This window comes from Trachinotus anak, unplaced genomic scaffold (assembly GCF_046630095.1).
Source record: "Trachinotus anak isolate AG129_WGS33_773 ecotype Australia unplaced genomic scaffold, CSIRO_AGI_Tana_v1 ptg000015l, whole genome shotgun sequence".
NCBI classification, from domain to species: Eukaryota; Metazoa; Chordata; class Actinopteri; order Carangiformes; family Carangidae; genus Trachinotus; species Trachinotus anak.
Genome location: NW_027273866.1, coordinates 16,314,327 through 16,597,970, shown reverse-complemented (window position 1 = coordinate 16,597,970; position 283,644 = coordinate 16,314,327). Strand labels below are relative to the sequence as shown.

The 283,644-nt window shown below is 43.0% G+C and overlaps 6 protein-coding genes, 2 long non-coding RNA genes and 2 other non-coding genes across 12 annotated transcripts; 4 read left to right on the top strand and 6 right to left on the bottom strand.

Moving 5' to 3' along the window:
- Positions 1-70,332: 70,332 nt before the first annotated feature.
- Positions 70,333-74,431, bottom strand: LOC139632949 (uncharacterized). Its single transcript, XR_011693650.1, has 4 exons — positions 72,855-74,431; positions 72,588-72,758; positions 72,155-72,275; positions 70,333-72,040 (listed from the first exon to the last, which is right to left on the bottom strand). It is a non-coding gene; the product is annotated as an uncharacterized lncRNA (long non-coding RNA).
- A 73,748-nt stretch (positions 74,432-148,179) lies between these two features.
- Positions 148,180-151,736, bottom strand: foxg1a (forkhead box G1a). Its single transcript, XM_071498833.1, has one exon. The coding sequence runs from the start codon at positions 151,213-151,215 to the stop codon at positions 149,890-149,892; it is 1,326 nt and encodes a 441-aa protein (XP_071354934.1). The 5' UTR covers positions 151,216-151,736; the 3' UTR covers positions 148,180-149,889.
- Positions 151,737-158,873: 7,137 nt separating this feature from the next.
- sptbn5 (spectrin, beta, non-erythrocytic 5) lies at positions 158,874-205,186 on the bottom strand. 2 transcript variants are annotated; one of them, XR_011693657.1, is made up of 80 exons: positions 205,015-205,186; positions 200,690-200,857; positions 200,226-200,342; positions 199,415-199,572; positions 199,106-199,334; positions 195,808-195,894; positions 195,539-195,646; positions 195,235-195,319; positions 194,145-194,278; positions 193,842-194,062; positions 193,419-193,557; positions 193,167-193,301; positions 192,976-193,064; positions 192,723-192,876; positions 191,966-192,169; positions 191,628-191,834; positions 191,327-191,495; positions 190,921-191,057; positions 189,920-190,132; positions 189,505-189,657; positions 189,279-189,409; positions 188,942-189,193; positions 188,712-188,787; positions 188,343-188,554; positions 187,780-188,029; positions 187,445-187,584; positions 187,060-187,159; positions 186,720-186,890; positions 186,353-186,517; positions 185,572-185,661; positions 185,237-185,373; positions 184,552-184,738; positions 184,231-184,340; positions 183,905-183,995; positions 183,604-183,720; positions 183,009-183,166; positions 182,654-182,786; positions 182,106-182,251; positions 181,807-181,921; positions 181,611-181,721; positions 181,146-181,325; positions 180,865-181,068; positions 180,608-180,757; positions 180,424-180,528; positions 179,804-179,992; positions 179,554-179,709; positions 179,163-179,354; positions 178,981-179,076; positions 178,489-178,610; positions 178,302-178,416; positions 178,112-178,225; positions 177,605-177,726; positions 177,205-177,367; positions 176,937-177,125; positions 176,647-176,724; positions 176,399-176,571; positions 175,961-176,051; positions 175,360-175,506; positions 174,990-175,127; positions 174,647-174,814; positions 174,218-174,306; positions 173,693-173,879; positions 173,415-173,483; positions 173,140-173,283; positions 172,161-172,357; positions 171,817-172,021; positions 171,435-171,614; positions 171,200-171,355; positions 170,899-171,116; positions 169,922-170,111; positions 169,643-169,819; positions 169,326-169,433; positions 168,309-169,241; positions 167,922-167,990; positions 167,065-167,148; positions 166,686-166,777; positions 166,446-166,562; positions 164,250-164,446; positions 163,937-164,163; positions 158,874-160,119 (listed from the first exon to the last, which is right to left on the bottom strand). XR_011693657.1 is itself a non-coding variant. In XM_071498269.1 (79 exons), exons 1-79 carry the CDS (start codon positions 205,165-205,167, stop codon positions 164,006-164,008), a joined length of 12,414 nt encoding a protein of 4,137 aa, XP_071354370.1. In that variant the 5' UTR covers positions 205,168-205,186; the 3' UTR covers positions 162,241-164,005. The 2 variants fall into 2 exon arrangements, 1 of the variants encoding a protein (XP_071354370.1); XM_071498269.1 differs by lacking the exon at positions 158,874-160,119 and having other exon boundaries at positions 162,241-164,163.
- LOC139632965 (uncharacterized) lies at positions 199,552-205,152 on the top strand. Its single transcript, XR_011693658.1, has 3 exons — positions 199,552-199,719; positions 200,732-200,871; positions 205,028-205,152. It is a non-coding gene; the product is annotated as an uncharacterized lncRNA (long non-coding RNA).
- Positions 205,187-208,984: 3,798 nt separating the features above from the next.
- ehd4 (EH-domain containing 4) lies at positions 208,985-242,172 on the bottom strand. Its single transcript, XM_071499085.1, has 8 exons — positions 241,696-242,172; positions 233,844-234,020; positions 230,242-230,339; positions 219,226-219,392; positions 218,996-219,129; positions 218,256-218,367; positions 215,001-215,165; positions 208,985-213,388 (listed from the first exon to the last, which is right to left on the bottom strand). The coding sequence occupies exons 1-8, from the start codon at positions 241,923-241,925 to the stop codon at positions 212,831-212,833; spliced, it is 1,641 nt and encodes a 546-aa protein (XP_071355186.1). The 5' UTR covers positions 241,926-242,172; the 3' UTR covers positions 208,985-212,830.
- A 768-nt stretch (positions 242,173-242,940) lies between these two features.
- LOC139633415 (nuclear factor 7, brain-like) lies at positions 242,941-245,767 on the bottom strand. Its single transcript, XM_071499086.1, has 2 exons — positions 245,611-245,767; positions 242,941-245,501 (listed from the first exon to the last, which is right to left on the bottom strand). The coding sequence occupies exon 2, from the start codon at positions 245,482-245,484 to the stop codon at positions 244,087-244,089; it is 1,398 nt and encodes a 465-aa protein (XP_071355187.1). The 5' UTR covers positions 245,485-245,501; positions 245,611-245,767; the 3' UTR covers positions 242,941-244,086.
- Positions 245,768-249,465: 3,698 nt separating this feature from the next.
- Positions 249,466-251,659, bottom strand: dtd2 (D-aminoacyl-tRNA deacylase 2). Its single transcript, XM_071499089.1, has 3 exons — positions 251,398-251,659; positions 250,081-250,150; positions 249,466-249,969 (listed from the first exon to the last, which is right to left on the bottom strand). Exons 1-3 carry the CDS (start codon positions 251,515-251,517, stop codon positions 249,644-249,646), a joined length of 516 nt encoding a protein of 171 aa, XP_071355190.1. The 5' UTR covers positions 251,518-251,659; the 3' UTR covers positions 249,466-249,643.
- A 529-nt stretch (positions 251,660-252,188) lies between these two features.
- On the top strand, positions 252,189-257,200 carry nubpl (nucleotide binding protein-like). Of its 2 annotated transcripts, none has more exons than XR_011693734.1 (11): positions 252,189-252,384; positions 253,346-253,490; positions 253,660-253,694; positions 254,063-254,153; positions 254,288-254,327; positions 254,452-254,542; positions 254,736-254,829; positions 255,974-256,059; positions 256,226-256,446; positions 256,534-256,616; positions 256,877-257,200. XR_011693734.1 is itself a non-coding variant. In XM_071499088.1 (11 exons), the coding sequence occupies exons 1-11, from the start codon at positions 252,256-252,258 to the stop codon at positions 256,937-256,939; spliced, it is 978 nt and encodes a 325-aa protein (XP_071355189.1). In that variant the 5' UTR covers positions 252,191-252,255; the 3' UTR covers positions 256,940-257,200. The 2 variants fall into 2 exon arrangements, 1 of the variants encoding a protein (XP_071355189.1); XM_071499088.1 differs by having other exon boundaries at positions 252,191-252,384; positions 256,226-256,346.
- A 10,952-nt stretch (positions 257,201-268,152) lies between these two features.
- trnat-ugu (transfer RNA threonine (anticodon UGU)) lies at positions 268,153-268,226 on the top strand. The gene has a single exon. It is a non-coding gene; the product is annotated as a tRNA-Thr (tRNA).
- A 575-nt stretch (positions 268,227-268,801) lies between these two features.
- Positions 268,802-268,875, top strand: trnat-ugu (transfer RNA threonine (anticodon UGU)). The gene has a single exon. It is a non-coding gene; the product is annotated as a tRNA-Thr (tRNA).
- Positions 268,876-283,644: the final 14,769 nt, after the last annotated feature.

The window sequence follows — 283,644 nt, the reverse complement described above, 5'->3', positions numbered from 1 at the left end:
CTGAACTCTGGAGTCCAGAATCCACGAAGACCACGACCCTGAGCTAGTGTATGGCAGATAAATAGTTTTCTTTTTCAATGTAACTGGAAAAACAATTCAATAATCTATAAACCTCATATCTTGGATGTGTTGTTATCCAGGCTGCAACAGCACTGAATGCAACATGCTGCAAATATTGCGAGCGTGGAGGTGTAACTGTACCTGTAGACTGGAGGAGTGCTTTTCTGGAGATACACAGCCTCCACCCTGACAGGGGTACTGTGGGTAACTTTAGTCAGAGGGACAGTCGACACTGTCCCCCTGTAACACGACGAGGACGGCACAGGTAAAGGTTAAAGGTTAAAGAAAGGCTGGAGTTGTTGTTAATACACGAGGCAAAGTTTAACTGCAGGTTTGTGACAGGACAGCAGCTTAGGTCCACACCTGACTTCCACACCGTTAACCTTCCACCTCGCTCCAGAAAGGAGAGTGCTTCCTGCACCGGGGCTGGACGTGGGTTTAACAATCATCCAATATGGACGTGATTCTGAGGAATACGTGGCTGAAAGCAGCAGCCAGTCAAATATTTCTGAACATGTTCATTTATTTTCCTGTAGAAATAACAAAAACAAACACACACACACACACACATACATATATCTGTGCATGTATAGTCATTCAGGATTTACAGCAGAGGGCCTTTCAGTACACAACTAGCAGCAGTTTTTAGCGTTTTCATTGTTTCTGTTTTCTGATGGAGAAAAATCATGACATGCAGCATGAATAGTTCTCTCTGTGGCTCTTTATCTCTGTTTCCAGCACCTCTCAGCCTCTTCATTTCTCTGTTTTTTATTCCCTGTCACCGTCTCAAACAATCCTCTCTTCCACTGTCTCTTTGTCTTCGTCTCTCGCTCTTTTCTTCTCTCCCTCCTCTTCATCCTCTCTCTCTTTCTCGTATCTCAAGCCCCTTGTCTCTGACTATTCTCTCTCTCTCTCTCTCTCTCTCCCTCTGGCAGACAGAGGGAATGATGGGTTTGTTGCCGTAGTAACTCCTTCATTCAGCTCTGTTGGCACCAGCAGCATCACCCAATGACGACACACAAATACAACAGTTTTCCCACGTCGACATGATTTAGTTGTGTCTGTTAGGAAACAAAATGAGACTAGACAACACGAACACCCATCCCTCCCTCCCTCCATCCATCCCTCCATCCATCCTTCCCTCATCCCTCCATCTGTCCGCCATGCTCGCTCGCATGTTGATTACACACAGCGGCAGAAAAGACAACAGACGAGTAAAAACAAATGAACTGAGCCTCCCAATTATCGCCCTGCCGTCGAGTCGTTTTTCATCTCGGAGCGGCTGCTTCTCTGCTCAGATGTTTGTTGTTTGCGGTTTCATCGAGCTGAGATGAAACATTATTGATCGCTGCAGGGAGACAAAGAAAATGACCTGATACACATACAGAGGATAGAAAATAAATGAGGCAAGATAGGGCTTGCTGAACGGGGAAATCTGCCCAAAACACTGAGACACTGTTAGAAAAAAAAACAGCAAGTGATGTATTTTCAGAATCTGCCTCAGTTTCATATCTGCTTCTGTTTCCTGTTGACAGCTGCCCAATGTCGGAACACTGTCCTCACCACAAAAACACCAGCATCAGACTTCAGATGCTTTTAACGACCTGTGTTTACCTTTCATCATATTAGTTACCATTATTAGTTTTACCAGCAGGCTCAGGTTCAGTCGTCTCCGATGTTCTCATCTCCTCATTGCTGCTGACGTCACTATTATTTCTGAGCCAGAAAGTTGATTGACCTCCAGCACCTGTGAGTTTATTGATATGATGTTGATGTTGAGAAATATTATCAAAAATACACAATAAATGAACATTATTACGCTGCACCCTTGGCCCGTCCTGAGGGCCACTGAGTTAGAGAAAGATTTTGGAAGCAAACAGCTGACAACCCTGATAAAGTCCTATGCTTCATTGACTTTTTGTTAAAGTTGTTTTGTGGATTTTTGCTTCAGATGATGTCACTGTTTCTGTTGACCCACTCGTTCACATTGATCACCTCCGTACAAGGAACTGTGCCACTGTAACACGTTACAGCGCTTCTACCTTCTACCTTCTACCTTTGCTCCTGACAGACAAGAGTCATCATTCCCATGGCTGATAGAGGAAAATGCAAGTTTGCATTTTATTATTGATTTGAAGTGCAGGTTCACCAGTTGGGAAGTATCACCCAAATGTAGCTCCAGAAACAACAGCAGAACCTGGGACAACGGCTGCGCCTGAAGGTTCCTCTACTTATGTTTAAATAATGGGAGGTTGTTCCACAGCATCAGACACTTATAAAACCACAGCTCACATTACACCCTCACTTCTCATGCTTTAATCATCAACATGTTTTCATTTTAAGCTTCAAAATCCATATTTTAAGACAGAATACATCATAAACAACAGGAAACGTGGAGGTGCGAGCATCAGAGGGTGAAGAGTCCTTTACCTTCTTCACCTGGACTCGTTGGACTGGATCATCTTGTTCCACATCCTGCTCTATGGTTTGTGTGTGTTTGCAGACCCAGGTTACAAACCTAGGTTAGGTTCACTGGTCAGTTAACTTCTAGCAAAGCCTGAAGTCTCAGTACCGTTGCTATGGTTACCTGCAAGTTAAAATACCTTGAGCTCTGACTGTTGAACTGTTACCTACCTGAACCATGGTTGAGGTGTCCAGGGATCCAAGGACCAGTCTTCTTTTAAGAGGTTCTTAAAGATTCAAAGGGTAGTTTCAAGCAAGTTCAAGACCTTTTAATAGCAGAATGATTTTGAGTCTGTATATTCTGTGGGGGAGTCAGAAGTCTGTAGGAGTCCTTGAGGTTGTAGAGGTTCTTGAAGAAGTTCCAGGGATCCTTGAGGAGAATCCATGTGTCTTGGACAAATTTGAGACATCACCAAGGAGGTCTTAAGTCTCTTTGAGCAGTTACAAGTGGCCCTTGACAACGCCACAGGGCTTCTTGAGTGGATTAAGCTGTAACCTACGATGCAGGGGTTTAACTGTTGACTGGATCACGAACCAGGAGAACAGGTTTAGTCCAACAGCAGCAAAGCAAAGTCCTGTGGGAGAGAAGTGTCTCACAAACGGGATCATCAGGAAAACTTTACGCTGAGAGTCCACCCTCCAAATGGGGGTAAAGGAAGATCAACCAGTCCTCCAACTTTAACCATGTAGGTCAGTTGTCTCCACCCTCAGATACGACCCACAGGAGCGAATCAGCGGCAGGTGATCAGGACCTCCGTCATCATAGTAACAATGATAAACTCACCATCCTTTGTTTTCTGGACACATCCATCCAACAATAACAGAGCCTATTAATACAGGACCTCCAGCACAGTCTCAGGAAGGCAGAGTGAAACTGACCAATGCTGTAATGCAACCTCCATTTGATTTGTCCTTGAATATTTGTGAATAAAAATGGTGTAAAAATTGCCGCAGTTGGGGCTAAACGTGGCTTTAACTCCCCCTCTGTGCAATCGAACTGATGTGAAAACATTTAAAAGTTGTCTTTTTCCCTCAATCAGGCTTTTCCTCTGAAGGCAAACTTTCCCCGGCAGATTTTTTCCACTTTCTGAGGAGGTCTGCTGAGTCAGGCCGACGTGTGGCCTCTCTGCCTCTGCCTCTCTCTCTCGGTCGGACTCTTTCATGTTCTGTCAGCCAGATTGATTTTGTGTCACCGCTGCTGTTTTGCTCCCGCGGGAGGATTTGAAAGGACTCTCTTGGTTTTGAATAAACACCGGCCGACCGTTTACGCTGTTTACTCGCCACAACAACTCTACTGCAGACCTATGGATCTGTGTGTGTGTGTGTGTGTGTGTGTGTGTGTGTGTGTAACAGAGACTGAGAGAGAAGACTGTGAACCAGAGTGAACTGGTTACTAGGACAATGATAGTGAAGCTTCACAATAGATTCAGTTACAAGTAAAGTTTACTGTAAAAAAAAACAACAAAAAACCTTGAACCTTGAAATTTACTCAACAAATTAAATAACAAATGAGGTCATAGGTCGTCTGTCAGCAGGTTACTGTGACCCACAGTTCTGTTGCTAGGCGACATCTAGTGGTCGTAGTAATGATGACAGGAGCAAAGGGAAAAGTGCGGTGACGTAGTTTATAGAGCGACAAAGTCCACGTCAGGAGGAGGTTGGGGTGGATGGATGAATATGACCCAGGAGAGCGGTGTTCGATTCCCATGTGACAGGAGCAGTTTATGTTGTTTCTATTATCCATGACTGTTCACTGTTATTGTTGTTACCATGACAACAAAGATCGTCTAATGTTGAGGAAGAACTTATTTTAACCCAAATCACCATCTTTTCAGAACCTGACCAAACCATGACTATTAATGTAGTAACCATGGCAACAAAGGTAGGTACAGCACTTTTGCTACGTGTTTGTTATTGTAACCGTGACAACCAAGGCCTGCCGCCGTGGAGACGCTATTTCAGGAGACACTGTTAGAATCGTATCAGAGGTTTGATGGTTGTTCAGGTTGGAGGAGTGTTGCTGATGAAGATCATGTGATATGACTGAAATCAACAACTTCCCAGTTGTTGGTGTATCACTCCGCCAACTTGAATAGTTCCTAACATGTGATGACAAAGTCCCCATGAAAATCATTTATCTTTCACTTTAGGAGGCACACTGGCTTTAATGTGATCTAATGATGCAGCTGTGCCATAAAATCTACTTTTATGGTGCCTATAATGTTTTTACACTGTCACAGAGGTGTTGATTAAATCACATTGAAGCACTGAGGTTGTAGTTTGTGATGGTGTTGTATTGGACGCTTTATTTTCAGACGTGTTTTTAATTCCTTCTGGGAAAAATCAGAAACATCTGTCAGTATAATGCAACACCACCTTTAACTGAGACCTCGGTAACAGTTTGGTTTGAAGTGTCTGATAAACTGAATGGTAGATTTATCTTTCATCAGTTACAGATAAACGCTGTTGACTAACTGTGAGTAGTTATCTCTCTGCAGCAAGTTTCATTTCTCTGGATCCTCATAGAAACAAACTGAGACTAACGTCTGCAGCAGGAATACAGAGTAACACACTGGAAAAACAGTGGCCTGGTCCTTTAACACAAAGAGCTGAGAGGATGGAGGAGAAATCAAACAGGAAGCGTCTTTGTCAGAGTGACGATGATGCTTCTCCTCTTGGCCTTTCTCTCCTTTCTCACTCTGTTTAAAACAAAGCGTTGGCTGCTGTCAATCACGAGGTAATAGCCAGCGAGGAGAGGCGGCGAGGTCGTTATGACTTCACGAAGCGTCTGCTCACGAGCTGATTGGATGAATTAGTGACCGTAATCGTTAGCGGCCGAGCTTTAGACAGACTCTTAATGTCTCTGTATTAGCACTAATGGAATGCAATTTCAGCTCTCCCTCTGCTCTCCATCACCCCACCCGGCCCTGATCCCGGGGGCACCGCTGGACCGTTGTCTAGGTAACTGTAATCACCGCGCTGACGCCCGGTACCCTTCCTCCTCCTCCTCTTTCTCCTCCTCCTCCTCCTCCTCCTCCTCCCATGAACCCCTCAGTGAGACAGAGAGAAAATTAGAGATGGCTCTTAATAAGAGTCCTGGTGCTAAAAGAAAATGACCAATATTCTTCCTCAGGCAGGGAAATGATTTGAGCTGCAGCCAGTTTTGTGGAGGAGCAGCGGGGGAGATTAGCTCGATTAAGGCTAAATCAGACCTGCTTCCAATTTGATGAGAGAAGGGAGGATAATAGGTCTCAGATTGGTTTCTCATGCAGCTCCGGCCTTTACTGAGGGAATTAAACCACTCTTTGTCTCTCTATCTCTCAGGGTGACTCCACTCCCCCAACCAATCACATCTGCTAGCTGCTAAATTGGAAAGCTAACATAACCTTTTCTGCTGAGAATTACTTTCTTATCCTACTAGTTTTCATTAGCTAAACATTTTTGGGGGATTATGTTTTCAACTTGTGCCACACTAAATAGTTTCCGGTTCAGGCTGCAGGTTTGTGTATATAATACAGTTCTCCTCAGCTGTTTACCCATCAGAGCTCAAGGTATATACATATTAACCTGCAACAGCACTGATGCTGCAGGTTCTGTTAGCCAGCTACCGACTGGTGAAACTAACCTAACCATCAGTTAAGGTGCAGTTATCTGGGCTGGTTAGGTACAAGGTATAATTTAACATCATTTACAACTGTCACTGTGCAGGACTGAAGCAGTGATGGAATAAAACTGTGTTGTTCAGCAGACACAAAACAACAAATAGAACAAAACATACATAAAACACATTGATCCTCATTCACCAACCAAAGAGGAAGTTTCTTCTTAAAACCAACATGACGAAGATTCTGACATTCACCAATGTTTTCTTATTTGGGATTTGTTCTTAGGTCGGAACAGAACCTACACACACACACTGACATGTTTGAACAAAATAAGTGGTTATTGGATTTCCTTCTGTTCTACAGTTATATAATATATTCTTTAATATTCGGACAATTCTTTTCATGCACCTCCCACCCCCCACCCCCCTGTCCTCTGCATCTCTTGTCTGAATTTTGCAATGTTTTTTTTTTTGTGGTGTCAGATTTCAAATCAAACCACGTAATTACATCCCATGCATCTTTTTTGATATTATATCCAGAATTAACGTTACTAAACATTACTGCTCACTTCGTGCAGCAGCACCTCCACTTTTGATTCTGGTGCTCCGTCTTTACATTTTCATTTTGGCATTTTCTCAATCCCTTACAGTATCTTTTTGTGACTTCTGTCTGTTTCTGCACACGACCCTTCACTCTCATGCTCTTTATGTCAGATCCACATTCATGAATCTGACGTAGAGTTTTCATGAGAACTTTCTCAGGAACAAATTAGGAAAGAATTTAAGTAAATACATAAGAAGATATTGGTGAATGAGGCCCAATGACAGTAAAGAGGTGGGGCGTGGGTGGAGCCATGACTGTGATGAATTGACTCACTGTTGGAGTGAGACTCTAGCGCTCATTAGAGGAACTGCAGGTTTTGTGTTGTTTTCTGAGTTTGCTTCATTCTTCAGCTCTGGAGGTTACTGCTTGAGTCAAGTGCAAGTAATTGACTGTCAGCTAATGAATGAACAGTCACACAAGTCAACTAGACAGTGAAACGATATAAAGGTAGATGTCCATGTGTTTGTGATTATAAAGCAGGTCTAGGTTCTATATTAATACTGTGAAAGTATCAAAGCCTCAGTCCACAGAGAAATGCACACAGCCTGTATTCAGACACTGAGCCTTAAAACCAGCCGTCAGGACTTCTGGAACTTTGTGATGTCACAACAAAGCAGTCACTGCCCTTAGCCACGCCCCAAGCCCCGCCCACCTGGACCCACTATCCAACAATGCAGGATTTGATTTCTCTGAGTGTTTACCTGAAATCTGCTATATTTTTATTGGATCATTCAGAAAAGCCAGCCAATCAGAAGAGAGGCTCAGAGCTTCTCTTGTAAACAGCATCAACATGTTTTATTTCATGAAAATCTTCAGGATTATATATTAAATGTAAAGACTGACTTGTGGCCTCCGGTGACAAAGTCAAATGAGCTCCGCTCTGTGCCTTTCTCTGTGTCATTTGAACACCTCACTATTTGTTGCACCGACTGTAAAACATTCAGCAAATCACTGTTGGAAATGAGCTGCATAGGCAGGTAAATCAAAGCAGAGAGGGGTAATTAAATAAGATGTTCAGGAGATTTTTCTCTCTCCTTCTATTCTCTGGTACTCGCTGTGTTTCAGAGGCTGCTGAGGTGAAAAAATTATTTAGAAAAGAGTGAAGCGATTGGATGTGACCTTTACGGAGAGACAATGAGAACATGGAGATAGATGAGGAGGTGATCTGAGAGGAGAGGTGCAAACAGCAAGAGAGGAGGAGAATTAGCAGGACTGACTGTACCCAGATCAGACGCCGTCCACGGCCTCGGCTCATTTTACTGCGCTTTGACATTTGAATGATGTCACACGTCGAGGCAGACGGCCCCCCACCCTGAGCCTGGTTCTGTTGGAGGTTTCTTCCTGTTAAAAGGGAGTTTTTCCTCCCCCCTGTCGCCAAGCGCTTGCTCTTTGTGGGAACTGTTGGGTTTATTCTGTAACAAAGTAAGGTCTTGACCTGACCCTGTAAAGTGCCTTGAGATAATGTAGATTATGATTTGGCGCTATACAAATAAAATTGAATTGAATTGAATTGAACATGTCTTAATGTTACTGTGTGTGTGTGTTGAAAATGACTTTGTTACACACTATTCGATCTCAGTTGTATATGGCCCCCATTCAATGAGTCAGACAGGAAGTTCAGGTGATTTTATGATCATCAGCATGTTAGACATCTTCAGCCATTTGGTCCAAATACAGACAAGCATTTATAGCAAGCATAGCTTTATCTGTATGGGTGGAAGCATAATGTGTTTTGCTATTGTTACTGCTACATAACAAACTATAGCAAAACAATAGCAATACACAACAAATTTATTAAAAAATTATAAATTTACAGAAGCAAAAAAATCCATCGTGATATGAATCTTACAGACAAATACCTAACTTACTAACATTAAAATACCAATTTAGAACATTATCAGGCTCGTCCTTTATTTTTCTCATTGTCATTGACAAGGAGTTGCAAAAGAGACAAGGACATTTTTTAGGTAACTACATTTCAAGTTTCTCAAACTAGTTGGTCATTTTCAGATCACAAAATTCAACTAGGAAAAACAAAAAAAAAAACGTTGCTCAAATTGGTTTGGTGAAAATCACCAAAATAGTTTATTTTAATTATTTATTTATATTTTTTATTTGTATATTTTTTTCCACTATTGTTCCATTCGATTTCATATTAACTTTACATTAATTAATTTAACATGTTTTTATGGTATTTTGAATTCAACAGCACTTTGAGCTAAATTTCGTCTATGAAAGTTGTTGCACAAATAACATTTATTATTATTTTTGGTACTGTTGTTATTCTTGTCTGCGCTGTTGGGCGTAAGCAAGTGATGAGCCCTGATCAGGTTATGTTCTGTTGGACCTATTGGCAATTGAAATTGAATTTTCTATCTATTTTGAGATCTGAAAAAAAATAATAAAAAATTTGAAATTGCAAAACCTGAAATTACCTTGTAGAAAAGGGGATTCACAGCATTTCAATCCAGACAGAATTAAAATATGGAACTGTACGGATCGCATATCTAAATTTCAACAATGAGAATTCAGTAGAGAATAAATTGACAATTAGTTTTTGAGTTGCTCAGGGATCAACACAAATATTTTACAGCACCGTCTGTGCATCTGGGTGTTACATCCATGACACTATTTTTGTCACATGGTTCGATGTGTGCTGCTTTGGTCCCACGTTCCACAGAGACGGCGCAGGACAGCAGCCGTGCGTGGGAGGGCAACGTGTCAGCAGCACCTTCACACAAGGTGAATCTGTGAAGGCTGCTAACATGTCGCTTTCACCAGACACGCGTTTGATGCTGAGCTGTCAGGGACGGTGTCACACCACAAAGGTGAGCTCGCTGCCGCCATCGAGTAGCCCTACACCGATCTAACCATCACGCCGAGCTAACAGAGATGTTAGCCCTGAGAGCACAGAGCTGAGCTAAGAGCTGTCAGACTGACTGTAAAGTAAGTTCCCCTTTGGATTAATTGTTGTTGCACAAGATAAAAATGTTAATACCTGAGTTAAAACTTGTGGTCTCAGGCAAGTGGCAGCCCACTGTGACGTCACCCATTGGTTTGTGAACTGCCGTTTTGAAGCCTTGAGTTTGCAATTTGGCCGCCGCCATCTTGATTTTTTGAAACCAGAAGAAACCATATTTGGAGAAGAGGGTGGAGCTAAGGAGGAGCGAGGGGTGGAGCTGACCTAAGAGCTGAGGTCACTGTGCCCGCCCACCTAAACTGTTGACCTGACGACGGCATCAATCTTTCGGCTCCGCAGCACTGCTGAATCTGAAGTCATTTTCCATAAGTCGAGGTAAACTTTATTACGAAGTGTTAAAGTACTTTTAATAGTTAATAGTTAAAAGGGACTGCTCTTGATTGACAAGCCAAAATGTGTCAATCATACGTTAGCCACGCCCCAACGCATACCCTACTTTATTGTCTATTTTAAATTAAATGGGACTATAATTTAAAAAATGAACATTGTGTTGTATTGAAGAAGACTTGAAACTAGCGATTGAGACCATAAACTCATTATGAAAACGTTTACTGGAGTCATAAACCAAGTGAGAAGTAGGGTCATTTTCTCATAGACTTCCATACAATCAGACTTCTTTTTGCAGCCAGTGGTGTCGTCCCCTGATGGTCAGTAGATAGAATGCAGGTTTAAGACACTTCCGTATTGGCTTCATTTTCCAGAGCCGGCGTCGATGTCCATTTTTATAGACAGTCTATGGTCTCAGGTGATTTATGACTCCGCCTCAAAGGAGAGAACTGGAGCTCCTCTCTGGGATCCTGTTAGTCAGAGCTGTCAACGCTAACAACCACACGTACATTGCTAGCTACCAACAGCAACAACATAGTTTCTGATAGTGTCTTAAAGAAGCTATTTGTATGTTTTGCTATCATTACACAGCCAGTATTAGCATGATCGGGGCAGGGCTAGCTGGTTAGCATGCTAACTTCAAAAGGAGTGATAGCTGTTGTGGTTTTGAGTTATGTTTTGGTTGTTGTATTTTTTATTCTCTGTCCGTTCCCCCTCCCTTTTCTGTTTTCCCTGCAGAGCTTGTGTGTGGCAGGGGCGTGGTGCAGCACTGGCAGCCTGACCCACCTGCAGCCCATCACTCATTAAGCCAGTTTAAAACCCCCGGTTCATCACTCACTCAGTGCCAGATTATTCCATGCTCTCTCCCTGCATGCTGTTCCCCAGCTACCCAGTCTCCAGGTTCTCCGTCGCTCCGTGCCTCTGCCATTCTCCTGCCAGCCAGCCTCCTGCTTCCTTTGCCTGCTTGTTGGACTGTTTTTGGCTAGTATTATTAAAGAAGTCTTCAGTTCCCGCTCTCTTGTCTCTGTGCGTCTCTGCTCCGGGGTCCTAACCTTATAGGGAACCTAACAGATAGCTTTGTTTCCACGACTTGGAACAGCTCCTAAGTCGTTTTTTCTAGACTGCTAGGTAAATAGTTGTTAATGCTAACGTTAGCTATGTAGCAATAGCAAAACTTTTTGCATCTGCCAGCATCTGGCGACCCTGAGCTAACGGAAGTGCTAGCCCTGAGCTAACCATTAGTCCCAACCTTTCACAGCTGTAAACGCGGAGCTAACTGAGGTATTAGCTTGAAGTTAGTATGAAAGTGTTTGTTTCGTTGATCAGAGCAGACTGTTGTTGTTATTTAAGACCTGGAACAGTCTGAAAAATGATATTGTGTTTGGTAATATCTGATAAATTCCACATTACAATAAATGAAAAATTAGTAGAATTATTGTGTACAAACAAATTCATGCAGCATATTGTTTCAATGTTGTTGATTATGTTTATTTAGATTCATCTTAAACTGTATATTCTTTGTTTTACAGCTCTTGTAAATTTGGAAATCTCACTGTTGAACTGTTTCAGCAGAAAAACGAGCGGGTTTAAAATGGCAGCTCTCTCCTCGTCGAATAAACGTCAGACGTGTGTGTGGTTGAGCTTAGCTGAGGTTTGCTGTTGATGTTTTTCAGGTTTTGTTCTATTTTCGGGGACGAGCTGATGAGACGATGATCCGTGTGGGGAAACTGGATATCACAGCTCATGTCAGAGAATTTCTCAACTTTAATTGAAAATTATGTTAAAAAGTAATTTCTAAAGCAAATTTAGACTTTGAAAAGAGTTGAAGATAAACAACATGGTCATTAAAACTCCACCACTCTTCTATTCTCACTCAATTAGAATGTGGTATGTAGAAATTAGACTGTAATTACACTAACAGACTGCTGCCTTCAGTATTTTTAAAGCACAGAAACAACATCATACATTTATTTATTACATTTTTCTCTCTAAGGAGAGCATGTCTGTACGGATTATCAACCATGAGTCACCCATAAAGTTTATCACAGTTTGCTTGCCACCTGCAGATGGATCAATAAAAAGACAGAGAGGTGACAGAAGAAAACGAATGCTAATGAGACATTAAAGCTTTAAATCTTCACCTGTGTAATTTCAGGCTCCAGTTCAGGGAACAATAAGATTAAACTTTAGTGACCACAAGGGAATATCAAAGAAAGAAATTTCCATAGATACCTGTACAGCAGAAACAAGTCAAATACAATAATATGTGTACATATATTATTATACATGTGCTGTGTGGTGGAAGCAGTTTAACTGTGAGTCCGGGAGGTTCTGGGTCCTCGTGGAGTCTGGACCCGCTCCTGAGCCGCCTCAGCTCGGTACAGATGGGATGAGAGGGGTTAGCTCTCAGCTTCCCTCTCATCCTCCCTTCTGTCACTGCCTCCACAATGTCCACCCCCCCCCCCCCCCCCACCTCCCCCTCTCCACCACAGAACTGGCCTTCCTCACCAGGTTGCCCAGTTTGTTGGCACCACAAGTGTGACCAGTCCAGCACAGCACAGCAAAGACGACCTCAGGGATGTCTGACCAGTCCAGATCATAGCTGGGTAGTGACAGGGATTGTGTGGGGTGGGGGGGCGCCGGAGCGCTTCTTTCCTTAAAATGTGAGATTGTTCAACATTTTGTTGAATTCCTCAGGGAATAATTTTCATCAGTACGACACTTATGAACAGTTTCTATCCTGAAGCCATTAACCATAAAGAACTCTGAAGTGAAAGTAAACCCTCGAACACATCACAATATTAATGTGCAATAATCTATAATTATGTGCAATAATAACTGAGCACTTTTTCACTGCATACGTCAGCAATGTGTGCATGAGTGTACATTTCAAACTGAATGAATGGAATGAAAACATTTACTGATATTTATTTATTTATTTATTTTATTATCCTTTTTTTCCCGGTACTCGAGTGCACCTGAACTTCACTGTATGTGAAGTTAATAAAAACAAAAGTCACAAAAGGAGGACGCATCAATTAAAACAACACACAGCAAAGTGCAAACACGCTGAATGAATAAACGCTGACCTACGTGAAGCATGTGACCTCCCTGCTCTTCACTGTATGTGAAGTTCAGGTGTCAATAAAGAATCTAATGTAAATATAATGTTTGGACCTGGATGTAAAACATCAGGTGTGTTTGTGGGGCTGAGATCTTTGAGTTTGTACAGTTTGGTGCAGATGCAGATTATAATCCCGACCTCACTGGTTCGGATTGTTTGGTCTTGGTGGAGGTGTCAGCTCAACTCAAGTTCTTCACCTAGGGTCACCAGCAGGTCAGAGTTTCCCCCAGTCACAGACTGTACCTCTGCTTCTACAGGAGGACCAGTAGCAGGCTGAGACTCTGAGTTAAAGAGAGGAGGAGGAAGGAAATGAAAACCCAGAGCTACAGCGACTGGACGTGACCTCCTCCTCTCCTCCTCCTGGTTCCTTCTCCTCACTGTTTACATCAAACATACTTTTTCTGCCTCAGCTCCTCCATCTTGTTTTCATGCTGCCTGTTTCCTGTCTCTCTCTCTCACACACACACACACACACACACACACACAGAGTCCAGATTAAACCGTCTCGTGACACTTAGACGGGTCTGCGGTTGAGGCGGGGCGGGGCTAAGCGCTGTCACATGTCAGACTCTGGGGCAGAAGCTGATTGGTTAATTTGTTAAGCGAGGGCAGCTTTACTGTTGTGTTTCCCCACATCAAACACCTTTTCAACCCGTTGCTTTGACAACCGTCAGGCGGCAGCTGATTGGAGCTGACTGCGGCAGGTTCAGTCGGGGCCTCCACCCGTCCTCACGCCGGAGCGCTTCGGTCTGGTGAATAAAAAATGCACCGGGGGTTTGATCTCACTTCATGTCAGATGCCAAACACACAGTCCGGAGGCTCTGACTCACAGAGTCTAAAGGTATTAGCTGCGGAAAACTCCTTTGATATTACTATTAAATCAAGTGTGTGTGAGTGTGTGATGTGGACGCGTCGCTCATGCTTCTGAAAGTCCGGCCTCCTCTTACTGGCTGCTGCTGAGCCCGTCAGTCTTCCTCAGTGAGTTTCCATCCACCTGTTTTTATGAGTATTTTTGCACATAAAAACAGTATAAACACCAGAAGTTAATAAAAACAAAAGTCACAAAAGGAGGACGCATCAATTAAAACAACACACAGCAAAGTGCAAACACGCTAAATGAATAAACGCTGACCTACATGAAGCACGTGACCTCCCTGCTCTTCTTCTGCAGTAGTTTAACTGCAGCGACTGGAGAAGCTGCGTATTTAGCTGTGTATTCATGTTGGATGGAAGATGCACATTCATTTGCATTTATGTGGTTAAAAGATGCTCTGACTGCATCGTGCAGGTAGAAGGAAACAGAAACCCCTCTCCACATGTAGTCCAGACCCAAACCTGTTAAGCCTGTTCTCTCTGCACTGCAGCCCGCTCTGCGCAGTCCGGGCCCCTCCCTATAAAGCCTTCGTCTGCAGGTGACGGCACCGGGAGCTCATGGAAAAAACATCCAGGTAACTGCAGCTGTCAGCTCTGTGAGTGCATCAGCCAATGAGGGTGAACGTGTGTGACACGTGTCTTCTCCCCTTGTGAAGAACGTGATTTAAATCCTACATGTTGTTTGGCTAAGAATGCTAAGCTAACATGCTTAGCCTCAGAGGTTCCAGGCTACAGTAACCCAGCTTAGCTGCACACCTAGAACAACACTCTTACTTTGAAAAGTTTACTTGGAAGTTTTTCTTGGCTCAAAACATATTTGCTGTTAATTAGCACCATTGACACTGGCTCAATAATAAACTCCACAGGATGATGAATGTTGTTGTATTTTATAACTTTATATTTGATGATTGGATCACTTTATATCTTCTCTCTTTTGTTTTTCCTCCTGTAAATCACTCAGTAATATTAGGTTCTGTGGCTGCATTTAACCTTTTTTTTTTCTTTTTTTTTAATGAATCTCTAATTGTGTCTGTGAACACATTCAGACCCGAGTCTCCCTCTGAAACCTCAGCACTGTTCACTAAAACCTTTAAAACCTTTATTTCTCAGAAGCAGAAACATGAAATAAAACCATTTGATTTTTGTTGTAAATCATCGGTTTTGCCTCTGAAACAGGATAAAAAGTCTCAGTTCAGTTCAACTGTTTTTAACATTTGATTTTTTTTAAATGTTGATGAACATTAGAGTAAAGGTAGTGATTTACAATAGAAGCCAAAGGTTAAAGGTCTCAAATGGTTTTCATTTCATGTCTCTACCTGCTCCTCCTCCTCCTCCTGCTCCTCACCCTGAGCCTTGACAGGCTGGTTAGCAGCTTGACAGGTAGAAGTCTGCGTCTGAATCGTCTTTGTTGCTGTAATCTACTTCAGTGTCGCTCAGGTCGTCAGTCGCTGACCCAACTGTGACTTAGAAAACTTTCTTCCTCCTAAACCTGCTGAAAAAACAGATGAAATACATTTCCCATCCTTCACTAGGAGAAACATGCATACGTCACATCCGGTCTTGATGCCCACTGTGATTTCTCAGTGTGACGTCTTCATGTCTTTGTTTGAAACAGTCCAAACCTTAAACACCTGCAGTTCAGCCATACATGTTAAAGGGAAACTTGACTATCAAAGTATTTGCTGATTGATTTTTTTTGCTTGTTGCACCTGTAAAACTGATTTTCTTGTTTTATTTTATTTTGAAGATACGACCTTGTGTCAGTGTCAGTTCTTATGTAATGAAACTAAATGTAATATTCAGGGTCAGTGGGTGAATTCAGGCCACAGTTCCGGGTCTGTTGTTTATGGAAGAATAAAAGAGCATTTTCATTGTAATGTGTTATTTGCTGAGAGAAGAGCAGCCACAGCTGAAACCAAGCCCTTGCCCCGGAAGGTAAAATCATTCCTGTCAATAAAAAAAAAAATAAAAAAAAATCAGTAAATTGTGTGAAGACCTGCACTGAAGTTTCTTGTTTTTCAGGATTACAAATCAACGTCTTCATCTGGACTTCGGCCTCTTGGAGGAAGCGAGACGCCTACGATGGTTTGAACTACAGGAGGAAAAGAAGAACAGTCCGTTAGAGAAAGGTATTTAAAATCTCTTGTGTTTGTCGTGTAACACTGATGCAGGTTTTCTGCCAAGATGCAGGTGATTCTGCACCAAAAAAAGGTATTTTTAGATCATCAGCCTCCAGGAGCCAGGATGAATTTATTCTCCCTCTCTGAGGCGAAGCTGCCGCGCTTTGATTTTTCCTGATCAGATGTCTTTTCCATCATCTCCATCAGCGACCTGCAGCCCGCTCTCACTGTCCCTGATTTGCACTTTGATTCAAGCACCACTGGGTAAAGCAAATTTCATCAAAGTTGTTTCCTGAATAAAAAATGAAGGCGTTTATTTCGCTCTGCAGAGCGCGGTGGCGCCGACAGCTGCCGGAGCCTCAGACTGAACCATGGGTCCGTATGAGAAATGTGACAAACACCAACAAAACCAGCTCTGATTTCACCCAACAACCAGCAGATTTAAGGAATCTGAATTTAGTGAAGAGGAAGAGGAGGAGGAGGAGGAGGAGGAGACGCAGCTGTCAACAGAGAGCTACAGTTTGTTGAACGACAGTTACACGTTTGTGATGTTTTTATTCCTGCTGCGAGAATTCCTAACATTTCAAATAAATGTGTTTATGCAGCGCGTTAGCTAGGTTTGTCCGGAGGGGGGTCAATTAGGAAATTTGTGCTTTTCGGGTGTTATAACTATAAACAATAGGTTCATAGTGGTCCAGCTGTACAACCTCTGAGCTGACTGTTGTTTTGCAATGCATCTTGGTCATTTTGAGCCACTGTGGTCAGTTTGTTTCTGTACATTGTGGTCACTAGTGTTGCCTGTCTTCGTAGCCACATCATCAGTCGGACTAACAGCAGCTACCTGCCACAGACCAGGGCTGAGTCTGAACCGACCAACAAACCTCTGGTCGACAAGTAAACAAACCTGCAGAGACGATCTGCAGGCAGTGTAGCGACAGGAAGAGCAGAGAGCGGGGGGGTGATGCCTCAGCCTTAATGCTCCAGGTCCAGCAGGTGAGCTGCCGACGCATCCTGGATAACTATAATCAGCTTCAGATACTACAACCTTCCTACTGTGGCTGACAGCAATAATGCATCTGTAATAGAGAGTATAATACACCTCTCCATATCGTTTACGGTCTGCACTTCTCGCACATTATAAAAATAATAATGATAACATGTGTTTCCAATGTTATATCTGCAGTTTCTAACCAAACCAGGCAGAAAAAAACCTGTTTTATACTTTAAAGCTGCAAACAGGCCTCATGAGCTCAGTGTCTTTAGATGAACAGAAAAATATAAGTTATTTATAATTTCAAAATAAAGCACGATCCCAAATCGGAGCCAGTGGGAGGAAGAGGAGGAGCATCTGCAGAGTTTCCTCCTGTTTCCTGGTGTTTGGATCCAAACAGGAGCCGACTGCGACTGTGTTCAGGTCGGAGGTCGGATCTCTGACAACCCTCCTGTTTCCTGTCTGCTAACCAGCCATCAGCTGATTGGAGACTGCTGATGTGCAAAAATGTTCCAGGGGGCCGTTGTCTCCTCAGGAGGGCGGGGGGGGGGGGTTGGCGCTGGTGATACTGGTGATGGTGGTGGTGTGAGGGGGGGAGGGGGGGAGGGGGGGGTCCACACATGCATCCATCCCTGCGTCCGTCCAAATCAGCATTAATCAAGACAGCTCAGCTCATTCCTCCTCGTATCAAATCAGACAAATGATTACTGGCATTCAGCCGATGAGGGCCGTCGACGGCGAGGGGCCGAGCTGCGCCGCAATCAGCCCGCCGCCCGCTTCCTGGAGCTCCCGCCGCAGAATCACAGTGTTTTTCTTTCCTTAACTAATCATTCAATAAAAAACGAGGATGATTGACGTCGAGAAAATAAAGGAATCATGTGTTTCCGTGGGAATAATCTGCACATCACAACCCTGAAGCCGAGAGTATTTGGACCAGCACAGATCAGCTCGGCCTGAAAATACTCATCACTCTGCGTTTTCATCCCTTCGTCTCTCAATCAGGCTCCGCTCCAGCAGAGATAATTTCATTTCCTCTGTGGTGTAAATAGAGCGGACTGCCCCGAGCACCACCGAAGAAGAGAGAGGGTTTAATCAGGATTCAGAGTCTTTACGTCGGGAGGTAAAAACAGCAGGACCCAAGGGACACGGGCGTGTTCTTAGATACAACACTGAGGTGTATGGTTTCTTAATCATCACACACACGTTGTCGAAATGTTTGTAATAATTTTTGTGTAACTCAAGCTGTGGGTGTGACAACATGTTGTTTTCATAAGAGAGACAGAGTTTTTTTCAACCAGCTGATGACAAGACATAATACACACACACACACACACACACACACACACACACACACACACACTCCTGCATGTGTAAACTGTACTTATGAAGTAAGACCCTGACCCTGAACTCTAAAACAGCTGTGAGAACCAAACTGTCCTCACTTTCCTAAAGTTGTCCATTGTCCAAAATGTCCACACTTCAAGAGAAAATGTCTCCAGTGTCCGTCCTCTCACATCCTCAGTTTCCTGATGTCCCTGTTTAAAGAAAATGTCACTTTCCAGAAGAAAACATCTCCATCATCTTCATCAACATGACCAAACCAATGCTCTTATTTTCATCCCCCAGAAACGTCTTTACGTGTCTTTACTTCCTGTCAGTCGCTCCTTCAGGTGTGACACACCTGTCACTTCATTGACACAACACAACAACAACGAGACATTTTTAACACAACTTGTCAAACAGATGTTTGGTCGGAGGGTTAACGTGTTGAGGTCGACATGAGGTCGGTTTGTGAGTTTAATGAGACGCCAGGGAGACACAGCATCCCACGTTCCAACACCTTGACTCACCACCTGAAGTCATTACAGGTCATTAAAGGAACAGTTGATGTCTGAACATAAAACCAGGCTCTGTGTGTGTGTGTGTGTGTGTGTGTGTGTGTGTGTGTGTGTGTGTGTGTGTGAGAGAAGTGTTGTTTGTTTCTAAAGTAGTATTGTGAAGGAGAAACCTGACACCAGGTAGCTCACCTGAGGAAATATAACACGAGGGGGGGGTCAACTGGGGGGAACCGTGCAGATGAAAGAGGGGGGCGGAGTCTTGTTTCCTCTTGTTTCGTGTCTTGTTTACAGTAACAGAGTCGGTGGTACGCAGGAACAAATCGACTGAAGCTCTGTGGAGCTTTTTAGCCTCTTTTACCTCCAAGTTTTGGTTTTGACAGAACAAAGAAGACAAAATGTAGATCAATCATTTTCCCCTGAAGGTCAAAGGTCGGTGCCTCTCATCTGCTCTCGACACTGTCTGTTTGTGACCTCCTGTACATCTCCATCTGAAAGTAAAACACTTCATAGTGTAACATGAATAGTGGCAGCCTGGTGAAATACAGGTAAACAAACAGGAGGAGGGACTATTTTCAGCTGCGGATGAATCCACATCTGTCTGCGGGAGTTGAAGTAAACTGCACTGTAAGTGCTGGTGGTAATGAAGGAAAGGTTAGTGCAGTTATTCAGCAAACGTTGACCCCTCCTGATATTATTTCCCACACTCCACCTGTTCCTCCAGGTCTCTGGGTGGCTACCCCACCACTGTCCCCAGGGACCAGCCGTGGTCCGGGGCCCACGCTACCGCAGCAGCCCCTGCCTCTCTAATCCCTGCAGGGCCCGGAGCTCTGAGAAACACGGGGAGAGGTTTCTCCCAGACCAACCAGGCTGTCATTAAATCACTGACCTGATCATTAGAGGCCGGCAGCAGTTCGCTGCAGAGCTGCAGGGACAGGACTCTGTCTGCTGGGCCTCGTCTGGGGAACACAGGTGTCGACTGAAGTAAACGTTTAGGGCTGTAAACCAGCATCCAAATGAAGCTTAGCAGCAAACAAATACAGAAAATAAACCAAAAACTGTGCTAGAGATCAGATTTGTTACAAAAAGACAAAACAGGAGGAGCAGGAGGAGGAGGAGGAGGAGGAGGAGGAGGTCCACAGGGAGTCCCGACCTGCTCAGTCTGACAGTGGGAATGTTTGGTATTAGCCGGCCGAGGCGGAGCGAGCACAGGTGACAACAGATTGTGTTTCGGGATAATTGAAGGCTCAGTGGATTAACTGAGTGACGGTGGATCAACAAACAGCGCAGAGAGCGTTTCTCACAGACTCTGGATCAGTTCGGCCGTGGGTTCAGAGGAGGCGGGGAACGGCTCAGGTTTGCTGTCACACACGAGAGTCCGGCTGATCCGCTGGTCATTTGTACGACGTCATCGTCAAAGGTGTTTGTACAGCAGGTTGTCCCCCTCCCTCACAGGACGGGGGTGACTGTTTACGGAGTCCCTGAAGTGACATCAGTCAAAAGTATAAAAAAACAAAAAGATGCCTCATGTTGGAGCTGGTTTATACAGAAGCTTTCAAGTCAAGAAAATACTGTTCTTTCAACGTGTTTATTAAATTGATGATCATAACTAAAAAAAAAAAAGATTTAAAAAAAGATCCTGTGGGACCGTGGGGGCCGGAGGGTCAGCTGATGTGATTAGGACCTTCATAGGCCTGGAGGTGAAGAATCTTTCTACACACTGGAAACAGCAGTTTGACAAAATGATCTCAACTCAGAGGCCATTTACCAGCTTCACCTGGAGCTTAGTGGAGAACGTTATAATTTTAAACCGATATGTCCGACTAAATAAAGGCTTTTAACAGAAACGTTTCTCCTGTTCCGATCACCTGAGGAACAATTCTTCATTTCGTTTTTGATTATTTTCTTCTGCTTATTTCAGTAATTAATGAAATAATGTTGGACAAATAAAAGATGTTGGCAAAGATTTCATTTGGCACAAAAATCAGCTTTTGTCACCTTTGATCTCCTCTAGGCTGAATTGATTGGTTGATCAGCCAGTTGGAAATTAATACATTAATTATTAATTTTGGTTATTTTTTAAGCAGAAATTAAAAAATGGATCCAGCTTTTCTGGTCTTCGGAAGCTTCTGTGATTGGTTTCTTCCTGGACGCATCACACCGGACTCTGAGAACTGCTCCTGATCCCGGATCAGCTCAGATGAGCCTCAGGTTTAATCACAGCAGCGTCGGGTGTCTCCAGGTCAGGCCTAACGTTTTCCTGCGTCAGTGAAACTCGATTAAAGTCAACGACAAACACTCGGTGTTGGTCTCCATCATTCAGGGTCGGGGGACAGAGGGACACTATAAACAATCCCACGACCTGATTCGGACCCCAGAGCCATATTTCTATTTCAGTCTGGCCCTCGGGGGACAGCGGCGGCACCGTCAGGGGCCAGTGATACCTGTTGGCCCCTCCCCTCTCTTCCTGATTGACAGATGGCTGCTCCATTAGATGAGAATGATAAGTGGCTCTCTGTCACCAGAAAGGACTTCCTCTTGACCTCTGACCCCTGACCCTGACTCTTGACCCCTCTCAGGGGTTGACCAGCCTGCTCCCCCTCCCTCCCTCCCTCCCTCCTTCCTCTCTCTCTCTCTCCCTCTCTCCAGGCCTGTGTGTTAGTGTCTCGCCCCTCCTCAGGTGCAGGTCAGGACTAAGTGATGTGGAGAGCAGCTTTTGTTCGTCTGGAGGAGGAATCTGTCGAGGAGAAGAGAGAGAGACAAGACAGACGACAGAGAGAGAATGAGGAGGTGGAGAGTCTGTTGTTCTGCTGTCCTCACAGAGAAAAGAGAGAGAGAGGATGAGACAGATACAGATGTAGAGAGAGGGAAGGTGAAGTTAACAGGAAAAAGAAACTCAGGCTTCAAAATGAACTTTTAAACCTTCAAACTGAGCTGGTTTGGTTTTAATCAACTTCTTTCATCAGCCAGTTCGACACGTTTACAACCAGATCCACAGATTAAACTGCAGTGATGGGGATTAACACAGGTCCTGCTCCGAGGCCCCTTCACTCAGCACATCCCTCAGGTAGAAACACTCCAGTCAAAAGTCCTGCATTAATAAAAAGTACACAGAGACAAAATGTACTAAAAGCATCAGAAATAAAAGCTTCTCATGCTGCATCATTATCATCACCAGGTTTTTGCATAATTATTATTCATTTATTAATGTTTAAAATGGTTTCTATTGTAACTGATGAGGTGGAGTCAGTTTGAACTACTGTCAATCTATGTACATGAATCTGAATTAATAACTGAACTGTGAATTTAATGTGGAGACAATACAAAGGACAAAACTGAGAAACTTCAATTGTATAATGTAATTAAACTGTAATTAAACAACCCAACAGTACAAAGAACATTAAAATGTCTGATATATTATTCCATCATTAATAATGATTCAATAACAGAATCTATATATAAAAATGTAATAGTGCTTCATAATTCTGTACATTTACGTTTGATACTTTTAGTATTTTTAAACTTGCAGCAGGTAAGACACAGATCAAACACTGTAAAACATTAAAATGATTTAAACATGTCATAAAAAATATGTTAAACACTGAAACAAGTGACAACGTGCATCACTGACACCTGAGTATGCGGACACTTTACTGTACTTTCAGTCTCTTATTCCTGGTTTCAGTTAATTCCCCGGACGTGTTCACCGATGTTTTAAATAACTGCTCTTCACTGTTTGGCCAAATGTTTGTGGACACCCCTGCTGGATCAACTCAAAAGCAAAACTTAAGGTAACATTTCATGTAATTTACAGTTTTATGAGAATTTATTTGTTAAAAAATAAATTTGTTGCAAGTGAGTTTAATCAATGTTGATTGTCAGACTTTTGCTCTTTTATTTCTGCTGTTGAACAGAAAAGAGAGGAATTCGTCTTATGTATTGATGCTATGAACAATAATAGAATGAGATGACTTAGTGGTGTCAATACTATAATTAAGATCAGTTAAATCAAAAAGTTTTTCTTAATGATGAAGTGAAGTTTGACTTTGACTTTGAGGAAAGATTATTTTTGTCCAGGTGTCACTTGATTATTATTCTAGTTTTGTTCTGATCTTGTGGAGCCGCAGTCTGGTTAAAAACCCAAAATCTCAGACCTTCTGGCGACTGGACGAGCTTCATTTCACAGCTTGATGGAGAGGGTCTCTTTCACCTGCATCGTTATTATTACTGTAATTATTTTTATTATTGTAATTGTTGTTATTGTGTGATTCTAAAAAAGCCTGAGTGCTCTCACATCAGAGCGACTCCTCGGTCCTGGAATCCAAATCTGAAGCTCCAGCGGTGGCTGTAAACGGGCTCAGGTCCTCCAGCTGGCCCAGTCCGCTGCTCTGGACTTAACTAATAATTATTATAATTCAGGTTGGCGCATTGTTCTCTCTCTCTTCATACTTTAAAGTGTTTACAGTAATAGTAGCTCTGCCAGGAGTGGACCAACTCTCTCTCTCTGTATTAATAAGCAGTGCAGTACTCAGCACAGCGCGTGGTAAAGCTTTGCCATGATTACAGTACGCCATCAAGAAAATTAGTTGTTTCCCACACACAGCAAAGCACAGCGAGGGGTTTGCAACATAACAAGTTGCTTTTGTTTACAGCGGCTCGCTAGCTGTTTTCATTATGCTGAGACAAGCCCATAGACTCCGAGCCAGCTGCCACAAATCACACGTTCAATTATTCTGCTTTGCTTATGAGCATCCAAATATTTAGTCCACTTACCGTGAACAAAAACAGTAGTAAAGTGATTACAGCCGCTGAGGAGTCGAGTTCTCCTCCGAGAGGGAAACGGGAGGAAGGAAGGAGGAGAGGAGAGAGGGATCGAGGAGGAGGAGGGAACATGAGGCTGCTGCTTTTATTTTTATGGTTTAGGTACAGTACCTGTGAATACTACATTAGTACTCAGTCAGTACTACAGTATTACATCAGTACTCAGTCAGTACTACAGCATTACATGAGTACTCAGTCAGTACTACAGTATTACATCAGTACTCAGTCAGCACTACAGTATTACATCAGTACTCGGTCAGTATTACAGTATTAATTCAATTCAATTCAATTCAATTTTATTTGTATAGCGCCAAATCATAATATACATTATCTCAAGGCACTTTACAGGGTCAGGTCGAGACCTTACTTTGTTACAGAGAAAAACCCAACAGTTCCCACAAAGAGCAAGCGCTTGGTGACAGGGGGGAGGAAAAACTCCCTTTAACAGGAAGAAACCTCCAACAGAACCGGGCTCAGGGTGGGGGGCCGTCTGCCTCGACCGGTTGGGTTTAGGGGAAGATAAAAAGAGGGGGTGGGGGGAGGAGAGGGGAGAGAAGAGAGAGAGAGAGACCAGGAACAGCTGTGTCGGTAATGGTGTTATCAATAATAATGACAGGTAACAGTGGTTAATAGTAAAGATGAGTAGTGGTGGATCTGGATCCTGCTGCTCCCGAGGCAGAGAGACCTGCAGAATGAGGACAGAGACTCAGTCAGTACTACAGTAAATCATCAGTACTCAGTAAATACTCAAAGGGCCTCTGGCAGAGGAAACAACAGACTTCATGGGTGAGGGGGCAGTGACAGGGAAGTGGGGGTCATCCTAGCAGAGGTCACAGGTTGTGACCTCTTTGTGGTCTCAGGCCTTTGATGAGACGAGCAGAGATGGGCGGGTCCTGGAGGGGAGAGGTCAGACTCCCAGCATGCATCTGGTGGAGGATTACACGCTTTGATAGAAACACTTCCAGTTCATCGTGAACTTTAACTCAGCGCTGACGCTTCCTCTGCAGCTGCTGTGTGGGCCGAGCAAGGCACTGATGAGACGGGGCCGCAGGTTCGATTCCCTGTGAGGGTTCACCGACAGAGCAAAGCATCAACAGGGAACCGTTCCCTGTGGTTCCCACGGAGGAGCAGAGCAGCACTGTTTGAAACAAATTGCCTGAAAGAATTAGCTGATTTATTTTTAGACTGTTGACAAATGACAGAAACTCATGAAACTGTAACATGACCTGTGAGGTGTCGTTCACCTGTCACGTCTAGAACCTCGACCTGAACCTCACAGAACCCAGAACCTTCTTATCGAGCACTAGAACCTTCTAAATGATAACGCCCTTCACTGTGATTTGGCTAAATAAAACTGAAGTGGAACTGGGTCTGAGGACTCAGTGAAATAAGAAACAGAGCAGCGGGGGGGGGGGGACTCTTGAGACTCTGGAACATGGATGTATATTATAAGAACTGGACTCCTACAGTGCAAATTACCTGCGGAGCGTATGAACCAAAAAGCCCCCCCCCCCCCCATAGTTGTAGCACTGCTACTCAACAGGAAGCTGGAAATGGCACTTCAGAATAAAGGTTCATAACGTTCATCACTCACTCTGAATGGACCTGCTGTCCAAATGTGGACTGTCGTCAGGAACCACGTCTCACTAGAACCTCATACAGATCCCTGGACCCTCCTGAAGAACCCCTCCAGCCTGCAGACAGTTCTTCAATAGGTGATAATGAGAAGCTTTATTGATCCTCCCTGTTGCACCTCCACAGGGAGGTCAGAGGTCAGAGGTGAGCTACAGAGCAGCACCCTGGAGCTTGGTGAGGATTTGGTGTCTTGCTCAAGGGCAGAGGAGAGGGGGGAGCTCAGACTCTTCCAGAAGGAGAAGGCAGCGCAAAACTGTAGTTGAAAAACTAAACTTTATTTCATCTGAAAAAGACGAAATGAGTGACTGGACAGACCTGGAATCTGTGACAGGAGTCATCTCTTAAATGAAGAAAGTTGGGCCAGAAATGAGGAGCTGTGGCCTTGATAAATGCAGGCTCAGTTAACCTACCTGTGTGGAGCGCCACAGGGATGACCTGTTTTTATCGACCAACCCCGAGGTTAGCGTCACCCTGGTTCCCTCCATTAACAGCCAATAGGATTTCTCCGCTGTGATTTGGATGATTAGAGAAAACCAACAACAGTTTCTGATCCTGACAGGTTTGGTTCAGCAGGATCATCTTCACTAATGACTCCACTTTATGATGTTTGAAGCCTAAATACAACCAGCAGCAGTAAAAAGCTCATGTTAGGCTATAAACCAACGACACCACGGTCACATGACTTCACCGTCACCACCACTAACCTCCAGCCTGTAGTCTGATTCAGCTCTGAGCTCTTCTACAGAAGCCTTTCCTCTGACAGAGTTAGTGACAGTCTGTAGAAACACAGCGAGGCTGTAAAGGTGGACTGGTGAGGAGGTCGGTTTTCATGTTGGACTGATGACGTTTAACGTCCCCGACAACCTCTGTCGTCTCATTTAGACTCTTGTTAGCAACCGGCCTCTTTAACAGACGGAGAAGCTTCAAGACTCAGGACTGAGGGATTTACTGACGGATCTGATGTCAGAGAATCAAACCTGAACATGTCTGAGCTGCTGTTAAACACAGACCTGACTTCAGTCATCAAGCAGAAACACAGAGACTCAGGAACAGGAGGTGATGAAACACTAACTAATGTCCAGGTGTTAGGACTCACTCCTGCAGAACTCTACCACATAGAAAGTGTTTCTGTTTCCTTTATTTAAATGGCTCCAGTCTCAAACTGCAATTTTCAGAAAACTAAAACATATCATTTGTGCTGTGAGTGTGTGTTGAAGTTTCTTTTCCTGGGACAGATGATTCTGGAGGTGTGTGTCTGACAGCAGATGCAAAAACTCAAGTGAGAGAAAGCAAAACATTTTTTTGCTTGTTTCACAGACAAGTGTTTGACATTTTCTTTTCTTATTTCTTTTTTGGGGCATTTTCACCAAAAAAGCAACAACGAAATCAAAAAAATTAAAAAAGAGACAGAAACAGTTTGTAACCTCAGACTCCGACTTACACCTCCACCCACACAAACGACACAAACACACAGCAACAGACACAACACAACTCTTTAGCAGACGATGTGCGGAGCCAGCAGCCGGGCCGGGCCTGCCCGTGACTCATACAGCAGCCGCAGACGCTGCATTCATAGGACTGACAGCATCATTTAGGGGTGAAAACAGAGAGGAGGGGATGTGACGGAGGACGACTGGAGAATATTAAAGTAGATATAATAGAAGTGTGTTTGGAACGTGGAACAAAATCCTCTGGGAGAGGAGCAGACAAATCTGAAGGAGGTCGAAGGCCAGGCACTGAATTTGAGAGAATTTAATTTGTGGTGTAAGACATGTTATAACGATCGTCTCCGTCTCTGTCCCGCTGCTCCGGAGGTGAACTCACTTCAACGTCTCCTCTCCAACTATTTTCAGACTCAGATATCTAAAACTCTGCAGGGTTTGACAGAAACAAACAGACCGAGCTCCACCAGCCGTCTGAAGGAATCACTGACTGAAGTGACTGCAGCTCATTTCATCATGAGTCAGTGGATTATTCTCATTAACCTCGGTGTTGTCCCTCAGCGTCTCCACATCCTGCAGCTCGCACAAGACAACTGATAAAACACCAGCTGTCACTTCAGATGCCGACACATCACTATATATATTTATATTTACCTGCACATCAAGAGTCCGACTTTCTGCATTTCAGAGTGTTGATATAATAAAACTGCGTCTCACTGTAGGTTCATCAGAGTCTGAGGAGAAACACGACTCGTTAACATCTTTATTTTTGTGTCAAGCCTTCACCGAAAACCACAAAAAAAAAAGTTATGTGCTTCTGTCCGTGATGGCAGTTCTGCAGTCGCCCCCCCCCCCCCCCCAGTCCACCCATCCACCCATCCATCCAACCTTCCACATGACCCTCACCCCTCCTCCTTCTCCCCCCACCCTTCCCCATTAGCTGCAGCTATTACAGCCCCTGAGAGAGAGTCATTACCGCTCCCATCCATGATGATGAAGCTCTCAGCTCGAAACACCGGCAGCTTGCACAGGCTGCGCTTGATTGGCAGGATACAGGGGGTGAGGACGGGTGAGGAGGGGTGAGGGGGGTGGGGGGTGGGGGTGATGGAGGAGGAGTGGAGGTTTGGTATAGGGGGTTTGTGTGATGGGAACTCCACTCGAGATGTGAATTGGCTTTGCCACTCCAATCAGGCCGCTGGATGACAAATGAAGTGTGTCTCTTTCACTCACTCTCTCCCTCTCTCTCTCTCTCACCCTTCCTCTTCTTCTTCTCTTTCTCCCCCCTCCTCCCCCCTCCTCCTCCTCCTCTCCCTTCACACTTCTCTCTGTCCGGGGTGGAGAAAGAAAAGAGGGAGTTCATGTGGGAGCGCTTGACAGCAACACAATCACATTTCCATTCAGCTCCCCCGCCTGCCTATTTTACCTTCTCGGCAGCCGGGCATGCCATGCACGCTAACACACAGGCCGGCCAGCCAATTAGAACGCGGCGCAAAGAATCTGTGAAAGACACAAAAGGTCTTTAGAGGTTTGGACAGGTGTCTCATTTGGCCGCAGGACATAGTTTAGAGGGTTTTTTATGTCTTTGGTCGAATTTGTGGGCAGAAAGCGAGGAAGGTTATTTGTCGCGCTGTCATTTTTTTTTTTTTTTAACGCCCGTCTCGTTGTCTGTCTGTCGATCCCCGCAGCCCCCTCCATGGGAATGATGGGTAAATTTGAACTGAGGAAGAAGGGGGGGGGGGGGGTTGGGATGGTGAGGGTTGGGGGGTGACTTTGCTCCCAGCAGAAGGAGTTCAGACTGAAAAATGAAATCAAAGCTGATTATTTTCCATGATTTGTGTTGGGTCACCTCGCTTGTGTCTCACTCTCTTTGACGGTGAAAACACACCGAACGCAACTTCTTCTTCTTCTTCTTCTTCTTTTTTTCCCCTGCGTACAGTAATTACAGTGGGATTGAAAAAACAAGAGCAGAGATAATTGGTTTGTTGGTTTGTGGCTGAGTTTGTTTTGCAGGGTTATTATCCAGCAGCTCCATTATGGCTGACAGCACAGAAATCCCTCATTAGCATACACAAATATATACAGAGGGATGTGGGAAGAGGGAAAAAAACGCACCAGTGTTTAATACCAAACGCTCCCTCGCACACTCGCAGCACACACATGCGACGCACAAAAAAAAACATGCAAATACAAATCCACAATGGAGCGGCGCTGACACTGCCTCCAGCTGTGAGGAGACGCAGGGAGGTGTCAGAAGGAGTAAAGGGGGGGGTGGCATGAACTATTTGTTCGGCGAGACAACAGAGGAACGAGGGAAGAAGAAGAAGGAGTAAAACAGAGAGACAGATGTAGCTGTAATTAGCGCAAGGCCCCGGCGGCGCTCCCTGGTCGTGGTTGCCGGCGGTGGAGCTGACAGAGGCGGAGGGCTGACGGTGGCTTCCTTTCACCCTCTGCCATCATCATCATCCTAGCCTTCATCGCCGTCATCGTCAGGGCCTACACAAACCAACAATCGCTGTCAGTCTGTGTCAGAGCGGCGTGTCGCCGCGGCACAATGGCTGCTGTCAGTTCGCTGCGGTTCATCTGGATCAGTTTGTGTGCAGAGAGACCGCGTTGTTTGTTTGTTTGTTGTCATGGTTTCTGTCCCGGTTTAACTCGGCTCAGTTTGGTGGTTCTGGTTCTGGAGGACCGGGGTCAGTTGGCAGCTGGTCCCGTGATCTGCAGACAGATGATACATCGGCTCCCATGATCCTTTGCCACAGAGTCTGGATCATACAGGTCTGTGGAGGCCTCATCGTATGATTCACTGGTTAAACCCTTCAGGGAGACGCTGCGAGTGAAGACAGTGTTTCCTCTGTTTCATCACCTCACTGGTTGGTTCTGGTCTGATCCGATCTGGTCTAGATTCATATCCACAATACTATGTTTCAGTTTTAAACTTGTCTCTTCTTCTACTGTTTTAGTTTTAAACTCGTCTCTTCTTCTACTGTTTTAGTTTTAAACTCGTCTCTTCTTCTCTGTTTCCGTCCACTCTCCTCCAAACGGAGACTTTCAGAAACTGGACCCATTTTAGTCTAGAGCTCCAGGTTGTGTTGGAGTCTGGACGGACACAAACAGAGACCTCTGTTACTGAACTTGTTGTCTTTGCAGCTGCTGTTGTTCAGCTCAGTTCTGGATTTGGGGGGGGGGGGGGGGGTCCAGTTCAGTGTATCTGGATTTAAGCTTGAAGAAGGGTTTAGACTCTAAATGTAGAGACGCTTTCAAAATAAAATCTGTGAGAGCTCGCTTCGATGGCCAGAGGGGGTGAGGATGGAGGAGGTGGTGGTGGTGGGGGGGGGTTAAGAAAAGGTAATGTGAGAAAGCTGGAGGTGACAGCTATTGTGGGAAGGTGTGAACGACGGAGACAGAGAGAAGAGGGGAGGAGGGAGGACTGAAAAGTGCTCCTTGTCCTGCGAGGAAGAGGGACCTTTTGAGGAGGACCTTCACCTCCTTCTCTCTGCCTCCCCCGCCCTCCCCTCCTCCTCCTCCCCCCAATTAGACAAACATTAACATCAATTAAGAGCCCTCACGGGAACACAGGCTCTATATAATTACCTTAATGGGCGGACGCTTTCTCTCCGTCCCTCTCTCTTTCTGTCTCTTTCTTTGGGCCCTCAATCTCTTAAACAAACTTAGAGGGCCTCAGTGGGAGGGGCCGGGGGGGTAAGAAAACGTTGATCGGCAGCGGGGGGGGTCGTTTCCCGTTGGCTTTTGTGGTGCTGGTCTTTCTAAAAAGGCCTCGGCTGAATTGGACCTATTGGCCGACAAACAGAGGAGCTGTTCCCACAGAGAGCTGAGACCGGGACAATACAGACCCCCGACCAAGAGGGGGGGGGGGGGGGGGGGGGGGAGCAAGGGAGAGATGGGGAGAGAGGAAAGAGGGGAGAATGGTGAGAGGGAGGACATCAGGAAGGTGGGGGGGGGGAGAAGAAGAAGAAGAAGGGATGACAGGAGAAAGAGGGAGGACGGGGAGGAGAGGAGCAAAACAAAAAGATGGATGACACGATGAAGGAAAGGAGAGGAGTAAAGGTCACATGGAAGGAGAGGAAAGGAGAGAAAGAAAACTGAAAACAGGAGAAAAAGGAGGAGAAGATAGAAGAGGAAGAAAAGATCAGATGAGGGAGGACAAATAAAAGAAGAGGAGGATAAAGAAAAGAGAAAGAGAGGGAGACAGAAGAAGAGATGGTCCTCCTCCTCCTCCTCCCTGCTAAACACTGCCTCCTCATCTTCATCTCGTCTTCCTGCTCCTCCTCTTCTTCCTCTCTCCTAACCTCCTCTGATCGTTGCTGCATTCACCTTCTCTCGTTTTCTCTTCTCCCTGCTTCCTCTCTCCCTCATCCTTCACTTCCTCTTCTTCATCTTCTCCCCTTTCATCCCCCTTTCCTCCTCTTTTCCCTCTAAACATCATGCCCCTGTTTTCTCCTCCTCATCTTCATCCCTCGTTTCCTCCTCTTCATCTCACTCTCTCTTCTTGTTTTTCCTCCATATTCATTTTATTTTGAAATAAAAAGATTCTTCTTCTTCTCTGATGAATTCTTCGTGTTAAAGGTCAACAACAAACTTCAGGACTGATGTGAAACCAGATGTGAACTCTGCTCAGATTCTTGATTAATGTGAAAGTTTGAACCAACTCAAATCTGCTGTGTTCACGTTCTGACTGAGTGACCCGTCACTCATCTGCCTCTAGAGGGCAGTAGGTGTTCAGCACCTCTGTGTGTGTGTGTGTTTGTGTGGATTGTAATCTCACACACACACACACACACACACACACACACACAGAGGGGGCACCTGTTGAGTTCAGAGCTGCAGTTTGACAATCGGCGACTCAATAAAGCCCTCAGGCTGATCTGTGTGTGTGTGTGTGTGTGTGTGTGTGTGTGTGTGTGTGGAGGAGTGTGAAAAGGGATTTAGTGTGACCAGTGAGCTACTGGTTCAGTGAATGGTCAGACTGGGACTGTCGTACTGTGGATGTGTTTTATTTCCATCACAGTTTTCAGTGGAAAATATTTGCTTGTTGTGTTGCGATGATGAAGATCTGCTCCTCCTCCTCCTCCTCCTCCTCAGTGTCGACATCCTGAGGGATCAGTTGTGTTTCTGTCCCTTTGTCCTGGTTCAGCTCAGTTTGAACAAACAGCATAAGAAGGAGGTGAACACACTGTGGGTTCAGACACACAAACCTGCGCAAATATAGACTTTAGAAAAACATTCACCTGAAACATACAACACAAATAAATACAAAACTACCATTAACCAGAGACACACAAAAATAAACTACATTTTTGAGCCCAGTGGAGCTTCAGGTTCATCACACAGTATTATACAAGTACAGATTACAGCTTCGTTAGTTAAAGCTCCACCCAGTCTAAAGGTAGATGTTCATGTGTTTGTGATTATAAAGCAGGTCTAGGTTCTATATTAATACTGTGAAAGTATCAAAGCCTCAGTCCACAGAGAAATGCACATAGCCTGTATTCAGAAACTGAGCCTTAAAACCAGCCGTCAGGGCTTCTGGAACTTTGTGATGTCACAACAAAGCAATCAGATCCTCTCTTCTGATTGGCTGACTGACCTGTTGTTACTAGAGCTCCAGAGAGAAGCCTGAGAGAGGAGATGTAAAACTACACTGAGATGGTTTTTGGTTCTTAAAACCACAAATATATCTTCTGATGGAGATCAACACTTCAGATAAAACACAGGAGAAGAGTTAAATATTTGACCTTTAAATGATTAAGTGACTGAGGAAACAGCCAAAATTAAATAAAATCATCTTTAAAAGATGCTTCTTGCATCTTTAAAACGTCTCACATTAAGGCCCATTTATCAGCTGTTTTGGAGCTTTCAATCATATCTCATGATCTTCATCAGTAGATGGACTTAATGGAACTGTAGATGTTTAAATGTCCCTGCTCCATTTAGTAGCTGTTCTGGAGCTTTCACTCACACTGCAATATACAATGACTTAATCACAGTGTTGAGAGTTTTTTTTAACAAATTTTCCCAAAGTCAAGAGCAAACTTCAAAGTTTAAAATTTCTGTAAACTGATCATTTTCATTGTTTAATTATCTGCTCTGTGATGAGTTCAAGGACTGTTTGATGTCTGGGATTTCAGAGTTGTGGGGTTAACAACAGATTTCTAATGCAACAAAATGCATTGTTGTTGGATTATCTTTGATTTGAACTTTGATTGAAATGTCTTTCAGCAGGTTTTGTCTCCAATATGACATCTAAGTTTTTTGGGGTTTTTTTTGGGGGGGGGGGGGTTTGGAGAGAGGGTTCTTCCTAACTTTCTACATTTAGACAAAAATAAAACTTGGTGGGCTTGTAATACTGATTCTAATACTGTTAAATATCATTGTTTTTAGACACAAATATAAACTTAAATTAGAATAAAATAAAAAGATTTCATATTTTACCTCCCAGAGGTATATTCTGATAGTGACTTCGTTCTTTTTCAAGTTGAGACCTGGCATATTTCATGTTAATGAAGATCACACAATATAAGTAAAAGCCCAGGCAAAGCTACTAAATGGACCTTTGAGGGATACATGAGAGAATGAAGGGAATGAAATGAATGTGATTAAAAACCATCTTTGTTTAAATAATCTATAAAAAAAGTTTTTCTTTCTTTCAGACCTTTTCTATAATTTGTCTGTATTTAATCAGAATAATCAGAATATTGTTCCCCATCCACTGTGACAACAGCAAACTGGGAAAACAAAACAGAATTCATTTTTAATTTGAATGTAAAACTTATTTTAAAAGTTGATTTTTTTTTTTTTGTGAATCAGTCAAAGTGAACTCCTCAACTTTATCTCTTCTGTCTGGTCTCAGAAATAACAGATGTGTTCACCGTGAACACAGAAAACACAAAAAGTCTTCTTTAAACTTTCTTCACCCCAACTTCACTTCTGTTTCCGGATTCTTTGGCAATGGAACGTGACAAACGGTGAACGTTAGCAGTGAAGTTGTCAGCAGACTTAATTAATCAGACTGATTTGGTGCAGCACCAAGTACAGAGATTTGAAGTGACTGTGGTGCGTTCGAGGAGTTTTCGAGGAGTTTTTGATGGTGAAAGTGCCGATATTTTTTTTTCCTCCAAATTGCAAGTAGAGAGGCGTGCTACATCAGCGCTCGCATTAGCATTTTACACTTCAATCATTTCAGCTGCTGGAGTTATAAGGGGGGGTCAACAGCAGAGCAAAAATTCTCAGTTCAACAGTAGAAGTAGTGGTGAGAAGATCAGAGAGAGGACATCACCGCACTTTTCCCTTTGCTCCTGTCATCATCACTACGACCACTAGATGTCACCTAGCAACAGAACCTAACTGTGGGTCATAGTAACCTGCTGACAGACGACCTATGACCTCGTTTGTTACAGGACAGTCTGTCTTCTGAACTGTCACACAGCTCCTGACCCTGATCACTGGTCCTGGTTTAGTTACACACTGAAACACGAACGTTCATATCGACATCCTCCAGAAAAAAAGCTGTTGTGATAAATGTAATATTTTTTATAAATCTGATGTCTGTTTCAGATGAAATTGTTTAGCAGTGTTTTGTTGCTGTGTTTCCTGCATGGAGTAGTGGATGTTGTTGCTGTATCATTGTACTAATGAGTTGACAGCATGTTAATGTTACTGTCGTCATGGCGTCCTGTTCTCCTCTGTCTGTGGCGTCTCTGAACGTCTCACCAAGGGACAGCACTTTGAAATCAGCTGTCTGAATAAACACCGGCACATTCACAGATCACCGTGAGGATAACTGTGCGCTGTCCTTCTCGGTAAATACATGAAATGACACTGTAACACTCTGCTGGAGTTTCTTTTGAAAGGCAGACCACTCCATTCAAACACATAATTGCTATTGCTGAGTTCTGGCAATTTCAAAACTGCAAAATGACAGTGAGAGGCACCACGAGAGGAGAAGTAAGAGCGCACAGCTGAAAACAAGGTGACATTTGTTAGTGATTGGCTGATTGACGCGGGAGAGTTTATTGTTGGGGGTCCAGTTGGACACACAGCTCCCACTGAAAACCTGGCTCACACGGAGACAGCTGTATCGAAAAACGCTGCTCGTGCCAACTGTGCCAACATCTCATGTTCTGTGTGGAGTTTCACTGAGGATGCGTTTGTGTGAATTCTGTGCCCTCCACCCCCGTCTGCAGGCGCACTCTGAGCCTTTCTGCTCCAAACAGCTTCCAGACTCATTCGCAGGCAGGTCGCTGCTGCTGAGGTGCAACACTGAGCATCACAAAAAATCAACACTTTCCTTTCATTGTGGCTGCTCAATCTTCATGTGGACACATGTGCTGCAGGAAACTGAGCCAGGAACACAAAAACTACACAATAAGACCAAAAGTCAACAGCAGCACCACGAGGCTGTGATGCTCATTACACAGAAAACTGTCCAGAGGAAAGGTCTAAAACTAAACCGTTTATTTTCTCCCCATCTTGACACTGTCATCACCTGAAAGACAACAGTGTTGGTGATGGAAAGTCTGAAACCTGATTTCTCTAAACTTAACCAAGTCGTTTTGGGAAAAGAAGCTCCAGATTTCACCAAAGGTTCAGGTTTCTCCTCTGCAGCCACTTTCCTTTTGTTGAAAACTGTGTGCGTTTGTGGGTCGATGGATACATGATGTGTTGTATTTGAATTTCAGAAAAAGCATTTCAGTGTAATTCTCAATCATAGTAGATGAAACACACAATGTTCTTCATGTGTCAGTTGTATCTCAAGGACTAAGTTCAGTAAGTACAGTACTAAGTTCTAAGACTAAGCAAGACTCTCGGTTTGTTCGAGTTTTACTGTGAAGCAGCTGCAGAAGCTGTTAAATTATGTTTCAAGTGTTTGTTTCAATCAAAAAACAAAAACAAAAAACCTTTCCCTTCACTGGAATCGGCTGCGTCTGAAAGGTTTTGGACTATGACGAAACCAACAATCGCTCTTGCAGTTACAGATGTTTCCATGTGGACGAGAGGCCGATGCACAGAGCAGGAGAGAGGATCTGAAAACCTGCGCTGTTATCCTCAGTTGAATAACTCAGCATCTCGCTCCTCTTTATTATGGCAGATGATTCGCTGCCTTCAGACGTGAACATTCAGACCAAACACTTTGACCTTTTTACGTGTTCGGACGAACCTTTGTTTAAACTAATCTAACCAGGCAGGAAAAGCAAAAAATATTCACCAAACTACAGGTAAAGAAAAACTCCCAGCCTCTTATAAAAATTCCTCCTAATAGCAGTGCTGCTGGTGGTGGAGTGATGGCACATGTGCTGCTGGAGTTTGTTTTCCACGTTCCACATATTTTATACCTTTATATCCTGGATTATTCCCCTTTTCTCAGGAAATGAAGAAAAGAAGGGAAGAAACACCCACAACATTAGTATTGGGAGTAATGTGCCTGATTTATCACAGCATCACCAGTTCATCAGAAACATAATGCAGACTGTCTCAGCTGATATCCAGTAGGTTAACGCCTCAGTAGATCCTCTCTGCATCGCCAGCATCCTGATTCTAAGGGGAAACGCACCACGTTATTCAGCTGGAAGCTTTCCAAGTGCATTTTCATTACGACCAAAGAGAAAGAAGTCTTTCCTGTTCCCTCTCTGACACTTTAAATGCTTAAACTGTTATTATTTATGCTGTTACAGGAGAGACAGGCTGCTGTGCGCTGATGTTAAACTGCAGTCAGAGAGCTGAGGTTAGCCTTGGGTTATGCAGTCGTGCAACCTGCCGCTGGCGGTGATTCAAAAGCACCAAATTACTCTGGTGTTAGACTTTAAATCTCGGCAGCACGCTTTTTATTTTTCCGCCGCTGAAGGTGATGATTTAAGCTGTCATGTTGCAGAGCAGTTTAACAATGGTTTTATAATAATATTTCAGGAAACTCAAAAAACATCCTGGACTTTGCCTGTGAAGTGCTTCAGTGTTTGAGCCTTTTGTGTGTGGCTCAGCGAAGGTAACGATTTAATCTGACATATTTCGGAGCAGGAGAATAATAATATTTCAGCGTGGTCTTAATAGCGGGAGGAGAACAAAAGGCTGCAGGCCATTCATCCAGCTGATGGCTTACTTTGACACTGGCTGCTCTGGGCTCGGTGGGGCACCACAGAAGGAGTCGGGGGGGTTAAGACGAGCTGCTGCTCAAACACACTGACAGGAAAGCATTAGCTGGTCCTGAGGCTGGTGGAGGTCACAGGTTTGATGCCTCCTCTACTGTGGCTTTTTCCTGCCAGCTCTACATCCATACAGACTGTCTCCCTGTAGGCAGGAGTAGAAGGTCATGAGTCATAACCTCTGAGCAGAAGAAGGTCATCCCCAGGCAGGAACCTTCACAGCGACTCTGCACCAAATTGTTGGATGAATCGACTCAGACCGGGTTTGAAAGTGGAGCAAAAACGAATATTGCGAGAAGGTTTTCGTGCTTGGCTGAGATGGAAATATTTAAAATAAAAAACTGGTCTGAAGCTCATCTACTTCCTGGTCTTCCTGGTTGAGAAACCTGGATCAGATCTTGGCCCCACCCACCACCTGCTGGCTCCAGGTGTCCAGGTGACAGAGCAGAGAGGATGAAGATGTTAGAGGAGGAAACATCAGAGAGACTCAGCCTCATGCTGGAGCCTCAGTCAGACCCAGACTCAGATGAGGAGTCTGTTGAGACCAGAATCAGAGACTAGCAGACGGATCAGAACAGTTAGCATAGTTAGCATCTTTCATTTGTTTACGTTGTTTGTTAGCTTGTAACTGGCAGTGGCTGACACAGTGTTAGTGCTAATGCTAACTCTGGCTCTGTGTACTGACAAGGTTTCAGGTGTATTTAGCCCCGCCCCCTGTTCCCACAAGTTGACAGGATTGGTTCCTGAGGTTCTATGACATATGAATCCCTGACTGTCTGAATCTGCTTTTATGAGACTGTCATTGGTCAGGTCATGTGGACGTTAACAAGGTTAAAAAGTTGATTTCCATTGGAGCAGGTCTCCATCCACACGGTCGTCTGAGCTCATCTTCTTCTGTGGTGTTCAATGGCAGCGACGGGAGAATCAGCTCCTCCTGCTGGTCATCTCCATCAACCGGTCAACTCATATTCACACAGCAGCAGTGGAGTGAACTCTAGAAAGTGATCGTGGTGGGAACCTCATTTGAGCTGCATGTGTTGGATTTTTAACACAGAACCTTTGCAGAGAGCAAGATACATCTGAGCGATACTCGGGCCACGTGCTTGTTTCTTCTGGCCCAACATATGCAGGACAACAGGCAGAATCTACCCAGACGTGGAAGTCGATGGGCCAGACTTGGGCCGTGGAGCCAAGGTGTAAACTGGGCCAGAGGTTTCATTTCACTCTCTGGGTTACTGGACGTTGTGTTGCAACAAAAAACAGGTTTTTTACCAGATGACCGCTGCAGGTCTGAACGACGTACTTCATCTTCTCTCAGAGCCGTTCCAGCTGACGCACGTTTTCTCTTTCAACATGAAAGAAAAACACTGTTTGAAAATGTGAGAGGAAGTCGACTTTTTTAGCTTTCAACCCACATCATCATCATCATCATCTTCATCATCACACCATCAAAGAGATCAAACTGAATACCTGAATACAATAATTTTTATGAGTGTTTCAGCCTGATGTGTGTTTACACTGTAAAAAATGCCTGAGGAAGAGGAAGAGGAGGCGGAGGAGGAGGAGGATAGAACGGTGTGAAGGAGCAGAGAAATGAGTAAAACCAGGGAGGGAAGGAGAGCTTCCTGTGTTTCAGGTTCAGTGTTAAAATGGAACATTTGTTCAGTGTGAGGAGGAGGAAGACCAAGGTTCTGTGTTGAAAAGCGTATTCTGTGTTTTGTGTGAGTACAGTTTTCTGAGAGAGAAGCTAATGATTTAAACTTGACATGTCAGCGCAGCTTAATAACAACAGAATAATAATATTTCAGCTCGCTCCTTCATAATAGAGAGAGAGAGAGACAGAGAGAGAGAGAGAGAGAGAGAGCGGGCCATTCATGTGGCATGATGGGGAGTTTGACACCGGCTGCTTTTCTGCTTGGCACAATGTTTTCCACTCAGAGACGACACACACACACACACATACACATACACGAAGCAAGTGCGACAGAGCTACACATGCATGTGTGTATGTACTTTGTAGGAAATGCTAACATGTGCTAACATATGCTAACACACACATGCACACACACACATGCACACGCGCACACACACACACACACACACACACACAGATAGACACGTATGTATGCCCTGCTGTGATGTATATGAGGGTTCAGTCAGGGCCAGGGGTTAATAGCTGAGCTGTCAGTTTGATGTGCATACCTGTGTAGTGTGTGTGTGTCTGTCTGTGTGTGTTTGTGTGTGTGTGTGTTAATAATAGCTTGCTAGCTGTCATTGCAGATGAGCGGTGTGTGTCAAGAGAGTGAGCTTTAAATGCTCCTCGTCAACCCGCTCAGAATGACAGGCCTGCAGTGTGTGTGTGTGTGTGTGTGTGTGTGTGTGTGACTGACAGTGGATGGCAGGGCCTCTGCAGCTGCAGTGTAAAAACAAAGTGAAAAGCGGTCGACGCTGCCGTCGATGTCGTTAGTGAAAAATGAAAACAGAGAAAAATAAACAGAGTTTGTTAAATATTCAAACGTCGCTCGGAGCCGCAGATAAACTTCATAAGTTTCACCGGGGGTCAGGTACATGATGAGATCTGCATCCAGGTGGCTTAAATCATGACACTGTTGCCAGGCGACAACAAAGATGGAGGTGTTTTTGTTCCCTTTCAAAAATGGTGAATGAAATTCTTTTTTTTTTCTTTTTTTTTTGCACGTCAGCGATCGAACAGACAAGAACAAAACAGCTCAATAAAAAAAAATTCTATTCTTAAAAACATCAACATTCATCACAAGTGACCTCTGACCTTTCAAACACTTTTAAGTGCATAAACACACCCCTCTTCCTCCCCAGCTTCGATCTCTTGTCCAAATATGGTTAGTTCTGGTTTTAAAAAACCAAGATGGCGAGGGCCAAAATGCCAAACTCGAGGCTTTAAAACACCAGCACACAAACCGATGGGTGATGTCACACATTTTTGGATTAGCCAGGAGATAGGGGCGGAGTCAGGCACACACCCACAGGTTTCTGATGTTCACTCTGAGCTTCAGAAACCTGTGGGTGATGTCACAGAGGCTCCGCCCATCTTTATTTACAGTGTGTGTAACAGACAGATGTAGCGAGCACGTGCACTGGTGTGCTCGTGCTGCCAGCTCCTCAGTTTGACCACAAACAGAATAAAATCAGCTCCGATTGTTGGGATATTCTGCAGCAGCCAAATTATAGATGACATCACAGCGTTGAGCCGAGGCCTCCCAGTTCTCCTGTTTGGATTTGTTTTCCTCCTGTTCTCTGCTTTTCTCGGAGACAGGAACAGCGTGACGAGTGTTTTAAAAACTCGTAGTGCTTTGACAGGCGGCCACCGCTCACACACAACCCAAATATAAACTGGATTTCTTCTTCTCTTCTCTTCTCTCTCTGCAGTCTGCACACTGAAACTTAATTACATTATCATTATTATTTTTTCTTCGTCATTAGATGTAATTTTTTCATTTTCCATCACTGTATTGTTTCGTGCGGAGGCTGAACACGTTCGACGGGTCACTAATTACAGCGGGGAACTGATTAGAGCCGCGTGGCCACCAGATTAACGGCTAATCGAATGCTAATGTCTGAGAAGGAGACAGCTCCATGTTTGATTAATGAGACAGCTAGCTTGATGTGACAACACGCACAGACACACAAATACAATGTAAAAAAGACATATAATAAGGATGCATAGAAAGTAGACGCAAACTTGTAAAACCACACTGAGCTGACGGGTGGTGGTGACAGAGGTGTGTGTCCCCGTTCAGTCCCGCTGCTGTGACAGACCTCACCTGCACCCTGTAACCCTGCAGACCACACCCACAGCCAGCAGAGCTACCCAACCACTTAGCAGCAGATTAGTGAAATCGTCAGGTAACCGAGGAGGCAAAGTGATATTTGGATTTTCACACAAAGAGCTTCAGTGTGAGCGTTCAGGGCTCAGCTAATCCTGCTGCTGCTGAAACCTGGAAGAACTGAAGCCCTCTCTGTGGAGGGAACGATGATGGGAAGGATTTACTGATGACAGAAAACAACATTGGATTTCACAATAAAAGCCGAGCAGAGAAACACATGAAAACACCTTGTTCCTCGTGTTGTAATAAGCTGTTGAGACATCGTGAGTTTCGCAGTCGAACCTGCAGAGAGAGTTCAGGTGAGGTTGTAGAAACACAGACAGGTCATAAATCTGCTGCAGAGTTTCCTCCCTTTTAAAGGCCCAGCTCACACAAACATCCTCCCTCTCTGCTGGCATCAGGTGTTAGCACATCTGCATCGCTGAACCTGATCAGGACCAGACTGAACGTTTTTACTTCATTTAGTAAAGTTTTTAACCGACTATAATGTAGCTGTAAGTAGACCAGGTGATATCAACATTTCATATCAGGTTTATAATATTATTACATTGTTTTATTTTATGTTTCAGTTTTTTAAAATACAAAATTATATAATTGCATTTTATGTTTCAGGTTTTGTAATGCCATAATTATATTATTGTATTTTAGCTTTTAATCTAAAAAAAATGTAAATGATATATTGATATATATGAATTTTATATTTCATGTTTTTTTAACATGTAATTATGTTATTATATTTAACGTTTCAGTTTTTTGTAACATATAATTACATTATTGTATTTTAGCTTTCAATTTTTTTTGAAATACAAATGATATATTATTGAATTTAATGTTTCATGTTTTTTAACATGTAATTATATTGTATTTTAGGTTTCAGGGTTTTTTCATAACATATATTTATATCATTGCATTTTATGTCACTTGTCAAGGTACGATGTACAGTAAGGGTTGGACACTGAAAAACTGCAAAAAAAAAAGATATTATGAAAAATATTGTATGTGGAAGAAAATATTGTGATGATAGAATTTGATATTATTTGATATGACGGAATATCAGGCTCAAACCTGGCTGAAAGCAGATGTAAGGACATCACATCCTTATTGATGCACAGTGTTAATCAGCAGCTATAACTTCTCCTGACATTGTTATTGAATATTTTACAGAATTATAGCTGTTTTACTCTGTTCTTGTCCATTTATACAGCAGATATAGAACACAGATTAATAAACACTCAGATCTTTAATTAATTAATAAAATCTTCTTGATGCCATCTGATGTATTTTATATGTGTGTAAACTCTGGGATCTCCACTAATGTATGATTGGACAAAAAAAAGTTTTAAGGACGGACCCACAGGGCGGAAGTTGGAGCAGCAGTTGTGTGTGTGTGTGTGTGTGTGTGTGTGTGTCAATCAGATGATGTGTCTGCCTGCGTCACATTTTCATCTGTTTTGACGGACACTAGGTTCAGAGCAGTCGAACCTTTCGTGCACTGATTCATCTCCATCTGTTTGTCCAGTCAGAGGCGTTCTTAAAGAGACAGTCCGCCATGACAACCACAACAACAACAAAGCCCCTCCCTCCTCTTCCTCACAGACTAATCGACCTGAAGCTTCATCAGAGCGGAAAACAAAGTTCGGGACGACAGAGGACATTAAAAATATGTTCGCCTCTTCTTCGTCTCTCCCCTCCTCTTCCTCCTTGTCTATCAGTGAAGGTGTTGTTGGGAGAAGACGTTTAAAAGATGGAGACACTCAATCTGTCACACTCCTAAATATACCTCCAACACTCCCTCGCTTCCTACATCCTTCCCTCTCTGTCTCCTTCACGTCTTTCTCTCTTGTATCCTTCCACCCTGTCCTCCCCCATCTCATGACTTATCTCTTTGCTCCTTTCTTGTCTTTTTATTTCCATTTTTCAACCTTTCTTCCTCTCCCTACTTCTTTCTTTCCTTCCCTCTATCCCTCTTTTATGCCTCCTATACCTCCTGCCTTCTCCGTTTTCCGTCTCTTTCTCTGTATTCTGTTCATTTTCACGGCCGTCACTTCTCTTCGACCTCCTCTCATTTCCGCCGCAGACACACTCACGTCACGTCACGTTGGGTTCATGTGTGTGAAAGGACGCAGTGCTTCAGGCTCAGTGGACGTGTGGCCCTCCGCTCGTCTTCCACGCCGTCTCCGGGATGTTTGAGCTTCACCGACATCAGAGGTTGTGTCTACATCGTCCTCTGAGGAGGGAAAGTGTCTCTGTGCTCGTCTTGGTTTTAAAACGTGGTCAAGACATCGCAGCTTGTCTGTTTGAGTAAAGTTTGGAGTTTTGAAGCCTCTGTTTCACACAGACATGGTCTCCATCACTATTGATCAGCTGCCTGCAGCTCTCCCAGAGGCTCTAACTCCCAGTTTGCAATAAAGAAATCATGTTATTTGACTCCACCTGTTATTTAACACCTCACATCAGAGGCCTCGTCACAGCTGTAGAGACGATTCATTTCACAGGTGGACTCACCTGTCACCCTGTGGATGACGTCAAGGAAATGTTCTTAATTTACATGTTTGTTGAAACATGCTGATCCTGAACGCATCAGTAAAATGTTCACAGGCAACGTGTTTGTTTTCCACCAAAATCTTGCAGCAAATCAGTTAAACCAGTTTCTGGTTCTGGTTCGGACTCTCACAGCTCATGGTTCCAGGAAAGATCCTGATCTGGTTTAATACAGAAAAAGTTCACAGTGACTTCAAAACCACCACCAACATTAACCAGAGAGATTTAGCAGCTGAAACCACCTGGTCTGATCTCATTTATTCACACATTACAGATATATTGTACACCTCAACCTCTGCCATCAATAAATGTAGCGCTATTCAAAATTATATATATATATATATATATATTAATAATTATAATGTTGCTCCAGCCAGTTATTAGTTTTCCTATGAAACGTCTTTGCTGTTGCTTTCCCAGAAAGAATCTTTACTGTACAGAGGTTATGGAGAGCACAATATCCAACTTTATCAGCTGACTTAAATGTACCCCATATATCTGAATGCCGCCCCCCCTTATGTATTTGAGGAACTACATGTGAAATAACTTTTTTTTCTCAGTATCTAGAAAAAGTTGGGTTTGGTGATAAAATCCTGGCTCCTGTGCAGAAGTTTGATTCAGATTTGGTTTGTTTGTCCAGTTTTCTCTCTGTTTTCAGTTTGTTAACGTTCACTTTCTTTAGTGTCTCGTCAGCTGAGGGTCAGTTTCGACTCGCCCTCACCCCCCCTTCCCCCCTCTTCATCTCCACCTGAGCCTGGCTGTCAATCAGAGATAGAGGGGGGTAAGGAGGAGGAGGAGGAGACAGATGGAGGTGAAGGAGGAGGCCTCGGTGCTGCTGGCACACAGTCTGCATGCTTCTATATGTGTCTATATATATACTGTGGTGAATATATGATCAGACCAAACATGGAGGACGACTGCAGATGGAGATGGGGGGGGGGTCACGTCTGCCTGGACGGCTCTCTGTCTGTCTGTCTCTGGCTGGTGCAGCTCTCAGCAGTATGGAGGATATACATTTAGGCTGGTTGAGCTCTTATAGAAGGAGGGAACGTCTGTGGAGCGTTTGCAGCTCCAGCTGGTGATTTTACCCAGCGTCCTCTCATTGTCCTGGAGGGCAGAAGAAGTCACCGGTCCACGGTTCAAGTCCCTCCTCTCAGCACGCGTTCTGATCATTGTCCCGTCTGCTGGCTGTTTTCAGCGCCACTGTGCAGGATGATGTACGTGCACAGTTTGTCTGAGCTCAAAACGTGCACAGCGCCAACATCACACATACACTGAGATCGGACACGTTCACACAAAGTTATTATGTGACATTTAAAAGAGTCTCTGTCTTACACAGAGGGGCTCTCCTCTGATGTGAGGTAAACACTCAGAGAAACCAAATCCTGTGAGGTTGGATGGTGGGCCCAGGTGGGCGGGGCTTGGGGCGTGGCTGAGAGCAGTGACTGCTTTGTTGTGACATCATAAAGTTCCAGAAGTCCTGACGGCTGGTTTTAAGGCTCAGTTTCTGAATACAGGCTGTGTGCATTTCTCTGTGGACTGAGGCTTTGATACTTTCACAGTATTAATATAGAACCTAGACCTGCTTTATAATCACAAACACATGGACATCTACCTTTAGACTGTGGGGACCTTTAAATTTAGCTGATTTATGCTATATTTGTGCTGATTTCTAACATCTCCTGTTTGTCTTGAACAGTAAAATCTTAACGTCTGTTTTAAACTAAATCTTGTAGCTACACGTTGCCGTCTGTCAGACACAGGAGGATTTTTATTGAATTCATAAGATGAATAAATATGAATCATCTGGACAGAGGTCATTGTGATATAAATTGTATAAAAAGAAGATAAAGTTCTGTTGTGTGTTTCACAACAGCAGAACATCCATTTCATCACACACACACACACACACACAGTCTTATCTCTGACTCCTGCCTCCCCTCCCCTCCCTGTTTCTCTTCATCACCTCCTCCGCCTTCCTCTTCTTCATCTGTGTTCCACCTTTTTCACCATGAGCTTCTTCCTTAATCTCCAACACACACACACACTCTCTCTCTCTCTCTCTCTCTCTCTCTCGGAGGGAAACCTCAGCTGGCAGCAGAGGAAATCATATGAAAAAGATAAATTAAAAAGTTTCAGGTTCCTGCTGCTAAACCTAAAAAAACAAATGTCAACCAAACCTGTTCATGTTCGTGCATGTAGAGACAGTACATTCAGTTCATTCATCGAAGAGGTGAGATATACAGAATAAATTAATGAAAGACATTAGACATCAGGCCTGAATAAATTAAAATGAATCTGTGACCTCCTTGTTAAAACGGGGAAAATCTGAAGGTAGTTTGGTGGCGGCGGCAGAAGTGATGGAGACTGTCTGAGCAGTCGCAGTCATGTGATCATTTTCTTGTTGAGTGAAAAATAAAAGTAGCAGAAAATGTTTGATTTCCATCTGCATGATGCTGAGCGTCTCTGTGACGATGTCATTCACTTTAAACACAATTATCATTCAATTCTTTATGACTCATTTCACTGGGATCGCTGAGGCACGCTGGTTAAGGTTTGGAAACAGCAGCGAACCAGTGTGGACTGATTCTGTTCCAGCATCACTCCTCAGAGCTCTGAACACACAACCTGTGATGTGACTCTACTCATGATGTGGATGTGAGGAGATCCAGGTCAGACAACAGGCCGCCAGGGGCAGGCGTGTACACTCGTCTCTTTGTGGTCAGTTTGTTGTAGTTTGTGTTGTTTGTGGTTATTTCTTGTAATTTTGTGTCTTTTTATGGTCATTTTATGTTATATCTTTGTTGTAGATTTGTGTCATTTGACCGTTTAACAAGAAATGAGACAGAGGCAGTGATCAGTTTCAGTACAGCGTCACTTTAACGAGAAGAAAAAGGAACATTTTGTTTACAGTGAAAGATGTAAAAGTTTTATTTTATTGTATTTTATTTTATTTTATTTTATCTTGCCTCTAAAACCTTGTTTTGTTTTTCTTCAAGACTGATTTTGAAAAAACAGGTTGAAATGTTCTCACTGGACAGAAACTGACGGAAAGGATAGGTGTGTGTGTGTGTGTGTGTGTGTGTGTGTGTTACCAGCTGTTCCTGTATGTGTATGTTACCTTCTCAGTGTGTTTATTCTACAGAGCAGATTTCAGCAGTTTTCTCACACACACACACACACACACACACACACACACAGAGGTCATGTGGATGTTCGTCCAAATCTTCCTTCAGCTCAGATCACTGAGAAAATAAACTCTGAGAGCGTTTATTATTCCTGACCTGCCAGCTGGGAGTGAGTGTGTGTGTGTGTGTGTGTGTGTGTGTGTGTGTGTGTCTGTGTGTGTGTGGAAATCTCTCCAGATTTACTGTAAGATGTTGAATCTGACCAACCTCACAAATCAATTTGTCTTCTTCTTCATTCCTTTACTTTTTCTTCCTCTTTTCCAAACTTTTACTTTTCTTTTTTCTATTTCTCTTTTTTCATCATCATCTCACTCTTCTCTGTTCTTCCCTCCTCCTCCTCCTCCTCCTCTTCCCAGCTCTTTTCCTCCTTAATAATAAAACCAACAGTTTATTGACGAAGCACTTCACTGAAACAACATCACAAAGCCAAACACAACATCGGCAAAACAAGTCATTGCACAAAAAAATGGAGATGAAGAGTTGATGAAATGAAAGAAGGGTCAGGAAAAGCTTCTTTTTCGCTGCCTCTGCTGCTCCGTATGAAACTGAGGACAGACATGTGCGGAGACATTTCACCGTTCAGCAGCAGATAAATGAATTCAGGCTGTTGAGCTCACTCCAGGTTCTGCTGGATGCGCTTTGAGACACACTGAGAAACTGCTCCGTAACCCAGACGGCCTCCCTGCAGCCAGGCCGCTCTGGTGTAGCTACGAAGGGCCACACGTCGCAGACCGCGTCCTCTGAGGGGACACGGCCCCTGAAATGTGACACAACTCATCAGTTGTTTACTTCCATGTCGTTTAAATACGCTCTGCTTGTTGCGGGGGGGCACCGCAAACCAGCAAGACGACCATCAGTTAGGCTGTGGGTGCAGTCGGTGCAGCTGCAGACTGCAGGACAGGAGGTGGTGGAGGTGGTGGGAGATTAAGGAGTCCACATCTGGCACCAGACCAGGGGCCAGACACACAAAACTGTGTGAACGTACAGAGACAGAAAAACACAAACTGGAGCTGAGCTTCACCTGGTTCTGTTTCATGGAGCTCAGTCACTGTGGGAGTGGATCCACGCTCACAAGCCTCATTTCCACGGCCACAGTCACAGAGAATGGATGTGGAAGTCTCAAATACACTGATAGTGAACATATCAGTAAAATATTCGTCTGTTTCCTACTAAAGTTTGTGATCATGCAGTGAAACATATCCAGGCAGCACAGTTTGGAAAACTATTGAGCAGTGCATGGATGTAATTTCTGGGAGACAGGTCTGATTAATTCATTACATGTACCTGTTAACTATCATTGCCGCGATATCTCAGTCATCATTATTAAATGTGGAACCATGTTCAATGAATAATTACGTGGTGACATGTTCAAAGAGACTTTGAAGTGTCTCACAGTTGAGGATAAAATGAGGAGGATTAAAATGGAGAAATGATGGCAGCAGTGTAAATACAGAGAATTAAGACACAGAGCTCAGTAATTAAAATGAAGCTTGTAAAAGTGACGTTGATTTTTTATTTTTTTATTTTTTACTTTATTGAAAACTCGATCACTGAGAGTGGAAAACATTTTGTCTCATTGTTTCTCTCTTACTTTATTCATGGGGACCTCTTCATTTAACCCATAGCTGTCTCCAGAAAACTGTGTAAGTGAGTCCTGCTCATGGGATTCGTTCATGTACCACAGGCACCGAACACTCCTGTTGAGCCTGTGGATATTACTCCTGATCCCTGCTGCACTTCAGTGTTAATAAATGTTTTGCATTTTGATTTTAAATATGCAGTATGTCATTTTCTGCTGCTGGGGGGCTCTCAATCAAAACAATAACAAAAGATGGAGTTTGGTGATGTCGTGAAGTAGCGTGGGATCATGGGAGTTGTTGTCTTCACCACCACTGCAGCAGGGATGATGTAGTTTTGTCTGTCAACCCGACTTTCAGGAGGAGGGAGCAAGAACAGGTTTTAGGACTCAGTCCTGAATCTTTATGCATTTTTTATGGATTTTTTCCAGGTTTGAAAATTGCTGGAAACATTTGGGATAATTTAACAAGTCAACAAATGTTTTTAGACATTTTAATGCAGAAAGTTACATATTGTTATTGTCTCCAGGTTATTTCTTATTTCGGTTCTGACGTTATCCAACTTGCACAGCAGTTGGTAGAGCTGTTTTTTACTTCACTGTAAAAATACACTCGTAGCATCAACACATTTATCACAGCTGAGTATGGTGCCTGTATCTTCATATTTTGGGAGGATGATGAAGCATATTGTTTGGCTTCCACTCGATACCCACGTCTCATGTTCGTGTGCTCTGCTCCCTGTGGCCTGAAACACCCAGAGCTGGAAAACTCGGAGTCCTCGATCCGTGCTCGGCCCATACTCAGGTATATACTGAGGCAAAATAACGCTCGAACCTCGCGGCACTGGTCCTGACCTGCAACTGAAGCTGTTGTAAACACACATGATGCAAAGTCTCCACACACAACACAACCATCACAACAAAACTACACAACATCCTGCAGGATCTTCTTCTGCCCTGGACTGTGTAGCAGTGACTGTCATCTGTCACACACACACACACACACACACACACACACACACACACACACACACACTAACTGCATTTATCTACACATGTTAGTGTGAATGCAAACACAAGCCAGAGTACACACACACACACACACACACACACACACACACACACACACACACAAGTCATTAACTACAACTCAGGGTGAAACGACGCCAAAACCAAAGTTCTCACTTCTCATACAGGACAAGCTGGGATCACAGTGTGTGTGTGTTTGTGTGTGTGTGTGACTATGTATGCTCTTATCACCTCTGCCTCTTACACACTGCACCTCAGGGCCGACACACACACATACGAACACACACACACACACACACACACACTGTGAGAGCACAGATGGCCTCACATTCATGTCTCCTGCCAAACAGATGGACCTGGCTGGATTCATTCAACGATGGACACACACACACACACACACACACACAAACAAACACACACATGCACACAAGCATGTACACACTCATTTATTTCAACACAAACACACACACACACACACACAGGAACCTCCTTATTAACTGCAGTGTGTTGAGGATTTCACACACATTCACACTTACATACACACACTGCTTCACACACACAGTGGCTGTTGTCCAACGCTTGGTGCCCTCAGTCTGTCCTCACACACACACACACACACACACTCTGAGACAGTGGCGGCTGTCCAATCACAGTGCCCTCGGTGTGTCTCTGTGAGTCGGAGATGTGAAGTCTAATTAACAGAACAGCATCAATATTGATGAGGGCCATTTTATTCCGTCTATTCCCAGTCCTGCTATTAAATTCACTTAAGTTTCACTTCCTGTTCATAAACACCACGCAGCAAATCAACAGGGTCAGAGGTCAACGCAGCGGCGGTGGCGGCGGCCACTGTACCAGTCTTCTTCTATGATTTCAAACAGCTCTACACTGACTGACTGACTGACTTCAATGTGAAGGGAGAGAGGGCGGGGTTATAAAGAGTGGGCAGTGTTTAGAAAGAAAATTTTAATATTGTATTTCAATATTTCAACTCAGTGTGATGATGATCCTTATAGTGACGGTTTTTGTTAGTGTACACAGATCCATGTTTTTCTACCTAATTAAACTTCTCAATTCTGTTTTGGTAAAGATCCATATTTTGTTCTTCTCCTGTGGTTTATCTGAAGTGTTGATCTCCATCAGAAGAAATATTTGTGGTTTTAAGAACCAAAGACCATCTCAGTGTAGTTGAGCTGTTTTCTGAGTGATTGAATAAAACTACAGCAGATTTCAGGTAAAGACCCAGAGAAACCAAATCCTGCAAGGATTGGATGGTGGGCCCAGGTGGGCGGGGCTTGGGGCGTGTCTGAGAGCAGCGGCTGCTTTGTTGTGACATCACAAAGTTGCAGAAGTCCTGACGGCTGGTTTTAAGGCTCAGTGTCTGAATACAGGCTGTGTGCATTTCTCTGTGGACTGAGGCTTTGATACTTTCACAGTATTAATATAGAACCTAGACCTGCTTTATAATCACAAACACATGGACATCTGCCTTTAGACTGGATGGAGCTTTAATTAATCTTAACACTGTGCAACACGATGTTTGCAGTGAGCTGAGCAGAGACGCTGGTGTGTATTTCTCTTCTCTGAGAAGAGATCACTGACACATCGTGTTCCCATCACCCCAGTGCTGAACCCTGAGGAGTAATGAAGTGGGTGTTGTGCATTTTTTTTCTTACTGTCATCAGATCTCATGTGCAGAACCAAACCAACGAGAGTCAGGTTCCATCAAATGTAGAAGAGAAAATCAGCAACATAATTCTTTTTAATCTGCAGATTCAAAATGCAAATAAATAACAGTAGATGAAACCAGCTAATGTCTGACTCTCTCCTCTGTCTGTGGCTTCAAGCTGCAAGTTTAATCAGTTGAGTGATTTTGAGAATATTTTGATTTGATTCAAGAGATTTAAAATGCAGCCTTAAAGAGAAGATGCTTCAATGGTTATGGTAGAAGCCACACACATCCCCCCTGACTCCACCCGTCTGGGCGTAGAGGTGGACTAAAACAAACTACAGTGCTCTCAGCTCAGGACTCGTGCTGTTTGGGCTGTCGAGGTGTTGAGCTGTTGTTGAGTCTTTGGTTTGATGCCATCCAGAGGGTTTCCCATAATCCATCAGCACTCCACACTCACATACACCTTTAACACACACACACTTACACACACACACACACAGAGCTACAAACACACACTCACCGTCCGTCCGTCAGTGTTGCTCGTCCCAGGGGACAGATCTGAGGTAATGGAGAACGACGAGGAATTAGCAACTTTGCTTTTTTAACAGATTGGCTGCAGCCAAACACACACACACACACACACTGACACACACACACACACACACACACACACACACACACTGACTCTCACATTGACAAAAGTTTTCAGACACAACAACCCGTGGTCAGACAGGAGGAAGTTGTGCATTTGTTGGGGACTATTTTCAGCAGCGGATTAATCCACATTTGTGTGAGACAAAATAAACTGCACAGTGTGTGTGTGTTTGTGGAAACACAGAGGAGGCAGATACATCAGTGTGTGTTATTAGGAGATTTTCAGTGTAGAATATTAGTTACACTTTAATTGTGTTTGTGTGTTTGTCTGTGGTTCAGGTGTGTTACTTGTTTTTTTTAATCCTGCTTTTGGTTGGATGTTGTTCGGCCTGTGGTGTGAACAGAGGGTTGAAATCTCTCTTTTAACTCTGTGTGTGTGTGTGTGTGTGTGTGTGTGTTGGAGGGGGTGTGCAGCTAATTGCAGTGTGTTGATTGACGTGTTGAGACTGGAGGAAAGATGAGAGCAACCTGCAGTATTCACTTTCGGGTTGGATGTAGATGTGTGTGTTAGCTGATATTGGATCTTTATGGATGAGTGTGTGTCGGAGCGCCGCGTCCTCTCGGGTCAGAGTTCGTCATAAATCCTGCTCGGGGAGTTTCCCGCCGGGAAATAGCACTGAAACGTCCAAGTTTACCTCAAATCAAACGTGAGAGTTTAGTCTGCAGCGTCGGCTCTGATTATACACCCAGATAATTATTTAAATTCAGAGTGAGTTCAGATGTGTTTGGATGTGTTTCTCGACTGGAAATAGAAGAAAAGAACAAACAGTTTGGAGTTTGGAGAGTGAAAGTTAGATTTAGTGGGTTCAACCTGAGAGCGTGTTGTCGTATTTTACACTGAAGGGGCCAAAATGTTCTCGACAGATGAGTAAAAATCCTCCAAAGTGAGAACATGTTGCTGCTGTTTCAGGTTCAGATTAGAACAATATTCAGCTGCAGTTAAAAAAAAAACTGGTTCATTGTTACAGGTACAACCAGTAAATTTCAGTTTGTGACTGTAAAATTACAGATTTAAAATTTAGATGAATAAATTCAAACTAAAACAATTAAAGTTAATCTTGAAACATGTTTTGATGGCTCCTGGTAATTAAAGTCTTTGCAGGTATTAAAATAATAAAGTGTGAATCCACAGTTAGTGAGGTCATTTACCTGACAGCTCTTTTTCTCCTGCTCACAGATTCTCCTGTTTCATATCAAATCCTTTGTTCGTGTCTCTGAACAAGATGTCACACTGACCACAGTCAGAATCACATGATGTCATCTGTTTCCTGCTGATTCTCTACTATGTTACTGACAATTAAAAGTCTGGAATATCAGTGTGGGAGGGGCTGACCTTTGACAGCTGTGTGTGAAAATGTTTGTGCACTTCCTGGTCTCAGGTCAAGAGTCTAGGATCTGTCAAACCAGAGTTTGTTATCAGGTGGAAACAAAGACAAAAAAAAGAAGATTTAAGATTTAAAAGAGATTTAAGTTTCTTTGAGATTGTTCTCCTGTAACAGTCGAGCCCACAGGTCGTCTGTCAGCAGGTCACTATGACCCATAGTTAGGTTTTGTTGCTAGGCGACATCTAGTGGTCGTAGTGATGATGACAGGAGCAAAGGGAAAAGTGCGGTGACGTAGTTTATAGAGCGACAGAGTCCACGTCAGGAGGAGGTTGGGGTGGATGGATGAATATGACCCAGGAGAGCGGTGTTCGATTCCCATGTGACAGGAGCAGTTTATGTTGTTTCTATTATCCATGACCGTTCATTGTTATTATTGTTGCCATGACAACAAAGATCGTCTGATGTTGAGGAAGAACTTATTTTAACCCAAATCACCATCTTTTCCTAAACCTGACCAAGACATGACTGTTATCATTGTAACCATGACGACCAAGGTGGGTACGCCACTCTTGGTACAGTCTGTGTGTTTATTCCTGTAACCATGACAACCGGGGTCTGGTTGGCCTGCTGCCACAGGGGCCATTTCAGGAGACGCTGCTCTGTGAGAAAACCTGTGTTCACCTGTGCTGCTCGTGTCAGAGGTCGTTGGTTCAGGTTGGAGGAGCTGTTGTTGTTGTTTCCTGTCTTCGTGGATCTGAGAGGATCATCACAGACAACAAACCACTGAATCTGGACCTGAACGTGTTTTACAGTCCTCCCCAAATGTTTTTTCCCTCCTTCGTGACACAGGCACCAGGTAAGGAAGAAAACCTTTGTTCACCTGTGCTGCTTGCAGCTCAGACAGCGTGTCGAGCTTCGTTTCATTCTGACTGAGGAGGTATTTGAAGGCACCATCCTGACAGGAACCAGTGAGGCTTTCATGGACCGCGTCCAGACCTCATCTATATTTACACCTCCACCCCTCAGAGTAAATTTAACTCCCGACAAACTTCATCATATCTGCTCGGACAGATTAAAAAAGAAAAACAAACACTCTTCAAGTTTTCCTGAGGCTGGCAGCCAAATCTGTTCCTCTTCACCTCCTCTCGCTCTGATCACGAGGTATCTTTAGCGACCGCGGTGTTTTCTTCTTCGGTGGTGTGCAGCAGTAGGTGTGGTCGGGATGGAGCGGTGTTGAGGAGCTGGTGGAGGAAATCAATCAAACGCCCGCCAGGTTTTTTCTTCTGGAAAAATCTGAGGCAGGTTACTGACAGCTGAGGCCTCACGCTGAGACCGAATCCCTCACCGTTACCGTGGCGATGTTTTGACTGCAGCTCGGAGGAGAGGCTTCACAACATGACGGGGAGGAGAGGAGGAGAGGAGGAGGAGGAGGAAGGAAAGGAAAAGAGAGTATGTAGAGGAGAGGGAAAGGAAAGGAAAGGTGAGAAGAGAGAAAGGACAGAACAAGAGGAAGCAAGGAAAGGTGAGAAGACAAGGAAAGAAAGAAGGAAAGGAGATGAGAGAAAAGGACCTTTGGAAGAAAGATGAAAGTCAACACACATCCTTCTTTCCTACCTTCATTGCTTCCTTATATACCCTTCTTCTCTTTCTTTTTCCTTTCGTCTTTCCTTCCTTCTTTCCCCTTTTTGTTTGTTTGTTTTGTTTTCCCTCCTTCCTTCTTTTCTACCTCTTTTCTTTTCCTCCATCCTTGCTTCCCTCATTTCATCTTAATCCTCCCTCTTTTTTCCTTCCTTCCTTCTTTCCTTTGGTTTTTCCATTTCACTTCCTTCCTTCTTACTTTCCTCTCTTCCTTCCTTCCTTTCTTCCTTCCTCCCAGGAACCCCTGTGTGTGTTCCTTTGCTTTTATCACTTTCACCACTTCCCTCCCTCCTTTCTGTCCTTACTTCCTTCTTTCCTTTCTTTATCCTTCAATCTTTTCCTTCTTTTCTTCCCCATTTCCCTCCTATTCCTTTTTGTCCTTCCTTCCATTATTTCCTCCCTCTGTCCTTTTTCCTCCCTTGATTCCATGATTCCTTCTTCCTTACTTCCTCTTCCTTCCTTCTTTCCTTTCTCTCCCTCCCTCAGCAGCAGGGTTGTCTCCCCTCGTCCCTCTGGAGGATTAGTGTTGCTCTGACTGGTTAACATGTCGGAGGAGAAAACAGAGGGTAAGAGGATTAAGGTTTAACTCTCTCTCTCTCTCTCTCTCTCTCTCTCTCTCTCTCTCTGGGACATTCCTCCACACAAATCCTGTTTTCTCTCTTTTCTTCTCTCACGTCTCTGTTTAAAGTTAAAACGTCTGGAGTTCAGGGAGAAAAGTTGCAAGTTCAGCCCCATCAGGAAATATTCAAATTACACAGTCGAACCGCTTCAACCATCAGAGGAGCTTCACACCTCAAGTTTCTCAGTTTTTATTTTTTCTTTCTAAACACAAAAAGCTCCTAAAAGGTAACGAATGAGACGACTTTGATGCTGAGAGACTGTGGTGGAGGATTCTGGACGTCAGGCGTCGTGGAGGGAACAGATGAGAAGTGTTGACAGTGAATTGTCATGTTGCAGCTTTGCAGATATCAAAACAATCTCCTCATTTTACTGACAGATTATCTAGGTTTAACATTTCTCTTTGTTTCACATTTGTTGTACAGAAACTTAATTTCAGTCCTGAACCTGGACCAGAACCCGCTGATGATGGCCTTCAGCAGGATACACAAGTGTTGGATTTCTTTTTATTATAAACTGATTTCTGTCTCCACATGCAGCTGCTAAAATGGTTAAAAAATATATATATTTTTATTTTTTAATGTCTGTGTCATATTCAGATTCAACCTAGACACTGAAACTATAGTGAAACATTTCAGTTTATTTTATTTTATTTTATTTTATTTTATTTTAATTTTAATGTTTCTGGTATGATGTCACTATGACGTCACCAGGTCTTTCCTCTACATCGTGTGATGAAAGAGACGCATCTCACTGAGGGAGTGTGTTCACTCGCACATGAAACCATCAGAGGAGCTTTGTAGCATTTGCAAATAACTGAAACCTGGATCCTTCTCAAAACCTGATGCCTTTGGTTTGGCTCAGTTATCAGGACTTTACTTCACAGCCTGATGATCCAACAATATGATACAACTTTGAAAACTTTGTCAGAAGTCGTCTGTTTGTTGTTCTGTGATGTTACACTAATTAAAATATGATGTCATCAGTGCAGGTCGTCTTCATGTACATATTTACAGAGTTTGAGTCTGTGGTAGAAGCAGATACGTTTAGTTTTTCCCTCAAACACCTCAGATAATCTGAAGATCGGTTACTCCTCCAGTGCCTCCTCATGATGAAGGTGATGATGATGATGGCCTTGGTATTTGGACTCATGTCAGTCGAGTGTTGTTCTCTCCTCGTCAGACGCTGACAGCTCGGCGCGGGGGTCAGTCCTCGCTCCACTGTCCCTCTGAAGAACCAGAGAGCAGCGGCAGGACGGGGCTTTGTCTGCCGCCACAAAAGACGTCAAGACACCCAGCAGGCTGTGGATTTAACCCCCCCACCCGAAAAACACACACACTGGAAGCACACAGACACACAACGCTCTGAGAGGCTACAGGTGGAGCTGCACTAAAGAGAAACAAATAATGAGGCAGCGGGAGGTTTTACAGCCAGGATCAGGGCTCTCAGCTGATCAGTCAGCTGTGGGACAGGAGAGAGGGAAGGCTGCAAGGAAGGAAGGGAGGGAGGAAGCAGCGTCTGTCCTGAGGGAAGTCATGTCATGTCATTACCAAACTCAGAAGCAATTTAAGAATTAATGCTGCGTTCACTGCCTCCCACATGGTCCCACTAACTGATCTAGTTCAGTCTACGACAACATGTTACAGATGAAATGTTCGGAAAAAGTTGATCTGCAAGACATCGACCAGACGTTGACTCTCCTCTGTGTTTTCTTTCCCAGTTGTTCCGACTTCAGTGGGACTGCATGAGAGCCCATGTTAGCATGTTAGCATGCCTGCAGTTATCCTTAGGGATGTCCCTAAGATCCTTTAATAATGTGCTGATCCCAGGTCTGATCTTCTGAGTCTTTTGGAGCAGTGTTCCCTGTTAGCAGCAGAACAAAACCCGACACCAGCATCTGAACCAGGAAGTAGACATGCTGACATTAGCCTGTTCATCTCTAATAGTTTTCATTGCACTGCCATGTAGCATTAAGCATGCTACATGTAGCATGAGACTGTTTGTTAGCATGTTTAAAAGCTAAAGTTATGCTTCCCCTCAGTGCTCGTGCTACCATGCTAACGTTCAGCAGGTGAGAGGATCATCAAACATTCACGTTTTATCACAGTCCATCCAACAGCTGTCCAGATGTTGTGAGCCGAGAAACCGGCAGACAGATGGAGCTCTATAACTCCAACCACAGCACAAAGGTTGGAAGGTACAGGGGAGGAAGAGGAGGAAGAGGAGGAAGAGGAGGGGAGTGAGGAAGAAACAACAGCTCACCTGCAAACACAAACCTCCTCTTTAGTTGAATGGACACAAAGAGACAAACTCATTTCCTCCAAAACAAAGCTGCTGTTTTCACCCTCACCCTCTGTGTGTGTGTGTGTGTGTGTGTGTGTGTGTGTGTTTACTTCCTCCTCACAGCCAATCAGAGGCGGAGCTGGGCTGCCAGCAGTGAGAGAGACAAAGCTGCTAATTAGTGGATTGGGCGATCAGCAGGTCAGTTGCACGGCAGGACACAACAAACACACACACACACACACACACATGTACCTGCTGTGTCTTTGGGCTGCTGTGTTTCCTGTGTGTGTTGAGGTGATCGGGGGTTAGGAGGCTGGCAGGGCAAACAGCAGGTTGACAGGAAAAATGGTGGAATCCTCCTTTAATCAGAGCCAGCAGGTCAGTGGAGGTTAAACAGTTTGTTCCTAAAAGACTTTAAGCTGCTTCGTCCTCTTTTCTTTCTTCCCTCTCCTTAAAGATTTAACCTCTGAATGTGTCAGAGCCTTGAACCAACGGTCTGCAGCCTGATCAGCAGGGGTCTGAGCGTCCGCAGGTCCACACACGACCACGTCTGGGTTTAAATGGAAGAAGAAAAGAAAAAAAGGTGAGTCTTTTTTAGATATGTCTGTTGTTTTAATGGCACTTAAATTACTGTATTTTAGTATTGAGTTTGGTTTGGCTGCATATTGAAATGTTGTCTTTTTAAAGGTCCATATTTTGTTTTTCTTCTGTGTTCGATCTGAAGTGTTGATCTCCATCAGAAGATATATTTGTGGTTTTAAGCCATCTCAGTGTAGTTTTACATCTCCTCTCTCAGGCTTCTCTCTAGTAACAACAGGTCAGTCAGCCAGAAGACAGGATCTGAGTCTCTCCTCTGATTCACTTCTGATTGGTTTTCTGGGTGATTAAATAAAAATACAGCAGATTTCAGGTAAACACTCAGAGAAACCAAATCCTAGAAGGTTGGATGGTGGGTCCAGGTGGGCGGGGCTTGGGGCGTGGCTGAGACTGCTTTGTTGTGACATCACAAAGTTCCAGAAGTCCTGACGGCTGGTTTTAAGGCTCAGTTTCTGAATACAGGCTGTGTGCATTTCTCTGTGGACTGAGGCTTTGATACTTTCACAGTATTAATAGATTAAAGATTCAAATCTTCACAGAAGAAACTGGACCCTCAGAATTTTATTTCATTTCAACAAAAATTGAAATAAAATTTGATTAAAATGACAATTTTTCACTTTACATGTTTAATTGAGTTCGTCTGTACATGAGAGTGATGTTAGAAAAAAGCGATGATGACGATGATGATGATGATGATGAAGAAGACATGATTTTGTGGTGTAAAATGAAAGAGCAAATGAACCTGGTGAATTTTTTTTCTCAAGTGATTTTGACACGGAGCGCGATGCCATTTGACTTCACCCTCCACACACACACACATACACTCAGCCTCCTTCACTGAACGGCAGCAATCGGCAAATCTGTCACTTTTCACCGCAGGTAGCGATATAATACAGCCTGTGATTAATTTTAATGAGACACTTTATGGAAGAGAAACAGATCAAATATTAGAGAGGGAGAAAAAATGATGTAATTAGAGAAGGGGGGGGGGGGGTTGAACAAGAGATGGAGAGAAAGTGAAGGGAGAAAGGAAGATAAGGAGAGAGGGAGGAGTAGTGAGGGAGATGGAGGAGAAGAGTAAGATGGAAAGGCTGAGAAAGAGGGAGAGAAGAAGAAAACAAGGGCCAAGCTCATTTCACTTTAATTCACACAGTAACAATAAAAGTTCTTTATCTGGACTGATTTAAAAAGACAGTTGTTCAGCAGTGAGGCAGGTTCACACGGTCACAGCTGATGGTCCTGATCTCTGCACAGTACGACACTCATGATTCTTTGAAAGGCTAAAGAGCACGTCCTCGTCCACGGACACCTGGCGTCAAAAATCCTACTCCAAACGCTCTAGTGGACTGTCAAGAGTAAAGAAGCTTTTAATGAGTCAGTACATGACGTTAATTCTGCTGAAACTTTTGTTCAAAGATACAAACTCTTCTACTTTTATTATGTAGTTTTGTTGCAACTTTGTGGTCATTTTGCATCTTTTGTGGTCATTTTCAAACAATCAATCAATCAGATTGATTGATGCCCAATGAAAATCCAGAGTGAGCCTGTGCCCTGTATTCTGATTGGCCACTCAGCTGGGACCTTGTTTATTGGCTCCTCCTCTCTGAGAAAGAAAATAACTGTTTCACTCGTACGTTTAACTTGTAATCGTCAAAACTCTGATTAATTAAGATCCTGAGACGAGTCAGAGAAAAACATAAGAACAGAGAGGAGGGACATGAAGGAGAGAGAGAGAGAGAGAGAGACAAAAAGATAGAAAGAGGAGTCAGAGACAACGAAAGAAAAGAAGAGAGAGACGTGATTCCCAGGATGATCTGAAGTGGTTTTCACTGTTACTCTCAGTAGGATTCATGCAGGGTCTCCACACACACACACACACACACACACACACACACACACACACGCACACACTCACACACACACACACAGAGTAAATTAATAGCACTGTGAACAGTAATTTGCAGCGAGACAAAGACGTGTTAAACTCGCTCTAATTGCTGACAGCGTTGCTGCAGCAGGAAGCCATTTTGTTGCTCAGATGATGAATCACCACGACATCAGACGCTGGGAAGATCCTCCGCCCCCTCTTCGTCATCACTTCCTGCTTCAGACAACACCTGTCAGTCAAACTGTGTGGGCGGAGCTTTTTTTTAAAGGTGGCAGGAACCGAACTGATGGATCTCAGTGGCGTTTAAATGACACCTGTGTAGTTGAAATTGTCAGTTTCTGTTGTCAAGGTCACAGTTATTCTGAGTTTAATTTAGTGAAATTTTGTTTAAATTTGAACATTAACTTTAAACATTAGTTGAGTTCAGTTTAGTCTGAGTTTCATTTAGTTTAACTTTAGTTTAATTTTAATTGACTGCAGTTTGAGTTGATATTAGTTTATGTTGAGTTTAGTCCTTTTCAGTTTAGGTGAAGTTTTCTCTGTTAATCTAACTTCCAGCAAAACATTTTTTAAATTTTAGCTCAGACTTTCTGTTTAGTTTAGTTTAGTTTAGTTTAGATTGAGCTGAATTAAGAAACGTTTAGGTTGTGTAGTTTAGGAACAGTTTGAGTTGACTTTTGTTCAGTTTAAGTTTAGATTAGTTTTTGTTCACTTTAGTTTCTTTTGAGTTAATGTTGGAGTTTAGTTTAGTTTATGTTAACTTAGTTCCGTTAAGTTCAATTTGACCTTTGATGAGTTTGAACTTAGGTTTGAGAACAATTGAATTTGAGTTGAAATTTCAGTTTAGTATAAATGAGTCTGAGATTACATGAGTTCAGTTTGAGTTGACAATAGTTTAGTGTAGTTTAGACTGAGATTAATGAGTTGACGTGTAGTCTGCATGAGTTTAGCTTCTAGGTTCAAACTTGATATAAAATGAGTTTTCAATTTAACAACTAAGCTTCATCACATCTAAACAGACGGCTCAGGTCGTCTGGGGGTCAAACCTTTGTTGTCTGCGTCCCTCAGAGGATCCGTCCAGCTCAACTTTTAATGTGAAGTGTGAGGTCAGCTGACCAACAGGAAGTGAAGATGTCACCACAGCATCCGAGGGTTAATCCTCCTTTTGAACCTGCAGAGAGGTCGAGAGAAACCCTGCTGTGTGTGTGTGTGTGTGTGTGTGTGTGTTTGACCCCTCTTCAGCAGCACTTGTGTTCGGGGTCGAGTGGCTGACAGACTCAAGAGTCTCTGAGAGTCTCTGATCTCAGCTTCTTGATGTTTTCACGCCTCGCTGCTTAAACGCCGTTTAGAGATGACTGTCAGGACAGACGACTTCTAAAATTCTCTGCTCCAAACTGTCGACACCAGGTGGAAGAATATTGTGTAAAATATCACTGTATGATGCAGAATTTAGATTTCTGTTTATTTGAACTAAACCAGGAAAAACAAAAAACTACCCAGATTAAAATTACACTAAAGTAAATAAGGAAAGTCCACATACTTTGAGTTATATACTCTGTTGATTTGATTTATTCCTCCTCATTATTTCCAGTGAATAAGTAAATGATTTCCTCTCACTCATCAGAGCTGTCACCTCTCACAGTATCATGTCTCTCCCTCTGCACATATTACACTGTTCAAATAAACATACAAAATGCCACACAGATATCATTGAAACTAATGCAGCTCAGCAGAGCACATCCCTCCACCAGGACGTAAAACGCCTCATGTTGCAGTAACCAGATCAGCACCGAACTTCACTGGGCTCCTCCCTGGACCACGGCTCATCCCTCCTCCAGGTTTGAAGAAAATCCGTTCAGTACTTTTTGTGTAATTCTGGCAAGAAAAAAACCAAATGATTAAATGGTTTTTTTTCTTTTTCTCCTTTTTCATAATTCACGAAATAAAATCTTAATTGGTGTAAAACACGACGAGGTCAACACTTTACAAACTGGGCCCTTCATTAGTGTCTGTCTGCAGGATCAGATTCAGCTGATCTCAGGTCAGCGCAGCACAGAGAGACCACCAGCAGAGGAGGTGTAGGATGTCCTGTGTCAGCTGTCTGTCTCTCTGTCTCTGTCTCTCTGTCTCTCTGTCTCTCTGTCTCTGTCTGTCTGTCTCTCTGTCTCTGTCTCTCTGTCTCTCTGTCTGTCTCTCTGTCTCTGTCTCTCTGTCTCTGTCTGTCTGTCTCTCTGTCTGTCTGTGTTGGACCAGCAGTTTCCATCTTCTATGTACAAACATCATGAGGTAAAAATACGACACAGTACAAGTATTAAACCCTGACTTCAGTAAAAATACATAGTATGAGTCTGGTCTGGTCTGGTCTGGTCTGGTCTGGTCTGATCTGGTCTGGTCTGGTCTGGTGTGGTCTGGTCTGGTGTGGTCTGATCTGGTGTGGTCTGGTCTGGTCTGGTCTGGTCTGGTCTGGTCTGGTCTGGTCTGATCTGGTCTGGTCTGGTCTGATCTGGTCTGTTCTGGTGTGGTGTGGTCTGGTCTGGTGTGGTCTGATCTGGTCTGGTCTGGTCTGGTCTGGTCTGATCTGATCTGGTCTGGTCTGGTCTGATCTGGTCTGGTCTGGTCTGATCTGGTGTGGTCTGGTCTGGTCTGGTCTGGTCTGGTCTGGTCTGATCTGGTGTGGTCTGGTCTGGTCTGATCTGGTCTGGTCTGGTCTGGTCTGATCTGGTCTGGTCTGGTCTGATCTGGTCTGGTCTGGTCTGGTCTGATCTGGTCTGTTCCTGTTACTTCATCTCGCCTTCAGCTCTCTCTGTGTCTCCATCCTGTCTCCTCTGATTGGATCAGCCGGATCGAGTGTCACAGCCAAGGAACCAATTAGCCGCTGACACTGACCCCCCCCCCCCCCGGACCCAAACGGCGTCTTGGCCCCGGCACACGGCACAGCTGTCGGTGTATTAGCCTTCCGCCGCCGCCGCTAACCACGCAGCCTGCTAACCCTGCTAACCCCCCCCTCCCCCCTCACCATCACCACCACCACCATTAAAAATGAATGTGAAGGAGCTTTTAAAGTGGATGGGTGAGGGGGGGGGGGGTGAAGATTGTGCTTATGGAGGGGAAGAGGCTGCTGTTTTCCAGGGAAAATATTGTTATTGATCCCATCCCGTCGTTTTAGACGTAAACCGATCCGGCCTCAGATTTTTCTCAAAGTGTCTCGTTGTAACGTCCATCATCGCAGAATCTGATACCTCGTTAACAATTCTGGACCTAATGCAGCAGGATCGGGGGGGGGCAGGGGTGAGGATAAAGGGGGGAGCGGGGGAGGCTCATGTCCCAGGAGAGCGCCAGGATCATCAGGCTGTTGTCGCGGCGACGAGGACGATGGAGTCGAGTTATGAAAATGAAGTGGGCGTAATTGATTGGGTTGGTAAAGTTTTTATTCCTTCTTATTGATTTGCAGGCAGCGAACAATATTGATATCAGCAGAGGAACAACTCGATATGAAGTGAAACATAAACACGGCAGCGCCGAGGGGAGGGAGGGAGAGGAGGGGACGACAGGGAGACGGAGACAAAGTGGATCAAAACAGGTGGAAGAAAAGATACAGAGCTGAGTGACAAGTGAAGGAAAGAGGGAACGAGAGGCTGGAAACGAGACAAAACGGATCAAATACAAATAAAAACTGTCGCAGAGAGAAACGAGTCAGAGACAGGAAGAAGAAACAGCGGAGAAAGTAACAGTAAATAAAGTGAAAGAGAGAAAGAAGGAGAAAAGTAGAATGAAAAACTAAAGAAAGCTGCAGATCAGGAGAAAAAAGAAAAAAAAATAGAATATAAAAAAGTAGAAAATGAAACACTTTCATTTTCTGAAGAGCTTAAAGTTGATGAAGGACGTGAAGCTTCACCACGAGCCTCCTCCATCTGCTGGCTGTGTCTGATTGGTCACCTGGATGACGACGTCCAATCACAGGACCTTTAAGTTTACGCATCGTATCTATAAGTGTTGTCTGGATTGTGGCTGCACCAGGATCAGATCTCAGCACAGTCACTGAGAGAAACTCACTCTTTATCAGTATCAAACTTCTGTTAGGATGCATCAGGTTAAACCACATTTAACTGTGTTTAAAACTATAGGTGGAGGAGATTCATCTGTCACAGATATCTGGCTGTAAATCAATGAGCAGGACTGATTTATTGCTTTATTGATTTTTTATCATTTTTACATCAATTTGACAAAATACAGAAAATAATACAAAATATCAGGTATTTTATTTGTTGTTTATTTGTCCAGAAAATATAAAAAGTACCCCATATGCAAATGTAATATATGTACATATATTGAATTTTCAAACAGAAATATATGTAAAAAAATATTTATTAATTTACAACAATTTCATATATTGACATATATACAAATATGTTTGTGCTTGTATTGCAGACATATGTGATGTGAATACATATCCATCCCAAAGCCTGTCAACATATGTTGATATTATAAACAGTAGAGTCCAAAAGTCTGAGACCACTTTCCCAGAATTGGACGATACACATGAGAAATTAATGAAAATCATATATGAATGTGTGACATTTTTTTGTATGTTTATGTATGTCGTTTTAATAAACAGCATATTAAATATATATGATAGATATTTGTACACACACAGATTTTACTATGGGTATTTCATATAAGTTATAAACTTTATATTTATACATCCAGAGGATGTATATATGTGATAATAATATACGGCCTGATATATGGCAACATCACTCTTCATATAGGGACATATGTGTCATAAATAATATTTCAGTATGGATAATATCTCATAATATGTTAATGATATATTGATGATATTCTCTTTATCACCCAACACTTAAAAACACTGAGAACATAAAACACAACACAAAACAGTTTAAAGGCTTTTACAAACATGTTGTTCAGGAAATTATACATATTAATAATTTTTTACACCACTACACACAGACTCACACACACGTGTAGACTCATATTGCATTACCACACACACACACACACACACACACAGAGTGCAGGGCAGTGTGGTGTGTTAAAGTGTGTTAACCACATTAAAGGAGCTGTATAATGTGCAGCAGCAGCCTCCAGGAAACCCAAGCTGCTCTAAAAGTCACATTATAAATTTTTGATCAAATTGAGGATATTTTCCAAACGGCTGAAACCTGACGCCATATTTTCAGCCACTGGTTTCCTTTTTCTTTTCTTGAAGGAGCCGCGGCGGCGTTAATGCGGCCTCTCTCCGGTTTCTGTTTGTCGCTTCCCAGTGTTCGTGTCTAAAAACTGGTGATGAGATTTGCATCGAGCGGAGAGGCACTAAAACCATCAAACCCACCGCTGTTTGGTCGGACAGGATGGCAGGATGAGAGAGGGGAATGTAACCAAAGCTTCCAGATCTGTAATCGCCTTACACACACACACACACACTCTCTCTGTGATGGATAAATAGACTGCACACACACTCAGAGAGATGGACACATTAACTCGCACCTCTGTCTCTCAAGTTACATCTCGCTTTACATCCTGGCTTTTCCTCTTCACCCCCTCCTCTTCCTCTTCTCCTTCATCAGGAAGTTTCTTTTGCACCTTTTTCACATCATTAAAATATTTTGTTTTGCCTCCTCATCCAGCTTCATCATCCGTCTGCCTCTCAGTGACTCACAGCGAGGTCAGCGGTAAAACAAGCTTCAGTTACGCGCAGATCAACATTACAACCCTACAAACTGTAAGGAGGTGAGAGGTCAGAGGTCGCGGCACAAGCTGTCTCAGGCTCCGGCTCCTTCGATCCTGACTGAAGACGTCACACAGGGTCGATCAGATCCGTCCTGGCTCATAGACTCTGAGGGATGTGCAGGACCAGGGCTGGTTCTAGAGCAGGCGAGATATGAAATAAATAATAAATCCACAAAAATAAACAGCTGGAGTTGAGGTGACATCAGCTCCTCTCGTCCTCTTTGACTCTTATAAAGCAGGTTGATCGTTAATGAGCTGAGCTGCACCCACAGGACCACACTGACCACATGATCTACAGCTGATCATTAATGTTTCTCAGTTCACTTTATGTATTTAAGTTCATATCCTGCAAATAACAGGAGGACACATGTTCACAGTGGTCGATTGTGGTTTTACACTGGAGTCACTGAGGTGACAGCATGTTCACAGTCACTCTGAATAAAGACATGTGCTTTAAAAATCAGCTTAATAATCTGTAACTGTTCCACATCAAAATGTCTAAAAACAACTCATGTTTCCATCAGTTCTCAAACAGAGAAATCTGTGATTTTAATCACGGTAACATCTTATTGGTCGCCTGTCAGTGATGTCATATCCTCTCTGCTCATGTGTCAGTATTGAGTTTGTCTGACAGAAGCTCAAATTGACTTTAATCCAATTTGAAGTCACATTTTTCAGATTCAGGTTTTACACCTTGGTGGTTTTCAGACTGTGTGTGTGTGTGTGTCTGTAATTAACACAACAACTGATCACTGTGATGTCAGAGAGTCACGGCACCAAAACAGTTTCAGTGTGTTTTTCATTCAAGAAAAAAACAGTGTGGGACAGAGTTATAATCAATATCCACAAAAAGGAACCTGATCATTTGTGCAGCTTCTCAATCAGCCAATCATGTGCAGATACAGGTCAGGATCTTCAGACCACGTCCGAGTCCAGAGTTCCCAGCTCTCTCTCACACACACACACACACAAACTCTCTCAACAGCTGCAGCTTGTCACCACGACAACCTGACATCAGTAACATGATAATAATCAATCAATTAATTAATGGACATATTTATCCAAGAACATACACACTCTCACACACACACACACACACACACACACACACCCCTCTCCTTCTCCCTCAGTGTGTTTACAGTCCTGGTTAGTGATGGCTGCTTCAGGACCTTCCTGTCGTCACCGCCATCAGTCAGCAGATATTACCCTCGTCTGGCCACACACACACACACACACACACACACACACACACACACACACACACACACACACACCCCTCTCGTGTGTATGTGTGTGTGTGTGTGGAGGTCAGAGTGTGTGTTCAGTATTTCCCTCGCAGCCTGATGAGGACTGAGGACGGATCCTCCGCTGCCGGCAGAGCTTCATGTTTTAGAGATGTGGTGTGTTAATAAGAGATGAGTGTTTACTGCAAAGACTAAGTGTCTCTGTCCTCCATCAAAACACACACACACACACACACACACACAAACACCCACACACACACACAGCACGTCTCATATCTCTGCTGGTACATTTGCTGACCATGCTCCGGCATGTTCCTCATTTGTCCACACCGTTTGCAGTTATTTGTGTGATGCATTCAGGGGACATGGGATTACTGACCACTTGTTCTTCGTCAGCTTTTTATAGGAACCAGAGCAGACTCTTGTTGGCCGTCTTCCTCGGATGGATGTCTGTTTAATCTCTGTTCCATCCACAGATGTATTTACTTGGGCCAAGTCACTGGAACATTATTTAGCTCAGTGAATTATGTTTCGTAGACTGACTCGGTCTAAATTAAGATGTGTGTACACTATGCCCAGCTTACAAAAATAGCTAACTCTGATCCCTGAGTGCATGTCTGTGCAGGATGTGTTTAGCCCACTGTAGCTTAGCACAAAGACTGGAGGCGGGGGAAACTGCTAGCCTAGCTTTATCAAAAGTGGAACGCATCAGCAAATTTACTAACTGGTGAAGTTAAGCTAACATTAGCTAGCAGGGCAGTGTTCAGCAGGATAGACTGTTCAAAGATATTTAACTGATTTCCCAACATCCAAACCACGCAGTTAAGTTGCTGTTGAGATCATTTCACTTAGAGGCCTCATTGAAGCACTAACGTAAGTTAGCATGTTAGCTTGCTAACTGAAGGGAATATTAAAGGAATACTTTATTTCCTGAAATAAAAATCAGGAGTCAATTAAAAGTCAGGGGGAAACGAGGGTGGATAAACTCCAGGTTGCTGTCGTATGATGTGCATGAAAGTGAAACGTGTTTTCAACAGCTTTGATTTAATAAATGCAAAAACTGAATTATGCTGTTTTCAGCACTTCGCTGTTGTGGATCTAAAGTATCTGATTCATTCGCTCGGATTTGCTTTGCTTGGTGTTTTTTTTTTGTACCAAATCTTAAATCTAGTTTTGGCAGTAAAATGCCTTGTCATGATTTTTTCCCTCCTTTTATTTGACTTTGAATGCAGCAGCAGATAATGTAACAGTGCAGACTTCTGTCCACTGTAGCCTGTTCAGTTTGTATTTGTAGATACGGTCAGCACACACACACACACACACACACACACACACACACACACACACACACACACACACACACACACATGGGTGAGGCAGTAATGTGGTTGCAGTCTGGTTAGGATCGATTTCCCGCCCACTCGCTTTAATAAATGTCTTCCCGAGTCATTAAAGGAGGAGAACGCATCAGCTGCATCGATCTGAAGCAGTTCATCACACACAATATTCACTATTTAGTCCAAACTGATGGTCGAGAGTCTATTACAGAGAGTGGATCACACACCGGAGAGAGAGTGGGGTGGTCTATCAGTGATCAGGGTTTCACTGGACTCTAGTGTTTGTTTGTTTGTTGTCAGTAACAGCTGATCTACAGCCAAACCCCAGTCGTTAAAAGCTTCATATAAAATCCCACATTGTGTCAGTTGTTTTCTGATTTTAAAGCCACTGACGGTAAATGTTGAACCAGCAGACCTGATTTTACAGAGGTGGTTAATGTGTGAAGACAGAAACAAAGGACCTCAGGGCAGATCGATTCATAAATCAGTTGATGGATGAAGTGAAACTGGAGTCTGTCAACGTCCCACAGACAAATAAAGGTTGGAAAAAAAACATTAAGTTGAGCTGAAATGTGCCATCTGGAAGATCAGGGGTTTCAACTCAGTCTACCAGCAGCTGAAGGAATGTGTGTGTCTGTGTCTGTGTGTCTGTGTGTGTGTGTGCTTTCAGAGGGCGTGTTGACAGCTTCAGTCTTCATCAGGAGGATATGTGTGTGTGTGTGTGTGTGTGTGTGTGTGTGTGTGTGTGTGTGTGTGTGTGTGTGTGTGTGTGTGAAGTGTAAGTGTGAGAGCAAGTCGTTCAGTGATCCTTAAAAATCTCCCTCATGTAAATTGATAGTGCACCTTCTTTATTGTGCAGTTGCAGTGTGTGTGTGTGTGTGTGTGTGTGTGTGCGTGTGTGGCCTGTGTAAGTTAAGAAGCACTCTGTGACCTTTGACCTCTGCCACCAGCTTCAGTCTAACCAGATGCTGTGAAAACCTTTTTTTTTCTTGATGTATGTTTCCAGCGGTGGAAAAGTACTTATCATTTACTCATGTAAAAGTACTAATACTGCAATGTATACTCCACTACAAGTAAAAATCCTGCATTTAAAATCCTACTTTAAAAGAAGAAGTATTATCAGTGAAGCAGCAGTACACAAGTATTTTTTACGTCTTGAATATTATGAGCAACAGAAGAATAAAGCAGCATAAAATGATAATATTTGAGAATATTGTAAGTACATATATATGTATAGCTATATGTATATGTACATATATATCAGTACAATCCATGAGTAAATGTACTGTTACTGCATGTTTCAGCCTGACCTTCAGTCCCCCCTCCCACCCTCAGGTTATTTGTTTTCTTTATGAGGTAAAGTAGGTTTTTGTCCTCACATGAAATGAAGCAGTGGCTGCAAAATTAAAGTGCTCACAGTGTATTCATGGTAAAAGGTCTTAGTCTTGTAGGACTGTGTGTAAAATGATTGATTCCTCCAGTGTTCACCTGATGTAAATGTAAGAACTTCAATATTACAGCAGAGTCAGAGTTTTATGACACAAGGCAGAATGAGAGAAGACCTAAATTTGAGCCTTGTGGTTCTCTGTAGGCGACGGTGCAGAGGATGGAACAGATTGTACCTGAAGATAAGAGATAAAACTTCTGTTAGAAACATCCACAGAGTCAAAGTCAGCAGAGACAGACGAAACTACAGTTTAGAAACAATAAATATGAGGAGAAAAAGATTTTACACTGAATTCTCCAGGACCCCCCAGTTCAGACAACAATACACAACAACACGAACACAGGAGGAAATACAATCATCTAATTTCCCTTAATGTCATCTCCCCCTGCCCTCATGTCACCAGACCAAAGACAGACACACAACAGAACCAAGAAAACACAAACACCACAGTAAAACACTAAAATAATGTGATATAAAAAATAAGAGAGAAATTAGAAAATAAATATAGGTTTCAGGTAACCTAGATTTTATATATATATATATATATATATATATATATATATATATATATATATATATATATATATATATAATTTGTATAACCACAGTCGCAAAGAAACAAAAAAAATCACCACAAAGAAACACAAATCCACCACGAAGAGAAATAAAACGACCACAAACAGATAAAAACAAAACACAGAGAAACAAAAAATGAATAAATAAATAAACACCACAAAAGACATTTTGTGGCCCGGGGCCCATTTTCTTTTAGTCAAGTTAATTTATTTTCCTCGAGCAGAGTTGTTGAGTTCAAACAGGAAGCATCGGCATCAGCCAGAAACTAGACTGATCCTTCACTGTGTTTAGTCCCAACCATCAGTCCAGTTTCAGAACAGCATCACATCAAACACACACCAGTTTAAAAAACAACAACAACAAAACTGCTCAGCACATCATCACTCACACCTCCAGGATCCAGGTCACGGGTCCTGGAGAGTCTGATACCGCGTCAGGAGGGAGCATTCAGAGTCTGACGTCTGTTTCTTCTTGGTTTATTTGTTTGTTTGTTTGTGTGTTTGGTTGCTTTTGCTGCGTGGTGATCATCACACACACAAACACACAAACACACACACTCAGTCATCTGGCGTCTCTGCCCTGCATCGCTGTTGTTCCTGTAATTGTCGCCTAGCAACAGGTCGGTGCCCTCTGTTATTATGTTTACTGGAGATGTTTGTTGTAAACAAGAACGAGGGAGGAAGGGAGGGAGAAGATAGGGAAGGAAGCGATGAAGGAGAAAGGACATGAGGAGAGTGTGCGAGTGTGAAGAGGTGAGTGTGCGGTGAAGTGGCCCGCTGCTAAAATCTATCATTATCCAAAACAAAGCACTCCACTGCCGGCCGGCCACGCCCCCACCTGACTCTCAGGACTCATTCTCCCATAATTCCTCTGACCCCTGGCCGAGGCTAAGTAGCATTTGCCAACCAGTTTGTGATAATTACCACTTTGAAATGCCAGCGCGGCACAGGGCGAGCTGGGCTCCGTGCTAGGGCAGCGTGCTAGCGTATGCTAATGGCTAAACAACATGATAAGTCCTTAAGGGTGAAGCAGAGGGTGCTGTTCATAATTACTGGTTAGCTGTTAACTGTTAGCTTGTGGTGGTAGCTTACTCTATGACTGGAGAGGTGGTTACGCTTAGCCATTAGCTTACTGGGGGCCATGTGGAAGGGCCTTTGGAGTCAGTAATTAGCAACTAGCGGTTAGCATTTTCCATATAAACAGCTGCGGACAGTCGGTTTGTGAAATTTTAGCAGAGCGGAGGCAGCAAATCAGACTGTGCTGCGAACATGGAGACAGTCAAAGAAAAACGACGAGGGAAACTTCAAACTTTATTCATTTTAACATTTTGACATTTTGCACCAGTGACAGAGCGGGAAATGCTCCTCGCTCACCTGGCAACAGATAGAACAGATCACATATGGTATAGGAGTCTGAAGTCATGTGATTCATTCATTCATTCATTCATTCATTCATACAGTCTAGTACTCAGATCTAAAAACTGCAGATACTCAGATTCTCAAAGACCTGGGACCAAGCAGTTTCAAAATAAAAGTCACAATCAAATAAATAAAAGAATAAACAACATCTCACACTCACACAGTGAGAAGAATAAAATAAATAAATCCTGGCTCATAAAACTGCTCATAACCTTAAACAAAAGTTAAACCAGATAAAAAAAAACTTTAATTAATAGTAGTAAAAATAACTCGTTCCCCCTGGATTTAAAATTGTCAGATGTAAAATCCTCTTTTGAGAAGTGAAGAAGCTTAACGTCACCTCCTCTGGGCCCCACATTGACCTGATCAGAAAAATCCACTCAGTGAGTTCATCTACATTCAGAGGACACTGCCCCATGTGTGACTTCCTGCCTGGACTTTATTATTATTTCCTGTTTTACTTTGAAAGTACTTACCTTGTGTGTCTGTGTCCTGCCCTTGTGTCTTTCCCACCTTTGTGATTGGCCCCAATTAGTTTCACCTGTTGCCTTTCACCCTTCACTTTCCACTCTCACTCAGTCACCTGAGTTCCCAACTCTGTTACACAAATATTCAGAAAACTACAATAAATACACACTTTCATAAAGAAAATACACATTAAATCCAAAGTATATATCAAAGAAAATTGGGGGGAAAATGCCCCATAGTATTTTATTTTTTATTTTTACAATAATACATCCCAAAAAGCACAATAACTACATAAAATTAATGATAGATTTAGAACAAAAAGAAAAAGATTTTGAAGAAAAATACAAATACAAAAAAAAACAAAAAACACACAAATAAAAGTCCTATGAGAAAAGGGCCTCAAACAACAGAATAATTGCTTCAGTTTTTTATTTTTCTCACATTGCTCTTGAATGACGTCTCTGTGCAGATTAATTCTGATTCTGTGCTTCAGTCTCAGTCTGAGACGCGGTGACTGAAGCTACTGGACGGCCCCATGTGTCGTTTCCTGTGGACATTCGCCTGGCGTCAGCACACTGAGGGTCGTGCAGCTGGAGCAGCTGTGGATGGAAGCTGTGGTCCGAGAAGCTCAGTGACTGAAACATGGTTTGTGTAGAAAACAGCTGACTGCCTTTACACACACAGGTGAACTGAGAATATTAAACACACCATCAGCTGTGCAGGTGTCTGTGTCTTCACTCAAACTGTGGTTACCGTGGCAACAGCAGGAGGGAGGATGAGCCCTGACTTGCTGTGCGTACACGTGCATCCACAATGCATCCTGGGTAGCCATTAGTCTCAGCTCCATCAGACAGGAGTGTGTGAGTGAGGAAGACTCCGTCTGATGAAGAGGAGAAAATAAAACTGATGCAGCTTCTCTCTGAATAAATTGTATTTTCCTGTGTGTGTTTGCTCCGTGTGTTCGTACGCTGCTGTGTATTCGTTTCACATGAACTATCTTTATGACTTGTGTGGCTATTGATCTCATGTCAGTCATGAATCCTAAATAAAGCCGCTGCTTTAGATTCATGAGTCACTTTCACACCTCAGAGTCGATGCATCAGAAATAGAGCGGACGTGTGGCGAGCAGAGCTCCGAGCGAGCCGCTCGCAGTCGTTACCGTTTCCAGCGCTGCCAGATGTCGAAAAGCAAACCATCGTACGAAGACTCCAGAATTAACGAATTCATGAGGAAACTATTGTAAATTCAAACTCCAGACAGTGGAGCACCAGAAACTGAGTTCTTAACGTAGATGGATTAAAGCGAGGGCTGTTTGAATGGTTGTTGTGGTTGTTTGGCATCTCTTCTTTGTCATTTTGTGTTTCTTTTTGGTCAGTCTGCATCTGTTTTGCTTGTTTTGTGTCTTTTTATGGTCATTTTGCGTCTCTGTAGTCATTGTGCATTTCTTCCTGGTCGTTTTGCATCTCTTTGTACTTGCTGTGTGTCTCTATGTGGTTGTTTTGTGTGTCTTTGTGGTTATTCTTGTTCAGCGCCTCTGATTAACTACTAACACAGACACACAACATCATACTGTGATATTAACTTTAAATAGGCAGCAATGCCGATAAATATTGAATACGGCGATTAAGTGTTGGCTTCAGAAGAGGTGGAGATACGCGGTTTTCAGTGAAGAGTCGACAGGTGTGACAGAAGTCCACAGGTGTCATCACTGAGCTGATTAGAGTGCTCTACGTGTTGTGTATGGATTTCTTTGTGTGGCACTTTTGTTGTACTCATGTTTACAGCTTGTGAGGTATCCTGTGTGTTGTTGTGTTGGACAGCAGCTATCTGAACATCCTGTCACACCGAGGTCACACCCATCCCATTCATGTGGCGCCTTCTCGATCAGTGATGTGATGTGTCGCCTGGGCAGGTCACACATCCTGCAGCATCACAGCACAAATCCTCCGTCCTGTGGTCTTCCTGTGCGCTCAGACCTGCCCAGGTGACGTTCCACTGCCGCCTCCGCCACCACACACAAACACACACACGCTCGTCTTCATGTATGTATTTATGTATGCATGTGTGTGAGTCACTGTGTGTGTGTCGTCTCCATATTTATTTGATGCTGGTCCATATTTACAGGCTTGTATGTGTATGTGTGTGTGTGTGTGTGTGTGTGTGTGTGTGTGTGTGTGAATCTTTTTATGTCTCTCAACATGTGTGTGTGCATGGATGTGTGAGTCAGTGGAGTGGGTGTGTGTATGTTTTTATCTCAGTGTGTGTGTGTGTGTGTGTGTGTGTGTGTGTGTCTGTGTGAAGTGTGAATTGAACAGAGCTGTGACCAGATGGGCTCTGTGGATCAGGTTACCTGTTTATAGAGCAGCATCTGTCCACCCTGTCAATCAAACAGAGAGACAGGGAGGGGGGAGGTGGTGGAGTTGTGTGTGTGTGTGGGGGGGGGGGGGGGGGGGGGGGGGGGGGGCTTGGGGGGTTCATTCATTTTCCATCTTAATGAACTCTGATCGGCATCATTCACCAGGCTTGACACATTTTTCCATGTGGCAGGTGACTTTCACCTGGAGGAAGACGACATCGTTTCACCTTCCCATGTGAGATCATGCAACCCGTCAGGTGCAGCAGGTCATGTGTTCCCCCGGGCCTCCAGTCCAGGTCCGGTTCTAGGCGGCGTGCTACCCTGCAGATCAGGTTTCTCATCAGATGTGGTCCAGCTCAGCAGCACCTCTGCTGTTAATGACAGCTCCCTCCTGACTGCTACAGTTGTTGTGGCTGCTGAAGATGATTTTTAGCAGCAAACACACTCGTACTAATGATCAGCAGCTAATTCTTCAGAGGGACTGTCTAACAAAACACACGCTGAGCGTACCGACAGCGGTGCAGCCGACCTTCGTTGCCATGGTTACAGTTATAAACAGTCATGGCTCTGTTAGGTTTAAGCACAAAACCTACTTGTTAGGCTCAGGAAATTATTGTGGTCTGGGTTAAAATAAGTGATTCCTTAAGATTGGACGCTCTCCGTTGTCATAGTTACAATAATAACACACCGCTCTCATATTCCTGTGTTTTGTTGACCCATCCATCCACCCCAACCTCCTCCTGACGTGGACTTTGTCGCTCTATAAACTACGTCACCGCACTTTTCCCTTTGGTCATCATTACTACGACCACTAGATGTCGCCTAGCAACAGAACCTAACTGTGGGTCATTTGGGCCGGCGGACCAGCAGAACCTGGAGAGAGAACCTGGTTGTGTTGTTCATGTGAAATGTAATTTAAAATCTTCTCTTCTAAGACAGAATCATGAAATAGTATTTATCAAGTTTCAACTGTGTATCATCTCCCTTACACTTCAGTCTGAACAGGTGAGATGTTAGCGAGCTAACGCTGGCTAACGGTTCAGTGTGAATATCTAGTAGCAGCTAATCTCTATGTTTTAATGGAGTCGTCTAAAACTCCACTGATCAAACGCTTGGTTGGATTCATGAATAGCAGCTGAAACCAGCTCCTGATCCAGAGGTTAGCACTAGTGCTAGCTAGGTGACCCCCCCGCCCCAATTAGTCACGTGACCTTACCTGGATGAGACCTGATCTCCTCCAGATGTGGTCTGGACGGTGGGATTCCATCAGTTCCACCATCATCATCGTCATCTGTGTGATTTCACTCCACAACAATTCAAGAAACGTGAGAGAGGGACGTGAGGCTGCTGTCGCTGTAAAATCTGTATTTTGTGAATGGAGCTTTTGAATGAAACAGTGACTGGATGTCTGCAGAGGAGTCACTGTCTCTGAGATCCAACGATACAGGATGTTTGTTCTTATTCCTTTTCTTCTTTTCCTTTCTTCATGTGTTGAAGGTTTAAGAAGAGTCTGTTTCAGCTTCTGTTTTCTCCACCTTCTCATCCACCTCTTCCTCTTTTTAATTTCCCTTCTCTCTATCCATCCTCTCATCTCTTCCCTTTTTTTCTCTTTTCCTCTTCTCTTTCTCTTTTTCTCAAATACTTCTGTCTTCCTCTTTTCCTCTCCTCACTTTCCTTCTTCCTCCTACTCCTCCTCTTCCTGTATCCTCCCTCTCCTCCATCCCCTCCCATGCTCACTATCATTAGTTACTCCTCCTTCTCTTCTCTCTTCCTCCTCTTTCTCTTTTTTCTTTCTCGCATCCTTTCACTCTTCTTCCTCCCTTACTCCCTCTTCTCCTTCTTTGTTCCTCCTCTTCCTCTTTGATTATTCATGCTGCACTCTTCTTCTTCTTCTCTGTTCCTCCTCTTTATCCTTCTCCTCTCTTAGTTTTTCCTTTTTCTTCCTTTTTCCTTCAAGTCATCATCCTCCTTTTTTCCTCTTCCTCTTCCTCCAACCCTTCCTCCTCCCACTTCTCATCCTTATCACTTTCTTCCTCACTTCTTCCCTCCTCCTCTTTTGTTTCAGTTCAGTTCAAGTTCACCTTTTCACTTCCTCCTCCTCTTCTTTTCCTCAGTCATCATCCTCCCACTCTTTATCCTTCCTCTCCAGCTCATTACCTTTTTCTTCTTTCTCCTCCTTTTCCTCTTTGCCCGTCTCCTCTTCCTCCTCCTCCTCTCTGTGTTGTTCATTGTTTGCAGAAACTCGCTCTACACTCAGGAAAGAAACACCGTTTCTCACTAAACATCATTCTCCTCCTACAGAAATCAATGCAAATATTTTCATCTTCTCTCTTTCTCTTTACATCTCTCTCTCGCTCTCTTTCTCTTCCCTTTCTTCTCGTGTATATTTGTCTCCAACTAAAGGTGTATTCCCACTAAGAAATCAATGCAAATGCTGCCATCAATTCCTGCTCTTTTCTCTCGTTTCTCTCTCCCCGTTGAGCAAATGTGTCCTTTTCGCTCTGAAATCAATACAAATATTTTCCTCTTTTTGCCTTCTCTCTCTCTCTCTTCTCTCTTTCCTCTCTACCTCGCACGCCCTCCCTCCCTCGTCTTCTCTTTGTCTCTTCCCTCCAAATGTGTATTTTTCTCTGAGATCAATGCAAATATTTTTCCCATTTTCTGTCTTTTTCTGTCTCCTGCTTTTCTCTCTCTCTCTTTCTTCTGTCTCTCTCTCCCTCTCTCTCTCTCTGCCAGCCTTACTCGCCCAGCAGCCGTCATTATGCGGCTGATTGCTGCGTTTAGCCTGGTAATTGAAATAATGAGAGAAGATTACCTCGCCACTTTTAGTCACCTCGTCTAATCCACCAATCAGCTGTCAGCAGGTCCAGATAGAGGTGTGTGTGTGTGTGTGTATACAGTACATATATGTGTAGATATGGATGTTTGTTGCCTATAGAAACATGTTTGTGTGTGTGTTACATCTGCTGTCGACAGCGGGGAATCAGGAAAATCAATGACACTGTGTTCCCTCAACATGACGGCCACAAACAACAAACCAGCTCTGAGAGTGTGTGTGTCTTTGTGTGTGTGTGTCTTTGTGTGTGTGTGTCTTGCTGTTTTCCATCTGATGTCGACATTTCCATTGTTGTCGTTTGATTTTTTCATGTTTATCTGAGGTGTTTTTCACAGAAACATCCATGTTCCACTCATCAACAAAAATGTCATCTTTTGTTCATTTCCTACTCAAGGTCCACTTACTAGCTTTTTCTGAGGTTTTCACCTCATTTCTTGGTCCTCATCAGACCATAACAAGTCGACTGGCCGAGGAGTCAAAGGTCATGGACTCGGGGTATGACTGCAGAGACAGAGTGGAGCTGAACACATTTATAGTAGTTGGGTTTCTAACCAAACTTAGTGTCAATTTTAAGCAAATTTGCAAAAATGATCCAAAGTAAAATCTAAAAGAAGAGAATACAGCTGGACCAGGTTGTATTTACATTGAGTGTAGTGTCGGCTGGTTTCAGCTCTGCCTGTTTCTCTCCTCCTCTCCGTGCTCACATGTACAGTATTTTAATACAGATGAATTCACAGTAGAGCTGCTCTCACTGGCACGTTTTTCTGTTTCTATTGTCAGACAACGGAACAATTTTCAAATAGTGACTGAAAAGTGACCCATCAAGAGTAAAGCAGTAACATAATGAGGAAACTCCAACGCTCAACCCACCGACCAATGGTGTAACTTCATCACTCTCTCAGTCACTCACAATCACAATACAACAGCTTATATTATAAGTCGTTTGAGGAATATCACAATTTTAGTTATTTCAGAATTCAACCTTTATTCAGTGGAATTCCCACGTTTGAAACACCAAGTTTTAAAATAAAGTGAAATCTTTCTCATGCATCATAGTGGGCTTCATAGTGAGATGGCCCTGCAGTGATCACTAACGGTGCAGGTGAAAGCTCTGAAAAATCCAGTAAGTGAACCTTGAGTTAAGATTAGTTTGTCGACTTCTGTGTTTTCTGTGTTGGATATTTTGTTGTTGTTTATTAGCTGTGTGTGTATTGTTTTGATTGATATTGATGTTGCTGATGATGAGCTGTAGCTGTCTGTTGTCAGGTGGACAGCGTTGATGTTTTTGTTGACACTGATGTTTTGTTGTTGGTTGTGGATGTTTTTAACTGATGAAACAGAAACAGCAGAAGATAAAAACAAAGGCTGAGAAAGAGCTCAACACACTGTAACTTCAACTTCAACAACACAACTGCTGCAAATGAACAAAACACAGACACATTATTTTGAAAGTCTTTGATGAGAGCACGTCTTTTAATAACGTCGACAGTGTCTGTGTCTCCTGTAAGAAAAGTATATAGAGTAGTATACGTGGAGGCGGACAAGGTACTTTCTGCCATAATGTTGTAGTGTTTGGACATGAATCAGCTGTTTTCATGCCCATAAACTCCTAAAGCCAGCTTATAGGAGCACAACCCCCAACAGCTGGACTGATGTGCTGGACCTGTGGATGAACACCACTTTGAAGCAGTTGAAAGTGGAGCCAGCAGCTGACCTCAATGCAAATTAACTGCAGCTTCAGCAGTGGCCAAAGTATTTAAATCAGCACCTCTTCTTCCTCCTCCTCCTCCTCCTCCTCCTCCTCTTTCCAGTCTGATCTTTCTCATCTTAAGAAATAAGATTTTGTTTCCAGTGTTTTCTGTGACTACTTCCTGTTTTGAAGGGTGACCTCCTGTTTCATATCCAACGAACATCCAGTTCTCCTCAGTCTCTCCGTCATCTCGTTGCTCTGTGAGGTCGTGTGGTCCTCATAAGGATACATAAGTGACAACACAAACACACATTCCCGGCTCCTCCCGAGTCTAATTCAGAGTTTGTCTGTCTCGTCCCGCTGAGCGTCTCCTCGTCCTCCTCTGGTTGACCACCTGAGGCCCAGAAGCTTCGTCTTTTGTTCTGCAGCAGCTCGGCTGGTTCCCTCTCCTCTGTCCTCCATCACTCCCCCCCCCCCTCACACACACACCTCTCCCCCGCCGGGATAAGCTTTTAGCCGCATCCTAGCCGCGCAGGCTAACCGCCTCGCAGCAGCTCTCACCAGCTCCTCGCTGTTCCAGCCAAATGCCGCCACACAACACCATATAATTAAGAGCTCTGAATGCAAGCAGGCAAATGCAAAGCAATTTGGGACGAGGCGAGAGGTTGAGAGAGACGGGGGAGGGGGGAGGTAGAGGAGGACGCCGGCCAGCCGACGGCGGTTTCAATCTAATTGGGCCATATCAATTTATTTCACATTTCTGAAATGTCACGCCTTGATGTGAAGCTAACCGAATTTGCATATGCGCCACAGCATGTTTTTACCTCGGCTGCAGAGTGTGGACGAAATAAATACAGACAGAAATAAATAGAGAGGAGAAAATATCAGAGCCTTCCTCCCTCCGGCTGAGAGCTGCCGACCGGCGAGGGTGTGGCAACACTGCCGGCAACAGCAACACACCTGATGTTTCCACATGAGGTTCCTGATGGAGCTTTTAAACACAGGCCATGGTGGAGCTGACATTTCTGCTGCAGAGAGGAGACATGCAACTCGACAACCAGCCAGCAACACGACAAGTAACACACCAACCTGCATCAGCAACCAGCAACACGACAAGTAACACACCAACCTGCATCAGCAACCAGCAACACGACAAGTAACACACCAACCAACAACATGACACACAGGGCTGAGGGCGCTGACTGCTTTGTTGTGACATCACAAAGTTCCAGAAGTGGCTGCCCCTGCTTGGGTTGATTACACTTTAGTTCAGGTCTGGTTATCTGCAGGTCTGTTTTGGACTGGCCGTCCCTCTAAGTCCACCCCCCAAATCCCACTCGTAACTTTTAGGACAATGTTGGGCTACAAAGCCACACACACATTTTTCTGGCCTTGTCACATAAAGGCTAAAAAAGCTGCACCAGCTACAACACACCCTCCGTCAGAATTGACTCATTCTCACTAATTTGCAGGTTAGAGGTCCAGGTTGCCACAGGACGGCGTCTGGGTCCAGATCTGGACCGCAGACCGCCGTTAGTGACCTCTGCTGTGGTACAGGCGTTGATTGGTTGATCCTTTTCAAGACCTCAAGCTTTGTTGTGTTTTGAACTTTTATCTTATTGTTAATTCAAACACTGTTTCTCTCTCTCTCCTCCTCCTCTTCTCCGTCCTGGTCGTCTTTCTTTTATTTCTCTGCTTCTCAACTTCCTGTTTGTATCTCACTTCCTGTTCCTGTCCTCATCCCTCTGTCCCTCAGTTTACCTCCACCTTCAGTCCCTCATCAGTCTCTATCTCACCTCTCTCTACATACCTCTTTCTCTCTTATTGACTTTTACCTTTATCTTCACCTCTCTTTTCCTTTCTTTCATCTTCAACACTTCCTCTTCTTCTGTTTAAATATCTCTCTCTCTCTCTCTCTCTCTCTCTCTCTCTCTCTCTCTCTCTCTCCGTGTGTGTTGATGGTTTTTCAATTCAAACCAATTAGAAGTACTTATTCCTCAAGAGCTTAAAGTTCATCTCTCCGCCCAATTGCTCTCTCTCTCCACACACACTCTAACACACACAGACACAAACTCTAACACACACACACACACACACACACACACACACACACACACACAGAACATGTTTTGCTATGCTATTTGAAGTCATTACCAGAGGAGTGTTTAGCAAACAGCAGCTAAGCGCAGTTTGACATTTGACTCTGACAGACCTTGCTCTTCTGTCTTTGTCTTCCAGGAATGTGTGTGTGTGTGTGTGTGTGTGTGTGTGTGTGTGTGTGTGTGTGTGTGTAGGCATTTGTGCATGTGTGTGTATCTGTGAAAAACTAAAACAGTGTGTGTATACAGACATGATGTGTGTGGCAGCGAAAAGGAGACAGACGGTGAAAAAAAAGTTGTGTGTGCATGTGTGTGTTTGCGTTCCGTGTGTGTGTGTGTGTGTGTGTGTGTGTGTGTGTGTGTGTGTGTGTGTGTGTGAGTGTGTGTGTGTGCGTGTCAGTGAAGTTTGGGTTGGATCATGTATCTAGCACTCAGGGCAAAACTTGGCTCAAAGAGACAAAAGAAAGAGAGAGGTCAACAGCAGTGCTCTCTCTCTTTACATTCCTCTGTGTGTGTGTGTGTGTGTGTGTGTGTGTGTGTGTGTGTGTGTGTGTGTGTGTGTGTGCTGTCACAGAAAACATGAGAGCTCTAATCTGTGAGTCAGATGTAAAGTGACGTCTCTGAACACAGAAACTAAATCTAAGTCAGTTTACATCAAACCTCAGCAGCTGAGATCTCTGGACCCGGTCCCAACGATCCGCATCAGGCCTGATCTGGACCAAGTGTCCACAGGCTCCACTGTTATTTTCCCTCAGTATGGTCCTCAGTATGGATCTCTACATTGTGACTTTTCCAGCGCTGGTTGTTGCATCTTTCTAGCCACAGCGTTCGGGACACACTAACATGACCTGCTGGGGTGTAATGGAAGAAAAGATGCAGGCTCCACACTGACAGTCATCACCTTTGTTCTGTATGCTGTCGAATCGTGTTCTTACATTATTACAAATATTTCCTTCAGTTCTCAAACCAGTGAAATCCATGACTTTCATGTGTCAGGGTTGTGTTTGTCTGTCAGAGGCTCAGATTCACTTTAGTCCAGTTTTAAGATTAACTTTTTTACACTTTGGTGTTTGGGTGATGAAGGATTTTAGTCATCGGACGTCTGGATCTGAAGTTATCAGAGAAACAAAAGTTAGCAGCTGTCATGGCTTCCACCCCAACCTCCTCCTGACGTGGACTCTGTCGCTCTATAAACTACGTACCCGCACTTTTCCCTTTGCTCCTGTCATCATTACTTCGACCACTAGATGTCGCCTAGCAACAAAACCTAACTGTGGGTCATGGTAACCTGCTGACAGACGACCTGTGACCTCATTTCAGTCTCAAAAGTTGGTGGATCGACAAAAGCAAAGCAAAAAACAGCAGAAGAACAGCAATAATTTACATTCCCTTCATTAACACGTGAAACAAATAAAAGTTCAATATTTCCATCATGTTTTCTGACGGAGAATTAGCTCCATCAGCTGGTTAGCTTGACATGTGCATTAATGATCATTTCCCTTTGACAGGAAAGCATCGGCCCAGTGAATACAGTGTAGTCAGACAGATATGGGTTAAAACACACAGAGGACGGGTGGTTAAGTCATGTTCAGACAGTGGTTGAGGTTGGAGCAGTGGGTGGGTGGATGAGTGGGTGGGTGCAGCGCAGAACGTGGTGGTTACACTGTTGACCAGAGCTGTGTTTGAGGTTTGTTTGACAGCCTGTAACCATGGTGTCGGTAAACAAGAAGATTTCTGACCATGTAAGTGACATGTTTATTACAAACAGACATATCACAATATTTAAAACTTATACATTACAAGTAAGTATTTTCTTGACCGATCATAAATGAAACTGTCGGCCTGATTTCCTGCAGCGTTTACACACATTACTTATGGAAACAAACATTTACCAGTGAGAACTCAGACTGAGCTTTTTGCTCCATGTTCGGTGTGTGTTGTAACACACCTGCCAGTCATTCAGAACATGGCATCCACACACGCTGGAGTCACAGAACAATCACTTGACATGCTTTTGTTCATTATTTCTTTTTTGACATTTATCAAACAAAGACATGAAACATAATGTCATGCTCTCCATGAAGCAATCATGCTAATAATACAGTCACACAAAAGGAAATACAGCAGAGCCCACCACTCAGGAAAGAAGTGATTCAGCTCCATACACCTGCTCACCGAGCGGCTCATCTACATATCACATGACCTTTGATTATAACTGTTATTTATATGATCAAGTGAAGTGTGTGTTCTCGCTGTGTGTGTTAGAGCCTCTTAACATTTCCACTGAGGGAACTCTTAAATATCCCACACTACCACTGATTAAAGTTACACAATGTGGCCAAAATTATATGGACACCTGATATGTGATCGTGTAACGTGATTGAATGATTGATCGTTAAAGGTCCCATGTTTTATACTTTCCCTGTGTTTTATTTGAAGTATTGATATTCAGGAGAAGATATATTTGTCAGTGTAGTTTTACATCTCCTCTCTCAGGCTTCTCTCTGAAGCTCAAGTAACAACAGGTCAGTCAGCCAATCAGAACAGAGGATCTGAGACTCTCTTCTGATTGGCTGACTGTTTTTTTGTGTGATCCAATAAAAATATAGCAGATATCAGCAAAATTTAAATCCTGCAAGGTTGGATGGTGGGTCCTGGTGGGCGGGGCTTGGGACGTGGCTGAGGGCAGTGACTGCTTTGTTGTGACATCACAAAGTTCCAGAAGTCCTGACGGCTGGTTTTAAGGCTCAGTTTCTGAATACAGGCTGTGTGCATTTCTCTGTGGACTGAGGCTTTGATACTTTCACAGTATTAATATAGAACCTAGACCTGCTTTATAATCACAAACACACATGGACATCTGACTTAATACTATTTGGGAGCTTTAATATGCCACCCACAGTCTTTCCAGCAGATGTTGAACCTGCTTCAGAGATTCACTCCCACTCAGACACCAGTGATAAGATCTGGGACTGTGTCCAAAATCACTCCCTTCTTCATTCATTCACTGCTCCCTAAATAGTGGATGTACACACACTCAATAGTTCACTCAGTAGTGAGAAGTAAATTGAGATTTATGGACACTTACCAGCAGAGAGTGGTGTACATTATGTTTCTCGTTCCACTCTGGAATTTGTTAGGGCTGATACACTGACACAAAGTAAATGTATCCACCATATCCACAGTAAAGTATATACATGCATAAATACATGCATAGTTACAGTTGCTACCCTTGTCAATCACTCTGTAACCTTCTAGAACATTATAGAACGTTATAGATCATTATAGAACGTTATAGAACGGCTCATACGCAGTTCACAGAGAGAAGAGAAGAGTCCAGATCTCACTGCTGAGCAGCTTCAGGTTCAGGGTCCCCATATGTGGGATTTCTCTCTTTCATTAGTGGTCGGAAAACAGTCACACTTCTTTGCTTTTAAAACTTTAAGTAACTGTCATGTTATATATATAACATATATATATATATATATATTATTATATGTTATTATATATTATTTCAGGTTAATTATCGAGCAGGCTTTAAATGTCAACATAACGTCTAAGGCCTCTAACATCAGAGAGACGTTGAACTTTGGTTGGAAATGAAAATCAGGTTGACGTCATTATTCAGCGTTGGCTAATTGACATTTAGTAGATTTTGGGTTTTGCTCATGACCAGAATGTTGGTATTTTATATGTCGTTTGGAAGATACTGGATTTTACCTAACAACACAATTTAAAACCAACAAAATATCAACATTAACTGTCGTCAGTATTCTACGTCTATTTGACGTGTTAGACCTCGTCCTGGTGACCCAACTTTACAACCTACATTCAACCAACCTGTGTTTGAGTCTAGTGAATCATGTGTCTGAACTCGTGCTAAGATCATAGACGCTTCCCAGATTTAGCAGTATTTTTAACTCCTTCCTGCTCAGAATAACCGTGACTGATTACTTCATTCACAAACACAACATCACCAAATACAGAAAGCTAATGTTTACATTAACTGATTAACGTTCACCCACAAAATAATGTAAATAATGTAGCTAATATGCTAACTCTTAACCTTGGTGGAAGCTAGGCTAGTACTGTTGGCAGAGGGCTAGTTAGCATCTTTCCTTACACTTTTATGCTTTGTTTTTTGGAAAGGCAGCAATGACTCTCACTACATCCCCATGAACATCACTCCACCCAGACTACCTGTCTCCAGGTACAGTGGGTAAGATATGATGGGACACCTGCTGTTGGGGGGGTTAGCTAACACGCCGGCCTTCCTGAGGATGCTGGAGGAGGTTGAGCAGCTCTGTTCAGGCCTGTAAAGGTCTTCCACACTAAACCTGCTCTAACTGTGTACACAGTGGCCACACAGTTACCATAATTTAAGAGGTTTTTAATGAGTCATACATGGATCCAAGACTTAATGGGAATTATTGTTCTATAACAGCTGTGTGACATTAACTGCAGTGTCTATGCTGCAGCAAATAATTGGTTTACATGCATGTCTTTATATATGTTCACATGTATATATGTGTATATATTGTTTTGATCTATGTGTAATTCAAATACTTTGTATAATTTCATTAATTTGTTGTTGCCTAAGTATAATTACAAGCACTATCGTTAAGAACAGGCACGTCCACATACTTTTGGCCATGTAGCGTATCTTTATGTAAAGGGTCCAGGCGGCTCGAGCCGTGTGCAGTGACTGAAGTCGGGCTCATACGGCAGCTCTGGAGGTTCATACTTCCATGTACATGTATTTGTGTGTGTCTTTGTGTCTCTGTGTGTTGTCCCTGTGTGAATATCTCTATTAGTTCACCACAACCCAACCTCATTTATCACCCCCCCCCCCTCTCTCTCTCTCTTTGAAGTGGAGGTGGAAAGCTGAGCCCAGCATTAGCCTCCTCGCTCGCCCCGGGGCCCGACACTAATATGTGAATGCTGCTGAAATGAACAATACAGCCTTTACATTCATTACACAGAGCTATCAGTCACTGTTTAAACTGTGTGTGTGTGTGTGTGTGTGTGTGTGTGGGGAAGTGACATGGAGATCACACACACAACATGATACCTGTGGATACATACACACATTTGTGTTCATTGTTCCTGACATTCATATATGATACAGGTAGACACACACAGACACAGGTAACTTCCTATTAAAGCATCAAAATCATCCACGTGTCCCTCCATGCTACAGTGTTAGCCTCCATGCTAACACTGTAGCATGTTCTGGCTTTGTGCTAACTTTCATCCTCATTTCCTGTTGTCCATGCTAAGGGTTTAGTAGCTAAACCCTTAGCATGCTAACACATCACTGTGTTTAGTGATAGCAGGTCTTGAGATTGTGGTATTTTCAATTGTCAACAAAATCTCCAGTTTATGATGAATGATAGCTGGATCTATGCTAATGGCCTATATATAATAGCCTATTCCGAATTCTTTCTACAGACTGATTTTGAGTTAACTCCTTCACATTCTACTCTCAGTGATACTAAGGTTGGTAGCCTCCATGCTAACAGTTTAGCATCGTTTGTAGCATGTTTTTGATGTGATTGCTCTGTGCTTTGTGTTAATTTTTGTATTCATGCTTCACTTTGAGGTCATTTATAGTATATTGTGTGGGTTATTTGTGTTTTTTGTCTCTTTGTGGTTGGGTTTGAGTTGATATGTGATCATTTTGTGTCCACAGTTGTTTCGAGTCACTTTGTAGTTGTGTGCTTCCTTTCATGGTTGTTCTTGATTGACAACTCATGCAGAGTTTCTGATACTAATAAACCAACTTCACATCAATGTCTGACTCTGGTAGAGGGAGCTGATAATTCTAAACTTTATTATCCACCGTGTTGAGTGAGAACTTCTATGCATCTTTTTTCTCAACTCTGAGGTCACCGCCATCCATTTGCTTCATTGGTGGTCATATAGGAAACAGGAAACAGCTGAGTGATGACGACTTTCATCCTAAAACACGGCCACAGGCCAGAGGCTGCTTAAAAACCCTATTATACAAACTCACCAGCAAGAAATTCTGTTACACACATCTGACGCTCACACTTGTGCACACCTGCAAGCCCATGCTCATCATTGCAAATTCCATCTCTTGACAATGCACACACAACACACACACACACATACATACAGACACACACACACCTGCTGGGACGGATCAGGTTCAGGTCTTCCAAAAGTCGACATGTCGGCTCATTTCTTCTCCTCCCTCAAATTTACCCTCCATCTCCTTTGTTGTCTAACTTTTCTCCCCTGTGAGGAGACTTCAGCCCACACAAACATGACAGCCGACACACACAGACACACACACACACAAAAACACACACTCTTTCTATTTCTTTCCAGCCAGTGTAAGATGTCACCTGAGTCGCTGTAATTACGCCCAAGGTGCTAATAGCGTTTCTCTCACCTCTCTGGGAGCCAGCCAGCATTCACAGAAAGGTGTGTGTGTGTGTGTGTGTGTGTGTGTGTGTGTGTGTGTGTGTGTGTGTGTGTGTGATGTGGGGTGAGGCAGGTAGATAATGGGTTCGGTGTTGTCTTGTTCGGCTTTGAGCTTCTTCTTTTGTTGCTCGCCAGCCAGTTGAACTTTTTCTTTTTGACTAAAAGACCTCGGAGGGAAAGCAGGTGTGTGTGTGTTTGTGTTTGTGTGTGTGTGTGTGTGTCTGCAGCAGAGGGAAGGTTTGGGTGTGTACACATATATTTATATAGAAGACATATTACACTATTTTCTTCCCTTCTTGTTCTTGTGCGGACTCCAGGGGCTTGTTTCATTCACCTGAGTGACTCTGCTAAAGTGATAAAAACGTCCACAAAAGGAAGATTCACACACACGTTCAACACCTGGAGACCGACTTTCACACTGAAAAAGAAGGTCTGCATTGAAGAAAGTCGTATTTAGAAGGTCAAGTATCTTTTCAAAACATATATTTTGAGTTATTTAGTATCCTCTATATGTGTTAGAAATGAGGATACCTGAAGTTGTGTTAAAATGAAAGTTATTCTTAGTATATAAAAAACTGTACTTCAGATATCCTTAAGTATATAATGCATTATTGCAAACTTCTATACTTTTAAAACGTATATTAAAATAAATTTTTTAGTATAAATCCACCTAATGCACTGATTAAGAAAAGACACTTAAAATGTTAAAGCAAATTAACTTAACATTAAAAATGTATTTGAATTTAGTGCACTATAGCTATGCAGCCTATACTAAAACACAGCTTAAATAACATTTAAATCAAATTGTACTTACTGGAAATGTGTTGTTTATGTAGTTACATATAATATTAATTATAAATGTACTTAAATGAAACTTTACCTCAGTGTTTTTACACTTAAGCACATTTAACAATGTTTTCTAAAATAGTGCACTTCAAATATAAGTGTTATATTGGATTGTAATGTACTGACAAGTGGTTCAAATAATGTTGTTAACTTTGTTAATAAAAAGAAAACAAATACACTTTAAGTATATTCACATACTGTGAAAACATACTCAAGCAAACATTGAACACACATTCTCACACTTACACACTCTTGTGTGTCTTTAAGGGGGATGACTGAGGGTCTTATGGTCCTGTACTCACAGCTGATCATAACCAAACTGAAAACAACGTACAAACTTTTCACAGCGTGTTTGATCCCTGGAGAAAAGATTTTGGGTTGGAGTTCCCCTTTGGTGCAGAACCAGGACTTTACCCATCAGAGCTCAGAAACCTGTGAGACACCTTTTTACACTGCCCTTCTCATCATCTGTGTCCACCCCTCCCAGACAAAAGGCCGCCTGTGTGCTGGAGGTTTGTTTGATTTGCTTGTTGAATTTGTGCCGTTGGTTTGAGTCAAAGAGTTGTTTTCATCTGCGGTGGAGGGGGGGGGGCACGTCTGCTCAGTGATCAGAGACTGCCCCGCAGACAGGAAGAGGAGGAGGAGGAGGAGGAGGAGGTGCAGAGAAGAGGAGTTATCTGTTTGGTTTTCTCTCAGGAGGAGCGTTTGTTTTGTTGATGGACAGCAGCTCACTGTCATCACCAACAGAGAAATGTCCCATCAGCTCAGGTCAAACAGCTTCTGACAGATGACAGATCAGTCTGCGTTTCTGCTTCATCATGGAGAGGAAGACCAGGAGGAAGACCAGGAGGAAGACCACGGCCCAGTTCTTCAACCTGTACTTTTATCACCTGTTTCATTATGTACTGTTCAATATTCATCTTTACCTTCAGCCCAAACCTGCAGAGGGTCATCACATTCAGAGCTGGAGGAGTTTTTATCCACAGGAACTCATGTCAGATGTTCTGGTCCTCCAACCAGTCCTCTAACCAGTCCTCTAACCAGTCCTCCAACCGGTCCTCCAACCGGTCCTCCAACCAGAACAACCAACAACCCTCTGACACAACCTGTAGGAGTGTCTCCAACAATACAGCAGCAGGCGTACAGGACCTTTGTTGTCATGGTTACAATAATAAACACACGGACTGTAGCAAGAGTGCCGTACCTACCTTTGTCACCATGGTTACCATAATAACAGTCACGGCCTCAACTATCTAACTACAACTAACAGATCCTCAACTGCACCTTTGCAGCTGGTTGTCCTCAAACAAATCTGGTAACATGTGCACTGAAGCTCCAGGTGGAAGGATACGCTGTAATTTCCATGTGGAAATAGTCCCCACCAATGCCCCAAACCACAAACTGTCATTTGTACATTTACACACAATGAAGTTTATATAAAGTGCTGATGTCATAAAGTTCAACAGTGAGAAGACATGTTCACATCCTGAGTATCATCCTGATAATGTTTCAGAGGAGGAAGAGACCAGCAGTCAACATATATCTGTTCTCACACACACACACACACACACACACACACACACACACTCACCCTTATGCACAAACAAAGCTCTCATTCATGAAGAGAAAACTTCTTCCTCTTCTTCGACTCGTTGGGAAAGCAGCTCACCTGGAACAAGGACCTGTCACACACACACACACACACACACACACACACACACACACACACACACACACGCGCACACACACACACACACACACATACACAAAGTGTAGCAGAGTCTTTATCAGTTTCAGACAGGTATGTCCTGACAGAGAGACTACACACATAGTTGGCAGACAGACAGACCACAGCACTACAGCTGTGTGTTTGTAGAATATTAAAATACACATATGAACACACACACACAGACACACACACACACACATACACAGACACACAGACACACACACACACACACACACAGACACACACACACACAGACACACACACACACACACAGACACACACACACAGACACACACACACACACACAGTCAGACACACATACAGACACACAAGGCTCATTGTTTTCTCCAGATCACTTTTACCTGGACTCCTCTATTTGAAGCAGCAGTAATTGATTTTTTAACCTCGTTAGTGCTCGGCCTCGTTAGTGCGTGTGTTTTGGTCTGTGTCACGCTCACTTTACACAACCTTGACCACTGACAACGACCACTTCAGGAGGAGGCCGAGGTCAACCCACAGCTGCACACTTTTACACAGGAGATTGTTGCTCACATCCTGTTTCCTCCCAGCAGCCAGTGTTGTTCTCTTTTCACCAAACCGTGGAGTTTTATTTGGATAAACCAAAACCAAACACCAGATCCAAACAGTCACATATTTATACCTATTGAACACTTCCAATAACCTCAGCAGGCTGTGGCGATGATGACATACTGACTCACAGCAGAGAGCCTCTCAGTGCAGAGATGCTAACTCACAGGTATCTCTCCCAAAGGGATTTAAATGTGTGTGTAGTCACTGTCAAAGCTCCAGGTGATTGCCTGTGTTGCATTTTATAAACTCATTTGATGATGTGTTTACACTTTAAGATGCTGTATGTAAGTTTTCAGCATCACCCTTCATTCCTTTACTCACCAACAGCTGTCTCCAGTTGTGCAAAGCAACCCTCTAGTTTCACTTCTTTTCTTCTACTGAAGTTAGCATGCTAACCAGCTAGCCCCGACCTGGTTGGACTGTGTCGTCACCGTGTTCCTGCAACTGTAACTTGAAGAAGTAGCTGCTCAGGGGACGTGTTATAACTTCTTTCCTTTTAAACACAACGTTAGCTGAAGCTTTTAGCGAGCGACCACCACCTGGAAAGAAACCACATTCAGCAGCAGAGAAAACTCACATATAGCACCTTTAAAGTTACAGGATAGATAAGGAAGGTAAAAGAAACAACACTGACAAGTGGTTGAATGCAGAAAACAGATAGGTCGTATTGAGCTACTGCACAGACCACCTTGTTTTTTTACAGGAGCACAGGCTCCTCCACCCTGACCTCCACCTTCACCTGCCGTCTACACAGGATGCTTTTTGATTTGTATTTTATTTTTTCCATCTGTGGGTGTGGTCTGTGTTTCATCCATTCATTCAATTATTGCATTAAATATAGAAAACAAATAGAAACACAGGTGAGAAAAAACCATTTTCCTTGAAACGTGTAAACAAAAAAACACAACAGTGATTATCACTGTAAACTGACGACAGTCTGTTGTTGACTTGTGTTTCCATCTCTCCTCGTCTCCTCTCCTTCATCTCACTCTCTTCCTCCATCTCTTCTCTTTCCCTCCTCCTGTGACAGTTGTCTTTTGACCTTTGCCGTCTCACAGCGAGGGTGTGTTTGTTTCGTTGGCCAGCGCTGCCATGTTTGTTTCACAACAGCGTCGTTTCTTTTTTTTTCAGTCTGACGCCTCCAACGCTTCGACACGCGGTCACGAAATCTGAGAAATTAATCAGAGCTATTGTTCTTCGACTCGGGAATGTACCACAGTGTGTGTGTGTGTGTGTGTGTGTGTGTGTCAGTTTTCTCTCTGTTTGCTTTTGTTTATACTGTGTTTTTCCTTTCTCTCAGAACAAGCATTCTCTGTTTGTGTGTGTGTGTGTGTTTACTGTGTATCATGTGTATTTTCATACTTTAATGCCCTAAGTATAGTACTTCTGTTTTCTCTTAAGTAAACAAAAGCAAAACAAGCGCTCCCCTCAGGATCCAGGCTGTTTGCTGGTGTGTGTGTTTCTGGCGTTGATCTCCATCAGAAGATATATTTGTAGTTTAAAGAACCAAAAACCATCTCAGTGTAGTTTTACATCTCCTCTCTCAGGCTTCTCTCTGGAGCTCTAGTAACAACAGGTCAGTCAGCCAATCAGAAGAGAGGATCTGAGCCTCTCTTCTGATTGGCTGACTGTCTGAGTGATCTAATAAAAATATAGCAGATTTCAGGTAAACTCTCAGAGAAACCAAATCCTGCAAGGTTGGATGGTGGGTCCAGGTGGGCGGGGCTTGGCGCGTAGCTGAGGGCAGTGACTGCTTTGTTGTGACATCACAAAGTTCCAGAAGTCCTGATGCCTGGTTTTAAGACTTTATAATAAAAAAAGACGTGGAAATCTCACTTTATACAACATGGGACCTTTAAACCAAGACTGTAAAATGTTTTTTGTCAGCAGCAGCAAATCCATAAATCTGATTAAATGTGAAAGTGTTGCTGTTACTTCATATGCACAGTGCTGGGTGTGAAACACAATCACCTCAAAGTGGATGGGATTAAGAAATTTCAGGACAACAAGACACCTGCAGGAGCTCCGCGAACCATCTTCAGACTATTTAACGAGATTATTTGCATCATAAAGTCTTTAAAGTGAAATAAAACATTGTTAACTCCTAGTCCTGCTCCTCCTCCCCCTGTCCAAACGACCTCAGTGACCTCACTGAGGTTGCACATTACATTACCACTGTGCTTCTGATCACACATCAGTCTGTCCAGATGTTGTTGAGATGTCTCACTCTGGACCAAATTTTCTGTCCAAACAAACCGACAGACTCCGTCAGCGGTTTCATCTTTTATTCAAATCACAAACACACGATCTGCTTCTGCTTTTCCGTGAAGCGTTGATGAAATTCCAGCAAAGAAGTGGGAGCAGGACGCCGCCCCACTCACTCTCCGGTTACACAAACGCCACTGAAACTCAACCCCGGCCCGTCTATTTACATATTTCACCTCGCTAAGTACGTGTGTGTGTTGTTCTTTCTCTGGCCACAACAAAACAAGCGCTCCCTTCATTTCTTTGTGTCTATTGACATACTTCCTCCCTCTAAATTACCTGTGTGTGTGTGTGTGTGTGTCTGTGTGTGTCCTCCTCAACACAACCCTCCCGCTCCCCGCTGTGCGTGTACCTGTCAGCCCCGGCCGGCTTGTTTACATACTTTGCGGCTCTAAGTACATGTGTATGTTTTCACAGTGTTTCCTTTCTTTGGGTACAACAAAACAAGCGCTCCTCTCTTGAACATGACAGCTCGCTCTAAAGCTAATGTCGCCCTCGGGGGCCGAAGAGAGGGAGGAGGAGGAGGAGGAGGAGGAGGAGGAGATGATTCATAACGACCTGCCATCCTGTCATCACACACACACACACACACACACACACACTCAGCCTGCAGGGACAATAGGTGCTGTTGCTTTTAAGGGTGAGTCCAACCTGGATCGTCTTACGTTCCCTCTCTCTCTTCAAGTCATTTGTACTCCTCCCCTCCTCCCCCCGCCCCCTCTCCACCATCATTAACAGCTAAAGTTACCCCCCCCCTCGACCTGCAGATCCTCCTCCCCACCTCCCTCCAAGCTAAACACACTCATCACTGTCCTGAGTGTGTGTCTATAGGTATGTGTGTGTGTGTGTGTGTGTGTGTGTGTGTGTGTGTGTGTGTGTGTGTGTGTGTTACCTGCTGACTCGTGGGCAGATGCACCTCAGAGGATTTATTCTAACGTATAAACACCTCTGGGCTTTGTCGTCCATCATGGCGCCTGAGAGGTTCCACTTCCTGTCAGGTGTCACGGCTGTTTTTGTTTTCACTGCAGATAATGTCGCTCAGGCGTCAGCTGTTTCCTCCGCGCTCCCCCACCATTACATGCTGAGGTTTGGTTGAATGTAGGTTGTGATGGGATTTAAACTGATGACGGCTGACGATGACATTCTGTTGGTTTTCAGTTGTGTTGTTAACGTCTCGTGCCGACGACGTCTTGACAGAAAATCCCAACATTGTGGTCGTGAGTGAAACCCAACGTCTGTTGAACGTCACGATGTCGGGGAGCCAGCGCCACAGTTTGATTTTCAAATTCACGTCTGTCCGACATTACGTTAACGTCTGGCGCCTGATGGGCGGCTGCTCACTTCCAGCTGAGCAGTTATGTCCAATCAGATTCACAGGAGTGATAATTATTATCAAACCAGTCAGACTGAGATCAGCTCTTCAAGAGGGGCCACATGTTTTTTATGATGACAGAACTTAGGGCTGAACGATGTGCAGGAAGATCACGTTGTGATATAAGTCATGATTTCAGTTGGAATGATGATTTTTATGTTTGATTTTCACTGAAGAAATGATGATGACATGATTTTTGTTGCGTCTTGTATCAAACAAACTTGTTCCTTCATGTGGAGAATGTGATTCGTAGACTGAGGCGTCTTCAGTTGTGGTCTGTTGTGACACATTTCACCAGCAGCTCTTGTGATTTCTATATTTCACTTGGTCATGTTGTGATTCGCCCCAACACAACCAGACCGGCAGCAGAAGACAACAACACAAATAAAGCCAGACAACCACAATCGACAAAGGTTAAAGAAAACATCAGCTGATGAAGAGAGGAAATGATATTATTGAACAGATTCTGGTCCCATTTAAATAAATAAGAGCAGTGTTACTGAACATGGAGACCAGGACCCTCCTGAGGACCCGGGTCAGGGCGCTGGTCCTGGTCCTGGTCAACAGTGTGATCCTCAGCTTCAGCTCAGCATTACTGAGGCGCGTCTCCTCATTTTAAGATCAGTGATTGGCTGTTTTTGCAGGTGAAATGCACCTTGGGAGTTGCAGTTGACAGTCAGATATTTTCTAACAGGAAAGTTTGACGTCCATGTTGTTGTTCTGAGCCTGCACCTGTCCTCAGGTGTGACCTGCTGCTGACAAGCCGCTCTAACCTCTTCTCTCCCTTCACCTTTCCCATGAGCCCCCCCCAGACACCCCCCTCCCCCCAAGCCCCCCCTTACCCCCCCAGCTCTGTAAACAGCAGTTTGGTGGGAAAGTTTGGTCCATTCGTCTCTCTTCCTGTCAGGTAAGATGAGACGAGGCGGCTGCAGTCGGCTGATCGATCGTCTTCTGCTGCAAACCACCGTCACACTTCTTCTTCTTCTTCTTCTTCTTCTTCTTCTTCTTCTTCTTCTTCTTCTGCTCACTGATCATTTTTAGATCAGCACAGAGCATGTTTTTAATGTAACATATAAAAATCTTTCTTTTTAAAAAGACAGGTCATCAGAATCAACAATGATCCATTTAATGTCTTAAACCACTTGATTTGGAGGTCAAACTGAAGGGGAATGCAGTGGAGATGTTAGTGATAGCTGGAGAGAGAGAGGAGTGGCTGTGTTGTGCTGATCGGCCCGGTGGAGCAGGCTGCATTACCCGCTCTCCAGCTCTCAGCTCCGCCCCCATGCTCACCACTGATGCATCGTTATGTTTATCCTGGTTTCGACACTGAGGCATCAGTGGACTGCTGCTGACTCGTTCACATGAACACGAATAACCAAGTTTAAAAAAACAAAAAAGAAAAGTTAAAATCCAGAAAAATGCTTCAAATAGCTGCGTGTCTGTCAGCAGGGAGAGTCCAGTATAACAACCAGTCAGGTTTCACAGCATGAGCTTTATAATTAGCAGGATAATGTTGTACAGCTTTGTTTTCTGCTCGGTTATTCAATTCAATTCAATTCAATTCAATTTTATTTGTATAGCGCCAAATCATAATCTACATTATCTCAAGGCACTTTACAGGGTCAGGTCAGACCTCACTTTGTTACAGAATAAACCCAACAGTTCCCACAAAGAGCAAGCGCTTGGCGACAGGGGGGAGGAAAAACTCCCTTTAACAGGAAGAAACCTCCAACAGAACCGGGCTCAGGGTGGGGGGGGTCTGCCTCGACCGGTTGGGTTTAGGAGAAGATAAAAAGAGGGGGAGGGGGAGGAGAGGGAACAGCTGTGTCGGTAATGGTGTTATCAATAATAATGACAGGTATCATCAGAAAGTTAATGAAAGTATGTAACTCTGTGTGATCAGCTCAGATCTACAGGATTTTATGACAGAAAGATTCAGTGAAGGAAGAAAAAGCCATAAAAATTCAATTTTGCATCTCTTTGTGGTCGACTTCTGTCTCTGTGGTCATTTTGTGTCTCTTTGTGGTTGTCTTTTGTCTTTTTGTGGTTGTCTTGCATCTCTTTGAGTCATTCTGAGTCTCCTTCTCTGTACACCAACAGTTCCGTTGTGGTCTATGGTTCTGTCTTGGCCTGGTTTGGCCTGGTTGGGTCATAAACCAGCTCTGACGGGGCTCGGCTCAGCCTGCCTCCTCAGTGTGAGCATTCAGGTGTCTGTGAGGTCATGTTGGTGTCACCTCAGCCAGGTGCTGAGGATTAGTGTCGCTAAACTCTCTGTACCTTGAAGCGCAGCCGGAGCTTATCACCAAAACAGGAGACGAACAAAAACAGACGATTAAAGCTGCAGTCAGGAGTCTGGAGGGTAATATTAAACTCTGGATGGTGTTTCTACCACCGTGGAGACAGACACACACAGACACACACACAGACACAGAGAGAGACAGTGACGGTCATACACAGTGTTGTTCAAGGACTTTCCAGCTCTATCAAAATGCGTCTTCTGATCAGAATGAACTGAATCTAAAACTCACACACACACATGGAGATACACAGTCTGCTGCAGGGAGCGCTTGTTTGACAAGGAGCAAAAAAAAAAACTACCGGGTGGAGTTTGAAGGCGTCTGAGCGGCTGAGTGAAGCTTTAAACATTCAGACAGAGTTTAACTTTATCAGCCCACAGTTTGGACACAGACAGACGGCTGTGGGCCAACACACACATCTGCACGCACAAAAACACACAAGCACTGAAAGACAGACACAAAACAGAGACCTAGACCAGTACAGATTAACACACATACACACACACACACACACACACACACACACACACACATGCTCAGGTGTTTCTGTTTAAAGTAAAAACTCTGTCAGCAGAAAATCCGTCTCTGCTCTTTTTTGTGTTTTTTGTTCAACAGTGTGTCTCTGTTTTGTGTGTCTGTCTTTGGGGAATGTTTTGTATTTGTGCGTTCATTCAGGAGGTGCAGTGCATTGTACAGTGTTTGTACCTGAGTGTGTTTTTAATGTTCTGGCCTTTTTAAGGGTTTTTAGCTGTTACACAACACACTGTGTGTCAGACACACAGAACACACACAACCTTACAGCTGAGTGATCGACAAAAGATTTGGATTGATTGTTGCTTCAGGTGACAGATGTGTGCGCTCAGTATATCTATGTTATTGATGCCTCCAGGCTTTTTTTTAATATATTCTGTGTTTCATCTGTGATGCTGGGTTTTCTCTTCTCCTAATATCATTTCAGTTGACCACAGATTTCTGCTTCTCAGCTGGAGCTGGCTCCCAGGGGCCTGCCGACAGGGGCCACGACTTGGATGTGAAAAAAGTTTCCATTTCAGTGTGAATATTGCTTTGTCAAATAGTCTGAAAAACCACCTCATGCAACATTTCAGTTTTTTCAAAATTCATGTGATACATCAACATACCTGAACTCTTTATCAACACCTGAAACACAACTCAGACCAAAATAACCCACTGAGACTCTGTGGGGTGGACTCCACTCTACAACAGCCTCAGCGCCAACGCTGCACAATCTCTATGTGGAAATGTCAAAACTTTCATCTGCATCTGGTCAGAATTTCCACCAAACTTCACACAGATTTTTATTAATTTTAAAAAGTGCAATAGCTCCTGAGAACATGGTGAAAATATGTCAAAAGTTCAGATATCAAACTAAGAAACAGAGACAAATTAAAATAACTAAATATCTGATTAGAATCTGATTAGGTTAAAGGTTTAGATGAGTTATAATTACAGAAATATGAAGTAAGTTTTTCTTTCTTTTATAAATGACTCACAAACATAAAACATCATTAACCTCTGGATCTGATATTTGTTTAAAAAACTTCATCTACATCTAAACAAAGACTGTGACTCTACTTAATTAATGATATTTACAACCTAAAGTCAGGAAGTTTTCACAGCTTCAGTCTGTTTACATTCGCACTCATTTCATTTCAAGGTAAACTGATGAAGTCTTCATGTGTTTGTCCTCTGATGAACTGATAACGAACGCTCTGAGAAGCTGATCCTTAAAACAAGTCGTCTGCTAAATAATTTCTACTCCTACACTTTTTTTTTTCATTTCTCTTTCATTTGTTTCCTGGTCAAAAGGAATGAAGGAGAAGAGGACAAAGGGAAAGGAAAGAAGAAAAGCTGGAGTTAGGGAAGCAAAGATGGAGGTAGGAGAGGAAAAGAGGGGGTGAAGAGATAGAGATGGGAAAAAGAAGAGGAAAGGGTAGGGACAGAAATTTGGAGGTGAGGAGGTAAGGAAAGGAAGGAGATGAGGAGGTAAGGATGGAAAGCAGGAGGCAGAGAGGGAGATATGAAGGAAGGAAAGGAAAGGTTAAAAGCTAGAGGTAGAGAGGCAAAGATGGAGGTAAGAGAGGAAAAGGGGAGATGAAGAGATAAAGAAGGGAAAAAGAAAGGTGGAAGTGAGGAGGTAGGGAAGGAAAGGAGGAGACATGAAGGTAGGGAAGGTAGCGATAGGTAAGGAGAGGAGGAGGTAAGGTGAGATCTGATGAGTGCTGCACCGTCACCTGTGGAGGGAATGATCAGGTGTCCACTTACTTTTGGCCGCAACGTGAAGCTTCAGGGTGTCGATCAGCTTCAGTGGAAAACTCACTTCATCTGTCTTTACCTCCTCACACACACACACACACACACACTCACACACTCACACACACACACAGCAGGCAGAACAAGGTAGTTGAGAGACATTCACAGGGAGAAAGAAAGGAGGAAAAAAAGGAGGGGGGGGACTTTTAGCCAGAAGGTCAAAGGTCAGGGGCCCTTAAACCAACACTCTGGCCCTATAAAGCTCACAGCAATTACCTCTCAGACACACACACACACACACACACACACAGAGGTAGAATAGACTCGATTCACCAGCAGCACCAATTAATGGTGGTGAAAATGGCTGAAAGAGAGAGAAAGAGAGAGAGGCCACGGACACAATCACGGACACTTACTGAGGGGCCCCGGACCCCTCGCCCACTTTCTCACCCTAAAAGAGACAGAGAGAGAAAAGACGGAGGAGGAGGAGGACAAATTAAGAGTGTAAATTAACTCCTTCTCCTGGTCTCTGTGTGCCGGAGCGAGTCGGTGTCTTTCAGGCGGATAATGAGGCCGTCTTTACGCAGCACAATGCCACACATCCACGCCATATGATGCTCTCGTCTCACCTTCGCCGCGCTAACCGTCAGTAATTGGCTGCTTTGCATAGATGACGTTCAGACGGCTGGTTGTTCTGATGCAACAGGAACGCTGCTGCTGCTGGTGGCGGCGACAGTGGCGGTGGCGGCAGCTCACCGTCACTCAGGATGCTTCAGTATCTCTGCTTCTCTCTCTGACTTCTTGGTCGATCTTGCAGCAGAGACCACGTCAGGTTTCACTTCCTGTCACCAAGACCAGAAACCTGAGGCTGCAGTGGACTCACCAACATGACAGAGAGTCCAGTTCAGTCTCCAGACCTGGATCCAGTAGACCACCAGGAGACCTGCAGCAGGACTGTGATGCAGTTGCGTCAACATGGAGGAGGAGGAGGAGTCAGTTAGTGTCTGAGTGGTATTCCTAATAAGGTCGCCGTCTCCAGGTTGACGTCTCCAGGACGCTGTCTTCAGGACGCCATCCTCTGTAGAAAAGTTTCCCCACACATTCAGTTAAACAGCGGCGAGCGCAGAGCGGTTGATGCTAACTGTTGTTGAAGGAAGCATCATGAGCGCCGGCGGCGCCCGACACAGAGATGATCTGAAGTGACAACACAGTTTTATACAGTAAACACACACACAGAGGATCAGGAGCAATGATTGGTCAGATCCAACTGCTGTGACAAACTGTCAATCAAACACACAGGAAGAGGAGATGGAAAGGAGGGGGCAAGGAAACAAGAGGTAGTTTGAAAGAAAGGGAAGGTAGTAAGGAAATAAGGAAAGAACCAGTCAGAGAAGGTAACTCGGGAGGCAGATACGGACAGGTGGGAAATAAAAGGATGGAAGAGATAGAGAAGGAGAGGAGGAAGCAGGGAAGGAGAAAGGAAAGGAAAGAAAGCAAGGAAAACTGAAGTAAGAAGGAAGTAGTGAAGGAAAGGAGTATATAAAAGGAAACAAGAAGTTTAGTGAGATAGACGAGGAGGGAGGAAAGGAAACACTTAGTAAGGGAAGGAAAGGAGGAAAGAAGGGTCGTGTCGTAGTTCACGCCCCCACACCCCCCATGTGTTCACTTACACAGACACACACGGATGTGTGTGCAGGGTTTTACACATTCACACACTTGTATATGCACAGACACACAAACTTGACGTGTGTGTGATTAAGTATTAAAATGTGGGTAAATATGAGAGGGAAACATTCAGATCCCATCACACACACGGACAGACACACACCCCCGGGGGCAGGGTGACACAGTGTGTGTGTCAGCAGTGTTAATGTATTCCTGTGACTTCTGAGTGTGTGTGTGTGTGTGTGTGTAGGTTCAGATTTACACTCTGTCAGGCACGCTGACAGACACACACTTTATTCTGAAGAGACGCCAGCTTTAGCAACAGATACAAGGAAACACAAAGCTTTTAATTTAGCGGATCGTCAGCTTCCTGTTTGGGTGTTTGGTGTTCCGGGTTCTGGACCGTTCTGGACCTGGTCCTGCCTGTGGAGCGAGGTTCGCTGTGAACGTCACGGCGCTGTTAACACTGAGGTACCCAGTGATTACGAGATCTTTATCTCGTAATTGTCAAAGGAGGAAAAAGTGATTAACAGTCGTCAGGACGACGACGACACTTCCTGATTTAATTTGCTTTAATTTACTGCTCCATCAGAGACACAAGGCTTTCCTCGTTAAGAGACCTCATCCTCCTCATCCTCTTCATCCTCCTCATCCTCTTCATCCTCTGTGTCCCTGTGGGATCACCTCCCTCCGTCCTCACCTTTTGGCTCCAGTTTACTCAACCTGCCTACCAGACAGGGGCAAGGGCCCGAGACATCAGGGGCCCCTGGGCCAGAGCCTCAATTCAAAGCAGCTGCTAATAGTTAATACTTATACAACCTGCCACAAAGAATCAGCACAACACAATCAGAAAGAGACAAAAATGAACATGAACAGACCCACAATGACCACAAAGACACACAGCTGTAAACTGCTGTCTTTGGGTCTCAACAGGTAAAGACCCCTCCCTGTTTTTTTGTGGTCACTTGACATATTGTTGCAGATTTGTTTTTGTCTCTTTGTCGTCGTTTCATGTCCCTGCGGTTGTGAGAGTTAATAACCAGTTTATAAATGGACTGTGGTCCAGATGTTCTGCAGCTGTTTTCCAGATCCGTGGTCAAACTGGAGGAGGCTTTTCCACAACCTGGCAACCCAGAAGTGATTCTGATTAACAGCTTATAACTGATCAATAAATCACTAGTACCTGATGTCTTCACTGACGATGTCTCGGTGCCTCTCGCTTCTTCTTGCTTCTAGGGTCAGGGTTAGGGTTAGGCTCTCAGGTGTGATGGTTAAGGTTAGGGTAAGGGGCTAGGGAATGCATTATGTCAATGAGTGTCCTCACAAAGATAGAAGTACAAGTATGTGTGTGTGTGTGTGTGTGTGTTTGTGTGTGTGTGTGTGTGTGTGTGTGTGTGTGTGTGTGTGTGTGTGTGTGTGTTGCTGTTTTGGAGCTGCAGCCTAGAAACAACAAACAAGAAGTTACATCAGAAACCATCTGAAACACTCCTGAGATTAGAGTTTGAGTTAAGACACATTTTCCCAGAACATGTGTCTCAGTTTGTCTGATGGATCCTGACCCCCCCCCCCCCTCCAGCTTGATAGATTGGTCTTAATATTTACTGATGAACTTTAATCACCAGATCTAAATGGGGCACAGTCGTCTGTCTGTTGGTAATCGCTCTCCTTCTTCTTCTGTGGTTCGGTGTTGTCGGTGGTGTAAAGTTTGGAGCAGGGAGACGCTCGACCTCCAGCTGATCCCTGCGAGTGTTTGGAGTCAGACTTCAGCTCCGTCTGATCTATCGGCCGCTGTGTTTAGGACCAAACCTTCGGCGACTCTCTCAACACGCACACAATGGATCACACACCGGGGATACAGTGTGTGTGTGTGTGGACCATATTCCTCTTCTCCGTCAGCAGCCAATTGGTCAGCTCATTAGAGGATCATACATCAGAGTGGGCCTGACCTCCCTCCTCCCTCCTCCCTCTGTGACTCAGTCCACGCTGCTGGACTGTGATCGGGGGGGCAGCAGGTTTTCTTTGGTCTGTATCCACCATTTAACCTTCTCCAGTTTTCGCTTGATTGACAAGCTTCTGAAGACGTCATGAAGACCAGGACACACACAGACACACACTCAAATCCTCCTTCACCTCATCAGCGAATGAAACAGGAGAATAAGAATAAAAATATCAAGTTACAATGAAACATGCACACACAAACACACAAACACACACACACAAACACACATACACACACAAACACACACACACACACACACACACAAACACACACACACACACAATTGAACACAGGCATCAATACACACACTCAGAAGATAAAGTGTAAATACAGTGTTGGTGTACATGACAATTATACACTTTCTCCAACAGAGAATGTTGAACATTCACACACACACACACACACACACATAAACACATGAAGTGACCCTTGACTTCTCCTGAGAGTGAGGACCAAGAAAAAGTTTCCAAGACTCTTCTCATCACTCAGAGCACACACACACACACACACACACACACACACACACACATACCTCCAGATGTGCATGTGTGTCTTGCAGCTGGTTCATGCCTCAGTGTGTGTGTGTGTGTGTGTGTGTGTGAGAGAGAGATTTCTTGATTAGGCAACAGTATCCTGAGGGTTGTGTTCCAGTGTTTCACAGCCAGAGTTTGTGTGTGTGTGTGTGTGTGTGTGTGTGTGTGTGTCCTCCCCCTTTATCGACAACCAATCAGACCCATTTGTATACATTATCATCTAACACACACACACTGAGGCACGAACCAGCTGCAGGTCTTACACATATTTCTCAGTGTGTGTGTGTGTGTCTGCACGCAAACAGGTTCTTACAAGTGTGTGTACACACTGTGTGTGTGTCTGTTGTGTGTTCTGCTCCAGTCTAACAGCCCGACTCCTGAGAGGAGCTTTCAGTCAGAGTCCATGGTCATCCTCCTGGAGGAGAACTTGTGCTGTCAGGGATGATATCACCACTACATCACCAATACTAATCAATAAACCAATATAATAAACTGATTATATTTAGTTTATTTTTAACGTGTTTCTGGTTGGATGACATGTACCTGTGTTAATAAAGTTATTTCTAATAACAAAGGAGTTCATTAAGTTTCAGCTGAGATTATGACTGATGGTGCAAAACCCACGTTCACCGAGAGAGAAGAGCTGAGAGCTGCAGTTCCTCTAATGACCACCAGAGTCTGGCTCCAGCAGTGAGTCAGTCCCACAGACTCCCATGTTAATGTCCGACTTTACAGCAGAAAGAAACATGTTTACAGCCTGGTACAGAAACTGTTCTGCTCTCTAGAGATCATTTCCTCCTTCATGACAACTGTACGGCTGAATTTATACAACTCACCTGTTTACATTTTATTAAGGACTAAAGTTATAGAGGATTGAGGGCGTGGCCTCTTTGACTGACAGGTGGGTGAGCATTTTGTTTCTGTACCAGCATGCACAGAAGTTTCGGCTCCACCCACGCCCCACCTCTCCACCCCACCTTGAAGTTAGGGGCAGAGTCAGGCACTGCCAAGATGGCAACAGCTTTAAAACTGCTCTTCAGAAACCTGTTGGTGACGTCACAGAGGCTACGTCCATCTTTATTTACAGACTGTGCTGTGGACGCAGCCTAATCATCCTGTGTCCTCTCGTCTTCGAGGGTTTCATCTCCAGAGTTTGAACTTGCTGAGAAAGGCCTGATATCTGTGGCTCCGCTGCAGTGGTTTGGATCCTTTTTCTTCCTTAAACCGTCCATCATGAGTCTGATGAGCTAAATCTTTCAACAAGTGAAAACAGATAAAATGCTGTGAAAGAACTAAACACTGCTTCTACTAATCCTCCTGCTCATTAAATCTCAACAAAGAATCACGACTTTCTATGCAGAGCTGACTCAGAACCTTCTTATTCTGTACACACACACACGCAGATATATATCTCCTCCAAAATATACCCACTTAACTCACCCTGACAGCCCCCCCTCCTGTCCCCACTGCTGTTGCTATTGTCCTAATACTCACAAGCCAATTTCAGCAAACCCAGTTAACAGCCTGCAGAACTGAGCCGAGCTGATAGACTGACAGCTCTCTGACAAAAGGCACACAGGAGAAATTCCCCCGCCGCCAATATCTGCTGTCAGCCCGGACGCATCTAAAACTCAGCTAATGCATCGCCCCTCTGCCGCCATGCCCCCCCCACCCCCACCCCTGCCTCACTCCCTCGCTCCCTCGCTCCAGCCGACAGAGAAAGAAGAGAGAGTGATGTGAATACTCTGAGCATAACAATGCTGAAAAAGAAAAAAAAATCTGCTCTCTAATGGCGCTGGCAAATAGCGAAACATATTTAGTCTGACAAAAGGGGCTTCTGTGTGACGGGATGTTCAATCTTCCCAGGTGTCAGTGCCTTCACACAGGAGGGGAAATGGGTGCCAGACGGAGAGACATCCAAACCCCAGAAGTGCATCCTAAGTAGGCAGAGAGCTGAGTGAAAGTGATAGCAGCATGATGATGATGATGATGATGATGACGGCGATGATGATAGCGCTGCTATTTGGTCTTGATGGGACGCCATTTTTGCCGCCGCGCAAACAGTTTGTGTCGCTGAGAGCAAAGCTTGGGAAACAAAAGTGGCGTTTTATTGTGGCGGGGTTTAAAGCTCTCTTTTTTTCTGCAGTTTAACGTCACATTTAAAGGTTGAACCATGTGATCATGTGCAGTTTGTCCAGAACGTTCAGCCGCTGAGCGACAACCTGAAAAGGTCAAAATGTTCCTGAGCAGGTGAGGCTGTCAGAGCGAACGCCCACGGAGAGAGTTTCATCTAAGGATATGTGAAGGATCTCATTTACACTTTGACTCCGGAGCAGGAGACGCCGGAGCAGAGGACACAAGACAACTCAGTGCAAGATACAGTTTGTTTGTGAGCGCACACAAAACATGAGGTGCAGCATCTCACCTGAACTCTTCCTCCCCTCATCTTCAATTAAAGTCCATATTTTATCTTCTCCTGTGGTTTATCTGAAGTGTTGATCTCCATCAGAAGATATATTTGTGGTTTTAAGAATCAAAACCATCTCAGTGTAGTTTTACATCTCCTCTCTCAGGCTTCTCTCTGGAGCTCTAGTAACAACAGGTCAGTCAGCCAATCAAAAGGGTACGGTGGCTCTGAGAGCTCAATACACTGCAACATAGGAAACACATGCAAATAGACAAAACAAAATACATTTGACAACACATGCTGCAAATACACACAACACAAGGGAAGTGTTTCCAGGGGACAATAAAAAGTGATGAACCTGGCTGGGAAGCGCTTGTTGGTCCATTGAACTGCAAGTGTGTCTGGGTGTATTATACATGTGTTATAATATTATAATTAAATATATTATACATCTATTATCATACATGTATAATATCATACATGTATGATAATAGATGTATAATATATTTAATTATAATATTATAACACATGCATTTCGCTCTGAGCCTCTCCTCTGATTGGCTGACTGGTTCTTCAGTGATCCAATAAAAATACAGCAGATTTCAGGTAAACACTCAGAGAAACCAAATCCTGCAAGGTTGGATGGGTGGGTCCAGGTGGGCGATTTGTTGTGACATCACAAAATTACAGAAGTCCTGACGGCTTTGTTTCCTGAACACTGAATAATTTGGAAAGTGAAAGTAGCGAGAGGTGAAAGTTATGCACACAGAACACGTGTTTTGTGGATTATTCAGCAGGGACACAGCTCCTGATATTTTTAAATGTCAGTTTTCAAAGTTGTGAATAGCAGAAAAAGTGACTTGAAACTGTTTTACTGAAGCACCTCTTTAATGAGAGTGTGCGTCTGTAGCAGTTTTTTCTTGCTTTTACTCACCAGAACAAATCTTAGTCTGCAGAAGAGGCTTATGGGTAATAGTAGGTTGCAGTGGAGGTGACGCTCACTCCACATTTGTGTCATATGGTTTAAATTGTAATTACAAGCAGCTGAGGGGGAAAACACACTGACAGTGACGTTATCTCCCACTTGGTGAGAAGAGCTTCAGACATGTCAACACGCTGTTGGCAGAGTGGCTGCGAACGCACCACGGCTCACATCAAAATAAAACCCACTATCACTGATTATCCACTCAGCTCTGCTTCATACAATCCAGGATGAATCTGGGACAAACCACATAAACAATGTTTCTGACCCAGTCAGATGTTCATCAGGCCTTTCTCTGATGTACTGTTGATAATTTGCTGAATGACCTTCAGCCTATTGGCTTCTCATTAGCATGAGTATCTACATATATATGGTTCAGTGTCCATTTCTAAGCATTTTGACCAGACTGGGACTGAAACTGTGTTTTAATCGATGAGATAGATACGATATTGATGTGACAAACATCATGTGTCGCTGCCATGGTTACAGTTACACGTCAGGTCTTGTCAGGGCAGGTAAAGCGCAGGTGTTTGTGATGATATCAAAACAGCAGCACCGTTCATAAGTTTACCAAAGTAGGGATGGTCATGATGTGAGTACCAGTGCTACAGAAGTGCAGTAGCAGTGAGTAGAAGTACTCTTCCTGGCCTGCATCTGTACTGCATCATCAGAACCACTGCAGTAACCATGGTAACCGTCTCCCATCCTGCATCCGCTGCACCGTCTCAGTCCTTCTACAGACCCACCTGAAGAAAAAAAATCTGCTCTAATGTGTTGAAACAGATGCACACACACACACACACTGCTCCCTGTACATCCACCAGCTGGTTTCCTCTCCGACAAGTTCTGTCAGTGTGCGAAGATTTCTGTGTGTGTGTGTGTGTGTGTGTGTGTGTGTGTGTGTGTGTCAGAGCCGGCAGCCTTTTCTTTGTTTAGTTGAAATGACAGCAGCAGCTTCTCCCTGTCTGCTGGTGTAGGACGTCAAACACACACAAACACACACATAAACGCACACACAAACACACACATAAACACACACATAAAGACACACTAATGATCAGGTAGTGAATCCAGAGAGAGTGAAAGTCGGACAACACATTTCACCGTGTGTGTGTGTGTATGTGTGTGTGTGTGTGTGTAGGTTATGAGTTAGTGTGTGTTTATATTTGTGTGTTTAGTTTATTTTCAACATCAAGTTCATTTATTTGTTCATGTGTTTGTGTGTCTTTATTTTTATGTTTGTGTGTGGGCGTTTGTATGTGTATGTGTTTGTATCATAATGGGTGTTTGTGTGTACTACGTGTTTGTGTGAATAAGTTGTGTGTAAATGTGTGTTTATGTGTTTCATTTTAAATATTATACCTTTTTATTCTCATGTACTGCACCAGGTATCATGTATTTTTATTTATTTGTGTGTGTGTGTGTGTGTGTATACAGTATAATGTTGTATGTGCGTAAGTTGTGTTTACGTATTTCATTACCAGCATCTTGTGTGACTGTTCAAATGTTTTTATTTTCATTTATGTGTGTGTTTGTGTACTATAGGCCTTTGTGTATGGCCTGTGCGTGCTCCTAGTGTGTGTGTCATATTGTGTGTTTGTTTGTACTCTAGCTCTATGTGTGTGTAACTGTTAATTTAGTTCCTTAAACATGATGTTATTGTTTATTTGTTTACATGTTATGAGTGTGTGTGTTATATATATTTGTGTACTGGAGGCTTGTGTGCTCCTGTGTGTGTACACAAGTTGTCGTTGTGTAGATGTGTGTCTGTTTGTGTTTATTCAGCTCGTATTTAAAGATTATGTTAATTTATTTGTAATGAAGTGTGTTTTTATTTGTATTCATGTGTGTGTGTGTGTCTAAAGGAGGGTTTGGCCCCCACCTGCCTTGAGACACCCCCTCCCCTCCTGCATCAGTTGCCTGCTGTTGGCCTGGAGACAGTCACCATGGAAACCAAGGCCTGTGATGATGGAGGAGAGAAAGAGAGAGACATGAGTTGATTGGCATCTCTCTCTCTCTCTCTCTCTCTCTCTCTCTCTCTCTCTCTCTCTCTCTCTCTCTCTCCGTCTCTCTCTCTCTCGCTCCTGCTGTTTAATAATCTCCATTTACTGCTGTGATAGATTGATCTGGCAGATGAAAACAGAGCAGCTCTATCTCTCTATCTGTCCAATGTAACATTATATTAGAAACATATAATATGAAGCATAAAAATGCAGTGATGATTATTTGAACAGCTCTGGAGTCAGGTGACCTTTCACCTTGTCAGGACAGACTGTATATAAAAAGAAAATCACTGGCTTCATTTTGAGACCCCCTCCCAAAATGAGATTAGTTGGATCAGTCCTCAGGGGGTCCTTGGTGTTAATCAGGTGGTCTGAGACCCCCTGTATTTCACACTCCGGTCACCTCCACCTGACAGTACGAGCCAGACCAACTCCAGATGTGGTCTGGATGATCTGAGCTCATTCTGGTTTTAGTGTCGTCTGGATTTGAGATCGGGAATCTAATTAGATCCAACTCATCCATCTTCAGCTGAACTGTAAACTGCATCAACAACACTATGTCTCATGGACTGATGGAACTAAGGTTGACCAACATGAGAACATCATCTCAAAGGTGGAGCAGGGTGGAGGGAGCATCATGATCTGGGTCTGGACAGCTCCACATCACCGGGGGACAATGAATTCATGGGTCAATAAGGTCTCTTCAGGATGATGTCAGGGTGGCTCCACCTGCTGAAGCTCAGGACAGTGACCCTAAACATCAAAGTCAATCCACTACAGAAAGAAAATCCACTTTCTGGAGTGGTCCGGTCCGAGCCCAGACGTGGATCCAGTAGAGATGCTGTGGACTGAGCTCAGAGAGCTGCTCACACCAGACGTCCTGAGAACAGGGCTGAGCTGAAGCAGCTCTCAGGAAGCTCCAGACCTCCCCCTGAACACTGAGCAGCTCTGATCAGCAGCTGCTGAAGAGCTGGTTCAGGTTCAGCTGTTATCAAATCCACTGTTTCCACAGCACTGAGGAGGTTTAACGACTGTGTTCAGCAAAGACACAAACATTTACAGCACATTGTGTTTGTCTGGTCCAGGACCAGTTCAACCAGGAGGCTGCACATACGTCTCTTGCTGCTGTAGATTTCAACACTGAGACTAAACTTCTTCTTTCAGTCAAACTCTTCCTGTTTCTCTGTCTTTCTCTTTTTCTCTGTCCATCCCTCCAGTCTCTCTCCACCTCCTCCCTCCCAGGAGTCGTCACTCAGCGGTCGCCCAACACACACACACACAAACACACAGAAATAAACATAAACACATACACACACATATAATTTCTTCCACCACATCAGAGCTGTCTTGTCTGGGTCTTTGTGTGAAAATCTCTTTCCCTAACTGTGTTTCTCTCTCTCTCTCTCTCGTCACTCCTGTGTGTGTGTGTGTGTGTGTGTGTGTGTGTGTGTGTGTGTGTGTTGTTTCCCAGGGCATCATGGGAAAACAACAGACAAAAAGGAGGGATGAGGAACGGACAATAAGAGAGAGGAGGAGAACAAGAAAAGACGAGCTCACAAGGGGAAATGGCGGTCTGTGAAAATTCACACACACACACACATACACACACACACATACACGCATATACACACACAAATACACACTTGCACACACACACACACACACACACAGACAAACAACAGTGGCAAGATTTAATACGGCGTTGAGGGTATTGAGGGTGTGGAGGTGTGATTTTGGGGGGAGTGGGAAACGCCACCGCCGCCGCCTCCGGTGAATTGGATCATCAACGACATCCCAAGACGCCAACACACACACACAACACACACACATACACACACAGTTATTAGGTGGAGCAGGTACAGCTGGGACTTGGATTTAAAGACAACACCACCTGGCCTGATGGTAGTCTGACAGTGATTAACACACACACACACACACACACACACACACACAAAGACACAAAGGCACAGATGCATGTACACACTTCCAGCTCGCATGTACACAATGATTCACCCAAAGACAGATATCACACATTAAACACTCCACTCGTCTTCTTCCTCTCCGACAGCACAGACGCTGTTTTGTTGTTTGCTTTTCTTCATGTGAGACGAACTCTTGTCGGATTTTTGACTGATAAACGCGACAAATCTGAAAGAAACAGCCTGACATTTACTAAAATCCTCTTGTTCTCCATCTCCACATGTTTTACCTTCATCTGCACGTCCATGTACGCTACAGTTCACGTTTAACCGTCACACTGATTCATTTATCATGTCTCACCTGCTTGTCATTAGCGTGCCATGCTGATATTAATTAGTTAGTTATTAGTTGTTATTACTTCATTTGTTTGGGTTGCTGGTGCTCTGGTCTGGTCCAAAATTCATTAATGGTTTCACTTGGTATTCTCAAGTATTTTAGACCTGGTTTGGCCCAGTGTTATCTGGTGTTCTGCATCTTGTTTGTGCCAATATTCTCTGATGTTTTAGATCTGGTTTTGTTCAGAAACACACATAAGCTAACAGATGTATTTGTGGAACTGACTCATGTCAGTGATGCTAAATGGTTTTTGGTCCCAACAATCACCAAGTAAACACACAATCAGACACAATCACCTGTTAGTTTCTTCCATGTGTGAAGTGTCTCATTTGGTTTGATTGGTCATATTTCTGAAGAGGAAATCACTCATCATGTTTCAGTTCAACCATAAACCCTGAGCTCAGACACAGAGAAACACAACCCATCACAGCAGAGTAATATAACACTTCCCGTATGTGCACTGTTTTACCAGAATCTCCGGCTGGTGAGGAACTTCAGGTGTTCTTGATCTGTGATACATATCAACCTTATGACCAACCATTCTTCACAGAGCAAATACTGTACAATAATTACTATAAACAAGGTTATATATATATATATATATATATACACACACACACACACACATATATATATATATATTACACAAACACCATTATGTCTGCCTGCTTCCAAATGTTTGCAGAGCTTTTGACAACAATCATGTCATAGTCATTGTTTTCATACAGAAGTTACCAGGATTATTATTTCTTACAATTGTGTTTTAATCTCAGGAAAACATATATAGTAAATGAAAAGGTAAAATTAACACTTACAGAGTGCTTAATGAAACAATAAAGAGAAAAACAAATTGGACATTGACATTGACTGAGCAAAGCAAATGTATTTAAAAAAAGAAAATAGTAAACTACCAATGCACTATATGCAGCCTTGGTGTAATATATATGAACCCTTAAACAAAATAAATCCTTGGAAAGGTTGAAATAAAAAAAAGTTTTAAGTCCAACAGTACAACAAATCCCTCAAATTAATGTTCAAATTTATTTCAAGGGTCTTAAAGAATGGTTCATTAGTTTTATCATTTAGGAGACACACCACCAAGAAAAGCAGTAACTCAAAATTTTTATATTACTCAAGGAGTATCACAGGGCTCCGTACTAGGTCCTCTTAAATTTTGAATTATCAAAATGTCTGGTTATAAAATCCCCAGAGCAAATCTCCATCTGTTTATATTGTTATCAAACTGTCCAATATAAGACAACTGAGGCCCCTGGTAAACCCAGACACAAGCGGGCCTTGACACTCATGTGATGCAAAGTCATTTAGTCTGAGAAGGGATCTTTCAAAGAGATGACAAATATTAACATATAGTTGGAAATTCCTCAAACTATTAATTTAGAAAACCTCTAAAGTAGCTACACAAATACAACAGAAAAAATCATGTCATGTTTTTCTTTTTAATCCCACATGCACCTTCCTGCTGCCCTAAATACTCACTAGAGCACAAAATGTGGATTAATCCACCAATGAAAATAGTTCCTGGAAAAATGCATTGAGTAACGGTTGTTAAAATAGATTTGTGTCAGCACGTGATATTTACTGAAAATAAGATAAATACAAAATATCACCAAAACTAATACTTTAAGCTGACCAAAAAATATGATTGGACTGAATACTGGATCATATACTTCGATATTTTGTGGAGGAAGTAAACAAAGAGACAAAGAGATAAACAGTGACAGACTGTTGGAGAGTTGCTGAATTCCCCTGACCACCAACACACTAACACACAGACACACAAACAAGCACACAAAGTTGACACACAATGAAACAGTGATATGATGTTTAATATGAAGAACACACACACATACTCTGAGAGATAAACCCCAGAGACTGGAGGAGCAGAGGGGATTTGTTTCAGAAGTCTTTGTGTCTGTAAACTCAGGGAGGCTGTTGGGAAAACAGAAAGCTCAGAGCTCATACTGACACACACACACACACACACACACACACAGGAGAGGGAAAAATACAGTGGAAAAAGAATAAATATAATCACATACCTGTCCAGATCTGTTTACTTCAAAAACTCTTAAACTTTTGTGACTTGGTAGATGTATGTTCAGATTTTGTCCTGACTGAAACGAGACGGAAACGTTCATGGTTTTCATTGACTAAGACAAGACTGAAATTAGTTCTTAATGACTGAAAATAAGAAGGTGAAATTGATTAAATATGACTAAAACACAGGAGGACTTTTAACCTCAGGGCTGAGGCTGAATCCAAGAAAAGCTGAAAAATTCACACATCATGTTTAGGACAGAAAAAAACAAAAAAGCTCTTGAGATGTCGCTAGTACATTTGGAAAAAACAGATTTCGTTTGTTCAAGATCAAATGAAAAATGTCAGAAAAACTTTGCACTCTGCAGAGAAACTGTTGGGTTGACTTTCTGATGCAGTGGGGCTTCCTCATCGTGGTTGTACTGGGCAGCTCCCTGTCTCAGCCCAACCATTAGTGCATAAACAAAGGCAGATGAAGAGAAAACAATAATATTGATTTGAGGAAAGATGTCAACTGTGAGCGTGATGCTGACAGTGATGCTGCTCAGCTGAACAAAGCAGAGTGCAGCAGCATCAGCTGGCTGATTAGCATGGAAAACAAAAGCACACACACTCCAGTCATCCTCTTTATTAACGTGCTGTTGTCTTGTTGTAATGACACCTAGACGCAAACAGGAGGACGCTTTCTCAAACTGTGACAATGACAGACAGCCACACATGCACAGAGGATTACACTGATATACGGGCTGTTGTGCGTTTGTGTGTTTGCGTGTTAGTGTTGTTCAGTGCGACCCGTCCACAGTGAAACATCATGACACTTAAAGTTCCTCCAGACATGTTTCAAACTCTGTAAAAATACTCTGCTGTGATTCATATTTAGTTCCTCACATTAAAAGTGAAAAAAAAAGAAACCTGGATCAGGCCTTGGCCCCGCCCACCACCTGCTGGCTCCAGGTGTCCAGGTGAAAGCGCAGAGACAAATGTTGGAGCCTCAGTCAGACCAGCAGACTAGCAGATGGATCAGAAGCGTTAGCGTAGTTAGCATCTTTTATTTGTTTATGCTGTTTGTTAGCTTGTAACTGGCAGTGGCTGACACAGTGTTAGTGGTTGTGCTAATGCTAACTCTGGCTCTGGTTGCTGACAAGGTTTCAGGTGTATTTAGCCCCGCCCCCTGTCCCCACAAGCTGACAGGATTGGTTCCTTAGCTATCATGACGTATGAATCCTTGACTGTCTGAATCTGCTTTTATGAGGCTGTCATTGGTTCACTGCAGTTCAAGGTGGAAATACTCAGTCATGGTGTTGGTCATATGGATGTGAACGAAGTGAAACACTTGATTTTCATCAGAGGAGCTCCACCTCTGCTCCTCCTGCTTGTCCACAGTGGAGCTTTGACACTGTGGGCCCCCATCAGACAAAATCAACATACCTGCACTGAGACGTTAAGGAAGGTCAAGAGTCGAGCTTCGTGAGGCTGCACTTACATGCAGCCACACTCTGAGCTAAATGCTAACAGCAACAACATGCTGATGTTTGACAGGGTTACTGTTTACCATGTTAGCTTAGCTTGTTAAGAGGACAGTTTACACTCTGTCATAACTGCATGTCGTATGGTATCTGCTCCAGTCAGGGTCCAGTTGGTGTCGACAGTAGGAAAATAAAAGCATAAAGTGTGTGAAACGTAAAGACTCATTCTCGTCCTCATAAAGCTTTTTAAACATGTCTGGTATTTGTGACTGACATTATACATATGAACTTTATTAACTGCTTTGGTAAAGAAACGTGACATTTGTTCTTACAAGATTTGTTGTGTTGTCCACCTCCAAAACTCCTTTGGTTACTGAGCAGTGTTTCTGTCGGTTGTCTAGTTTATTTACCAACTGTCAGAGATTAAAAAAGTCTTGAGCTCTGTCCCATGAAGAAGTCGAGCTGAGATGAACTGAAACTAATGTCTGGCTACGGCTCTTTGACAAATTCATAAAGTCGTGACAAAATAAACAGACATGAACAAATGAGATGTTTTTCTGACATGTAAACAAGTGTTTTCCTCCAGTCGCCGCTTTACGAACTCCTGCTGAGTGAGTGTGTGTGTGTGTGTGTGTGTGTGTGTGTGTGTGTGTGTGTGTGTGTGTGTGTGGTGTACTTGTACATCTATCTTTGTGAGGACCAGTTTCAGACCTTGGGAGTGAGGATATTTATTCTCACAACTTCAGAGGGATTACTGATGCATTATGTCAACGAGTGTCCTCACAAAGGTAGATGTACAAATATGTGTGAGTGTGTGTGTACAAGTGTGTTTCTGTGCATGCATGTGTGTGTAAATGTAAATGACATAGCACCTCCAAAACGTAAAGACACAACACTTGCATGGACTCTGATTACTGAGGAAAATGCACAGCATGGGTGAAGCAACTTGCTGCAGAGTGTGTGTGTGTGTGTGTGTGTGTGTGTGTGTGTGTGTGTGTGTGTGTGTGACAGATGAAGGAGGGAGCAAAGACAATGACAAATCTAGCTGAAGTCTGTCTCGTAGTGGGATTGTTTTAGCGGAGCAGGGGTTTGTGTGTAAACATGCTGATGCTGTTGGAAGTTAAACATGTTGTTAAAGTCAGCGCGCCACAAGCCCACCACTGCTGCAGAGAGTGGTGGAGCGAGGTAGACTTTCACTGAGAGACAGAGAGAGAGAGAAGCAGATTCCTCCAGCATCAGACAGCGACATGATTCAGGTTTTTTACTTCAGCAATAGTAATCACAGCTTCACTTGGTCTTTCATTCACTTTAAATGTTTGATTTTAAAACACATCAGTAAATAAATCACAATAATTCAAATAAATAAATAAAATAATAAAAATAAAATATTTTAAAATACAAGATAAAGAGTAAAAACTAAAATCAATTAGTCTAATTATAATAGACAATGTGGCTTATTAATATATGAAATGAAAATAAAAATATGAAAAGTAATTGTAGCATTTTCAAAGTATTTTTTAAATTCCTTCTTTAAAATAATCTTAATGGAAGAATAAGATCAATCTCGAGAGCTCAAATCTGATGAAATGCAAAACACTACATGTTCAATATATGAAGTGAATCCAGGGCTTTCGGGCCCCTGGTGGTTTAGTCCTGTTGGTGATCACTCAAGGATATCCTTACTGCAAACTCTGCCAGGTGTCTTTCAGAGGAGATCAATAATCATGTATTAATCTTTCACACTGGTAGATTTTGACATTGGGTAAATTCCGCCTGTGTTGTGGGATGTGAATGTGAGACACAGACTGAAGCCAAACCTCTGTCTTATACCTCAGTGGGAAAGAAAATGCATTGACACATTGACCAGATATTGACCAGATATTTTATTTTCATCCCAACTCCTTTATGTCTTCCTGGTGTTTTTGGAGGTTCCACACTGCCCCCCCCAATCCTCTCTGTCTGTTTCTCACCCAGATAAAAAGCTGCAGACGACGGCAGCGATGGCAGTACGACACGTTCCCTCGCCGAGCAATAAATCTCTCAGCTGTGTAACACGATCCCGGCGGTGTGATACCTGCTCCGACTAAAATACTGACTTGTTGTCTGAGCTGAAGATGAAAACAGGAATAATTGGCCACGACAGAGGACAGGAAGAACGCAAACTGCTGTCAATGTTTGTGTGAGGACGCTCTGTCTGACAGAGCGCTGAATCACTGAGGGATAAAAAGGCTTCCAACATTTTGTCTGGTTCACACTTTACATGAAGCTGCAGCATCACAAGATGAATACAATCCCAGAGAAATCTGAAGGGAACTACAATAGAATTATTAATACTCATCCTCAGTTTCAAAGTTCCCCTCTGAGACTGAATGGCTCTGCATCATGAATGTCAAGGCCCACACGTTCTGTAGCTACAATAGACAGTATTAATCTTATTTTTGACTATAAACAGCCAGAGTTAAGGCAGTAACATCAGCCTCATGGGTTATAATGATTACCACTGCTTGGCAACACCGTCAGCTGCTCGTTAATGTTAGCTTGTAACAATTATCTCTCTCACTGGATACCATGAAAGTAATGACCCAATCATCAATCATCAATCAGAGTTTACCTGGGACTGGATGTGTAAACCCCTACCATCACCAGATCTGAACACTGGTACCAGCCAAGGTCCCAGACCAGATTTCTCCTCCGAGTTCCGATCGGTCCAGAACTGTCTGAGGTTTTAGTTTGTCTTTTTATCACAGGAAACTGACGGATAGTAGCACTGGACATGTTATGATCTAACATTTGAATAATATGATTTAAAACTTTCAGAGGACCTGGTACAGAGCCCTGGGGTACTCCTTGAGTGACATTGTTAAAATGAACCCTTTTTTAATGGTGGTGTTTCTTCTAAATAATAAAACTAATGGATCATTTTCAATTGCTAAAACCTTGTCATGAATTCAAACTTTAGGTTTTGAAGGTTTTATTAGATTGTTGGATTTATTAAGATTATGAAGTGACCTAAAAAAAACTTTGAACTTTGAACAACTTGTGAAATCAGCATCTTCTCTTAAGAAATGTCTGAAAAACCTCAAATGATTTCATTTCTAGTTGATAACATGGGTGTTGTATGTATGTGTATATGTACATGTATATTTACAGCTGATAAACAGTATATACAGTATGTAGATGGTGGATGATATGGAAATTAAAGAGCTATTAGATAACACTTGAGACAGTTGTGAGTCTGATCCTGATTTCCAGGTTTCAGGATGTGACCACAGAGAAAACTACAAATGTGGGAGCATGGGCACTTAAATCATTGTAACTTGGTTTTGTCCATATCTATAATATCCACAACCGCTCCCTTCTTCTTACTTCTGGATCAAAGCTTGGAAAATCTGAGAATTGTATAGTTTTAGAAAACAGAAAACCTTGGGAAGCATTAGGGTGAAAAGCATTCAGACTTGTTGTAATGTTTTGTTTTTTTTTCAAATCCTTAGCAAGAAAACAAGGTTGAATACTGGATGGAAATGGAAAGTCTGAAATGAGGTGAATGGAAAATGTATTAATGCTTCTACAGAATAAAAAAAAAATTCCAAAAAAAAGAAAAGCTTGGAAAATCTGGTTCCACTTCAGTTTTTTATATTTAAGCATTTTGAAAAGTATAATTCTGCTTTTCCATTTTGTACTGAAATACATGTCGCCTTTGTAGTTTCACTTGAATAAAACTTTAGATCTGTGACTGTTACTTGTATTGGAGTATTTTTACACTGAGGTTTTGTCACTTTTACTTAAGCAGACGACCTGAATACTTCTCCTACTGTTGGTTATGGTGCTGATCCCAACAAACTGAGCACAGAGCTGTTTGTTTTCTAACTGAGCAGCATCACGCTCCGGGAACAAGCTGTAATATAACATTTATAACACATGAATAATTCATTAATAACATAATTACACTGCCCTCCCACTGAACTCTCGAGCTGAAGTTTCTGCTCTAAAACCATCTGAGCAGCTGGTTTGAGTTTGTCTCTGTTTTATGGGAATAAGAAAATGTGTGTGTGGGCCGACCTCAGCCGCACAGCGACGACAGCTGAGTGTGTGTTTGTGTGTGTGGTGTTTGCAGGCTGCAGTCATCCAACAGGGCTAGTTGAAACTAATCTTGATATGTTGAACAAGCAAAACGGAGCAGCAGCAGCAGCAGCAGCAGCAGCACTCCCCTCCTCCCCCTCACCCACCCCCCCTCCACCCCCACCACCCTCACTCTGATAAATAATAAACGACCTTTGAGTGGCTCCAATTTATGAGCCAGTGAGAACGGGGGCCCGATAATGGACTAATTAGTTGTATCTCACATTAACTGATATCGGACACTCGGCTCCTCAATGCTAACTTTTATGTCTGGGATCTGCCCCGGGGGCCTCGATTTGGGACACCCGAAATGGTGGTGGAGGGAGGAGGTGGGTAAATGGGGTAATTTTCTGTTCCGGTGAGACTGGGGGGGGGGGGGGGGGTGGAGGTATTTTGAAAAAGGATCGACAACTACTAACAGCTATTTCTGTGTATCAAAGCTTCTACAATCCCCGACGGAAACAAAACCAGGGAGGAAAATGCACAAACTGACAAAGTGGAGTATTTCAGAGGCTGGTCATGCAGCAGCAGTGGTGGAGGTGGTGGAGGAGGAGGAGGAAAGAGCAGGGCGGGGGGAAACAGGTGAGGCTTTGTTTGGCTGAGTTTCTGAGGTAGATCCATATCAGGAATCCTCTCCCGCTCTGCCTCGCGCTCTCTCCGAGGCAGATCGGTTTACGGCGTGGAGACTTGCTGTCGCCTCTCCCTCGGCTGACGGACGGGCAGGAAGAAAAGAGGGGAGGCAGAGAAGAAGAAAAAGAAGAAGAAGATGAAGAAGAGTGTAATGGAGAAAATAGAATATCTTTGCCCCCCTTCTCAAAGAAACCAAAAAAAAACCAAAAAACAAATTCAGATGAGATTAGTTAAAAGTTTTCTGGTCCCTGAGGGGAAACAGGGACGATCCAGCCGCAGCAGCAGTGAACTGGATACTGATCCGAGCTGAGACCAGAGCAAACAGAGAGCGCCGGAGATAAAACAGCATGTACAAACAGTCATAAACAGTGTGAAAACAGAGCACGAGCAATAAAAGACTTGGATAACAGCACGAACACGATGTGACCCGGAGATTAAAGATGAAACCTTTTCATGACAGAAGATTTATGAAACAGCATCACACTCTGTCTGTGTTAGCCGGAGCACAGATGGAGCAGCTAGCTAAAAAACAAACAGGTCAAAGCATGAAAAAGTGTTTGTTCCGATTCCTAGAAACAACAGAAATCAGCTTAATGTCACAAGAGTTTAATAAAAGCAAAACTTAAGTCCACAGCCATGTATGTTAGTAATGAGGCTGTACACAAACACACCGTCGAGCTAAATGCTAACATGCTAACATGCTGCAGTAACACAAAGTCCAGGTGAGGCTGACGGGAGTGTCGTCAAACACTCTGCCACTTTAGTAAAGACACTGATTCACTTTCTTGCTAATAGCACTATATTTCACTCATTCAGTTTTATTTTGAAGGGAAAGAAAACAGGGATTTTGACACTATGATGACGTTTGACAATAACATGACACACAGAACGATTAACACAGGAACTCGGGGGTAAACCTGGAGAACCGTCTTTATTCTCAGAGCTCATAGTAACATGATGAACAAACAGAACATGACCACGCCTCTGTTCTCCTCCTCTGTCGCTGACCAAAAAAATGGTGTTCCTGGAGTTAATCCCGGACAAGACGCCGCGTTCCTGCTCTGATGCTAAAAGTAAACCACCACACAAAGAGAGACGGGGGGGGGCTGAACATTAAGTGAGAGGCAGAGCTGGTTTGGTATAATTAGTCACCTCATTTCCAATTAATCAACACAGAACCGTACCGCTCTGTAACCTGGGCTGCAGGTGTGTGTGCATGTGTGCTTATGTGCATGTGTGTGTTATATGACACGTTCGCTCAAGTGTTTAACAAATGACATTTCTGCTCAGACATGTCACAGCCTCCTCCCTGCTGATAACGAAATCTGATTCTTCTTCAGGAGAACCAGTCAGGTGGTGTTGGTGTTACCACGCTGCAGTAATACTGTTGTCACGTCCTTCAGAAATCAAGTGCATGTATAAGAGTTGGCCTACAGTGCATATTTTCTGTTGCTGTTACAGTTTGTACTGTATTCTCAACAGCGCCGTGCTGCAGAAGCCGAGCAGCACTGAAGGGAAATATTTTGAGACAAACTTGTGAGTGTTCACATCATCAGACGACTGCAGGTGACAGCTGTCAGACTGGAGATTCTTAAATCAACAAACACAGACAAAACTAAATGAAGACACAAACGTTACAGCGACATTTCTTCACAAATATCACACCACCCACCACCAACTTCTTTGCTCTATTCATGGCTACTATACAGGAGTGTCATTTGAACACAGTGTAATAATGTAAACTGATGGTTGTTGTGCTGCAGAGTTGAATATGTGAGTGTTACAGATACAGTTCATGTTCAGTGTAGAACTATATCTACTAAATGCATTAAATTACCTTTAACAACAGACTGTGGCAACACTCCTGTACATTCTAGCTGGATGTATATGGGAGCTTGAAAATTCAACCTCCCCAGATCTGTAATCTGACTTGGATATTGATGGGAGCAACACCTACAACTGGGAAATTATGGTCATATGAATGCAGCGTTCATAAGTAGTATGTGCAAAATGTTCAATCAAAAAATAAGTCTTGGATCATTATGAGGAAGTTTGAACTGCACGATTTGCTACTAGCTAAATTAGCTAGTAGCATGGTAACGTTTAATAGCTTGGTTTCACATCACTGTTACCAGCAGGTTGTTATTATCAGGGAGACTCGGCCTGAGCGATTTCCACCAACAAACATGCTTTGCATGTCTTTGTGATCATTTTGTGTCTCTTTGGTTTTATGTCTCCTAATGCTCATTTTCAGTGTCTTTATGGTCGTTTTGAGTCTCTGTGGCTGTTTGTGGTCATTTTGCATCTTCATATGGTCATATTGAATCTCTTCTTTTTTACATATATCTGTTTGTGGTCATTTTGAGTTTCTGTAGTCGTTTGGGGTCTTCGTAGCTGAATGCTTTTCTGTCATTCCAGTTCTCCTTGTAGACATTTTGTGTCTATAGTTTTAATTGTCTTTGTGGTCTTTTCACTGAGCTCTGTGACTTTCAGATAAGAAGCATTAACAGTGTCTACAGAGGCTCTGACCTCTCAGGCCCTGGTCTCGTGCCCAGTAGGCCCATTCACTAATCCATCCAAGGCCTGAGTGATCTACTCTCGTCCACTGCCAGACATCTGAAGCATCAACAGAAACTGATAACTGATGTTTGTGAAAAATCACAACTATGAATCAATCTTTCTGTATTACATTAATGGCTGCGGGAAGAGGAAAAAATAGTTTCTACGTCCAACACCACACATCAATCATATTTCCCAAAACACAGTACCATTTAATTAGCTGTTAATACTGTGCTGAAAACACATTACCACTGAACTTTATTTGAAGTTTTACTGAAGTAAAGTGTAGAAACTTGTCTGACCTGTAAATCTGATCATTTCTGTTCCTTCCCCTAAAAACATACTTTCTGACAGGCTGTCCCCTTGTTGGCTCGTTTCTCTGACGCTGTACGTACTTGTCAGGACATCTTCCAGCTGCTAAAACCAGCATGTCCTCCAGCGCTGGCACTGGTCCCAGTGTGTCAGGGCGCAGGGGCCGATGAGGAGCGCTGCTCCAGGCGGGGTGACACCGATACTGTGAGCTGCCTCTTCTGTCAGCTCCGGTTAACTGGAGCACAAACCTGAAAAACTGCAGCTGCCTCTTTACAAATTATCATTGGAAATGTATTTAGCTTTAACCACTTAACACCTTAGCTACTTTAGCTTTGGCTTCCTAAGATCCTTGATGTCCTATAGCTCTAGCTGTCAAACATAATTTATCTAGTAAGGTTTAGCTGCCTGATCTCTTTAGCTAGCCTACTTTATATTAGATGCCTAGCATAATCAGCTATTTTAGCTTCACTATCTCGTGTCTTTTAGATATCTCACCTCTAGATATATAATTTCCCTAGCTAACTCCTAACATCCTTTGCCAGTTGAACTTTAGTTAGCTTTAGTTTAGCTTAGCTACACAACACTTTAGCTTTAGCTTCCTGGTGTACTTTATCTATTGTAACTTAGGCTATGTTCTTTAGCTACATTGGGTTAGTTGTTTGTCCACATTATTTAGCTACTGAAGCTTATATTACATGATGTTGTTAAGCTATTTGACACTAGACTTTGGTATCTATTTAACTTTACCAATGTAGCTATACACTAGCTACTTGATGTCCTTTAGCTTTAGCTTGAGCTATCTAACATCTTTTAGCTATCTAGCTCCTTTAGCTAAGTAGCTAAACTACTTCAGGCTTAGCCGCCAAACATTCTTTAGGGGCTTTTGTGTAACTCCATGATATATTTCAATACTTTAGCTTTGGCTACATGGTGTATTAGCTTCCTTAACAAAGTGTAGTACAACACTTTTCCAACCTGATGTCTTTAGCTTCTTTAGCTCTGCTTAATATCCTCTAGCTGCTCAGCTTTAGCTACCAGGGTGGGTGCTAAGTAGCTAGGCACATATTTAATGTTAGCTAGTCAGCATTCTTTAGCTACTTTAGCTACCTAATATCTTTTAGCGACATTAGCCTAGCTACTTGATGCCCTTTAGCGACTTTAGTTTGGGATGTCTATAACAGTCACAGGAATTGTCCTTCATGCAGCATTGCCCATAGTTGCCATAGTTGTAGTTTCCGTTTTTGCAGTCCATGGCTCCTTTCATCCTATATTTTCTGTAAAATACAAACACACATCATCAAGCAAGAAAAAGAAAAATACATTTGTCACAGAAGCACACTGTGTCCTGCTGCAACTGCTGCAAGGTGCATCTTATAGATTTTTTTCCTTAGACGTCTGAAATATTCAGCAAAAACAGATTAGTGACATTTGGAACATTTCAGAGATTTTATGGGTTTCCAAGCAACGACATCAGTGACGTGCGTTTGCAGACATGGGGCAGAAAACAACTCAAAGTGACTGAGAGCTAATGGGGAGATCAACATGATTGAACATAAAACTGTGCAAACTGCAAAAATGATCAATGAAAAATGTTCATTATCTCAAGAAGCAAACCTACCTGTTGCCTCATAGACCAGAATCAGCTGTTGGCTCCAGTGATGTATTCACAGACCTGGATTTCATGAAGCTGTGGATGCTTTTAGACTGAAACTGCAGGAATAAACACCTGCTTTAAGGTCAAACTGCTTCACACTGTTACTGTGTGTTTAAGGCTGTTTAATGAATATTGCTGGGGCTGTGTGTTTGGCACGTGCTGAGAGTTTTGGTTTGGGAATGGGTGCCAGCTGACAGAGGAGCAGACTGATGATGACGATCGTATATATCCTTCCAGATAAAAACATTAAACTGGCGTACAGTCTCTTTTCATGATTCTGTGACTGATCAATGACACTGATTCACTCCTGACAGTTCGTCAGGAGTGAAGCTCTGCCTGTTTACACTGCTGTCATCTCTAATGAGAGTTTTTGCATTAATGTAGCACCTCAGATATCCAGTGTCTGCATTATTCTGAGGAGGAAAGAAAAATACTGATGTTAAAAATATAATAACAGCACGTGCTCCTAACTTGTGCAACAGAAAACAGCATGACAATGTTAGTCTTTTTGTGTTAACACCATGCTTTTAAACCCAAGCTGCCAATTGATGTTTTTTGACACACACGTTATTAACTGTGGAGCTAACTTTGTATTTAGCTTTATTTAGCATTATCACTGCTACTAACTGCTGTTTCCCACAGGAATATGTATCATGTTAGCTGCCAGAATTGACAAGGGGCTGTGTGTCACAAACACATTCACCTCTAAACAGTCATTTTGTGGGTTTCCAGAAGCTACTTTATTTCTAAATAGTGAAAATGTCCATGTATAAGCTGTTATGACATTGTAGAGAAGTGTTTTCTACCTCACTGCCAGGCCCACATGTTTGATCATTTGCAAAATGGGAAACTCGTCTATTCAAAGCAAACAAAAACAAAAACCTCAGTAGATCTTCATATACACATAATAAAACCCTGTTTGCAGATGCATCGATCCATCGGCAGTGTTTCAGATTAGATCTGTGTCTTCTAATGGTTTTATTTGATGGACGGTGAGAAAGAAACTGTGTGATGACATAAGAAATAAGAATGATGCAGAAACAGACTGCAGCTGTGAATGTTTCCTACAGCAGACAAACACATTTCAAACCAGAGGTAAAACAACTTTTACATCCAATGTTAAAACACCAAAGTCCTTTTACATTTTTCCCATTTTTGTGTTTGAGTTTGTTAAAACCATGTACGAGCTATGACGAGCAACAGTGTTAGAGTTGTTTGACTGGAGGGTAAAAATAATAAAGTAAATCACCTGTCAAGTGTAATTTTAAAACAGCAGATTTTTTTTTCTTTTATATCATTCAGTGCTCATGTGATCATGTTGGTGTATTTTATCTGCAGGTTGTGAAACCCAAATCCACACTGAATAGAGCTCGTATGAATTAATGAACGGCGAATGCAGCTCTCCTTTCTGCACACGGACGATGGTTAAGTCGATTTTGACAGGCAATTAGAAAAAAGGCCCACAGAAATATTTTTCAAACAAAAGCTCTTGATAGCTTAATGGTTGGTAAAGACAGGCCTCCTGCAGGACGGAGCCAGGTGGGCGGTTCATGCAGGTGAAACTCCGTCGTCTGCGCTCAGAAACAGACCTGTAGGAACCAGGACAGGAGATGTGGGCCATGCTCGACCAAACCAGGCCAAATCGGGACTTCACACAGGATCTTACGGTGATGTAGGGGTCAGGGTTTCTGCAGTGTTCAACAACTTAAATCTAACATCTTTTAAGACCTTTTCAGTACCACAGAAACTCTGCTCAGTACTTTACTCTGTTTAAAATGGAAAAGAGAAACAGAACAACACATGACAGAGGTGACTAACAGGTGGACGACAGGTTAATTAACAGGTTATAGGTCAGTGTTTGGGTCGGGACACAAACACTGACCTTTAACCTATAAATTATTGAGAAGTATTAACATTTGAGAGAGAATTCTCTGTTTTACAGGTCTGGTCATGTGATGCTACTCAGCCAATCAGTGTGACCCGAGTCAGAGAAATATCTCATCGATCACTGCTTGACGACGTCCACAGATATGATTTTTACACCTCTGCATCAGATCCAGCTGATAACTGTACCTGGAAACAATCTACATTACATAGATGCATTCAAATATAATCACAGGTTAGAGCTTCTGCTTACTGTGGAAACCACGTGTCTTCAAAATGTCAGTTAGAGGAACTGGAAGAGCAGCCTTGTTTAAGATTCGTGGGAATTAATTTTTGAGACATTTAAATGGGTTTTTGTGGCGTTTTATTGGCCAACTGCTGCAACATACAGTGGCTGTATTGTCACGTTTTGACTTTCATAGCACAACACAGATGCATCATTAAAAAAAAAAAATGCTGCTTCTGTGAAGAGTTGTGTCAATGCTGGGAAAAGGACGGTGGTGTAAAGACACTGACACAGGAACCATTTGCCTCTGATGCACACACTGAGCTACCAAACACGCTGCTGGATCGGACCTCCGACCGCCCTGTGATCAGGGAGCGGGTTTAGCTCCGCCTCCGGACGTTGCCCTCAAGAATCATCAAGAATCAGGGTTTTCACTACATGTTGATACCAGGGCTTGATCATTAAGTGATAAAAATAAACTTCTTACCATTTAGTGACTGACGGGTCGACATACAGACCATGTTCTAATCTCTGTTTAGAGACACTGAACTGGTTTTCAGATAAGGCTGAAAGCCTCAGATGAAGCCGTCAGTACGACACACGATCCATCCTTCTCTCTCTATTTGTGGCTCATGGTCATATTTGCGTCTCTTTGTGGTCAGTTTCCATTTCTTCCTGGTCATTTTTCATCTCTTTGTTTTTAGATTGAGTCGTTTTGTGACTCTGTTGTTGTCTTGCAGCCCTGTGTGGTCCTGTTACGTCTCTTTGTGGTTATTTTGCGTCCCTGTGTGGTCAGTTTGAGCTGTTTTGCATCTCTGTGTTTGTGTTTGTGTCTCTTTTGGTTGTTTTGCGTCTCTTTGTGGTCATTTGATTGACTTTCCTCCAAGATGTTTTCACAGTCGCTGCTCCGCCCATGCTCCTCATGTATTATAACTTCCATACACTCTGTGCAGCTCTTTGCTGTCCACACGGAGCAGAGAAACAATGGCTCTGGGCACGATGAGCAGAGAGAAGCAGGCTCAGTGTGTTGTCAGCTGCAGTGTGAACGGAGCCGGACTCTCTGTGGATCCACCAGCAGCCTGATCAGCACTCTGAGCTGTGGAGACGCCTGATGCCAAACAGATCAATGATGGTTCCTGTCTGGCCAGGCGGACGCTCCTTCTGGAGAACCAAGTCTTCCATCACAACATATTGAGAGAACAAACCACCACCCATCACCCCCACCCCCTCCCGTCCTCCCCATCCTCTCCCCCTCCTCCTCCCCCACAGAGAGGCAGAAAAGGGAAAATAGACAGCAGACAAAGGCTGGCAGAGAAAACACTGCTGCTCGTCAGAAAAGACAGGATCTCGGTTGTGAATGGGGAAGTTCAGATGCAGCAACTGTCACCAGAATGTCCCATCACAGCCACTTTATCCAGAGAATGACTCCAGTTTCACACAACTAATGCTCAGTCTGCAATTACATAAGAAAATCCAAGACTGCTGCAGTTCTCCAGCTGTTTTCCTGTTGCTTTTTAACGTGTCAGAGCTGGATGACATCTGGTAGTAAATACAGTGAGGGTGTCAGCCTTATGTATCAGAAAACCCTGTTTGCTCTTATACATGTGTGTCAATGAACACTTGAACGCTGCAAAGAAGCAGGTTGAAGCAGATGTGATTTTTTGTTGCACTGTAGCTAATATCTGACTGAACTAATGTTCAAGATTCAAGAATTAAAAGTATTTTGAAGCTATAAAATTATAGGCCCCCAGAGTGGCCATAAACACTGTTAGAAATGTGCCACAGTCATTAACAAATATATTCATTTATTTATTTCAATTTTTTAAACAGTTTTAAAATATAAAAGAATAAAATAATTTTATTGACAAATATAAAAAAATAAAACAGGCCTCTTGTCTTTTAACTCTCAGATGTATAAAGTCTATGTATTTTGTTTTTGTTTTTTATGATAGAAAAAATAAAATACCAGTCATACATTTAAAAAGACAGGAAGAAAAAGTAGTCTTGTTATTTAGAAGTGTGACGTCAATAAGGAATCTGAAACAAAAAATATTTTAAGTCAGTCATAAAAATAGTTGCCTGTAAATTGAAGATAAAAATTAATTATGAAAACATAAAAATAAAAAATATTTTGTAGTGTAAGTGGTATCTATGTCCATATATACAGCATATGTCTGTTTGACACGTAATATATACTTGGGGATAAACATATCAAATAAAGATATAAAAAATAAAATGAATTTTGTGAACCTTACAGATCATTTATTTATTGATTTATTGATCTATCCATTCATTTATCAGTGTCACTAAATGTAAAATGTAATGGAGCCAAAGCACACAACTCCCCCTCCCCCCTCCCCACACACGCACACACACTCTTACTTCCATTAATTTACCATGTCCTGCAGATTTCTGCACAAAATCTGCACACTGTGTTTGTGTTGTTTGTGTCAGTGCGGTTAAATTCATGGTTTCACTGATTCCTAAACAACCTTTGTGTTTCCCTCTTTGAAAAAGAAAGTTATATTTTTGAAATGGTTTTGTTGTTTTTATAATGATTATATTACTTTATAATTAAGACCTGAGGTAGCATCCTAAAGCTACAGGAAACACATACATTACTATTATAATGGAACTAAAACTGCTGCTGCGAATGAGATTACAACCAGCACAGCACTGAATTTAAAAAATGAGAAATTTACTGTTTTAAATTTATTTTCTTATATAAATCACTGGTAGTAAAAAGCAATGTTTAGTTCACATTGTACAAAAAATAAAGGTTTATTAGTATTTTACAGGATATAAAATAGAGACTAATTACAGATGAGTGTTTATGGTCCAATCTCACAGCATTTATACATCTGTAACAGTAATGTAGAGCACATGTTCTGTGCATTATGATTTATTCCATTCATGATGCTTTCACACTGTTATAATTACGCTCCATTACAGTACAGAGAAGACAACAGGAAGTCTGACGGGAGAAAGCAAGCAGAGTGACCACCACCTTTTCTTTTCTTTTCCTCTTTTCTTTTCTTGTCTTTGCTGTCAACTCCAGGGGAGGAGAAAAAAACAAAAAAAAAGTCAGAAGTAAAGAGAAATCGCCCTTTAATAAAATGTTTAGTCCACCTGGAGAGTCCGTCAGCTGCTGCAGATGGAGCTGAATGAAAAAACCTGCTGCTTATTCACGGGGATGAAACGTTGTTTTGAAGAGAGGGAGGAAGAGGAAGAGGAAGAGGAGGGATGTCACATGGTAAAATTTTTTTTTTTTTTTTAAATGTGTCATTTCTGCTGGTTGAGCAGCAGCTGCAGTTCATATACTGTAGTTTACCTCCTTTATATTTGCTCTGTCACCACTGACACAATGTTATTATCTGATCATTGTGATGGATTATCAGCTGCAGAGCAAACACTTACTTTTACTTCATTATTATTTTAATTATTGTTATAAAACACCAAACAGATGCATTATACAAAAATCTGGACTAAGTGAATTACAAACACATATATTTACACTACAGCAGACGTCGTCGTTAAAAGAGGAAGCGTGAAATTTATGTTTGCAAATGTAAAATATTAATTCACATGTGAAATGTCCAAAAAATAAATGCAAGTTGTTGTTTCAAGTGTGAAAATTACACCTGCCTATAATGTTACTTTTACCACACGAGAAACTGTTGTTTTCACATGACGTGTCTTACATGTCACATGTGCCTATATCATTTAAATTTATCACATAAAATGTCTGAAAAACTTGTTAAAAATGTATATTTTCACATAACATGGTATTTTTAGGTTTTTTGCAAAGAAATTACGTTTTAAGTAATAATATGTAAAATAAAATATATAGATATTAAAATTAAATATTTTGATATTAATTTTAATATAAATAATTAAAGTTTTTTAAAATATTCAATTTTATTATTCTAATTTTAATATTCAATTTCATTAAGAAAAAGGAACAACCACGCTACATTTATCATGCAGACATGCACAACATAACCCCGGTCTGACAGTGGAGAAACTGAAAAATTCCCTCACAGAAAATTATATGTGAAATTCATGTTTTGTAATAATTTCATATGTGAAAGTAACTAAGTACATTTACTCAAGTTATGTATAATTATGAGGTATTTTTACCTCATAATTGTACATAAGTATTTCTACTTTATACTTCTATTATATGCAAAATATAATTAAACTATAAATTATAATATAATCGTTTTGTGTCTCTTCATTACATTTTTTAGGTGAAGTTCTGGGACCTGTGTAAAATTTTAAAGTACCCTGTGTGTGTTGGTATTTGTGTGTGTGTGTGTGTGTGTGTGTGTGTTATCTGTAGTGCAGCGTGTTCTCCAACATATTGGTCACAGGATACATACTGAGCCCCGCTTAGCTAAAAATACACACACACACTTAAACACACCAGGCCTTGTTTAGCCATACAGTCTGCAAACACAAGGACAACACAGACACACAGATACAGACCAAACACACACAGTCGGCCAGTACGAGGCAGGCAGAGGCTGCTGGTGTGTGCTGACAGATTTATACTGCACCTCATTACATTTGCTGCTGGTTTCTGTGTCACATCGACTGGCCTGTTTGCCACTGTCTGACTTTTCTGTTTGAAAACTCTCGGCCAGGTTTTGATGCTAATCTGCTGTTGATTCTGTGGTCAGATTATGTTAACGTCAGCATCTGTTTCCAGTCAAGCAAAAGGTAGGTTCTGGTTTCTTTTCGTCAAGGAATCACAAACTCCAGTATCAGGATGATGGATAAATCTAATTATACGGGTGGAATAGCCATTTTTGGGGGGGTTATAAACAGCAATGATGTGTTGTGTGGGCGGAGCCAAACTGGTGACTGAAAGTGACAGTTAGCAGTGTCAGGTGTCAGTTTCCAACATATGCAGTATGGATCAACTGGTTGCCTTCATTTATTTGAATGGTTTGCCGGCAGAAGACAGGTTGAATCAGTGAATAAACAAGTCTGGATTTTCTGGATCCAGGAATCCTCCATCCTCAGTCAGTCAGTGCTGTGTGGTCCCCGCTCAGTCGGAGTGCTTGTTCACTTCTGCTTACAAGCTAATGTTGCTAACAATGGAGTTCAGCAAAGCCCCTCTGATATTTTTGCTGGAGGACGTCATCTCAGGCGTCAGTAACACCTGTGTCCTTCCTTCTGTAACAAGCTGCTGTGAAAAAGGTCAGTTTAAGTAGTAGCTATACTTTGCATGGATTTTCTGCAACAGTCCCACAATGCAATGCATCACATTTTAAAGATGCACAGGTGTTTAGTTTATTTACAGAACATTATACCTGTCCGTGATAATGCAAATTGAAGACAAGTTTCCAAAACCACTTAAACTTCTGTCCGTTGGACAGGGAGCGGTCCACATAGTAGCTCTAAAAAGTTTAGTTCTGCTTCTTTATGACAGATGTGAAAGCAGATACAAGCTGCAGAAGTTGTGATATTAAAGTTTTATTGGCCATAAGTTTGTCTTCAACACTCACCACTGTGTCATTCCTATGAATGTAGAGCTAAACGAACAGACAGGGTTCATCTCTGGGTGGTGGTCAGACGTCAGGTCAGGAGCTGCTTCCTCTCTGTCATTTCTCACAAGCAGACTGAATGACCTGATTTTAATATCAATTACTCTCAGTATTAAAGGTCTGTGTCCCTCAGTTTTATCATTTTTTGACCTTGATGCCACCAGTGAAGTACTGAGCCAATAACGCAAATCAAATAACAGTCCTGAAGTTCACCTCAGGACTCGATGGATGAGGGAATTTTCACTTGACCCCTTGTGACCAGTTCAACTACAAGTAGATTTATTCTTTTTTTAAATTATATTTATTATTGAATGATGAGAATGAATGAGAAAGTGGCTACAATTAGAGGTAATTCTGAAAAACAGAAATGTGGTTTTTTTTCTGTTTTTCTCTGAATCATGCTGCGACCCGTCAGGTTTATGTTGCAGCCCTTTGCCGAGGCCCTGATCCCAGGTTAGGAACCACTGGTTTTGACAGAGGACAGTGAACGTGGCCTTAACTGATCAAATAACTGACTCGAATCAAAGAACAGTACTTTAATGGAGTAAATTAAAACTATAAAGGTAAAACTAACTCTACAATCAACAGAGTTCTGTAGAAACCTAAACCCTGATTTGAACCCAGACCGTGTACCTGCCTCTTTTAGACCAGACCCAACTGAACCCAATAACAGTTCTTCTGCCAATTTAAACCTGAAAACACAAAACTCAGATCAATATTTTTGTTTTATTTCATGGATCATTATCTCACCTCGCTGTGCAGCTACTGTCTCGTAAACGCTGCCACTTTTCAACATTACACACGTGGATGTGGACGACGTAATGTCAGCAAGAGAAAGACAGAAATTTCCTAATAAATTATATTTGAAAATACCCAGACCTGAACCAGACCTGAACCAGACCTGAACCCAGAGTTCCAGGCAACAGAAAAGTCTGAACACGACCCAAAGTCAGAAAAAGGTCAAACAACCTTTTGCATGATTGGGTCCAACTACATCAAATTGTGCCAGATACACCAGAAAAACTACAACAAGCAATGGTCTGCACAACAACAACAGTACAACAATGGCCCAACAATGGCCCAACTAGAATAGACTTTATTGTCATTTCACAGTGGGATACAACAAAGAACTATGGCCCAACTATGGCCTAACAATGGCAGCCGACTAACTGTTGGCTTAGTGTGGCCGACTGTTGAAATAAAAGAACAGCAGGGTAAACAATGACATGGATACTAATCTTCATCACAGTTGGCACTGTTAGTTGCAGCATATGTTAATTTCTCATATATGCACACTAGGTATTAAAACTATGGTAAATTATAACAGAGTAAATTCTATTTAAACTATATTCATGAGAAAACAGTGGACTACGTGAACTCCACCTGCTCAGTTTGTCTCATTGAAGATTGTCGGCTCCGGAGCCTCAGACTGAGGGTTAAAGCTAAAATTCAGGGGTTTTTTATCAATGAGAATTTTTTTTTTTTCCAAGTGTCCACTCTGGTTTCTTGCACAAATTGAAAATGTGAAAAACAGAATAAAAACACTCGGATGGAAACCGACTGTGCTTCAGGAAAAGACAACTTCAGCACAACACAACACAACAGTGTTCTTAAATTGCTAAATCACACTTTACTGAGCTGAACAGGCAACGAGAGCTGATGGCAGGTCGGGGGCCAACGGTAACGGCCATTGTGAAAACTATGGCCCAGCGATGGCCCACTGTCGGCGATGTCAGGTACACACATTTTGTGGGTTTTTTAAGCCGTCTCGAGTATTGTTGTCGATTTCTTCACCACATTTATGAAGTTGACTCGAATCAAACTATGAGCAAAATGTTAAAACATGAATCTAATCTTCACTTAAATGATTCCAGCTCAGTTTGACTGTGAAATGAAAACATTAGTCTTCAATATAACAAAGTTTAACCTCTAATGTAATCCAGAACTCACAGCTAAAAATGTAAACAAAAAATGAAGTTGACTTCATTTGAAAGTGACAAACTAAATTTGGCTGTGCAGCTTTTCTTACACTGTAAAAACTATAAAACACTGGGATATAAAGAGGAACCGGTGCAGTGTGGAGATAAAACGGTCTCTAATAAGATAGCTGTGTGCTGTGAACAGATGAAATGGTGCTGTGAGCCGATAAAAAGGAAGTGCTCGCTGCTGATCCGTCCCTGTTGATGCTCCATTGACGGAGAGCAGCGGAGCGCACCGAGATCAGCGGGCTTTTTAAAACAACACAACCAAAGATCACACCAGGTTTAAGAAAATATTATTATGTCTTGTAATTGGCAGGACTGAACAGGGCAAGGGAGGGGGTGGGGGGGTGGTCACCCTGAAGACAAGGAAGGAAGGAAGAGAGGAAGGAGGAAGGACGGGGGGGCAAATTGAAACGACACCACTTTGCACTTTGACAATCGGATTTAGTGAGTTTGTTTAACCCGACAGGCCCTCACCGAGCCGCCTGCTTTTACACACTCATTAAAACGATTATTCACGACCCGTCGAGTGTTTTCTTGCTCGTTCACATGAACCCCCTGCCCAACACCACCAGCCCCCCCCCCCCCCTCCCCCAAAACCTACCAACACACAGTCTTACTTTACATGGTAAAGTCCCACTTTGTGGTGGTTCATGTATATTCAAATAAACTGTTGATTACTTTACACCTCAAGTACAGTATGTTCAGTGGTAGAAAATAATTAAGTACATTTACTCAAGTACTGTACTGGAGTACATGAGTATTTCCTTTTTATACTACTTTATTTATTTATACGCTACATGTTTTTTAAAGTTTCATTTACTTCACAAATTCAGATTAATAATAAAAAATATACTAAACAAATATGAGAATATGTATTATTATAGATTAGCAACCCAGTACATATATGTATATATATATATATATATATATATATATATATATATATATATATATATATATATGTGTGTGTGTGTGTGTGTGTGTGTGTGTGTGTGTATATATATATATATATATATACGTATATATATTTGTATCAAATTTTATTAATTTATATTAATATTATTAATTTATATAAAGGGTTTATACGCCGTAACTAATGACTTCATTAATGCTTAATAAATAATTTACAAATAGATCAGTTATAAGCCATTAATAGGAACAACATCTGGGTTGCCAGGTTGTGGACAGTCCTCCTTCATCAGGCACTTTGTCTATTTATGTCTTTAGTTCAACAGTGAGATGTCTTCAATGTGGAAAACAGCTGCAGAACATCTGGACCACAATCTATTTATTAACTGGTTATTAACATTTATTATGGTGTAACCAGTTATTAATTTATACATGTAGTTTGATTGGCTGTTGATCTGTGCACAAAATATATGAATATAATCAGAATGTAAAGAGAACAACACAGTAAATGTGAAATGTTGATATTAAGTTTTTTTTATGACATTTTGAAGTGAAGAAGTTTGTGTTCTGTTGTTTAATTAAGTCTCTGTTGCTCCCGTTTAAACACAATGTTTGGTAATAACACGTCTTTGTGCTTCTATCCACTAACAATCTAGTCATAAATGTTGGTAAACCTGCAGTTATAGATGTTTATATGACATTTAATAAAGGGTGGGTTGGGTTTATCAATTTCTAATAAGCCATTAGTAAATCAGTGAACTGCAATTATAAATGTTAATAAATAATTAATAAAAAGTTCTATGATAATCCATCTAGTCTGTAGTTTTAAATGTTAATAATCACTTTATTAATAGAGTTTGGTCAAACCGTCAGTTGAAAACTCTGGATTTTGTGTCACAATTATTGAAAAACATCTGATATTTTGCTTTATTACATCCTCAATTTCAGTACCTGCATATTTTGTAGATTATCCTGCTGATATAATCAAATTATAATTCTTTGTTTATTTGTTATATTGATATATTCAGGGGCAAATCTGAGGCCATGGAGCGAATCAGATATAAACCTTACTGGATTCTGAATAATGTTAATGTTAGTGCACACAGGCCAAACTGCCTGTAGCTTCCAACAGGGTTTATTAAAGATGTCCCTCAGTTTTGTAACTGGACTGATGGATAGATGTCCGGATATCCTTTAACTCCAGTTCATCCCTAAACCTCAGGTGTTTATAATTTATGTATTTTTTAATAAATATAGCAAAGAGTAAATGTTGTAAATTCAATTGTGGAGCTTCCTAAGACGCTCTAGGCCTCCAGACTGTGGGTAGGAAGCTCTCATTAGTCTGACTGGGAGCAGTCTTTAAAAAAAAGGTTTGTAAAGTGGATTTCATGATTATTATGCTTTTGGGAAATGGGGCCATGATTGAGTCCAAACTGTTCACAAAGATAAACCACCAGCTGGACAAAGCAGGCAAGTGCCCAGGGGGCTCATTTCTGAGAAGTTGCTACAGCTTAATTACAACATTAATATCACTGCTCCTCCACCCTGTAGCCCGGCCGTGCAGACAGACCCAGAATCCACATTTTAAGACCTGGACTGTTTGAGTTAATATTGAGCTCGTTTGTTGTGAAGCTGTGTTTTATCAAACTGCTTCACAGCGGAGCCTGTGAACACGAAGTGCTGGTCTACGCACTGACAACTGAACCTTTGTCCCTAGTTTGACTGACTTTAGCAAAAAAAAAGCTCAAAAGCAACAAATCTAGCGACGTCACGTAGAAGAGCGCCGCCAGGCTCGTCCGGTGAGCGCGAGGTCGGGCTTTCCCTCCGCTGACCACACGGCGGCGGACGCCAACGATGCAACAAATGTTCATCATTTTTGCTTTGAAATTCAAATTAAACAATTTATCAGTTGATTAATCAGCTAATCATTTCAGCTGTAGAGTACTGTTTTTTCATTCTGGGTGTCTGGGGGGGGGGGGGGGGTATAGAGGCCCAACAACATGTTTTTGCCCCGGGCCCCTGTGGAGGTTAATCCGGCCATGCTCTCCACTTCTTCTCCTACATGTCAGACAGAAAACATGAGGTTTCTTCCTGTGTAAATATCTGCAGATCTACAGTGAGGCCGGACGTCCATGTGACTGACACAGCTCCTGCCTTGCTCAGGGGCCCTTCACCCACACACGCAGGGGGAGAAGACGTGTAAACATATAACGTTTCAAGTCTACAGTCGGCACGCAAACACAAAGAATGTGTGTGTGTGTGTCCAGTGGTCAAACTGCTGCAGGGACCCCCGGGGGCCTCATCTGGACCAATCAAATCCAGATTAGCTGTTTAAAGCAGAAAGAAAATGGAGCGGTCGACATTCCCCGAATCTTAATCGTCGTTGATCGACAGCCGGCCCGACGAGGCTGAAGAAAATAATGGAGACCTGGACACTTTCAGACACACACACACACACACACACACATTCCCTCTGTATCCACACACACACACACACACACACACACACACACACACACACACACACACTATCTCTATACACTAATCCTAATTATTTTTCGGTATTTATATCCCGCTCTTTGGCCTCAGATCAGCTTTTTTCCCACTTGGAGGTCACATGGCAGCAGCAGGTTTAACTGACCACTAAAACCAGTTAAACACCGGCAGACCAGTTCAAACTGAAAAGCTGTGTGTGTCTGCAGATTCAGGGAGACTGTGTTGACCTCTGTGGGAAAACTGAGCTGTTTAAAGCTGCGAATGACACCAACACTCCGGCACATGAGATGAATTTTGGTCGGTTTGTGCCGCTCGCTGCTCCTCGCTGGGTTCTGGCGGATGTTTGTTCTGGTGTTTACAGGAATAACGTCACTTTACTGCCACCACAGTGGAGAACGAGCTGCGAGGACTGAGCTTAAAGGGGAATATCCACCACAACTTGAAGGAGATCTGAGCTAAAACTGGGAGAAAATTTGGAAACGTTTTATTTTACAGATTAAATATTTAGAAAAAATTCTTGAAAGGAGTTTGTTTCTGATTAAAGGACAAAACTGTGATTCTTATTTTTATTAGTTCAGTTTGTTGTGTTGACTTTACATTATTATATATTATATATGATTAAATGTCTTTATATTGTGCTATCTTAGTATTTAGGAATAACTTGAAGCTTAAGAACTGATCATATTTTATTTCACCAGAAATTAGAGCCCAATAATTTGGTTCTGTCCTTCATTTGGAAATAAATTGGAAAATAAAAACGTTACTGAAAATTCTTTGCAACAAGACAAAACCAAAAATTTGCAGCAGGGTCCTGATGTTTAACCATCGATGACAAATATTGGCTTTAAAATTTTTGCCAGTTGATTTTCTGTCAATCAGCAAATGGATTAATCAGGTTTTCAGCTCTAGAGACCGGCTGACGTGCTGTAGGGGCCAACAGGGGTCCAACAACAAGAACTGAACGCAGCGTCTGTCGGATTTGTTTTGATCCTTCTTCTTCATCTCTTTTTAAAAACAAAATCAAGTAAATACCCTCATTAAAAAGGAAACAAAAGGATTTTAAGCAGCTCATAATTTTTTTTTTTCATTATTTTTGTTACATCACCGTTAAAGAAAGAAATGTGACAGTGAAGTGAAGCCTGATGTCAACAGATCAGGTGACGCACAACAAACCAGCAGAACAAAAATCTCCATCAGACTCATCTCAGAGGAGGAGGAGGTCACTGAGGAGGCAGGAGGAGGCAGGAGGACTGAGGGAAGGAGGCAGGAGGAGGCAGGAGGAGGCAGGAGGACTGAGGGAAGGAGGCAGGAGGAGGCAGGAGGAGGCCGTTTGTTTTCAGCTGTTTCCTGATGATAAAATGATCTGTGATGATGATGATAAACGCGGGAAAATAAAAAGAAACCGTTTCCATGGCGGCAAACGAGGAAAGGAGGGAAAGGCTGCAGCGCCTCGAGGACCAGAAACGCGTCAGAGCGCGTAAAAATAAAATCACAATAATAATAAACAAATAAACAAACAAATAAATAAACAAATAAATAAATAAACAAATAAATAAATGAAATTAAAAAGCTGTGAATATACGTGGCTGTCACGTGCTTCCTGTTCCCATCACGCGCCTCCTCTCAGCTCAGGTGTCGCTGGTCACGTGGTGCTCGAGTTTATTTGTGCGAATAAAAATTTTAAAAAATAAAATAAAAAAATAAAAAAATAAAAAAATAGAAGAAGAAAAGTCGGAAAACAGGAGCGTGTAATTACAGCGCGCGATGTATAAACAAACTGTTCACGTTAACACGCACGCACACACATAAATAAACAAACAATAAATAAACAATAAATATACAAAACAAATAAATAAATCCGTTTCCCGGTCATTTCTTCCTTCTTTTCTCTATATACTCGTTTTATTCTTTCATTTATTCATCAGCGTTTTAATTATTGTTTTATTATATGACCATTGATTATTGATTCTGATTTCCTGAACACATTGATTATTATTCTTTTTTATGTAAACAAATTCTAATTTCAGACCCACTCATGTAAAATCAGTTATGAAGGAAAACACATTTCTCCTGATGATGATGATGATGATGATGATGATGATGATACAAACACATTCAGGGCCCAGACAGTCTCAATTTTCAATTTGTATTCTATATCTTATTTATATTTTAATTAATTTTTGATTTGATTAAATTTGTTTGTGCTGACAACAGATGGAAACTATTTATTTCTGCTTAAATGTCCACAAAACACAGGAAATACACACACACACACACACACACACACACACACACACACACACACACACACACACACACACACACACACACACACAGAATAATGTGAATAAAATAAATAAAACACTAAATTACCTTTCAAGAATAAAACATCCAGTCGTACTGGAAACTAACCCGACGTGCTGCAAACCACAGTGACACTGGTGAAAAAATTACCAAAACATAATGAAAATATTTATGATTTTTTTTTGTTCTAATTATTTGATTAATTGGACACAGTAAATCTGACATCACTGCACAGTGCCCTGGTCTAAATCATCTTTTCATCACTGTCAGTAATAAAAACTCAGATTCAGTCAAATGTCTTTAAACTAAATCAACACGTCGTCTTTTTCCCTCATTTATTGAGGTTCACACTCTTTGTTTTGTGTTTTGCATGATTTCTTTTTGCCAGAGACTTCAGCTCACTCAGGTCCACATCAGACCTCGGCTGAAGTAAACAGGCGTGCAGGTCTCACCGTCAGACTCACTGCTCTTCAAACAGGAAGAGATGTTACACATGAACTCAGGCCGAGGCTGCTGAAGGTGTGTTTACGTCAGTGATTCCTTCACACACAATATTAAAGCTTTAATTATATATGAAACACTGTGAAACACAGTGCTGTTGAATACTTGTTCACTGATAAATAAAGTGTGTGAACTGAGGTCGGAGGCTTTAACGTTGTGTTGGACACAGTTTAAGTGTTGGTGTCAAACTCTTCTGATCATAACATCAAATTTAAAAACTGTGGATTTAAACATTTAATTCCGGGTGTTTTTAGGGCCCCTCCCTGTTGGTGTCTACACCCCTGCATTACACAGCACTTCTCCCCTTAATGTTGTTAAAACCACAACTTTTTCCACAGATGACTCACAGCAGGTCCTCAGTTGTGACAGTGTGGTCTCGTCTATGTTGTGTAGTTCTGTCCCACAGTGGACATGATAAACCAGACTCCACATCTCAGAGACAAAACGTTCAAACTTCTCACTTCACTGTTACTCTGGAGCTTCAGAGTTTAATTTAGACAATAGGATGCATCCTTTTCTATTCTATTCTATTCTATTCTGCTCTACTCTACTCTACTCGCTCAGTGGTTCCCGAGCCTTTTAAAACGAAGCTTCACACCTGCAGACAGGTGCACAGGAGACAGTAAATCCTGCAGAGGAAAGTTAGGGATTCGTTTGCTGACATGAATACACAACATCTCCATCAGGAAGTGTGTGTGTGTGTGTGTGTGTGTGTGTGTGGAACATTTATCTCACTACAGAAACTTTACAGAAACAAACTCTTATCTGGTTTGTTCATCTCAGATTTCTCTCCTGTCACGCTGGAGGGGCCACAGAGCTCCACAGCTCATTGGTTCCTCTCGGTCTGTGTGTGATGTGGATTTGTTCATGTGCACAAAAATACCAGAGACGACACTTAAACACCAAATTAACTGACAACTTTTATCTATACACACGTCCTCTACCATCTGTGCCAGCGTCACAGCCGGATTAACCTCCTCAGGGGCCCCAGGGCGGATATTTGTTGTTGGGGCCCCGCAGAGCCTCAGTACACAAGGTGCCTTCATTATTTAAACAGGTTCCAGCTGAATTGATCAGCTGATTGATGGGAAATGAACAAATTTGACAAGTGATTAATAATTTAAATTTGAGTTTTTCATAGTTTTTTCTGCAACAGTGAACTCAACATCGTTGTTGACTGTATCTTCAGGAGATAACGACCGAACAGTCAATTGATTAAAGAAAATAACTGTCAGATGTATTGATGAGAAAAGCAAAACACAACTTTACAACAAACGACAACAACACAAACTGAAGCCGTTCAGGTTCAGACCAGGGTCAGTCGTGGTTAATATTCTATGTTATGGAGTAAACATGGGGGTTTTGGGGCCCCTGGAGGTCTGAGGCCCCTGGGCAGTTGTCTGATGGATGATCCAGTCTTCTGAAAACTTTTCTGAGTATTTTGCTGATAATAAAACTTTTAATTAACCCTATTAACTGCAGAGTGATGTTTCCACTGAATCTAGATAAATAAACATCAGGATGTTCGTGACTGTAACTGTTTCACTATAAAACAGATAAAATGCAGAGTCTTTATATTTCAGTGCACAGTATGTAGTGATTAAATTATTAGTTAATTAATCAATCACTGTTGTCTATGTGACAGAAAATTCACCAATCAATTCTATTTTTTTCAAAAGTCATCAACAGGTTTGATAATCAATTAATCATTTGAGGCATTTCTCAAACAGAAGCATGTTTGAGAAAAAAAAAAAAGAAGACGTCACCTCCGACTCTGGGAAACTTTTCTGAGGTGTAATGAACCAAAGGATCAATCGAAGGTGCAAATATTATAGAAAATCAATCAGTGCTAAAGAGAATCGTTAGAGTGCTGTCGGCTCAGTCGTTCTCCAGCCCGTCGACCTCACTCTGAAGAAAAATGATCAAACACTGCGGAATAATCATCCGTGTTGTTGGCACAGCTCAGGTGTTAAGACCAGAAGCGGCTCCAGGAAGAAGCCGGCCCTGAACCAGACCTACAGAGACGCGAGCAGGCTCAGTCAGGTGACCTTTGACCCAGAGGATTTAACCCTCCACACACACACCAACAGCCAATCCCTGCAGCCGCCTGAACCTTCAACATCTGAACCAGTCTGACCCACAGAGAGGGATTAGAGAGCAGTAAAGCAGCCAAATGTTTGACACTGAACTCAAACACTCACCATCAAAAAAAAGTCCCACATTTCTGACCTGATTCCAAATAACAACAACTTCACAGCCAAACTCATTATCTGCTCCGGACCCATGTTTCTGCTGTCAGGTCAGTTCAGGGTCCCTGGTCCACCCGAGTCCACACAGACCACTATATCATTTGAAAGGAGGGGGAGGAGTCAGTCAGTAAATCAGCCTGTAAACCAAACTCCACACAAAGTTTCTGAAGTTTTTCTGCAGAGAATCACCTCTGCCGGCAGACTGAGCTCTGGGACAAAATAAAGGAGCTTCATATAAATATAAACCAGCCTTTCAACAAGTCTGCAACACTGAGGCAAAGAACCAGTCAGCCAGAAAACCAGTAAAGCAGTAAACCAGTCAGACAGAAAAATGTTTTCTACAAACAGCAGAAAAAAAACAAGAAAAACACAAACACAGCAAAAAAAAAAAAAAAGAATAAAGTGACGACAGCAGTGATACTGAGCAATGAATCACCAACTGGCTTCCTGGTTTGAGCTGGTTTAGGCTGCGTTCGGACATCACAGGTAACGTTCAGTCACTGATTAAATCATCCAAAGTTTGGTGTCAAAATATTTAAATATTTAATATTTCCTGCAAAGTTTCAGTAGGTCAGGAAAATGATGAATCTGAGAGTCCTCTAAAAGTCTGACGTCTCTGACTTCCCTCAGCTTCCTGCAGCTTCCTGCAGTTTCCTGCAGTTTCCTGCAGCGTCCTGCAGCGTCCTGCAGTTTCCTGCAGTTTCCTGCAGCGTCCTGCAGCGTCCTGCAGCGTCCTGCAGTTTCCTGCAGCTTCCTGCAGCGTCCTGCAGCATCCTGCAGCATCCTGAAGCATCCTGAAGCATCCTGCAGCATCCTGCAGCTTCCTGAAGCATCCTGCAGCATCCTGCAGTTTCCTGCAGCTTCCTGCAGTTTCCTGCAGCGTCCTGCAGCTTCCTGCAGTTTCCTGCAGCGTCCTGCAGCTTCCTGCAGCGTGCATTTTGTATAATGTTCTTCTTGAACATGACAAAAAGCTTCTGAAACAACATCTGGAGGCTGATGAGACACAGTTTCAGTCTGCAGCAGCTTCAGGTCTGAACTTAAGGGAAACTGAAGGATTCAGGAGGTTTATCACTGTAGAAGTAAAGTTTGAACTTTGGTTTTTAACCAAAGGGGATATTTTAGAGACATTAGCCAACACTTCCATTCAGTTTTCATTTAAAGTCTGCTTCATCAGATCATGTTTTCCTTTGAATCCTGGTTCAGACTCCAAACACATGAATAAACTCGTATTATTTCGATGACAGTTCGTTTCCAATTTAGAGCCAAAAACTGTGTTTTCTAAAAGTCAACATTTGTCATCACCTCCATCCTCGCTGCTCGTCTTCATGTCTCCTATTAAACCCAGTTTTGACTTGATTCTGGTAAAAACGTAACGAGCATCTTGGTCAGAGCCTCCTCTGATTGATCTAGGTTAAACATAAGAAGCCCCCCCCCCCCAGTAGCAGATAAGGGGGCAGCTCTTATCGTCTGGTCTTGGCTCTGTGTCACTGTGGTTTTCCCTCCACAGCCTGTTTGCTGTCGGAGGCTCGGCTGCTCTCAGATCAGCCCACCGAAACAACAAAGACAGACTTTCAGCAGCAATTTGTTCGTTTCCTAAAAGGGGGCTGCGAGTTAAAGGAGTCCGACTGTAACGCAAGAACCCCCCCAGCCCACCACCCCTACCCCGCCTCACCCTCCCTCACCCTCACCCCCAACAATGGAGCTGCCGGGGAACCCAATATCTGTCAGGCTGATGCTATCTGTCCCATGTTAAATGGGGTGACCAGCAGTCAAAAGACAAAAGAAGCAACAGAAGGACACGGGGGAGGAAGGGGGAGGAAGTGGAGATATCCTCTCTCTCCCTCTCTCTCCCTCTCTCTCTCTGTCTCAGCTCTAAACTCAAACATTTCGTCTCCTAGAGAGTTTTTTTTTTTTTTTTTTTTTTTTTTAAGGATTTTGGGCTGAGAAGTTGGACGTCAAAGACTCGAGTGTGGACTGATTTAAAGTCTGATGCCAGTATTTTTAAGACTGTTACCATCATTAACATGCAGATATATTTATTTTTATTTTCCAGCCGATGCCAAAAACATTCAAAGTTTCCAGAGTTTTCTTCTTCTATGAGCCTGAGGCCGGATTCGAGTCCTCCAGTTAGACCCTGGTTTAACTTCCTCTGGACGCTGCAGCCCTGGTTTGGACTGATACCAATATCTCAGGTAATTTCCCCCCAAAACATTTAACATTTTCAATTTGATGCCAAAGGTTCTAAGTTTTCTTCAAATAAAAATCTGTGAAACCGATTTTAGAAAAGATGAGGAGAAACCTCGAGTCAGGTTCCAGACACGAAAGCCGATGTTTTAAAGACGGAGTCACCAGGTTTCCAGTTCAGACTGAAGCTGGATTCACATGATTGGACTGTTGTGGCCTTTTGTGTTGTTGAGATCAGTTTAAAGACACTGAAAATCGGAGACAAACACATTTTATTCTCTGGTTATTTATTCATTTTCCTATTTGCTGACAGTGTCCAGTGACATCACACGAGTAGAAAACTCTGAGTCCGGACTGAAACCGGTCCGGATCCTGAATCTGAATTTTTAGTATTTTCTTCTCAAAGCCTCTGAGGACACAAACCTACAAATCCAGAACCCAGACTGGACTGACAGAGACCTGCAGCTGCCGACACAACATCCAACCTGAATTTGGACCAAACTGGACAACTGAAAGAAAACTGTCTCATGGTCCTGCTGGACCCTGGACCCCGGACCCTGGTTTGGACTGGGTTTGGTCTTTGAAAGCAGCTGCACTGATGTTTGTTCATGTCTTCACTCTTTTCTAGTTTGGAAATAAATCAGAGTTTTGGGAAATTTAAGAGCCTGAAAATACAAGTCAGAAAATTGTGCCAAAAAAAATAAATAGAGTTTTCTCCTAAAAGTGGATTCAGAGCATCAGAGTGGATCCTGGTCTCAGAGTTCTCCGAAGACACAAACCCACCTCAGAGACCTGCAGCTGCAGCACAATCACACAGACCCAGGATTCAACCTGAACATGCAAGTTTCCCCTGGAGCATCATGGGAAACAGAGCTCATCAGGGCTCTTTCAGCCGCACAAGCGAGAGCAGAGAGAAAAAAATCAAACAGATCTTCTCCCGAACAAAAGCAGCAGAAACTGTGCAGATGTTGTGCAGCTGTGATCAGAAACAGATCAGTGATCTGAAGAGGAGATCGAGTGTGTGTGTGTGTGTGTGTGTGTGTGTGTGTGTGTGTGTGTGTGTGTGTGTGTGTGTGTGTGTGTGTGTGTAACAAAAGAAGAAGCGACTGCAGTTTTTCAGCTCCACTGAAACTGAATTCAGACGTTTCTCAGATTCAGGCAGAGAAATAAAACGCAGAATGACACAAACATCATCATCATCATCATCATCATCATCATCATGGTATTGTTCGGCCCTGCCTCCAGTGTTTGATCCTCTGCCTGAAAATTCAACACAAAAACCCTCTAAATTGAAGGTTTAATGTATTTTAACCTGGCTTTGAACTTTGACCTCTGACACCAGCAGCCTGTAGATTTTTAAAACATCTGGCAGATTAAGTGGAAATAAAAGAAGGTTGAGTTTAATTTCTGCAGAAATTGACCTGGAGCGACATTTAATTTTGATCTAGGCTTTTATTTTGTATTGTAAGGGGGTTTCTGGTGAAATAAAATCAATTTTAAAATCCTGAAAATGTGTTTGTTTTATTTAAATATTATAATCAATGCACGGAACTGTAAAAGGCATCAGAGGAGAGAAAGCCTCGCACAGCTTTGACCTTTGACCTGCAGACAGACATCATTGTCAGAAAAATCTCCAGCTACGACTCAGAGCTGAACAATCTGAGTGAAATGTAAAGAAATTCAGACTTTCACAAATAAAGCACAGTCAGGTTCTGGCTCTGTTGGCTTCAGGCAGAACAGGAACCTGTGCATGAATTATGGATTCAATTTCCACAAAAGAACAAGAGGAGAATGAAAACATCATCCAGCGACAACCCGGGAAACTGCGCGTGTTCAGAGCAGAAGCTGCGCTCTTTGGGCTTTTCTGAGGAAATAACAGAGAGAAGCTGCAGCCTCTCCCTGCAGGAGGAAGAGGAAGAGGAAGAGGAAGGTGTTCGTGTTTTAGGCAAAAAGAAAATGTGATTAAATTGATTCAAAACGGATCGGTCGGTCTGCGTCTGTTTTCTTGTGGAATCCGGTTTCATCTCTGTAGGTCTGGGATCAGGTCTGGGATCAGGTCTGGAGCGGCACTGCGCTCAATAAAGTTTTGTTGAAAAACCCGCTGGTTAAAGGTAAAAATCTGACCTGTCTTTCAGTGTGAGGCTGGAACTGTAAAACACACACACACACACACACACACACACACACACACACACACACACACAACATCAACTGCAACTGAAAACAACACAAGAGCAAAAAGAAATTCAGCCTCAGTTTGTGACTTTGTTCAGAAATAAAAGACAAATTCAAACGAGTCGCAGCAGCGAGTCTCTTCCCACCGAGGTCACGAGGAAGAGGAGAGAAGACGCGGGACAGCGGCACTGAAGGGCCCGGGGCCCCAGACTCACAACAGACCGACAACAACCGACACCTGAGCATGACAATCCGAGATGTGTTCAGGAGCAGACGGAAAATATGAAACTATACATTTCACTTCATTTGAAAACGAGGAGCAGCAGCTTCTGAAGGTCCCACACACCGCGAACACAACACATGCAACAGCAACAGAATCTGACTCTACTCAAAGAAAAGACAAAATCTGCGCGTTTCAGTGAAAAGATTTCTGCTTCTTCTGACACACAATTCAAACCAACCAAGAGAAAACTGGAAAGCTGCATCAGAAACACCCAAAGAGACTGAAGACACGGAGTCTCCTCCGCGCAGCAGCCAGACGGAAATCACTGATGTGTGAGTTTAAGAACCAAGGGCCATGTTTCCATCAGGGCTTCAGGTTTGAGGTGGAAAAACAAAGCAGCCAAAGCAGAAAGAGGCAAAACCTTCAGAGCAGCATCTAAAATAAAAACCCAGATGAAGTGAGAAACACACCGGAGCCGGACAGAAACCCGCCACACACCAAGTCTGACGTGTGTCTCAGAACAACGCGTCAAAATCTGCAGATTTACGGCGGAAATTTCAACACAATCTGTAGATTTGATCCGTGAAGCAGGAGCCCGGTGAGGCGGAATGACACAAGTGCACCCAAACAACACACACGGCCAGACAAAAGCACAGCGCAGGACAAAACAACACAATACACACCCCGAACCAGACTGTCCTCACAGAAACTGGGAAACCTGCAGAAACCTGAGCTGTTTTCAGTTTGAGCTTTGAGGTGTAAACGCAGCTGCGCCGACAAGCTTCAGACCAACAAATGTGATGTGAGACTGTGTAAACGTGGTGAGGTGACTTCTGCTGTGCAGCCGGAAACCAGCCGGAAACCAGCCTGAAAACAGCCGGAAACCAGCCTGAAACCAGCCGGAAACCAGCCTGAAAACAGCCTGAAAACAGCCTGAAACCAGCCGGAAACCAGCCTGAAAACAGCCTGAAACCAGCCGGAAACCAGCCGGAAACCAGCCTGAAACCAGCCGGAAACCAGCCTGAAACCAGCCTGAAAACAGCCTGAAAACAGCCTGAAAACAGCCTGAAACCAGCCGGAAACCAGCCTGAAACCAGCCGGAAACCAGCCGGAAACCAGCCTGAAAACAGCCTGAAAACAGCCGGAAAACAGCCGGAAACCAGCCGGAAACCAGCCTGGAAACAGCCTGAAACCAGCCGGAAACCAGCCTGAAAACAGCCTGAAACCAGCCTGACTCCAGGCCGCAGCGCCGCCGCTTCCACTGTCCAGGAGGAGAAAATGACACAACTGGAGGCGCAGAAACCTTCTCTCAGTCAGTCAGACACACAGACACACACACACACACACACACACACACACACACACACACACAGACAGACACACACACAGACAGACACACACACACACACACAGACACACACAGACACACACAGACACACACACACAGACACACACACACACACACACACACACACACACACACACACACACACACACACACACAGACACACACACACAGGAGTTTCGTGTGTGCGGGATCATTCCGGAGGCAGAGGCTGAAACGCTTGACGCTCTGTTGCCTGTTTGTTGTTGCTGGATTTAAAATCACGGCCTCGTAATTCATCTGTTAAAACCATTCAAATATTAATCTAACGAAGGAGGCAGTTCAGAACCGCATTAAGAAAACCACAAATTCAAGCCAGGCTGTAGAAAAACGGGCAGTTTTACTCTAAAAAAAAAAATCTAAAATCAATTTAAAAATAAATTCTAAAATAAAAGTTTTTGAACTTGTTGATAGAATCAGTGACAGGAGTAAAAAAGACAAAGGGATTTGCGTTAGTTATGAATGTAACCTATTCTTTTATTTTTTATTTTTTTTATGATTAAAACATTTTTTTTCTCTTTTTTTTACTTTTATAAGCGACAAACACGGGAATAAGAATAAGACCACAATAGTATCACAACCATGAAAAATTGTTTTTAGAGACGACAATTAAAGGACAATCATTCCAAGTAGTATTAGATAATGAGGCATTTTTTTCTTCTGTCAAACAAACGGGTTTTTACATTGTTCTTCCTTTAAAAAAAAAAAAAAAAAAAAGTAAAATCCCAAATTCAAATTACAAATAGACATTTTCTCTCTCTTTTACTAATTATACAAAAAATAAAAGAAGAAGAAGAAGCGTGAACGTCCGTTTTTTTCCTTTTTATCGGCGATCACGGGTACAGTGAAAGAAAAAGCACATCACAGGCCACTGCGGAAAATATCCACCACAACGAGACATTCACGCCCAAATTCAGCCGGAAAATCGGACTGCTTTTAGTGTAAAATGAGGAGTTCACTTCACGCTGCTCCCAACGCAGTTTAACATCTGATTTTTTTTTTTTTTAAAAACGAGGCGGATTAAGGCATAAAACCCACAACAACCGCTGAAATTTTTGAAATCGGCGCCACCAAACTCCATTCAAATTTTCGCTAATTTAAGAAGAAAAGGAAAAACTGAGATTAAAAAAATCTCGTTTAAATGGACATTTTCTGCAGTGAAGGAGGCATCATCCACCCCTCCATCCACTCACGCACTCACTCACTCATTCACTGTGTAATTCCTACTACATCAGGCCTCTTTCATGTTATGCAGCTCAATACTGATTCTAGATTTCCTAAAAACCGATTCTTTGGTCTATAAAAAGTACATGAACAGTTTTTAAACAGGGAAATGAATGAATGGAGAAAAAACAGCCTCAGGACATTAACGGCGGGAGCCAGAGTCGCTTTGCTTTCTGCTTTAAAAAAAACACATTTCACTGTATAGAAAATAAGAATAAAAAAAAAAATTAGTGTTTAAATTTCGTAAAATAAAATCATCCTCCGCCGCTTCTTTCCTAACCCGCATGAGACCTGATAATACTGCAAACATGCGGGCGAAACCGGCTCTTAGAGATATTATTATTATTATTATCATTATTATTATTACCTTTTTTTTAAATCTCAAAATTAGACAAAACTATTTTAAATACACATTCTATAAAAAGTAATGCCTCCTCCAACAACAACGACAACAACAGAAAAGAAAATCAGCGTACAGCTCCCATCATTCTCTCTGGTTTTACCTCAGATCACATTGCATGTCGCTGACTGACAGTACTATACAGAGACAAAGCCCGGACACTTATAGTAACAGACATTATGTACACAGAAATTAAAACTGCAGAAGATGGAGCAGAAGAAGAAGAAGGAGAAGAAGAAGAAGAAGAAGCGATAATAATAATAATATTAAAAAATACCTGGAAACTTCAGGGCTGCTTTCTGTGAGTGTTTCTCTGCTGCTCTTTTTTGTTTTGCAGTTTAAGTCTCTCCTCTTTTTTCTATAGTAGGTAGTTTATAATAATTTTGTAATTTTTTTTACAATGTAAATGTTCAGTGTAAAATGTTCAACTTACAGTTCCAGTCATTTTAGATTTTCATTCCTTCAGGGGTGGAATGAGAGGATGGATGGAGAGGTGAGGTAAGGTGGAGGGGGTCAGGCTGGGGGTGAGGGTTTTGGGGATGTTAGTGTATAAGCGGGTTGGAGGTCGACCCCTGGTTTTGATGCGTAAAATAGTCAGACAAACCCCCGGACAGTCCCGAGGAAAAGGCCGGCAGAGAGCCGGACAGAGCCGGCCTCAGAGAGTCACAGGGCAGCGAGGAGGAGGATGGAGCCTGCGGGGAATTGGAGGCCGAAGCCCGGGCGGCCTGCAAGGAGCCGCCGCCGCTGCTGCCGCCGGTCTGCGTTGTCATGGACGGGTGCGGGACGTGGGGGAAAAAGTAACTGGTCTGCCCGGCCAGCAGGTTGACCGAGCACGGGTTCAGGGAGTAGGTGGCCCCGGAGCAAGGCACGGAGAGGCCACAGGGCACCGCCGAGGCCGCCAGGGCCGCCGCCGTCAGGTGGTGCGTCGCGTACGGGAGATCCCCGCCGACCAGCCGGTCCATGCTGAGCCCGTTGGAGGATGGGAAGGACGAGTGGTTGTTGCCCATGTTCTGGGTGAGCATGGTGCTGTAGGACATGGGGTGACCCGGGTAGCCGGAGGAGGTCCCGTTGTAGCCCAGGGCGCCGCCTGCCCGCGGGTGGTGCAGAGAGAGGAAGGGGGACATGGGCCAGTACAGGGAGCCGGCTCGGTCCATGAATGTCAGCCCGGAGGTCAGCCGGGCTCCGCGCTTGAAGGCCAGCTTGGCCCGGGACGTGGTGGACCGCCGTCGGAGCTTCCCGGTGGTGCCGCCGATGAAGACGTCGTCGCTGCTGGGGTCCAGCATCCAGTAGTTCCCCTTGCCCGGGTCGTCGTAGTGCCGCGGCACCTTGACGAAGCATTTATTCAAGCTGAGGTTGTGCCGGATGGAGTTCTGCCAGCCCTGCTTGTTCTCCCGGTAGTACGGGAAGTTTTTCATGATGAATTCGTAGATGCCGTTCAGGGTAAGCCGCTTCTCCGGGCTCTGCCTGATGGCCATCATGATCAACGCGTTATAACTAAAGGGAGGTTTTTCGTACTTGCCGCTTTTCTTTTCTCCGTCCTTCCCTCCGGCGGCGCCGTCCCCGTCTTTCCCGTCCTTCTTCTCCTCCTGCTTCTCCTTCTCCTCCGGGCAGCTCTCCTGGCTCGAAGAGTCACTTTTAGGGTCCGCTTTTCCGTCCTGCTGCGCGGCCGGGAGAGGAGCTTTCTGCTCGGCTTCGTCAGCGCCGCCGGGCCGGTGATGGTGGTGGTTCTGGTGGTGGTGGTTCTGGTGGTGATGCTGGTTCTGGTGGTTGTTGTTGTCGCTTTGCACGGCCTCGGGCACCAAACTGTTTATACTGAACGACGATTTAGGAATCATTTTCACCTCTTTGCGCTCTCCCATATCCAACATCACCGGGCAATGAGGGGGGAAAATGGCAACGACCAAAAGCGACGAACACAGCTGGGTTTCAATCTGTCCGGTCTCTGCCTGCGAACCAGGACGGGAAGGAAGGAAGGGGGGATAGATAGGAAGAAGGAAAGTATAGCCCAACAAACTATTTCATGTTCGGTTTGGGGAGAAAAAAGGAAACACACACACACAATACACATGTACACACACATCGATAGGAGACAGATAGCTGCAATTAATTAGGGAGCCACAGCCACTAAAGCAACTAAAAAACATTGGTTGGACCTTTCCAGTCCTCAGCCAACCAGGGGAACATTAGTATTAAATATTAAGGCGTCCTCTGCGCTTTCAGCCAATCATGACGCACAGGGAAACACACACATCCACCAATGCCGTGCACGCTGCAAAAAATGCCCACCCCGACAAGTCCTCCTGCAGCTTCACGACTCATAAAAATCTTTATTTCAACAAAATAAACCTGAAAATCTGACAGCTCGGGTTTGGATTTTATTCTTTCTAAAGTGAATCGTTTTTTAAAGGGTTTTATTGATTTTTTTGCGTCTTTACCATAAAGCCTCCCTCCCTCCAGCTCATATTTTTTGCCTCATTTGAAATTCAGATACCTGATTTGTGCAATAAATGAATCTTAATAATTAAATAATTTTCTGACCTAATTTTGTATTTTTGTGAGACATTTGAAAGGGAAATTTGACTTTTTAGAGCGTCTAACACGCCCAAATGACTCTCCGGCGCTGACACTTTTTGCAGCGTAGAAAACACACTCACCCCTATCAACACTCGTCTGCCTTCCCCTCATCCCTCCCCTCCCTTCACTCTTTCCCCCACCTCAACTAAAACCGTCGCTGGAAAACACACACCGTGCGTGCGTATACACCCAAATCCCCGCCGCTCCTCATATTTACACTCCTCCGATTCAAATATTTTCCCCTTCGGCGTCTCCAAAACTGTTTACATCCCGAATCAGAGGGAAAATAAACAGAGGAGAGGGGATCCGGAGGGCACACGGACACGGTCAGGACACGGAGAGGTGATTTGTGTGTCAGACTGCGCGGCGCAGAGGCTGCAGGGCTGTGTCTCCAAAGCCGTGTCCGTGCGTAAAATGCGCGTAAAATGCGCGTAAACACGGTGTCATGTCAGTCCGCTGCTTCCAGGAAGATTTGTGTTGTCAGTTTTTCTCCCGGCGGCTTCGTGTTGGAGGAGAATTTAACAACAACACCGAGTGAACTGGAGGCAGAGACAGACTCACTAAATGTTGAATGACTGAAAAACCGAATCAGGGGAGAGATGGAGGCCGCGCAGGAGACGCGCGTTTTTCAATTTTAAGGTTTTTAAAACTAAAACAAACACGTTTTTACTGCTGATAAATATGAAAACATTAGATATTATTTAGAGCATTTAAAGGATGATTGCAACAGCATTTATTTCACTTTTTCTTTAGGAAAAACATGTTGCAACTTCTCATTTTTCAGTCTGATATTACATCCTAGCAGAATAATTATAGGATAATTCCCATGCTGCTACTACTACTAGTCTACTGTTGTTAAAGTGAAAACCTTTACTTGGACTACAGCTGCACCAGCTCCGTCATTTTCCTGCCACTACAATAGTTTCAATGTTGTGAGGAATTTTCTAGGCAGTAAAAATAAAAATACATTTTTCAGATCTTCATGTTCTTGCATTTAAAATGAGAGATACATTTAAATAAAAAAAATAAAATATGTAAAGTTCACATATAAATACAAATATAGCCTATGGGCTACAGGTGAGGTGGGGGGTGTATTAAAGACCCAGTATTAATAAAGACCTGGTTACGGCCCTGTAACTAATCCTACTCCTGCACCACCACCATGTTCATTACTGCTGCTGTAGCTGTTATTAATCATATTTTACAGTATTATTGGATATCACTTGTATTGTTGCTATAGCTACTGCTAACATTGTGGCACCACTTCTGCCACCTCTGATGCTGTTTTTTTGACCACAATTTACACACACACACACACACACACACGTTTCTCCTCAACATCATGTTTCCAGACATTTTTGTCACCAACATTCAGGAAAACTTTATTGATAGCCTCAGTGAAGTCCAGAGTCAGGCCCATATAGCTCCACATCTGGGTAGATCCCGGCTGCCATCCTCCGGTACTGACTGACAGCTGGAAGATTTGTGTGCGTCAGAATTGGTCCAGATGTGGGAGTAGCATCTGACAGTCAAGTGGCCCAAGTCTGGGCCGGATTTATTTTGCTATCTGGGATCTTTCTGGTTTATTTCCCCTGATAAATATTAAACCAGAGCAGCTGCTGTTACACGATTGTTTGTTATATTACTGCTGCCACACAGCCGCTAACTTCCCGCGGCTGTTAGCAGGGACACGAACGGCCGGTGCTGCAGCTGCGGACCCGCTGCCTGCTGCCTGTTCACCCTCACCCTGAGCCTGAGCGCTGCACTGTTCCTCCGGAGGAACCAGGCTCACCGCCGCCGCTGCTGCACACGGTGCCCTCCAACAACATCCCATCATGATCAATAAGCTGGAGAGAATTCCACCTTAAACCAACACCATGCAGCCAGGTCTGTCAGTCTGCAACGACTGATTCAACCGTGTTAAGGTGGAATGATGGGAGCCTCGGGGTCACGTCAGACCTGTGTATCAGTGAAGTTTGGCTCATGTCCCAAACTGAGCCTCAGGCAAGTTCTCAGCAGCAGAGTTAATTCAACACTTCTCACATTTCCCGCGGACTTTAAACGCCTCAGTGGTCTGAGCAGAGCTGAAGTGACCAGCAGACGTTAGAACATGTTCGGTGTTTGCTCATGTTCTGGACTTGTCATTTGTGTTTTATATGAAGACACAGTTTATCTTATTCCAGCTGTGTTTCACTGCGTTGCCGTTCATGATCTGTTTTCACAGCAGCCTCCACAGGAGGAGTCAGAGCTGTAGCACCTTCATAATCACTGAGATGTGTTTAGAACAACACAACAGCGCAGAGACGCACAAACTTTGTTGTCAACCTATAGAAAGTCTCTCCACAAACTCCTGTGGCTCAAGGTTTGCTCAGGGGAAACTGCAGGGACCCCGGCTCCAGATGAACGGACCCGCGCACGTTGTGTGTTGTTGTGTGTTGTTGTGTTGACCCGGAGCTGCAGCAGCTGCACACACCGACACACTGAGGCGGCACCGGGACGCCTGAGCCTCGGGGAGAGCCACAGGTCTGAGTCCATCTCCTGAGCCGCAGGCTGAGCCGCAGGCTCGGTCTGACCGGGGAAGGAGTTTTATTCATCCGTGTTTCAGTCCTGAAACGAGGCGGAGAAGAGAGCTGATGTCACCTGGCAGCCTGTTGAAGCCGCAGCAGCTGACTGCAGAAAAACACGTTTCAGTCCCGTTTGTTTCCATCTCGCTTCGTTCAAGCTTTGACTTGAATTTCAGTTTTTGGGTTTTTTTTTTTTTTTTACGATTAGTTTACGGTTTATTTGATGGTTTTGATCTAAACGTCGGTTTTATAAAGAGGCTTCTCAAAGATTTATTCTTTCATTTGTTATTGTGGATTTTTACCTCCACCACAGGTGTAGCAGAGATTTATAAATGCAGACATCAGCTTTAATCTGGTTTCTATTTTATAATTAAAAAGAATAATAACAGAGCCAAGAATTGATGTTTCAACCGTGAGACGTGGAAAAAAAAATCTTAAATATTCTTTAATCTTTAATATTAGGTTCGCAACTTCAAAACAAGAATAAATGCCAGAAACATTTCATGGAAATCTCGTTATCTGTTCCTGTGCTTTCAGTCACATCTATAAAGTCAGCTGTTCACATTCCACCTCAGTAATAATCATCATCATCATAATAACAACTACTACTTCGGCGCGTCCTCAAAGTGCATTTTGCTGCTGAAAATGAATATTTGTTTGTTTGGTGCTTTTATTTTGACGGGCTGCTTGTTGTGCAGCTCCTCGGTGACACTCAGTCAACTCAACATACTGGCTGTTTACTGCTGCTGCTGAAGATGTGAGCGCAGTTTGGACTGAGCACCGGCTCTGCTTACATGTTCTCTGCTGTGTGTCCGTGTGTGTGTGTGTGTGTGTGTGTGTGTGTGTGTGTGTGTGTGTGTGTGTGTGTGTGTGTGTGTGTGTGTTGAGGTAAATTCCTGCTCGAGTCTGTCGCGGTCTGTGAGACTGTACAGCATCCAAACAGACCTGAGGAGGAGGAGGAGGAGGAGGAGGAGCTGCCGCAGCAGAGAAAAACATCCATCCAGCCTCAGAGAGACAAAAAACCTGCAACCGACTGGTGTTCCATCGTTTCTTTCACCTGCAGCCTCAAACGCCTGATTCGGGATTTTAGGAAACAGTTTCTTAGGATTCAACCTTTAAACAAAAGCAGCAGGTGGACTCATCAGGGAGAAGTGGAGTGAGATGTTTCTGTGGCTGTTTGAAGAAGAAAAATGTGGATACACACATAATTAAATGTTAAAAATTCACAATTTGTTGCAGCTTGAAAAGTGAGAGAGAGGTTGACTCTCAAAAGGCTGGAAATTCAAATCAAACTCCATTCATTTGTGGAAGTGTGAACAATGACAGAGAACCGAACCAAACCAGACTCTGTTCATTTTCTTGAGAATTTTAACACTGAGTCATGCACTGCAAAATCAAATTTGCAGTGCAAAGGATGTAATAGTTGTTTGACTTACAACTGTGAATTCAAATCAAATTGAACCAGCCTCCATTCATTTTCTTCTAAATTAAAAAAAAACAAAACATCCAATTACTCATATTCTAAATTTTCCCCTGACAGTTTTGTTTGCTAACAATTGGGGATTCAGTTCAAACCAGACCAGACTCCATTTATTTTCTTCTGAATTTGGCAACACATTCTTGCCTTTTCTGTGAACTGCTAACTGGGACTTCAACTCAGACCAAACCAGACTCCATTCATTTTCTTCACAGTTTTAGAGCACAATCTAAAGACTAAAAATTGCAATGTGAAGTGTGAGAAAGAGGTTGACTAACAAATTGGTATTCAAGCCATACTAGACCAGACTCCATTCATTTTCTTTTGAATTTTAAAACACATTAAAACACTCCAAATTTCTGCATGATGGATGAGAGACAAGTTGACTCTCTCTTTTGTTGGTCAACTAACAACTGGGTATTCAAATCAAACCAAGCCAGCGTCCATTCATTTTCTTTTGAATTAAAACACAGTTCTGGTGTTAAACCTTCCAGTGCAAAGGGTTAGAGAGAGGGTGACTCCTGCCTCCATTGTTGGACTACCAGATGGGAATTCAAACCAAATAAGACGTTTTAGAATAATAATTTAAACGTCTGAATTTCCTCAGGAAAAACAAAACCAGAAAAAAAACAACTTCTTTGGTCTTAACTGTGAATCTGCGTGGAAACTAAAGAGAGAGAAAACTCTTTTGCAAACTATTTCAGCAAGAAATGCTTAATTTTTGACATAAACGTTTTATAAGAGATGAAAACTACCTCCACCATCTGCTTTTATGTTAAAGCTGTCTAATATGAGCCACTGTTCATGAAATGTACACGGAGACATGATACATTTACAGCCTCCAGATGTCCACCGCGATGATGCGTTCAATGCGGTTTGATAAACTTACTTCATAGCAGCTCGGGACGGGAAAGGAGAACCGGTGTTTGGCCTCAGAGCTCATCAGCGGCTCCTCTGTGGAGGGAGAGGGAACCCCGGGAGAACAGGTGAAAACATCTTCCTGAGGCAATAACACGAGCAGCAAGCCAGTTAGCAGCACGTGCACTAACGAATTAATACAAAATAAATAAAAACAAGTTTGTGTCTGTACAGAAAATCGACCGGAGATCGTTCAGGAATCGAAGAATTGGCATTGGTATCAATAAAATGATCAGTTCCCATCGTTACTACAAAACTGGAGAACATATGTAGCTCAGGCTCAGTCATCTGTTCACGTTGTATCCGTGCACGTGGTGTATGAATAATAATAAAGTGAAATAATAGGAAGAAAAGTCCCTGTGAAAATGTTCTACTTTTATTACATTTAATGCTTGGTGACCTTTGACCTCCGGCATGGCGATCATAATTAACATCTGGAGCATCGTTAGAGACAAAGATGAGTTGTGTTTCCGTGGATTTTGTTGGAACATCTGTTGAGAACGTGTACTCGGTTTTACAGCAGCTGACTCGTTAACGAAGCTGGAAGTTGGGTTTGTGGTGGAGATGTTCGATCCAGATGTGGAGCAGGCTGCCAGGCCTCACTGGTCGCTCCTGCGGAACATCTGTCGCTGTTCTCTGCTCAGACACAGACACAGAGAGGATTCATCCAGCGGGAGCGGCTCATCAATAGTGATCGATGAAGCTGATTAGGATTCCGACCAAAGGCCAGGACGACAATGAAGAACCTCAGGCCTGAGGATTAAGGGGCTCCGGTGTCCTTTAAGGGGTTAAAGGGGTTCTAAGAGTTTTCAGGGGTTCTTAGGTCAGGGGCTCTAGAGGTTTCCTTAGGTTCTCAAGAGCGTTCATAAGAGAGCTCCAGGAGTTCTTTAGGGTTCCAGCAGCTTTTTTGATTTTTTTTTTTTTTTTTGGTTCTTGACTAAGTTCCACTGGGTCCGAACAGCGTAGAGTTTCAGTGCGTTCTTAAAGAGGTACAGGAGGTTCTTAGGGTTCTAGCTTATCTTCTCCCTTCAAGGAGGTTCAACTAATTCCTCATGGGTCATTGTAAGGAGGTTGTAGAAGTTCTTTAGGAGTTCCAGGGATTATCAGATGAGGTCTAGGGCTTCTTATGGGAGTCTTTAGGGTTATTTGGGAGTTGTTGAGGTTCAGAAAGGGGTTCTTAAAGGGTTCTTACAGTCCTGCAGGCATTTTGGGAAATGTTTGAGGGGTGTTCTTGGTTCTGAATGGGGAATTCTAGGTGTTCGTACAGTATTCCAGATGATTTTATGGGGTATTTGTGTATTCACAGGGACTTCCAAAGATTCTTCTAAAGGGTTCCACAGAGGTTCCAGGACTTATTAGGAAAGTTTTAAGGGCTGTCTTAGATTATTGAGGGGACCCCTGGGGGTCCCAGCTTCCCTGCAGGGTCTCCAGGAGATTTTATGGGGTTTTCTTGGTTCTTTAGGGAGATTTTAAGGTATTTGGAAGGTTCTTGCAGGGTTGCAGGGATTAAAGGGGTATTAAGGGCTATCTGCAGCGCTTTGGGGACCTGGAGCACAACATTAGAACAGCATTTCATTTTGTACTGAATCTTTTTATTCTTATTCTTATGTGTTATTGCAGCAACAATCAGAATTTTGTTCTTCCAGTTGATTTTTAGAAAACAGAACCCTACACCCGTGACCTTTGACCCCTGAGTTAACCCCTCTGAGGAATTCAAGGAGGGGGAGATGGCCGACAAACTTTAGCGTTTCCTCAAACTACAAGGGAGGGAGGGTGGAGGGTGTTAATCTGGAGAAGGTTCTGCCTCTGAGTGTTTGAACACATCCAGGCTGTGACTCCTCAACGCGCCGCCTCGCTGTTATTGTCACTGGCTCTAAGGCTCAGAGGGAAAGACGAGAGCAAATAAATCAGACAGATCAACAGCGGAGGAGGAGGAGGAGGAGGAGGAGGAGGAGGAGGAGGAGGAGGAGGGCGACCCCCAGCGGCGGACACCGGAACTACACCAACACCCACCGAAAAGACTCAGTCTGATCGATTGATTTCATCTTCGATCGACTCATATTCTTGTGCCAGTCTTTCAAAGCAGAGCTGTACAGACTCCTGAGCTTCGTGTTCCTCCTCATGCTGCGCGACAGAGGAGACTCCGGGTGGAACTGAAGTGGTCTGCGGAGGCTGGCTCCTGGAGCTGTGGCTCAGAAATCAGACCGAAGGTTCAGCGCAGCGTCAAGCAGCGAAACCACGACACGCGCAGACGTGATTTCTGATCTTATGTTGATTTCTTTTCTTTCTTTATAGTTTCTCATAATATTCTGGTTCTACTCCTTTTCATCTGCGTGGTAGCAGTTTACAGTGGCTTTACTAAAACCACTTTCTTCTTGTATTTCACATGATCATTTATTTAGTATTCCTGCAGCTCTTTACAGTGTTTCACTACATTAATCATCACATCACTGCCGCAGTGTGTTTTCTTACTTTAAGTATGAGGGTACAGTTTTTACAGATTAAACTAAATGATAATCTCATGAAAACGGAAACAAACGTTAGATTTTAATGTGTAAATGTAGTTTTAATGTGAGTTTTCTCAATTGAAGAAACAGATAAAGATTTTAAATTGAACAGAAAAGAGCCGCAGCCTGGACTTAAACTGGAGACGTTCACACCACTGTGAACAGGCCAAGAAACGAATCACTACAGGCGGATATTTGTTGTTTTCTCTAAACCTTAATGTATTTTACTATCGGTGCAGTTTCACAGGCTCCATCAAAAATAGCCTTTACTTTAATATAATAATAATAATAATAATAATAATAATAATAATAATAATAATAATAATAATACAGCACATTAAATCTGTGTGTGTAATCTGACTCATCCAGAGACACCGGTGTCCATGATGTGGGTCTTTTATTTTGTAGATTGAATTTTCAAAACATTTTTCTTTTAGTGGATTTTAAGGAGAAAAAAATAAAAAACAGTCTCTTCATTTTAGGTCTGAGAGAAAATTCCTTATGTATTTTTTTCTTTCTGCTGAACAAAAAAAAAAAAAAAAAAAGCTGCAGTGACACCAACAAATAACAATAAAATAAATCATAAAACACAGATGTTGTGATTTCCTTTCTCCTTCAGAAGCTCACACGTCCCGTGAAGCAGGCCCACAGATGAATTAAACTGTGCCTCTGGCCTCCTGCTGCTTCTCTGTCACCGTGAGCTGAATGGTGACGCGGGAATCAGACGGAGGCCTGCAGGGACAAAAACAAGACGGTGACAGTGGAGCTGACGGTCCCACATATTTCTACTAAGTTACTAACCCTTTAAAGTCCCTTAGAGAAAGATGAATAAAACCTTAAGTTTGCCCTTAAGGCTGAACGATTAGAGGACAGTTAAAGGTCACAGGTTATTTAAAGGATCCTGAACATTTAACCTTTATTAAATCATATTTTCATGGGGACATCAAACATTTTAAGGGATAAAATAAATGACTCGTTTCCAGGTTGAACAAGTTTGACTGATTATTTTTGCTTTGATGTTTTAGGTGTAAATATCATTTTGTTTCTGGGTCTAATCGCGTCTATCTGAAAATAAAACGCTTATTATTTGTAATAACATGAATTTGTTCAAATGTCCTGTCTTGACATCAGCGTCGTGAACCTACAGATTTATTCTGTTAGTCCAGGTGTGTTTCAGTGGAGCACTGATCTGAGATCTGCGGATGATTTGAAGCTGTGAACTTTATGTCCGGATCTTTGACTCATTAACAAACTGCTCCGGCGGTGGAAACACGCAGGATGGAGCAGAAAGGCTCCTTTGTTCCGGCCTCAGATGAGGAAATAAAAAGCAGAAAATGTGAGCGCAGCCGTCAGGGCGGAGAAATGCCCGCTGTCCTGCAGCACAAAAACAAGCGCAAAATCATTAGTTAGTGTTGGCGCCGCAGGGTTAATGGTTCAATCAATGTCAAGCGCTGAAAATAAACTTCTGAACCGGACAATCTGCCGGCTGGAGCCCGCAGACTCAGACCGAGCTCCGGGGGAGAGGAGGCTCATTACTGCGCCGACAGCGACACCGTGAGGCGGAGAGCCGGAGCTGCGCGTCTGGCTCCTCAGGCACCGGGACCTGAGGAATAACCCCAGCAGGTTCAACACATCCCATTTACAACCTCAAGGTTTGAGATGAACCTGGACCCTGCGGCAGAGCCTCTCCACCTGCTGGGCCCGGGACCACCTCAAAGGGTCGAAAGCAGTTCTGGAAGAAGCACTCAGATCTTTAATTAAAGCTCCACACAGTCTAAAGGTTTGTGATTATAAAGCAGGTCTAGGTTCTATATTAATACTGTGAAAGTATCAAAGCCTCAGTCCACAGAGAAATGCACACAGCCTGTATTCAGAAACTGAGCCTTAAAACCAGCCGTCAGGACTTCTGGAACTTTGTGATGTCACAACAAAGCAGTCACCGCCCTCAGCCACGCCCCAAGCCCCGCCCACCTGGACCCACCATCCAACAATGCAGGATTGGAGTGTTCACATGAAATCTGCTATATTTTCATTCAATCATACAGAAAACAATCAGCCAATCAGAGGAGAGGCCCAGAGCCTCTCTTCAAATAAACTTCAATATAATCCCATTTAAAACCCTCAAACACTTCAAGGGCCCCTGGCTGGACCAGCGCCCTGCGTGAAGTCACAGCTGAGAACTCTACCGATGCACATGTCGTACAATGACAGTAGCAGACACAAGAAAAGACCCAGAGATGACAGAAGTATGAAAGTTCAAATGAAAACAATTAGTGAGCTCATCAGCAGCAGAGGGAGGTCCAGTCCCGTCGGGTTCAGTTCAGGTCACACTTACAGGTTTACAGTACTGAACCGCCTCGGTCGAGGTCAGTGCTCTCAGAGCAGCACAGGATACAGTTCAACGGGCCACTTCTGAACCAAATGAAAGACTGGAGCAGACGATTCACATCTTACTGATCAGACTAACGTTTGGATGCGTCAGGGTTCAGTTGTCCAGAGGTGGCTCAGCATCGGGGAACTGGGAGCTCGCTGATCTGAATCTCTGACTATAAATACCTCAACACAACCCGACGTCAAATAACCACAACTTTCACTTCAAAGCTGAACACTGTCAGGCAGCACTAACAGTTGTTGATTTGATCTAAATTTACATTTATGCTTTTATCCAAAGTGACAAACACAGACTCTAAAGATAAGATGATGTGATTCGCGGTGAGGCCTGAAGCTCTTTCAGTGACCCTCAGCTCAGACGGTTGACCTCTGAACCTTTGACTGTTACACACTGGATCAATACATCAACACGCTGATGTTTGCTGCACTGAGAGGAAGAACAACACACAAACCACCAGAGGATGAGGAGGAGGATGAAGCCTGGAAAGATTTTATTCAAACATTCAGTGCAAATGAATCAAATTAATAATTAATATTTACCATAATGTGCTACACTGTAATAGCAATACAGAAATCTGACAGCAATCAATGAGATAAATGTGAATATAAATAACGTCGTCCTAACCTGATCTGCTCGTTACGTCAGATATTTATGATGTTTATGATTCATAAACTGGAGCCAGTTTCTCTGAATGACTCTCACTCAAACACTTCAATTGACTTTAATTCCTCAAACTGAATAAGGGCATGAAATCCTGATTTCTGCAACAAGTCTTAATCTGACTCATTATTTCTAATGATTCACTTATTGATCTGATTGAATGGAGGAGAGGATGAGTCTGAAGATGTTTGGATTTGTTGCTCATTAATAAATAAATGAAAAAACTGAATCATTAACCAAAGTTCATCTTTAAAAAAAAAAAAAAATCACAAAAACATGGAGCATCATCTCTGCTGCACGATGTCTTAAAAAAACCTTTTCAGCTCCTAAATGTGGCAAATTTGCTTGAATTGCCGTCAATCATTTCTCTGTGAGCGAGTGTCCCGTTTCAAAGATCATGTAACGGAGCCGAACTCTTCAGATGAAGTCACTTCAAACTGTTTACGATCAGACACACGAGCAGATTCTCAGCAGAGGTGGAGCAAACACATCGGAGACGTGACATCCTGTGTCGCTGTGATACAGACGGCGAACAGGAGTTCACCTGTGGGCCGTCTGCGTCAGGTCAGAGCACAGAGAACAACCTCAGTCTTCAGATTAACTTTATCTCAAAGTGCTTTTTGAGGAGGTAAGAGCTAAGTTTGGTTAAGCCTGAGAAAAGCAGATTGAAGGAACCTGTACTTTGTAGGTTCTAGGTTCTGACTGGTCCACTTTTTATCAGTCAAATCTGGCAGCACCAGCACTGATGTAGGAAAAACTGCTTTTGCTGTTAATGGAGTTTGAGGGAATAATCTGCAGTGTCACTTAAAAGACACCTGAAACCACCCACTGAGCCTGGACTGTGTTTAAAGACAGTTTTCAGTTTTATTGACTGAATCTGTCTGTTCTTGTTATTTTGGTTTGGTTTAAAATAAAATAAAACATCCATTTGGCAGCAGAGGCATCCAAAAAATGTGAACTGTCACTGTCAAGGTCACCGTGCTGCTTTTTTCAGGAGGTTTCAACCATGTCTCGTGGTCAACAGCTTTCAAAAAAGATAAAAAGTACACCTAGAGTTAAGAAGGTTTTTTTTTAAGGTTAAGAGTGAAAAGTGTGTTCAGTGCTACAGTCAAGTGCTCAGTTTTTTTAAGTTTCCAGCTTTTGTCAAAAACATAATGAAGGTTTTGGGGGGAAGCCAGTGACCTTCATTATATCTTTGTGGTCTTTGTTCCCTTCTGTGACTCATTTTCTCTGTAGTTCTGGTCTATGTGATTTATTTGAGTTCTAATTTCATTATCACTCATCTTTATGTTGTGTAAAGCACTTTGTGAGACTGTTTCATAAAAGCACTTAAAATAGAAAGAACAATTATTTTTACTTGGCTTTTGATAGGACGACTTTTTTTTTTTTTTAAAAGCACCCCCTAAAGTAGAACGTCTGTAGAATTTGTTTAGTTTTTTTAGTGCCAACATCTCATTATTCTGAACTTAATGATGTTAAAAAAAGTCCAGTTATCACCTGCACCATTTGGACTCCCCAGATTCAGAGCTAGTGAAATGTGAGGGAGGCCCTCCTGACGTCTCGCCTCTATTTCTTAGTGAAAAACTTCCTGAAGACGCTCCTTCTCGACTTGTCTTTGTTCATGCTGTCGTCTGGTCCCTGGGGGGTCACAGTGGTGGGGTCCTCAGTGTCAGGGGGTGCAGGAGGAGGCACTGAAGGAGGCTGGTTTCGGTGACTCTGTGAACCTGCGGTGCAACAAGTAACAATGAGATCAAGTATCTGAACTGACTGAATCACTGCTGACAAGCGGTTTATCTGTGGGTTTTCTCACCTGTGGGGCTGACCTCCCCTCCCTCTGGGTAGCGGTGTTTGTTGTAGTAGGTGTGGGGGGGTTTGGGAGGAGGATGGCCCTCTGTGGATGACTGTCTGTCCAGGCTCTCAGCTCTCCTGTAGAGTGGTGTGGACGAGGCCGAATCGTCCGGAGCCTCGGCCAACTTCTCCAGACTCAGGTTGACGGACGACGCTCTCCTGAACAACAACACAACTCTGAGGACCTCATCTGGATGCATGCTATTCAAATTCTATTGCACAGCTGAATGACTGACACAACCATGTATTTCTATGACCATCATTTTAATAATTAAACATGAGGCAGGCTAGTATTAATTAATTTCTGCACCCATTATGTATTAATTATATTCTGGTCAATGTTTTAACTGATTCACCAACCCTCAAACCACGGACATCAGTTGTTGTTCACCAGCAGCTAATTTAAAAAAATCCTCGTGCCAGATTCAGTTTCAACTGTGTCAGTTTTGTGTTTAGCCTAGCTTAGCACAAAGACTTGAAGCAGGGGGACACTGTTAGCTCATCTCAGCCAAAATCAAATGAATCTGTGACCCAACAGCTCTGAGTCTTTTCTCATTTACATGCTGCATCTTGTTCCCAGCAGTTGTTGGTCGACAGATAGCATGACAGCTAACTGCTGCAGCTATCTGCTGCTGAAACCACTTTGCTTTTTACATTTCTATTTCTACACCTGTTAAATACACAAATCTCCCCCGCAGAAATCATTTCCTGGATGTATTGTAGGACTGCTGTCGTCATGCTGCCTCTGCAGTGCAGTATATTTCATCTCCGTGCTGCAAACCAGACCACATGTAATGTGTGGCAGCTGAATGGACCCATGGCTGTGTCCAGTGCAACCACTATTTCCACCACTGTGTGCCCGCTGAATGTAATACACCTTGTCAAAGTATCTCATTAAAGAAAAATCCTGCTGGCAGGGAGTTTCATTTCTTTTGCCTCTCACCCACCTGAGTGGTGCCCGGTGTTCCCACAGTGCACAGTGTGAACAGGTAGATGTGAAAGTCAAAGTCAAATTACCTGACGCTGTTTGAAGGAAACCACTTCGGTCTGAAACTCCATCAAACACTTCAGACCGGCCGACGTCCTGTTTGACCCCAAACTGACTGAATCGTGTCCATAGCACCGGGTGCAAAGACTGCCAGGCGCTGAATGCTTGGTCAGACCATTAGCTTTGGTCACCTATTGTTTAATCAGATGTTCCCTGGTTTAAATTATCATTAGTTTTATACTGCATTTTATCTAGAAAATGTTCCTGTGTTGCCGTTTGTTCTGAGTCAACGTTAAAAACAGACGTATTTTCTACTTTAGACCTTATCAAACTTAGAATTCAGAGAATTTTTTACATATTTATATTCCACAAATGTAATTTTACTGGAGAAAGTGTTTGTTTTGGTTTGGTAATTGGCTTTCCTACAGAAATTCAAGTGTCTGTACGTGATAAAAAATCATTCGGCTGTGGATCCATGTTTTTAATGCAACAAACCACAAAAGCTTCGGTTTTCCTTTTTGAAAGTTCCCATTTGCACAATATTTGTCTTCAATCTGAAGCCTTCTGATATGTACCATCAAGTTTCTGGATATCTGAAACATTTGAATCAAACCAGTGCAGTTGATGCAGAAATGAAAGGTGTGTGATGTGATTTGTAGCTGATCAGCTGAGACATGAGAAGAAATGGGTAAGATCCTAAAAATCTAGTTCAGAGTTAAAGAAACATCACATCTACTAAGTTGCAGGATGTTGAGGGAAATGTTCAGTGATATTCAACATGTCTGTGACTTGAATGGAATGAAAACATGCAAAAACTCCAGAAGGTTCCACAAATGACCAAAAACAAAATTATGATTTTCTGTTTTGCACATCTGTATGAAACTGTGGATGGATGAGTTCTGTACAGAGAAGACACTGAGGGATCTTTGTGAGGACCAATAACAGCTTCATAAGATGAGAGTGAGGACATTTTTAGAGGTGAGGACAATTTGTTGGTTATTTCTTCATCAACGGGCTGAGTGTTACGAGTCAGTTTTAGGGTTAAGGTTAAAAGTTGGTTGAACTTGGGGTTGGAGGATAGAGAATGCATTGTGCCAAAGAGGGGTCTCACAAATGCAGTATGAAGTACAAATGTGTGTTAGAACGTAGAACGTGTGTGCGCTCGCTCACCCTGAGTCGTCGGAGTCGCTGCTGGCAGATTCAGGGCAGTTTTGGAGCTTCTTCACCCAGAGCTGCTGCAGCTCTCTGCTGGACGCTGCAAACAGGTACTGACTGCCGTCCTCCAGACTGACAGTCACACAACACACAGCACACACAGACACACAACACACACAAACACACGTTTTAAACTATAACTAAGCAGAGATCCCACAGTTTCCAAAGGTGACCATGTAGAAGGTGCTCACTCACATCAGTTTGAATGTGTTCTCCTTCCTCCTGTAGTACGAGTTCTCCCTGCAAACTGCTCCAACCATGTTGACAGGAGGCCACCTAGAGGTCCTCTGTGGAAACAAAACACACAGCCAAGAGATCATTGAGCTGTGACTGCTGATCACTGAATTTAATTTTTGATGATCTCTTTAATCAAATGAATGATCTTTATATTGAACTGATCTATATATATTTGTTCCAACACAATGTTAAAATGAATTTTGAAAAAGACTTTACTGAGGGTGTGTGTTCACTTTCGTTTTTATTTTAACTCCCAGTTGATTCGTGTGTCAGAGCAAGTCACTGTGGTGTTTTCTGACATTAGGTTGGATGTGTGCAGTGTTGAGGTGAGCGTTACCTCTGCAGCAGCTGCTTGGTCTTTAAACAGGCTCAGTGTCTCTCCCTCCAGAACAGCAAACACCTCCTCCCAGTGCTCCAGACCCTGCAGCAGCAGCAGCAGATGATCACAGTTATAATGTTATTTCTGTTTCTGCTGGAACTCACCATAATATTAAATATGATCACAGCTGGTCAGAAAGACTGATTCAGAACATGATCAAAGGCTAATTTAAGAAATTGATAAAAAGCAGCTGGAATTAATTTTGTTACTGTTCACGTATCACTGTGGCCTCAGTCACATATCATATGTTTGACTCATTCACTGGACTGTTTAAATATTTTTATTATCACACATATGTCTGGTCTAGGTCTGTCAAGAAAGCAAGAGAACCTTTAGAACTTCCTGTCAGAAATTTTAAGAATAAAAGCTCACAATAGCTTGAAATGAAGCACTGCTGCAAAAAACAAATTTTCTTACACTTTTATTTTGGAGGAAGAGGAAGTGCTTCTGTGGGTAATTGTTGCTGCCATGATGGAGATCTATTTTAACATAAAGCACTGACCACAGTGCTGCCCACAGCCTGATTCTTCACTGTGTCCGTCATTCACTCTCAACATAGATAACATGGATAATAAGCATGTTCAGGTGGGAGGAGATTTCTCTTATGACATTATGACTAAATGTCAGTCTGATATTGTAAAATTAAAAAAATGAAAATCTCATTAACAAAACAAGCTGGCGGACCACATCTTATTGCTGGTGGACCAGTTTTGGCCCGCAGACTGCCAGTTTCAAACCACTGCTGCAGACCTCTGTCTTTACATTCAGTCTGAAAACATTTTTAGAAAATTCTCTGTCCGTCCGAAGTTTCTCACCTTGTTTCCTGCTTGTTTCAGCTTGATCTCCAAAGTCCCCTCCATTCTGATTGGCTGCTCTGCTGCCACCTGACAACAAAACAGGTGTGAGAGAATGGCTACCAACCAGTGTCCAGTTTTATTGATCATTATTATTGATCATTATTGATTAATCTTATTAATCAGTTTATTCTGGTCTACAAGGTGAAATCATCAGACCCAAAGACGTTGAGATAAAAAAAAAACAAAAAAAAAAACCCAGCAAATCCTAAAAACTGAGGAGTTGGAAACAGGAACATTTGTATATTTGCTTGTGAATAATAATAAAAAAATAATACAATTTCAAAATGGCTGCCAGCTTCAGTCTAAAATTAGAACATGTGGTTGATACTGATTTTGATTAATCACCTCAGCTGTGGGCTGCTCCTCTGGATGATCTTCAAACATCCTCAGTCGCGGTGCAGGAGACGGAGGTAGCTCCCTTGCTGGAGGATCGTGGTCAGGTGAATCAGTATCCTCTGCAGTGATTGGCTCAGCAGTCGGGGTGTCAGGTGGCGTAACCTGTTTATCAGTAGGAGGAGCTGGAGAATCAGGGACATCAGGCTGGTCCAGGTTGTTGAGGCGTTTTCTCATCGACGGTGTTGGCAATTCAGGGGGAGCTGGTCCTCCTGCGAGAGGTGGAGGTGGCGGTTCAGTGGGAGCAACAAGCTGTCTGATTAGTGGAGGGGAGTCAGGTGGTGTAGTGAGCTTCTCCGATTGGTTCAGAGGCTCAGAGTGGCGTCCAAATGTGAGCTCTGAGGAGGAGGTTCTAGGCTTTGGAGCCAGAGGAGGTTTGGATCTGGGGCGACGGTCTTCCTTAGGAGGCCCTGCTGAGGAGGGGGAGATGGAGGTTTGAGGGGATGAGGACGGTTTGGGGGAGGAGGGTGGAGGTGATCGAGGAGAGGAATCCTCACTTGATGATCTGAGAAGAGTGTCAGGATTTAAGTTTGGGTGTCTGGTTTGACTTCTCCAGGGCTTCACAGCCGGACTGGAGCTGGGACTCGCAGGAGGACTGCTGGCACTAGTCAGTCTCCTAGAACCTGGTTCAGGGTGTGGAGACGGGCTCAGAGGGGGACTAAAAGAGGTGGGGAGACTGTCCGTTCTCCTGTTGAGCGTGGATGGTCTGAATGCTCTGTCTGTCTGTCTGCCACTGCTGACCCGGTGGACGATGTCTCGAGAGGAGGAGATCCGTGGGGTCTTTGGATCTGATGGTTTACTCCTCAGGGAGGAGACTCTGGCTGGAGGTCTCTTGTCCTGAAGGTCCTTGTCTTCATTTCCATGAAGACCCAGTCTCTTCTCCCTCTGGGAAACAGTGAAAACATCAAGATTCAGAGCAAAGAGAAAATGGTGTTTGACTTCCATTATTTACCAAATGCTATGACCAACCTGTGTTTTCTTCTTCTGTAGTGCGATGAAGCGGTCGCTCTGGGCCTGGATCATGGCCTCCAAGTCCTCCTGCCTCTTCAGGAGCTCCATAACATCAGACACAGAGTCCTGCAGGGGCCACAACCACAAAACACGTCATCACTTCGCTAATTTTAGATGGATAATGTTGAAGCATCACCTCAGTGTGAAAATACGTCACGTCAAGTAAAAGTCCTGCTTCCAAGATGCTACTTCAGGAAAATGGAGTAAAAGTTACAGAGAAAAGAATAAAAAGTAGAGTCCAGGTTGACATGTTCTGGCTGTCAGTATGGACCTACCCCGTAGTCCTCGGCCGTCAGAGTGTTTTCATAGGAGCTCAGCCAGCGCTCTGCCTGCTCCAGCTCCCTCTGCAGGAACAAGATCTCCAGCTCCTCCTCATACAGCAGCTTGGTCTCCTCCCACACCTTCTCCACCCGCATCTCCAGCTCCTCCAGCTCACAGACACGCTCCTCCACCTGGGAGGAAGAGGAGGAGGGGGAGAAGTGTCAGGTAATAAGTCATGAACTGACACTTGTCCCTGCTGTGATTTTAGAAGTTTTGTGTCGTGGCGCCGTTACCTCCTGGGACATGAAGTTTCTGCCCTCTATCAGTCGCCTGCCTTCGTCTTTCACCGCCTGCGATTTGCTGAGCTGCCTGTCAATCTGGACGCGGTACTCCTCGTGCTTTTTCATCAGCTGCTCCAGGTCGGTGCCCTCCACGCTCTGCGCCTCCCCTCGCACCAGAGACAGCATCTCCTTCAGCCACGCCCTGAGGCAGGACACAGACAACCAGCTTCATGAAGTCCGACTGTATCTGCTGTCATCTTTAATACACCCTATCCCATCCCCCATGTGTCTCTAAATATTTAGAAGTGGTGTGTTTTCAGGGAGTAGATGTGTCTTTTACCAGCTAATAAACTAAGACACTAGAAACAGCAGCTGGTTGTGTTCATCATTGTGTTAACAGAGAAACACTAAAAACATAAGAACCATACATGTAACATTTACCATGAAGACTCTAGCCAGTGTGCTCTAAGAAAACAGCCAGTTTTTGTTATTGCAGTTTCTGTTTCTGCTCCAGTTTTGGCTGATTTTAAAGGACAAAAGTCAAAAACCCAAACTTTAGTGACTTTTTTTTTTTTTTTTTTGCAAAAACACCAAATATTTGCTGGTTCCAGTGTTTTAAATGTGAGGATTTCATTCTTGTCTCTGTCAGACATGATAGTAAATTTAGTCAGACATCTGAAGACGTCACTGTGAACTGTGGGAAATTATAACAATTATAGTATTTAGACAAAATGATTAATCGATTAATCAATAAAATAGTCTGAGTAACTAATAATCAAACTTATAATTGCAGCCCATGTTTACACAGTGTCTTAAAGGTCCTATCAGCACTTCGGTAACTTTGTGATGTCACAACAAAGCAGTCATCACCCTCAGCCATGCTCCAAGCCCCGCCCACCAGGACCCACCATCCAACCCTGCAGGATTTGGTTTCTCTGAGGGTTCACCTGCTGGTCTGAGTGAGATGTGAGGATGTGATGAGAACCTACATGAGTTCAGTCCAGTGAGACAAGTATCTCTGCACGTCTTCAGCCTGGCCCAGTCTGGTGCAGCGCTGGGAGGCTTTGTCCTGGACGCTGGTCCAGCAGGCCTCCAGCTCCTGCAGCCTCTGAGTCACAGAGGATCTGGACTGAGGCTGTCGTCTGCTCAGAGCCCGGCCCTCCTCTCTGCTCCTGGTCACCTCCTCTGAGATCAGTGCCAGGTCCCTCTGACAGGAGACACCGAAGTTGACCTGTGAGTGATAGCCCAGTGTCATGATGCCTACACCTTCCTGACTGTGTTGTTTCCTACCTCCAGAGCCTCATGTTGTCTGAGCAGAGTCTGGATGGACTGTAGGTCGTGGTACTGGTCCTCCGAATCCAGCACAGCCTCTTTCTCAGCCATCCAGCCCTTCAGCTCATCCACATCGTGGTTAAACTGATGAATCTCCCTCGCAGACTGCAGACTCTGTAGGACACGGGGACAGAACAGAACCATCACCACCGCCCACCTCCTCACATCCAAGTGTGTGAGAACAGTACTGCACCTGTTCTCTGGTCCTGATGCTGCTGTTGAGGTCATCCCACAGCCGGCTGAGAGTGTCGTCTCTCCTCCGGGCCTGGCTGTCCTGCTGCAGCCCTCGGCCGAGCTGCTGCACTGACGTCAGCCTGCTCCGGCCCAAACCAGACACCTCAGAGACCAGAACCTCCAGCTTCTTCTGAAGAACCTGCAGATGGAGGGAGAAGTGAGGAGTCAGAGGAGGATGGGGAGGGAGATATCAGCTGTTAATCCCTCAGGCTGGTGCTACTGTTGAGTCTCAGTTTCACACACTTCTTCTCTGGCAGATTAAAAACTGCAGTTGGTTTGCCGTCAGTATGTTTTCAGTTAAACTAGCGATGTAGCCACGTTGATTGGTAGCTGTGACTCACCTCTACGTCCTCCAGATCTTGTCCGCAGTCATCAGACTCTGCCACAGTCTTCTTAGAGGTCAGCCATGTTTGTAGTTCTTTGGCTTCTCTCTCAAACACGTAGAGACGGAGCTGATCTTCCAGAGCAGCACGACGAGTGGCCGAGAGCCTGAGGAGAGTCTCAAAGCGTTGGAGGACGGCTGGGAGGGAATCACTGACCAGGTGGCTGAAACAGACAGAGACAAAGGTTTTATTTTCAGAATAAAAAACTGAAAATTTAAGTTTTATTTTTTAATAAAAATCTAAATGAATGAGTCATATCTGGGTCGGACCTCCTCAGATCACCATGCTCTGTATCCGTTTACCTGTTGGGATGTCCCAGGTGCTGCAGCGATGCTCCGCTCTCCTGCAGCCTCTCCACCGTCCTCCTCTGGTTCTCCAGCTCCACGTCCACAGAGTCCAGCCTCCTCAGCAGAGCCTCCGTCGCCTCCTCGCTCCTCCCACAGTCCCGAGACTCCAGACCCACCCGCTGCTCCTCCAACCACAGGTCCAGCTCCGACACCTAAACACACACAACACTCTCTAATACCACCATAACAGCTGCACGCCTCCTGTTCTTAATCTGTGTCTGTCTCTGTGTCTCTGTATCTAAACCTAACACCAGTGTAATTACAACTTCAGTAATTCAGGGAAACAAGGAGTAGACACAGGATTTCTTTTACATAATTTTTCTATCTTGAGAGGATATTTAGTTCTGGTAAAGAAGAGGAAAACAAGAGCTCAAAAATAATTTGAGAAGAAACTCAGAACATTTCAAGAATACAGTCATAATTTAAAAGGAAAAAAAAATACACATCATTTTACAAGGAAAAGTGACAATGTTTTGAGAATAAATAGTTTTAAATCCATTGTAATAAAAAGATAAGAGCAGATTTTATGCATCTGTTTAGGGATGTGGATGACCTGAAGTTAAGTCACCAGATTTCACCAGTGATAAACTCTCCACAGAAATGATCATCTGATCGCAGCTCGTTAAAAACAGCAGAGGCCAACTTCATCTTTTTATGTATCAGATTAAATCAGATTAGTTTGTGAAAACTGAGTGTGTAACAGTCAGTTTGTTCCAGCTGTTATTTCACTGTGTTACATCAATCAATATCAATCAATAATCAATATTTCAGTTCTGCTGCTGCTCAGCTCATCTTCAGAATGTCAACATTAATTAGCATCATTAGCATTAATGTTTCATATAATAGCTGCAACTGAAAACAATTTTAGTCACTGACAAATCATCGAAGTTAAACTGAACAATGTTAAAGAATCTGATTATTTCTTGTGTGTTACCTCAGACAGGAAAGTGTGGATGCTCAGCGCCTCCTGCAGGAGTTTTCCCTTCCTCTCTGCCTCCATCATCAGCTCCTCGTGGAGACTCTTCAGCTCCTCCAGACGCTCCCGAATATCGTGAGACGCAAAGTGACGACCTCTGACCTGAGAAGGTCAATAAATATAATGTAGTAATAAATACACTGTAAATGACTTCTCTGCCTAGTTTCTGATTCTTTGCCACCTATGTAATGAAACATGACAAAGAGTTTTAGCAAGTGTGATTGGTTCCTCACCAAACTACGTCCCGCCTCCTGGACTGCCTGGACCAGTGGGGCGCGGCTCGAGAGCTCCTGCATCACAGCCTGAAAAAAGAAACAAACATCTTTTAAACATTTCCTGAGATGAACAGAACAGAATCAACCCTGAGCTTCCATGTGGACTTTTAAGTAATAATTTCAGTTACTGATAATGAAAATAATTGTTAGCTGGAGTCTTCACTGTTGTCCAGGTGAGCAGCGGTCTGTAGCAGTGAGTCAGAGGTTGTCAGTGGTCTCACTGTGGCGGTGGTTACCTGGTGCTTGTGGAGCAGCTGCTGGGTGCTGCTCAGGGAGCTCCCCCAGTCTTTAGCTGTGATGGAGGGCAGTCTGTCGCTCAGCCAGGCCACCTCCTCCTCCAGGTCTCTGTAGAACTGGAACAGAACCTGCCAGGCCTCCAGGATTTCCCTGCGACTCTGCAGGGGCTCGGACAGACTGTTGTACCTGACAGAGAAAACATGAACACACACCTGTTGTTACATAACATGACAGACCAGTACCTGTATGACAATTATTTATGGAGTATTGAATCATTTTTATATTCGTACTTTTATATACATTTAATTTTTTAACAGGAACACACAACAAGACCAGGTCATACATTAAAATAAAATTTGGTCATTAGTACATGTGATATTTGCTCATGGCAGACAGAAATTATAATTTTCTTTTCCTTTTGTTGAATATTCTTTTTTTTTGGCACCAAGTTAAGATCTAATATCGTCTGTTCTCTCAGTAAAACAATGCTCTTCTAGATTAAAGAACGTGGCTTGTGTTTTTACCTGTTGATGGTGTGTGCCACTCTGGTCTGGATCTCCTCAGCCAGGAAGTTTCCCTGAGAGTGGAAGGTCTTCGCCGTCTCCATCAGGCCCTGATAAATATGACATAATATACACACACGATCTGTTAGCACTTCATCGTCCCACTGGCCTGCAGAGTCATTTCAGGCCAAGAGCAGATGACAGGACTGAAATCTTCTCTGTCACTTCGCTTTTCAGCAGAAAAGAAAGTAAAGAAAAAAAGGTGCTTAATAATTTCTAGACAGTGAATATGGTCATTACACCTCTGTGCATATTATTATTTAAGTGTCTCCACCTGTTATAGGCCAAATATACAATAGTTACACTGTAAAAAAATAAAAGTCACTTTTCCGACTACACACCAATGGAAAAACTACCAGGAAATTCAAATTCAAAGTTTAGGATCTGGACCTGGATTCTGTCTCGGAGTCCGTCCACCTCCTCCTCCAGCCCCTGCAGAGTCTTCAGCAGCCTGTTGACTGACGGCAGGTCGCTTCCACAGTCCTCATTGGCCACTTCCCTCTCCACTGAGCCCACCCACTGCTCCATGTCATCCAGTGAACGCTGGAACTGCAGCGCCTGAAAATACAAACACAGACAAGACACAGTGTTTATGTAGATGAATGTGGGACCTCTCCGCTGAAACTCCACTTGATATTTTTTGAGAAATATTTTATGGTATCGGTGACTGTGTCCTGTGTGAAGTCTTCCTCACATGGATGTTCATCACAATTGTGTGTGTGTGTGTGTGTACCTGGTAGGCCTCTTGCAGTCTGCTCTTCTTCTCCTTACAGTTGTGGATCAGAGAGTCCCAGCTGTCCGTCAGCTCTCTGAGTCGAGGTCGAACCTTCACTTCAGCTGAATGAGACTCTGACAGCAGCTTCTCCCCTTCCTGCCACACACACACACACAGACAGATCAGGTCACACATATCTTATAAACCCTCCCAAGCTCATGGGCCGTTTCCCTAAAGCCTCATAACTGAAGACACATGTCATTTGAGAGCATCTTCAGAAGTTGCAGGAGGAACCAAACTCTACAATTTAAGTTTTTAATGTTTTTGTTCCATGGTCTAATACAGAAATGACTCAAACACACACGAACACACACGCACGCACACACACCTTGGTGAGTGTGTCAACTCTGTAGCGGTTGGCGAGGACCTCGGCCTCGAAGCTCTGATGTTTCAGCAGTTTGGCCTGAAGGTTGGTTGGTTCCCTCCAGTTCTCATCCAACGCCACGGCATTACGCTCGTTCAGCCACACACACACCTGGAATACACATACACATTTAACACACACACCTGGAAAAATACACACACCCCTACAGACACACACACACGACCGCAGACTCATTACTGACTTAATACAAAGCAGGATGGAGAAGAGTCGAGCACAACAGAGACGACTAAAGTACAGCGGAGTCCAGTGCAGCTCAGAAGAGTTCAGAGGAGTCCAGTAGAGGCCAGTAAACTACAGGTAAGTCCAGTAGACTACAGTAGATAAGAGCAGAGGGAAGTAGGACACAGTATAGTCGACAACAGCAGAGTACCACTGAGTACTGTGCAGTAAAGAACAGGAGACTATAGTAGAGTCCAGCACAGTCCAGAGAGTACAACAGAGTCCAGTAGGGTAAACTAGAGTAAACTACTGTAGACTACAGTTGACTAAAGTAGAGTACAGTAGAGTACAGTAAAGTAGACTACAGTAGAGTGCAGTAGAGTACCTGGTAGCTGCTGGATAAGAACTGTTGCAGCTGCAGTGATCGATCCAGAGCTTTGTGACGAGATCTGCTCTGCTGCTGCAGCTGACTCCACCTACACACAGACACACAGGTGAGGTTACTGACAGTTTTAATACAGTGTTCACGGAGGGAAAAACATGTAGGCAATAATCAATAAATCATCTCACAACACTGTGTTCTCTGTTAAATCCCTGAACATTTGTTTAAATTGTATCAACACTGTTTTATCTTATGTTCCATTAAATCCTGTTCACATGTGAATAAACTGAGAGCGAATTCTTTTCTCCTCCAACAACCTCACAAGGTCTCTGGTAACTTTATTTCTATGAAAGGATAAACTTTAACACAGCAGCAAAGGACACTTTAACTCTCTTTGCTGTCAGGAAACAGCTTCACTCTGTGCTGCGGTGACGGTCTGACCTGGCAGCGAGGGCTTTGCTCTTGGCTCTGACGTTGTCCGAATCATAGTGTTTCTGCTGGATCATTGTCTGGGCCAGTTTCTCCACCTGCTCCACCTGGTCCACCTGAGCCTCCAGAGACTCCTCAAACTGAGTCTGTTTCCTCTGCAGAGTCTCCACCTCCGTCACCGAGCTCTGAAAACAGGAAAACACTGATCAACCTGCGAACTTCCCCAAACAGAGCATGTGTCCAAATAAAGCCACGTTTACCCCCAGGTCCTGATTGGACAGGAAGGCCTCCTTGTTGCTGAGCCAGCTCTCACACTGCTCCACAGAGGCCAGGAAGACCTGCAGGAGGGAGACCATGTTAGACTGAGTCAGTCCCGTCACTGAGGCTGTGGCTTCAGGAGAGTTTCACAGTTTTGGGGTCACACATTTGATATGCAGAAGATGTTGTAGAACTTTTAACACTAACTAGCAGGTGACTTGGGCCTGTGTTGTTTTTTATTTTCCTTCATATTCTAATGTCTCCTTCAGCAGTTTTCCACCCTGATCGTCACCTGCAGGGTTCGGGCCTGCTCCAGCGTCGTGTTGCGGTTCAGCCAGGCTCGGTCCAGTTCGGTTTTGGCCTCCTCCAGCTGGTTCAGAGCCTTCTGGATCTCCGCCTTCGAACCGTGTCCAGACCGGATCAGACTAAGGCCGAAGTCCCGAACAGAGTCGATGCGCTCGGTGCGGGCGTTGATCTCTGTCTGTAAACACACAGACAGGTTTTACTCTTACAGCTGATCCACCACACTGAGGTATTATGTTTGGAGTGGGGGCACTCACCTTCCAGTCCTGATGCTCCATGATGAGCCGGTCGGCCTCGGCTCTGGTCTTGGGGAGGCCTTTCTCTGCCAGCTCACTGCTCTGTTTGATGCTCCACTCCAGCAGGAGGCGCTGGTTCGCTTTGAACAGCTGCAGTTGATGAGCCTCCTGCAGCTTCTCCTTTCTAAACAAACAACGTTTCCCATGAGTCCATCAGCGAAATCCCACTGTGATCCTATCGTCATTGTTCTGGTCGGGCTGAACATTCATTTATTGTCACATCAAAATCACTATTTTCAAAGAGAAGAGTTAGATTTTCAGATTGTGAGTCATGATTTTAATTATGCTCACAATTAACAGCATCTTAATAAAAAGCTTTTTGCTGTGATATCACTATAATAATAAAATCAGTCTTCCTCACCGGTGTTTGACCTCTTTGTCCAGAGTCTTCAGAGCCTTCTGGACCTCCTTCTGTTTGCTCTTCAGGCTGTCGCTCATCACTGATCGGGCCTTCAGGTGATCTGACACCTCCGTCTCCAGAGCCTGGGGAGTTAAAGGTCACGAATGGAGTCATTAGCTCCCTCTCACTAATGATTCTCTTCAGAAAATGTAAACACAAAAACAGACTGCATGAACTGCAAAGTTAAATAGAAGAAGACTGGTTTGTCGATCCTCAGTGGTAAAGAAAACCCACCTGTAAGAATAAGTAAAGAAACACTAACACATCACCAGGTGTTTTTTAGCACATCCATACAAAATCCATTCACAAAAGGCAGAGGTGAAAAAATGTTTTTTAAAGGAGTTCCTCAGGGAACCCTCTCATGCTCCTTCAAAGTCTTTAAGATGTCGAAACGTGGAACAGAACCAGATTTAATGGTGAAGGTGAATGGTGAAGCAGCTGAAGCCTTGATTTAGACCCCCGTCTCACCTTTGACCTCTCCTGGATGACCCCAGCTTCTCTCTCCATTTCCTCGTGGCGTCTGATCAGGTTCTCGACGCTCTCCACATCAAAACCACAATCCTGGCCCTGCAGCAGCAGCATCTACAGGGACCGAACAAAACTCACAGTGTAAACCTCAGCCTGTGATCTGACCTGTGGTTTGAAGGTAGTGACCGACCTTCTCGTTGGCTCTGTCCCGGACCTCCTCCAGCTCCCTGATGAGGGCGTGGATCACCAACGCCGCCTCCAGCTTCTTCTTGTAAGTGTCCAGATCTCCGTGAAACTTGCTCCACCTTGAAAACACGAGACATTTAGTGTAAAGCAGAGAAACAACCCACACAGGTGTGATTTAATGTGATCGCTACCTGTCGTTGAGCTGCTGTCTCCTCTGTCTGACCGTCACCAGCTCGTCGGCGCTCTGTCTCTTCTCCAGCCTGGCTGCCAGTCTGTTGATGGCTGTGATGTGAGCGTCATCCACTGTCACTTCCTACAGATTAAAGAAACCTTCATCATCCTCATCATCAATAACATGTTTGATCAATGCACAACAATATGAAAATCACAGAGGCAGTCTGATCTTCTGGAGCAGGAGCTGATCTGGCTCATCCAGGTGTAACCAGCAGGAGGCTTTTATTGTGAAGCAGCTGTAGTAAATGTAATGTGTTTATCACTGAGTTAACTTTGCCATTCAGGAATAAAAACTATTTTACACAATATAGGGACATATTCAGTTCTATATAGTCAGAGGATCTGTTTTATTTATTGAACAGCACAAGCAGAAACAGATGTTAGATGAAGAGCTGCAGACAACAGACTCTTACTGTGTTTAGTGAGAAACATCACAGACAGTTACTCACCCCGTCTCCACTTCCCCTGAACTCACTGAGTTTCTTCAGCAGCTGAACTCCATGTTCATAGTCTTCTCCAACATCTCCGACATTTATCATCACCTCCTGAAACAGGCAGGTCAGAGAAGACACATTACACAATGATCCAGGTCCATGTATTCCAGCAAGTGACCTGTGGATCCACCTCACACCTTGTGTCTGATCCAGGCCTCCACCTCTTCAACCTTCTGCAGGAACTCAAGGAAGTCTCTGTTATCTTCCAGGGCTTTCCCGCGGGTGGCCACGGCTTTCTTCAGCTCCTCCCAGTGGAGCTTCAGGGCGGCTGCGCTCCTCTTCACCTCCTTGGACCTTGGGTGATGAAGGGAGACCAGCTCCTCCCCAGCCTGGAGGCACAGAACAAGACACACTTCAGGTAAATAAAGATCCATTCTTAATGATTGCAGCAGGTTCCCTTCATTTGAACTGTAAGTGTATTTTAGTGTTAGTTCAAAACAAGGTCTTAATATTTTATTCTGTTATAAATCTTGAGGTAATTTTAAATTTCATGCCTCATATCAAATGTCTAATTGCATCTCGTCGTACCTGCAGCACAGAGCTGATGATCTCACTGTGAGCCAGGATCTCGGCCTCAAACACCTGATGTTTCTGCAGGAGCTTCATCTTGGTCTGCAGGTTGCTGAGGTCGGCTTTACCGTCCTCCGCCATCTTCTGCATCCGCTCAGACACCCACTCCTCGGCCTGACAGACAAAAACACAAACAGGCAGACAGGCAGGTAATACCTTCACTGAATGCTTCCACTCTGTGGTGGTCTCTGATTGGTTAGTTGAATACCTGGGCAACATCTCGGTTGAAGATACACAGCATCCTGGAAAGCTCGAGCTCCTCCCTGCGTTTGACGGACAGCTCCCTGATCCTGTCCCGTCTCTGGAGGAGGGCTTTGAGTTTGGTTTGCACCTGTCCACTCTTCTCTCTGCTGAGCTGCTTCTTCAGCCGGTCAGCCAGCTCCTTCAGCGAGGACAGCTGCACCACAGAGAGGGAGGGAGCATTTACATTTTACAGGTTGCAAACTAAACAAAAGAAAGACACCAAAAAAAGCATTGACATATTCTGCTGAAAAGAGCACATCACTTTTTTCAGTAAAACAGCATCCAAATAATTTTAACAAATAAGTTAATTCATAAGAAGTCTATCCTGATGTGGGCTGGAAGCAGTCCAACCAACATTAACTCCATCATCAACTGGCCCCTGACCCAGGATCTGGTTCCTTATTTCTTACGACCTTCAGAGGTTCAACTTTTGAACATGATGAAATTTTACTGATTAAAGGCAATCCTTTAACTCTGATTAAATGTGTTGAGTTCTCAAACGTAGTAGTAAGTTAGTAAAGATTTAAGAATTAATGAAGAAATTAAGAGAATGGTTAGTTGATAACACAGAGAAGCAGAACAGACCTTGTCGTCCTGTGAGCTGAGCAGCTTCTCAAAGGCTTCATGACGTTTGATCAGACCCTCCGTCTCATCCACCGTGTTTCCCAGAGTGCTGTTCTGCAGCAGGATCTGCAGAGACACAGCGGAGGATTTACCAGAGACGAGACAGATAATTATCCTCCAGAACAAACGCAGAGGATGAACGTACCTCCTGTGAGCTGGAGGTCTTGTCCATGCTGTTAACGTCCCTGTAGAAGACCTGCTCCAGGTGGACCATTTCTAACCAGCTTTGCTTCCTGTTCCACTGATCCTCCAGTTTGTCTCTCTCTGCCTGCAGGGCATCAAGCTTCTCCAACACCTGAAATAGCAAAAATAAAAGCAAAAATAAACACTTCTGACAACAGACTGGACCAGGAAAGACCTTTGGACCATAACAACAGTCTTAAACCGTAGTGTCGTCCTCACCTCCTTCCTGTTGTTCCTGTCATGTGTCTGCAGCTCTTCTCCCAGGTCCAGAACCTGTTGGTAGGTCTCCTGTCTGGCCTCCATCTCCGCCCACAGCTGCTGGTGTTGAGCGAGCTGGAGGTCGGCAGTGGCCACATCACTGATGCTCTCCTCAGCAGCCATCACACCAATCAGCTGGCTGCACCACAGGAGGTAGTCCTGCACCTGGAGAGCAGGAAGAACACACGGGTCAGATCTGACCTATCAGAAGTGGATTCACCCACCCGTCGAACTGTCCTCACCGTGTTCAGGAACATGTATCGCTGACACGCCAGTTTTAGCTCCGTCTCCCTCTGCTCAGTGTGAAGCCGTAGCTCCTCCCACCGCTCCACCACTTCCTGCTGCACATCCTGTAGGCGGAGCTTCAGTTGAGGCGTGCAGAGTTCCAGGATGGGGTCGACAGCGTCCAGCTGCTCCTGCAACTGCAACACACACACACACACACACACACACACACACACAGAAAAATGTCACTTACCTCATGCTGATTTTTTGTCACATTAAAGCTGAACAGGTGGTCTCACAAGTTGAACATTATAACCTTGGAGGATTTATTACAGGACTGGTGCATTAGACTAAGCTGTGGCAGTGTCTACTGAGCGTGGAGCTGCTTCACATTTGGTGCTTTGATGCAAAAACACAGTTTTGACCTCCTACTTGATAAAATCCTGGTTATGAATCATCATCGTTCATCTCAGTGTCTATACCTGTTGCTCTGTGGCGGCCAGCTCATGAAGCAGAGCCTCATGTTTCCTCAGCTGTGACATCACTCCTTGTAAATCCTTCGCCACGTCGTCGGGGATGCTTTTCTGTCGCTCCTACAGAGAGAAGAAAGAGAAGTAAAGACAGAGACTTTGAACTTCAGCTGAAAGTGGTTGGGTGTACAGATAGACGAACAGATACCTTGATATGCGCCAGCGCGTCAGTCAGGTCCTGGTAAAAGCGGTGACATTCCTCGGCTCTCTGCAGCTGATCCTGACGTTCTCTGGCCACAGTCTTCAAATCCTCCCAGCATGCACTGCACACAAACAATGTAAGAATTAACACAAAAAGAGAAAGAACAAACAGAAGTCATTTAAAGAAGATGGATAATTCATCAAAGGTGCAGAATAAAAATTAACTATGTAGCTGAGTCTGGCAGTTTGAGCAGCCTGCACAGCCCGGTCAGTGTTTTCATGTTGTTTTCAGTTCAGTGCGTGCACCTGAGTTGCTGCAGTGTGTCTCTGACTGCGGCGCTCTGTGGGTGTTTGTTGCAGATGAGTCGAGCAGCCACGTCGCTGCAGCTCTGCAGTCGCTCCTCTCCGACCTCCAGCTGCTTCAGGAAACCCTCAAACTTCCCACGAAGCAACTGAGACATTCACAACAAACAGAAACTCTTTTCTTGTGACCAGAACTTAACAATCACATGACCTTGATACAAACAATAAACACCTCTGTGCAAAGGTTTTAGTCAGTTTTGATGTTTTTATCTTCTCCACCATCATCACCATCAGGAGGCATCTTATTGGTCCCGGATTCATGATGACTGATCTGATTTAGTTTTTTATGTTTACTGCACTTAGTTAGTAGTTAATTGTAGTTAATTAATAAATAAAAACTTTTTGTGGCTTTATTTTTGAAAGCGCCTTCACGTTTGCCCAGTGTTTTATACACAGATAATTAATATATATCTGTAATAAGTGATAATCAGCCTGACTGATCTGAGCTCATCTGTGGGCTCTAGTCCAGGGTCCTGTTAAAGAGATGTCACCTGAACGTGCTGGTAGTCGTTGCCCAGGTCCTGAGACTCTGCCGTCTGTCTCTGCTGGTTCATCCAGTCCTCCAGCTCTGAGGATTCCCGTCTGAACTCGTGGAGATGGAAGACTTCCTTTAACCTCTGACCCCTGACAGGAGACATGTGGACAGTGAGACCACAGGTGGACAGACAGGTGTGAGACAGCACTGTGCCCGATTATACTCAGCAAAGAACTATAGTGACTTAGTGGACAGGAGGAAATAAAAGTCTGTAATTATTTTTGTCATTAAATGAGCTGCTCAGGCATCCAGAGAATTTAAAGAAGTTTAAAGACCCGTTAAAATTCAGAATCTGCAGTTTGGACCTTTACCTGAGAGCAGCCTGGTGCTGCAGCTGCTGGTTCAGGCTGCTGAGGTGACTGTAAGGCCTGCTGAGCTCCTCCAGACTCCAGTTCTGCACCGCCTGCTCAACCTGGTCTCCCAGCTCTTCCACCTCCACCTCGAGCACCTCCAGCTGGCCCTCCAACACCTGCAGAAACCAGGAGGGTCCGGTTTACAGATACTCATTTTGGCTAAAGGTAGAATCCCCACACACAGCACTAAAATGATGCCAAGTGACAACAGCTGATTGAACCAGAAGTGTGCAAGTTGTCAGAAAACAAGGAAATGAACACAGATGAAATAACAAAAATATTTACAACATATAAAAAAACAAAACTAATGATCATTTATAACAAAGGTGCCATAAATTTTGGGGTAATGTGAGAATATTTTTTCCTCTTATTCTACAAATTTTCCATTTAAATATTAAAAAGTAAACTTGTTTTGACATGTTTTGAGAGATGCAAAATGGGTTATTCTCCACAAACTATATCCCCACACTGTGACTGAAAAACCTCAGTATGTCAGAGACTCCTCAACCTGAGGTGCCCTCATGTTTCAGTAAGGTCAGAGTGTTTGTTGTACCTGATGTTTGGTGATGAGACTCTGTGTGGCCAGTTGGTCTTTGCCATAGTCATCACTGGTCACCAGATTGAGTGTCTCGATGAGCCTGGACTCCAGCTCTGAGCAGTCCAACAGCAGCTGGAGACGGATCACGTTCAGACAAAATTCAGACCAAGACACACACACAGTTCTTTGATGGTATGTTTACCTAAAACTTAATGTAACATCCAAATATAATGACTCATGCAATCAGTGGACACGGGGGAGTATAAGGCAAGCGTCTCCTTTCAAAATAACCATCACCTCTCTCTGTCACTCTCACCTGTTCTCTGGTGACTGCCTTGCTCAGGTGGGCAGCTCTCCTGTTGCAGGCCTCCTCAAGCTCCTCCCACTCTGCACTCAGGTGGCTACACCTGCAAAATACAGCAGACACAGGTAAGTCTGCAGGTCCCCTGTGTTGACTTTTACTAAGAGCATTCAAACAGAAAAAAGTTTCCAAAATGTTTCATGTACAGTTTAGAGAGTTCAATGAAAAACACATTTTAGTTTGTAGAATTCTGATCATTAATGTTTTAAAACTTTTTCATCAAGATGGATAAGAAGAGGAATTTGTGACATAAAATGTGCAGGACAGATAAAATTGAGCACCTCTGGAGCACTTCCTCGCCGTCTGATTTGCTGGATTTAGCCAGGCTCCGGCCCTTCTCCAGGATGTGGTTCAGGTGTTTGCGGTGGGCATTCACTTCAGCCTGTAAATCCTGGGTAAAGACACACACACACACAGGCTTAAAATGAGCAAACTATCAGGTTCTTCTTAATTTTAGTCGTTAATTTGATTTAAAAATGTTAAGATATACCTGTAAAAACTGACCTTTACATGTCAAATACAAATCACCCATCAGTCCCACCTCCCAATCATTATCATCATTACTCGGGTTGTTAAGGTGAACAAACAGGAAAAAAGTTTACCTTGTGTTTCTGCATGAGGCTGGAGGCTCCAGCCAGAGACTTGTCGTATCCTGTTGACCCAGAGGCAGGAAGGTGTTCAGAGATCCAGCTGAGCTCCAAGTCCACATCATGATAAAACCCAAACAGCAGCACCGAAGCCTCCAACTGAGCTCGACGCTGGTCCAGAGGCTTCTGGAGGGATTTGAACCTGCAGCACAGAGCTCAGCAAGTCAACACCCTCTGGTTCAGGTTCCTACATTTAAGGTCAAATACGGTCCTGGACACTTTTGGTTGTTCATATAATTTATCTGATTCTTTTATTGGCATAGTTTTGCTTTTGTAAAGCACTGTGTAGTGTTTGAGTTTACATGAATCCTGTCAGACTGCTACATAAACAAACTTTATCACTGTCACTGTATTTAACAGTATCATGAGTGTACATCTAAATACTGTGTACCGATACTGGAAAGTTATTTCTATACACATAAGTAGAGAAATGGACCAAAGACAGGACTATTTGAAATTACTTACAGTATATTATTATTTACATAATGTATATCATTGTAGAATTTTAAATTACCTTTGAGAGGTTTAAATTGTAAAAGGGGAGCAAACAACAACAAAAACAACAAACTGACAAAAACAACAACGTAATTATTTCATCCTAGAGATATCAACAGCTGTTGAAAATACAGGTGAAACTCACAGAGTGAGGTACGTGTCGGTCTCCTGGAGGATCCTGTGAGAGTCAAAGTGGTTGGAGGCGAGGTGTTTGGCCCTGCTGACGATGGAGTTGATCTTCTCCGCCAGCTCCTTGGCCTCCTGCTCCAGCTGCTGATGCTCCTTCACACACAAACACAGCAGTGACCATCACCACCAACAACCGGTGTTGTTTGTATTTTCTTGTTGATGACAGGCATTACAAATTAGCTTGGGCTATAAATGCTGGTTCATGCTATGTAATATATTTGTCCCTATACAAATAAAGATTAAATAAATACATTTCAAAAGAGTGGACAGGTGCTACATCAGTGTCCTCACCTTCAGCAGCTGTCGACTGGAGCGCAGGTCGTGACCTTTGGCAGCGTTGTTCAGCATCCACTGGATGGCTTCAATCTTCAGTTTGGCATCCTGAGGAGGGACGGACACGACAAGGTACCAAGTAAATCACTCATTAGTTAGTTAATGACTTAGCTGGTTTATTAAACCATTGGTTACAGGGTCAGTTAATTAGTTAGTTAGCTAATTACTCTGGTAGCCAGTGAGTTAACCATTAATTCAGACAATTCTTCAGCCAGTCGTCATATACCAAGGTAGCTAGGTGGTTAGCCAGTGTTTAAGCAGGTAATATAGGTAAACTAAATTATCCAGTTGTCAGTCAACAAATGTGTCAGCTAATTCATCAGTTACTTAGACAGTGAGGGTTAGTCATATAACACTGACATGTTTGTAGCCAGTTTGTTAGCCAGTCAGTAAGTCAGGTAGGGGTAAACTGGTAAACTAGGTAAAACTGGTCAGTAAGCTAAAGTCACTTAGCTTAGTTTGTTCGCCAGTCAGTCAGTGTTTAAGCTGGTCAGTTAGCTAAAGTCAGTTAATCTGCTGTCAGACCTTTAGTCTTTTAGCTAACATTAGTCACCTAGCTGGTTAGCCAGTTTATTAGCCAGTCAGGGGGTGGTTAGTAGTCGTCGTCAGTTAGCTATTCGTTCATTCAATCGGCTTGAAAGTCAGGTAGCTTAGTTTGCTAGCCAGTCAAAGACTCACTAGTTGGTTAACCTGGTCAGTTAGTTAGCTAAAGTCAGTTGTCAGTTACTCAGGTATTTACCTGCAGCAGCTCCATCAGCTGCTCCTGCTGCCCCGCCTGTCTCAGTTTGTCTCCTCTGTCGGCCATCTTGTCCTGTAGTCTCCTCCACCGGCTGCTGAGCTGTGTGGACTTCCTGCTAATGCTCTGACTGTTGTAATGCTCCTCAGCAAGCATCTCCTGTCCCAGCTGAACACACACACACATCCATGACAGGTGCTTATGAAAAGTGACACTAGTAAAGTAAATGTTTTCTTCATTGTATTTCTGGCTGTTCACATAAACACTGTGTTGCTGTTGGAAATAACGTAAACTACCAAAGAACCAGCTGATATAACTGACTAGTTTTCCTGTTGAGTCACTGCAGGGGAACCAGAGAGGAGCAGTTTACCTGAACCAGTCTGTCCAGCCAGACCTGGTTAGCCTGCATCTCCCTCTCAGCTGCCTCGTGTCTCTTGAGCTTTCGGAGGATGTTGGTGGGGTCGCGGTAGGACTCGTCCTCAGCCACCTTAAACTTTTCCTCCATCCACAGCAGCAGCTCATCTGCATCCCTCTGAAACTCCTGCAGCACAAAACATGAGGGACCCTAATGACACACTGATTCACATTTAAAAAACACCATTACACTTTAACATGGTGGCGGTTCCAGAGGACCAAGTTGGACAAAGTTGACAGATCAACAAATCAGACAAAGAATGAGAATGGTAAAGGTAAAGGTAACATGATAATACCTGGTATTTCTTCGAGGCCAGCAGCAGACTCCTCCTCTCCCTGCTGCTGTCTTTCAGCCTCATGTTGGCCTTCTGGATGCTCCTGCTCCGCTCCTTGATGCTGAAACATTAACAGAATTATAGAACATATCCCATCAGGTCTCTTTAGGTTTGTTTGTTAATTTTGTAGAAAATTCAAAAACAAACAAAAGGGGCTCTGGTTGCCAACCAATTATATATACAGCATCTATGATAAGCTTGTATTGGTTTATTGATCCTTATTTTAATGTGAGAACAGACCAAGCTCAACTTTCATTGCTTTATCTGCTCCTTATTTAATTTTAATCATATTGAACTAAGGGACAAACTTCCTTGTGAGTGGACATTGACACTTCTGTTCTCTTACTGTTTTGCAGCGTAGTGTTGTTGGTTTATGAGCTCCAGACTGCGCTCTGTGAAATGATCAACTCGTTGGTCCAGAGCCTTCAGGAGACCTTCCAGCTCTTCCTGTCGACCAAGCAGACTGTGGACACCGTCCACTGAGTCCTGCATCAATGAACACAAAGAGATAATCAATATATGCTAAAGTTCAGTAGAATTAGTACAGAATCTATTGTATGTTTCTGTGCTCTGCTTTTATGTCTCAGTTTAATCTACAAATACTCAGGAATCTAACTGAAGTCAAGTTTCATTTTCAGGGTCAATGAAGCATGAAAACAGATCAGAGTGAAGCATCCTCACCCCAACGTCTTTGACCCTCAGTCGGGCTTCATGTCCGGACAGCGCCGCCTCAATTCGGTCTCCCTCCTGGTTCAGCCTCTGGAGCTCCACCCCCTGCTCTAAACGCTGCTTCCTACTGCTCCACAGCCTGTCCAGCTTGGACCAATCAGCAGTGAGATTGTCCAGAGTTTGCTGGATGTCGACGCCACCCGTCGTCCTATTAGAGGAGCCCCGCTGTAGAGATTTCCCCAACTTCTCCATCTCCTTCAGCCTGAGAAAAACAAACACAGGGGAGATATTCAGCCTGTTCAGATCATTCACACTGTAATTACTAATTCACAGTAATTTACTGAAATTATAATGGACATAGGATTAAAATTTGCCAAATTCCCTGGATCAATTTCACCTTATGTAAGTCTGTGGCTGCTAATAATGAAATTAAATAATTAAAATAATAAAAACATTTCTATGTGTTTGCATAAGCTTAATGATTTCTATATTAAAACTGCTAAAGCAGAAATTATGCAGTGACAATGCAATCTCATTGAAAATGCACAATTACTGCCAAAGTAAAAATTCTTTACCTGCTCCTCTGCTCATCCATCTCCAGCCGGAGGTCCTGGTGTTGTTCCAGCAGGGCGAGGGCTGAGGCCACATCAGCGGCCGCCTCCTCCTGCAGGAGACGCTCCTGCACTGAGCCGGCCCAGCGCTGCAGCTCTTTGGCCTGCTGCTGGAAGCTCTGCAGCCTGCGGGCCTCCTCCAGGAGGCGCTGTCTGTCTGCAGCCTGGTGCTTCACCTGAGGAACAACAGAACGGGACTGATAAGATTTCTGACTGGAAGGTTGTCAGATATGTTCTTCGGTTCCTTTCACAAAGATTTAGCACATTGTTAAAGCTGATGTTCCTGCTAATGATTCAATCACATAGATCAGATCAGAAGAAATGAACTCAAACCTGTTTCAGCAGAGCCTCCAGACCCCGGACCTCCTCCATGATGGCTGCACTGTCTGCCGGACTGCAGTCCTGCTTCCTGCAACACAGGAAAAAAACATCATGGACTATGAAATTAAGTTTACATCTACAATCCTCTTCATAATACCACCTCCTCTTTTTCCTTCTTTTACAATGACACAAGCATTATTCTTTTTTCTGAGAAAGTCCTACAGCCTAACTCAGACCCGTACATCTTGGCGACGCTCTTCAGGTAGGCGATCTTGCCCTCCAGGGTCTGGATGTCTCTGAGGGCCTGAGCCTGGTTCTTCTCCTCGGCCAGCAGGGTGAAGGAGCTGCAGCCCACGTCCACAACATCGAGCTGGGACAGCTGACTCTGCAGCTGAGCTTTAGCCTCCTCACAGCTCTGCAGGAAGGACTGCACGTCTGCCGTGCTGAGCAGCTCGTGCCCCTTCTCATCCTTCAGCTGCTGGATCCGATCCCACCTGAGGACACGGAGGAGACAAGGATCAGGTCACAGTCCAGGTCAGAGCAGTTTTTTACATCCTGGTTGATCTTGATGGTTTCTACCTGTTGGAAATCATCCTCTGCCTGGACTGAATCTCTCTCTGCTTACTGTGCCGACTCTTCACCAGCTCCTCTGCCATTTTGATGATGTCATCCAATCGGCCACGCCCACTTGCCAACTCAGTCAGGAAGTTCTAAAAGAGAAAGTCAACATAAATATGGGCTAAATCTGTTTCTACACCAACCATTTCTATGTGCTAATGCGTAAAGCCTTGGGTTAAGCCTTCACCTCGTATTTGGCCTGCACCACTCCCAGGTTGTCGGCGTCGGTGCTGAAGGTGTTCAGGATGTTCTCCTTATCCTCCATCCACGACTCAAACTCCTGGCAGCTGCTATAGAACCGATGCAGACGCAGCATCTCCTCCAGAATTCTCGTCTTTGACTGAAAACACAAAACAACAGCAAATCTGAGAGGAGTCGTTTTTTCTCAAGTTTTTCTTCCAGTTGTGATTCCTGTCGCCTTCATCGATGGCCTTTTACTTGATATTAACAGCATTTTCCATCAGACTTTCAACAACACACAGGGACCTTATAACCTTGTATTTGTTGCGGCCCTTTTTTCCAACAAACTACATGATCTACATCAACATTCAGCTGAACTCCATTATTATGAGACCATATTTCCCATGCTGCCTCTCTCTCACCTTGACCAGGTTGTACAGGGAGTGGTAGTCCTGGTCCAGTGCGGTTTGAGTGCTCTCCACAGTGTCTCTCTGGTACTGTGGATCCGGCAGCATTGTTGTTTGAATCTCAGTCGTGCTGCGACGCATTGAGCGGCTTCGCCTTCGACGACTCAGCTTCCCGGTTGGGCTTTCTGCCACGCCATTGGTGGAGACAGGCGGCGTCGGGGGAGCAGTCTGAATAGGATGAAGAAGAAGGGAGGAAGATCAGTTGATTAAATTGAAATATACACTATCTGGTTGGTTGCCTTTCATTTTAAACAACCTTTGGATTAGGTAGTACTTGGTTTATGGCCTTAGTTTGAAAATCTAATACATTTCTGAATTTGAATCCCTTTCATTTAATATTAGAGTATAAAATATAATCTAGACAGTGGCTTCATTGATTTTGTAGTTTTGTTTACAACTCTTTTGGCTCATTTGAAGTATGAAAATTGGATTTAATTTGTTTTTAATGTAATTCCTGATTCTTCCACCCTGTAACTAATGTAAGGGAGTATAATTTACTCACTTACATAGTACTGTGACAGACTGAGACTTGCCTATTATTCATCACTAAAAATTTTATTTTACGTTGTCAAATTCAGCATCACTTGCAAATTTGTTTCACAATTACCAAGCTGATGAATATCTTTTCCAGAATCCACAGTATCAAAACCCTGTTTGAAATTCTTACCACAACAAAATGCATTTATATCGCCTGCAAATAAAATCATCTTAGTGTTTTGGAAGCCTTACATATATCATTTATGTACAAAATTAAAACAATAATGGGCCTAACATCAAACCTTGAAAAACTTCACAAGTAACGTTTAATAAGTTTGAATTAATTACCCATTTATCTTACACTGAAGGTTAGATTATTATTTATCTGAGGTAGTTGATCGTGACAGGATGTTCTTTAAAACACTGCTTTAGAAATAGTCTATTGATCTGATTTAAAGGCTACTGATTACTGATCATACGGTGGCTGGGAGCAGGGTCAGGTAGGTTTTGGGGATGAGCTGCTGGTTTCCTTGGCCGTCTCTGGCCACAACTCGGTCTTCATCCGGCTCGGTGCTGACGATGGTTACGATCTCATTACGATCCCATAGAAACTGGCCTGAACACAAGAAAATAATCAGTTAATATAATTTACAAACAAGATTCTCCAACAGGTTAGCTGCTCTTTTCCTTCATGAAATGTGTAATGACTCTCTGGCCCTGGGAGTCCAGCAACAATAACAACACACAGAAGCATCTATTATTCTTTTATGTAAAGAAGACCCAACCTACTGCAGATTCCCCAAATTACCAGTCAGCAGTTACTGTTTGTGTCATTTCCCATCATGCCCTGCTGTATAACAGTGACACAGATCAGACTTGCAGTACCTTTGCTGTATCTGAAGCGGACCTTGGCCTTGCTCTCCTCTCTCTCAGGGGGGTACCTCACAGAGCCCCTCCCATCCTTCGTGCTAGGTGACGATGTCGCTGATCCTGGCTCCTCCTCCTCTTCAGATGAGTCACTGTATTGGATCATTTTACTCTGCTGAGAGTCCGCCTAAACAAGTAAACTGAGTGTCAGAACTGTTTTTTGTTTTGTTTTTTTGCCTTTAGATGTTGCGAGATGACAAAATTTACATCACGTACACCCTCACAGCTACACAGACACGGAGATGTGATTTGCACTCACAGTCAGAGCTGTTAGCTGTGCTGCGCTCTTCGCCTGCTCTGACAGCCTCTTTATCTCTGAGCCATAGGCCAGCATCTCCTTCTCCAACCGCAGGTGGCGCTGCAGCAGCGCCGCTGTGCTCGACTCATCCTTCCCGTGGTCCTCGCTGGTCAGTAGCGGTTTCCTGTCACTCAACCAGGAGTTGGCCTCTGCCACATCTGCAAAGTACTGCACAGAGGAACATCTGTCTTTAACTATGGAGGTCTTAGGAAACCTGGACCCAGTCCCCAGGTTTCCACAGTCATGAATCCCTGTTTTGTTTCTCTTTTGCACCTTTTTAAAAGCGTTTCCTTGGTTACCTGTTTGATGGTGGCAGCAGCCTGCAGTCGGTTGCGGCGTCCCGTCACCTCGTCGGTCAGGTGGCTCCACTGCTTCTTTAAAGTCCTGATCCACTTCTGGACGGCTTGCTGGTTGACCTGACTCTGTTTGGACAGCTGATCCTGACCTCGACCCAGAACTCCCTGGTACAGAGATTCCTGAGCCTGGATCTCCGCCTCCAGCACCTGACGGAGATCAAATTCATTTATCAAGTTGATTATCCTTATAGCAAAGGACTTTTACTTTGGTAAAGCAATTTTATATGTATTTGTAAATAAATGTATTGGTAAGTAACTCAGGTCATTTACATTTCTAATTTGAAAGCTTTAGACCCTCACTATGACCACTTGGATTTAAAGCAGCTTTATTTTGATCTGAACTGAGATGCTGTGAGTGGATCTACTACAGCTGTACATTGTTGTGTTATCTTTGACATCTTTTCACAAAAAACTAACCGTTTCCCTCCATGTGACAGAAGGGAGTGTGTACATGGAGTTATCTGCAGGGCACAACCTAAGTGCACAAATGCTTCGACTTAAATCATAAATTCTTAATTACTAAGAGGATGTAATCAGCATATTTACTCCATCAGTTTGTGTTTTTTTAGTATTGGAAAAAGACAGAGTAGTAGTATATCACATGGCAAAATTACCTCAATTACCATACTATATAATAAAATCATTACTTATCATTTGTTAAATTAAGTCACTTTATCTTAGCTTAGCTTGTGCGTCTCACCTTGTGTTTGTGTTGAGCCAGCTCGATGTGGTTCAGGTCTCGTCCGAGTCCGGCCGTCTGCAGCCTCAACAAGCGTTCATAGAGCCAGGCCTCCAACTCCTCACAGTCATAGAAGAATTCAAACAGTCTCAACTGAGCCTCCAACTGTTTCCTCCTGAGAGGACGGAGAGGAGAGGAGAGTTATATACTCTGTATTCAGATCCGTTGTTTAGTAAATGATCTTCACTATTAAAAGGTGAAAACAGGAGAAAACCTGCTGCTGCTGAGTGACACCAGGGACTTGTACTGAGTGTCGAGAGCTCTCACTCTGCTCTGAATCTGCTGACCGTCTCTCACTTTTCCCTGAAAGAGAGACACAGAGGTGAGCTGACTCTCGCCCGTGACCGCCTTCTAAAGCGTCACCTGACATCGATACCAGACATGGGGCAATAATCAGTGTCGTACCCTGAGAGCCGTGCTGCTGATGGCGGTGATGGTTTCACCGTGAGCTGAGATCTGAGCCTCCAGGAGATCCTGCTTCTGAAGGAGAGACTCCACCTCCGCCAGCTGCTTCCCCAGTTCAGAGGAACTGGCCTGGGACTGAGGACAAAGAGGGAGGAGTGAGGACAGTGAGATGGAAGAGAGGGAGAGAGGAAGGAACAGCTTTGATCTTACACGAAATGATCAGCTGTACAACTGGTCTCTTCCTTAACAAACCTGGAGTTCTTTCAGCTCCTGGGAGACGAGTTCAATGTCTCTGAGGATACTGAGAGTTTCAACTACATTTCCCAGCAGCCCCCTCTGCTCCTGAAGCTGGTGCAGCAGCTCCTTCCATCGATGACTGATGCTCTCCTCCCTATGATACACAAACACACACATATACTACATATACAAATAATTCTATCTTAAAATGAATTTCAATAATTGATCAAAATAGATCAATTAAGCAGCTGCAGATTGATAAACAAATGGATATTTGTTTCCACAGATTAGTTTGACATGAACATGATCTTCTAAATGTGCTGAACATTACTTCTACATGTCTGTGTTCATGAGTTTTGATTGTAGGAATCAGAATTTCACGTCATGAAGCTGAAAGTCCTGCGGTCAGAAATCAGCTGATTAAAATGTAACCCTCACCGCCTGATGATGTGCTCCTTGCTGTGGTAGTTTCCTCTCTCAATGGTCTTGGCCATGTCTCTTAGGGCGCTAAACCTCGGCTCCCTGGCCATAGCGTCGGTGGCGAGCGCCTCCAGACGCCGGCCCACTGCCTGGGCATCCTTCAGGGTGGACAGACCTCGGACGTCCTGCCTCCGTATCAGACGCATTGTGTCCTCCAGATACCCCTCCCTCAGAGCTGCCTGAGAAACCAGAACAAACAGATATAACATCCATCTATCCTACACTCAGGCACCGCCTCTTGTTTGGGACAGGTGTGTTTACCTTCCTCCCAAACTTCTGGGCGAGCTGCTCCAGGTTCTCCAGGCGAAGCAGCGCCTCCTGCAGGGCTCGCTCTCGCTCGTGTTCAGCTCTCTCCAGCAAAACCCAACTCTTCTCTATGTCACTCAGGGTTTTACCTTCACACACAAAACAAAGGCAGCGTTACATGACGTAGAACAGGGTTCTCCAACACACAGCTCACGAGCTTCCAGTTATCTGCAGTGGTGTCATCATGTGTGTTTGTTCAGGTTTGACTGAATCACGACACTGAAGTGAGTTTCAGATGTTTTTGGTACAAACTGTGAGTTTTGGATCTTGATATTTGACGACTTGTTTAATGATCTTAATCATCTAATTTGGTTTAAAGATCAGTTTGAGCGTTTTCATACGATATTTAACATAAATGTAAACAGTGACATAAAACACGAGGAGCTCTTTTATTTTGTAGAGGCGAGTAAAAAAGGATGATGTAGAACATAGCTTATTAGAAAAGAACAAAGACATCACATCACATTCTGGTTTCCTGTCATCACAAAATAATGTTGTTGTGAATGTGGAAAATCTTTCCAGCCTTCCACAGCTAATTCTGACCTCTGTGCTTTAGTTTATTATGTATTTGAGGTGAATATTAATGTGCATTCATGTTCTTTGTGTTGTGATGTTGAGCTGCAACTAATCTTTTTTTTCATCATCAATGACCTGTTTTTTTATAAAACAATAGTAAATAGTTAAAACAAAGACAACACCTTCAAATGTCTGGTTTTGTCAACAATGTTCATTTTAGTATCTTGACAAAGAAAAGTATCAAATCCTCACATTTCAGATGTGAGGATGACGCAAACTATATTTACTAATTTTGCTTAAAAAGTCACTAAAATGATTATTTGATTATCAAAATAGTTGCTGATTAATTTTCTGTCGATTAAACGATTAAATGGCTAATTGTCGCAACTCCAGTTCTGATGTTTTGACAGTTTATAATGAGTTTTAGGAGTCAGTCAGATCTTTCCTCAGCCCAGCAGAGAAAAAACAAGTCATGGACCCGCAGCCATACACGCGCAGAGAGTCACAGTCCTCAGACTGTGTCACGTACCCTCTGGAGGATTATAAACCCACTGGTTGTTGGCGGCCATCTGAGTCTTCAGACTGAACAAATGAGCTTCAATCGCCCCACGCTCCTAAAGAGAGAGAGACACAGAGAGACAGTCACACATCAACCAGCAACAAGTCTGTGGAGGTTTCATTCTCATTTTCAGTTTGAGGTTTTTGTGTTTGGTCCATTAAAGACGGGACTTTTTTTGTGTGCTGAACATGTGTCCAGTCAGTCTGCTGGTGAGAAGTTGTTTTTCATATTCGGAACGAGAGGCCGGAGCAGGTGTGAGAGGTTTGAGTCTCACCTGGTATTTAGGAGGTTTCTCCACAGTTCTGTAGGTCTTGAAAGCCGCCATTAGTGTCTGCATCTCCCTCACAGAGTTTGGGAATCTTCTGTCATTCAGCTGCACCACCTTCAGTCAGACAGTAACCAATGAGATCATCATCACAGCCGCCACGCTTCACTTCACTGTGACCAGCGATGAAGTAAGTGCTTGGTTTTTAACTTGCTGCAGTAAAGTCTGAGTCAGCTCTGATATCACTTGTGTTTTTTTGTTGGTGGTGGTTGTGTTACCTTGGTTTTGATCCAGTGCAGCAGATCTGAGACCAGTCTCTCATACTGGACTTTCATATCGTCCAGTTCCATCAGCATCCCAACAATCTGAGGAGACACAAAGTCCTGCGTCACTCAAACTGATGCAGCTTAACATAAACTATTCCCTGGATAAAACAGAAGTTTAGCTTCCAATGATTGAAGAAAAACATAATGTAAATATTCATGAGCAATTCCTCTTAAAAACAGAGCCAAAGTTCCTGATCAGCCTAAAAGCACACAACACTACATGTGACCTGCAGGATGGCTTCATCTTCACTGATACCTTATTACTTTAGGTGGTCACCAACCTTTATTTGCTTGTAACTCTCAGGAGGAGTTCAGTCAAAAAGTGTTTTCACTCCTCAAATGGTATCATTTGTTTCATTTTAATAATTTAGAAGGAAAACTACTGAATATTATTTTACCTCCCGACCCAAAGGTAGAGAAACTACAGGTAACTACAGGCCCAGTAGTAAAGTCCAGCTCTAAACAACAGGACAGGAAGCTCAGGGACAGAACAAACCTTGTGGTGGGATGTGGTGGGGGATTCTCTCCTGTACTCCCTCTTCACCCACTGACCACTGAGACGTCCCCCCACTGACATATTGTTAACTCTGTGCAAACACAACTAAACCCTGCTGGCTATAAGAGAAGCTTCTACACACCTGGGGCACGTAGTATTACCTCATGAGGCCCAGCTACACCTCGTGTCTACAGCGTTCGACACAGACATTTCTTTAATTATAAAATGAGGGAAACTAGGATACCTGGATCACACCTGGTCCTTCAAATTTATGCCTGAAGAGTTATTGTTGAAACCCTAACATATCTGGGACCTGAAACCTGCACATACCTATATACAGGCTTCACGAGACCTAGACTGGACCTAAAACACACCTGACACATCTGTTACCACTAACAACCCTACGCCACAACTGAAAATCACCTGATGTACCAATAAACTCCTACTTCAACCAAAAAAGTCTTTGTGGAAAAATCAAAATGGAAAGGACAGGAAGGGACCTGCACACACCTGGTGCAGATGATGCACTTGAATACCTTGACCACACCTGAAACACACCAGGTACAACTAAGACCTCTGATTTCAGCCTGTAAAGTCTTTGTTGAAACCTCTGTCACTGCTGGTGTAAGATGCTTCTGCTTCTGCACCACACCTAGTGCCTCCACTCTCAGCCTATAAATCCTTTCTGCTAACACACCTGGAACACACCTGTTATATAGTGCACACCTGCTGGAGATGCTTTTAGACACCCTGACCACACCTGCCAGCTACACAGCGCACCTTTTACCTCCAAGGACCTGGAGAGCCTTTGGTGGAATCTTTACAAACCAGGACACACCATTTTATCCTGATGTGTAAGCTGCTTGACATCTCCCTCATACCTGATACACCTGAACCTACAAGGTGCAAATAAACCATCATTATGTGACCCCAGGTAAATCACTGGACCTGGATGTACCTGGTTTGCCTGGCATATAAACATAAACAGCAAACATTGCTTGAGTTCCAACCATCACAACTCAACATCAGAAGGTCAGTGAATAGATAAATCAATAATCAATGCCCTTTGTCAGTAGAGAAGAGCTACTAAATAAAACTTAAATAGACTTTCTAACTGCTGCTTCCAAGGTGAACCTCAACAGAGTAACTAACTATAGATGGCAATGTTTGTTAGACAATTAAATAATGACATAATTGAGTTATGTGAGTGCAAAGGTAAAAAAAATCCAACTTTACCACCAGAGATAATAAAGAGATCGACTCCCTCAGCATAAATAAAAAGCAAAAATCTCATCACATCATCCAAACCTGTAAATGAAAGTGAATTTGACTCACTTTCCCCTCTGCAGCTACTGTTCTCAGATCAAACATGCATCTTTACCAACCCAGCAACCGACAACGCCCAAAAACACAAATCAACCAGAGTTAAATCCAGAGTTAAAGCTTTGCTTGTTCTGTTCTGCAACAGGAGCTGAGCACATCTTAAACCCTGAGGCTAAAGTCTCACGTCCAGCTCCGACCCTCCACCCCCGTCTCCTCTCCTCTCCTGGGGCAGTAAAGGTGTGGTTTTGAAGTGTCTCTGACTGACTGCTCATATCCCTGATGCTGCCTCCAGCAGCGTCTGTGTATGTCCTGATCTGATTAGCTTAGCGTCTGCGGCCCCGCCTACAGGGAGCTACACAGTGTAGAAAGAACAACAACAGGCTGCACAGTCACCTCAGCAACTAACATGAAACATCACTTCTATTATTACTGTAATTATTAATGATAAAGATGGAAAATAGTTTGTATAATAACTACGCCATAAAATAGTTTTGTTATAATCAGTTAAAAACAGTTATTTCAACTCTAGACAGTGTGTTACAATTAAAGTCCCCCAGTGGATTGTTGTGAACTCTGTGTGTTGTAGCTCTGCAGCTCTTGCACCCCCCCCCCCCCCCAAACACCATTAGTCCTGAATCTAATCCAGCAGTAATCCACACTGATTGACAGCCAGGGGGCAGGACCTGATGGATTAGAGGAGTGTTTACAACAGGTAGACAACAGTCAGACAGTGGTCAGAGAGGAGTCTCTTCTTCATGTGTGTTTTAACACAGACTGCTGCTGCAGTACCAAGAGCAGCCTGCAGAGGGCGGGGGAGTCCACAGTTTGGACAGAGACCATAAGGACCTGTGCACGTGTGTTCTATCTCCAGGAGGACAAAGTATAAGTTTAGATCTGAGAGTGCAGACTGTCTTTGTAAAACTGAGGATCATTTTTTCATTATTCAATCTGCCAATTATTTTCTTAATTAATTCTGAATAATCCTCACAGTTTCTCAGAGGCTGAATAGAGATCTTCACATGATCAGCTCTTTTCCACCACAGAAAGTTCTCAGCCCATAACCTGAACCTGGAGGAATCAGTCAGCTCTGGGTTGTATGTTCGCTAGCACGTGATGACTCTTAAATATGAGTATAGTTATGTTAATAGAAGAGCCCTGTCTGCACGAACCTGTATGAAAAGTTACATACAAATAAAGTGAGATTGATAGTAACGTGCTCCCCCCACACTGCGCGCACAGTCTATAGTTTACACAGATCAATGCACAACAAAGCAGCAACACACACGTCAGATATTCTGACCGCAGATGTTAAACCACACTTCACGACATTCAATTTCTGTTGAAAACTAAAGGATTAATCGTGGTAACAGTACTGATGCTGTGCTACAGGACAGCGGGTTAGTGCTGCCCCCTGGTGGTGCTGGCTCAGACCTTATTGAGTCTCTTCTGGAAAGTCTGTCCCTGCTTCATCTTGGAGAAGTAGTGGTAGTACAGGGACACGTAGGTCATGATGGACTTCTCGTCCGGATGAGGCACCACCATGTCCTCCACCTCCAGCAGCTGCATGATCCCGAACTCCCGCTCAGCCAGAGAGAAGGCGTGCTCCAGGTTTCGGTGGGGGTCATCACCATGGAGACGGCGATAGTCGAAAAGGTCAGGCCTGGGATGAATATAGGTACAGAGGTTGGAGGAGACTGATGGATGACAGAAATACAAGTGTATGTGTGTGTGTGTTTGTACCGGTGGGCGTGGATGAGGGCATTGAAGGCAAGTCCGTCCCTCCAGCTGGAAGAGAAGTCCTGCACGTTGACGCCATTGTATCCCGCTGTTTTCATCTGACACCAGATCAGCAGAGCCTCCTTCGCCGAGCGGTGAGCCAAACTGCCTCCAGCTCCCGCCTGGGGGGGATGAGGGGGGGAGACAAGAGAAGGAGAAGAACAAGACACAGAAAGGAATGAAGATAAAAAAGCAAAAAAGATGGAAAAATGGATACAGGAAGACAAAGGAAGAAGGAAAGGAAGAGAGGAGACAAGATGAGAGGGGAGGTAAGAAAGGAAAGAAGGAGAGGAAAATGAAAGGAAGGGAGGAGCAAGGGAGAGAAGAGGTGAGAAGATGGGGAGGAGAAATACAATGGTGAAAGACAAGACAAGGAAAGAGAGAAAAGATGAGGAGAGGAGAGGAGAGGAGAGGAGAGGAGAAAATGTACGTAAAAGAAAGAGACAGAAAAAGAAGGAATGCAAAGGGAAGGGAAGTGGAAAGGAAAGGAAAGAATAAAAGGAAAAGATAGGTGTAAGAGAAGAAAGAGGGAAAGTGTGATAGAAGAGGGATAGAGGACAGGTGGAGGTGAAGGACAGAAAAACAGATGAGGGATGTGTGGGACAGAAAAGGAGAGGAGAAATGTACAAAGAGGAGAGAGGAAAGGAAAGGAGGAGGAGGGATGAAATAAAAAATACAGTGTTTAGATCTCAGGATTCATTTTTTGAATCGAGAAATAAAACTTTTTATATTTTCACGACTAAACTACAAAGACTGTGGGTTGTAGTTGTTGTACCTCGTCCAGGTTAATTGGTCCAATCTGGAACCTGAGGATGATGATCCACAGCAGACCCAGGATCAGTGTCCGGTCCCCATCCACCACATTCTCTGGACCAATCAGATCCACCCGAATCTGACAGAGAAGACGGTGATTGTTTAGTGTGAACCTGCCGCTCAAACCGTTCACATCTGGTTTCACAGTTTAAGGAGCTGCTGCAAGAGGCAGCACAATGAAACCAATAAAGGACAGATTCACTTGTTTCAGACTAAAAAACACATGATCTTTTTGCGTGCTGTTGAGAAGACACGACTTAGTGAGATAACTTAGGGTTTGGCTAAGACACTACACTTTGGCAAATGTTAATTAAAATTTAGGTCCACCATCGTAGAGGAATGGAGTTAAAGAGGAACAGCTACACAAGGAACAACTGAGGTTTTGAGAGTTTTGAGAAATTTGAAGAAAGACGACAGGTGAGTTACCTTGGTTTTGAGGAAGTTGATGGCGATGCTGTTGTTCTCCAGGCAGTGGACTCTCAGTCTGGGGCGGCTGGGCGGACGCAGCTCCGCTGAGGAGATGAGCTCCAGAAGACGAATCAGCACGACGCCGGTCTTCAGCTCCGTGTAGACATCTGTCAGCTCCACGTTCTCCTGCAGGGGGTCAGGTAAGGGGGTTAGTCACATAACTGTTTGGTCTATAAAATGTAAGAAAAGCAAATATTTTCAGTTTATTATTATATAATACAAATAAAAGCAGGAAATCTTCACATCGGTGAATTTTTGTTATTTTTCCATGAAAAATTACTTAAACCATTAATCAATTATCACAGTTTCTGCAGGTTATGTATCTGTCAATCGACTACATGATTAATCAACCAAACATTTCAGGTCTAGTGTGGGTGTTTTCATGCTTTCTTCAACTGCGAAACACATCAACACAAGTCCACAAAATTAAGATCAAGGTTGTAAAAAGTACTCTTGCACTGTACTGAAGTACATGTTTAAGGAATTCACTAAGGTGTGAAATTATCCATTAATTCACAAAAAAATGTTTGAGCAAAGTCCAAAATCTCCCAAGAATCATCTGACAACCCCTCTCATTTATCCAGTGACCCCTTGGAGGGGCCCAACCCCCAGACTGAGTACTATACAGTAGTTCACATAATGACTAGGTCCACATCAAGCAGCTTAAATGTACTGGTACTTTTACTTGAGTAAAGGATGAGAGTAATTCTTCCACTAATACATATTGTGTACTCTCAGTTAATCATACAGAGAAGGAATGAGAGTAACTTAAAGTTTTCTTTACACATGTGTTAGCACATGTGCAGCTCTGACTGGCAGGAAGTTCACTGCAAAGAGACAAACTACATTTTAATCATCCTGAGAGTCAAGTGCTGCTTCCCCCTTAAGTGTGTTACATAACTTTACTGTCCACTCTGGTTCAGGATATCCTGGTTATCTACAGGTCGCTCCTAACTTTAGACTCACAAGTGTTTGTTCTGAAAGGATTTACAGTTCCTTTATCAGAACCTCTCAGAGACAAAAAGTCCAACATGTCTTCCTAAAAGTCTTCAATGCCTGAGGATTTACTTCCATGACCACAGGGGCTCCAGTCCTCCTGACACTGGTCTTCTAATTCAACACTCCCCTGAGGCAGGGGAAACCAAGGCCTACAGACTGTCCTCTACTGGGCTTTTAGAGTCCACCTTCCCCCACCTCCTCTTCTGCTTATCCAGTGTGAGGGTCTGCTGCTTTTTTCCTGTTAAACAGTTCATCTGTGACGTCTATAAATGTCTCCCTTTGTCCAACCACAAGTCCAAAATACAAAAACTGTCGTTTTTGACAAAGAAAGCATCAAAGCCTCACATCTGAGGATTGGACAACACAGACATTGAAAGACGTCACTTTGGGATGTGGGAAATCATAACCTGCATGTTTCACTATTTTCTGACATTTTATAAACAAGAATTATTTAATCGGTTTAAAAAATTATCATTAGTTGCAGCCCTATGAGTAATTTGTTTTCCACTAGCACAGCTTGGTGACTTTAACTATTTTACTGTCAATTTCTCTTTTCATCTAGAGATACAAAGATAACATACAAGAGTCTTTGTAATAAGATTTACAAGCCTTGACAATCCATGTCCTTTTTAAAATCGTTAAAGCAAAAAGACATGTTTGAAGTCTGGGAAATGCTCCGTGTTGGAGTTGTTATATTTGTTTCCTCCCTGTTAGTTTCTCTGTCAGCAAGAAGCCTTCAATGGACGTCCATGAGATTTGGCTGTGATTATATTTTTGGATTTGTGCCATCAGACAAATTAGTTTGGGCTGTAGGATTTCTAGTATCTCTATTTCTTGATAGTGTGTGTTTATCCAGTAAATGTGGAGTCATAGAACAGGAAAAAAACTTTTATAGTACTATATTAGTTTGATTTCCTGTTGCCATTGATAACATTGTTACTCAAGAGTTTATCACATCTGAGACAAAATATGACAAGAATAGAAAACTATCTTTAACCCAGACAGCATAGAAATAAGGATGTCATAAAGTAGCAAAAGAAGATTCTTTATAATTTACCACAGACCAAAGTGACATTTTCAAATATGTTGTTTCACAGTCTAAAATCCAAAAATGTTCAATTTACCACCATATATGACAAAGCAGACACTATATATTGCTTAAAAGTGACTAAAATGATCAAAAAATCAAAATCAATAGTTACTGATTAATTTTGTTATCAACTAATCAACTAAAAGTTGCAACTCTACTAATTCTAAGTACTTGATGTACTGTTGCATAGAACTTTTATACTTTCATAAAATGATGATTATGAGAACAAGTAAACTCGGTATCTCTAAAGCAAGAGCTGGTGGATTTTATAAAAACCCACCACTAAATGGAAAATCTATTCATTTTTATTTATTTATCTAATTATATGCACATTAATGTCACTATGAAAACTATAAATCACCAGAAGTGTTTATACCTGTAGCTAGGTTAGCTGGGTTAGTAGCATGTAAGCTAACCTGCGCTAGCATACCTCACCCTGAGCTTCTGAAGTTAGCTTGGCCAAATGTGTTCGCTCACAGTCACAGTATTGGATTTAAAAGTTGTTCCAGCGAAGGAAAACATTTGATCATTTTGGGTAAATTTACAGCCATCCCGACAAAAACTTTAAAGACGCAACCAGCAGGTGGATTTGGTCTGAAAATCATGTTAATTAGCTACAGTCAGAGTTGGGGAAGCGAAGTAACCGCCATAGTAAACTCCGCGGTCCTGGGCTGCAGTGTGGTAAACTCCGAAGTTTTATAATAAAAATACAGACTCACCAGTGAAAAGACAATCTGTCTGACGACTCATAAGGCGGGAAAAGGGGATTTCATGGACATATTTGAAGACAGAGAACATAACTTTGTTCAACCGAGGGCGGATGACCTCCATCAAACATGGCGCCGGGTCTCTTCTTCAGCGCTGTTCGGCTCAGCAGCAGTGCGCTCGGTGCTGCCGCCGGCGGCCGGGAGACGTCACAGCAACACACAGACTGACGTCACCGTCAGCGCAGTGTGGTGTATGCGGCCAGAAGTATGTGGACACGTACTTTTGGTCTGTTACCCCTTCGTTTTGGAGAAGGGGAATTATAGCGAATAATTATTATTATTATTATAATATAGGGAAGTTATACATTTATTTATGTTGCTTTCTGTGTAAAAAGAGGCAAATTTAGTCCAAATTATATTTGAATAAGCAATATGTGGAATATGTGTGTAACTGCAGCATGTAAACTCCTCATCTTGCCGTTATAAACCGACTGTATTTCCAGTAATATTACCAAACATATGATCTCAGTGCACGACGGGCTGAGATCCATTGGTTCTGAGCTGGATAAGAATACAAAATAAATGTGTGGCTGGAAACAGCGACAGAGTGAGAGCTCTGTGGTTTTTCTCTCCCCGCTGCCCTCCTGCAGAAATCCTGGAGGAATTCTGGGAATGAAGATCAGCAGCAGGCCTTGGTGTTCAGCCAACAGCTGGCATCCAGTTATCAGAGCAAAACACATGAAATCATGCCAGAGCTACACGGGCCGAGAGGAATCTGTTAAACCTGATCCACAGGACACGAGACAGAGGCGGAGAAAATACAACGCACATATTTTTACTCCACAACGTTTCTTCAGCGGAGGAAGAAGTACTCACATCCTTTACACAGTGTATAAATACCTAGAGGTCGGGCTCCTCCAAAGGGTCACCTTATCAGTCTCAGGGGTCATGAGATGATGAATGGGAGATGGAAAGAAGACGTTCTGATACTTGCATTAAAGACTTTTAATTTAAGACTACTAAGACACAAGCCAACAGTATGTTGTATTTTATAAACTCATCATATGTTTTTATGTAAAATCTGAACGGGTAACTGGGATCAGCAGGTGTAGAGGCTGAGAAACAGTCACTTATCCCGACCGATGATTAATGTGCGCTTGTATTTGTGTTACCAGCAGACAGACTGCAGTTAATAGCTGCTTATCAGGCAGGAACGTGGCTGAGAACGAAATAACACTGACATCATTACAGCAACACAAACACAGAACCATCTGTCTCATGAACACTGCGTCAGAGGATGGAATCTGATTCTTTCATCTACTGTTGTCTGGAGAGAAGACATTAAAATCGCACATTAACATCTGTGTCCATGTTGATTTCTGACTGGGTCCAGTGGTTTCAGAACTTCATTTCAATCTAATTCTGTCATTCTCACTGTCAGCTTTCTTGTAGCTTTAAACTACACCCAACAGTTTTGTCTGTCTCACCCCGTTCTTGTAGAAAACACTGTTCATCCACTTGGTGAAGGTTTTCTTCTGGACCGCCATCCTCTGCTCCTGCAGCTCCCGGACCCGGCCCGCCCCGTCCTCCACTGCCTCCATCCTGACCGACGGCCTGAGAGCACACACTGTGTCAAACATGGTGAAAGTCCTGCTTTATTTTTCAGGTATACAAACCCTCAAAGACCAAAGTGTGGCCTATACAAACATGACAGAAAAAAGAAAGAAATCACAATCACAGCACATTTATTTATGCAGAATATGAGCATATATAGAATTATATGTGACATGAAGATACACCAAACTATTAAATGCAGGATGAACTATGAAGATACACAGACTTGAATTTATAGATAATACTGCACGATTGCATTTTATTAATTTTAATGCACTTCAGTGTTAAAACCACTTTAACTCAAATTCTACTTATTAAAAAGAGTCTTACACAAATGTACTAGCAACAACATATTGATATCTTTAGTATTTATATGTACATGTTATATAACCACATATCACATCGTATGTGTTTCCAGACTTTCTAGATGATTTCATGTTAAAGTGAAACCTTATTTCTCGAGGCAGGTGTAATAACTATTTCAGCTTCACAGAGCTGAAACTGAACTGCAGCCAGTTTCATTAATAGGAAGCAGACGGACTCAATGAGGTTAGCAACCAAGCTAACTAGCACAAGTGCTCACTATGATGTTTCAGCAGCACTGATTTATTGAGGAGTTTATTTTTCTTTATGCTGACGGGAGCAGTCACACGTCAGGTACAAAACTGCTGTAAAAATTCCTGAGCTGTCATAATCCAGTCAGTGCATGTGTGTGTGTGTGTGTGTGTGTGTGTGTGTGTGTTTAAGGCCCATAACTCTGTTGATCTTTGATTTCTTGGAGCGACACCAAACCTCAGACGCTCAGCTCTAAACCCTGATCCTGACACTGACCCTGGATGAAAGTGTTTGTCTGGAGATGTCATATATTTATCTTATCAGCTAATTCAGAACAGGACTGATATTGATCGATTGTGATCAATTCTATCCCATAAAGTTCCACTGTTGTCCAAAAACTATAAAAGCTCATGAGTATTCAGATCATTTACTGAAGTAAAAGTACTAATACGACTGTGAAAATACTCCATTACAAGTAAAGTGCTGTATTTACTCAAGTAAAAGCAGAAAAGTATTAACAGTTAAATATTCTTAGAGCATCAAAGTATTTGTGTTGCAGAAAAATTCAAATGAAACCCTGTGAGTGATTTACTGTTATATATAATATTACTAGATGTTAATCACTTATGTGTAAAATTTTACCGTTATACTTTGGTAAAGCTAATTTGAATGATGTAACGTTATTATTATTATTTAAAGATATAAGATTATTTTGTGTATTTATTTGAGCTGTGTTTTGCTGTTATTCTTGATTTTCCACAAAACAAAATAAACAAACAAAAAACAAACAAATAATTAAATAATAAATAAAATGATAATAATAATAATAATAAAGAAATTACTGTCAGCCCCACAAACTGACAACCACAGTGACTTTATAAATAGATTTATTACGGCAATTATTAAAATTCTGTCACAGTAAGTTTTGTTTGCAAAATCTTAATGAGAAAAGTGACTAAAGCTGTCAGATAAATGTAATGCAGTAAAAAAAAATGCAAACATATACAGTACATGTATACATATCTGTACAGTAGTGATGACAGTTATGCCATTAACAGGAAACAGAGACGCACAATCACACAGGACTAACACAATGAGTCCTGCAGAGTAACAAACATGTATGAACCGAAACACACTCACAGATCTGACGACTGTTTGGTTCAACACATATTAGAAATACAAAAACTTAATACACACAAGTACAGTTACGCCTTACCTTCAAGGCTTCTCCTTATTTTTTCAGACAGAGTGAGGGATCCAAAGACGTGTTGGAAGAAGGAATCACTGATCCAACACAGAGGAAGAGTCTGCGCCAACTGTCACCATAAGAAATGCGTTTTCATGTGATGTGCAGCGTGTGTGTGTGTGTGTGTGTGTGTGTGTGTGTGTGTGTGTGAACTTTGAAGCCATTGGATTAACAGCATGAGCAGGTTCACTCACCTGACAGCAGCAGTAACCTGCAGGGGTGAAAGTTCACACCAACCACACGCACACAAACACACGCCCTTCACAGTTTGCTGAATGACAGGAAGATTGGCCATTATTCCGTCACTGTCTAATTAGGGTGAAAGTTTAGTTCACTTGCTGCAGGAAAAACCAGCTTTGGTTCAGCAGATTCCCAGGATCAATCTGGCTCCACACCTGGACAGGTGCAGCGCCGCAGCTTCACCTCCTGCAGCAAGAACACACGGTGTCAGCACACTGTCAAACACGAAACAGGAAGCTTCTCGTTAACTTCATGTAAATGTGCACATTTTGCTCATTGCTCATTTCTAGTTCTTGTTTTCAGATTTCAGAAAAAACCCTGAGTTCAGGTGTTTTGACTCGAATGACGAGGTGAGTGAACGAACTGCTGAGAGTTCCCTCAGCTCATGATGGAAACCTGCTGTGTCTTTAACAAATAAAGTCCTGGTTGATTCTTTTCATAAACAATGAACCATGATGAGAGTTTGTGTTGAATTCAGTCCCCCACACACACACACACACTGAGAGTTGAACACAGCCCCTGGGAGCAGCCTTTGTACTGATTCTGGTACAAAATGTCTCCAACAGCTGCAGCTGGAAGTTAAGTGAAAATGCAACAGTGACTCAGTGTGACTGAACAGTCCATTCAACTTCTGTCTGAACTTAATTCAACTTGTTTTCTCAGGTTCAGTGAACTTAACTCATAAAAAGATGTTCGACCGTATCCGGGCCACACCCAGCCTGCTGCCATATTATTTTTATTACTGGTGCACAATGACTCTTGGGATAGGTTGGGCCATGGAAGATCTACCTTGGATCCTTTGCTGCCCAGGGAAGAGGACACACTGACATTGAACAGCCTGGTTGTGCTGCTGTGATGCAATCAGTTTTCAAATGCAACCTCTGAAGGATGCAGTCACAATTTATTATGATTTAGAGATAAATTCCTAATACTTACACGAATGTAACTATTGCTGAGTTTCTTTAAATGCACCAACAAGGTCATTTTTCAAAACGGTCCCGTACAATGTCCTTGTCACACAATATGGCAGCTGATCTGTTAAATGGTCCTGAAGAACTGAAAGCATGTGTCAGTTGTAGTTAATGGTTGTAGTTCGTGCTGACGTCCCTTTAAACTGCACAGCTCTGCTCAGATGTTAAAAACAAACCTACACACCACAATCATGAGTGTGGACACAGTTTAATAAAATACACACTCCCTGCTGACGACACTGAACCTTGTAGTCATGATTTATTATTCACTGAGGGGACACGGACAAAAAGAATCTGCAGAGGAAACGGGAGGAGGAAACTGTTCGAGATACAGTAAAAGCAGAGTTAAGTGTGTGTGTGTGTGTGTGTTTCCTTTCTGAATTAAGATTAATGACACTCGTCCATCTCTCATCCTGCCAACACAACCTGACTGCAGCTCCACAGAGAAACAGGATGTTATGTAACGACCATAGAAAACCCTGGAGGCAGCTGTTACCTGAACTACTTTCTGCTGAAGAAATAGTCCCTGTGTAGGTGTAAACTGGGAGTCATTTGTGTGAATTTGCCCTTTAATGTACAAACAAAAAGTCACAGTTCATCTAAACTAATCTGCACCATCATTTCTTTTTAAATTAGCTTTTTAAAATGAACTTCTATGATTTTATTACTTCATCTGCTACATCTCATTTGTCTGGTTTTGCTTTTAGCAGCTACATTAAAGTGATGCAGACCTTATCACCTCTGTGACGTCACAGAGGCTGCGTCCATCTTCATCTATAGTCTGTATAAAAACTGAATCTTAAGTAAAATGTAAATAAAAGCACCACAACCTTGTGTACACGTATTGAATAAACTTTATTAGTCTCCAGCTCTGCTGACAGGATGAGAGATGGAGCTGCATCATCAGGAAACACATCCACACAACAGGAATACAAAATACATCAACTCACAAAAATGACAACTTTTACATTCAGATAAATGTGGGTCTGATTTTTCATTGGACGTACAGTCTGACTGAGTGAAGCAACTTTACACAGAGAAAATAAACATTAAAAAATTGATCAGAATGAAATGTTTTACTTTATTCACTGAAATCCTGGAGTTCATGGAGCTGAAATCAGAGACGGAGAGGAGTGCTGACAGACAGATGTTTCCTTATGGAAAAATGAAATGTAATGACAAAAAATAAACTCAACTCTTTCTGTTTGCATATTAAAGGCACTGACCAGAAGCCGCCCAGCTGCTGAATCCTCAGGAACGACCACAGTCCCGTCATAGGAACAGAGGCTTTTAAAACACTGACAGATCAAAGCTGTAAAACACACAGAGCTGATGTATGTTAACGTCTCAGGCAGGAACAAGGAGGCACTGCTGGCGGAAACATTTTTCACCAAACTCAACCTGAAAATAACTCATTTTTATATCGGAAGGCTTTGAAAGGAGCAGGCACCACTGTGGAGATGTGCAAACGTAGCTCTGCAGTCTGAGATGGGTTTAAAGGATGATTGGTCGTTTTTTATCAGGTCGGATTTTAATATCTGAAATCTGGGAAAACTGACGTCAGTAAGAAGAAGTTAGACATGTTGGAAACAAACTGAAATGTTGCTGACGATCCTTCATCACACCAACCTCTTGACTAGATGAGCAGTCAGCTCCTGAAATCACCTGTAGACGTTGTGGGCAGCAGATTTACAGCAGCTGATGTACATCGTTCCAGCTGCTTTATGCTAATGAAACACTGCACAGGTGAAAATCTCCGACCAGGTGCTGTGTTTATTATTAACCTCTTGATTCCTGTTGTTAAATTCAAATGTGTCCTGTTAAAATACAGACTGAAAGTATTTTTGTCAATAATCAGTGTGGGTCATTGTTCATCTTAGCTGGAGACGGTCTGACTGCTCATCAGGCCTTTTCACAGAGAACAGTGTGAGACCAGAGTTGTACATTAAAGCTCCACACAGTCTAAAGGTAGATGTCCATGTGTCTGTGATTATAAAGCAGGTCTAGGTTCTATATTAATACTGTGAAAGTATCAAAGCCTCAGTCCACAGAGAAATGCACACAGCCTGTATTCAGACACTGAGCCTTAAAACCAGCCATCAGAATCAGAGAGGCTCAGATCCTCTCCTCTGATTGGCTGACTGACCTGTTGTCACTAGAGCTCCAGAGAGAAGCCTGAGAGAGGAGATGTAAAACTACGGGATGGAGGCAGATAGAAGATATTTTTGTTTTAATTTCTGCTGTGTAATAATAAAGATGTAACTTTCTGGCTGAAGGACCAGTCACAGCCTTTTACTGGCTGCAGCATTAGCTGCGTGTATCGACTCATTTCAGCGGGAAACGTTTCTGACCAAGTTGGTGGCACAAACACATAAAAGCTGCTGTTTGTTTTCGGAGGCTGCTACAGGGAGGAAGGTGAGCAGTCGGCAGAGGTCAGAGGTCACCGCTCTCCTCTCCTCTGCTGCTGTTTACAATGTGAGGAAACTGAAGCCAGCGGACACAAACTGTCGACTGGGATGCATTTCAGGACGCCGCCCGCCCCACCCTGCTCACCGAGGACGAGTTAACAACCAACAACTGTCTGCTGTTCAAACAGGACGGGCTCTGACCTTTGACCCTCTGAGGACGCCCTGAACCTTGCGTCCTGGTCTGGGACTACATCTGTACTTGTGTGTCACGTGGAAGAGACGGTGAGTAACAGCTTCCTGCTACAAGTTTTAAAGTGAACATGAAGACGACTCGGGAGGTGGAGATTTGACTTTGGGTTTTTGTTTTTCCTGCCGGGGTCATGACCTCTTCTAACCTGAGCCTGGTGCCTGTTACATCACCTATAAGTGTCATTTCTTCTATTGTTAAAAGATTTTTTTTAAAAACAAAATATTTTTAAGTCCTGTCCTTCCTTTACTGTTTGGGAAATAATGAGTGAGGACTCACAATGGTTGTGTATTTATTCTTTAAACCTGGGTTTTTCTTTGAATCCATCAGCTCCCTCTTTGGTCACAGTTTGTGAAAATGTTCTACAGTATAGATAAACTGACCTTTGTCACATTTTTACAGTTTTATTTGCAGAAACACTTGTCATGACTGTTTTATTCTAAAATACTAAACTCAAGAGCTCAAACAATTCATTCATTCAATTTTATTTTCTGTCTCTGCTGTGCAAAAACATTTTCTTTAAAATATAAAATGTGTTAGTGTTTATATGGACTTCATTATTTTTGATATTCTGAGAGTAAATGATTTAAAAATAATGAATATATGAACTGTTTTTGACCTTCAGCTCAGGAGAAATGTCGCTGTAGAGCTGCAGAGAAAATATGGTCATTCGGGGTCATTCTGGACGAGCGTCCTGCAGATCAGTCAGCACAAACTAGTGTCTCAGGCAATGTGAGCTTCACTGTTGACGGACATCTGGAGCAAAGAAGCTTCAAACTCAACTAAACATTGATCAGCGTTTACTCAATAGATTTTTAAGTGTATGTGCCGACTGAAAGCTGATCCGTGTGTTTACCTCTGCGGTTGAGTGTTGATGGGTTTCATTAAAATTTAATCTGGTGTATTTGCAGCTGATTCACTTCCATGTGAGACACTTTGCAGTGAGTGAATCAGCTGATCAGGGGCCATGTGGTGGAGAACAAGAAAGCACAGTTCAGAGGAAACTCAGAGTCTGAAAATCTATTTGGCCTTCAGAGTAAAAGCAGCATGTAATGTTATAGTGTTTGAATGAAAACACTAGTGTCAGAAAAACAAGTTATATCTCAAAACATCATCCAGCTCTAATTAATTAATGATATATTAATAATCAAACAGGACTTATGTAATTTATATTCTGCTCTGACTCTCGTTATGTGCAGTTTAAGGACACGAGTATCAATCTGTGCTTTCGCTCAGTGGATTTAAATAACAAATGACATCATCTCAGCATCACCTAACCCACTTTTGCTTTTATTCTGAAGGTCATATCAGAAGATGTACTGTTCCCATGACGACACCTGACTGATTGCTCCACACAGGTTGGCCGACCAAACAATGCTGCCATCGGTTTACATGGATTTCCACATCATTATGTGACCCAGCGGTGCGGCTCTGTTAAACATCAGCTACAAGCAACTGACACTGATATATTGTCAGTGATGGAAGTTGCTCAGCAGTGTTGCCTCTGAACGTTGCCCACGTATTGCGGCATTTAGATATATACAAATATGAAGGTGGGAAAATGGTTAAAAGGGTTAAATATGAGGATATGTTTTTTTTTAAAACACTGCCCTCTTTCACAATAAAAGCAAATTAAACTAGAAATAGTAAAACACGAGGCTACCTTACACAGGAAGTCACTTTTCTTCTTTGGTGCTTTCTGAATTACACAATATAGAAACTCTTACTAAAATAAAAGCAGACTATTTTGAGTCAGTCTCTTAGTTAGTTGGTTACTTTGTTTGCTGGCCAGTTATTTAAACACATAATAAGCAATGTTGGAGATCACCATGGCGCAAGTTCCTCAGTATAAAACACCTAAACTTTGACCTTTGACCCTCTGTAGCCGTCAGTGTGCTGATTGGTTCCCCTGTCAGTCTGAACATCAGCAGCAGAAACGTTGACCTGTGGTGATTTCTTACATCTGGACCTCCTCTCAGCTCAGTCAGTCTCTTTGGTGGCTCGCTCACGCCCCCCTGGGCTCTAGTCCTCGGTGTGGTTGTACAGGGTGTCTGCGGTGGGGTCTTTGCGGTGGCCCGGGGGCACGAGGTGGTCGGGCAGCTCGGTGGGCAGCTCGTAGCCCTCCAGTTTGATCTTGATGAGGTGCTGAGCGAGGGCGAACTCCTCATCGTCCAGCATGCCGTCCCGGTCGCAGTCGGCCAGCTTCCAGATCTTCCCCAGCACGGTGTTGGGCAGCCGCGAGTTCATCATCTCCTTCTTGGCGTTGACCCCGGTGATCTTGCCATTGATGGGCATCAGTGTGTAGAAGATCTCGTCGTAGCGGTGCTTGTCGCGGCTTACGATCCAGTCCTCGGCGTCGGCCCCGGCACTGATGCCCTCGCCATAGCCCTGACCGAAGGGCCCGTCCTGAGACCCCTCAAAGGCGCCGCCCGACACCATTGCCGGCGGCTGCTTGGACTCCTCCTCCCGGATCATCGCCATCAGAACGGCGATCTTTGTGGCCAACATCTTGTCCACCGACTCGATCAGCTTCATCTTCAGAGACGGGAACTTACTGAAGTCGTAGTGCTGCAGCATGTCCTGCAGAGGGAGACAGATGCACTAATTAACCAACACAAACCAAAGCCTGGACTCTCCTGCAGCTGCACGGTAATTCTTCTCAGATTTAACATCCGTCCCTGAAGAGAAGCTTCATTAAACATTTCAGAAAATTGATTTTTTTGCTTTGCCAGACAATATGAAGGCCAACTGAAACATTTGTGTCTTTAAAGGTCCCAGATGTCCATGTGTTTCTGATTATACAGCAGGTCCGGGTTCTATATTAATACGGTGAAAGTATCAAAGTGAAATCATCAGAGAAAATCAATATGATATTAATGTTGATAGAAAGTGAGAAAGAGAAAGTTACTAATTATTTTGCAGATATTTATAGAAATAACAAATCAATCATCAACATTATTATCATTATTATTACTATTAGTATTAGTATTATTATAAATGCAAGAAGCGTGAAGTGGCATCTCATTTCACAGTAAAGGTCAACCACCTCCTTCACGTGAAGTGCATTTATTGTGAAACACAAACAGGAAGCAGCTCAGTTTCTGCACACTGGCTGCCCACAGCAGAACAGAGAATATTTAGAGGGTTATTCATGTGGATCAGTCACATCTGGTCACATCTGGTCACATCTGGTATCAGTACTGAGGTCACTTACTCCTGAAGTGACAATGACCCTGCAGTTCCTACCAACCACTGACAGGGGGAGATAAAAACCACACAGGACATGTTGATAAGAGGACGGGGTGCAGCAGACAGTGTCCCCTGGGCCTCTCCGTCAGGCCGCAGCAGCATGAGCTCAGAGGTGAACTGACACATGATCGCACCGAGAGGAGCACAGAGTCAAACGTTCAGGTTTCCAGAGAGAAGGTGCAGCTGGATGTGAGCACGGCTCCGAGCTGCAGGTGGACACAGTGTGCGGCTCTGCAGGAGGAACAAACACTACACAACACGTGTTACAGTGTGTGTGTGTGTGTGTGTGTGTGTGTGTTATTGTGCACATCTCACCAGGGAACTGAAAAATCCGAAACATCCTCTCTCACCAACAATTCAATAAATACAAGTGTCGCTGGGGAACACAAACACACACTCACGCACACACACACCTGCAGTGTAGCATCTCTCTACAGGCCTGAGAGCAGCTGCAGACTGTGTGTTTTCACCCTGTCTCTGCCTTCAAACGTCTCCCTGACATCAGGAAACCTCTGGATTTGCTCATCTCCAGATCACACACTGTTCTCAGGCTGTTTGTGCTCGACACATGATGTCAGCTCGCACAGCGAAGCTTTTTCAAATCTCTGCTCAGGCCTCGATACAAACTCTTTTTCACGTGACCACAGCTCTGCAGTGCTTTTCTCAGCAGGGAGACCCAATGCTTCAAACCAAGTGCTCCTAATTCCTCCCTCAGCTGTATCAGCAAATGACAAGTGTATGTGCTTTACACCATGTGACTTTTGTATTTGTCCACATTAGAGGAAGCTGAATTATCTATCAGCACTTCCTGTTTGGAGGTCACACATGTTCTGCAGAGAGTGGTTGAAAAAAGAGTTTTTATTTGCTCTAAATAAGAAAACTAAACCCTGAAAATCATGACGCTCATGAGCAGAGCCCTGCAGCCCTGATGCGACTCCTGTACCTGCATCTTGGTGACATTGGGGAAGTCTCCGGGGCTGATGTGGTGCTCTCTCTGCAGGATGGTGTAGATCTCTGGCAGCCTCATGATCAGCTCCTCCTTCTTCTTCTCCCGTCCAAAAAGAGACGGCATCTCCTTCTTCAGGTAACTGATGATGTAAGCGTGCACCTGCGGGGGCGACAGCAGCAGCAGGAGATTATCGACCCCCCTGCATCAACATAATTCTATATTTCATCAGTTGATGATTAAAGGAACAGTCCAACATTTTCTGAAATTCATTTCTTTTCTGTAGCTTTGATACAATTGGCTGATTAATCAATATTTTAAAAATTTGTTCAGCAACAACAGTGAGACAGGCCACAACTCTGTCGACACCAGAGGCCTCTCATTGTGTCAGACAGAAACTTGACAGTTCCTCGAAGGAAAAGTTAAAAACACACACACACCCCCCCTGCAGCGAGACCTTGGCTGAGCTTCGTTCAACAACAAAACTGTTTATACAACAGTTTCCTCAATCATTGAGCTGAGGCAGGAAAACAACTGTCCAGACTGCAGCTGAGGCCGAGACGGAGACAGAGGACAGGTAAGATAAACGCAGCGGGAGGGCAGAGGTGAAAGGTCACCGTCCTCTGGAATCAGGATTATCTCCAGGGGGTTTTACTGAAATTGGCTGAGAGGTAGTTGAGATTAGAGCCGACTTAATAAATCATCATGGCTAATGTTATCAGCTGGTTTTAGGTAAACACAGAAAGATGGAAGAAATGTCACATTAAAAAAATTAAAATGATATATTATTATATTGTTATATTATACACTTAAACGTTAAAAGTAATATATTTATGTTTAATCACTTATTACACTTACACAACATCACATCAAACCATCTTTACACCATGTTGCTTAGAAATGTTGTATTTTGTTTGCAGCCATTAGCTTCCATTCATTTCCACACAACATAAAAAAATCATTTGGCAGATTCCATTTAAGCAAACGTGAAACCTGCCTCAGCTTTTGACAAAGGTTCATTATCATAATGAGCTAGTTCAAGACGAACAATGCTAATCAATAGCAGCACTTCAAAAGTGTCAGTCTGGCTCGAGTTATATTTACATTCACTCATTTATCAGACGCTTTTATCCAAAGCTAATGACAAGTGAAGTTCATCAGTGAAGCTTCAGGTCAGTAGGAAACCTTGGTGTCAGGACTCAGTTCTACATCTGTTGAACTGAGTACGACGCCCCTGCTCTGAGAGACTTCAGGAGCTGGTTCCTCCATCAGGGAACCACAGAGCAGAACAGTCTGGACTGAGTCTGTCTGTGTGCAGGGATAACAACACTGGATGACATAATTAGAGGAACAGAGAAGGAGCATAAGCCCAGAGGTCAATCTGAAGGCAGCGTTAGTGACTTGAATTTGACAGAAGGCTGATGAGCAGCAGAGTGACGTGAACTTTTGAGCTGACTCAAGACCAGACGAGCTGCTGCAGTCTGGACCATCTGTAGGAGTTTCACTGTGCACTGCAGAAGTCAACGCTGAGTCAACGTGTTGCTGGACAGACTGACAGAGGTCCACAATCCTGAAACAGCTCTCCTGTTTTTTTATCCATTTACCAGCATGCAGATAAATAAGATGTTGCTCCTCTCTGGAAACAAAAAAAAAAAAAAAGAAGAAAAAAGACGGAAATTTGATGAAACTACAATCGAAACAAAAGAACTAAAAAAAGAGGCCTGAGGGGAAAGGGGAGCTGCTCCAGGGCGACGAGCAGAGTGTTTTCTGTTGTTTTAAGAAAAATATAATTCAAAGTCTGGACGACATTAATGAAACACAAAAACAGGAGACTGAATGGCGCCGGGTCAGAGGGGAAACTACGCTGCTGTTGATGGATGGATTAAGGCGAAGAGGAGGAGGAGGAGGAGGAGGAGGAGGAGGAGGAGGTGGAAGGAATGCAGCAGTTCTGAGACCCTGAAATCCTTCATACCAACCCACTTTACAGGAGGTGGAAGGAAGGAAGGAAGGAAGGAAGGAAGGGAGGGAGGAAAGGAGAGGGTTTTACAAAGGAGGGACTGAGGTCATTATATTTCAGTGCCATTTATCAATAGTTAATAGAGGAAGGAAGAACAAAAATAAATTCTAATAGATGAGCGGACAGTCTAAGTGTCCACAGGTGAAGATGTACTCTTGGTGTTATGTCATTTGTTTAGACATTACACAACATGTGTACATGGGGTCACTGTTGAGGAGGGTCTTAAAGTTTGTGCAGCCAACACTACAGTGGAAAAACAGAACCATTGACAGTGGAAGCAGGTTCTAGAGAAACTCTTGACACCTGATATAACCACCTCGAGCCCACCTCCCAGAATGCATCACTGTTTAGCAGCGGAGCTGAAACAGCTGGATGTTGCACTTCCCTTTTAGCTCATCTTGTATGTCGATAAGAGTCAGAGCTGGGGAGCAGCTACACTTTCCCAGTAACGTTCAGGTAAAGTAGGTATTTTCCAGATTATTTTTCCACAGTGGTGTGACCAAACAGAAGTCAAGAGGAGTGGAGGAAGTGAGGTAAGCAGAGTCTCAGAGCTGAAAACAACCATCACTCCTGATGCTGGTGTGAATAGAAATGTGAAGGAACAAAGGTTTTGCTGCAGGAAGCCGTTTTCTCCAGGAACCAAACGACAGAATCATTTACCTCCACCCTCTGAACTTCAAACACGAGACTGACACAGAACGTCAGGTTTCACACACAAACATTTCAAACCAACTCCTGATTTATTAAGGTTCACAGGAAGCCTCGTCCTGGCCTCAGAGGGTCGGACAGAGGAGCAGGAGATTCAAAGCTCCAGGATCAGTTTGGACAAACTGACGAAGGTCATGAGAGCAGACTGAGTCAGGGTTCAGTTTCCACAGCATCTTTAAATCTAGTCTCACTTCTGCTTTCTGTCAGAAGAGAAACAGGGATGTGTTTCGATTCCTGCATTTTCCTCTTCAAAATAAAACTCTGAAACAACAGCTAATGGTGACATCAGAGGACACAGCAACAGACCAAAGACTCTTCCAGCAGCTTTGGTCTGAAACAGAAACAAAAGCTAAACATGTTGTCCAGGTTGTTGGATCACTGCCCTGAGAGAGATCACATCTCACATCACATCTGTCCGGGAAACACAACCAAACATTCCTCAAATATTCACAAAATTCCCAAAGGAATAAAGATTCCTGAAGGTGTCGGTGTTAACGCCAAACACAACAAGTCATTTCCTGTCTCACCTTGGCCAGACGAGCTCTCTTTATGAGGTCGTTGAGTTTACGCAGAGCAGCGTTCCTCGGAAGACTCTGGATGTCCCTGAACAGGTCCTGAGACTCCGCCTCAAACAGCCGCCTGGCCGAGAGGAGAGGAAGATGGGTGAATGGATGAAGGAGTGAATACATGAATGTAGCAGTAAATGTATGAATATGCAAAAAGAAATGAAAGAATTAATGAGTTTGTGAACAAATAACAAAGTGAAAATATCAAACAAACATTTGAACATTTAAAAAATGAGTTAAATGAATGGATGAATATAAAATGATATGTTAATGAAAAATAAATGAATGAATGAATTTCAAATAAATGACTAAATGAATAAATGACAAAGTAAATGAAAATGACAAAAAAGATAAACGAATGAGTACATGAATAAATAAGTAAATGACTAAATGAATGAATGACCAGATGAGTGAATGTGGACATGACTGAATAACAAAATAAATGAATTTCCTAAACGAATGAATCAGTAAATGAATGAATGAAAAAGTAAATGAATTAATTACTAACTAAATAAATGTAATAAATGAATGAATGATCTGCTCTCTGACCTGTTCTCAGTGTTCTGCAGGGTTTTGAATGAATGAATGACTGAATGAATGACTGAATGAATGATCTGCACTGACCTGTTCTCAGTGATCTGCAGGGTTTTGAATGACTGAATGACTGAATGAATGACTGAATGAATGATCTGTTCTCTCACCTGTTCTCAGTGTTCTGCAGCGGCTTGGCCCAGAAGGAGCCCAGATAAACTCTCACCACCTCTGGAGTATTGATCACCTTTCCCAGTGACCACATGAGGGCACCGTACACCCGCATCAGCTGCTGGGTGTCCACCTGAGAGCACAGGTGAGGAGGAAGTTAGACTGATACAGGTGAGCAGCAGCTGGTGATCTGTTTTCCATCAGTGAGGAAGCATCACCCTCCTCCTACCTGGTCGGCCTTGTTGAGGACGACTCGGATCTTGTCGTCCTGACCTTTGAAGGCTTTGATGGCCTCGGAGAACTCGTCAGAAATGTCCAGCTTGTGAGCGTCAAACAGCAGAATGATCCGGTCCACCCGCTCCCCGAACCAGCGCAGGACCTCCGCAAAGTCATAACCTGAGGACGGACACAGAGAGCCCAGGTTACATTTCTATTCAAGGTATTTCTATATGTAAGACTAGAGATGATTTAAAATCACTTGTAAAATTTAACAAACATCAGGAGGAACATGGAGTCACTCATGATGCATTTATTGCTTTGGTTTAAACATAACTCAGACATTTGTGACACTGAGGAGCTCCAGGTTCCTGGGTGAATGGATACAGATAATATTCAACTTATTTCACAGGTTGTGTTTGAAAAATTACTGAAGCAGTTCATCAATTATCAAAACAGTTTATACATATTTCCATCCATTGACTAATTGATTAAAACTAATCAACCCAGTGACATGGACTCTGATAAATTCACTTTGTCTTCACAGAAGCAAAGACGTCTGTTGGTTTTATTAACAGTGTGAAAATCTGCTGGTGGACAAAAAAGGTTGAGGAGACTGAGAACTTCTTATTCTGCCATTTTCCTTCTGGGCACCAGCTACCAGAAAAATATCGGACAAAACAAAGCATTTATTTAAAGGTCTGACCAGTTTATCTCATCATATTTTAAAGAGAAGGAATCAGATTTAATCCTGCAAATGTATATTATACTGGATTTATAATGGGAGACTTGTCAACACACACTGATCCAGTAATCCAATAACCCCCCCCCCCCCGCCATGGTAAGAAAGCAAACAGACCCCAAAGCTCTCAGAATGATGGAGTGTTACTGGGATTAGTAACTGGGATTAGTGCAATCCCTCACACTAATGGTGGGAACTATGGAGGTGGAATGTGAAGCTTTACAACATTCAGACAGAGACAAGAGCAGCTGTGAGGTTTTTTCTTTTATCCACAAAACACAGAGTCATGGTTTCAAAAATCACCTTCAACAAAACAGAGAGCACTGACGGTGTGCGTGTGTGTGTGTGTGTGTGTGTGTGGCAGTCTGGGTGTGGTTCCTCTGACTGTGGGTGACACTGAACTGGAAACTGAACTGAGACAAAAGCTTTTAAACTCAAACAAAGAAACTCCAGATTTCTATCTGTTCTCTACTTTTCTTTACTGTGTCCTATTTCAGTTTCACCAAACTGGAAAAAGCCAGTAAGTGGACCTTGAGTGAAGACTGTCACTGATTCCCAGGTGAAGACTGAGCTGTAACACTAACATTTAAAACACAACATCAGCATTACATCACATTAAATCAGTTTTTAAATACTGTAATCACCTCTAACAGCCTGGACTGATAAAACCAAAACTACCTGCATCAACGGACGAGAGAAGATAGAAATGATTTTATGTTGGTGTGAGAGCTGCTCCTCCTTTTCCACCGTCAGGAGGCTGCTGGTCCAGACTGAGCGACAACAGCAGAAAGTTTCCACCTCTGACTCAGCTGCACTTTCTCTAGACGCAGAACTGTGTTTATACAGGTCTCAAAGGTCACCTATAAAATCTAGTTTACACTTCACACACACACACACACACCTACCTGCCGGAGCTGAACACACACAGAAACACCCCCGAGAGGCTGCGCTGATCATCACAGCCTCACCTGGTGTGTGTGCGTGTGTGTGTGTGCGTGTGTGTGTGTGTCTGTGTGTCTGTGTGTGTATTACATTCCAACCTCAGCATTTAACATCATGGAGACGCTGCTGTCCACACTCTAAACATGACTGCAGGCTAACACACCTCTGACTGTTTGTGGACACAACACACTCAGACACACACACACACACACACACACACACACACACACACACACACACACACACATACACTTGTACTTCCATCTTTGTGAGGACACTCATTGACATAATGCATTCCCTAGCCCCTTACCCTAACCTTAACCATCACAACTGAGAGCCTAACCCCAACCTTAACCTAAACCTAATTCTAACCGTAACACCTCAAAACGTGATTTTAAGGTGTCTCAAAAAGTTTCCCAAAATGTCCTCACTCTGTTAGTAAAATACTTTTTTGGTCCTTCCTATGTAGCAAGTACAAGTACACACACACACACACACACACACACACACACACAGCAACAGAGCTGACGATAGGAGAAAAAAACTGTCTGTCATGAAAAAATGAAGATGTCTGGATGTCACTTTATTTATGTGTGTGTGTGTGTGTGTGTGTGTGTGTGTGTGTGTGTGTGTCATATGATGATCACAGGACAGCTGTTCACCTCCTGCTGTGAGAACAAAGTGTGTTCAGGTGCAGTCAGACTGACACCCACCTGGCCAGAAGCAGGAGGGGACAGGTGATCGTGTGGGTGGGGCTGTGGATATACACCATGGGAGCTAATGTAGCTAGCAGGCTAACAGCAGCAGCTCCTACACATATAACTACGTTATGATCGGAGATTATTCTCCTGTGAGGAACAAAGACACAGGAGCTCAGAGTTCGCTCAGTGCTTGGTTCACCTGACCAATCACAGCACACTGATGAAGGCTGTGTGATGTGGTTGAAAGGTCTGCAGAAAGCTGGTGAGTGGGGCCTTGAGTCAAGATCATTTTATCTAAAGTTTAGTTTGAACCTTAGATGAAAGGTTCTGTTGGATTTCCTCACTTTACTGTGACATCTGACCCTGAAATGCTTCAAATCCTCACTTCTGAGAAACTGAAGCAGCAAATAACCTTTAAAAACAACTGAAACAATGATCCCATCATCAGATCTGTAGACGGACTGATCGGTGGAGAGCCGGATACGACGGAGGTTTTCCAGCCTGGAATCGTCGGCTCATGAATAAATGATGTGAGACAATGACTGATGGTGAGAGGTGGAAGAGCCCCCACAGCTTCAGGTTACACCTGCAGGTTCAGGTGTTTGGCTCAGGTTTGTCCCAGGAGACAAGTGTGTTTGTGTGTGTGTGTGTGTGTGTGTGTGTGTGTGTGTAGTGAAAACAGCCAGCAGCCAGGTAATTTCCTTCACCTATGAGACTCATTACAGCTGAATGCTGGCCAGAGAGAGACACCTGAGAGACAGACAGAGAGACGGACAGAAGAGGAATTCCTCTGATCACAGATGGACAGTAGCTGCTGCTTCTATTACGACTTCTTACTTCACATGTTCCACTTCCTGTTCTGAGGGAAATGCCTTCGCACTAACAATACTACTTCCTGTGAGCTGCTGTAACGTGCTGTAATTATTTCTTGGAAAAAATGTGTTCAACAGTTCACCAGAGGAACTCAGAGGGCCGATGGAGGGGGACTGTTCGGTGTCAGAGAGCGGCAAACAATAGGTTCCTGCACGTCACATGACCAACCACTGCTTCTTAGTGTTTTTGCCGGATGCTGACTTTGCCGGACTCCACAGCTGTCACCAAACATATTTAACACATGTTTAATCACTGATCATCAGGGACACAGGACACTGACAGATGAGGGCCTGCGTGATTGGACTGTGGGCTCCTGGTTAATGAAGCACTAACTAGGCAATGATTTAATAAAATTAAATTTTATCATCATCAGGGTTCAGCTTCGTCCTGACTGTGCTGCAGAACATCTCCTCTCTGTATTTAAGTGATTTGGTGCATTTAAACAAACGCTTTGGGAAATGCAGAGGTGAGATGAGACATCAGCCTCATTCTGTCCGTGTGTTCAGTACAGAGCTGGAGTCAGGACGTGGTTAGCGTAGCTTAGCATAAAGAGTGGAAGCAGGGGGAAACAGCTAGCCCGGCTCACTAACTATCCAGATGCTGAAGCTCTACCAGTCCTTTAATAACAAAGCACCAGTGTAGCTGGTGTGGAGCAGTGGAGGTGACTGAGTTCATTCACTGGATCAGGACTTATGGTGTTGAAGCAACCCAGTGAAACCAGAAACTGGGACTGGACCGGACTGGAGTGGGCAGAGACAAGGAGGACAGAGCCAGGGAAAGAAGGGAGGGATCACTGGCAGAAAGCCGAGTAAGACGAGCTGACGGTCAGACTGAAGAATTTAAGTAAGGCTCAAGTCCAACAGTGACTCACTGAAATACATTTAAACAGGACTTTAGTCTGAAATTAAAAAAAAAAAAACACTTCAGTCTCAGTTTCTTCACAAGCTTTCAACATGAAAGTCACTGATCAAACACCACAGATATTTAAACATCATCTATTTTCTTCCCCTGAGTTTCCACAATATCAGCAGTGTCTGAGGGTTTTGTTCCTGAATTAGAAAATAACACCAACTGCTCGTCAGCTGAACAAGCCGAGGCTGTGAAATGTTTGACTACATCAAACTATAATTAAAAGACACATAATTTCTCCGTCCTAACTCTGAGGCCGGTGTGAGACTCCGCCCTCTGACGTCGGCAGACTGGCAGCAGATCAGTCTGAGCTCTTCGGACCAGAGCCGAGACGCCAAACAGCGGCTCCACCCTGCAGACTATCTGCAGCCAACGGCTCAGCCAAACATGCAACTGTGACGTTTCCATAAAACACACGCAGCTCAGAGAAACACCAGATTTTACAAAACGTAGCATGAAGGTACATTTACCCTTTGTTTAACAAAGTTTGTAGTTTGCAATTTTTATGCTTCCACCAGGGATTAAAGCTCCACACAGTCTAAAGGTAGATGTCCATGTGTTTGTGATTCTAAAGCAGGTCTAGGTTCTATATTAATACTGTGAAAGTATCAAAGCCTCAGTCCACAGAGAAATGCACACAGCCTGTATTCAGAAACTGAGTCTTAAAACCAGCCGTCAGGACTTCTGGAACTTTGCGATGTCACAACAAAGCAGTTACCACCCTCAGCCACACCCCAAGCCCCGCCCACCTGGACCCACCATCCAACAATGCAGGATGTGGTTTCTCTGAGTGTTGACCTGAAATCTTTTGTATTTTTATTAGGTCACACAGAAAACAGTCAGACAATCAGATTGGTGGTCAAAGGTCAAAGGTCACTGACCTCATGAAACACATTTTTGGCCATAACTCAAGCCCTACTTTAACTCCAACTGGAGCATACAACTGCAGTGCTGCATGACCAAGAACGTAGTCCACTGACCCATATATAAGATTTTTTCTCTGGAAACAACCTGGGGAAGAGCGGGAGCTGGATTATACTTCCACACTGTCAGACTGTGTGTGTGCAGCTCCACTATCTACTCTTCATACATGCTGAATGAAGAGCAGGCAGGCCACAGGTTTTCCAGTGTATGGAGCATCAGATGTTCTTTGTGAATGGAGAGATAAAGCGTCACTCCTCCTGCAGAGAGCGCCCTGAAAATGAGCAGGAGGCGTCTCCCGATGTCTTTTACTACAGAAACAAACTGGGGGCCGAGCGCACGGCCAAGAACCACAGCTGTCACAGAGATGAGATAGAAGAGACGCTGACTGTGACGCTTCAGTGTGCGACTGATACACAAACGAGGGATTCATGTTCTGCTTTGATGAAAGCGTTTCATCTTTTACTTGTTAATACAGTAGATATCAACAACAGTGTGAGAATCAACATCCCTGATGTAGTGTAAAGTACTTAACACATTGAATCAGGCAGAAAAACATCACCTAATAAACACCGAATAAACATTAATGCACGTGGCTGTTGATCAGTTTAACATCTTGTGATGGTGCACGGTCTCATGTCTTCTGATCGATGAATCAATAATAAATCAGTCGTGAAAACTGTTGAGAATAATCTATCTATAACAGATCAACACCACAATGAGACGGTCTGGTCTATGGAGGAGTTTCATGTTGCGTCACCGGCTGCGTCCGCCCTCACAGTCGCGTTACAAAGCATGGATCATGTTGCCTAGTAACCTTGAGATTTTAAAGCCCTTGGTTTTAACAGTTGTAGCGTTAACTGCTGAACTGAGCTGAAACACAACACTTACATTTAAAAGTGTGATCTGTCAGTGTTGTTTGCTTTCATTACCAGCAGTTGGGATATGTTCAGCCACCTGTTGGAGCCTTGGCTGCCCAGGAAAAGATGGACACACCTGAAGGAGCGTTTGAAATGGGACAGAATAGTAACACCACTGTGACACAATCAGTCTTAAAAAGCAGCCCCTGAAGGCAACACAGCTACAGCGAACATACCTGTGGTTCTACACAACACACAGATCACATGTTCGGCACTGGTTGGAGGTGTGTGTGTTGTAAAGCAGCTGCAGAACACACACACACACACACACACACACACGTGTCTCGACGTTTTGACCAAACATACATGTTCAGTGTTGTCACTGCTGAATGTTAACGAATCAGGTAACAGCTGGTTGGAGCAGTAGCTGTGATCTCACTGAACCCTCAGTGTCTGTGTGGTGGAGTTCAATCTGTCAGTGACGCTGCTGATGTCAGCCTGCCTATGTGTGTGTGTGTGTGTGTGTGTGTGTGTGTGTGTGTTGAGTCACACTTGGCCTAGCTGAACGACTTCAGGAGGAATTCAGCCTCAGCTGAGCAGCTCTAAACGTTTCCAGATGAGGGGAACGCCCCGCCGCCGCTTCCTGTGGCCCTCCATCCCTCCCTCTAATCCCTCCCATCCCTCCTTCCATCCATCCCTCCACCCGTTCAGCTGAGGTCTTTAACCAGGCCGATTCAATACCAGAGCAAGTGTGTTCGATCCTGTTTGTTCAACCAGAGAGAAGAGCAGACGTTGTTGTGTTTACACAAACACTGTAGTTTACAGCTGGAACAGAGAAAGTGGCTCAGCTGTTATTTTCTAAAAATTTCAGGTGTGCTGCTTTTCTCTTTTCTGCTCTTTTCTATCCCAGTAAACTGAATATCTTTAGCTTTCGATTGATGATCAGACTTGGATTTTGGGAATTTTTAATGGACTTTTTATGATAAATCAGTTATCAATAATGAAAAAACTGTTGTAGCTGTAATGTACTTTATTTATAGTAGGAATTAATCAAATTTTAAAGGTCCCATTAAGTAAGAAAGGCAGATGTTTGTGATTATAAAGCAGGTCTAGGTTCTATATTAATACTGTGAAAGTATCAAAGCCTCAGTCCACAGAGAAATGCACACAGCCTGTATTCAGAAACTGAGCCTTAAAACCAGCCGTCAAGACTTCTGGAACTTTGTGATGTCACAATAAAACAGCCACACCCCAACAGCCAACTTGGACCCACCATCCAACCTTGCAGGATTTCTCCAAGTGTATCTCTGAAATCTGCTATATTTTTATTCAAGCTCTCATTAGGGCTCAGCCAACAATCTTTTCAGCTTTTAATCTGTGTCAAACTATTCTTCCCCCTCTTGTTGGATGATTTTGTGCTGTTTTAAAAGAAACTCAGCTGGTAACACAATTCAGTGTCAAAGATTCTGAGTTTTACTTCACCTCTGCCAGTGACTGACACACCACTGCAGTTCCACTGAAATGAACTAATTTCTTTGTTAAATCTGGTTGTTTTTTTTATGCTGCTGCGACCTGATCTTTAGTTTTCCTTGACAACCTTAAGGGACCGGCTGCAACTGATGAATGTCAGGAACATTTAGGATATTAAATTGAAGACAATAAAATCCTGGATGCTAACATCTCCCAATCTCAGATGCTAATATAGAAACAAATACCACAACAACACAACACCCACCCTCCCCTCTCCAAATGTTGTGGTTCCCTGCAGGAGAAATCGGTTTTTGAAAAAGCAGCTGCTATCACGCTCACAGACATCTCTCTCTATCCTCTGCTAACTTGCATTTGCCAGATTAGTAACAACTTCTCTTCTACAGCAGATGGATTTTTCTCTTCTTCTTCCTCCTGAGGAGCCGTCTTCAGTTTGAATTCTGAGCACAGCTTCAGCTGCTGCTAAAAACCTTCTCTGTCTCCTCGACAGCACATCAGAGCGTCCAACACCGTGCACACTGAAAAGTTAAAGTCACCTCTGAGGAATTTTTATGGGCTTCTCACACTGAAACCACATGAGGACCTCAGAGGGATCTTTGAGGGACTCCTTCAAGAGGGTTTTATGAGCACTAACAGAAGTGTTTCCCACAGCATTACAACACTCAGAATATGGTCAAAGTTATTTGAGTGCAACTGCTGGCTCCACACCCAACATCTCAATGCTGTCGTGTCTAACCCTCTGCAAAGAGGCCAAACTGTAGGAATGATTCAGAAACAGGCCGAACTACAATGACAGGACAAGGGAAACCAACAAATACTTTAAGCACTTTAACATGCAGTTTATCTCATGGCCACTGGGTGCTGTCTTCTCCAAAAAAGAAAACACTACGCCTGTTTATAAGTCAGTTTCTAAACAAAAGTGAGGCTAAATTATGACGACAATAAAGTTGTATTTTGTTCTATTTACTTAATTTATTGGAAGCAATATCAATGTCAATATGAGAAAGTTACAGGAATCGCAGGTTAACTTGAGTTCTTTTCCAAGTAGTAGTGTTTGAATTTAACTTTATTTATTTATTTCCTGGTATACATATACATTATATTATATTCTTGTATTTTATGTTTCAGGTGTAACGATGCCAAGGTACAATGTACAGGAAGCAAATCAGTGAAATGAGGGTCGGACTCCGCAGCAGTGCAAACTGTGCAAATCTGTAAAACTGGAAAAAAAAAAAAAAAAATCAATATGAAAAATATCACATGTGGTGGGAGATGTCACGAACTCCCACTGCATCAGTCCTATAGTTAAACTACCCCCAGATAAGAGCACTAAAGGCAATATTAAAAGATGTTTTTTGTTATCTGTACATGTTGCAATACAGCAACTTCAGCAGCTGTGACTCATTCATCACAGACAAGATCTTTTCCTGAGATATAAAACTGAAAATAACTGAGAAAGCTCTGATCTCTGACATTCTGTTCCTTTTTACACTGAGCTAAAGGATTAATAAAAGGGATGTTGTGAAAATGTGCATAACTGACAACTTGTCACCTCCATGATCAGGTGTGACGTTGTTAATTCAGGATTAAATGACACTTGTTCCTTTGTGGATGCCGTCTGTTCGTTTCTCTGGTTTCAGATCTGCATTCATAAACTGTGAGGTTACAGATCAGCAGTTGCAGCAGATGCAGCAGATGAAAAGTGGTGAAAGCAGCAGCACTGGTTCGTCAGAGGAAACAGACAGAGTCAAAAGAAGAAGTGAGACCAAAAAGAGGCATTAAAAATTTCACAAGAATATTTTACTGTTTCTAGAAGTCTGAAAACATTCTGATAGATCCTGTCCTGATGGTGGTACAGGAGGACATACAGGTCACGGGTCATTACAGTCTAAAGGGTTCATTCTCTGAGGAGTAGAAACCAGATTGAGAGGTCTCAAAGAAATCTGCCCATTCATTTAGATTTTTTGTGGGGGAAGGTATAAGTAACAATCTTGCCCTCATGGTGGTGCTGGAAAAAGGTCACCAAAATAATCAGCTATTATCCTCTGAAGACTATGAATAACCACAGCAGATATCAGCTGCAGTTTTTGTTGTTGTTGTTTGGTTCTGCACCAACGTGCAAACATGGAACTTAGACTCAGAAGTGATTTTGTTTTCTATACGTCAAGAGCAAAGGTGTAACTTACACTTTGGATCTGAATCCATCATAAAGAATCAGGTCTCAAATGTATTTGATGATAGATATAAATGCTGGAAATAGTCTCAACCTTTTTTCTTTTTGTTGAAGGACCTCTGACTTTATTGCGCCTCTACTGAAACCAAACTTCCTCCCTGCAGCCAAGAATAAAATCTAAGCTAACACCTCTGTGGAGCTGCACTGAGCCCCAGAGGTGCTATGAGCCAAATGTTAACAACAAAAAGATGTCATAGGATCACCGGAGTTCTTACTGTTCATCCTGAGGGGACCATGAATGTGTAAAACACATTTCATCACAACTCATCCAAGAGTTGTTGAGATATCTCACTCAAAGGTCGACCTCACGGCGGTGCCACAGGGACAGTCAGAGGACCACTGAAGTCAGTAGGATTCGTCCTCTGGGGAACACGAATGTCTGAACATTTCATCTGAAACAGCTGTCGAGATGTTTTGGTCTGAACCAAAGTGGCGGACTTTCAGACAAACACTGCGGCCATCACTGCCAACACTGGCACCACAATAGAACCTGAACATTTTCCCTGTACTGTTAGGATGCTGTGACCTCTGACCTTTGCCACCTGTAGTTCAGTCTATAATTACACTTTGGTTAAATATTGAGTGACAACTGAATGTGGAGGCCGTCTCCTCTCTGATTTCATACAATATGAGGAAGTAAAAGAATCTCAAGGACTATTACGCAACTACACAAAGGACCAACGCGCGCACACACACACACACACACACACACACACACACACACACACACACACACAGTTATGTTTCCATTACTCCAGAGGACATTGCATTGAGTCACATTCATTTCCTGGAGACTTACCATAACCATAACCACTACCAACCCAACACTGACCATTACCCTAAACCTTAAACCAGGTCTTTGGTGATTTAAGTTATGGAAACTTTCCTTTTGTCCCCAAAAGGAAGTCAAGTCTAAACAATATGAGCAACACAGCTGCAAAACACACGGTGGTAGTGAACACCAACTCACTACAAGGTTGACATTCTCTGACACACTTTTTTCACTTAAGCATTACAATTAAGTTTATTTCTTAAAATAGAAGAAAGAAATAGTTTCACACCCAGAACGAGTCAGAGTGCGAATCCTTTGTGGAGGCCATCAACAGCAGCACTCGTGGTGAAACTGAAGGTAATTACAGTCAGTACAGTCTAAAGTCCTGAACCATGAACTGAGGCATTGCTGTTGTGAGCAGTTTACTAAAACATGTATTTGTTGTTAACCTTGTCAACCCTCCATCCCACATTATATATGAGTGTAAAAGTCTGAAGTGCAGCGTCAGCACTGTCCTAAGCTGTTTAACATCCCAAAGCTTTGTCCTCCTCGCGCTTCACTGTACAACCCTGCAACAACAGGTCATACCTCTGCTGATTCGCTGTTTCTCTCCTGACAGGATACCGGGAGTGTCGATGATGCTGATGCTCTGAAGGACCTGATTGGGCATCTGAGAGCAGATAAACCTGAAAACACATTTGGGAAACAGGATGTTTAATTATCTGAAGATGAATGAATTATTATTCTATAGTTTACTTTCAATTTAAACATGCTTTGTTACTGATGAAAAGAAAAGAATGTTTGGTGTCTGAGAAGAAGCTTGTTCCTTGTGTTTTCAGTTGTCTTAGTGTGCGTTTTGTTGACAAAGCATTGATTTATTTGTTCTTCTTTTGTGGTATTTATGTCTGCACACATGGGAGAAATTAATAAACATTGAAAAAACAGGGAGGTGTGGAGGTTGAAAGCAGCCTGTAACCTGGTTGGTTTGTGGTGAAACTGATGGTAACAGGTTGGTATCATCTGCATAAAACTGAACACTACAGTGTTGAGCTGGAAAATAATCATTATCTATGTAGTAAATAGTAGTGGGCCTGATATTGATCCTTGTGGGACACCTTCAACAACATCCAAACCCACAGAAAGCAGCTTATTTAGCAAAATGTTGTGATCAACAGTATAAAAATCTCACCAGAGAAAAACCTGTTTTTACTTTTTATTTAACTTTTCTTGTTTTTCTGCAGATTATAACCAGTGTCAGGAGTTTGAGAGTTGACTTCTGGTGATTAGCTTCCTCTATGGCAGAGTTTTCACAACGAGGATGTACAAGAACAAAGAAATCCTGATGATATATATATATATAATATATAAATATATAAATGAATTAAATCTGAAGACGAATGAGCAGAGGAATAATCAGCCTGAACCCTCAGGTGGAGTGTGTGACATTGTGTTCCAGTTCAGTTTGGCTGTGACGGCTCCGTCAAAGATCAGAGCAGCTGAGGTGACTCATTATCCTGATCTCCTGCTCGTGGTTCCTGCAGCCAGGAAGGATCCAGGTTGTTTGACAGAGGTGTAATAAACTGGGTGTGATCAGAGTGTGTAAGTGTGTGAGGCTTTACATCCAGGCTTTGACCTGCTGGTGGCACTAGATGAGAGGTTTCAATACAACTTAACTCCATCAGCCAGTCACCTCAGGTTCACACAGCAGGAGTGGAGGGAAACTAAGATTCATTTGCATTTTCTTTTGATGATTTCCTAGGAATTCAGTTTGAAACTTGACCATTGTCATCAGGCCTGATCCAGGACTTTCTGGATGGATGAATATCTATAAAACCTCATCAGTTTCCCATCTGTTGTTTGTTTCCTTCATGCAGCCAGCTGTGAAAAATATGGTTTCAGTTTAGTTTATTGTCAACTTTTATTTTATTGAAGTTACTGTTAATCATTAATCTTTTATTTTTATCCTCTATTGTTTTTTTTCTTACTTGTTTCATGGTTTATGTGACTGAACTCAACTTCATTCTTTCAGAATAAAAAAAAAAAACTGTAAAGAAAAACTTTTATTTCCAGTTTTATCAAATTTTTGTTCTGTTTTCATTTGGTTATAAACAACACAACAATTGTGACAGGTCGCATAGACTTTGATTCCTATAAATAGTATTTGTGTGTGTGTGTGTGTGTGTTAAATTTAAAGTTAATTTTAGCCAGACAGCAGCAGCTATAAATTGCCTCGGTGTGTCGGAGCTGCAGGCTGGCAGCGGGAAAAAACAAAACTGCCGCTCTGACACGTGGTGACGCACACACACTTCCCCCTGGAAACAATAACTTATTGTGGAAAGTTCCTCCGCTGCACCGACTGGGTTGAGATGGGATTCCTGGTTAGAGGAATGCCTTGGGTACACATCAACCCACACACACATAAAAACACACACAGAGAAAGTTTGGGGGTCGACTGTCCTTCCACTTCCTCTTAGAAATATTTCTGGAGGGAGGAAATATGTTTGGACACGAGTGTTTTTGGCTAAATTTAAACCCCTGATACGAACTCTGAGGTCAGAGGAATCTGACAGCCGACTGTGTGTGTGTGTGTGTGTGTGTGTGTGTGTGTGTGTGTGTGTGTGTGTGTGTGTGTGTGTGTGTGTTTACACTTCAGTCTGAGGTGAAGGCGGCCTCTTCCCAGGTTGTGAGTGTTTGAGGAAAGCAGTGACAGGAGTGTGAGGAGTTGAAAAGCTGGACTTTGAGTTCAGCCCTGACCCAGGAGGTTACGCTGCAAATCCTGGTTCTATAGAGACATTTTATTTCTGGCAAGTTTATCAAAAACTGTTTTGTAAAGACTGTTTAAATATGAGCTCAGAATTATAAAGTTATTATAACGTTTTTTCCTTTAAAACTGCTACAAACCACCAATGAGTCTTATTTTATCTACTGAATGTTGTATTCATTCTCCTTCATTTAATAGTTTTTCTCTTCTAATTTTAGAATTATTCTCTGATGATTCTAATTTTAGCTTAATTTTCTATCAAATTTCCTTAAAAAATGAAAGTGTTACCGTCCTAAAACCATCAAAATTGGATTGGTTATCCCATCAGATTTTTCTGTTGCCGCTTCACTCATTGGTCAGGACTTCATAAGCAGGAGACAAGGCCTGAAGCCTCAACTGCTACATGTGTATTAACCAATCACATTGCACTTCCAAAGGCCTTCCTGAAGGTTTGAGATAGATAAGGTATTACACAGGGGAATCATCGTGAATAGGTGCGCTCGCTGTCTTCACTCGAGTGTCTCAGGGTGAAAACTCAACAGGACATCATGGGGACACTTCCAATTTGTAGGCAGCAAACTAAAGAAAATAAGCATAACCAAACCCTCTGAGCAGGAAGTTTAAAAAATTGTTTTCAGGTTGGGGCAAGGACAGTTAATAAAAATCCTCCGGTACATTTTTACAGGACGTCTTATATGACATGACGGCAGCATCAGAGCTGCTCTGTGTGCAAGAGAAAACATCCACGAGAAAATATGCTCAGCTATCAGAAATTCATCAAGCTCTGTTGCATTGACAGATGGGTGTGTGTGTGTGTGTGTGTGTGTGTGTGTGTGTGTGTGTGTGTGTGTGTGAGTGTGAGAGAGAGAGAGAGAGAGAGAGAGAGAGAGAGAGAGAGAGAGAGAGAGAGAGAGAGAGAGAGAGAGAGAGAGAGAGCAGAGAAATGTGAAGCCTGACAACCATCATCATAACAGCAGAAACTGACCCAAGCATGACCTGAGTAGAGAGTGAGAGGATCCAGTCTGAGGGTGGGGGTCTGTCAGGGCAGGGTGGGGCTCTGAGGTCTTTAACGTCATCAGTCTGCACCCTCCTTATTTATCTTCCCTCCCCACTGTGTCGTGTATCATTACAACACACAGCTGGAGGTTTTCAGCCCCTCTGCTGGTCTGACGTAATGATTCAGTTTAATTCACCACTGATCTCACGACCTGAGACCAAAGATAAAAGCTACTGATCAGAGACTCAGATGATTGATCATCCTGAAGATCAGCCGACGAGCATCATAGAATAATCCACCTGCTGATTGTGCTTTTAATAATGAATAATTATTAATTTTGAAGACTCAACAGGTTTGTTTAGTCGTTTCATTATTGATAGGTTGGGTTGGATTTGTGTGTGTGTGTGTGTGTGTGTGTGTGTGTGTGTTTACCTGTTGAGGAAGGAGTTTCCGAACGCGTTGAGTTTCCTGAAGGGTTTTTTGGGGTCGACCACCAGAGCGTTGCCGGGGACGACACCTTCGTTCTCGCCGTACATCACGGCGATGAAGCCATCGGTGGTCGGCTCCGGACCGATCCTCATCCCCGGGAAATCCTGCTCCAACAGATACCTGGAGGAGAACAGAGCAGACATCAGCTGATTCGGTCTTCAGATGTTTTCTTCCTTCTCTTTGCAAAGCACCTTTTAAACAGCTGACACACCAATCATTAACTGATCAATTAATTAATCATACTGTATATTAATCATAAGAGCTGGATGGGTAACAGAGTTACTAAGAACTACCCTCACAGTGATGTGAATGGACACCATGGTTTTAAAACATTTGGAAACCATTGGCTTGGAAACAAGACTGGGTCAAAACCTAAGATATGTCTGAACCAGGTTGTAGGAGATTTTCATTCTGCCCAGTATCAGTTTCAGGGGCCACATCCTTCGTAGGTTGCATTTAAAGACTGACTGTGTCACAGCGGTGCGACTAGACCCATTTCAAAGGCTCATTCAAATGTCGCCTTCTTTTCCTGGACAACAGAGACTCCCAACAGGTGGATCCTTCGTGGCGGAACCTATCCCAGGATTCACTGCGGGCTGGGAATAAAAGCAGACAACTGAGCTTCAGTTCAACAGCTAACAGCACAACTGACCACAGGTGTTGTCAAGGTTTCTAGGAGACAGGAGCTGGGACAGAAGAGTAGGGGCGGGCACAGCTGGTGAGGCCACGCCTTCGTAGACCACGTCCTCTGAAGGATGCGGCCCCTGAACTGGGACACAGCTTGTGTCTGCTCCGGCTGCAGCTGTGGTGGTTTGAATTCTCTGCTCTGTACTGTGATCTATACAAGTTAATTATAGTTTGACCCAAACAGGCCACCGTAGCCTTACAGCACCACTGTGAGCTCAACCTGCTGGCACAGACTCAGTGGATCTGTTACTTCTGTCAGAGAGGAGCCGTGTTTAAAAAAAAAATGTTTTCGTGTCCTTTCATCTCAACATTGACCTCGTGGACCTTTCAAACGCTTTTCCTCGTTAAAGAAAAGTGAGAAAGGAAGGAAGAGAAGGAAGATGGCCGCAGCGAGTCTCTGTCCTCCGACTTCCTGTTGTCGCAGTCTGACAGATCCACATGGACATCAAAGAGAGAAAGATGGAAAACTACCAGAGCCCGTTCATGGTGAACTCTGACCGACTTAGTGTCGCACATCACTCGGCCCAGAGGTCAGTCATCATCAGTCGTCATGTTGTTGTTGAGCTCCTGATCCACAGGGATTTTCTCTTTGTTATCAGCGCTGGTTTGAGAAATGATCAGCAGAGACTGTGCTGTCCAGGGAAAAAGGAAGCTGCAGGAAGCTGAGGTTTATAGCAGAAGTGTGAGTTTGACGACTTCTGCAAACCTCATAAACACCACGACAGACCTGACGTATCTAAACTCTAAAGTCTGTCCCAAGACACCTGAGGGCCCCGATTACCTGTGCAGCAAGTACTTTGTGATTTACATTAATTAATCCACTGATTTTTGTCCCAGGGCACTGAAGTGGGTAAATCCGGCCATAAACACTCAGAGCTCCTCTCCAACAGGGGAATAAACTACGATTCAAACTGTAAACTGTTTATTTATTATGTTAATATTTTTGTGTACAAGTGGAAGTTTTTAACTGATGATGGGCAGAAGGATAAAGGTCCTGGGTCAAGAAAATCATTACGATTCTTTCTCTGAGGACAATGAATATGTAGATCTGCATTTGATAGTTAAATTCTTTAAACTGATCATGTTTATACCACAAAGACAGTCAGCCATGCTTCAGTAATACATGGTTCTTCCCTCCTGCTGTGAGGGCCAATCAGAGACCACACTGTGACCTGTTTGTGGTCCTCGAACCGCTTGCTGGACCACCATTGACTCTGCTGGTTTCACTTCAACCTCCGTCAAAGAAGAAGAAGAAGAAGAAGAAGAAGAAGAAGAAGAAGAAGAAGAAGAAGAAAATGAAATCTGTTGACTCTGCAGTTTACTGGCAACCTGTTCCCATGATTCACAGCATTCCTCTCAGTTTGCATGATTCATAGCATACCTCCGGGCAGGGTGGGGCCTCAGTAGTGGCCCCCACACACACACACACTCTAACAGCAGCCAAACTTTTCTGCAGCTTGTGTTGGATGTGAACTGATTGGTCAGTTCTGTTGCACACAAACGCACACATACAAACACAGACACACACACCCTTTGTCTGCAGACATGAGAAAAGCTCAGTGGAGTGTAACTGCAGTGTGATGACCTCAGTCACTGTTAAATTCACTTCTCTTGCTGCAGATCAACAGTCACTTCAACATTTTCCTCAGTGATGCCATCAACATGCAGCGACCTCAGAGAAACCTGCTGCGTTCAAGGACACTCTGGAAACGTTTTTCAGGCTTCATCTACCTGTTTTGTAAAGAGTGTTTTGAGTGATCCAATAAAAATAGAGCAGATTTCAGGTAAACACTCAGAGAAACCAAATCCTGCAAGGTTGGCTGGTGGGTCCAGGTGGGCGGGGCTTGGAGGGGTTGTGACTGCTTTGTTGTGACATCACAAAGTTCAGTTTCTGAATACAGGCTGTGTGCATTTCTCTGTGGACTGAGGCTTTGATACTTTCACAGTATTAATATAGAACCTAGACCTGCTTTATAATCACAAACACATGGACATCTACCTTTAGACTATGTGGAGCTTTAAATGATGAAGCTCATGTGAAAATGATCAGAAGTTTCACGATGAGAGGAGGAAGTGAGCATCGTTCATCGCGCTTCAACAGCAAAACGAGTTTAACAATCCATCAGCAGAGATGAACAGAAACCTGTTCTCTTCCTGGTGAATCTGCAGTTTCCGTGCGTGTCCTGTCACGTCGGAGTGAAGCCACGAGGAACGTTAACATCAAAGGCTCTGATGGAAAGAGCCACAGTGATTCATTACTTTTTAGCTCTGCAGCTCAAAACAAGAAATTTAACCAAAATAACCTCAATCTACACTTGTTGAATTCTGTCTGTATCTTCACTGTTGATGCCATTCTCTCTCTTCTATGCATTCACAAACTTCAATCCTCCTGCAGAGTTTTCTCACAATTTTACAAAGGAACTCTGGGAATTGTTGTCTAGCAGTTAAACCTGGCTCAGCTGTAATGACCAAAGATTTGTTTTGCTCGACTCTGGTACTGACTGAGGCTGACGTCGCTCCCAGCAGCAGAGTGGTGATTGTGTCAGACTGATGCAGACTCTGCAGGTCTCAGCTCGTCTCTGCTGTCAGAGAACCAGGTGGAAACTCGCTGCAGCTCTGCTTCAGATCACACTCTGCAGCAGCAGCTCTGTGTCCTGACGCGGGCCGCCGGCTCGTCCTCCAGGGGTCCGAGGGCGACGGTCGCCTGCAGTTCTGGCAGCGTGTCAGACACGTGTCAGCACTTCTCAGCAGCTTCAGATGACTGAGCAAATCAGAACAAAGGCATGCACCGGCTGCACCGATAACCCAATCTAAAACTGGTGCTCTCTAAACTACAGACCCACACCATGAATTGTCTTGTCAGTCAAAGACTTGATTCATTTATTTGACATTTCAGAATAAGCTCTTTATCTTAATGCTACAGTGCAAGAGTGCTTTAAATAGGATGATTTTCATATGAAGCCTGGCATTAACTTCCTTGTAAGGGGTGTGCACTGACCCAACACCTAATAAGGGTGGTTTGGCCCACATGTGGCACTGCCATCTCTGTCCCAAACTCAAAAATGTTTATTTTCTGATACTATATTAAACAAGGAAAAGCAGCAAATGCTCACATTGACAAGGCTGCAGCCAGAGAGCATTTGGAGTTTTTGCTTGTTAAATCATGTTAGCAGTTTAGCAGTTAAAGTTGGATATGCTGAACATCACTGAAAAAGGTACCCATTTAAGACAAAATTGTTATTTGGGAACTGTAGTCATACATTAGAGAAAGACCTGAAGACCTTTTCTATTTCACAATGGTCTGCTCCTTAATTCAGCAAACACCTCCTCCACATCATGACATTTCAAAACATTCACTGTTGCTTCCATTGGCCACACACTGATACAAGCATTGAGAAACAAAATAAAAACGTATTGCTCTCTTCAACTACAGATGTGCTCTGCTAATTTTCTGTCAGCCAAGTTTATCTTACAACTTGAATTATTTGTTTGGCATGTTAGAATATACTCTATCACTTGTGTATCTTTGTTGCTAAGAAAGATAACTTTAAATAGGCAGATTTTCATATGGAGTCCGGCATTGAGCAAATCCTTAAATTTAAGAAGCTGTAATTAGAGAATGACACAGCATTTTTGCTTATTAGATCACTTTCATGATTAACCAATAGAGGTCAAGACCCTGTAGATAAAGTCATGCCAAACTCCACTGAAAAAGTATCCCATTTAAGACCTCCTTCCTTTCTGACAATTTAACAATTTTTATTATATCACAGGAGAAAATGTTGCATTCATTGAGTCCAATCTTCAGCATTTACCATTTCTTTAAGGCTTGCTGTTGATTGTCCTGCCATTTTCTACCAGAACAGACTGGTGAGAGGTGTAGTAAGCACTCAGAACCAAATCTAAGACATTAGCCTTTTTTTAAATGCATATCTGCTTAGTAGAGTTTATGTTGGCTGAATTTACCATTAGAGTTGTGTAATTTGTTTGACATCTTATATTATACTACACTTTGTACATATTTGTTGTTAAGTGAGAGAGTATTTTAATGGGACTCTTTTCTCATGAAGTCTGGCCCAAACCCACACATATGCAGTTTACAACTATATGAAACAAAGGAAGTAGCTAATCCTCACATTTAAGAAGCTGGGGAACCGGGGAGTGTTTGTTTTTGCTTGTCCTTAAATTTTAATTGATTATCATAATTTTTATCTTGATGAATTAATTCACTAATGTCACCAAAACTGCAGGAAACAACAGTCAGCACAGAACAAACACACACACACACACACACACACACACACACAGACACACAGACACACAGACACACAGAGGAGAGGATTAATTTCATTTTTCATCCTCTGCTCATTAAGACGTTGATCAGATTGAGTCTAATCAAATTAGTCAAAACAAAACAGGATGTGATGTCACAGGCCTGATCTGAGTGATTATGAGATATTGAGCAGTGATGATGGACAGATGGAACAGTCTGACAGCGATGCTGCAGTGTGTAGTCTGGTAATACAGAGCTGTAAAAGACAATTATGAAACTCAACTAGAATTATTATCATCATCATCATCATCATTACACTAGAATAACTTGGTTGACCTGCTGGTTATTCACATGTATCTGCTGGTGGGTTGGTCTTTGCACTGAAAGACTTTTGGGTATTTTTTTTATACTTTTGTGACCTTCAAACATCTTAGATTGTGCATTCATGAACACTACTGTGTGTGTGTGTGTGTGTGTGACCCTGGGATAGGTTTGAGTCTCTGTGTGCGTTTCCCCCTGAGAGGATTTACCACTGAGGAAGGGGGAGGTGGGGGCAGAGCGTTGATCAGCTCTTTAACTCGTGACAACATGCCAGCCTCCAGGCAGAAAACAGCCAGAGCCAGGATTTCAGAGAAGCTGAGCTCCTGAGTCGTAAATGAGTCGACGGAATCACAAACAGTTCAGTTTTTGAGAGGGTGGACAGGCTGCGTATCCACAGGAATCATTTGTGCTGTAGTGTTAACTTTATTAACAGTCAACTTTTAATTATATTTTCAAGATAATTTGATGCATCCAGTCAAAACCTAAATTAAGGACAGATGCAAATATGAACCAAAAGTTGCCCTGAATCAGATGTTACATCTAATCATCACAGTTAACCCTTTGTTATTATGATTTACACATATTAGCTGTGATCAGCTCCTGTTTGCAGTGAACCCATAGATGTACAGACACCTGTGGCTGAATCAATGTGACACTGAACAAAGTTAAAAACATGAGGATTCTGAATGAAGTTCTGCCGCATATTTTTTCTATGCAGATTTACAGAAATTTACTCTCAATGAACCTCAGAGATGAGATCTGTTACACTGAATCTAAAGATTTGGGTATTGATCCTGTCCTCAGTGAGGCAGAGACCCAAGCCTTTGCATGTGTGAACATCATGAGCATCCAAGTGAAGCTAAACATTTATAAAACTCTCTTCTCTGAAAGTTTTATTTAGCAAACAAACTAAACCTCAGCTGAGACGTCTCTCTGTCCTGCATCAGTCCCTTCTTGTCCTCAGATCTGACTCAAATAACAAAAACTCAGGAAATATCACAACTGCCTGCTGGAGCTACAGAATAAAGGGACATGCTGTGTAAATACACTGAACAATGGCGGATCAGTTACACAGAGCCGATGATTCAGAGACGCTTCCACATGGAGGACGCTTTCATCCCGTACGCCTGACAGCATCACACAAGCCTCTACGTAAACTCATTAGTTATTACTGTGTCTGTGATGCTTCATGTTTAATAGCACTACAGTACCCATGAGCCTCTGCTGCCAACTCCACACTTTACAAACACTGGGGCAAACTGGCTGCCAAGTCACATATGAGTCACAGTAGGTTTCCACAGCAAACAGGACATCAGAGCGGAGGACTCGACTGGGACTTCAGTAAATTTGCAGAAACGCTCAGATGGACTTGTGTGTAAGAAACACACAAAACTTCACAAGTAAAATTTCAGTAATGGCACTGTAATCTGAAACTGGCTGTGGTTGGATTTGCAACTACAGCTCATACATGTCAGATCCGTATGTGAGCAGGTGGACGGAAACACCCATAATCTGTGTTAGTGGCTTTCACAATAACCTCAACACCGAGTCTTTGTTTCACCTTACCAAGGTTAAATAATACCAAGGCCCTGAGGACACACTCATGCCAAACTCCACTGAAAAAGTAACCTTTTTAGGACCTTACTATTTGGCCAAGCTCCACATACTGCAAAGAAAGACTTAACACAATGTCTAGTTGCTAGTTGCTACCCTCTCCACATTGGCATGAATCTGAGCCACTAAACAGTTTGTCTGAATGACGTTTCCTGTTACTTCCAGTGCTGCCTTCTACCAGAATGAGCTGATAAGGAGAGCAGCAATCACTGAGCAACCAGATCAACAATTTGTACTTTTCCTAATGCAGTTTGGCTTTGGTAAATTTTAATCTCAGCAGAATTTACCAACTGACTCGATAGGTTTGTTTGATATCTGAAATCATGCTCTGTCACTTCTGTATCCTTGTTAATAAGCGAAATACTCTTAAATATGCAGATTTTTACATGTCATCTGGTATGAAGTTCCACCAAATAAGGTGTAGTGGCTTAACTCCGGTCTAACACCTGACTCAGGTGTGTCTGCCACACTCCCTGCCCTCCTGCTCCGTTCTGCAGCGAATGATGGTGATTACACAAATATGTTAAATAGAGTCAGACTGGACACATTAGTCACATTTTCTATTGACTGAAGGCAGATTCTTCACTTCGGCATAAACCCGATACCTCAAACAGTTCGTGTTTTTAATGTTTTTAAGTTTTTTACACTGCCTCCATCGCTGCCTGGAGGATGCGCCCGGGAGCGAACCGGATCTAAAATGTAACTTTTTTTAAATGAAGATCGGCCTCGGTGGATTTTATGTGAACCGCATTTCCCGCAGACACCTGGAGTGAGACACCTGATAAAGGTGGTTCTTCCACCTGGATCGTGACTCTCTGCTCCCGCTCCACCTCTCAGCGGGTTCCGGGGACTGACAGCGGGCCTCGGTGGCTCCGTACCCCCGGTGGCGGTGGTTCGTACCTGATAAAGGTGGTCTTCCCGGTGGAGTACTGGCCGACGAGCAGCACCATGGGCTTGCTCTGGAAGTCTGCGGCCTCCAGCGCCGGGGAGTGGAAGTCGTGGAAGAGGTAGGTCTCCTCCAGCGGCAGCAGCTTCTTGGTGTAGAGGCTCTGCAGTCCCTCCGTCACCGTCTGGTACATCTCTCCTTCCTTGTTGCGGCCACCTTGCTCCTGCTTCACCCAGCTGAACATGCCGACCGTCCGACTCTTAATCCACACGAACTGACGTCCCGACTACAACTTCCCTGTTTCGATATTTCCAAATATTCGTTTGCTTTCGGCTCCTTTTCGGCTCAGTTCGTCCTTCGGGCCGAGCGGAGGAGAGAGTCGGTGTGTGTGTGTGTGTGTGTGTTTGAGCCCTGGGAGTCTCTGCACACACTGCCTCCTCTGTGTGTGTGTGTTTATGCTGCTGCTGGACCTACCTGAGGGCACCGCCCTTCCCCTGTGACGCAGCATACACACACACACACACACACACACACACACACACACACACACACACACACACACAGACACACACACACACACACACACACACACAGACACACACACACACACACACAGACACACACAGACACACACACAGACACACACACACACACACACACACACACACACACACACACACACACAGACACACACACACACACACACAGACACACACAGACACACACACACACACACACACACACACACACACACACACACACACACACACACACTGTTAGGTCATTTCCAGTGATGTGCAGCTGGACTGTGGGCTCTGTTTCTGAATGTGTACCACATTTCTAATTTCTCTAAATTCTGAATGAAGTTCTGAACATGAAATATTTATTGCAACGTTAAAAAATCACAACAAACGCAGCTTTCGACCACATCACTGGGTCTTCCTCAGCGGATCATTTATTTCTTTTCATGATCAAATCATTTGTGTCACAAAACAGTTTAAACTCAAGCTCCAGTTGCAGCTTTTGTCTCTGAAGCTTTCAAGAGTAAAATAAATGAATTAGAATAAAATATGAAAAAAGAGCAGGTGTGAGCACATGACAAGACAAAATAAAAATATATATTCAATATAATTTATAATATAACATGCAATATATAATTTTATTCTGTATCTCTAATGGCTTTTCCAGAGCTTTCAACCACAACTTTCAACAAATGTTTAAATGAAGCTTTGACTAAAGTTGATTTATCGTCTACAGTCTTAGTGTCCATTAGAAGTTTTCAGCTGCATGTCAGGGTGTTCATCAGAGTTGACTCCTGACAAAATACGGTGATAATGTAAAAATAAAGATCATAGTTTTGGTTTTTTTTAAAAATAATTTGACTTACTGGACCTTTCAAACACATCCCGAGGTCTTCATCACTGCCATCATGTGACAACATAAAGTGATAAAATAATAAACAATGAAACAGAAAATCAACCACCATGTTGGAAAAATGTAAACAACCTTACAAGTGGAGACCCTGAGAGAGAGAGAGAGATAGATAGACAGATAGATAGATAACAGGAAATCTTTATCTTTCCTAAACAAATCAGTGTGAGGAGCTGTGGGTGAGACTGAGCTCCTGTCACCATCATCTCTGTGTCCTGCAGCGCCCCCTGCTGGACAGACCCTGACAATACACCACGTCCTGACTGACTATACTATGAAACAGTGCTTCACAATGTACTTTTCAGGTTAAACTTGTCAGGACCTGAGAGATAAATGCATGCCAAACCCCATTGAAAAAAAATCAGATTTAAGACATCTTTGCTATTTGAAGGTATTTTGGTCCCAGAGAGTTTTGATTAGCGTCTAATGACAAGCAAACATGGCAGCACGAGGTTTAAAGGTCTGAAGTTCATGAAAATATTCTCTCTTATCTCCACTCAGTGACGCAATTTGGAATGAAGTTCACCCCAGTTCACCCCACATCCACTCACATGGTGTCAACATGAAGGACCTTAAATTTAAAAGCTTCTTTTTCTGTTTCAGCCTGAAACTGATCTTTATGAAAACTGTGTCCAAAGTGTGTCGGTGTCTGTCACAGGAGTAGGAGACATTTAAACATGAAGCAGAAAAAAAATATGACAGCAAATCTAAAAACATGAAAACATGTCTGAAGATCAGAAAATGAGTGAAATCATTTTACTCATATGAAAAGGTCGACAACAGAAAGAAAAGCAGATTGTTAAACCACAGAAGAAGAAAAAGGAAATAAAAAGCAGTGAGAAGTGAAAGAGAAATAAATGAAGCTTTGGAATAATGAGACAGCAGGAGGACAGGTGCAGTTTAACAGGTTCAATTCACTGACTTTTCCCTTTAAGAAATAAACTGCATTATAAATATAATCATCCTCTTTATCTCTAACTGCTCTGTTCCACTGTCACAGAGACCTTCAGAGGAAACAGCTTCACTGGGAGTTTACCACTAGTGTAAATGTATGGAAACATCTTGTGAGTGAAAGTGTGTGTGAAGGTGTGTATGTGTGTGTTAGTATCAGGATCAGAGAACGACAGTTTTCCTCTGTTCCAGTCCAGATTCACTCTGATCCTCTGGAGCTTTTTCTGCACTGAGAGATCAGTGAATAAATCTGATGGTGACAATGCTGAGTATTCACCTCCAATGAACAATATTCCCCATGATCCAGACCCTATGTTGTCTTCCTTCCTCTTCACAGACTCTGGTAACACACCCAGTTCCCAGCCTGTATTGTCTCCAACCTCAACATCCCAGCTGTGAGTCCCTGAGTTAAAACCCTCAGAGCCCAGGACAGACCAGTAAGAATCAATCCTCTCTGGATTGTCAGGAAGCTGCTGTTTCTCTCCTCGTCTCACACTGGTCAGATCTTCAGACAGGATGAGTCCTGGACCAGCAGTGTTTGGGTCCAGAACCACAGGACTGTAGGAGACCATGTCCTTCATCTTGCTCCAGATGTTGAAGGTCAGGTTGCCCAGGTGTTTGGCCTGGTCTATCAGAGCTCCTGAGCCCAGCTGGGGATCATCCAGCAGGGGGCGCTGCTGGACTCTGTCCACTGCAGCCTTGTAGTTGAGCAGGAATGAGACGTCTTCAGCTCTCAGCTCGTCCTCTGTGGCTCTGACTGTGTCTGAAAGAGCTGCTATCTCTCTGCTCAGAGCCTCCATCTTCTCCTTCATCATCTGACTCTTCTGCTCCTCTTCCTCCCTCAGTGCAGCCATCCTGGCCTCCTCTTCCTCTTCTAGAAACTGGTGAAGCTTCTTAAACTGCTCCTTAATCTGCCTCTCTGTGTGTCGGGCCTGGACCTTAATGTGTTCTGCTGTTTGATCAAACTCCACTTTAACTTGTTTAAAACCCTTTAACTTCTCCTTTAAGGGCTCCAGAGTTTCCTGAAGTTCCTTCTTGTGTTGTCGAGCAGCTTCATCGATGGGTCTGAATCTGTGCTTGGTGTGTTTTTCTGAATCTCTGCAGACGAGACACACTGGCTGCTGATGGTCCAGACAGAAGAGTTTGAGTTTCTCAGAGTGCAGACTGCAGAGAGCCTCTGAAGATCTCTGATCTCTCTCCTGTAAGAAGGACTCACACAGGTTCTTTAACACCAGGTTACAAGGTGGATGTTCTTTTGAAGATCTTCTCTTACAAACTGGACACAGTCGTTGTGGTTTCTCTCTCCACCAGCTCTTCAGACAGTCTTTACAGAAGCTGTGGCTACATGACAGAAGAACAGGATCTGTAAAGACCTGATGACAGACCGGACAGCAGAGATCCTCCTCTGATCTGGAAGCCATTTAGTCTCTGAGTGAAGCTGAAAACACAGCAGACAGAAAGTCCAGTCAGTCATGGCTCCCCTCCCCCCTCTACTAACTTCACTGAAGTTCACTTTGACTCTGAGTCCTGGTTTTGGTCAAACTCACCTTCAGTGTGTGGAGCGTCAGCAGGTTGAAGCAGCAGTGTTGTAGTTTTCCTCTTTTCTCTCCTGTAGCTGGACTCACTCACAGGAAGTTGTTGGTTTGGTCTGAAGGTGAATCTGATCATCTCTTCTTCACTCTGTGTCTCTTTAGTGAACAGGAACAAACTGTTTCCTGGTTTGTCTCAGGTGAGTCAGATGAGAGGTGGAGCTTTGTCAAACCTCTTCTGCTAAATGCTGCTGCTTCACCTGTAACACAGGTTGATTCATTGCTGGAAATATTTGGTGCAGCAGCTCTGTTTTGCTTCTTTTTGCAAAACCCTTTTTTGTAAAGTCAGAAGAAACTAAATATCTCAGATAAATATGGTGCAGTAAAAAGTACAATGACGTGTGCAGCAGAAACATGATTAGTCATGAGAAACAATTAGTCAAGGAAAATACAGATACCTCAAACTTCTACTCAAGTCGAGTACATAAGGAAATTTATGGAGGTACTTTCCACCTTAATTAAATTATTTTTCTTTCAATTGTGTTCTACCAAAATAAAGAGCAGCATCCGACTGTTCAGAAAAGCTCTTTGTGTTGATGTTTGTCTTTATTTTTGTCTGTTTCAGCAGCAGTTCTCTCATAATTCAGTGTTTTTTGAATGGAGTTCAGTGTCAGCTTCAGTACCTACAGATTGTATCAGGCTCCAGAGGCTGTTAGCTACAGAGAGCAGATCTGAAAACAAAGAAATCTGAGGTTTTGACCAGAAAATGTTCAGTTGTGATGAAGTTCTTCAAAATCAGACACTGACATTATTACATCTCTTTATCTTTTTGTTCATGTTGAATAAACAGAACAAACATTTAGGCCTCAGAAACAGAAACCCTCCCTCCAACCACAATAACACAACATTCTGGTTAAACAAACAAACTGAACAAGCAGAACATTAAACATAAATTATAAAGGACAAAATTATCATCATATATTTATTCAAGCAGTAAAATAAAGTCTATACACAAGTAAAACTATTGAAACCACATTCAGTTGAAATCCAGTCCAACAAACTGCTGCTGAAACTCCATCCTCCTGTGGACAACAGCAGCCTCTTGTGGTCAACAGAATATTTAATTATGTTGATGAAAAACAGGAATGAATGTACATTCAGCATTTATGATGAACCGACATGTTTACACTGAAATCAGCTGTTGTTGTTGTGTTGTTGTTGTTGTTGTAGAGGATGTTGAATGAATGAAAACTCTTTGTAGCACCTTCACATATTGAATCAGTGTCACTTATGCTCCAGGTTCATGATGTAATGGACGATGTTGAAGTGTAACCCCAGTGATGCCATCCTGTGTGTATGTGTGTGTGGCCCTATAGGGGCCATCCTAACCTCATGTTGTGTTGGGGGTGGGGTCGTGGGGCAGAGCAGTCAGCAGAGGGGTTTTAAAAGAGAAAGCGGCACATATAAAACACATCTAAAAAGTAAAAGAGCAACATTACAGCTCTATATAATGAACTGTACAATATTCATGTCCAGATAGTTTTTCATGTAAATAAAAAAAAGATGCAAAATGAGCAACTTGACATATGATATGAAATAGCAATAACAAATAAACATTGGTAGGACATAGCCTCTGGTAGATGTAAGGCAACAACCAATAAAGTGTTTATATATATGTTAGAATTAGAAATATTAGAGTGAGGTTTTTCATTAAATGTAGTTGTGCATAGGAGAGAACATCATCAGTGACAACAGCTCAGCTTTAAGGCAACAACCAATAAAGTGTTATTATATATGGGATGGATATATATATCCAGGCTGTATTGTCTCCAACCTCGACATCCCAGCTGTGAGTCCCTGAGTTAAAACCCTCAGAGCCCCGGACACAGCAGTAAGAACCAAACCTCTCTGGATTGTCAGGAAGCTGCTGTTTCTGTCCTCGTCTCACACTGGTCAGATCTTCAGACAGGATGAGTTCTGGATGAGCAGTGTTTGTCTTGGGTGAGTCAGGTCTGCTAAATGCTGCTGCTTCTCCTATAACACAGGTTGATTCATTGCTGGGAATATTTGGTGCAGCAGCTCTGTTTTGCTTCTTTTTGCAAAACTATTAAATTGTAAAATCAGAAACTAAATCTCTCAGATAAATATGATGCAGTAAAAAGTACAATGACATGTGCAGCAGAAACACGATGAGCCATGAGAAATAATTAGTCAAGGAAAATATAAATACCTCAAACTTCTACTCAAGGGCAGTATTTGAGTAAATGTACTTTCCACCTTAATGAAATTATTATTTTGTCTGTCATCAGGTCTTTACAGATCCTGTTGTTCTGTCATGTAGCCACAGCTTCTGTAAAGACTGTCTGAAGAGCTGGTGGAGACAGAAACCACAACGACTGTGTCCAGTTTGTAAGAGAAGATCTTCAAGTGAACGTCCACCTTGTAACCAGGTGATAAAGAACCTGTGTGAGTCCTTCTTACAGGAGAGAGATCAGAGATCTTCAGAGGCTCTCTGCAGTCTGCACTCTGAGAACCTCAAACTCTTCTGTCTGGACCATCAGCAGCCAGTGTGTCTCGTCTGTCTGCATTCAGAGACACACAACAACCACAGATTCAGACCCATCGATGAAGCTGCTCGACAACACAAGAAGGAACTTCAGGAAACTCTGGAGCCCTTAAAGGAGAAGTTAAAGGGTTTTGAACAAGTTAAAGTGGAAGAAGCTCCAGAGGATCAGAGTGAATCTGGACTGGAACAGAGGAAAACTGTCGTTCTCTGATCCTGATACTAACACACACATACACACCTTCACACACACTTTCACTCACAAGATGTTTCCATTCATTTTAAATGGTGATAAACTCCCAGTGAAGATGTTTCCTGTGAAGGTCTCTGTGACAGTGGAACAGAGCAGTTAGAGATAAAGAGGATGATTATATTTATAATGCAGTTTATTTCTTAAAGGGAAAAGTCAGTGAATTGAACCTGTTAAACTGCACCTGTCCTCCTGCTGCCTCATTATTCCAAAGATAGATAGATAGATGACTTTATTCATCCCCAAAGGGAAATTAGGTTGTTTCAGCAGTCCGGTGTATTAGAATACAAAAGTACAATAGACTAGAATACTGAGGTAGACAGAACAGAAATAAAAATACAGAATGGCAAGATATAAATACCATAATAATAATAATAAAAATTACCAATAATAATATACTATGAATATGCATATGTAAATAGAAAGTGCAAAAAGAAGGATACAAATATTGTATGAATATGATATATGATATCAATACAGTTAGTTCATTTCTCTTTCATGATTATTTTTCTTGATGATTTCTTTGGTTCTCACTGGTTCTTGATATTGTCTTGACGTGTCATATTCTGCTTTTGTGTTAACTCCAGAAATACAAATATACACTAGTTCATATAAATATACATTTAATGTGGTGTAGTCGCCTCAGTGTCCACTAGATGGCAGCATTAGAGCACAAATAGAAACCTTTTAAATTTCAACAAAAGACAGTAAAAAAAGCTTTACAATTTAAATTAAACTTAAGTCTGCTAGAGTGGATGAATGCTGCACATTCAATTGTTGTTTTGCTATTAAACTTTGAAATGGAACTATGAAGTTTTTTATTGCACTGCTTCTAATGCAAATGAGAATGACAATGAACTTCAATATTTTCTTAGCAAGTGTTGTTCTTCTGCAAACTTCTTTTGGCCTTGTTAGCACTTTTTAAGACTTCAAATCCTTGGAAATTTAAGTTTTTATGTTATGCACATTTGAGAATATAGTTTTATATTCTTACTTGTGTGTGTGTGTGTGTGTGTGTGTGTGTGTGTGTGATTACACAAAAACAGTGACACATTCCAAATATGTGTAATTTGATTTTATCAAAATACATCAAACAAACATCAATACTTTAGTCTCAGAAAACACCAGCGTCCATCTTTATTGTAGACATTTAACAATTAATTCAACAATTTGAGCCTCAGAGTGGCATCAGATGTGCAGCTTTCCCTCAGAGTTTTATTCTCTATTCTCGCAGCAGTTCAGAACTCCATCAGATGTGTGTAGGGTCCATTGGTGTCGAGTTTCAGCACTTGTCTGTTTCCGTATGTCCCGTGTTTCATCGTCACTTGGCTCCCGGCTGCAGCAGCAGCAGCCGTCAGCTCCTTCTCACACAGAGCAACAAAGGCGCTGTACAGCCGCAGCCCGTCCTCTTTGCTGATGTTGCTGTGGTACTGCATGCCCCTGCCCTTGGCCTTCCCGCCCAGCGTGGCCTGAGGGATGATCAGGAGGCTGCCGGGCAGCTCCAGCACCGACACCATCTTCCCCGAGTCGGACTCACACAGCCGCAGGTTCAACAGAGTGGACACTGGGTGGAAGGAGGACACGATATTTACATTTCAGTTTGAATGGTTTTACAGTGAGGGCAGAGCAGGATGGAGTTCAAATACGTAGGTCAAAGGTTAAAGAGGTCACTGACCCATTTTGGGCAGGATGTCCTCTGTGGCTCCTTTGAAGAAACAGATGTAGATCACCATTCCTCTGTCGATCTGAGGGCGGGAAAATGATGTCAAGTGTCATTGATGGTGTGGACCAATCGGCAGGCGGTGCACCTCCATGTTTAAATCTGTCACCATCACTAACCTTATTTGTTTGTTTTGTGTCAGATGGTATCTGCATCATGTTTTTTATCGATTGATTAAACATCTACCTGATCAACAGACCTTGAACAATTCAAACGATTTTGATAATCAATAAATCAAGATAAAAGCTGCTTTAAGCTGCAGTAAGACATGTTGTCCACTTTGGTTGACACATGATTAATTATAATTTACTGCTATATTTGACAAATGTAAGAATAATATTGTTCCCTAGATGTCACTTGTTATCACTGGACAGATATTCCTGAGGTGCTTGGTATACCTGGTGCTTCCTCAGCCATCTGTTGAGGTTTTCACTTACATTTGGCTGTAACGGGCAGTCTGTGGGGTTTTTAGGGACAGTCCACTGCAACTTAACAATCCAAACACAGGCATTCACAGGAAATTGGCTTTTGAATAGCTGCCCACTGTCGTCAGCAATATGCATTAAAGCGTTAAAGACATCACTTTGGACTTCAGTATTTTTCTAATGGTTCATTTAGAGACGAATCAAGTTACAAATACCACCATCTTAATCAAAAATAGCAACCATCATTAGTTAGGTCAAGTTTCCTTTTGAAACAGACCATTGAATTTTGCGTTCTGTAAAATTCCCGGACTGTTCCTGAATGATGATGCGATTATCTCTCATCTGTTTCCCTTTCACTTTCCTTTAGTTTGGTCTCTGCACTGAACACAGTTACACTGTGTTTAGAGGAACTGGGAAGTAAACCAGTCATCGTTTGTCTAAATCTCATATAATTAAACCGAGATCCGCTCAAACAACCAGTGACACTGAACCAGAATTTCAAACTGTAGATATATTTTTGAAGATATTAAAGTTGTGCCTCTCCTGTAGTTTGTCCTCTAGGCTGCATTAACCTACAACATGATCCCTCCCTGGTCTCTCCCTCCTCTGTCTCCTCTCAACACAATTTCTCTGTTTATTTATTTGTAGATGATTTTTTCAAGACTCAAGTTACAAAGTTCTTCAAACAAGGGAACAAAATAAAATTAAAACCTTTACATATCAAGAGTTAAAGGCATATTCTTTCCTTTGTATAGCTCCCTCATGTCATCTTCACCATCACCTCATCCTTCCACACACTGATGCACACATTAGAGGTTTAGATTCCTCCGACGACACCTGCTCTCACCTGCACGAACCGCGCCTCTGAGAGCTCGTCCGCGGGCTTCACCTGCAGTGAGGCGCGCACACAGCGCTGCAGCACCGCCCGAGCCGCCGGGCCGCCGCCGCCGCCGCCGCCGCCCGCCATCCCGGTGTCAGCTGCGTGCCCTCGGCTGCCCACGGCCTCAACCCGGGTCCGCTTTATAACGGGCTCAGTCTCAAACACACGGCAAAGTCAATGTCTCGTAATCCGACGGAAGAGTTCAATGAGCGGGAGGAAACGTGTGAGACGCTCCTGCAACAGACTTCCGCAATAACAGGAACTGAGCCGCTTCACAGCGCTCGAGGCTGCGCGGTGTTTTCGCATAGATGTAAAATATTAAAAACCCTCAGTCTGCTGTCAACAGTCCGAAACTGAAATAACTGTACATTTTACAATTTTGCTTGTAAAGTAAAAAATTCTGACTTTGCATCTAATTTTCTTAAAGATTAAGAGCTTTTACTTTGTGTCTATAAATTTCACTTTTTAAAAAATCTTGTATTTTATAACTTTACACTTTAAAAGAAGAAAAATTACTTTGAGTCTTATAATTTTGACTTTAGAAATAAGAATTTTGACTTTGTACGTCATAGTTTCCATCTAGAGTTTGACCCTGTATCTTGTAAATCTGACTTTTTGACGCGGCAGGAAAGAAAGCACAGCTCTGTCCATGTGATGATTACTTTGAATGGGAATAAAAGGATGATGGCTCCACTGGTCGTTATAATTGCTTTACTGTCTTTTACTAATTAATTCCCTTAAAAGAAGATTATTTCCGCCCAACATGCGCATGCGTAATTTGCGCAAACTTGATGCGCAGCAACCTGAAGAGCTAAACAGACCAACATGGCGCAGTCCACTTACAGCAGACTGTCTCATCTCCTGAGAATATCCGCGAACAAACCTTCACTTCTACGAGCAGGGGCAGAAATCAAACACGGAGCTGCGTGTTGTCCACAGCTCACACGCTGCCAGGTAAGAGCTCGGCTAAGCTAGCTAGCTAACGGCGTCATGGTCACGTCAAGCTGGACAACAAAACTGAAACAAGACCGGAAGTTTGATTTTTAAATTCAAAAATAAAAGCCACAACTATAAACACAAGTATAAATAAGAGAAAAATTCATATCCAAAATATAATTGACTGTCAACATATTGAATTGTATTTTATGTGATAATATATTGTTGTTAACTTCACGTATCTAATGTGGTATGTTTGTGTTTTCGCTTTTAGGTTCACGTCTTTTAAGGCCGTGAATCTTAATTTGAACCTTACAACCGGAAGTTTATTTGTTATGTTTCGGACTTGACTCCAGTATGAAAACAGACACGAGAAATCATAACCTGCTCAAGGGAGTGAATCAGCCATGAATAAGACATTAGTAATGGCCTCTATCTGCTCTGTAAACTATTAGTAATTGATTTTTAAGCAAATAATAAAGCTGTTCGTTTGTAAACAGTGTCAGTGTTTGTATTTGTCTGCACTAATCTGTCAGTTTGAAACCTTTTTGATCGGCTGCTCAAGAGCCGGATTATCTAACCAAACTCCATTATAAATTCTGCCAATTTAGCTTTGCCTGTCACATCAGTGAAACCACAGCGCTAGCTTCATACACATGTGTGATGGGTGGATGTTTCCTGACATGACTGAGAGTTCAGCTTGAACCTGGTGCACTGAGCAGCATTCGTTCTGATAAAATTAACTATTAACTACAACATTTTATTATTTCACTGTGACATCTGTTCGTCCTGTATGGAAACATTTTTAAAATGGATGAACAGTTATTGCTGCTAAACCACATTATACTTGTAGTTCATATTCCAGTGTCTTTCAGTGTCTTATTCCAAGTTTATCATCTGCTCCTTGGAAGACGCACCCTGGCAGCCACAGTTTTCCTAAGCTTCATGCTGTTATTCAGTGGTTGTTGTTGTGCTGCAGAGGTCAGTGGACAGTAAGGCGTTACAGGAGAGGCAGAAGCAGCAGATGGCCAGAGGTCTTCCTAAACAGAAGCCCATCACGGGGGTCAGACAGGTCATCGTCGTGGCTTCGGGAAAAGGTGGCGTGGGCAAGTCCACCACTGCAGGTACAGCTTCAACCGTCCCCTGGTAAATGGCTTGTGTTTGAATAAACTGATCACTGATCTTCAGATGTTTGCTGACAGCGCAGCACAGAGGCTCAGCGACGTGCGTCTGCAGCCTGGAGCCTTCAGTTTCAGAGAGAGATGTTTAATGTCTGTGTTTCTGTCTCTGCAGTGAATTTGGCTCTGGGATTAATGGCCAACGATCCAGTAAGGACTCTTCTGTCTCATCATACATTTCTTCTCTTTAGTAATTTGTTTTTGATTTTAGTATGAAACACAGCAATACGTGAGAAAAACAGTGACTGTGTGACCTGCTCATGGACCAACTATAGTTTGGTAAAAACAGCAAAGCCACAGTATATGTAAGTCTGAAATACACAAGCTGTGAAACTTTGCCTTTCAAACACAAAGACAGTTCAAAGTGTTTTACATGAGGTGAACAAAAACACAATAAAAAGGAACATCAGTCAATTTAGACAAACTGAACTGGGATAAATACGATAAAATGAAATGAAAAATTCCAGCTTTGCTTTTGTTTTCCTGATAGGACGACTTTCTTCTTCTTTCTCTCTCAGTCTAAGTCAGTCGGGCTGTTGGACGCCGACGTCTACGGTCCGTCGATCCCCAAACTGATGAACCTGAAGGGAAACCCGGAGCTCAGTGACAGTACGACACGTAGTTTATGTGACTTCGTGTGTTGGTCTTTGCTACGGGAACATCGCCTGATGATCAGTCGAGAGGCTGGTAATCGTGCTGCTGATAAATCTGATAAAGATGTAACTGTGTTATCTTCCCTCCAGATAATCTGATGGTCCCACTCACGAACTATGGGATTCCTTGGTGAGTGATTTCATGTTTCTGTCCCCTTCGTTCTTCACTCTTCCTGTTCCTGTTCAGACTAATCTCTCCATTTCATGACCTCTGACCTCCTCTCTTGAACTCCTCTTCTTTCTCTCTCTCTCAGCATGTCGATGGGTTTCCTGGTGGAGGATGTGGCTCCGATCGTGTGGAGGGGGCTGATGGTGATGTCAGCGATAGAGAAGCTGCTCAGACAGGTACAGAACGTTTCCCAGAATCCTTGGTTTCGGTTTCCAGTTCAGGTTCAGCTGAAATGAATTCTGTTCGATTGTCTGATTCTGAGGAGGCTGCATCAGTAGAAACGAGCTGTGTGTGTGTGTGTGTGTGTGTGTGTGTGTGTGTGTGTGTGTGTGTGTGTGTGTGTGTGTGTGTGTGTGTGTGTGTGTGTAGGTGGACTGGGGGTCGTTGGACTATCTGGTAGTGGACATGCCTCCTGGGACAGGAGACGTCCAGCTGTCAATCACCCAGAACATCCCGATAGCAGGTCAGTCACAACACAACAACACACACTTCAGCTGCTACGTTATAGAATCTATGGCTGCTACTATTTTGACCCTCTGAGGCACCCTTACTTGTTGTCAGGCTGCTAGAGACACTTCCTCCAAAGAGTTTACACGGCGGAGCGAGATACTTAAGTCATGTCTATGGGAGTAAAAGGGGGCGGTTCTGGTCTGTATAAAGGGGCGTGTCAGGAGACCATGTCTGAAGATCGAATGAGTTGGAAAATAAAAATATAACTTTCCCAGAGCTCGTGTACGGATAAATAAATGATCAGACATCTTCATAATTACACGTCAGACATGCTAACGTTAGTTAGCATTAGCTTCTAGTTCAGACAGACTGACAGTGATGTGTTGTCAAGCAAGAGGAAACAGTTCTGAAATGCAAAATAATAGAATTTTAATAATGTGATAAAACATGTGATTAATCACAATTAACTATTGAGATTCAGCGATTAATCACGATCAAGAAAAAATTAACTGTTTGTAGGTCCTAATTAATATTAGATATTGTATTAATTCAACAATACACTAAAAAGAAGAAACCAGGTCTAAACCCTCGAACAGCCCCTTTCTTTACTCTCCACGACGTCCCCACTTTGTCTCCCTCACTTTCTAACGATGTCTTCACCCTCCAGGTGTAGAAGTGAGATTGAAGCACACACCCCCCCACACTGGGGATGGGGGAGGAAAACTCATATGTTTGTCTCCCTCGCTTTAATATCTTCAGGTGGATTTTCTTACTAAAGTCTGTCTGAACGTTGGTCTGTGACTGTGCAGCCTCCAACGTCCAGATGAGAGAAGATCTGAGATGACAGAACATTTTGACTTATGCATCTGAGCCTCTCAGGAACCAGCTTAATGAGCAGCAGAAGCAGCCTGGGTTTTATGCCCTGGGGTTTGTCTCTCAGGCTACATACAGGCTGCTGGGTCCTGTCAAGGTCATTTATTCATCTTAGAAATCACTAATCTGTGGTTTTATTTACAGTAAATATCGCCCTAAAATGACACTGGAGCTCAGTGCTAAAGATACAAATACAACTATTTTCTGTTAATCTACCATTATTATTTTACACTGTGCAGAAGTTGCTCAGTGTGAAGTCATGTGATGTTTGTTTTGTGGTGGAGGTGCCGTAATCGTGTCGACGCCGCAGGACATCGCCCTGCTGGACGCTCGCAGAGGAGCCGAGATGTTCAAGAAAGTTCATGTCCCGGTAATCTGTGTGTGTGTGTGTGTGTGTGTGTTAATATAAAGAGTTGTGCTCCTGTGGTTCAAAATCCATTCAATAAGCTACAGTAAAAAGTCAGAAACATAAATAAGCTGTTAGATTGAATTGACTTATCTGCAGTTACAGGAAGATGCGACTGTCCTGTTTTCAGGTTCTCGGTCTGGTGCAGAACATGAGCGTCTTCCAGTGTCCCAACTGTAACCACCAGACTCACATCTTCGGCTCCGACGGGGCCCGACAGCTCGCTGACACTCTGGGAGTCCGGTTATTGGGTAGGAGGACTGAAGATGGAGCTTTACGCTGCGAAACTGCTGATTTCTTACTGTTCTGTGTGGCTGATTTTCAAGCTGTGGGATTTATCGACAGTTTCAAGTACAAAAGATTTAAACTAATATTGTTCTGGACATTTTTGATGAGTTTTATCCTTTAATGTTAAATTTTATGGCTGTCTCCCTCCAGGTGACGTTCCTCTTCACCTGAACATCAGAGAGATGTCGGACAGAGGACGGCCAGTGGTCGTCTCCTCTCCAGACAGCCCCGAGGTCTCTATTCCATTCTATTCTATACCTGATAATTTGATGATCATTATAAACTTGATACTTGACTTGGATAAACTTTATTTATCAAGTACTTTTCAAAATCGAGCTGCAAAGTGCTTCACATGGGGAAGTCATTCTCTCTCTCTCTCCCTCTATTTGTGTGTGTGTGTGTGTGTGTGTGTGTGTGTGTGTGTGTGTGTGTGTGTGTGTGTGTGTGTGTGTGTGTGTGTGTGTGTGTGTGTGTGTGCGGGCGGCCTCTCCAGGCGGAGGCGTACAGGAAGGTGGCGTCTGCTGTGGTCCAGAGACTCGCTGAGGTCAACACTTGACTGACAGGACGTAAACTGTGAACATGCATGAAGAGGCTCCGTGACGTGTGCACACAGACACTTAGAAAAACAAACACACATGTATGTATGTGAACACACATGTAAACACAACATACACAGAAACGCACAAACCTGTCGTGACGCACAACAAGTTAAATCTGTAGCTACAACAGTCCAGTTTTAACTGTTTATTACAGAATTACTGAAGAAATCAGATTCATTTAGTTCTGTGATGATATTTAATAAACTACACTGAACTCAGTTCTGTCTGTTATTTCTAAATATTAAACTTTAGAAATATTTAAATTAACTGTATATCGACCTCAAAGTTACAATGGAGGCAAAATAAATGACCATGAAAAAAGAAGCAGTGAAGATGACAGAGAAACGTCACACACTGTACCTGTGTGTGTGTGTGTGTGTGTGTGTGTGTGTGTTAATATAAATCAGAGACTGGGAGACTGGTGATTTTTTTTTATTCTGTTTGACAAAAAACATAAAAACAACTGTTTCTTAGCTCATTTCATTTTGTAAATGAACCTAATTTTGTTATTTTTACATTGGTACCAAATGAGTCACAACATAGAGATGGAGGTTTACAGCTGATTTGCTTTAATATGAGCAGCTTCCCGGCTGCAGGCAGAGGGAGCTGGTTCCTCACTGTGAGAACAGTCACTTCTCAACACACTGCAGTAAATACCTGGAGGTTTCTTTTTGTAAATGTTGTAAATCACACACACACTTTTGTTGTGTTGTCACTGCTCTTGTGGTTTTGTGCAGTGGTTGAAATTACATTTACTGAAGTACTGTACTTAAATACAACTTAGAGGTACTTCACTAAACTGAGTATTTACAGTTTATGCTACTTCAGACTTCTACTCCACAACACTGACAGTATCTGACAGCCGTAGTTATTTCCCACATGAATGTTACATAACAAAACCTATAAACTTATATATTTTATTGATAAAGATTAAATCAGTGGCTCTCAACATTTCTGACGAGGGATGTGTCGTGAAAGAAATGTGTGAGCTGTTAACAGATCCACATTTCCCCTCTGAACCTCTCACATGGTTTCATTTAACCTCATTTAACCCGTCGGACCCTTTGGCCTCGGTGCAGCTACTTTAGGAGGAATTTCTCACAACCCTGAAAAATTCAACATTGTTTGAAATCTCTGCGTCTCCTGATTCTATCTCATATCACCACAGCAGCTGTTGACACAGACTTGGTTCAGACTTGTGGCTCCAAAGTGTTTTCCTTCCAAAACGTCCCGCCACAGACCTCATGTTCCCTCTGAGGCTAAAAAAATAGGTGAGGCAAAAAAAAGATATTTCTCTTCCATGTTTGTGCCTCTAACTCTGGTTTTATTTTCAAAGGAAACTGACAGTGTTGAAGACACTGAGTGAAGGTTACAAGAGTAAAACCCACAGTGTTTCACAAAATAAGATTTGAGACGAGTCAATAAAATGAATGGAAATGACACCACAATAATACAATATCTGGCATCGCATTTATCATGGGACTCATTTCATATAAAGTAGTTACAAGAAGCTCCACCTCCACCACAGGTGCAGAAACATCAGAGCCAGTCTGAGGTGTGAGTCTCTAAACCTGGACATGGACACTGGGTCTGAACAGTGAAGCCGATGCTGAAGAGCCTTAAAGCTGCGTTTTATCTACTGACCATCAGGGGGCGACTCCACTGGCTGTAAACAGAGTCTGATTGTATTGAAGTCTCTGTGAAAATGTCTCCACTTCTCTCTGATTTATTCCCTCAGTAAACGTTTCCCGATGAGTTTCTGTCTCAGTCTCAGTTTCGAGTCTTCTTCAACACAACATGATGTTCAGTTTTAAATTATGATCCATTTAGAGGAAAATAGACCATAAAGCAGGGGATGCATTAGGGCGGGGCTACTGTGTGATTGACAGACTGAACCTGACAATCAGGATAGAGGACTCCACCCCTCACTCCTCCTCAGCTCCACCTTCTCCTCCAAATATGGTTTCTTCTGGTTTCAAAAAACCAAGATGGCGACGATAGCGAGTTCACAAACCAGTGGGTGGCGTCACAGTGGGTTACCAGACCAAGTGCATATTTACTTAGGGTAGAAGCCACCAGGGGGCCCCTAAGAGACCAAAAGAGAGCTTGAATTTTTTTTTCTTTAATCACACAATCATTCAGAAATGCAATATTATGCTAACGGGCTAGCTAGCTTATAGCCTACTCGTGGTTTCATCACTTCCTGCCGCCTCTGTCAGAGCAACACAACTACAACTAATAAACTGCTGTAGTGTGAAGCTGTTTCCACTGTTTACTCTTTAACACACAGTTGTTACTCACTTGTTCACTATAGTCTTGTTTCCTTCCATTGTACCTATAATCAATAAGTATTTGATTGATACCTGATTATATGAAATTTCACTGTAAAATAAAGTGTAACAGAAACTTTTAACTGAAGAAGACGATGATGAAGAGGCAGGTTGGAGTAAAATAACAACAGTTTGATATCATCGAGGAGCCAGAGCAATTTAATCTTTGAACAATAACAGACACTAATCTATTTATTGTTTGTTTTGAGTTGGATGGAGTCACGTGACTGTTTGCAGGAGGAGGAGGAGTCAGTGATGTCACCAGACGGAGACTTTGGTTCACACACTCTTCGCCAGAAACTGTTGACCACAGCTGTGAAACGTCTCACTGTGTGGGCGCAGAACAACACCCGTATCCTGGGAGCACGCACACACACACACACACACACACGCACACACACAGAGGGAGGGTTTCTCTGGAAAGGTGACAGGAATGAGCAGACAATAACTCGCCTCATCTGGGAAAATCTTTCTTTCAGTCTTTTGTGTGTTTTTAAGTTTGTGTGTGTGTGTGTGTGTGTGTGTGTGTGAGAGAGTCGGCCCACACTGATTCCTGGCTGGAGGTGTGACTGGCAGTCTGCCTTGAGGAGGGAGGGCCAAGGAGACACACACACACACATTAATGCACAACCATTACACACACACACACACACACACACACACACACACACACACACACATGCAAAATAAAAGTAAAATAGTGAAGTAAAATGTGAGATTGCAAGTGTAAAACATGCATGATTATCTGTACACACACACACACACACACACACACACACACACACACACACACACACAAAGATGAGAGAAATTTTCCCCGGTGGCTCAAAGTCCACTTGCACTTGGAATTTTTGGTTTCACAAAACAATCACACGATTTCTTGTAAATTTTCCACCAGAATAGGTCGTAAAGCTGCAGACTCAGGATTTATTTTACAGCAGTGATACAGAAACTGTGGAGGTGAAAAATCTGCTCGGCAGAGAGGAAAAGCAAAAACCCCCATATGACTGCAAAGGAGCTGCAGGAGCGTCGGGCTGACACAGGAGTGGTGGTGCAGCAGACAGACAGACAGAGTGGAAGAGTCATCAGAAGGAAACCGAACCTGCAACCTGATGACAAAAGTCAGTGTCTGGAGTCTGCAGAGCAACATCTGGATAAGCCTCAGTCTTTAGGAAACAAGTGCTGCAGACAGAAGGAGGAAAAAGCAGCGTTTGATGAAAACAACTCCTTGCCAGCTGTTTGGTGGGGGGGGGGGGGGGGTTCTGGAGATTCTGGAGGCAGACGTCCTGCAGACCCCTGAATCCACCATGAGCCTCTTCAACAAACAGGAGCTGGAGCTTTGAGAACGGGCCCCTGATCTGAGCAGCACTGAGGATTGAGGGTAGATCGTGAACATGACAACCTAAAAATCTGCAGGAGAGGCTGAAGATTTGAAACATGAACGAATAATTGAAACAACTGTTAGAATAGAATAATTGCTGCTGCTATGTTTGTTGTTCAGACATAAATCTCACACTGACAAGCTGTGGGAACAAAACACACACATACACACAACATGATGTTGTGTACCGATCAGTCAACAGCCTAATTCTACCTCCCTCCCTCCATCTCTCCCTCCATCTCTCCCTCCATCTGCAGAGAATTGACATCAAACTCGTTTAACCTTGTATCAAGAAGTCAATTCTATTTCTGCTCAGGAAATGAAGCCGACAGATGAGGAGAGGAGGAGGAGGAGGAGCAGGAAAAGCTCTTCTTCCTCTCCTTACTGCAAAACTTGCATCCACAGTGTGGACAGATAGATAGATAGATAGATAGATAGATAGATAGATAGATAGATAGATAGACAGATAGATAGATAGATAGATAGATAGATGGTTTAATTTTTCACGTTCTTCCTGCATATGAGTCATCACCATTGAGAGCAGTAAGATGAATAATGAAACAGACAGAAATATATTATTGATTCAGGTTATGTCGAGAAACTTGTTTAAACCTCTTACCTCATGGAAACCGATTCTCCAGAAGCTCAAACAGGAAGCTGAGAGATTAAAGAAACATTTACAAGATTCTGCTGATTTACAGTAAAATAATGATAATTACATCACAAGAAACACGTCACTTTTACTCGTATTAAAGGAGCAACTTATGCATTTTTCTGCTGCTACATAGCTAGCGTTAGCATTAACAGCTGTTCACTTACCAGTCTGTGAATTCAGCATCAAACTTCATTCCTTTACTCTAACATCTGTATCCAGAGGTGGAAAACAACACTCATGTTAATTCTTGTCTCTATCACGTTTTTCTTCGACTGAAGTTAGCATGCTAACCAGCTAGCCTCGGCCCATCTCATCACTTTCCGAGAGTGTAGTGACAATATACACTGCCAGCATCCAAAACTTATATTTTATTCACGTATCCACCAATATGAACTATTCAAATGAGAAATTATTGTTAAATATTACATATGATAAGATGAATTTATTTTTACTTTACTTTGACGTCACTTTAAAGGTGCTACATGTCAGTTTTTGCTAACGAGACACAGCCAACATTAGCTTTAAGAGACGATACAGTTTAGAAGAAACGTTGCGAGCTCTGAATCAAGCCTCATTCATGTTCATCTCATCGTTCTGCAAACCGCCTGCGAATGCATCTCCCTGATGATGTCACTCGGAAACCCGTCCATAGCAACACGACATCGCAAGCCAACCTGCAGGCTGTTTCACTTTTCATGCACTGTTGCATATTTGCAGAAGCAGAAGGCATCGAGCAGAGAAGCGGGATGTTTACAACCGCGTCAAGACAGTGTTTTTATTTTTCTCATGTCTCGTCCAGGTTTTAGAGACAATGACAAACAGCAGATTCTGATGTCAGGAATGAAACTGGGGGGAAAACTGAACCAGGGCAATTTTTTTTTCTCACTTTTATCCAAGTTTGCCTCAAGTGAGTTCATGGCATCAAACTAGTAAAACGAAATAATGAGAAACAGACGTCATGGATGCAGACGACGGTAAAAATAAAACTACAAATACATCAGATCACAGCTTCTGTTCAGCTGCAGTTGAATCACGTCTGTCGCTCATCCAGCAGCATTTCTCATTTCCATTTTCTTCTTTCCCCGTCTTCCTTCTCCTCGTGTGTGTGTGCGTGTGTGTGTGTGTGTGTGTGTGTGTGTGTGTGTGTGTGTGTGTGCTGGGTTTGGTTTGGTTTGGTTGCTTTTGTGCCTAGTGTTCAGTCTGTGCTGCACATTTGCATAATGCAGAATACACATTAAATACACACTAGTAAGTGTGTGTGTGTGTGTGTGTGTGTGTGTGTGTATCTGCATGTGCCTGTGTAATGAGCATGTTTATGTGTGACTGTTTGAATGCATGTGTGTGTTATTCAGAGTGTGTGTGTGCTACATCTACACACATCTTTACGAATACATGTGTGTGTTTGTGTAAGTGCACTTTCGGTGTGTAAAGATGCTTGTTTGAGACAGTTTTGTGTGTGTGTGTATGTGTGTGTGTAGTTGTGTGTTTGTGTTTCAGTCAGCACTGAAATGAAATATAACTCCTCATTGTTATGAAAACCACATCCTGCATTCCCAAATTAGAGAAGAAGAAGAAGAAGAAAATGAGTGGGAGAGATGACTTTTACAAACATAGAAACAAACGTACCCCCCCCCCCCCTTTCTTCTTCTTCTGCTCTGTGTTTGGCAGCGCAGGTAAAGACTCGGGTTTATAAACAATAACAGAAAAGAAGATGAGGGCCTCTGTGTTGAGACGGTAAACATGATGAAAATATGGAGCCGGTGTTTCTGTCAGAACCACAGGTTTCTGCTGAGACGTTTGGAAGCCTGGGAATTTCAGTTTCTCTAAAATTAGAGAGAAAAATGTTTAATTTGAGCAGAAGGAGTCGGCGCTGAAACGACACAATAAATGACACAAAAAGCTGAGATGTCTGTCAAACAAGAGCAAAGGCTTTGAAGCTTTAAACGCACAAACTTCTGCTACCGGGGGTCCTCGATCAAAACCTCGACAAAAGACAGATGCTGTGTTTCAGTTCACATACTTGCACTTGTTAGTTTGAGTGCATGAGTGACTGATAAGTACGGCAACATGCAGCGCACTGGAAGTACCTGATGGTTCAGTCAAAACGGTCAAGAAGTTGAGTGTAAGATGATGGACACGTCCAACCCTCAACGGTCGCCATCTTGGCTACGTGGCGGAAGAGGAGGGACGCCAGTATTTTTTCAAACTTGTGAAAACCGCGACCAAAGAAGGACATGTGAACGCAGCGAGAGTTTGTTTACATCGTGAAGTAGCGTGGGATCATGGGAGCTGTTGTCCTCACCACCAGTTCGTCAGCTTCTCCCAGTTTGGATTCCTCTAGTGTCAGTTGTCAGGAGCCAAATCATCCACTGAGCTCGTCTCCAAAATAACGAACCAGGTGATGAAAAGAGGTGAAAACACTGAATGAAACAGTTTCATGACCTTGGCTTGTGTGATAAGTTAAGGCTGAAAATATATTCAAAAATATAGAATATAGATTAAAGATGGATTTTTTTTTGTCAACAATTTTTTATTGAATCATGAAAAGAAATAACAATGAAAAAAACACACACATATATATATATGCCTCTGAAATGAATAAACATAAAGTTCATTCATGACATATTGTACCCATCTATACACATAACTACTGGGCAGATGAAAACTATTTGCCGGCATGGATACTATATACTTTTGCATCTTCCTAATTCATAAACATTCCTATGTGCATAAACACCCAAGTGCACATGCTTGTACATACACAAGCTCAACTACATGCCAACAATTAAAAAGGACAAATTTCTGACATTTTAATAATAATTTTTATTACATATTATACTTGAACACCTTTGTAATATAACAATATGTTTGAAAATCATCAGCAAAGAAGTGAAATTAGTTATTAGTTAATTGACCTTCAAGGAACCGCAGCTTGAGCTGCCTCAGCAGGTTCATTTATATTTTGCAGAGCCGGAGGACTCACCTGGTGTGACTGGAGATGAGCATCTGATTAAGTGAGATGTTAAACAGGTGTAAACAGCTGATCAGACTGCAGCGAGGCCACAGACACTCAGTCCCACCTGCCATCAAATGTCTCCATCTCCTGTCAGTATTATTCCAACTCAGGACACTGAGACCTCTGAGCCAAAAAAACATTTGAACAATCTATCAGGCACTGACTCTAAATAGTAGAAAAATGACAAACAACAGCAGCAACTGAGGATTTTTATGTCGTGGATTAATCCAGAATGATTTTATTTTCTACATTAGTCAGTACCACTAAAACCAGCAGGTGCTGCTTTTGCCCAAAATGACCTGTCACCTCGAGGCATGTGGATGAACCACCAACCCTGTAATTAGCCAACCCTCTCTGCCCACATTTGCAGTTTCCCTTCTAGACAACTGCAATTAGATGTCTTATCTCGCTAATGGAGAGCCATATGTAGATGAGAGCAAATGGATGTTTGAAAATGGAAATGAAAAATGTAAATGGAGCTGACTGACACCAGAAAACTGTTGATGCTTTAGATTCCTGAAAACAACACCCACCACCCACCACGCTCATCTGGAGCTGCTGGAAATATTTGGACGAACATCAGATCATCGACACTGGGCCGACTGTCCACAGGAAGGCACGCACACTGAGCTACCGAGTCCAAACAGCAATTAAAAAGTGCATCTCCAGCAGCTGCTTAATGAGCGCTGGGGAGGTTTCCCAAAACAGCAGTTGAGCTGTGTTGCCAAAAAAAGTCCGACTTGGTCAAAGATTAAAGAGTTTGAACTGGTGCTGATGTTTCTCTTGAACGGGTCCCTGCACCAGGAGCAGGGCTGCTGCCTTGTTGGGGGAGAACGTGGCCTTTGGTGCGTTTAGGACGGACTTTTCCTTTATTTGGTTCATAATGAAGAAGGTCGTTCACACTCATCTTATTACAGTAAGTCTCTCCCACACACACACGCACGCACGCATGCACGCACGCACGCACACACACACACACACACACACACACACACACGCACACACACACACACGCACATACACACACGCACACACACACATGCACACACACACACACATGCACACACACGCACACACACACACACATGCACACACACACTCTTGGTTGACCTTGCGATCACTGATCTCCCCTGCAACCCCGAGCGTTGCCCCGCTGCCATGACGATGCAGCTGTACCGCTTGTGGCCGGATAAACAGCAGCAGCTGGTTCCAATTGTGCTGTGTCACTGTGTGTGTGTGTGTGTGTGTGTGTGTGTGTGTGTGTGTGTGTCCTCTCATTAAAGCAGCACCCCCACACTCCACCAGTCATCTGTCTTTTTCTTTGGGGAGAATGAGGTGAAACCTCCTCCTCCTCCTCCTCCTCCTCCTCCTCCTCCTCTTGCTCTTCCTCTCTCCTAATATTTTCATCTCACCCTCTTCTCTTCTCCTCTTTCCTTCTCTCCCTTCTCTTTCCTTCCTCCGCTGCCTCCCTCCTCCTCTTTCACCTCCCTCCTGGCAGAGGCCTCTCCTCTCGTCTCCTCTCCTGTAATTGTCTACAACCACATCTGCCCACACCGGACACAAAGTCGTCCTGGTCCCAAGGACACAGTGGCTGTGTAATCTGGTCACAGCTACATTATTATTATTATTATTAATAACAACAACTATAATAACAATAAAAATATATCTACATTCTAAATAAATTTAAAAATAATTTTATAAAATAAAAAATAAAATAAAATAAAATTATATATATATATATATATATGAGAATGGGGGTGACGTGGTGTTTATTAAGGACTTTGGGTGATGTACTGATGCATCTACTGCAGCAGTCGAGTCGGGATGTGATGAAAACATGGACGAGAGGAGCACCTCTGCTGCTAACGTCACATCTTCTGGTCCTGAGACGCTCCAACAGAGGAGGGCGCAACACAGCTAGTCGGCTGCGATAGCTTAGCTTAGCTACGATAGCCAGCTCTCTCAGAGGTCAAAGGTGAAAATGAGCATGTCAGAGTTCAGGTTTCATCACAAAGTTTTGCTCTTTGAAATAATAGTAAGACAGGGCCTGAAGCCTTCCTCTTTCCTTTCCTTTCCTTTCACTAACTGTCTGATTAATAAACGTAATTGCTAAAGTTTCAGGTTGATTGACTGAACTTTCAGGGGAAATCGGACATGTGAGCCCCACCCCCGTTTATTTCCCATGATGCCCTGTGCTCCACTGGTTTGAAACAGAACAAAGATGGAGTATAACACCCTGTTCACTTCTCCTGTCAAAAGATGGTGCCTCCCTTTGTCTTGTTAAAGGTCTGTGTGTGTGTGTGTGTGTGTGTGTGTGTGTGTGTGTGTTGTGAGAGTGTGTATTCATGTGCCAGTCGATGCATGGATTTCATTGTGTGGTTTGTGTGTGTGTGTTGGAGGGTTAATAAGCTCTGTGGTTCACCTGAGTCTCCCGAGCCTCAGGACAGACGACCAGACGTGTGTGTGTGTGTGTGTGTGTGTGTGTGTGTGTGTGTGTGAATAATTTATAGCTGTAGAAAAACCACAGTTCCATTCCTTTCTCTTCATAATCGCAGTTTCTCAACATGATTGTGATAATAGCTGTGTTTAATGAGTCAGTACAGAGTTATGCACTGGAACTATTTGTTGGCAAGTGTAGCGAGTTCCCGCAGTCGTGATGTGCCGGTCGTCAAGGAAACCACAAACTGAGGTGTTTGCATTTCCGTGTGTGTACAGAATAAAAAACAAGATACAATATGGTAGTTAGCGAGCTTTAGAAGTGTTGGTCTGTTCTGAACTTCGGACAGAGCCAGGCTAGCTGTTTCCCCTGCTTCCAGTCTTAATGCTAAGCTAGGCTAACCATGTCCTGGCTCCAACAAGAGCTGTGCACAAGACAGGTTGCTATAGTAGTGGTCATGTCTTGGTTAGGTTTAGGAAAAGATGGTGATTTGGGTTAAAATAAGTTCTTCCCCAACATTAGATGATCTTTGTTGTCATGGTAACAATAATAACAGTGAGCGGTCATGGATAATAGAAACAACATAAACTGCTCCTGTCACATGGGAATCGAACACCGCTCTCCTGGGTCATATTCATCCATCCACCCCAACCTCCTCCTGACGTGGACTTTGTTGCTCTATAAACTACGTCACCGCACTTTTCCCTTTGCTCCTGTCATCATTACTACGACCACTAGATGTCGCCTAGCAACAGAACCTAAAGATGGGTCATAGTAACCTGCTGACAGACGACCTGTGGGCTGGTTTCTTACAGGACAGTCTCTAAGAATTACAGGGAAAATGTAATGTGACCCTGCTCAGATGTGTGCTGTGCAATAAATGATGCTTTATTGTTTTTATTTTCCAACAGTTTTTCATTTTGAACACTGATCGATGAGTTGGAGTTTGGTTTGCAGGAGTGTGAACGTCCCCAGTGCAATGAGCTGCCATCGTTAGCATGAACTCTCATATGAAGCTTCCCTCCCTTTTCTCTGAACAGGACTTTTATGTGAATCAGCTGCTTTTGGTTCATGTTTGGCTCACAGGTGTGGACGTGCATCTGATGAAATATGCAGAGGTTGTAGCTGGTGTGGAGGTGTGTGTGTTTTTTTCTTTTCAAGAAACTGCAGGGAGAAAAATGTTGCTTGGATTTGATCTGGTTCCCCTGAACTGCATTTACACGTGTCACCTCCAGGATTCTGCTACGGGGTGTGCTCGCTCACGTTCCTGGTTTACTGAGATAATGAAGTGACACGGGCTCTTGTTTCTGCTATGACGAGTCAAACTGTTTGTTGTGAGAGTGTTAGCTGTGGTGCTGTGGCTTGGCTGGTCAAAGCGCCTGTCTTGTAAACAGGAGATCCTGGGTTCAACTCCCAGCAGCACCTTTCTGTTTCACCTCTTGTTTGCAGGTTTGATTTATCAAAACACAATTAAAGGATATTAAGATTAAAGTGCTGAATTAATTTTTTGAACTTGTTTGGGAAACTTTGTGTCAGAAGTTAAATATATCGTAGAAAATGATGGAAAAAGGTCTGTTGAAGAGACATGAATATTTTCTTATGTGTAGAATCGAACTGTCTGACTTTAAGCCTTCACATTGAAACTGTCCCTAAACTTCCCACAACATGACACTAAACCTGACTAAATATCTGCTTCTTGTTTTCTCAGGCCAAACAGAAAACTATCACGAACCTCGGCATTGTTGTGGTTTATTTCATGTAGACTGATGGTGCATTCACAGCCTCAGTCACAGATATGAGTCGACTGCAGAAAGTCTTTGTAACCTTCTTTAAACTGGAGTGGAAGTGTTTTGTTTTTCTTGAAGCACCTTCAGAAGGACAGGTCCTGCAGTCGGGTCAGTTCCTCTTCAAAGGTCGGACTAAAACTCTGGTGTTTGCTTTGATATGTGGAGAGTTTGCTTCAAAAAGCCTTTCATCCATCAAAACCTCTCTCAATCACTGGTACTGTGGCTTAGCTGGTTAAAGCGCCTGTCTTGTAAACAGGAGATCCTGGGTTCGAATCCCAGCAGTACCTTAGAGCCCTGAGGGGAAGTGTGAGGAGTCTGCAGCCGGATCTTTGGCGGCCATTCGACCACATGGTGCTGTTACTCTCACTGCTGTAGTGATCGAGGTGGAGCGTTTCAGTGTGTCTCTTATTTATCAATGCAAGTAAGAATATTTCAGTGGCTCCGATGTCTGAAGCTCATTCTCAGATCTGGTGTCATCAGCGCAGGTGATGTCATAGTTGTACAGAAACACATTAGAGAGAGTTGTGCTGCCTCACACCACCACCAGCTATAGGTCGTAACAAGCTGCTTTTTCACGGGGGGGCAGTCCTGTACGGTCTCTCACAGTTTTCTGGACCGAACCTGAGTTTTGTTCTGAACACAACAAATATTTTGACCTAGAAACCGTCCAACGTGGTGAAGAAGTCGTTCAGTGTTCTGAGGGTTTAACTGAGTGTAAACCAGATTTCGACCCGGAGCATCAAGAGCTGTGACTGACAGCACATCAATGTGTCCCGCCGGGGGACGGCGCCTCGCAGCAGTGTGTGTCCTGTGTCGTGTGTTTGTGTGAATGTGTGTGTGGGTGTCAGGAACACAGAAGGTGCATCTGTATGTGTCTCCGTGAGCAGAGATGCAACCAGTGCGTGTCTTTGTGTGTGTGCGTGTGGAAGATGAAAGGGATGAACACTGGCCTCAGGCTCCAATTAAAAACAGGCTGAGGTTGCCATGGCGATACAGGTGAACTGAAGTACTTTATGAAATATTACTGACGGACAGACCGACTGACTGGTTTACACCTCCAGCAGAGGTGTTTAAACTTTACTGTGTTTGTTCTGCTTCTAATCTTTTTAACTTTTATTGTGCGTCTGTGAAGACACAATCCACCTGCACACAATCATCTGCACACATCATCAGATAACACTCACATCAGTGCAGTTCGTTCAGTTTCCGGTTATTTCACATGTTAAAAATGTATGGTAAAAATAAGATTTAATTAGAAACACCATAAAACTTCACATCACATGCATGAAACACTATAAGCAGCATAAAATATACAGGAAAATAAAAACAACACAAAGACATTATTTTATTTTTTAATTTTTTTATCTTATTTATTTAAGTCTGAATCTTTTTTTTTTTTTTGTGAAATATCAACAACTTCGGCATCATCACCATCAGTCTGGAGCCCAGTTTCCACTGCAGTTTATCACAAAATAGAAGCTTTTTTTTAAGGAAAATCGACAAAACACAATTGCGAACGGTCTGTGTTTCCGCTGAGTAAAGCTGGTTTTCTCCTCTTGTGATATCGTTCCAATTAAGCGTGATGACGGATTTCCAGCAGCCTGCCTCTGGGTCGGAGCTGGCTCCCTGGAGTATGATATGGCAGGAGCCACGACTTGAATACGAAGTGGCTGCGTTTCAATTTTGCAAAATATTGCTTTGTCAAATAGGCGAGTAAAACAGAAAATCACCTAATGCTCATTATCAAATTTTAAGTTTGCAATTTCAAATTGTGTATTAAGCAGGTTAATGGAAACACACCTACTACCTGCCCTGCAGTAACCCCAGAGGTTCCCGCCACCCACCTGCTCACCTGCTCCTCATTCCCTCATCTGCTCCCTGGGACATAAATCCCAGCTGTAGTTTTCTAGCTTTTCCTGCCTGTTTTTGACTTGATTTGGAACAAGGATTATTGCTCCTCTCAGGATGAATTATCTATCTCTTTATTTACCGTCATCACCAGGTGAAATTTTAAATTTGTCCAGTTTTTTGGTTTGTGACCAAATCTGTGCAAAACTGTTTGACCAGCTAAATTAAATTCCCATCAGCCACAGTTGCTCTTTGTCTTTGTTTTGTCCTAAATATAAAATGCTGCTGTGTCAGCATGTGAAATTAGGTGGTGAACATTAGTAACATATCATCTGTCTCAAAGCAGCGTCCTGCCTCAGAGACACTAATGAGGATGTGAACTCGTCTCTTCTGTCATCGAGCCTTAAAATATAGAGAGGATTTCAGGAGGTGATGAAGAGGAGCTGAGGATGAAGAGTTGGCTCTGTTGCGTCTGGAAATGCTCCGACTGCATTACAGCAGCAGATTCATGAGCAGTGCTGCTGCGTGGAGCTGCCTCACAAACTCCTCCAGTTATTTTTCATCTTCTCTTCAGATTCTCTTCCTTCTGCTTATTCCATCGTCCTGTTTTTCACTTTTCAGTTTTTAGTTTTCTCAGTTTTCTCTGTTCGTGATAAAAATGTGCCATTTTCTCCTTTTTATTTTTAATTCTTCTGCTTTCACTTCCCTGTTCTGTTCTTCTTCCACACTTCTTGATTTTAAATATAATTTAGTTTAGTTTTGGACGTGCAGCAGACCTTTACATGAACCTTGCTGGTGTTATTGGTCAACAGCCGAGCATTGAAATTACAGCCTAATGTCAAAGATGCTTTAGAAACAGTGTCGCCGTCACGTTATTTGTTGCCCAGAGAGCACTGAGAGTTTATTTGTTTCAGCTTTGACTGAGAGTTTTTTTCTGTTGCTGCAGAGTCGGTGAACGTTACCAAAGCTGCTGCTGCTGCTGCTGCTGTTGTTGATTCATGCAGCTGTGAGTGACGGAGCTGCTGGCCGCTCTGCACAGGAAAGAAACAAACTGAATGCTGCTCCACCTCCCAGAGAGAGAGAGAGAGAGGTGATTCATTACAAGCTTTTGTTTCAATTATAAGGCTGTTTCCTTCTCAGGACACACACACACACACACACACACACACATTCACACACACATTCACACTCTTCCCGTTTGAGTTGACTCGTCGTTCCTGTCACTTGGTTTTTATTCTGCTGCATTCATCCTTCATTCATCCTCCTCCTACTGGAAACAGACCAGTGTGCATTTACTGTCAGGAGTGTGTGTGTGTGTGTGTGTGTGTGTATTGTATCATTGTTAAGGTGACTTCTTACCCAAACATTTTTTTGGTAAATCACTTCTCTGATGTACAGATTCAGGATGTGGTTAGCGTAGCTTAGCATAAAGACAAGAGGCTGAGGGAAACAGCTAGCCTTGCTAGCAAAAAACACTGACCTCTAAAGCTCACTACACAAACAGAAAAGTAAAAATCCAGATGAGATTTAAAACACTTAAATTCTCTCTTAGCCACCTAAATGTGTCTCATTTGATCACAAATGTGATCACAATCTGTCTTTGTTTCCTCAGATGTTTCCTCCAACATGTAAATCAGGGTCGGTCCTCCTCCAGTCCAGTAGCAACAAGAAACATAAACAACACATAATTATTTTAAAGTACAAATGTGCACAAAACCAATAGAAATAAAATAAAATGCATTGACTGTTGATTCTTAATCAGAAGAAAGGCTCAGAGCCTCACTGATTTCTGAGTGATCTAATAAAAATATAGCAGATTTCAGGAAAACAATCAGGTTGGATGCTGGGTCCAGGTGGGCGGGGCTTGGGCCATGGCTGAGGGCGGTGACTGCTTTGTTGTGACATCACAAAGTTGCAGAAGTCCTGACGGCTGGTTTTAAGGCTCAGTTTCTGAATACAGGCTGTGTGCATTTCTCTGTGGACTGAGGCTTTGATACTTTCACAGTATTAATATAGAACCTAGACCTGCTTTATGATCACAAACACATGGACAGTTTGAAATAATTAACACTGAGAAATAAAACTGAAATAATACTGTAAAAGTACATATTGTTGTGTATTACACCCATTGTTGTTGTCAGTGCTTCACCTGTGTCATGTGATCTGATCCTGCTCTGTTTGCATCACATGATAAAGTTACCTGATGAATCTGTCATCGGTGTCTGATAAACACTCATGTTTATATGTGTGTGTCAATGTCAGTGTCACCTGACTGAGCTGCCACACCTTGGTCATGGGTCCTGTTTAAAACACACACACACACACACACACACACATCACCAGGAAACAACTGACATCAGTGGAGGGGAAGGCCGTAGAGGGAGGAGAGGATCATGGGAAATTACTGCTGCTGTTGTGTCCCTGATACAGACATGACTTTAATATTCACTGGGTGGAGGGAAAACAGCTGGTGCAACACACACGCACACACACACACAAACACACACCTTCTCTGTCCTCCTTCTCTGCTCTCTTCTATTTTTAAATGCCACCTCTCTCTCTCTGTCTCTCTCTGTCTCTCTTAGTGTCTCTTGCCCCTCCCTCTCCTCTTTATGCAAACTCACGCCTCCCCCCTCCTTCCCTGCCTCCCTCCTCTCTCACCTGCCTCTCCCTCTCTCTCTGACTGTCACCTTTCCCTTCCTCGTCCCCTCTTTCTTTCACTCTCACATTATATCATATTTCACACTCATTATTCTGCACTTTCTTCTCTGTCTCCTCTCTCCTAACCTAACCTGCGCTATTTGACCAAAAGTATGTGGACGGATGTTTCCATGTATACTTTGGTTAATATTTGTGACACGTGGATGGAAGCTGAGCAACCGTCTCTGCAGCAGCTCAGTTTGCACCGAGCCAGGAGTCAGGTGGAGCCAGGCGCTGCCAAGATGGCGACGGCGAAGCAGCTCACTCCGAAAACTGCTCTTCAGGGTGACATCATGGAGGCTATGTCCATCTTTATTTACAGTCTATTAAAAAACCGCTCACATCAGCATTCCCATTGTAATTCTGAGGGTGAGATATCTGATATCTCCCACTTGGTGGAAAAAGCTACAGACATGTAAACAAACTGTTGGCAGAGCGGCTGCAGATGCACCACAGCTGCTTGGACATCATAAAGAATGAGGTAAATGAGACAGGTATTTGTTTTTCTTGAGAGGCCATTGAGCTCAAACTGCTGTCATGTCAAATATGTGGTATTTTTGGTTTTATGCTTTATTGGTTACATCAAAATAACAACAGCAGAAGCTCATGCAGGGGTGTTTTTCCTGGTTGTGCCGACGTTGCTTGAATGCAGCTTTTCTAAACTTTTGTTAATGAGTACTGCTGCTTGAGGACGGTGCAAATTTGAAGTTATATCATATAGCTGTTCTGTAACCGGCTGCAGGTCCATAAAGAGCTGGTTTTGTGAGTTTAGTGTGGAAGAGCTGCATAGACCTCAGCTCCATCCAACACCTCTGGGATGAGCTGCAGCGCCTCACTAATGCTGTTGTGTCTGAATGGAAGCAAATCCCTGCAGCCAGGTCCAACATCTGGTGGAAAGGTTAAAACCACACATTACAGCCCAGGGTTTCTTTAGGCTGCAATGTTCAGCTATTACATATGGGCGGAACGCGTGGCTGTCAACACACTTTTGTCTTCACAGTCGAGTCCTACATGTTCTGTCTCCCTCTCACACGACCCCATTGTTTTTCTTCATGAAGCTGAGTAAAGTAGAACTGCTTCTTGCCTCACACACACCCATAATCACACATTTTGCCAAAATATTTTGTTACAGTACACACACACACACACACACACACACTTCTGTTAATAGCATCAGGGCCAGCCAGCTGCTCTCCACTGCGGCAAAGACCCCCTGTGGAGGCCTGTTAAACCTGCGTGTGTGTGTGTCTGTGTGTGTGTGTGTGTGTGTGTGTGTGTGTTGTCTCCAACCTCATACTATGCAGATAAATCCATCATTTCCTGCTGAAAATAACCAAATATGTCCAAAAAATGTTTTTCTACCACCTCAATGTGTGATACTGATTTACACACTTAAGTGTGTGTGTGTGTGTGTGTGTGTGTTATCACATTAGAAAAGACTGAATTGTAATGAAGGCACACTGTACTAAGGATGAGTGTTTCTGTATCGTTGTTAGTTGTTAGCAGCGGGTGTATTAAAGCTCCACAGCAGACTGAGGCTGTGCGGATCCGTCAGAGTGAACCGTGAAGTCTCAGAGAGCAGGAATATGCAGAGCGGAGCTGCTGCTGCGGCTCTCTCCTCTCAGCATTTACACCATTATCATCAGACTCTGTCATCGGCAGGTCCGATGTGCAGTGTGAGAACGCTGCGACGGCCAGAGCTCAATCTGTGAATCAGTGTGAGCTCTGGGCGCCGCAGGTGATCTCTCATTTGCTTTTGAAATAATGTGCTCCAATTATAACTGGCAGATCATTTAAAGGAGCTATTTGTAAGTTTTGCTCATGCTACATATCCAACATTAGCATAAACAGATGTTTATTTTGCAGTCTTGCCAAGAGCTTCGGCCATTGTTGCATGAACAAGACGAGGTTATAATACGACCTCTGAGCGGCTTCTTCTTTAGAACAGACTGAAAACTACACTGACTCTGTATCAGAAAGTGAGGAGGCTGTCTGACTGGGCCTGGGCTAGCTGGTTAGCATGCTAACTTCAGCAGAAGAAAGAAGTGATAGAAGTAGAAACAAAACGAGTGTTGTTTTCCACCACTGGAGGCAGCTCTTTCTTCTAGACCGGTGAGTGAACAGCTGTTAGTGCTAATGTTAGCTATGTAGCAATAGAAAAACTCACATATAGCTTCTTTTAAAAGTGCATAAGCCAGATGTCAACATCTGCAAGAAAGGATTATGATTGCTGTTGTAACTTCAGTAAAAATGTCTCTAAACCAAATTGAAAACATCGATTAAAGGAACACGCTACTGAAAATTGAATGGTGGCTGTATGGACATCAAACACACCTGGTGATTGTCATATAAAATACAGACGCCGACAGCTCTGGTATAATGTTTTTTTTCAGGGGGCTGACAGTGGTTGTGTTTATTTTATATAATGTCTGTGGCATCTCTGTTTATTTTGTGTTAAATTGTGTCCTGAAATGCATAAAGGACTACGTGAGGCAGGGCTTTGGAGGACGTGATAACACAGTTTTAATATGTTTTGACACATCATGTCATGAATCTGGGTATGTCACACTCCTGTTCCTTTAATTATGCTGCAGCCAGATTTAAACCCCATCTAGAGGAGGCGATGATTAAAACAGTAGCTTTTAAAAAATACACTTTACATTTCCAGTGTCTTTTACTTGTACAATATAAAACACTTAGACCTGTTGTTGTGAAACTCACTACCTCGGCTGCACCCACACTGCCATCTTTATGAGCCAATGCTCAATGTCTTTCTCTGTCGCTACCTTAATAAATATTCCCTCCAATTGATTTTTCTTTATTGGATGAACTCCAGCAGAAGAAAATAATTCTAAGAAGTAAAACAAAAAAAAAAGAAATTGTACCTCTAACCACTAAACTTTTTCAGGGTATTCATATAAAAGCAATAAAACCAGTATATGAAATCTCAAGGTAATAGTGTTACACTTATTACATTCATGCCATAAATTATATATCAGGAAGTGTTTCACCGTCAGACCGAAACTGTGTCTTTTATGAAGGGAGTGGCAGCGTTGTTGTTGTCTCGCTGTATAATTTACAGCTCCGGTGTGTCAGTGTGGAGCTGCCGGCACACTTTAACCTCTGAAAATGAAACACAGTCTACTCCACTCTTTGCTCTGTACGTGCGATCGCTCCCAGCATGGCGGCGTCTTCCCAGCCTGCTTTGCATATGACTGCAGGGTTCTGGGATCAAAGAGAGGAAGTCGTGAGGCAGGCAGCGCCAGGCCTCGTCTGATGAAACGCCCGCTGCTGCTATCAGGAGGCCACGGGAGAGGTTTTACTGTACAGCCTTTGCAGTGCTTTTGCATTCATGCTTGCGACGCTCTGCTGACGCACTGAGTCATGGAGCGACTTGCTGGGTCGCCGTATCACTCAAGAACAGAAGTGGAAGGAGGTGACAGGCTTACGCTGGCTCCAGCTGGTGACCTCTCAGCTTCAGCGACGACTCTTCAAAGCTCCAATAGAAGAAACTATCTCACATTAATCACTAAGTACTTTATCAGGCTAAACTCACACACTGACACATCATTAAATTCAACCAATGGACGACTTTAATGTGGTCAAAAAAACAAACTAAACAAAAAAAACAAACCAAAAAAAAGCACTTACTTTCTGCCATCGATTTGATTGCATTTTGATGGAGGGTTTTGGCTATGATTCCCATTAATAGTATAAAACTGTTCTCATCAGTTTAATTTTCCAATAAGGTTGTAAAAAAAAACACCAGGTTGGCCAAACTTAAATTTATAGACTTCCTGGTATAATTTTGATCCACTGCGCTTACCGTAGTTGTCCACACAGTTTTCCTGTGATGAGGGATTGTTACCGACATTTCAGGTGCACTCACTTTGAGTTTGACACCCAAATAGAGTGGTTTAGATAAATTAGATATACTGTTAGCTTCTGTTGTTGTCGTGATGTTACCGTGTTCCCAGTTCTCAACAATTCCTCTGGTAAACACAGTGTTGTCTCAACCTGTAGACATGATAGAGAAGAAAGGAGCAGTGGCCTCGTTAGAAAGAATGAGGAGGCTTTGTTCATTTATGCGACACTATAATTCAGGCACTTGAACGTCTGAACGTGGTCTGACAGAGGTGGATGTTTCCCATCAGACAGCTCAGCAGGAGCAGCGACAGGTGTTGATGTGGGAACCTGCCCACCTGAGGGGGGGCACAGCGACTTTCATTACACTTCACCGACTCAAGGAAATCAGTCAATATTGTGACTTCGACCTCTTTGTCTCTTTCTACCCCAACAGACAGGTGTGTTTTTAAGTTGTGTTGACCTGTATATCGATGCATTAAAGATGCTATATGTATTTGCTATCACAACATAGCCCACATTAGCATTAACAGCAGGAGTTCATTATCAAACTTAATTCCTTTACTCACCAAGAGCTGTCTCCAGCTGCAATGTTAACTCTTCTTTTGTGTCTATTTTATCTATTTTTCACTTCTTTTCTTCAGCTGAAGTTTGCATGCTAACCAGCTAGCCCCGGCCCTGTCAGCCCATCATGTTACTTTCCGATACCGAGTCACTGTAGCATCGAGGCTGCCATAAAGAAGTAGCTGCTCAGAGGGAGCATTATAACCTCTTGTCTTGCAAACGCAGCAATGGCTAAAGCCCTTAGCAAGACTGGTAAATAAACAGCTGTTAATGCTAACGCTAACTGTGTAGCAAGAGCAAAATTTATAAATAGCTCCATTAGCAACTTCTTAGTCTCTGATCAGTGCTAGTTCTTCATCCTCTCATGTTAAACTGAGTCACCACAGTGACATCACCTCTGGAAGTACATAGTGCTATTTGCAGGAACGGACCTGGGCTAGCTGCTTAGCATGCTAACTTCAGTAGATATCATTGCAGCACAATACATCTTCATCTTTGACATAACCTAAAAACTATTCTGTTGATTAAGTAACTTTTGAATGTTTTAAACTAAAATACTCACATTTAGCACCTTTAACACACAAGACAAACTGCAGAATCACTGTTGTAACTTCTTCATTTTCTCATTTGGTTTAATTTCATATGTAAATATATGTTATTATATATTATAATATTATCTATCTTTGTCTCTAAGATGCTGGAGTTTACACTGAGTTCCTGAATGTTGGCGTCCTGTTGGTCACCTTTCTCAGAGGACAAAAGTTTAAAGCAGCCAAAGATTTTCTGGCAGCAAAAAGAAGATATCAAAGAAGAATAAAATTATTATTTCATGGATCCAGTTTTAAGACTTCAAACTGTATATGTAAACCTCCAGCATTAACACTGCTGTGGACTCTGTGGCTGCAGTTAAAAATTTAATCAGTTTGCTTAGTGAGTTCATAAATGTTGAATACGTGCCTTGAAACTGTAAATTTAACTTGATTTGTATCTGCATTTCTATTGGAAAAAAATCAGCTAAATCTGGCTCAATAAAATAACATCACTCAAGATCTGCTTACTCAACTTTTCTGGAAGTTTCAACCACATCTCACTCTTTATCACTTTGTCACTTGTCAGGTGGAGCTTGAATTAAAATTTAATTTCTCTGACAAAAATGTAAATTCATACTCAAACTACAAAGTTCCTCTAATAAAAATATTATTTAAAAAAAAGTGGGCATGAACATTTATGAAGGTAATTAAATCAAAATCAAAATTGAACAGTTTAGTCAATGAAATATGAATTAGTATTTCATAAATAAACTGCAAAGTGCTTAAAAAACAAATATTCACCCATATATTAACAGAAGTGCACATAAAAATCTCATAAATTAACATCTTGAATGACACTAAATGAAAGTGAAATGAAACTGAACTATATACAACTTTCTGTAATGAAACTAAAGTGTTATTAGATATAAATATATAATAAAATGATCTAATAGTTTGTTTTTATTTCCATTTCAAGCCAAAGTTTGGCTCAGTCAACATGGGGTTACAACACCACTTTTTATCACACATAAAAAATATAACATGCATCTTCCAGTGACACAAATTATGTGTATTTCTATATACTTTCAGATGTTATATATATGTGGACAGTTTCAGATAAACACTGAATAGCAGATAAAGGATAAAGATGCTAACATCATAATAACCTTCAAACCAAACAGAGCAGAGTCTTGTGATGGTTTGTGGTGAGTCAGTGTGAAATCCTGCAGGATTTGGCTTGTTCACAGCTCCGTATTGTTGGAGAGGAGGGAGATATAAATACTCAGACAGCTTCCTGCTTCTCCCTGCTGGGGTTCAGTATTACAGCCGTCCCAGCTGAGCACACACCCAGACACAATAGCCCGGACCAGGCCGCCTCACCGAGCCCAGCGGACTGAAAGGGGCCTTCATAAAGGATTATCACACGAGTCTCCTTCATAGTTTTATTCAGAGCGTGACAGGAGCACAGGCACAAAGACAAAAAGAGATTTGATGGTTATGTTTTTAAAAAAGACACAAATTAATGAAGCCATGTTTAAATGAAGTGGGAGATATTTCTCTACATCTTGGGATGGATTTTATTTTAAAACATATGAGGACTGTCATTTCTACTGCTACATCCACAACACCCACAACTACTGCTGCTGACACAAGTGCTGGTGAAACTACAGCTACAACCATTACTGATAATAATATTAATGGTGTTTTACTCCCACTGCTACACCCACTACTACAGCTACGTATGCTCAGTGGCATTTTGAGATGGGAAAGAAAATGGTGGTGCTGCTCAGTTCAGTTTGTGTGTGCTGTCAGAAAGCCCAATTCATCTGTGTTGTCTAGATCTGTGGTTCTCAAAGTGGGGTCCAGTGACCCCCAGGGGTCCTTGAGGGGGTTCCTGAAGGTTCCCAGTGAAAAAGGGAATAATTCATTTTCAATATAATTCCTCCATAAGTAACACAATTCTGTAACAAAAGGTCTAAAAGCAAAGATCTTATTAGATGTGGGGCCCTGGGACAGAATCTTATCAAAGAGGGGCCTGTTTGGGGTCTAATTTGTGTCAGTTCAGGGGTCCTTGATGTGAAAAAGTTTGAGAACCACTGGTCCAGATGACTCCTGCTGCTTTCATGATTGGTAATCCTCTCAGAAAGATGCTTGAGATCCTGAAAGCCTGTTCTTGACCAGGTGCCGTCCGCTCCCAATAAACAGTCAAGCAAAATAAAAGCACCTTCTTTGACAAGCTAGCGGTTAGCCTGTTTCCTGTCTAACCACTACGCATTGAATCTGTTTAATTATTTTATTTTATTTTATTTTTTTACCAGCGTATTGGACGATATCACTGCGGAGTTTCATCTCAAGTTTTTCTTCAACAGGCAGACTTTCAGATTTGTGCTGTTTAAGATAATCCACTTCATTCATGGTGGAAAATGAAGCTAAGGGTGTTAAAAGCTGCAGTTCCTCTAGTGACCACCAAAGTCTGGCTCCAGCAGTGAGTCAGTCCCACAGACTCCCATGTTAATGTCCAACTTTACAGCAGAAAGAAACATGTTTACAGCCTGGTACAGAAACTGTTCTGGTCTCTAGAGATCATTTCCTCCTTCATGACAACTGTACGGCTGAATTTCATACAACTCACCTGTTTACATTTTATTAAGGACTGAAGTCATATATAATTGAGGGTGTGGCCACTTTGAGTGACAGGTGGGTGAGCGTATCCTTGCCACAAATCAGCAAGCACTGAAGTCTCAGCCCCACACATGGCACACCTCCTTGCCCATTTTGGATTAGTCGGGAGTTAGGGGCGGAGTCAAGCACTGCCAAGATGGCGACAGCGCAGCAGCTCACTCTGAGCTTCAAAACTGCTCTTTAGAAACCTGTGGGTGACGCCACGGAGGCTGCGTCCATCTTAACATGACAGCACTGATCAGAATCTACTCTGTGTAATACACTGATTATGTATAAGTACGTCACATAACTCCACATTAAATAACCTAATCTATCCTTTATGTTTCACTGCTATTCACACAACTACAAACGCTGCTGTTGCTACTGTTGCTACTGCTGTTCTGACTACTGATAAAAACACTGCTACTTGCATCACTACAGCCTTTTCTACAAGCAGAGGGCTGTTCCAGGGGATGACTTGTGGTGGTGTTGTACTTGTAAAAATCGAGGAAGTGAAAATGTAAATTTTCAAGAAAATCGGAAATAAAGAGGAGATGTTTTTTTATGTCCAAAAATGTAAATGAAAATATAGAAAATTAAAAAAAAATAAATACTGAGCAGCAGAGATGACTGAGTCTGATAAATATTGACATTGTTTATCAGCATAAAAATAAATGTGTGTGTAAATGAAGTGTGTGGCAGTGGACATTACATCATGACATGAGGGGAAATCCTGCCTGTGGAGGAGCAGCTAGCCAAAAACACGCCTGCAGTTTATAAACCACCAGCCGTTCCTGTTGGAGCTGCTGCACACTGCACAGAGCTGGAGGGGAGGACAGGATGTCCTCTCAGCCCATCTGATGTCTTTTTCAAAGCTCTTTCACCCTTGGGGCTTTACTTTCAGAGTGGGTTTTAAGGAGATTTTCCCAAGAAAAAAAACTGTTTCATAAGCCCTAGAGTGTTACTTTTGAATGATGTGTGCAAGAGAAAAAAAGAGTGATGGCTGGAAGAGTCTCTTTCTGTCATCGATGCTGTTTCAGAGAGCTGTGGTGTTTTATAATCTTCATATTGCGCTGCGCTCCAGTAGCAGCCACACTGCAGGGTTCAGGGTGAGGAGCGAGGCAGGAAATCAGCAGATAAATCTTTAAATGCAACCGGAGGCACTCTCGCTATTTAACCAGCCAGAGGAGTTTTATTTTTAATAGCACCATATCAAAATGATGTTTCTGAAAACCACCCTTCCACATTCATAACATCTTCATCACATCATTTCTAAAAACGCCTCTTTTATAAATGAGCTTCCGTGTGAACTGTATTATCATAACCTCTTTGATTATGATTCTGTGAGTGTTTGCAGCCGTGCTCGGGGTGTGGCTCCAGAGATGGTCCACGAGATCTCAACAACTATTACATGGATCATCGTGAAGTTTAGTTCATACATTCATGACGAATCCTAATGACTTTGATGATCTACTGATTTTTTTCTCCAGAAAATTCTGCAAACCTGAATTCATACTACAATGATGATATACATTAGGTACTGTATGCAAATGAAAATGATTCTTCTAACCCTCTGATATGACTATAGGTGTGTCTCCTGAAATAGTGTCAATATGGCAGCAGGTGTACTGGAACTAAGTTGCCATGGTTACAATAATAAACATGCAGCTAAGCTTATGGAACAGTCAAGGTTTTGTAGGCTTAAGAAAAAATTGTGGTTTGGGTTGAAATAAGCTGTGTTTCAATGCAGGGACTGCATTTGAAGACTGATTGCGTCACAGCAGTGCGACTAGTCTGACTACGCAAATGTGGCAGAGAAATGCTGCCATGTCTCCCTGGGCAACGAAGGCTCCAGTGGGTGGATCCTTTGTGATCCAACCTATCCCAAGATTCACTGGGCGCCGGTTATGAAAATAATACAGCAGCAAACAACAACGACAGAGATCCTGATCCTTCAATATCTTACTGTTAAAACCAAGGGCCTTAAAACCTCAAATCTTTGTAAAAAGAAGTTGCGTTTTGTCAAGATTGCTAAGCGACAGGAGCCAGGCTTTGTTACGCAACGAGAAAGGTGGGCACAGCTGGTGATGTGAAGCAAAAATCCTGTTCACCCCTGAATTAGAAAACAGCTTAGCTACTTCCTTAAGATTAGAGGACCTTCATTGTCATGGTTACAATAGTAACAACATAGTTAAGGTTGTGGAACCATCATCGCTGCTAACAACTCAGACACATCTGAAACATGATAAGGAGACACAACCAGACAACCAGACAGTTTTCTGAAATGGGACACGAGATGGTTTAATCTTTATCAGTGGATTGAATTTTATGAGCTCGTCAATCGTCGTAATCTTTAAAATAACCTGTCGCTGAGGCTGCCAGATAAATGTAGAGGAGCAAAAAGTATTTTGCAGAAGCACAAAAGTACCTCAAAATCGTACTTCAGTGACCGACTGACTCCATCATTGTTCAGCAGCATTGTTCAGGACTCAGAGACAGTCACAGCTGGTCTTCCTTACTAAACAGCGTCCCACCCCCACTGACCCAGGCCTGCGTCACCACACATCACAGCAATCATGTCATTAAACCCGCTGATGATGCCGCAGCAGGTTTAATGCAGCTCCTCACTAACGAGGATGAATCAGCCCGCAGAGATGAAGCGACGCCGCTCCAGGGCTGGTGCAAGGACGACAACGTCTCGTCTCAAAGTCGAGACACACAGGAGCTGGTTGTTGACAGAAGGACCTCTACACATCAGTGGAGGCGGCGCTCAGCCACATGTTCCTCAGTGAGACGGCCATTAACGCAACCAGAAACGCCACCGGCTCATCATCTGTTTCCTGGAGACTGAAGAGAGGCTGTGATCACCAGCCTCAGCAGCTGTTACAG

Bases quoted from the DNA above. Each gene is read 5' to 3' on its own strand.
- foxg1a (XM_071498833.1), bottom strand. From the start codon at position 151,215: ATGTTGGATATGGGAGAGCGCAAAGAGGTGAAAATGATTCCTAAATCG.
- sptbn5 (XM_071498269.1), bottom strand. From the start codon at position 205,167: ATGTTTGACACAGTGTGTGCTCTCAGGCCGTCGGTCAGGATGGAGGCA. The intron at 179,355-179,553 runs GTACGACGAGAT...CTGTGCCTCCAG, and splicing joins TCATCAGCTCTGTGCTGCAG to GCTGGGGAGGAGCTGGTCTC. The intron at 177,126-177,204 runs GTGAGTGCCCCC...GTGTGTTTACAG, and splicing joins TGGAGCATCAGGACTGGAAG to ACAGAGATCAACGCCCGCAC.
- ehd4 (XM_071499085.1), bottom strand. From the start codon at position 241,925: ATGTTCAGCTGGGTGAAGCAGGAGCAAGGTGGCCGCAACAAGGAAGGA. The intron at 219,393-230,241 runs GTATGACCTGTT...GTCCGTCCTCAG, and splicing joins GAAACAGCGAATCAGCAGAG to GTTATGACTTTGCGGAGGTC. The intron at 215,166-218,255 runs GTGAGACAGGAA...TCGCCCCCGCAG, and splicing joins AGAGAGCTCGTCTGGCCAAG to GTGCACGCTTACATCATCAG.
- LOC139633415 (XM_071499086.1), bottom strand. From the start codon at position 245,484: ATGGCTTCCAGATCAGAGGAGGATCTCTGCTGTCCGGTCTGTCATCAG.
- dtd2 (XM_071499089.1), bottom strand. From the start codon at position 251,517: ATGGCGGGCGGCGGCGGCGGCGGCGGCGGCCCGGCGGCTCGGGCGGTG. The intron at 250,151-251,397 runs GTGAGAGCAGGT...TCCCGCCCTCAG, and splicing joins CAGAGGCGCGGTTCGTGCAG to ATCGACAGAGGAATGGTGAT. The intron at 249,970-250,080 runs GTCAGTGACCTC...CCTTCCACCCAG, and splicing joins GGACATCCTGCCCAAAATGG to TGTCCACTCTGTTGAACCTG.
- nubpl (XM_071499088.1), top strand. From the start codon at position 252,256: ATGGCGCAGTCCACTTACAGCAGACTGTCTCATCTCCTGAGAATATCC. The intron at 254,830-255,973 runs GTCAGTCACAAC...TTTGTGGTGGAG, and splicing joins CCAGAACATCCCGATAGCAG to GTGCCGTAATCGTGTCGACG. The intron at 256,617-256,876 runs GTCTCTATTCCA...CGGCCTCTCCAG, and splicing joins CCTCTCCAGACAGCCCCGAG to GCGGAGGCGTACAGGAAGGT.